Source organism: Pholcus phalangioides, unplaced genomic scaffold (assembly GCF_987345545.1).
Source record: "Pholcus phalangioides strain wild (caught in Gottingen) unplaced genomic scaffold, Ppha-v1.0 ptg000016l_1, whole genome shotgun sequence".
NCBI classification, from domain to species: domain Eukaryota; kingdom Metazoa; phylum Arthropoda; class Arachnida; order Araneae; family Pholcidae; genus Pholcus; species Pholcus phalangioides.
In genome coordinates, this window is record NW_028301609.1 from 224766 (window position 1) to 512792 (window position 288027).

Sequence of the window (288027 nt, forward strand, 5' to 3'; positions counted from 1 at the left end):
TTTCCTTGATTTCACATATCGTCCACCTCATGTCAGAAGCACAAATGTGCAATGTCCTCGGGGAAAAAAAGAATGTGGGAAATGATATCTGAATGCTTATATACGTGATACTCTATGGAAGTTATTTTTCTTAAATGTTTAGCAACATTTGTTTCAATAGAGATACACGTTCGAGTTTTAGGCACAACTTAGGCCGCGCACATAGCGAGGTGACCACAGGGTACTGGAGTGCATAATACAGACTAGCGAAAAAATATATATAACAATTGTATTGTTTTGTAGGAGCGAGACGAGGAAGAGGCCACTCAACGAAGTGCAGAAGTTGAACAAACATGTTTGTTTTCACCTCGATCTAATTTTCGTAGTTTGTTGATTGGTCCGTTCCACCTTTTTTCTTCTTTCCCCTCTTTCTGCAAAAAGATCATCACACCCTTACATTACAGAACCCTTACGGTCATTTTCCTGTATCATCCTCCTCTTGTATTGTGTGTGGACATCTCTCCGTGTACTCCTATGCATTTTCTTCCTCCTAGTCGCGATTTTTGGAACCTGTAACTCTTTGCTCTAATATGAGCGCAGTCTTAGATAGCAAAATAAGGTATCCAACCAGCTGATAAGAGAAAAAAAAAAGGGAAATTTGTACATTCTGGCACGCGGGGGACGATATTTGTCATGCTTAACTTTTAATCAACTGCGATTTGCAATAGCGCTTAATTTCTGGCCATTCTAGCAATAATTGGCAGGCTCAGAAGCCAATCAGTGTAGTTAAATTTTCTGAAAATGATTTTGTCCCTTCATGTTAAAACTTTGTTGCCAAAACATTCAAATTGCTATCTTTATATTGCAGTAGCAGATAATGCCACTTATACTGACACCACGGAATAAAAATACCTTTTTATCTCATTTTTAATCTTTATTGACTTATGCATCAATTGGCAACTTCGCTCACTCTTGGCATCATATTTGGCAATAACTGATGTGATTTCCGGTTTTTTAAATCTCAATTTTCCGTATTTTCGTCAAGGAAACATGGTCAGCCTAGCATTGCAAGGACAGAGGGGTTTTTCATTTTTGCAAAGTAACAATTTGATTATTTTCAGGGCCTTTTCTATAAGTTTACGAAAAATCTAGATGATTTCTAAACGTATGATGTTTATGGGTCAATCGAAAGCAAAAAAAAAAAAAGCTGCATTAAGAGCATTAACTTTCAAGCGGCTTTAATCAAAAGCATTAGCACCTATGTAGCACTTTTTGAACACTGACCCGTTTGAACTAATATAAATAAAATAAAACGAGTAAAGTCTAACGATTTTTATTTACAGAATTCATACAAATATGCACATAATATATACACGCACCAGCTAAAAACAAATGATCTTCTTTACATGATAACACCAAAAACGCATCATATATTACTCAGAGAAAGACATACACACACAAGGCTGCTTGAAACATTCACTAACGCTGATTTAGTTGGTCCCAAATCGATAACAAAAAGAAATCTTTAGAGGTGGAAACATTGTTTTCAATTCATGGAAATTCTTTTTCGAACATACAAAGGAAAAATGAATTTGAACGGATTGCACGCCCAACTCTACAACCTATAACAGAATTTAAGAGCAAAGCTAGCTAGCCGTGACTTAAAAGGGAAAAACAGCCTAAGCACTAAGAATGCATCCATGGTCAAGAAAGATTTGTAATTTAAACATTTTACTAGTGTCCTAATCATTTATGATTACGTGAGTAATATATTGCAAACAAAATTGGAATAAATGAGATTTTTTTTAGTTCTTGTTTTTACACAATTGGAATACGGTAGAGTCTCATTAATCCAAGGAGACAGACCAACTTGTATTACTGAAAACTTGGATTATCCAAAAAGCAATAAAAATTGTCTTTTAGAGGGATTACGCTTTTGTATTCATATTGACTCTTTCCACCTGTCTTTACTCTATTTATTTTGTTCTTAATTCAATGGCTTTAGTTCACAGTGGTTCTCAAACCTTTTCCCACCTACGGCTCCCCAGATTTAGTCTATTAAAGAATCCCTCAAAGCACTGAACAGGCAGAAATCAATATATCAAGGGCCTACAATGCATGACCCACAGGATACCTACAGGATCGAAATCTTTGATAACACGTGTTATATATGCTTAGTGGCCTGCGGGACTGGTTAAAATGTCAAATGTGGCACAAGGTATATCAGCAACTGAAGACTCCTGCACTAAACCAACCCCTAGAAGCCGGGATGCACACTTTGGAAACCACTGGCTTAGTTGATTAAGATCTGTCCAGACTGATAGCCTGTTTATAAGGGAGGCTGACAGGGATCTCTCATATACCTGGAGGTCTGATGTGATTGTTTTTTTACACTATAAGTTTACTATTGAAGGGCCTATGGAAAATTGAGGCATGGAGAGTCCAACAAAGACCTCAGCCTATGGTTCTAAACCTGCCCTAAAAGGTGAAAAATTCCAGCACCTTTCTGATTATCTGGAACCCCGAACTTTCAAGACTATAATGTGGTCAAATCTTTCATAACTAGTGAAGTAAACGGCTTTTGATGAGTATAGAAACTGAATTATATAATTTTTTGAGCTATAAATCAGTGACTTTACATTCCACATTGAAAAAAAAACAACTTGCAACTACATGAAAAGTTGTCAAAAAATAATACAAAGGAATTTTATATGCGAAATATCCATGGTCATCAAATATTTAAGACGTTCATAAAGTAAGTTTTGCATAGAAATAGCTGCAAAGAGAATGATTATAAGGGGCCAAAAAAGGCATTTTCAGACCATCCTAAATGCATGATGAGAGGTTAAAGAGCAGTGGTGAAAGGATACATTGTGCAGGGGAAGAGAGATAACCAGCAGACAAACATGCCTCTGTTCTATGGTAGCAAGACGTGCCAGAAACGTGATCACAAAATGCAGTACATGCATGTCAACAACATTATGTGCCATCAAGTGGTTCTGATGTCTATTGTAAGCACTGTCAGGAAGTCACTTTGAAACAATGCAGAGATCCAACAGGCTCTCACAATTTGGTGAAATCACTGGGCACTGAGTTTTACTAGGAAGGGTTCCTTAAGTTGATTGAATATTACAGCAAATTCATTGATTACAGTGACGCCTATGGCAAAAAATACCCAGAACATTGCAATGTGTTCTGTCATTGTATGTCTTTGTTTGTCATAAACCTTACCTCTGAAAAATGATGTATTTTACTTCTGGAACGTACCTCTTAGACTAACAGGGTGCATCCAGAAATATGTTTCATTTGTTCTTGAAATTCTCATTCTGAAAAACTTGCATCTTGAAACAAACTTTCCTAATCAATAATAGAGACCTCTTCAATTTGTCCCACCCCACACAATATCGGTTGTCGTATAAAAATCAATCAGCATTGCACAATCTTATATATAAATGTGAAAGTATGTATGTATGTATGTTCTTTATACAAATCTACAGTTTTAGACTGATCGTCGCCAGATTTTGCATATATACCAAACAGGTCCGGGATTGAACCGTAGGCTACTTTAAAAGTTCGTCAGAGCTGGGCAATTGCCCGAAATGGGCGAAAAACTGTCGGGCACCAATAGTTTTGGGGCCTCAACAATTACTTTCGGAACGTTTACTTTGGTTACCATGGTTTCCAACAATGCGTTTCAGACGTTAATATATGCCTTTACAATGGTTTGTCACACCTTTAATTTTGTTATTATAACAGTTTATTCCTTTATAACGGTTTGTCACTTTTCCAATCCTCCCATTAATTGCAGAAAATCCGGGAAGTGCCGGGTATTTCTGCTAGCCTATATACAGGGTGTCCTGTAAGTGATAATGCGGCCTTTATCTCATCAACCGCCCATCGTATAGGTATAGTTTCATTTTAAAAAATGCGTAAAAGGAGTTTGAATAATATTCGCTGCACAAGCTGGACATATGACATCGCTAACAACAGAGAACAACAACTACGCTGACAAAACTGGGAATAAAAATGTTCAACGCCAACTGATGAACTCAATGCTTGCCTCAAATCATCAACACTCTGGCACGAAGTTAAAAAATTATCATTATCCACCAACATACGAGTTCAATTGCAAAATGACTCAGCACTGCTATCATTTTCACATCAGTCGACCAACCAGTAGATCCAAGGACTGGACCGATTACGTTCCCAAATGGATTTTGCCAGTTGTTAAACTCAGTTCAAGAACTTGCAGACAAAGTCTTCCCAAACATTCAATAAAATGACCAAAACCATGAGTGGCTTTCTGCGAGAGATTCTGGCACCGAAAAATGACAGTGTGAACAAGATCAACGAAAAAATCCTAAAACTTATTCCAGGAGACTCCACATCTTACAAATCGGTTGACAATGTCACAGACATTTAGTTCTGTATCCTGCAGAATTTCTGAACTCCTTTGGATATTCCGGGTGTGCCACCACACAATTTGACCCTCAAAGTCGGAGCACCTATAATGCTTTTAAGAAATTTGGACACACAGAGACTCTCTGTATGGAGTAAGTAGTTGCAACTTCTTTATGGAAAAATTCGAGGAACAGGCAGTAACAACAGTGCCTCTCAAACCAACAATTTGGCTCCGCTACGTTGATGATACATTCATTGTTTGGGGGCATGGTGAAGAAAATCTTCACAGATTCTTTGACCATCTCAACGGAATTCATGAGAACATCAAGTTCACTATGGAAATAGAGAAAGAAGGACAACTCCCATTCTTGGATGTTCTGGCCAGCCATCAAGGTCACCGTTTAGGCCACAGCATCTATCGCAAGCCTACTCACACCAACAGATATGTTCATAAGCTCTCCAATCATCATCCTCACCAAAAACTAGGCGTACTGAAAACCTTGATCGAGAGGGCAAGAAGACTATGTGAAGGAAAAGATCTAGGTAAAGAGATTGAGCACTTAAAATCAGTTTTCCGCTCTAATGAGTACACAAAAGATGACATCAAAAAAGCCGTACGCTCCATCAAGGAATCACCAATGGAAAATGAGGAGTCACAATCAATTGAAAAAGCTGTGCTGCCTTTTATCCCTGGAGTGACGGCAAGAATCAGCAAGGTCATAAAAAACATCATATAAAGACCATTTTCAAACCAACCAGAAAAATATGTGAAATGCTGCGATCAGCAAAAGACCACCGTGACCCTCTATCAACACCGGGGATCTACAGAATACCGTGCACCTGTAGTCAGGTATATATTGGAACCACAAAAAGATCTGTGGCCACGAGAATAAAAGAGCACGAACGATGCTGCAGAATGGGCCAAACAGAAAAGTCAGTGGTGGCAGAGCATGCACTTTACGACAACCACAGTGTACAGTTCAGCAAAACACAGGTAATAGCTAATGTTGACCACTTTTTCCCACAAATCTACAGAGAGGCTATTGAAATATACAAGCACAAAAACAGCTATAATAGAAGAGAAGAAACTTTGAAATTGAGCAGATCCTGGACACCAGCTCTCAGAAGAACAAGAACCTTCCCCTTCAAGATCCAGCAACTGAATGACGACAACAGCCAATCAGATAACTCCACATCTCTCGACCAATCAGGTTCTACCAGCATAACAACTGTTTTCAATACGCTGCCAGCCATAGAATGAACTGACCAATCGCAAAACAATAGTGTAGTTCAAGCCACTTATGTGCATAAATACAACCTGAGACTCCGGAAAACTTGACTTTGATCCAGTTTATCTATTCTCCTGATGATGCCAACCACTAGTGTTGGGGAAACGTTGAGAACGAACTCAAACGGACGACGGTCTTCGAACCCGAAAAAACAATTTTTATCAAAGATAAGTCTGCTTATGAGACAAATACAATAGAGTGACATATGCCGTCAGCTTCAACTTGTGCTCAATTTAGCTTTTTCTCACATGTTTTCAAGCTCATAGGCCAAACATTTGCTTTCAATTCGAAGCATTTTTAACAAATATATTTTGCTCCTGACTTGAATTACTTGCAAGTCAAGACACACTCAACTCAATATACTACTCAATATACATCATTTTGAAAATTTTGGTTGGCAATATAAATGATCTCAAATTATACTTTGTTCATCGTTCTCTGACCTTTCCTTCGTCCCTTTTGTTCTATACATAAGAACCAATATGAAATCAAACATGGACCATATTTTCATTATAAGTTGGGGAAGTTCAACTAACCAACAGGCAAATATTAGTTTGACTAGATTTTTCGACTATGAAATCTTCAGCAATCATAATAAACTATGGGTGATTATTTAAATTTCAACATTAAAAAATATTATTAAGTTTTCACCCTTTATATATATAAAGGGTGAAAACTTAAGTCTGTTTCAGATCAAATAACTCGTGAACCACTGGTTATGGAGAAAAAGTATCTAAATATTGTACTCATCTTAGATGTGACATTAATTTCATGAAAGATTGTATATGTACCGAGATACAAAATTTAATTTTTTATATGCCCTCCACCCATCCCAGGACTACCCTTACCACATGAGGAGTCTGGTGCAAAAATCATTTTGGAGTTCCTTAGCCCAAATTTACTGCGTTTTGTGGGAGGATCAACACCCAAAGATTTATGCATTATAACAGAATATACAGGAACGATGTAAAATATCTACTCATTAATAAAATTTCAGAATTTAAGAAAACCCAAAATTGGTGACAATTCAGAATAAATAAGAGGAAATCCCAGAATCAATGGAAATCCAGAATCAATAAGAGAAAATCCCAGAATCAATGGAAATCCAGAATCAATGACAGGAAAAAATCCCAGAATTGATAGAAGTGCTGTATTGCCGAGATATTTGAACTCAAAAATCACTGAAAATCACTGAGCAGCATATGAAGTATAGAATGTTACTTTACACTATCTGTTACTTTACACAGTTTATCCACTCATTTTCTCTCAGTCATTTTCTAATTCAAATATCTCAGTAAATATTGCACTTAGAAACATGGAATTTTTTTTTTTTTGGGCTCAGAAGAGACAGAGCAAAAACTTCCTGCTTGGAGATAAGAAAAGAAGGGGGGACCACATACAAACTTAAATTTTGTACCTCAGTATCATGACCTATCATAAAATAAATGACATATTTAAAATGGGCACAGTGCTGTCTTAACACACGAGCCCACCCAGGCATGGTCTGGGGGCCTCAGAAAAATGAGAAGTAAAATTTTTCGAGAACTGGCCCCCTTAAGACAGCTCTGAATGGACCAGGGTTTAAGCCGGATAAAAAATTCCTTTTGCAAAAAAAGCAAGAATGGGGGTAAAAGCTTTAGCAAAATGCTACAATGCTAATGATTGATGGTTGGATGTCTACTCGTTTCGTACCTCCTGTACGCATTTTTGGGGAAGTGGCTACTATTTTTTTGCATTCTATGATTTTCTTTTGCATTTTGCAAAAAATGTGACCGTAGCTTAAACCCTAGGATGGGCACACTTGTTAAATACTTTTTGTAACAGAAAAAGAATGTTTCTTTAACCAAAGATTTAAGAGTTATTCAAGGTGAAACTGATTTAAGTTTACACCTTATATATATGCTCACATAGAAGTTATTGTAGCATTGAAAAATAAAAATGAATGTGAAGTTTATTTCAGGAAAACCAAACAATCAAATTTGACTTTTCAAATTTTGATGATCTGAATTCAAAACTTTAAGTGATCATGGAACCAAAGTTTCAAAACAGCAGATAAAACCAATATCTATGCTTTCAGCCTTGATCCTTAAATTGCGTAAATACTATTCAAAGATATACTTCTCCACATGCGCAAGAGAAAAATTTCAGCATTTATTTTTTCTGAAAAATTTCTCTACATTGCAAATGATGAACGACCAATTTAGCAGCCTACCAAGCTCATTGTCTATCAACAATGGGAGGGGGGGGGGGCAGTTTAAGGATTAATAAATGAAGCAGAGTAAACGAAACACTATGAAATGAAATCTCAAAGTAAAATATGAACATAAAATGTCTTCAGCCAATATAAATACCTTCTCTTTTTTTTTCATAAATTCTTTGTGTATAAGCAATAGGTATAAAATTTGAAAATAGTGTATGTATAATATATATATATTTAATTAATCTTCTTGAATGTGAAAGACGCGGTATAACAACAGATTACTTATCACTAAACCTTCTTCATATGGACATCACCTGGGACGCCACAAATCATTCATGTTGAAGTCACACTTCAAGTTCAAGTTTTTCAAATTCTGAGTGTAAAATGTAAGTTCTTGAGCTACCAACCTGCAGAGAAGAGAAAAGAGAAAGTTCCCTGTGTGAAAACTTAATTTTTATAACATTTTCTTCACGCTAAATGTCTTTAGATCTAAACAGATTTCCCAATATTTTTTCCTCTCCAAGGACATGTTTACTAAGTTTACTTAGTGTATACTATAGCATATATAATATATATTATATTTACATATTATATATACTATACTATAATATACATAGTATATTACTCATGTTTACTTACTCTCAACATATTCAACCGATTGCTGAAACAGCAAAGTTTGGTTTAATTTATCAATCTATTTTAAGTCATATTTTCAAATGTAAATGCCTAAATATTCACTGACAAAAATAAATGTGTGTCACGAAAAAGAGATAACTCGTCTCAGGTCTATCGAGGCTAAGGACTGCTGAACATTGATCAACTGGACACACTTTACTTTACATCTCAGAGAGATATCGAAGCGTCCCAAAGAATGGGTGTACATAGAAATGAATTTTTTTTAAATTACAAGTCACAACGGATCTGAAAATAACAAACAACAAGATTTCACATATACATATAGGCCTATGCAATGAGAAATCCAGAACAGAAACTTTTAACAAACATTGTCAATGGTTAATCAATCTGTAATCACGCCCCTGGGAAGATAATTACGCAATAATTTTGTTATGTATGTGGTAGAATCTGGAAATGAATTTATCCAGTCTAGAAGATAGCAATCTCATAGATTTTCAGTGTAAGTAATCATGCCAGAATAATATACAAATAACCCGCGATACATGCGCCCATCGCCTCCATGTCATTCGTGTCTGCCTGTTGCCAGTAGTCGGTGAAACAGCCGATGCTTGCCTTCTTAGCGGTAAATTATATTGTTTATTAGATGTCCATGCTACTTCTCTTGTTGGTTCATAAGGTAGGTTCTTTGAGCGTGAATGTAAAGAAAGACAGCTGAACAAGACAACTCGCTTCGCGCACAACACACAGCAAATGTGTTACCACAGTATAACGTGCATCTTGTCTGCAAAGAATAAGTTGCATGTTACGGCAACACATTTGCTGCAGTGAGAAGCAACTGAGTATACGCAACCTCAACAGAAAAAAAGAATATATGTACAGTGATGAACACATCACTTTACGAATTTTTCAGCTAACTTTTTCAAGATATTTCTACTTCAGCTAATAAGCATCTTAGTTGACATGGATGCACCCACTCACATAACACAGCCAGGTCACGAGTTGAACTTTTGCATAATCATGGTCAAAAGTTTACTGTCTTTTCAAGCCTGATTAACTTATATATGCCTTAGAATCACTTTTTCTTTTCCCATATAAAAAGCTTTTCAGAAATTATTTTGTAAAATAAATGATTAAGCAAAGTGCTAAATTAATTGAAAAAAAAACTATATTTAGTTGTTTTCAGTGCACACCTTCTATTAGTGTGAGGTTCTAAGTATGAAACTGAATGGTCTGGACATTCTAGGAGATCATCTTTTCCATTTGCATATGCGATACCCAAAAAAGAGCTGACCACATCACATACAAGGACATCTACGAACCGGACTGGGTTGTGTATATACTGTAAAATAAAAAGACCTTCAGTACCTTCATCTTCCTGTAAATTCTCCTTCATCTTAGCCTTCTCTTTCAGTCTTTTTTTTTTTTATAAATATTGCTTTTAAGTATCTTATAAAACTTGTCTTCCAATTTTTGGCCGTACCTGCAATGAATTAAACAGAAATTGTGTTTCGCCTAACAAATGTTATTCTGCATTGAATTATCTTTGTTATCCGAGGAATTACTTCACTGTGAAACATATTGCAGTAACTCCTCTTTATATCATTCTTGTCTGGAGACAAAAAAAGGGCATGATATACTCAGGGGTGGGAAGTGACTAAGTCTATTTCGGAACAGCTTTGGAGCAGCAAAATTCAGGATTCTGAGCAGTTTTGGAGCAGCAAATTCAAGATTTGGTTGGAGCAGTTTTGGAGCAGCAAATTCGAGATTTGGAGCAATTTTGGAGCAGCAACATATGGGATTCGGAGCAGATATTTATAAATGGGAGCAGTGAAATTAACAAGAATATTTTTGTTAACCCTCAACCCTTTTCAAAATAAAACTGCAGCATGTCTTTTGTTATCAAACATCTTTTCGTCAGCTTGATTTTTGTTTTTGGTGCTTTAGGCATTTGACACCTTGTTTGAAAGAGCGGCTGTCATAAAATTTTTTGTACCTGTCTATTTAAGATGATTTTTGCTTACTGACGACACTATTTGCTGCCTTGAACAGCAGCACTTCAAATGAGCTAAAAAAATTTTATACGTTTTTAATTTTTTTATACTTGGAAAGAAATTGTTGCAAAATGGGAGAGAATTTCGGAAGAATCAACTCGATGTTTGGCGATTCAGAACTCATTATCTGGCGAGATTGGCGATCTGACACTCACTATTTGGCGAGATTGGCGATTTAACGCTTGTTATTTGGCGATATTGACGATTTAACGCTCGTTATTCGGCAACATTGGCGATTTAACGCTCGTTATTCGGCAACATTAGCGATTTAACGCTCGTTATTCGGCAAAGTTTCTAAACTAACATTCGTAATTCGGCGGACATGCGCTTTTTACTCCCGGAATGAAAATTTTTTTCACGAAACATCGGGATTTAACACAATGACAATCGACTACAGTAATTTCTGCTGCTTCCAGTGACGACTTTTTTTTTTTTTTTAACGGAAACACTCGAATTTGCACTTTAAAGCTGAAAGGCATTGCAAACCATCTTCAGTTCCACGATCACGGACAATATCAGGGTTTCGCGATGGAAAGCCCGATCAGGGGCCGATAGTTTAGGTATAGTGGAATAAAACACGCTCTTCTCGTAAAGAAACGTTTCGTGGCTAGCAGGAACAAAAATTTTTTGGCGCCCTTTCCGAAATTCCGGGCATACTGAAGCAAAATTCACTATTTGGCGCAGAAAAATGCGAAAATACGCTATTGGAGCAGGATGGCGCAAGATATTAATTTTGGCGCAGTGCGGCGCAATTGGCGCAGAGTTCCCACCCCTGTATACTGAAACCGCTTTTCTTTCAAACTGCACGTGGTCCAGGCTCTTTTAGCGATTGCTGCCCGACCCCCCTCCCTCCATCCAATAAAGGAACAGGACCATTGTCTGAGAAAATTTTATTTTCTCTATAATACATATCCATACATACATACACAGTTGCGGCTGGACTTTCCAAACCTGCAATCCTATGAACTGTGTGGCATTTTTTTTCATGAACTAGAAATTCTGGTTCCAAACAATACCACATCTTTGAACATATCTCACATTTATAAATTAATTGTTCGGGTCCATTCAAGTTCATAAAAATGAGAATTGACTGCATACAAAAAGCTTCAATTAAAAAAAAACCACACAGACACAACATTCTATCAATAGAATATAAACCAACATACTACTGAAACCTCTGTATAACTGGTGATCTAGGTTCGTGTCAAATATATTTGTGTGCAGTCAAATCAAATTACAGTAAACTCTCAATAATTAAGCCATGTACCAGTCCGGCTCACTCAGTATAATCTGGTGTTTTTTAGGTGGGTTTTCTTTGAGTTATAGAAGAGAAAAACATGTCACTGCATGGCTATGAGCAAAAGTTAATATTATTTGAATGGGCTTTTCCAACTGACTTCCAGTAATGCAGAGATTTCTGCAATCTGGCACACTCTGGTCTGAAATTTTCCGGATTAGTAAGAGACTACTGTAATTGAGTTTTCTTCAACGATTTTTAAAGCATGAACTTGAATAAGCCAGAATAGAAACTTAGTGTGTAAATGAACTCTCCCTAGACATAGGAACAAAGGGTAACTCACCCATGTTGTGGACCACCATCAGTATTAACCTGGAGCCTAGTTAGATGATGTCGAAGTTTCTCTTTAAACACACTGTTAAGACGAAGAAAAATTTCTTCCATTTCATCAGCAGGGAGCAAACCATTCAACAACTCGTGAAATTTGTTTAGGTGTTTTGATATAGCTCTAAAGCATGAGGAAGGCACAGGTGCTCTCACAACCCACTAAAGGAATATAAATTTGAATAAAATGTACAGCCCTGGGAGCTTACAGTTTTTATACAATTTGGTCATTCAAAATATAGGAAGACACATAGAAAGTCTACAAGAGAAAAATATGAAATTACCTGACGGAGTTGTGCTTCAAACATATCACTGATGATGTTTTCCATTTTATTAGTTATCTCAGTCACATGATCATTATAGTCCTAAGTACATTCAATGTGTAAGAAATAACATCAGTATAGAAAAAATAGAAAACTATATTGAATATGAGAAATATTAAAATATATATATACACGCAATAAATAGAATCACCTGTATTTTCTAGATGACAATGACCCCTGATTATGCAAAGGGAACCAATCAGTATATATGTTATGGTAAATTTTATGATAAATCCAGTTGTTAAGAATAATCACTAACCATTTTGGTAAGTTTGATCAATTTTATCACATTCACCGGTGATTAAGTGTATTAATCACCTCAGCTCGTATTGATAAATATGATAAATGATCAATGAACTACCATATTTTAACATGTATTAGGAACCCAATCTCTCATATGTACGATGAATTTGGCATACAAGAAACCAGGGTTCGAGTCCCAGTGAGAGCAGAGATGAATTTTACTTTCATATATATATATAAAAAATCAATACCTTTTCATACAGCTAGTTTTCATATATATTGTATTAACAAGTGAAGAGTACATTTTTCTATACACATTAAGGCTTTGTTATCAAGGTGACCTGCCCAGAATCAATTAGATTAGGAATCAATTTACATCCACACTATTTGGGAGGGGGGGGGGGTGAAAAGGAACCTTGAGGACAAGATTAGCTTGCCATGTCTCCACCTGAACATTTTGTCTCCAGCTTGAATAAAGGAAGAAGGCATCGGTAATGTCAATAGGATGAATATACAGATATTCTGAACATCAAGATTCACCCCTTTTTTATTTTTTGCTGTAAAAGTCTTTCAGAAGGAAATTGACATGGCTGGGGGAAAAAAAACATTTTTATTGGAAATGCTGAAACATGCAAAAAAATGCTAGCCAACCAAACAATGAACCCTTAAATCCCTGATGAATAAAAACATTCTGGAAAAAATATATATGCCTCAAAATGACTAAAAATCATGAAATAAATGAAAATTACGAACTACACTAAAGGTCAGCTTTTTCTATTTTGTTATTTTGACTGGAAAATGAAATAATTTCTATCACTAACCTTGAGTACTTGATCAAAGTGTTTCATGACTATGAGTTGTTTAGTAGCAATTATACAATTAAAGTGCTGTTTGACTTTAGGGAGGAAAAACATCACAAGTTTGAGACATCTGGACGCCAGAGCTATAAAGAATAACACACAAGTGTACATGAAAGGATATAAAAATTATGTCTGGTACAATACACTTATAAGCCCTGCTTGAAACTCTAAAAAAATTTATAAATGCATTAAAGATAAAGAAATTTACCTAAATGTTTCGTGGTGATAGTCTTCAGTCCAACAAGCTGAAGAGCTCCAGCACCCAGAACAAGCTGACAAGTCCTCGAGTTAAAAATCTGAAACAAAATGGAATTTTGTAATCTGAAACAAATGGAATTAAAATTTTGATTTTTATACTCGGTAAAAAAAAAATTCTCAATGATTACAACACTTTGCTGTTTTATAACTCTTCATGTTCAACCCCGTGTTTGCTATAGTGGATCATTCAATGACCCACTTTATATAAATATAATTTTATAAACTTCAAATTATGTAAATTCAATAGACTAGAATGCTTAACAAGTTCCACCTTTGTGCACAAATTAATTTTGTTATGAAGTAGTTCACTCTGCAACCTCCAAAAACAGAAGATACTAGGTGGGCCAAGAGATTTCATCAGAGGAACAAATTCCCATTTGAAAAGTAGTTATGGAATCTTGGCTTCTAAATTAGGGAAAATGTCTCAAAAAAAAAAAACCTCACCTTAAGCAATTCAACAAGTCTTGTTGCTAGGTCTGATGCAAGCAATGGTACTTGCTCTGCACAGTGACAGTAATCCAAAACCATTTTTATGAGAATCAAAACAGTACTGAAATGAAGAATCATAAATAAAATTTTATGATTTCAGTTCACGATATTCAGTTTGATAAATCAGTGCATAACTACTAGGGAAATTATTCAATAATTGACAGAAAATCAGAGTAACACTAAAATAAAGAAAAACATTTATTGAGATAGGGTACCGTTAAACAAACATACAATCTGAATGTCTTGGAAGTGGACGTCCAAAAGAGGTTCACGAGTTTACTCTTGATTTAGACAAATTTAGTAACTACATATTTTTTTCCTTTCATGCTCATTTTGGTCAACATTAGCTTGATAAACCTATGTGTGGTAAATGTTTCTCCTCTCAAATAAATGGCATAAGTCTCTGGAAAACTCATATATTTTTCCCATCCAGATATAGACACAATTTTTAAATTGTTGATTTAATGAAGCCGAGAACCTCTATTCTGATTACCTTCACACAAACATGATATGGGACAACTTTATTTCATTGGAACATTCATTTTCATTTGGTGTAATACCAGTTTCAAGTGAGATCTTGTCAATCATACGTTTTTTTGCCACCTGAACTGATAACAAATCGTTTAATTTGAACTTACCCAACAACAACAAATTTCTCGTTTTCTATAACTATGTGAGGCTGAGGTTTCCTGTGGAAACTAGGCTGCTCATTAAGTTTCTTCAAAACACCTGAAGTAAATTGAGACCATTATAGTAAGAGTAACAATCAGTAAAGTGCAAAATATAACGTCAGGCAATGCAAAAATATAAATGTAATATTTGTATGCTTCCACTAATTACCAATTCACTTTTTATGATTTAAGCAAGTCAATGTATTGTTTCAAATAATGTATTCTAATAAAATTTATCTAGTTTCAAAGACAAATCAAAAATTTGAAAAAAAAAATATATATATATATATATATTGTAGAAATATTCTATTTATTTACATGAAATACAGACATGCTACTCCAAATTTTTACACAGCGAATTTCCAGAGGGATTGTATGAGTAGAAAAATTGTGAAAATTAACTTTTCCATATGGTACGTATTTGCTAAAACTTTAATCAGCAAAATGGGGAAATCCTGCTTTGAAAAGCCTTTACAAAAACCTTCATATTTTTAATATAAATATAAAATCAAAAGCCACCACAACAGGCAAATTGCTCAACAAGGTGGCTGGGTAAAAAATAATGAAAAAAGATTAACTTACGAAAAATAAGTAAAAAAAAATAATAATATTGGAAAAAAGCCTATAAAAAATAATGTTTTTATACTCTAAATATAGCAACCCAATAGCAATAAATCAGAAAATAAAACTAATATATATTGCCCATAAAAACATGGTTGTCATTCATATAAGTATGGATAGCTTCTCGATAACTCACACCCAGTTTACCATATTTCATCTTAAAAGAGTCTATCGTGAGAAAATTCATGACAACAGAAGTTAAGCAATTCCATGCATTTACAACCCTACCTCCCTGCAACACAACTTGAAATTGTCCCTAACTAATGAAAACTGGTTTTTCCAGAGTTGAAGCAGTTGAATGATGATGTAACAATATTTCATGATCCATCGTATCCCGATCCCATTGAAAATCTTAAAGTACTTTGATCATATCAACACTATATGTAATATTTATTATTGAGTTATTGAAGAAGTTATTTATTATGAAGTTATTAAAAAAAACGACTATGTTTTGGCACCTATTTCTGTGTAGGTGGGTTTGAATTGGCCCCCAAAAATGTTCACTTTTAGGAAGCATATACAAATGGAATTGAATTATAAATCATTAGTTTTTGTTTCATTTAGATTTCATGTATTTTTTAAATAAAAATGTGTTTCATCTGTCACCTTTAATCAGACACCTTTCATCTCAATTGGACAAAGTTATAAAAAGTAATTATTCAACCTTCAGAGAACCAAGTGGTGAAATAATATTTTAACAAAAATCTGTTGTAAATCTCTTTGGCTGATAAAAGCAAATACAGGAATGGTTAGCAGCTAGAAGTTGAAACCACTGGTCACATGAGAAAGGTAAATGTAAAGGTAGTTTCGTTTCAAAATAACATGACTGAAAAGGCTTTATTATTAAAATTATTGAAGCAAGAATGAAAGAAAACTATAGTATATTTATATAGTAAGAAACTATGGTATTTTTTGTCACAATGACAATTACATTTTTTGAGCTTTGAGTTTAATTTACATTTTGCAATTTGTGAACTGCACCCTCACTTGTTAGAGATAAATGCTGAAAACTAAAGTTGAATATCATTGCATTTAAAAATATGGAACTTTTTGTAAATGACTTCTCAGAACAGGATTCATATCTCACTGGTTGGAAATTTCAGCACACAGGGATAAAAGTTAATGCCTCTCTTTTTTTCATGTATAAAACCCTTCGGGAAATTCATGATGTTGTAAGTAACTGCACGTCATTTGAAAAAAAATTACACTGGTGTAAGAAATTAAGAGAATTTGCAGACTTGGTTGGTTATCTCTAGAACTACTGTACCAATTTTGATGAAATTTGATATGTACATACATTGATACAATACAAAACAAATAACCATTCAATAATTGTGTACACACGCATGATCGTGCGTAACACTCGTTGGAGTCGGAGAAGGTATGAAACAACGGTTGCAGAATAAACAAAAAAAAAAGGTTAATAGGGGTATGGTCCCCTCTTACAGATATATAGGTCTCGCAGCGTGATTCCATTCTTGAAATAAGGCAGTTTATCATTTCCTGTGGCAATTGGTCCCACTCGTTCAGCAACGCTGTTTTCATTCCCTGGATGGTTCCCGGAGGAGGGTTGCGAGTTGCAATTGCCCTCCCCAGAGCGTCCCAGACATGCTCTGTAGGGTTAAGGTCTGGAGATCTGGCTGGCCAATCCATCCGGCAAATATCCTCACTCTCTAGAAAATCATCGAGCAGAAGAGCTCTATGTGGCCTCGCGTTATCGTTCATTAAAATGAACTCAGGGCCAACTGCACCCCTGAAAAGGTGAACATAGGGCTCCAAGACCTCACACCAGTCACAGTGCCTCTTTCAAAGACATGGAGAGGTGTGCGACCATCCAACATGATGCCTGCCCAGACCATTAAACCTCCTCCGCCATAATGGTCGATTTCGAGGACATTGGAGGGTAGGTGGCGGGTCCCTGGTTCTCTCCATATGAACGTACGGCGAGAATCGGTGCTTAGGCTGAACCGGGACTCATCAGTGAAGAGAACGGTCGCCCATTGATCCATACTCCAATCTCTATGCTCTCTGCACCATGATAACGGATTCTCTTGTCCATAAAAGTGAGCGGGACGCAAACAGCAGGTCTTCTTGCAAACAACCCTCTCTCATGAAGTCTTTTGGAAACAGTCACCCTTGATACACGGGTTCCTGTGGCTGCATACATGTCACGAGAGAGCTGAGAAGCTGTAACACTCCTGTTACGCCTCGCTATGATCGACAAATGGTGATCTTGTCTGGCCGTCATGGCTCTTGGACGACCTTGCCCAGGCTTTCTCTCGATGGATCCGGTATCCTGGAACTGTTTCCATAAGTTACACACGACGCTGGGCATTAAATTGAACTCTCTACAAATCTGGACTTGAGATTGGCCTGCTTCTAGCCTCCCCACAATTCGCCACCTCATTCCATCATGTAAACGTTGGTGGTCACTCATTTTTACTGTTACAATTTTAAATTAACCGATTGCTGCAAAATAACACCAAGAAATTCGCTGAGGTGTGCTAGCGAACGAAATGCGTCTTAACTTACGCATGCTTATAAAGCCTGCTTCTCTACTGGCTCCGCCTACACACACGTGTTCGCTTACGTATTTGACGTACAAGATTTGCATTTTTGTCAAGAAGCAGTGGTTTTACATTCAGTTCAGTTCTTTTCATGAAATTCGATAAAATATGGAAATTCTCTTAATTTATTTCACCAGTGTATAATCAACAGCATGTTTCTAAAGTCGACAGTTGTAGAAATACCCACTGTTAAAGAAATTTGGGACAGCCTGTATATTAAAATGACATTTTATGGAATTACTGGAATTTTTTAACCATAAAATTACTTACTAGTTTTGTTACAGTTTAAATTTCATAATAAGGATGCTATTAAAATGTAACTTGACATTTTCTCAAAATCATTAGTGATTCAAATACATGAAAAATAAAAGAATGTTATACATGGAATAAGTTAACTTTCACATGAATGAATTTATGCCTCAGCTATGGCTTTTACAGCTAGCATCAAAATTACAAAGATTCTAGGATAAATGGCCAGTTACAATTTATTGTATACATGTGAAAGAATTCATATTATTTCAGTTCCTCCACTTTTTTTTTTCAGTTCCCACATATTTTAACTTTTTTTCACAAATGTTTAATAGACAGGGTGTTGATGTGTGTGTCATTTTAAAATTTAAAAAAGTATAATTAGAAGAAATAAAATCCAATTATCAATATAGTGATTGCATTCGGATTATACAACATTTTCAGACACAATATAAAAAAATGTGGTAAAATTCTTGATTTATGCAGCCACATTTAAAAAAAAAACAATTTTTTTCTTAATGTTCTAAAAAAGATACATATTGATAAATACCTTTAGAAACAATATGATCCACAAGCTCCTGAAATTCCATAGGCACATCTGCTTGCTTCCACTGCTCATTTTCTAATAGTAAACTATTCATAAAGCAAAACTTTCTCTCAGAAAAAATTATCACTACATAAATATATGCATATAAATAAGCACTGGAAATTTATTGACATTTATATATATAACTGATTTTCATGAGTAGAAAGAAAATTATATAGGCACTATGTTTCATGTTTGCTTAGAAAACAAAAAATCAATTTGAAATTACTCCAATTTTATATTTTACACCATCCCTCCACTGCCATTGTTATGCTGAGTGTGTGTGCCGATTTGAGTAAACAGACTAACCCCATAAACCTTCAGTATGAGTGAATAAAAACACGTCTTTCCCTTGAAATTTTTTCTTCCTCTATTCATGTTTACCTGAGGGAATTTATATTAGAATAATTTAGTAGACAGGACATTTAAAACTGACTAGAGCATTATCAAACTAGAAATAATATCAAATACAAGATTAAAAAACATAAAGTTACTAAAAATATTAAGAGAGCTCAAAATATTATGGGGGCTCAAACCCCAATATTTCTTTCTCTAGGTAATGGAGATAGTGGCAAATACTGAGTGGGCTTGTGCTCATGACTGGATATAAATTTTAGCCTACAATAATTCAGCATTATTGTTCATTAACATTTTTGGTATTATAGTCTGTGGTTCCACGTACACCAATATCGACAGAGTTGCAATGTCATGGACTATCTGTGCATGCATGGGGGGATCAAGACAGATGGTCACAAGTCACTGAATTATGTGAATGCCCATACAACTTGTGTGTCAATATTCAGTGTAAAATGTAAATAAAATTACAGTAGAACCTCGATTATCATCACGGGACCGAAGGATGTTCAGAAAATCAATTTTGAAACTAATTCGATAACGCAAAGGAATAAATTGAAATTCAGCAACAAATGATTACCGCCCGGCAATAAGAACCCTGATACGAACTTATTGTCAAGAAGACGCACTCCTCCTTTTCATTAAGGCACACATACAGGATCAAGATGGGTGTATTTATTTTTAATTAGCTTAAGTTAAAAAAAATCGGTTTATAATTTACATATACAGTCGACCCCCCGTATTCACGGTTTTTTTCCCTTTATTGGAAAATTTTTTGACAACACTCAGCAATCGTCATTCGCATGTTTTGTTTACAAAATTTGAGTGGTGCTTGTTTAGGATGACTCATTCTTCTAGTGCTACTGATAATGCTTTGAAAAGACAAATAAAAGTGACATAAAAACTGGACAAGAAAAATTGGATATATTGACTATGCTTGGTGAAAGTAAGTCAATACCTGCTGTGGTCCGCCATTACGGAATCAGAGAATCTATGGTAAGATATATTAAGAAAAAGGAATCTGAAATTCGTTCAGCCGTGGCTATAGCTGCTCCCGTGGCAGTCAAAACTTTGCCTACGGGATCCACGTGTTTCTCGTACAGAAAATGCTGCTTTTTGTGGATACAAGACATACAAAAAAAGGTATTCCAATTGATTTTAATATTATAACAGAAAAGGCGAAAATTTTTACTCTTCCATAAGCGAGAGGCTGGTGATACGTCTATTTCATCAAAATTTTATGCAAGTAAAGGTTATTTCATAGGTTTAAGAAACGATTTGGATCACGCCATGTAAAAATCACTGGCGATTAAGTTTCTGTCAACCAGGAGGCAGCTAGAAAATTTCTAAATACTTTGTAGAAAATTATTCAAGAGAAGGGTTATGCACATCAGCAGGTGTTTAACGCTAACAAAACAACACTATTTTGGAAGAAAACGCTGCAAAGAAGTTACGCAAGAGAAAATGCGAGCTCGTGGATTTTTAGGCAAGTAGAGATAGACTTACTATGTTGTTTTGCGCAAATGCGTATGGGTACATGATGAAGCCCACCATCATTTTCAAATTTGCGAATCCGTGAGAATTGAAGGGAAGGATAAGCCAAAGCTCCCAGTATTTTAGATGAACAATAAAAAGACTTGGACTATGAAAACACTTTTTCTGGATTGGTTTAAACAGTGTTTCGTTCCAGAAGTCAGGATGTGTACCTTGAGAGTGAATACATGCTATTCAAAGTTCTTTTGATACTAGATTGACAGAGGAGGAATTAATGCAGCTGACTGGTCCGTAAACTGAAGCGATACCAGATGAAGAAGTAGAAGACAAGTTCACCACAAGTAACACAGAGGGAGGGCTTCGCAAGCTCAAATCAGCAACAGATTATTTTTTCATAACATAGATCCCTGTATTTTACGTTCATCACACATAGAAGAATTAGTAGAGGAAGCCTTGTCAACATACTTGATGATATGAAGATGAAAAAACGGTACACGGAAATCACAATGTTCTTTCAGAAAATATCGCCAACAATCGCTGCACCCTCTTTTACATTCCCTTCTACCTCTGCGTCACCCTGCTTTTTCTCATGATGTTCAATAAACGAGATATACAAAAAAAAAACCTATGGTTTCGGTTATTCGCGGATTTACGTATTCGCGGTCACCCCTGGAACGTAACCCCCGCGAATACGGGGGAGGGGGGAAAGAGGAGGCTGTACATACTATAAGATAGTCTATTCATATAAAAAGAATTTAAAAGTAGTAATAATATTGGGTTTATTGAAAAGCAAGTATGAAATTTTTGAAAAATGGACCAAAGTAACCTATGTTGTGGTTTTTCTGATCCATACTCTTCATATTAAAACATTTTATTTTCTACATTTCACTCACCTAAGTTTAGTTTTTCTTTCTTCGTGGAATTTGGAACTAAAACGTGTGGCCTAAAACACAGAAAATAAATAAATGAAATCGTGACTGTCATCATGTGCATAACCAAACCCAAAAATAAGCCATTATACTCAGAGAGGATTTTCATTGTGTACTTGAAAGAAATAAAATCCCATAATAATTATTAATTTGCCACAGTTTTTGATTGCTAAATAAATAAAAAAAATCATGGAAACAGATATTTTTTGAATATTATGCTGAGGTGAACTCAGAAAGAAAAGTCATCTGGTCTTTGACGGGACTTTTCTTTTTGAGTTTATAAGCATGATATGGCATAATATCAAGAAATATCTATTTCCTTGATACATTGGGCTGAGAGAAAAAGCTATCTAAAAAAAATTCTTCTAATATTACTTGATTGTTGTGGCTAGACGAAAGACCTAAAAACTATCTCAAATATATCAAATTTATTCATTTATTCTCAAAAAGTAGAGAATGAAACAATTTCACTGAGAAAAAAAATTGTGCTCAATGAATTCCATTTGGATAATAAATCAAATCTGAACATGTGTTTTTATATGGCTAAACGATTGATTTTAGAAAAGTTTTTTTTTATTCTCACTCTTCATGCAATTTGCATATCTTGTGAGTAAAATAGAAATAAATCTATATCTCAGTAAAATAGCAAAAATAAACTATAATTCATAAATCAGGAAAAATGTATGTCGGAAACCCAAAAAGAATATTGCAAAAAGTATTTTCTCTCTCTTCCAACTTAGCACAACTCCAATTTATGGCCATAGGCTATTTACTGCCAAGTGAATTGTGCCATAAGTGGTGTATGTGTTGCACCCGAGTGACGTGGTGGTATGATGCTTGTCTACTACAGTGAAGGTTATTGTCGCGGTCCCAGATTCCAACCCAAGGGAAGGATACAGATATTTTCCCCTAATGAACTTGAAGCGACCACTTTCATTTCCAACCCATCTCATTAGTGACAGTAAACTGTATTACAGCGATATGGTCAGAGTTGGTGTTTGGTGAAATAATAGAAGTGGTGTGTGCATATAGCTAATATTCTGAGGATGTATCTAGTGGTCTGTTGAATTGTTTCAGACATCTTACTGGTCCTTAGGTTGAGAAACACTGTGATGGAGTTATAATCTCTCATAAGTGCCATCATGTTTCTCATATGCTGTAGTCTTTTTTTATTTTATCAAGTACAAGGGAACTGATACAGGCGTAATGAACAAATTTGTGGCTGAATGAAGATTCATTCTGAAGAAATAATAAGCATGCTTATTAAAGCTCTCACACATGCTCCTGGCAGATGAGTTACACCCCTGACTAATCCTGTAACTTTTAGATTGCTCTCAATTAAACTTGTATACTCTAAATTATTTTATTTCATATATATACTGCACATATAAATGAATCAACAAAAACATATGGAAAATTCACGTAAAAAAATAATAATTGGGTTTGGAATGCATGTGCTACTAAAAGTAGCACGAAAGCATGCTACTTTTGAGCTGCTTTGTAGCATGTGTATTCCAGGCCTTATATTTTATAAAAAGCATAATACTCTCACCTGACTTTTCAAAGCAAACCGTAATCTAACACTCTGTCTTCCACAAATTTTCTCGCACTGTTCTTGAAAGCTATTTACACTTTTTGCAAGCAAAACAAAATCTGACATGCTCAGTCTGTCCAAACAGCCATCCTGAGAATAAAAATTTAGCAAATAAATATGGTAATAAAACTCTCAAAATACAAATTTAAGTACTCTACTGCTACAAATAAGAATTATTCAGTTTTCAGACAATAGTTTCATTCTTGGAATCAGACCTGACAATGACATTCTCATACAATCTTTTTTTTTTTATCAAAATTTGATTTTTTTTTTTTTTGAATTGATACATCTTTATATGCCTGATTTTTCTTAAAGTCACCAATGAGAATTAGATGAAATGTACCGTATTCGCATGTATTAGCTGGCATGCAGAGAAATTAGTTGTAAATTCTGGATAATATTTCAGCACCTGGACTCAAACCAAGAGCCAATTGAATTGGCTGATTTGAATCTTGTGTACACTTTGCATTTTAGCATTCTTTTTGCTTTACGAATGAATACATTCTAGTAGCTCTAAATTTGTTTGCTTTTGCTACCACATCTCAATTTATTAAAAGTGTCTCACACTAAGCAAATTTCTCTCATGTAGGTTAGGAGAGTTAAATGGGGACATAAGAAAAATTCTTGATCATGTGTGCAATATAGGAATAAGCACAGCAAAAAATTAAGTAACTGCACTGCAGCAATACATAATGTTATCAACATAAAAACACACAAAATGCATTATCTATATTTTGTATTAAATTGATGAAAATTAAAATAGAGAAGTAAGCAAATACTTAATTTTCATTATTGTTTTCGAATTCCTGAGCAAAACATGCTCGCTAAAGGAAAAAACTATAATTTTATTCCTACTCGCTCATTTATTCAGATTTCATGCAAATTGATGTTGGCCTATCAGATATATTCTGTGATCCTTATTAGACTTCGCTTTCTTTGGCATGCTGGGAATGAACCAGACTCTAACATTTAAAAAGCTGGCATTCCTTGATTTCTCTAGCATACCTGCAAGTGCGGGAGAATAGGATAAATAAAAATGAACTTCACTGCAATTGTGTGCATCCTGGTCTTTTTTGGGAAATAGCCTTATATAGTCAGTAGGACATGACAAATCAAAAAAATAGTTAGGCAGCAGCCAGATTTCTTAGGAGTCAAGCTTAATTTTTGTTCAAGAAAATTTGTCCTAAATAATTTTTTTTGACTTCTCTGGGGAAAAAATGACTTCTCATGTTAAAAGATGTACTGTAATGAAATTAGAAAATTTTGTGTCATTTCCTTAGACTTTAATTTAGCAATCACATATACAGATATTTAATGCACTAGTACCGATTTTCTAGTCTGTCTGGCACCTAGGATTTGTCAAGTCCTTTAATATAGTAACGTTCAAGAAAAATGCATACTTAGTTGAACAAGTAACATAAAAGCAGGGTTGGTAAAAAAACCATTTTTTTTCGAGAAAAACCTAAAAACCGGGTTTTTTTGGTTTTAAACTGGTTTTTTTTTATTTCAAATAGTATTAACATTAAAAACAATAAAATTTCTGAAAAATCATTCAAACTTCTAATAATTATTGAAATAAAATGTGTTAATTACATTAATAAACTATTCCCATATTAATTAATCAATAAATATTTATTACATTTTAACAAAAACCAACTTTTGCAATTTAATTATTTTTTGCTTAACTCAATGGATTACTGTGTGTTTGAAAATTCTTTTAATGTTATTAGTAATCATATAATATATAAAGGTTTTTCTCCAGTTACTTTCAGTATACTTAATTAGGAAGCTATTTTGCAAAAAGTAATAAAAATTAGGTGAATATATTGTATTTAATGAAGTATAAATTATGCAGATTAATTAGCAATGTTTTACGATATACAGGGTGATTATAACTAAGGTTCTGATTTCAAAACACTGTAAAAAAAGAACGATTGTCAGAATGAATTGGAAATTGACATGGATATTTCTGAAAAAATTCAATTTTATTTCATAAAGGGGAAAAAATACTTAAAAATGTAAAATTAATGACATCATCCAACATGTGGGAAATTTGCTCGCAGAATGGAAACGATAGCCAGTCATGGCAGAATGATACCTTAATTATAGCATTTCACAATTTCATAATTCATGGAAACATCACAAAAAACGAAGTAATTGAACAAATAACTACAACTTCCTCAAGAAATGTTAAATATGTTGTCCACCGTGTTCTGGCTATGAGGTGAAAGCACAAAAACTCTTGTTCAACAACAGATCAGAGTATGACATGGTCATGATGTGGATGTGCTTGCAATTCACCTTTATTAAATCAAACGTGCCCCAACGTTAATATTCCTGAGGAACTTCTAACATATAAGAGATGTGCTGGAGATTGCAATTCACCAAAGTTTGCAATCTGACCAGTGTTCATAACATTTTGAGGTACCCCAGCCAGAAGTTGCAAGGGTTAAGTTGCATCCTGTTATTGTCAAAATGGGTCTTCAGCAGCTGCTTTGCTGGTATTGCAATGTGCATCTTGACAGAAGTTGTTCTATCCATACACTCATGCTGTGGAAGCGCCGAAATGATGTGGTTGCATAAAATAGATTGTACTGCTGACCAAGTACAGCATCATCTACTTGCACATTTTGCACAAGAAACTTCCATTGCTTCAGGAGTATCCATGCCAATTTTCAAGCCATTCTGACCAGTACTTACAGTATAGTTTTGGAATCAAAACCTTAATTATAATCGCCCTGTATACAGTTGATTATTTTTCATAAATCTGTTACTACTATACATTGAACATTGAAGGACCGGACACACCCCGCTTCCCATCTCAGAGAGTTATCGAAGCTTTCCCGGGGGATGGGTGTATCCGGAAATTTATTAATTTATGTGAAAATAACAATGATATACATATATACAATAAATAATCTGGAATAAATAATCGTACAAATTGTGATCATATAGCATCATCCACAGATAATCAGTCCGTAATTGTAATAGTCCTTATATAAATAATCAAAGAATAATTTTTGTCTTGTATGTGATAAAATCTGGAAGTGAGTTTATCCAATCTAGAATATAACAATCTCGGCAATCAAGCTGTAATAAGATATAAATTGACGTCTATATGTACGGCATCTCCATTTCATTCACACCCGCCGGAAAAGGATGAAACAGTTGACACTTGTCTTCTTGGGCGTAAATTGTATCGATTATTAGATGTCGGTGAAACAACCGATGCATGTCTTCTTGGCCGTAAATTATACTTTTTAATAGGTAACCGTGTTACCTCTCTTGTTGGCTCGTAAGACGGGTCCTCTGAGCGCGAATGCCGTCCCCTTGATCCCGCAGCTCGTGTCTTATTGTGGAGTAGATGTAGGTTGCGGTCCAGGAATCGAATCAACCTCTGCAAACGTTGAAAGTTCAGAGGGCTGTCTAGAATTCTCATTTTCCAAGTCTAGAATTCTCATTTTCCATTCTGGGTTCTGGCAGTTGGCCAAAGTGGAAGTCTCTCGTCTGGGGACACGTGGTTATATAGTGCCATAGGGAACCATTTGAACCGCAGATTACTACTATACAGTAGAACCTTGATTAACTGGGCTTAATGGTGAATATATAAAAAAAACTACTGAATATTAAGACTGGGAGATACACAGTAGATGTGCTCGTGGGAAAGAAAATGAAAATGTCTGTGAGGTAATGTAGTGTGTAAATGGCTATGTCTGTACATTGGTCTTTGTCCTTTAGGGACAGCTGGTGTCTTTATTGGATTATACGACCACCTGCCCCTACCATGATCGTGTCACTACTATTGCTGCTTCTTTGTGAAGGGAAAAATAAACCCTGTGAGATAATACACCACTACATTTAGATGTGTGATGCAATCTTTATTCATGAATTTGCTAAAGATAGAGCATCAGAATTTAGCCATAGGTTAGAAAATGTGGTAAGAATGAGAAATTTTGGCTTCTGTAATTTCAAAACCGTCTAAGTGTTCATGTGAACTTTTCTGTAAAAAGGTAAAATTTTTCTTTCCATTTCCGCATTAGACACGTTCCATTTAATACAGGTTTTTTAATGTGTATTTTGGCACTAAAATTATGGGACCACAATTTTTTTTCTGTTAAAAACAGGTTTCCCCTTAATACAGGCTCCATTGAAGACAGGTTTTACTGTATTATATATAATTTTGGATTTTTTGCAGCGACTCGCCTCATTCTTATTCCTATATATTCGCATTTTCTCCCTTCAATCAATTATTCATTATCATCATCATCATAACACATACCTCATGATGAGACTTTGCAGAGAAAACTTTGGAACAGCATTCGTCAGCACGATCACACACAGAATATATGAGATCTTTCATGTTCGACATCAAAGTGGTGTAGTCTTGTTCCGAAACCATAACCTCTGCTTCAGCATCACTGAAAGGATATGTTCAATCATTTAATATAAGACATTGGGATTTTTTTGTTAGTATTCTACAGAATAAAAAAAAGAAGTGTGGATGTTCATATGATAGAACTAGTTTCTAATGTCCAACCTCAAATGGCCTTATACGTTATAGTAATGAAGAAACCTAAGATAAAAATAGAAAATTTTTTCCCTTTTTTTTTCATTTATTTATTTATTTATGGAAGGGAGGTACAAAATTAAAAATACATTGCATAGCTGTCAACTTATAAAAATGAAAATTAGGGAGATTTTTGCGCGGACCAGTATTTTATAGTAAAACCACTCCCTAATAAATACAAAAGGGATTTTTCCAAGTAAGAATAATAATTGAAGTCAAATAAAATAGGGATTTTACACAAATGGAAGTTAAACCCTTGGGAATAAAATCCCTATGCAAAAAACAACTGAAATTGGAGGCCAAAATTTCAATGGTGATCTAAAAATAAATATATATATTGTCTTCAATCAGAAACAATGTGAATAAACATTCTGCGCGAATGACCCCAAAATCGCCGGAAGATGAAAGAAAAAAGCGTAAATTTTTGAAGAACAGTGACTTTTTGTGACACTTGCTTGATGTTTTTTTGATTTCACATGGGTGATGATGCCAGTCTTTCCACCATGACAGATGTTTATGTCCTTAACACAACTTGTAGCCTTTTCAGCCTTTTTCTGGAACGTTTGATGAAAAGAGATTCATTGGAATAAGTATCTTTAAAATTGATGAAATAGTTTTTTGCTTATCAGTATTTATGTTTTGTTATCGCACGTATGTAACTTCAACAAAAGAGGAAGTTTTGACCGATCAATTATTATCCAGGACTATTTGCTGCAAAGCTATTTCCCTGCCTGATAAGACAAACAACTTTTCTTATCATCATCAGAGGGTTTGTAAAACTCAGATATTTTCCGCTATCCCCCATTTACGACGTGTGACATCTCATTTCGAAAGGGGAAAAAAACCAAGGTAAAAAACTTTTTGCCCCACAAGAAATTCCTTAGGGATTGTTTTCAGAAGCGGCATTCTTTTTAAATGAAGTAGGGAATTTTTAGGGACAATTAGAGATTTTTTGTGATTTTCGTAAAAATTTGGGAGATTTAAGAACTTTTCGGGAGGTTGAGAGATCAAGCGAAAATTTGGGAGACTTGGCAGCTATGACATTACATTTACTACTCATAATTAATATTTAAGTTCATATTCAAAAAAAAAAAACAAACGAACATACAGCAATTGTAAGGCTCTTCCCTGATTGGAATTTTCTGAAGCTGACGACTTTATACCGATCCCAGCAGCTACTTGTGTTGTATATTCCATGACTATGAACATTGCCTGGGAAACAAAGATTGAGCCACAATTTTATGCATAAAAATAGATGGGGTGAAAAAAAAGATTGAGCATAGAGATAAACTTCACGTTTTATTAAGATGAAATAATTCAAGTTTCTACCTGAATTCTGCGCAAAAGAAAACACAGACTTTTTGAAACCAGCTGAAAAGTATCTAGCCATTTCATGTAATTCAAAGGACGAAGCTGCTCTGCCAAACTAAAAAGAACATTAGAGCAGATCATTAAGCATGCTTAAAATAAATTTTCTATAACATTGCATTTATCCCAGACTCTATTTACTAGAATAGATGAGTAAGATAAGATTTAATGTAGATAAGAGTTTGATAAAATATTGAAAATCCATAAAAAAATTTGTATACAACTCTATTTTTCTCATAAACAGCATACTTAATCGGAAGCATTTATGCCAACTTCACACTTGGTCAAACTAAGAAAGAACATAATTCCAATGTAACTGTTTCAAACAACTTGACAGAGGTCAAAAACCTAAAAATGATTTCAACCAATGGTAACTTGAAAGAAAATTAGCCGAGTGTCTAGTGCCCTTTAGATGTAGCTTAATCACAGATTTAAAAATGCAAATATACATGGAGATCAGCCTAAAACTTCAGTGCAATGTTTGCTTGATTACAAACAAATACAACATATTCAGATCACCTTTTATTTTTTAACAGTTAATCAGATTGGAACCAAAATTTAAAGCCAATTCCAAATGACATACTTTTGTATCCCCCACTGGGTTTTCAATTCAAGTCAAACCAGCTGCCTTTTTCACGACCCCTTTTTTCAGAGGATTTCGATTTAGAAATGAAACAAAATTTTTAGAGGAAAAAAATATCTTTATATCTAAAAATTAAAAATCAGAATTTTGATTATTACTTGCCAGTGTTGTTTTCAACTTCAACATCTTCTACTCCTGATATGACTTCAATGACTGACTAGAGGGCAAAACAATATTTTAAAATTTATATAATGGGCGATAGCTAAGAAATTTTAAATTTTAGGAGACATAATAATTGAAAACATGAAAAAACAAATAATAAAAATAATAAATTCATAAGAGCACACTCAAAAGTGAATCCTTAAGTTTTTTTATGATGATATAATTTTATAAATGATAAAATAAATTAACTGGAGAATCAAAATTAAGACAAGTTGCATGAATTTCAATAATAACACACTAGTTGATGCATTTTGTTACCAACCTGTTTAACAGCAGCATCAATGGCAGTATAGCACTCCTCTTTGAACACTTGAACAAAGCTATAATTATTTTGCCGAAGCATGCCAAAAAGAATAGATACTAATTTATCCTGGGGGGAAAAATAGACAAAAAATTTTGATTTTTAAAACATATCATGCAAGAAAAATGAAAAAAAAAAGAAAAAAAAAAAGAGAAATAACAATTTTAACTTCAATACTGTGCAAATATTACATTACTTAAAATTCAATACTACTTAGAAAAAAAGTTTGGCAGTTGTGACTGAAATAATACAGTAAAAATAGTGACTCACAAACAACTACTGGATACTGTATTTTAAGACTTAATGTATGCCTTACTTCTTCCATAACATTTTCTTCCATAGGTGGTCTGTTCAAGTCAGATGTCACATAGCGCATGAAATCAGTCTGCATCATCTTACTTATAACTTTCTCCATTTCTGACAGCTGTGAACTCAAATACCTGATGAAAAAGAGACATTTATATCAAACATTCATTATACAGAAATATTTAGTAAAAAATAATTGAATGTCAAGTTTTAATATAAATCACTTTGTTCAAGTTAACTGCTCCAAAATTTTGTTTTCCTAATTAAAACTAGCATAATGCTCTGCAAGAAAAATAGATACCTAAAACTGTGAACACCAGCAAGCTCTTGAACTAAAACCTCTTGTGTGGTATAGATAAGATCGAGAGCCCCCACAAACTCTGACGTTCTCAAGAGAAGCTGGATGGTTGGTTGTGTCTGGTGTACTGTTGACATGAATTTCAACTACAAAATAGTTAATAAAATATCTCTGTGACAAACATGGATATACAGCATATTTTCAACAATATTTTCTGTGTTAATACAACAAAGTGGAGCATTCTGCTCGATTTGAATACAGGTGTGTTAAACACCAACTTGCCTGCAAAAATATTAGATGTACTTTTAAGAAATAAAGACAATTTTTTTTACAAGTTAATGTGCTCTGAATGTGAACATGATAACAGGTATAACAAAAATTACAAAGTGGCAGGATTAATGTGATTTTCACATTAATGCACTTTTTATGTTATTTATGAATAATTTTCACACAAAAATTTTATGCCTCAAATAATAAATAAAAATATAAACTGTAAATGGGCAGCAATATTTTGTGAGCATGAAAAATTTTCACCTCATGATCACCTGTTTTACAAAACCTTGATGTTTCTGAAAAGTCAAGTTGTTTGCATGAAAATGCAATGCAAATTTTAAAAAAATTCCTAGGATGACTAGTGATCAACTTTAATGATCAACTAAAAAATGCAAGCGGATAAATCTGTGTTTGCAGAGAAAAAAATAATTTTTAACGATGCTGCAACCTGCAACAGCCATTTTAAATGACAGTGCGATGTCGAAAAGAACAATTGAATTTTCTGTCCAATTTATAGAGCTGGAATGTAGAATGCAAGGTACTTAAAAATGGGAGCAGTCATGATATGTGAATCTTGACTAAGTTTTTCTCACTACAGTGGAACTTGTATGAAACAAAACATTGAGTGACCGAAATAATATTCCCTTTTAGACAGGTTTCTGTTCCATAAAGGCAGTAATCATCGATGGGACTATGTTTGATTCCACTCAAACATATTTTCATCTCATACAGTGACTGTCTTATACCAGTTTCCACTGTATGCAGGGTTTGTACAAATGATAAGATTTTAAACATTTATATTTTCAAAACTATTATACATAATGTAATCTGTGATACATGGAAATAAGGAAAAACATGCAAAGCTGTTTTTTTTCCAACATCGCTGAATAGATGACACAGCAACACTTTCATACAACTCAGTGACTAAAAAATTGACTGAACCATTCTTTTTTCTTCTTTTTTTTCCAGTTAAAATTTCCCAAATGCATGCTGCCAAGAAGTGTATATTCAACAACGTTGCATATTCTAATAAACAAAAACGTTTTCTCTCGTTGTCACTATTTTTAATTTCAGACACTGTGTACTATGGAAGTGCTATTATCTAATTGAGCAATGTTGAAAAAAATGTTGACTGAAATTATATGATGAGATAGCAGAATGAACTCTAGTTTTCCTTGCAAGAAAATGCTCAATCATAAAAGAAATGTAAAATTATTCCATAAATGTGACTAAACTAAAATGAAAACTCACTTTATTATACAGTTGAATATAGTTTCCTTGTCGCACTTTCAACCTGAGAACTTCCATAGGAGTTTTTACAATCACATCTTCAATTTTGTTGATACGATCTCTGTAATCAGGATGGATTGCAGGAAAAAATATATAATTTATATAAAAACAAGATAAAGTTAATATTACATAAAATTATGTCTCAAATAATGTTTCGTAAGTCATATAAACATGATACCTCAGGTCATACCTCAAAGAACAAACACAATGAATTACATGAGTTAGTTGGTCCATGAGAGCATCATGTGATGTCATAGCATGGAAGAACGCCTCTGATCGCAAGGAAATTTGTTTTGCTATCTGCACTTCAACAACATCTAAGTAATGGCTCATCTGCAGAAAAGCAAAACTGAATTTTTAAAAAGCAATGTCAAAACAAAGTTTCAACCCCCGATCATCATTATATTTTTTACACTCATAAATACTCAGAGATAAAAATGATTTCTTTAATAATTTTTTTATAAATTACAAACAAAGTTCAAATTCCAAAAATAAGATCAAATGATTCGCAGTTGAATTTCATTTCAAGTTTCACACAATCCTTTTATATGAAATTTATTTCAAAAATGTTTTTGATTTTTTAAAGCCGTATTGATTTTATAAAATGGAAATTTTACTACATGACTGATTTGATTTTATAAAATGGCTTATTTTATTAACCAGTGAATTTATATGTGTGGGAACTATATTAGGAGCATCTACAAATGGCAAAATAAAAATTAACTATAAATTGTCTTTGATTCATTCACATGAATGCAATGACATAATACTTTTGATAGCATACCAAGTATGATTGCAGAAGTGTGTGTGTGCAATATGCATTATAATCCATATATTTATCTGTATCTAAGGCTTTATAAGTTCTTTTATAAAATTTGAAAAATGCAACCAACAAGTATAACGGTTACATTCAAGCAAATGTAACGAATATGTTTATTGGTTGTGTTGCTCAAGTTTTGTAAAAGATCTTTTGCCAAGGCAACCATAAATATCTTTTATGGGCATTATATAATATTTTTTCATGTATATATAATTTTGTTTTTATAATTGCATTTTTAATTGGGGGTGGCTGTATGTTAGAAATACGTGTCATCCATATTTGTTATGGGCATCTTTTTTTCTAAGCCACCTTGTTGGGCATTTTGCCTGTTGTGGCCTTGTACAGTCAAATACTGTTATAGCAAAAATCTTGTTTTAGTAGACTTTTCTAATCCCCCAGATAAGTTTACATAGGAACAATGCTAAAACCTGGAATTCCTTTATAACAAATTTATTAATCCCTTCTATTGGAGTTCATTATAATGGGATTCGACTGTATTTGCATTTTTGTAGAGTAGTACTGGTCTAAATTTAATTAATTTTGTATTTTTATTTTTTGCTGATGCTGCTTGTTTAAAAGTATTTTACCAAGGCTCTTATAAGATTTGCCAATAATTTTAATATATGTTTTATTGATTTAAATTGAATATCATCTAATCAAATCAAATATTGTGTGATATCTGCATTACTTTAAACCAAGTGGAACTTGTTTTAGAAATATTCAAAATCACTTTATTCGCCTACAAGTAGTTTACGCTGTTCATCACATCATAGCTTTCACAGACAAACTATTCAACTTGTGTTTAAGAATCAAGAACAGTAGGTGTTTAATAAGCAAAAAAGATGTTTGTAAGTCGAGGCTTAAAATGCAGCACAATAAAGTATGAGCAGTCATTCTTAAAGACTTATTGAGGAATCATATATATATATATATATATATATATATATATATATATATATATATATATATATATATATATATATATATATGGGAATAATTTTTCAATAAATTAGCCAAAACTTGTGTATTATATAGTATTAATTATTAGTTTTTCCTTTTGTGATACATGTTTTTATATTGGGTTGCTGTATTTTGGTTATATTTAACATCCATATTTTTGTGGCCATCTTTTTTGAGCCACCTTGTTGGGTATTTTGTATTTATGTATGAAGTTCACACTTCATACATAATTTGTGTGAAACATTCAATGTAACCAAATGCATTGTGAGGTGCATTTTGTGCAGAGTGTCATGACCATCGTTGAGGACAAAAATTATTCTCGGGAATGAATTTTTTTCTCTCCATAATGTTTACAGCATAAGTGTACAAGCTCCAGCCAGCTGGCCAATTATGTGCAATCAATAATTTTATGCAACTTGCAAAGCAAATTTACAAAAAAAATTTGATAAAAGGTAAAAAATTTTATACTTCATATTGAGTCAAATATGTACACAAAAAAAGGGAAACTATGAATATTGATTGATGTACATGAAGACCTCCCTCCATACCAATAAAAGAAATTACCTATGTCTAATTTTGATTTCATCATTATTTTTATTCCATATTTGGCTAATGAAGGAGTAATTCAGCACTTGGCCTATAAAGAAATTTCTGGGCAAAAAAAAATTGTCCACAAGCAGAAAAGTTTGTGCATCCACACACTAGTAATTAATATTTCTTGTGAATTAGTCATTATTTAAAAAAATTTTAATAAGCAAACAATTTGATGACTCATTAATCTTCACAATAGCAGAGTTGTGGTCACTACTTTACACAATGTAGAAGTCTTGATAATAACATTAATCCGCATAAATTATTATCATACATATTTCCTGTAATCTCTAGGATACAAAGTGATGTTTGCAGATTTTCAATACCTTTTCTTGCAAAAGTTTCACAGAATTTCTAGGTGAAGTGCTTCTACCAGTTGAAAGATGACCATAAAGTTGTGACCATGGGAGAACAGTGTTGAATACTTCTGGATTTTCCAAACTGAAGTCTGCTTGCATAAATATCTGATATGAAGAAAAAATATTTTTTAAATCATTATAAGCAGAATATTAAATATTTTATAATACATACTATTTTAATGTCAGAAAATTATCGTGGGCTAAAATTATTGTACAAAAAATCTTTTTCTTACAATTACAATTTTTTTTACAATCTTCACTCTTTTTTTCCAGAATGAACATTTTCTCTATAATGAATAATACATAATGTTTATAAACATACAGTTGGGCCAAAATTTACTAAATTTGGACTGATAGCTTTACTCGTAAAACTGGAGATTTGATCACATATTTATTTTTCAAAATTAAAAACTTGAAATAAATGTTGGGGAAAAAACACACCTTTGGCACATCCTGGATTTCCTGGAGAATTTCACCTGGAATTTGAAATTAACTTCAATTCAAGCACAATACAGTTTATTCATTGCACATATAACAACAAACATATGCACTCAAATGAAAGCCTTAATGGTTTCTAGAAAAGTAGGAAAAAAAGACAGATAAATAGTGAGATTTCAAAACCTTATAAAAGATCTGTATTTTTTTAACGTTCCACAATCCTATCGATCATTGCTGTTCCCCACTATAAAAGTGATTTACTATATAGTTTTACCTCCCCCACCGCTGTATCAAAATTGTAACCTACAAAGTTCCTGAATGTGCATGTGCTCTGCATGCTATTTTGTTCAGAAAAAAGTGAATATCAAAGAAAATTAATGAATATTGTCTCCTAGGCATTGATCACTAAAAAAATGTATAAGTTACTTAATTGGTATAACCTATGCAAATAGGCATTATAAGAATGTTTTATAAGAATTATAATAAACATATTTTTTCCCATATTTTAGTTTGCTCTTTTTTTTTCAAACAGTCTCCTGGAAAAATTAAGATAGCTTTATTTATATAAATTATCATGTACATAGTTTTTATTTTCTCCTCTCATTTCGAACAGAGAAACAGAAAGAAAAACTTTTTTTGCCAAACATCTATCTCATACTATGTTGTCAGAAAAAATTATGAAAGTTGAACAAACATTATCACATCACCTGTTCCTACTGTCAACATAGACTGTCCAATGTCCCCTCTCGAGTCGGAATGCCTTCTAAATGATGCTTTCCTTTCATTTTGTTTCATGCGCTTTAGAAAATGAATGACATGTTAGTTTCTCATCTCTCTATAAAAGCGATGGCAATAAATAGCACTAAATGACCTGAGAAAAGCAATCCAATGAAGAATACACCCTGAAAAAATTATTTTCTGCTGCAATAAAATAAGATGGTTGCATTTCAAGAAAAAAAACTGTTTACGAAAATACTAGCAACATGAGAAATTGTCAAAAATTGTCCCATGAAAGTTCCCTACAATATTTTTTTTTACCAGATCCCATAGCTGATAACAGAAGTTCTGGAACTATGTATTTGATATTTAACTTTTGCACTGCTAATCTCAAGTATTCTTTTCCGGATGGAATAGAGGTGATATAGACAATGTTTTCTAGTTTTATTAGCATAATAGCCCAGAACTGACATTGATTTTTTTTGTTTTCATCCTGGAAAAAATGGAGGAAGAAGAAAGTACCTATACAGAGTTTCATGATTGGTGAGAACTTTCATACAACTAGCGTAACATTTAAAACATAGATGGACAAATCTATTATAACTAAGGGATGGTCTGATTAATAGGGTGAATTAACCGATCAACTGTTTTAATCACAGTTGTAAATTTGAGTTTACTTAATCGACTCAATTAATCCAATAAAAAACTCTTCTTTTGACTAGATTAATCCAATAAAAATTTGTAAATTAACTTGATTTATTTGACGGAACCAATTTAGGCATCTTAAATTATGTTCCCATAATATTTTAGATAAGAGACCATTTAAATAATCTTGAGTCAAAAATTATGAAATTTTTCCTCATTGGGAAATATCTACAGGTGGATTCATTGAAAAATGGTGAGGATTTATTTCAGTTCCAAAGCATCAGTCCCAATAGGGACAACCCCCCCCCCCCCCCACTTAGATATTTCCTACAGTTTCTGGGGGAAACAAGAAATAGCTAGTATGAAGATCGAGAGTGGTTTTAGAAATCAGTGATTAAACTAAAATAAGTTATTTTTTAAAGAAAATTACAAGATCCGAATCAAGAAATTCCAAGGTTGACATGTTAAGCATATTAAATAGCTTCAAGTGAATGGCCAGAATTTCCTAATCTATTCCTGTATTTGCTTACATCTAGAAAATAGGAGTCTGAAATGAATAAAATATATTTTTCTATAGCAATCAATTGATATTATGTAGTTACCAATACTAAGTTTGTTATAAATGGTTAGAAATCAAAAATAATCTATTTAAATTTGATTAATTAGTTGATTAATCAATTAAAATTTTTGATGAACCAATAAAAATTTTAATCAATTATCAGCCATAACTGTAAAGTCAGGGATTAAACTATAGCACCGTTTACATGGGAAATGAAAAATGCAGTTTCCATCAGTCCACAATAGGGAAAAATCCGTAAGGATTATGGGAAAGGAGTATGTACCATGAAAATCCACATAAAATAGGGTGTAAATATTTCTGCCTCTTTCTTCACTCCTCTTTCCCTACAAAAAAGTCATCAAGCGGGTGCCAGAACTTCCAATGCCACAGCAATATTGCACATGTAAATGGGACTTTCAAAAGATTTATAAAAGCGATAGGAGGATAGCGTTGTTAATGAATCGTATGTAAAATCTCGATCAACATGTGGTGTTTGCAAGGGGGACTGAAATTTTCAACTTTAAATAAGACTTTGGTGCTTGTGAAAATGTTATCTGAATTTGTAAATTTCATTTTCTGAGTATATTTTGAACATATCTGTTAATTTTTTTCATCATGAAAATGGTGTTTTATAATTTAATATGTAATTTTAAAAAAATTACAAAAAAAAGTGACGAATCCCTCCATTTCTTTCGAATGTGTGTCTCAGTAAAAGATCGTTTTGAGGAAATGATTAAAGAAAATTGAAAAATTATTTAGTGAATAAATTAATAGATGAATGCAGTCATGTAAAAAAAACCCATTGTTTTTATGAAAACTTTTTTTGTTGATTTTTTTAAATGCATTAATACTTGCTGGGGTCAAAATGGCACTGCAATGCCAGTTACACACAGAATTTTTACAATGCCAGGTAAGGGTTAACTAGGTTTCCCAACCTCAGAGATTTCAGAGGGTCTAAGAGATTGGAACTGAAAAAAATTAACTTACCTTTTTTACATTGCTGTGCACTGGAAACAATTTTGTAAAAAGGTCTGTGACCGTGCAAAAAGTCCGTGAAACAGAAAAAATAATCCTTGATACATAGTAACAATATCTACATAACATCTCTTAAAATGATTCAAAGGTTTTGCAATATTTCAGTAGTTTGTTTGACAATATGACTTTTCACAGAGGTTGTGGAGGTGACAAACCACACTGGTTCGCGAGATGCTACCCTTGCTTAAATAAGCTCTGACTGCAACTTAGGTTTACCTCTATGACCAGGCTTAAAGACTCATAAGCCCTGTTCACATGTGCACTATTGCGGTAGTATTAGGAGTTCTGAAACCCGCTTGATGACTATTTCCCCTTTGTAGGAAAAGAGAAGGTAATATTCACACCCTCTTCTATGAGGATTTTTGCAGTGTATACCCCTTTCTCATAATCCTTTGCAATTTTTGCCTATTGTAGAGTGAAAGAAACCAGATTTTCCATTTCCCATGTAAACGGGGCTATAGTCTATGGATTTCAGCCTTCAATGTTTTTGTTACAGGATGAAATTTCAAGAACCATCTGGTGAGTGTGTCATAACCAACAATACCTCCACTCAAACTCTTCATCGGACCAAATTTTCCTGGATGCTTTGCCTGCATTGTAGCTAAATTCAAGCTCCCAATGCTGAAATTCTTGAATTTGACAATGGTGAATTGTGTTAATGTCGGGCACAGTTCAGTCCAATCATAATGCATTTCATAGGGACAAGAAAGATCTACTGAAACGAAGCTGGGCTGTGTGTATTGTATGTTAATAAACCATTAATATGTTTTGTTCTTTACAAAAAAACTCACTAGAGGTAAAAATAAATAAAATCGAACATACCTTTCTGGCTTGCCTAATATATCCTTCAAAGTGGCAATAACCTATTTGTGGAATATTAGGGCAGACAGGTATAGGAAAACTCTCAACAAATTTGTCACCCCATGTCTTTGTAAAAAGGTCTCCTTCTCGTTTTGTGCGTCCAGGATCGTTCAGAACAGGCGGCAAATTCTGGGTACTGTCATACACAGTCCACTTATACTGATCTTCTACAACATTGGGTTGAACACCCGGACTAGCTGCGAGAATATGTTGATATTTCTGGCATAAGTTCTCCACAAAATCATCTTTGTCTACTTTCTTTTCTTCATCTATGTAGGGGGGGGGGGGGGGAAATTGCTTTTTTTAGTTTAAAAAAAAAATCACCAGTTGATCAAATATACATCAATTCAAAGGTCTAGTACTGAACTGATAATAATCAAATACAAGTTATAGTAGGCACATAGATGATTCAATCATTTTTCACTTTGCAACTTCATTGTGAAGCTCAATGGAATCAGTTTGTTCATTGTCAATATGCACTAGCGACTTTGCCTCATCACTTTCATCATCTGCATCAGTGGTTCTTAAACTTTTTACCTTTCACAACCCCAGTGCAATAAGATTTACCTTCTCGCACCCTCTTGGATAACACATCTTTAAACACACAAGTTAAAAAAAAAATCTGTTTTTTTCTTTTTGTAATTGATTACACTAATTATTCAATAATTAATTTCTATAAATTCTTTTACTTATTGTTTACTGTCTTTTCGGCTATGGCTAATATTTAATTTTGTCCTTTTTATTTTTGAAAATTAATTCAAAAACAAAACTTAAAGAACTTTAAGTATTTTTTTACATGTTTTTGAGATTTGGAAAAAAAAAGATCCATTCAATAGCTCATCACTTATTCATTCCAGCCTCAACAACTATAAATTGATCTTTCTTCAAAAATTTCAATCAAGTGTCAAAGAAAGATCAATTTGTAGTTGTTGAGGATGGAATCAATACGTGACGAGCTATTGAATGAATCTTTTTTTTCGAAATATCAAAAAAAATGTAAAAAATAGTAAGTATTTTTTCTCCACCAAAATGTAAAACAAGTATGCTGCTAATCGAGTTTTTACAACATTAAGTTCATATGAGACATCTTTGAGAGCTGAAGTCAGAAGATGAGGCATCAAAATATTGGTACAATTCCTATTTTTTTATTTTTTTTTAAGAATTGAAAAATTCAATTTTTATCGTCATTTCAATTTTTTTTAAATAATCAATCAACATGTTGTAATTTTTTTTTTCTATCTTGAACCCCCAGTTACGAACCACTGGTCCACATCCAAGGTTGACAAATCCCAGGTGATATAGGTCACCGTGGCTGCTACGACTACTAAACCACACATGCATTTCATCCATATTCCTCTGCAGAACTTCTAATGGATTTGGTGCATGTTGGAATGGGCGTGTATGTGCTGTGAACCAACTGTGAAGTTTGTTTCTGTACCATGCTTGTTATGTGCAGTGCTGCCATCTACCATCAATTTCTCCAACTATGACTGAAGTACAATGATTGTACCTTTGTAGGCCTGTTGCTTTCTGTGGCGAGACTTTTCTTAAAGGGGCCATTCAAGTATTACGTCATCATCGATGGGGGGGGGGGAGGGGGTTTGGATAATGCTTATGTCATCAACCACCCTTTATGAAAATATGAAATATTTTTAATAGCATCTTACTCGGTGTGCCAAAAACGAGAAAACATTTTGATAGTTTGTGGGCACTTGAAGTGACATCCCCCTATTGATAAGTGCCCTACAGAGCCACTTTAGTGATCTCTAAATTTTTCGTGGATACAAATGATCTGGAAATGTGTCTGGGCCGCTTAAGTGCTCTAGAACTGTGCAACGCATCACTCAAGTGATCCGTAATTATATGCAGCGGATCACTTAAATAATCTGAGAATGTGCCGCAGGTAACATGAGTGATGTAGAACCGCACTGGGGCCAGTTAAGCGCTCTAAAACTACGTCACATGTCACTCAAGGGATCTCTAAATGTGTCTCGGATTGCTTAAGTGTTCTGAAAATGTGCCATGGGCCGCTTAAATGTTCTGGAATTGTACCACGTGACACTTAAGCGATCTGTAGATGTGTCGCCTGGTTCATTTCAGATAGCACCCCAGGGCCATATTTGGTCTGCAGGCCAAGGGCCTTTATGCGATTTATCATTATATGGCTTAGAGGGTGGGTCACAATGAATTTATTAAAGATAAATTTTGAGTTCATAGCCTTTAAATAACATTGAAATTAACAGAAATTGATTATAATATCATGCAAAGGTATTTTCTTTCGAAATTCAATTAAAAAAAATACATTTTTGATCGTGGGAGGGGGGCACGAGTCCCCCTATGCACGGTCCGTGTACCACAGTACCCCCACCGTGTACGTCTCTGATCCCACCAATATGCATTAGGATTCAGAGGGGCAGAGCTGATGATGAAATTTTGCTGATAATGGGGGGGGGGGGGGGTCGGAGTTTTACTGACTTTTGCTGACAAGGGGGGAGGGAAAGGGGTCAAAAATGGCTGAAAATTTGCTTACGTAATACTTGAACGGCCCTAAAGGCAAGATCGGCATGCATTTAGCGCCTGTAAGTTGGAACCACAGAAACTCAACTGCAGCCGACCACCATTGCAACGACAGTGGAGCTCAAACCTTGGTCCTCACAATGCGAGTCTGTCACTAAAACCACTCGGCCACCACAGTGGCGGCCATGGCAACCAAAAACTGGTATTGGTTCCCTAAAATTTTTCACGAGCAATGGATTATGAGGATAATGCAATATAGCCAATTCCCATTTTAACGAATACAATTATTAAACATAGTACAATACTTATTGAATATAGTACAATACTTTACTTATTGTATATAGTACATGTAATCAGGGCCGAACTAGAGGTGGGGCAAAGAGAGTGACTGCCCAGTGTGGAAAAATTTAGGGGCAGCAAGTTGTAGGGGGGGGGGGGAAACAAAGAACACCATTATATAAAATTATCGAAATTCAAATTGGGGGGGGGGGGGGCAGCAAAATCATGATTGCTCCGGGTTGCAAAAATCCTAGTTACGGTCCTCCATGTACTTGACTACATATTATCACTGATTGATGGGGGTATATTTCTGGAAATTTGTGTCCCCCCCCCCCCCCGAAATATCCGAACATAAGCTGCCACTGACTTTTCCAATTGCATAGATAAGTTTACATAGGAACAATGTAAAAACAACCTTGAATTCCTTTATAACAAAATTTCATTATTACAAAATTTTATTATTACAAAATTTCTTCGGTCTCTTGGAGTTCATTATAACAGGATTTGACCATATTATTAGAATTTATGTCAGCATGTCTATCAACATAAGAGGTTGATAAGTGCTGGAAAAATAGTTTTTCCAAAGAAAAAAAAATGCTTGGGTCCTGAAATTATTTTGCTGGCATCAAAATATTTCATTAATTTGTCATGCTTTGGTCCACATTTTTATAATCAGCAAAATTTTAAACAAAAATTATGCCCTCTTTTTTTTTTTAGTGGATTTATGGGGGTTCATACCTCCTTTTCCCATAATCCTTTGTATAACTGTAAGTGCTGGAAAGACTTAATGTAGTGTCTTCCCAGCACTTGCATAACGAATGTCAAAAATTTGATTAAAGTCTGTTGCTCTTTGTGGTGAGAGTTTTCAACAAATCGATCGGCTTGTATTCACACTTCGAAGTTGGGACTCGCAGAAAACCAACTTCAGTCAACCACCAATGTGCCGCCGGTGGGATTTAAACCTAAGTCTATGGCTCTACACGATTCTTAGTTTGTTGCTATGACCACGTGACAGTACAGTGGCAACTGTACAGTCTTGTGACTGACAGTATTCACAACACTAGTGACCCTGCACAGCGCAGTACTTATTGTTCTCCAGTCCCAGAATCCTTTGCATTATATCAGGTACAGGTTCTCTTAATAAGTTTTTTATCGCTTAAATACTTATGGTCAAGATGGTCTTATTTTGCTATCCTCAAAAACAAGTTTCAAGTTAAAAATGTATGGCCCCACATCCTATAGCAGGGCCCCTAAGGTGGGATTTTTTGGAGGGGGGGCCCAGACAATATTTTTCACAAGCCCCTGTATAGTGAATTATGTGAAAAAACAAAAAAATTCAAGAACTGTCCAAGGACTTCAAGTTGGACCCTTGTCAGTCCATAATTTTGTGGGGGATCAATATTGAATCAAAAAACTATAGTCAAGGAGTGTTGCCCTATATGAGCAAAATGTGATTTCGATGTTAATTTATCATGAGGACTTGCACTAATGCGGGACGGGATTGAGAGCGGGTATGTGTTAAGTGACACAGCTCTGCATAGAACTTCCATAAGAAAGAAGCTCACTAAAACCCAGGTGACAAGTTCGGGAAATAGGTAGTCAATAAAATTAAACTAGAATAGGAGAAAGAGGAAGGCGGCAAAACCATGAAAATATCTTTGCTGCTATATAAGGTTGGGGGTGGAGCCATGAGAAAAAAATATGGTTGAAATGGCCATAGGTGAAATAAAAGGTTAAAAAACAATGTATCAGGTCAACCACCACAAATCTCGGCCTATGAACTCAATATCCTTGTACCCAAAATTTAGAAAGGATAAGAAACCTGTTTGTTTAAAAGCTGTATGTGTTTTGATATTCAGGCATGTCAATTTAGAGCAATCCTGCTCAACCTTTCAAAGAGTGTTAGCCACTCGCTTGGTTCGAAAGAGTGTCGAGAGTCACATAAGTGATTTGCAAATGTGCTGTGGGTCAGTTAAGTGATCTGGAACAGTGTTGCAGGCCACTCAAGTGATGATCATGTGATATGTAAATATGCTGAAGGTCACTGAAGTGATGATCATGTGATATGTAAATATGCTGAAGGTCACTGAAGTGAGAATGTGCCATTGACCATTTAAGTGATCTGTAACTACTTTACAGCACATTAACTCCAGTCACATACCACCATGCGACAGTTTCCAACCAGTAGAGTTAGGTGGGAAATGCACCATCTATTGGTGGTCACCCCAAGATCAGTAGGTAAAGAACTTGTTTGTGATGTTCCTCTGTCCAGATTGAAACCCATGGACCTTGATGGTAGCATTCATAGGGAAAGACAAGTATCTTACCACTGTGCCGCAAGCTATTTAAGTTAGAGGTTCTCAAACTTTTCCTACCCGCGGTGCCCCTTTCCGCTGATCAATGTTTAACCATGGCTGCCCAGAGCAGTTTAACAAATGATCTCTTCGAAAAACCTTTGTCAAGGCAGCTTCTCCACAGGCCCCTTGACAAAGATTGGCGGCGCATAGTTTGAGAACCCCTGACTTAAAAGTGATCTGAAACAGCTACCGGGTCACTTAATTGATCTGTAAATTTGCTGTGGACCACTTAATTGGTCTGTAAACGTGCCATGAACCACTCAAATGATCTACAAATGTACCGTGGACCACTTAAGTGATGCGGAACAGTATTGTGGGTCACTTAAAGTGATCTGGTAATATGCTACTTATTTAATTCTTACGAAATTACGTTTGAGGTCATGGGCCACATCAGATGACTCTGAGGGCCACATTTGGCGCACGGGTCATGGGTTGAGAATATACCCACGATGCAGAGCCATCAAAATCATGTAAATATGAAAGCACCGAACAAGCCAAACATGCATTCACACACACCCGAAATAGCCAGAACATGATGTTTCGCAACATGAAATTCATAGTCCTTCTCGCTGACTCCTTCGAGAGGTAACGAACTGCACACATTGTTCATACCATAACAACACACGTAGGAGCCTCCTTCCTTCTTGCAGTGTGTACTTCGTATGTGGGTCCTGAATTCAAGAGGGCTTTTGAACACAACATCTAGACACAACACGCAGTGTCTCCACGGAGTCGTCGCGACACCCGGCGAAGTCGTCATCGGGAACGACACTTTTACACATTTAGTCCGCACTTCCGAGCACTCACATATATCCAACTAAAAACAAACTTGCCAACAATTCAGTAAACATTGTACTTCATTGAGTTGCCTGTGATGCCAACTTCACATGACTAATAATCATACTCTGACCATATATCATGGATGGAAAATTTTTGAACACGGGACATTACGATTCTCGCCGAAAAAAAATTGTCAAAATTACTGAAATTCTGACGATAGGAAAGAGACTTTCTGCTTATTATGATGAGTTGTACCCAGAAAAGAAAAGTTATTTGTCTCTAGACGGTATCGAATCCGGACAAGTGTGCTACCAATGCACCATAGAAACACAACTTTCTTTTCCTTTTGATCAAAGCGACGATACATCCCTTATCCACCTGGCGTCCCCCCCCCCCCATTTCCACGTAGTTTTGGCCATCTAGACTTTTTGTAAAAATATTCTCCTCCTTCTCCTTACCGACAGACCAGTCACGACCCAGGCTCTGTCCCTCCAGGGGATATAAGCCTTTTACCCTTGCGGGTTGGGTCGAGCTGGAAAGACACCCTCCTTACCGGATCGTGGCTCGCTGCAATGCAAAAATATCTCGTTCATTGACGTATTTTCGACATGCCAACTTGAAATTTGTTGTTAATTCAAGGATTAAAACTATCTTCCCAACTCATAAATTATACCGGGGTAATCAAGGCGCCGTAGTTAGCCATTTCTGTGCCCCCCCCCCCTGTGCAAGAATTTGAATTTAAGCGCCTTTTGGCCTATTTTTGGGCCTCCTTCCAAGTGGGCCCTGTGGGGGTGCACCTTCCTAGTTACGGCCCTGAGGGTAATTACTACCACAAATAGGAGTAATAATAAGTCTCACATAATTATTTGTCATGTTTTCAAACTTTTATTTCGTTGAATTCATTTTAATCCACTGCAATTCGAAGTAGTACTTTATTTACCGCCATTGGCGATTTTGTAGTTATTTTAGCAATAGTTGGTAACTTTGCTTACTTGTGGCATCATTTTTGGCGATAATTCACGATGTTATGTGTTTTCAAGAAGAATTATGGTCAGCCTAAGAAAATAGGACATGGGGATTTTAAAATTTTCAGGATGGTCAAACCATCGCAGACTGAAAATAACGAAAATGTCCTGCAAAATGGTCACGAAAGCATTGATTCAGTGTCATACACATAATTATTTTCAAACAATCACAAATCGTTTCTTGTTCTTTTCAGAAATCTCGGCAGTATTCTAATTTTGATTGGTCTATTCAATGCACACATCAAATGCGTGCATCACGGAATGTTTAAAATTTTACTGCCATCGAATTTCTTTTTTTTTTTTTTTTACATTAAAATAGAAAACGAAATTAATTTGATTGTCAAAATTAAACTAATTCCATATTGAAACTTCAGAAATTTTATTATTGGGTCCTGTTCCTTGTTCGGATATTTATATTTTCCGGTTTTGATTGAGCAGACGACAAATCATTATTTACGTTCGTGAACTTCTGTCAATTTAAATGAAACCTGTCATTTTGTTACTTTGTCGTAGTGAACACTCAGTGGATTCGCGTTAGTTTATTAATTAGATTAAATTATTGTCTCGTTATTAATAAGCTTCATTGTTCGTGATCACCGTATCTTGAGGGGGAAAAAAGGTATGTTTATAATAAAATATTATATAATGCTCTCAAGACCCCCCCCCCCACATCCTGGAACCGTGACCCAGGGCCTACTTCTCATAAGTTCGAGCCCTGGGCAAATATGAATTTTCGAGGCCTCTTGTAGTGTTCTTTCTATGTGGTGTTTTTTAGGTAGAGGCGTGGGGACCCCGTGCCTATGATATAAAAATCAGTGAATTTTTTGGGGCCCTGAAAATTTGTAGACTGTGTACGTGACCTGTTTGCCCATGCGAAAAACAGTCTCGGCCGGGGCATCGATATTTGACATATTCTCAGAACAGTGGTTTTTCCCCGTCCTAATAAATTATAATTTGTAATGGAAAAACCAAGATTCTCTCGTCGGGGGACCCTCCAAGATAAGACGTTGCCAGTCTCCCGAACAGGGAGGAGGGGTGTGGAATGAATACATGATTTGTGTTTGATTACTTTATTTCTCGTATCTTTTTAACCAATCAATTTAACCAAATAATATCTACAGAAGAACAGCTCAATAACGGACATCCTTGGGACCAAAACTCCGCCGCTAACGGGGAGTGTCCGCTATTAGGAAGGTAAGATATGCAATAGAACCTCGTTTATACGACTTTCACATATATAAGACGTTTGGCTTCGGTCGCGATTGGTTCCTATGTATATGTCATTGTGTGTAAAAGTGATATAACATGTATAATCATCAATCGTCCCGATAAAGAAAGTTTCAGTGAATTTATTTATCACTACATTTATCACTTTACCGGCGATTGTGCACAATGCCCAAATAAAGTTGGAAAGTCTAGAAAAATTTATAGCTTTTCTTCTATTCATTTTAAACCAATTAATTATTTCTTTCCCGTACATGATACGAGCACTACACATATTTTGCAATAAAAATTCAATTAAATTAATTACCATATCCTGGACCATAATTATGTTCAGTTAATCAAGTAATTAATTGACGGATTTTATCATACTTACCAATACGAGCTTGGGGTTATACATAATCACCGTTGAATATGATAAATTCCCGATTTATGAACAAAGATTCACAAAATGGAGTTTAAAAAAAAAATTTTACTAGTTTGTCTGATTTTACTGAACGCTAACGGGGAGTGAAATGCATTAAATCAGAACTCCCTATTCCACTCAACCGGGTGTCAAAAAAGTGTCCGTTAAGGGAGGTTCCACTGCGTAATGTTTTGCGATACGATGATGCACGTGTTATGTTTAGAAAATACGGTCATGGGGAGTGATGTGGGTTTTTGGGTGGTCGGGTGGCGGCTGTTGTGGGACTTGGCTGAGGATGTTTAGTTGGGGTTGGGGGCGCGAACGTCCTGGTGATGCTGGGGTACTGTTGGGTTGGGAATGTGAAGGAGGCAGGGTGACGAGAGAGTTGGCGAGGGGCGCCCTGGGGGGTTGGGGTGGCTTCGCTTGGCTGATACACCAGTAGGTTTTCCCGGCACGTCCACGGTCTTAAAACCACTGTGCTTAAATTGCAATAGCGATAGAGCCTGGACGTGCTCGGTTCATTCTGTATTCTGTTTAGAAAATAACAATCTCATATTTTCAAACCATGGCTTGGTGGTCAAGTAATTAATATTGGGGGTCAGTTCCGTTTTAACCTTTCACAAGGGCCTTTTTGGCTTTTGTAGGGTCTAAATTGACACCTCGTAAGTGCATGTTGCGGGTGGAGGGAAATGAGCATCATGTTAGTTAGACCAAAATAATGCAGATTCAAGAGTGGCTGTGGTAAATATCCCAGGCGGTGTGAGGAAGGGGGGGGGGGGTTACAGTTTTGTCTACTGTCGGCTTTCACCCAATTTTATTCTAATTTTCTTGACCACTGATTCCTCAAATTTGCCACCCCAGCTCGTAGCCAGGGTTGTCTGGTAAGAGCATCATCGGCCCATGGGTCTTGTTATGATCCTCTGTTGTGTGTGATTGTTATGGTCTTTTTTAGCTGGTCCGGAATAGATAAACTTCATTAATCATGAGAGGGCAAGCAAGTGCAGCCGTACCGTTAGTTGCCCAGGAGGATCCTGGGCATATTAGAATCACTGCCCCGACTGTTAACCTTTTGAAACCTGGAAACTAGTGACCATTTCAGCAGGGGGGTGGGGAGAGAATGAGCAAAATGACATTGGGAGGCATCTCTTTCAAACCGAACACAACTTGGGTCCATCGCCAAAGGCAACAATTTACTACCTAGTGAGTCGTGCTGGAAGTGTGTGTAACTAACAGTCTGAAGGGGTATTTAGTGTTGTGTCTGATTTTTCAGCGCTGTCATCTATATACGAAGGTTTTAACAACTGGATGTTGCGAAGATATATTTTGGAAAGAGAGAAAATTCAACTGCCCCTGCGGGGAATCGAACCCACACGAGCTCCAAGGAAAGATTGAGAGATTCGGTGCCTCTGTAGTCTAGTGGTCTAGGGCGTTCACCCGGAAAGTGAAAGAACATGGGTTCGATTCCCCGCAGGGGCAGTTGAATTTTCTCTCTTTCCAAAATATATCTTCGCAACATCCAGTTGTTAAAACCTTCGTATATGGTAGCGGAGAGTGACGTCATCCTTGTATACTGTCATCTATATATCAGAAGTGAAGTAAATGGTTGAATATTTAATTGTATCGTTTGCAGGCCTGCTGTTCTATGTGGCAAGACTTTTTAACGGGAAGATCTGCTCGCATTCGCTTCTCGGTACTGGTAACCACAGAAAACCAACTTCAGCCAACCACCACTGTGGTGCCAGTAGAGTTCGAATGCGATGCGGGTCCGTCACTATGACCACCCGACCATCATGAAAGCAGGAGGAGGCCTCACTTTTTGGATAAAAAATATTTCGTTAGTCAGCAAAGATATGTTGTTTAAATTTTGGGGGGGGGGGCTGTGGTCAAATGTCCCCCTTTCCTATGCAGAAATCAGGTCTAGCCTTCAGAATTCTCCCCCCCCCCCCAAACAAGATGGCAACTCAAAACGAAAATTTACTCGGTCGGCCGGGCCAGTACCCATTTTAGCACCCCGTCTCCGGAATTTTGAACGGAAAAAGAGTAAGAACCCAATGTCCTTGCTGAGGAAGGTCCAGCCGTCGGAGCATTAGTGTCGTGTCTATCTACAATTTGAAAAGCATCGGAAAAATTAAACCGATTATAGGACAGCTGCTGCCATCTCATATATGTTGAAAGAGAAAATAAAACTTACATCTAGTACTATCCTTAAAAACTAGATGACAGCAAACCGTTCATCAAGGAAATATTCTTCCCACTATGAAAAATGTCTTTTGGGAGAGAATACATTAAGTCAATACTGACCGTATTTACATCAGTGCTGTATTGCATATTTATAGATTATTTTGTCCTGTCGGTTATCTGGACAACCATTGGGGCGTTTTTTTCCCAACTGGTGCTTTTTTTTGGAAGAGTTCGTTATATCGATGGTAGCGTGTAAACATTCCATCATTCCCTGATTGCAAGTTCAACACGCATGTCCACCATGTTTGTTGACATATAGAAATTTTGGACGGCCTTGACCAGCCGTAAAAAATACCCTGTCACGAATTTGCTGCCATCTATGGTTTCGAAACTCTGTGGTTCTTAACTTCGAGGCGCAAATGCGACTCGAAGACATTAAAAAGTCTCGCCACAGAGAGCAACAGGCCTACAGACAGTACAAATATTCAATCATTACACTTCCCTCACTTCACTTCTGAAATACAGATGGCAGCACTGAAAAATCAGACACAATACGATACGCACTCAGACTATTATTTACACGTACTCACACTTCCGGCACATCTCATTAGGTAGTAAATTTGCCCATGGTGATAGACCTGAGTTGTGCTCGGTTAAAAAAAAATGTTTCGAAACAGTACTAGTTGATGTTTTTCGTTTCTTTTCTAAGTGTTGTTCGCAGACTCTAATTTAAAAATTTACATATAGAAAAATTTATAGTAATGCATAGAAAAATATATAGGTGCCTGCAAATCCAGGCATTCTATACAGTCATTCTATAGAATGCCTAAACACAATCCAGGCAAAGTATGAAATATCTTCATCCAACAAATCACTTTAGGGGCGGTATAAAATATTACATAAAATTAAAATTTCGCAGAATTTTCGTCATTTTTGCCCGGAAACGTTTCCCTTTCGCTCTCGTGAAAAAGGATCTGTTGAGGGGCGGTATAAAATATTACAATTTCGTCGCATTAAAATTTCACAGAATTTTCGTCATTTTTTCCCGGAAACGTTTCCCTTTCGCTCTCGTGAAAAAGGATCTGTTGAGGGGCGGTATAAAATATTACAATTTCGTCGCATTAAAATTTCACAGAATTTTCGTCATTTTTTCTCGGAAACGTTTCCCTTTCGCTCTCGTGAAAAAGGATCTGTTGAGGGGCGGTATAAAATATTACAATTTCGTCGCATTAAAATTTCACAGAATTTTCGTCATTTTTTCCCGGAAACGTTTCCCTTTCGCTCTCGTGAAAAAGGATCTGTTGAGGGGCGGTATAAAATATTACAATTTCGTGGAATTAAAATTTCACAGAATTTCCGTCATTTTTTCCGGAAACGTTCCCCCTTTCGCTCTCGTGAAAAAGGATCTGTTGAGGGGCGGTATAAAATATTACAATTTCGTGGAATTAAAATTTCACAGAATTTTCGTAATTTTTTCCCGGAAACGTTTCCCTTTCCCTCTCGTGAAAAAGGATCTGTTGAGGTTCGTAATTTTTTCCGAAAACATGCATTGGTCAGCGACGACTTCCATTCTTATTGGTGTATAATCGCACCATTTGATCCACGATGTCGACTCCTTATTTAATTTCGTTATTGTAGGCAACTGTTTCTGGGGTCTTTTTCACGTTTTCTTGATAGTTACATCAGTATGAAGTGAACTCAGAACTAGAACATTTTTAATCTTTTTTCTCTGATAAGATGTCAGCGTGATATCAGTTCCAGTTTTGAATACTATCGACGAGTATAGATCCTGTGTTCCTGTTTTTGCAGTTGGAGGTACCTCACGACGATCTTTTCGAAGGGTCCAAACCAAGCTTGTCCTTTTCAAAAATGCACATAATCTCAGTGATGTAAAATAATCATCTGTTGTTTTGTTTCGACGTTCTCCTAGATAAGGTTCGACTAATCGAATTACATGTTCATAGACAAGTTGATTTGCTGGTCTGGTTTATCTGCCCCAGTGTAATCGAAACTGATTTTCTGTCCATTCAGAATATATTTGGAATCAACGCAGACAAGAAGCCAGAATTTTATTCCAAATTTATCTGGCTTACTTGGGATATACTGTGTAAATGGACATCTTGCTTTTGAGGGTAGAAATTGTTCGTCCACAGTTAGATTGGGCCTTGGTTTGTAGCAAGTCGCACTGTATTCTATGAATGAAATCCATAGTGAACATGCAAGAGAAAATTGGTCAATTTTTAATATTTCAGACCTTTCAGATTTCAGATCGAATCGCATGAATTTCAAAATTTATTTGAAACGATGTCTTGTCATTGTTTGGGGAAAAAATAGGGCACCCGAAATCTCGACGACCACAATGAATTCAGTAGGAAGTTTTTTGCACCTCTTGCATACATAATGGATATCGTTGCATCCAGTTCAAGCAAAGAAACTGACCAAGAAGTTTCATTCAGACGACGATGGGCTTCAGCTTCTGTATATGTCGAATCATTTTGTCGCAGAAAATAAGGCGTCACGAACCCAGAACACTTTTATTTATGTTTTTTGAACGCATAAAATGTGGGGCCTTGATTTTCTCTCAATATATTTTGCGATCCTCGACATCCTAAAGTTGAGGAAGGTTCTATGATTTTCCATATGCTCCCATCTGCTGCAGTTTCTTAGATCATTTCTGTGGCTTCAACGAGTTATAATGAGTCACACCACGGTCATTTTCTGCACACGAGATCTAATTAGACCGGGACCTACAATTTATTGCCGATTCCGAAGGGCAAGCTTGTTTCTATGCTCATCGAGAGGTTGGTGCACTAACTCCTCAATGGGGGACTTCCTGCGGTAGCAATTTTTTTCTGCGGTCAAGTCACCGTGTCTGTTGTACCCCTGTGTCAGGAAAGTTTTCTGACAAAGACGAACCGAGTATCGAACTCGCGACACCTCTAAACATCCTTTGGTACTTTAGGCGAGTATCTTATCGACCTGGGCTACCGCGCCCGAGAAATAATTTTATATTGATTTAAATCTTCGTCATCAGAACCGCTACTTTCTTCACTACAGTTCGACATAGGGTAGATCTATACTCTTCTGCACTTTCATCATAACTGCTTCCAGAGTTTCTCTCATCTAATCTTTGCATCTCCTGGAGTATTTCTTCAGTAAATATACGTTTTCTCGTCATTTTAAAATAATGTTTCTCAAAGTGGGCAATATCGCCTCCTGGTGGGCGATAGAAATGGCCAAGGGGGCGATAGAAGCCACGGGTATAACAGAGGATCCTATGGGTTCACTTGAGTTGGGGGGGGGGGTCGATGAGGGAAAAATTTATCTGAAAAAGGGGGCGATGGAACAAAAAGTTTGGGAAACTATGTTCTAAACTAACTGTTTGAAAAGATCACATGCACTCAAATTTTCTACGTCCCAGAATAAACAATTTAACGGATAATATGGCAAGAATGCTTGACAAAAACCAAAAATGACACACCTGCTGACGACACTTGCAGATAAGAATGAGAGGAAAAGAAAGGTCACACACAAGGTCAAATGCAAAAAAGACTTTCAGAAGGATTATAACCTAGAACTCCTTAATACATGTATATGAAGGCGTCTTATTATAACCTACTTAGAAATCAATTGTGACGACGATAGTAGTATTTACCGCATAATGTGCTAGAATATAAGGAAGGGTCACTATGACCCCCTTCGGTCTTTCTAGGTATATCCGCTCGTAGCTTCGTTGTTAAAAAAGATAACGAAAGGAAGCTTTGGTATACAATAAGAACATGCTAATTCAGGAAAAGTCCAGAAATTCCAGGTGGTTCAGTTTATTCTTAGCAGAGATATGTAAGCTTAAACAGCGTGCAGGGTCAGGTCAAAAAGACCCCCGTTCCGTCTTTCTACTGTTAATATTTCATCATTGATAAATGGAACTTGCAAATGCGGATTATGCGATATCATTTTGTCTTGAAGTAACCGAAATTTTCATCTACGGATTTATGAACAAAAAATATAATGTATAAAGCGCCCGTTAACTCCTCTATTCGAGGGAAAGTGACCGTGGTATGTCGGCCACGGAAAACAAATTGGTATACGTAGGTTTACCATATTTTATCGGTGGAAATACGGGAGATAGAGATCCTAAGTAAAGAATTGCTTATTGTTAGGCCGACCATATTTGCTCGAGAAAAATACGTGAAATTGGGATTCGAAATACGGGAAAATGCGGGACAATGTCAATTATCGCTAAATGATGCCAAAAGTAAGCGAAGTCGTTAACTCGTGCTAAAATCACAGAAAATTCGCCAATCGCGAGAAATAAAGCGCCACTTCAAATTACAGTGAATTAAAAAAAATGACAAATGTGTGAGATGAATATTCTTGTTTTTAGTCTTTTAAATGAGGCTTTTTGAATCACGTGATATTTCCCTTTTTCTGGAGGGACATACATGGTAACCAATGTGGCGACTTCCTGCGCAACTCATGAAAGACATAAATCAAAATTAAAGAAACGTAGAAATGAATTGTTTTTTTTATTCTTTTTGATGGGTGCTAGATATTTCGAAAATTCTCTTGAAGCTCAAGTTATCGATTTGCCTGCTTTTGCTTCAAAAAATGCTTGATTAAAGCTGCGGAATTTCTTCAGTGTAATTTATGGGTCCATACATATTTATTCTCATTTTTGTGCTTGAGAAGATATAAATCAATGCTATTGCATGAATATCTAACTCAAAAGTAGGTCCGGCTAATTATTTTATATTTAATTTTCTGTGCTTCATATTTCTAAGAGAACTCAATTTTTCGAAAATCGAGAATTCAGTTCAATTTTTAAAATTGATGAGGCGGAAAACCCTACTAAATTTCCCACATTTCTACGGTAAATTCGGCAATTTTAACATTGATTTCCATGGGAAAAACATGCTGTGCTTGTCCCTCCAAGTGATACTGATGATCATAGGCGTACGCAGAATTTTCTCGAGGGGGATTTGAGATTTGTTTACCTTCTGAGGGGGTTTTACCTTTTTTCCTGTAAAATAACACAATAATCTTGCCCCCCCCCTTTTGAGTACGCCAATGCTGATGATGATTATGATGTCTATTCCAAAAGCCTCATTATCGTGATGTAATTTCTAAGCTGGAAAGATAATTTTAATCGTTGATTTGAAGAATAAAAAGTCAAGTTGACTTCGTTGAAAATATTTGAAAACTCGGGACATTTCTGCAAAAAAGTCGGGACAACAAAAAAACAGAAAAAAACCGGGACTGTCCCGAGAAATACGGGATGTATGGTCACCCTGCTTATTGCTATTCTATCCCTCAAAAAATTGTCAAATGTTGAAAAATTGCTAATTATGGTTAAAATTGATGGGAAAGAAATGCTGATGGGTATGTACGAAGAAGGACTACAATAAATTGCAGTAAATAAAAATGTATTTCACGAAATAAATGTTATGTTATTGATATTTTTTTTAAATGTCTTGTTTTTGTTATGTAAAAAAGAAACATGTCACAAATATACGACATGAACGTTTATGTTTACAATCATAATTAATCGTACCGTGATTTGTAAGAAATTAAAACTATCTTCCTCCACGTTTTCAGTCAAGATTGAGCGAGTTTCAGTGAGTCAAGTGGTTTAGTCGAAAATACGGGACATTTTGAAAAACAAATTCGGGACAGTGAAAATAAAAGATAAATAGCAAAATATAGGCCTTTTTAGCAAACGTTTTGTGGTGACCTTATGCATATGACACATATGTCACGCATTTCCCGGGACATTTTCACTTTATTTTGGCTGTCCCGACTTTTTTGCAAGAATGCCGTGGTTTGTCGCGAATGTTCTACATTGTAGAATCTAAAAAGCCTACTTTTAGATGCTTATTGTTTATACTTTATTAAAATCAACTATTGAAATTATTTTTCGACGCATAAATTATATCACTATAATTACAACTATGAATAAGAATATTCACCTCACATACGTCATGGCTTTTTTACTTTCTTGATAAAGTGATCCTCAAATATGTTCAAGAGGTCCTGTATGATCTGTCCAGGGAATTTGTTAATGTTAATAAACATCCATGCCCGAGAGAATCAGGGTTCGAACCAACACTTCCACAGTAAAACGCTAGCTCCCAAACTACTCCACTGCAAGACGGCAAATACAAAACGTTGATTTAATTGTTTGCCCCTTCAAACGTTTTATTTCGTTATTTTACAATGTACTTCGTGGAATCCAGTTTTGTTCATTGCAATTCTCTCAGGGTAATGCTTTGTTTCCTGCCATTGGTGTTTTTTTAGTGATTTCTGCAAAAGTTGGCAACTTTGCTTACATTCGGCGTCATTTATGGCGATGATTAGCGATGTTCCGTATTTTACCCGTATTTGAAATCCTGAGTTCCGGTATTTTTCTCGAAGAAATTTGATTAGCCTAAATGTGCAATAAAACTTAGTGACACGGTTTTTACAATCTACCAAAATTACGTGAATTCTTTGGATAGCAATGAAATCATTTACCTCAGCTTTGGGAGCTTACGTCAGTGGTGAAATAATTGACGTCATGTGTCTCATCAGGCCCCTAGCCAGAAATTTCATTCCAAGGGGGATCACTTTCATTTCGTGGGGAGGGACCAAAGTGATAGAAAACTGGTTCCAAAATTTTTTACGTCGCGGGGCACTTTTCAGAATTGTTATCATTGAGCACTAATTTTGACAGCATTTACAGGTTGGTGCCATGTATAAAATACAGTAATTATGATAAATCTGGTGATTATGCATAATCGCCGGTTATTATGCACAATAATTTCATTCGTTTTGATCGGTGATTATGCATAGTAATCGATATAAATCCGGTGATTATGCATAGTAATCGATATAAATCCGGCGATTATGCGTAATTACAGATTTATGCCGTTTTGTTTACAGTAACATATTCCACGAAAAACGTCCGAAAGCGATAAAATGTTGTTGTCTGTATCCGATTTGAAATTCCAAAAAGAAATTACCCGCTTAAATTCAGTTGTGATTTATTTTTACGAATGAATTTTAATTTGACGAAAATGTGACATTTTATATCGTCCATCCACAGATCCCTTGTCAAGAAAGCCAAAGGAAAAGTTTACAGAAAAAAATTAAGAAAAATTATATTAAATTGTAATCGTATAAATTGAATATTTTATACCGTCCCTATAAACAGATCCCTTTTCCAGAGAGCCAGACGTTAAGGTTTCCCGGAAAAATCGAAGAAAACTGTGTGAAAATTTAATTTGACGACACCGTCCCTCAAAGGATTCCTTCTCCAGAGAGCTAAAGGAAAACGATTGAAATTGAAAATTGTGTAAAATTTTAATTTGACGACACCGCCCTTCAAGGGATCCCTTCTCAAGAGAGCGAAAGGGAAACGTTTCCGGAAAAAAATGACGAAAATTCTGTGAAATTTTAATTCGATAAAATTGTAATATTTTATACCGTCCCTCAACAGATCCCTTCTCAAGAGAGCGAAAGGGAAACGTTTCCGGAAAAAAATGACGAAAATTCTGTGAAATTTTAATGCGACGAAATTGTAATATTTTATACCGCCCCTCAACAGATCCTTTTTCACGAGAGCGAAAGGGGAAACGTTTCTGGGAAAAAATGACGAAAATTCTGTGAAATTTTAATTCCACGAAATTGTAATATTTTATACCGCCCCTCAACAGATCCTTTTCACGAGAGCGAAAGAAGAAACGTTTCCGGGAAAAAATGACGAAAATTCTGTGAAATTTTAATTCCACGAAATTGTAATATTTTATACCGCCCCTCAACAGATCCTTTTCACGAGAGCGAAAGAAGAAACGTTTCCGGGAAAAAATGACGAAAATTCTGTGAAATTTTAATTCCACGAAATTGTAATATTTTATACCGCCCCTCAACAGAACCTTTTTCACGAGAGCGAAAGGGGAAACGTTTCCGGGAAAAAATGACGAAAATTCTGTGAAATTGTAATTTTATGTAATATTTTATACCCCCCCCCCTCCCCCTAAAGTGATTTGTTGGATGAAGATATTTCATAATTTGCCTGGATTGTGTTTAGGCATTCTATAGAATGACTTATTATGAATGACTAGTCATTATAGAATGACTTATTATGAATGACTAGTCATTATAGAATGACTTATTATGAATGACTAGTCATTATAGAATGACTTCTTATAGAATGACTAGTCATTCTATAGAATGCCTAGGCAAAGTATAGAATAAAACCGGTATTTCATACTTTGCCTGAAACGACCAGGCATTGTATATATAGAATGCCTGGATTTCATACTTTGCCGGTAACATATATATTGTTTATAATTTGTGTTAATTGCATTTTTGGTTGGGTTGCTGTATTTTTGAAATATATGACATCCATATTTTTATGGGCATCTTTTTATCGGCCACCTCGTTGGGCATTTTGCCTGTTGTGGCGTTGTATTTGTATTTGTAAATGTTTGTGGGTTTTTTTTCGACATATTGACTGAAAATTCTGTTCATAAAACAGTTGACTTCATTAATATATGAACATGTAGAATCGTCTATTTTCTGATCATAACCATACGAACGCGTATAATATGAATAAAAGATATATGTTTCAGACGTCTTTCTATGAATCAAGAGAGTCGTTATCCGAATCCCATAAATCAAGGGCAACAAAGGGTTTTATTTTTATACAAACGCTTTTTATACATGCCCTTCCCATTTCTTCTGTAATAAAAAATTGCACAGAGGTTGGGACCATTATTAGTAAATTTAAAATAACCATTATTGCCGTTTTCATGGTGTATAGAGATTTCATTTATTGCCAAATTAAATTCCGACTCCGATTCATCGATATACAGTTTTTGTGTAAATTGGCATCTCGCAATAATGCGCAATAAAATTTCCTATCCCGGATCAAATTTTCTCATACTAAATGGGTTACGGAGTTCACGTTATTTCATCTCCCCTCATATTTGATATCTGCATATATGTTGTAAAGTGCCGCATGGGAAAAGTAAGCATTACATTGACGTATATGCATCGCTCATTTCTGCAATGTACTTGTTACCGCAAAGCGTCGCAACTAACTGATACTGATGTGTACCTACAAACTGGTTAGAATGAATCAGAATTTATCTTTCTTACATACAGTGGAACCTCCCTCGATAACTCGACATCCCAGAAGTATCGATAAACCATATCAAAACGTAAACGGATGTCAAGCTTTCATTTAATCTCGCCCTCACAATTTTCAAATATCATTTATGCATGTACGTACACATGTAAAATGCACCCTATATATGTAGGGTGATTACTAAATTCCCCTCCCTCCCATTACTAGCAATTCCCCTTTTCTACTACTACCTCACCAAACACCAAATCTAGCCATATCGCAATTTACTGCCATTAGTGAGATGGGTTGGAAGTGAAGGCACTGTTTATCGGTGGTCGTCTCGAGTTCGTTAGGGAAAATATTTTATCTATATCCTCCCTTAGGTTCGAACCCCGGACGCTGACAACAACCTTCATGATGGTAGACGAGCATCTTACCACCATGCCACTCGGGCATGATTCCTCGTTTCTAATTGGCATACTTCCAATTAAAAAAAGTATAAAAATAATGACGTGTAGACCTCAGATACGTCATTCGTATTGCAAGGGGTTGCATAGTTGTCAAAATTAAAAAAAAAAAAAACTTTTTATACAGGCACACCCTATGCTCTAAAACCCAGTTAGAAAATTGTCTCTCCTGAGACCAACAAAAATAACTCCATGTTTCCAAGTGCAATTTTTGCTGAGATATTTAAATTCAAGAAGTGGAGAAAAGTTGGGGTGGGGGGGGGCAGCATAAACGGGGGAAAAAGCATTTTCCCTTCAACTTTCCTCCGATTTTGGAATTCAAATAAGGCACTTAGAAACATGGAAGTTTTTTTGTTGGCCTGAAGTGAGAGACAGGGCAAAAACTTTCTAATTTTGCTTGTGAGTACAGGGTGCTCGTATAAAATTTATTATTTATTATTATTTTTTTTGTTATTTCGACAACTATACAACTTTTTGCAAACATGAATGACGTATATCTGAGTTTACACGTTATTTGGATACTTTTTCTAATCGGAAGTACGTTTCACCAATAAAATGCGGCAAGGGGAATTGAATAATCACTCTGTATAAATATAGTTGAACAATTCTATTCCATTATCTATAAATTAACAAAAATAATTTATCTGCAGTTTTCTATGAAGTATTTCCAAATAATCTCGAACTAAAGTAAAAAAGACATAGTGTGTCGAAATATCTGTTACTTTTGAATGAGCAGTGCAATTTCGGAAAATGAGGATTTTTTCTTTTTGTTTTTAATCTTGAACATTTTGATCTAGCTCAGTGGTTCTCAACCTTTTTTTCCCATGTGGCCCCCTTTCAACCATTTCTCATTCCTGTGGCCCCCTTGCAACCATGATTGATTTCCTACCCCCCCCCCCCCATCGTTTTCCCGTTAAAAGACTCATTCAGATATTGTTTGAAGTTTGAATTTAGTTAATTTTTAATTTATGAAAATAACGAAAAATCAAAACCATAATACAACACAGTAAAAAAAATATAATAAATTATTTTCAATCAATGTAAATTTTGGAGTCATTAAAGTATTATATCAGCATCGGGGGAAGGGGGTTTCTGATTTGCTGACTTTTGATGACGGGGGGGGGGGGGGGTTGAAGGTTGCTTACGTCACCAACCACCTTTTTTTGAAGATATGATATATTCTAAGATGCTGACGAAATTTTGCTGACAAGGGGGTCAGCATTATGCTGACTTTTGCTGACAAAGGGGTCAAAAATGCCTAAAAATTTGCTGACGTAATACTTGAACGACCCCTTTGCGTTTAAAGACGTCATAATGTCATCAAGTTACTGTACAGGATGAAGTTTGAATTATTTGCAAATTAGTTTTTCTTGGGTAAATAGGAATTTGGATAAATCAGAATTTCAAACTAATCAGAAATTATAAATAATCAGATTTCGAATAAAAACACCATTGGTTTATCGATTATAATTTCGATACGGTGAGATTTACATACATCGTGAAAATCTGATGTCTCGTTAAATGACAAGCTATCTCCAAGTGGCTTTTTTGGTTCATAATGTGGCCTCTCTCTCGCAGGCGAACAAGCCACGTGTGAGTTGGATTAAACACAACACAATATTTCACATAACAGACACTACTATATGTAATGTACAGGATACATATGTAACAAGACGTATGGTATTTTACTGGCAAAACGTTCACCCTACAGAAATACTTTCAATTAGAAAAATTATCCAAATAACGTTTAGTACTCAGATATGTCGTTCATGTTGCAAAGGGTTGTATATACAAATACAAAAAATACAACGCCACAACAGACAAAATGCCCAACGAGGTGACTGATAAAAAGATGCCCATAAAAATATGGTTGTCATATATTTCAAAAATACAGAAACCCAATTAAAAATGCAATTAACACAAATTATAAACAATATATACACATGATAAAATATTATACAATGCCCATAAAGAATACTTATGGTTGTCTTATTCTAAGAATGGATAGCTTCTCGATTTCCCCCAACATGTTTATCGTACTTTTTTTTAAACGTGTCAATTGTGTTACAATTTACTACCTCCGGGGGTAAGCTATTCCATTTATTAACAACCCTATTCGAGAAAAATTCCCTGCGACACCATAACCTTGCATTGTCCCTCACCAATCGATACTGGTGTCCCCTTGTAAAAGCAGTCGATTGGCGGTGTAATAAAAGTTCATGGTCCATCCTATCCATCCCATTGAAAATTTTAAACACTTCGATCATATCTCCTCGACACCTGCGTTCATCCAATGTAAACATATTCAAAAAAAGAAGTCTCTCTTCATAACTCAAGCCCCGTGTGCCAATAAGGACACGCGTAGCTCTTCTCTGCACCCCTTCAACCAAGTCTATGTCCCTCTGTAGGTATGGTCTCCAAAACCTTACAGCATACTCCAGTCCAGGACGAACTAAGCCTCGAAAAAGCGGAAGAATGATTTTAGGAGAACGCGAAGAGGCCTTTTTGAAAATGAGACCAAGCATTCTATTCGATTTTTTGACCACCGCTGAACAACGTTCAGAAAACCTAAGTCGCTCGTCAATGAGAATTCCCAAATCGGTGACCCTAGTTGAATCCGGGATAGTGACACCATTCAACTCGTAAGAGAACCGTGGGTTGTTCAAACCAAAATGAGCGACCATGCACTTATCTATGCTAAACGTCATGCTCCATTCATTTGCCCATGCTGCAATCCTGTTTAAGTTGGGCTGGTGCAACTCCCTATCGCTTTCATTCTCGATTACCCCCATTAGCTTCACATCATCTGCAAATTTGCTAGTAATCCCATCGATACCCTGATTGAGTTTGTCGATAAAAAGTGAAAAAAGTATGGGGCCAAGGACACTTCCCTGAGGAACTCCACTTGTGACGTCTGTCCAACCAGAGAATTCCCCGTTCACCATAACTCGTTGCGACCTATCTCTTAACCACGATTCTATCCAATTCAGCAAGTTGCCCCCTATTCCAATCTCGTGTAAACGCTTCAATAGTTTGCCATGTTGGACCGAATCGAATGCCTTCTGGAAATCAAGGTAAACAACGTCGACATTTTTGCTCTTACCCAAAGCTTTAGTCACGTGATCATAGAAGCAAAGGAGGTTAGTTACACATGACTTCCCCTTCCTGAACCCATGCTGATTATCCGACAATACATTATTCTCGTCTATCCACTTCACAAACTGCCTTTCGATGATAATTTCCAAAATTTTCGAGAGGGAGCTCGTCAAACTCACTGGACGATAATTTGACACCGCTTCTCTACTATCCTTCTTAAATATCGGAACAACGTTAGCAAGTTTCCAATCTCTTGGGACGATACCCTCAGCAACAATACTCCTGTATATCTGTGCTACTGGCCCCAACAATTTATTAGCACATTCCCTGAGGACCCCGGGATAGATATCATCTGGTCCTGGTGCTTTGCTTGCACATACATTTCTTAGAAGATTTAGGACCTCCACGTCTTCTACTTGAATATCGTTGAGGGTTTTATTACCCGATGCAAGACCCGTATAGTTATTAAAATAAAAATGTTAACTTTTTATACGGACACCGTGTGCTCAAAAGTGTAGCCCTGTCTCTCCTGATGCCAACAAAACCGTTTTATCCGCATTTAACATAGTTTTTTGGTTGGTTGTCTTCAAATAAATGTTACTGTCAAAATCACTGACATTAAAGTGACACTGTATGTATAAATACATTCATCTCGAAACCTTATAATAATTGATAACACAACCACAAGAAGAAACGTAGAAGCTAATAACTTATCAGCAACGACGTTTCACCTTTAGGTCATAAAAGTCAGAGCTCTACTTATGAAAAATTGGATGAACACACACAAAAATGTCATTGTGCTTGTTTTCGTGAAACTCTGAAAATATTTGATACTTCAAGTACTAAATTTCATCTTTCAACTACTCAGATCCTTATGCTCGGTGTTGAAAAATCAATCAAATATTTATGATAATGTTACTTAAATAGAGGAAAAATTGTAAAAAAAAATATTCTATGCATTTTGTTTGAAATTAAATTTTTTTAGTCACTCTTAATAAATTTCTTCGTGACCCCATTATCAGCAGCCATGGCTCCCCTTTTGCGATATTTTTCTCCTTGGCCCCCTGGAATATCCTAGGGCCCCCGGTTGAGAACCACTGATCTAGCTTACTCAACCTCAAAAATTTCAGATACCGTTCACACGGATTCATTCCCACTTATCTATGACTTTTGTAGCCGCCCCCCTCCAGGTCGAGTTTTCCGGTTCCAAACATAAAGGAAGTGACTCTATCCAAAAGTTTGAGCGAGAATCTTCGACCAATGAAAAAATGTTCAAATTCACGTCGTCGTAAAACAATGCCGTGAAATTCATTAACTGCCCAACGCCTGAGCAATTGCAAAAAATTAGTTCTGCTAATACAGTACGAATCATAGTCGATTTGAGTGGGGCTTAGCCATCTTGTGTCGAGTTGGAGAGATTTCGCCGCATTGAATTTAGTATTGTACAACCGGGAAAAAAAATATATGTAGGTAGTTGTGAGTTATCGAGTTTTTACTGTATTAGTTGTCACCATAAGGGTTCTACGGGTTGATGAATGATCACATCACTAAAGCAAGAGAATCCTAATCGTCATAAGTTTGAAGACGAAGGCCACTAGACTCTAAGGACTATATAAGTCAGTGTTTCTCACCTTTTTTTAGCCCATGGGCCGCCTTTGAAAAATATTTTCTTCACTTGCCCCCCCCCCCTCCCCGTTTTAGGGTCCCCACCCTCATCCCAGATAAAGATCCTTTCTACTCATTTTACTTTTCACTTGATCTTTATACCCTTTATACTCGATTTGAATTTAGAAACTAAATTTTTAATTGACAAAAATTGTATAAATAAGAAATCCTGGGCCAGACACGGATCCAGAAAGTGGGTGAGTGATCATACCTCCCAAGAGCCAAATTAAATGTGGAAGTAGGCCTGCGTAAAATATGAGACGATCCAACGAACTTACAATCGACCCTCCTAACATATCACTCTGTGTCCGTGCCTACCCTGGACTGTGAGCTTCTTTCTTGTAGGATTTTATGCATGGTCGTCTCAACGTAATGGGTGCTATGATGTTCTGGGGTCCCATACTTAGTTTCCGGGGCATGGCCCCGGAAACAGTATGCTGTTGTAAGTAATGTATAAGTAATGTATGTTAAGAATATGTAAGTATTCTGAATAAGCTTTGCTGGATTCAGAATGTAGTTACATTTTCTCCCACCATATTCCACTTGAAAGCTCTAATTCTTTTTGCTTTAATTCTCAGGCTCTGTCCCATGGGAGATACAAGCAATTGAAGGGTTGGGCAACGCTGGAGAGGTTTGAGGACCACTGGGCTATATGCTAGTGTTCAACAACGCTGTCGGCAAAAAATAGTTCACTTTTTATCAATAATTTTGCACCTCCAATAAAATTGCTGCGCAGTTGCCATCTTTGCCTCCCACTAGTTCGAAGCAGCCTCAATAAATAAATAAAAAATTAATCAGCCGATCGACTCTCCATTTGAAAATATTGGTTATATAGTCTAAGAGATATCTCTATAATAAAGTGAACAGAATGCTATATTTTGTAAGATTGAACTAATCAGGTTTTCTTTTCTTTTTCATTTATTGTATAGATTTGAAGTTGTTTATGACCGAGATGTTTGAGGAAAAGCGAAATTTCTAATAACTGTTTCGATACTTCAATATGAGTTCTGAGGTGTCAGATACACCAGGAGTCTCGGACCATTTGGAGAGTTGTTTCTCAAAGCTTCAAGTCGATAGTGCGGGAAATACATCGAGTGATTCTTCAAATGAACCAACGAAAGAAAATGCATCAAAGAAATTCAGCTACTTTGAAATATTCCGAAGTATGTCTTCAGAAAGTAACCATGCTCTTACGAACGAGACTTGGGAAGAAATAAAAGAAAAACAGTCTTTGTCTCGTGCAGATAACAAACAAAATGAAGAATGTGATAAAGAAAATCTGCCACCACAACTGAATTCAGGAATTAACATTTCGAACCAAGTTATGGTGAGCACACTGACAGAAAATGTGAGAGATTCGGGTAATTTCAGTGAACAACCGAATTCGTCGTCTTGCTCCGTTCATAGCCCGGACAAACAAAATATCTCGGACCTTCGCACTCGACGCATCACTCGAGTTCAAAACGACAACAATGGGAAAACATCTAGCGCACTTTTCAGCACGGAACAACTATATACATTTCCAAGAAGAAGTACCGAGAAGAAAGCACTTTGTGATAGCATGAACATCCAAAACAGTTCTGATGTACTCCGTTGCACGTATACGTCAAATACGTTGCCAATTCGCATTCAGATAAAGACAGTCGGTGATGATGCAAAGAAGAGATATTATGTTATTTCAAACTCAAATCAAATCAACTCGCTACCTGCTATTCAGAGTGAAACTAGTCACAGTGATTTTCAAAAATGTTTCAATGACTTCTTGAGCTTGGATCAGCCGAACACGAATCCAGTTGATACTGAGATGAAGATAAGCGATGATAGTGGTGATGATGTCCAAATATGTTCCAGCCCGATTTCAAAACCAGAAAATTTGACCTCTCGTCAAAAAGAACTAATGAAAAATCGGAAAAAAACAGTACGTTTCATGAATGTTGAACGTGAACAAAACGTCCGTGGTGGGCTTTGGAGATCCTGCAAAGGAAAAACGACAGTCATAACTGCCAATCGTATCTCTCGTGGTAAGAAAAACGGCAGAGGAAGTTGGCATCGCTGCTGTATACATTCTGAAATGATATCAAATAAGCGTCTACAATCCAAAGAATATAAACAATTAGAAAAATTACTCATCGGGCCATTTGACATCTTACGCTCAATTCACCTCAAGTTGAAGAAAGTTCAAGACAACCTCAGGCGCGAACCTGTTGATATTGATAAAGTGGTTCGAGCTGAAGAGACATTGGGTTATTTTGCAGCGGATTTGACGAAACTCGAAGAAAACGACCATTTCGGAAACGACTGCTTGCATTTTCTGCAATTCGCCAAATGTAACTATTTCATCGCTGTTAAGGATCTACATTCAGATCTCGTCAAAGAAGCGAAACTTGTAAAATCTAGAGTTGTAGAGAGAATTAGGAGCCGAAAACGTAAATACATCGACGGGAATAATTTTTTTGAAAATGCTAAACATTACAAAATTGATGAAAGAGATGATTTGCCACTTGAAGAATTTGTTAGTGAACAAAGAAATTCCCCTACCGAATCCGATCAGGATACGCGATCTCTTTCTACCTGTGATTTAGATGCAGTCGACAGTAGAAATGACACCGAATACAATAGTTATGCGTTCATTTTTCCTTCCTCTCAGACTGTACTTCCTCAGACGACTCATCCCTCTTACGGGAGTCAAATGCAAATCGATACGGATAAAAATAAACAACGAGCGAAATTGGTAGCATCTTCGGAGGAACATATGGGCGTACATTGCTCTAGTCAGAGATCTGGAGCTTGTCCTTCAGATACAGAATCAGTCGATGAAAATGACAAAGGAAAGAGCGAGACAAGGCCTGAAGTTATAATCGTGACACATAATGCTCGTGAGAATGAATTCGATGCTGGACAAGAAACACAAAATCATAGCAGAGACTCATACATCGAACCTGCTCAAGAAATGCCGAATTCTGAAATCGTTGCTTCTTTAGGCCAAATTCGCTCGCCGAAAGTCAACGAACCTCAAGTTCCCCATTGTACATTCGAATACGCAAATAATAACGCCAAAGAACCTACAGATTACGGACCACCCAATTGTCGCGAAAACTTCATTTCGCCAAGTACTTGTGCCCAATATGAGGAAGAGCTTCTGGCAGGTCACGAAGGTTTCTTCGAACTGAATGCAACTGAAATTGAAGAGATTTTATCTACATTCACTGCAGGAATCGTTTCCACTAAGGACATTCTCTCGGGGATTGATACCGATAGGGAAATACGTCCTCAATATTCCGAGTTGAAAAATGTCGAAGAACCTTACAGAGAAGCATGTGAAAACTATGTTGCATCTCAATCGACAAAAGTATATTCTGATTGCGAATTTACCTGTCCATCTAGAGAATTTACCTGTGCATCTAGTGCAACTGCTCTCAATATAGATATAGAAAAAATGCATATCCAAGATATTTCTATGGTACAGCATTGTGATGCAATTTCAAACAACCATCCAGTTGTTACTGATAGCTTTGCCAAAATAATGCCTAATTCATCTATAGGCATTGAAAATTCTACGTCTGGTCTCAGGGATAATTCCCAAACCTCAAGCATGTCTCTGACTCCTTCCTTATCAACACAACTTTATCAGAGTGAAAAGCCTGAAATGCGATGTTTGGCCACCGAAAAATCTTTTTCGTTGTCATTGGAAACTCCTACTACTGAGCAACTTCATAACCATGAAAAACAAGATAAGGAACATTCGTCAGGGAACAACCATTTTATCACAGGTCATAAGTCACCTGTGATCAAGAAGAATAAAGTTCCCAACATCACAGGGAAGATGCGCAAAAAAGAAATATCACTTGAAAGAAATGTAACGAAGTCGAAGAAAAAACGAGGACGAGCAATGAAAAGCCTCTTGCCAAAAAGTTCAACCAGAAAAATCCACACTCCTGCGCTTAATGAAGACATATTTCGCCACGAAACGACTACTATTTCTAATGCACAGAATAAATGCAGCTCAAAGAAATCGAAGTTGCCAATAAAGGAATCAAATCCTCTTGCAACTAAAAACCTGCTCAATAACAGCGCACAAGCTTTGCCAACCCTCCAAGATTTGGTTCTTTACGGTATATTAGAACCAGGTACTAGAGTTTTAAGCATCTGGACATCATCCGGAATGTCCTTTGGTACCTTGTGTTCAAGTGGAAATATTTATGATGATTACGGTCGCGTTCATGTCACCGTGAAAAGTTGGTGTGAATCTTTTTTGTGTTCAAAGTCCCAGAATAATGATATCTCATTGAAATACTGTTACGAGAACGTTTTATATAGAGGACTACCCTTGATCTGTTTTTGCCACTCTGAAGTTGGCACAACTCAGCAGCCAATCGCTTCGAGGTTCAACAGCATCCCTTGGGAGTCCCGTCGTACGTCAAATACAAATGGATACGGCGATGACATTTGCGGTGATAAGCTGACCAATAACCCGATTCGTCCTCGTGACCCAGATCCACCAGAATCGATGACTCTTGATGTAGATGGCATGAAAATGTTGCCCATCGAAGAGGATGAGATTGGACCACCGATCGGTGATGACATGGGTCAGTGGGGCAATTGTCATTTGTGGTAGTTAATTTCTTCGTGTTTGCTTCCTTTATAGTTTCGGTTAAATTTACCAATTCATTTAATTGTAATTTTAAATGAGCACTTAACACTTAAACGATTTTTTTTCTCTTTGAAGAATCTAGAATGAATTTATAACATATAAAATTCTTACCTGTTCGTGTATAGTTCAGTTATAATTCATATGTTCATTACTCATTAACATAATTGTGTTTTATTTTCTCTCCCACTTTATTTAACGTTTTATCATTTAGCTAAGTTCACTTTTTGATTCAAAAAAAATTCTATACGGAACTGGATGTAACACTGCAATGTATTTGATATAGAAAGATTTATTTTCGCACAATCTTCTAGAAAAATTAAGATTAATATAAAGTATATAAAAATAGTGTTTGTTACATAACATCTTATATCTCTGATGTAGTATTGCTTTGATATAAATAGTTATGGTTGCTTGGAAAAAAATATTTATCTCTCACCAAGAAATTTTATTGTTTCTATGGCTTTGAAAAGAATTTACACGTTTGTAGTTCATATACGAATTGTTTTTTCTATTTCAAAAAATAAAATAAATTTGTTGCTAATGTGGATTTATTCACAGAATGTAGTGCCTATTTTGCATTAGGTGGATTTTCTTCGCTTCGAATAATTTATTTTTAGATAAAAATTTCCTTAAATAATGTGTTTTGTGTGAATTTCAAAAATAACTGGCGTGTCTCATTGCTTTGCATAAAAAATATGTTGTATGCATGACATGTGTTTGACATGTTTATTGCATATGTAATGCAAACGTGTTTATCTTCCTAATAATCTGTTTCGAGGGATATGAGGGAGGATTTTGGTGAAATCGAGTGATCTCTCTCTTCAAGTGTTCTAAACTAACTCTAAAAGTTTTTTTTTTTCTTTTTGTTCCTCACCATTCACAAAACCGGTCAACGACCACTGAGAACTTACTGCCGTTTTGTCTTGTGAAGTCAATCATGAGTACAGTCGCCGCCACTTATAAAAATCGCTTTTATCCAGACAATTTTTATTTCACTAAGTGGCTGATTTTTATAACCGACAAATCATTTGATCATTTTTGTCGCACCACGGTCATTTTCTGCACACGAGGGCTAATTAGACCGGGACCTACAATTTATTGCCGATTCCGAACGGCAGGCTTGTTTTTTATACTCATCGAGAGGTTGGTGCGCTAACCCCTCGATGGAGGACTCCCCGCGGTAGCAATTTTTTTGTTGTACCCCTGTCTCAGGAAAGTTTTCTGACAAGGACGAACCAGGTATCGAACTCGCGACACCTCTAAACATCCTTTGGTTCTTTAGGCGAGTATCTTATCGACAGGGCTACCGCGCCCACCGGCAAATCAAAACTAAAATTAAAAATATATATTTTTAAACAAAAACTCTAAATTAAAAATATTATGTGCTCTATTCAGATGAATTCCCAACTTTATTAATAAATAGGTTTTTACTAATTAATTAAAACTAACACATGCAATGTATAATTTTTATACAGGAGGTTCTCAAGAAAAGTATGCCTTACATTTTCTTGACGACTTGAATTAGTCTCTTTGGCTGAGTCTGTCATTATTTTCTCGATATCATTAAAAAATTTTTAAATAGCTCTATCTGGTCGGTTCTCCTTTGATTTCAAGATTTCTGATTTACGGATTTTTTTTCTTCGACGTTTTAGTCTCCTCTTTACTGTTATAAATTGTCCATAACAGTGGTAGACCAGGGGTGTACTTGAGTTACAAGTAGAAATCCCCCATTTTCTAGTTCCCGGTTTCTTTCGTCACTATATATTCTAATCGTTCATAACCTTTCTTTTTCTTTTTCTTAAAATTGTAAAAAAATATTCGAAAACAAATTCCAGATGTCAAAAATAAGACTAGTTTGAATTTTCTTTCGAGTTTCACTGTTTTTTTTAGCAGATGAAATTCATTTCAAAAATGCTTTTGATTTTGTAAAGTGGCGGCTTGATTTTATTGAACGGAAATTTTATAATATGATTGGTATTGATTTAATTTCGTTCTAGCGATTTATTTTATAAAGTGGCTTATTTTATTAGCGGTGGGTACTGTATAAGTATCAATCAATCATATATATTGCTGTCCCGCCCCTAGAGGCATACAGCGGGTCCTGAAGTTCAACATTTCAATCAATCCCTCTCAGCACAAAGAGTCAAATTTTCTCACAGATGTCTAAAAATAATTTTTTTTTGGTTATTTAGCTACCTATTCATTCCATTCCCTCCCCTTTTCCGTTTACTTCTCCAACTCTATATCGAAAAACAACAAATAAAAAAGTAAAATTATATCAAAATCAATCGCACAACAATAAACAAAATAAGTTAATAAATAAAAATAAATAACAAAGGATGGGGGAACATGCGAATCAGGGCTTCGACAAAATATTGATCAAAATTTTAAAGTCCGGGGGGTATCTTAATTGCTACTAATTTGAAACGAAATATCCCGGAGCTTACTATTAACAAATCACCGGAAACAATATTAAAGATACGAAAGATCACATAAGCTTCTAGACAGTTACAGAAACACCATCAAAGCGAACAGCCTGTTCGCGAGGAAAAATAATTAAATAAAAATAATAAAATAAATAAAAAATAATAATAATCCCCTCAGATTTTAGGGTTTCATAAAGAAAAGAAAGATTATACACTATGCAAAACAACAAATTCGCTCTGTAAAAATAAATACGAAATATATGCCCACAATCTTATGGGATAAACTTAAAAATATAAAACTTTAAATCAAAATGTCACAAAATTCAGTATTCACACATTGTACGCAGTATAGCTAGGAAAAGTTCTCTTCTCCTTTTTTTTTTCCTTCTCCACCTTCACTATTCCGTACCAATATTCGAGATATATCTCCATTGATTTTCTGACGACTCTTAGGTAAAATTCATAAATTTCCTTGTTTCTTAAAAGAGTTAATGTGCCGAGATTTCTTTTATCCGGAGGTATGATTCTCTCTCTTTCACTTTTCCAGTAACGGCAATCGTACATGTAATGTCTTCTTCTTGTACACCTTTAACACAAAATACACATGAGTCATCTTTCTGGTGTCTCCACCCTTGATAATAACCAAAAGCGCTGTGTTCGGTGAGTATCTGGTTAACATAAAAGTTGCCTTTAATCCTGCTACAGCTTACCTTCGGGTATAAGAAATATGTAGCACGACCTTTAGTAGAGTTGTCCCATAGGTTTTGCCACTGGATCATGTTGTCACGATTTAATAAACTGTATAAGTATGATAACCTACTTCGGCTGCTGATTATGACTACGGTATCGAGAATCAGAAATTTTCTGGTTATTGAACATTTTTTTGAGTCCACAACACGGATTTCATTACGTTACCCACACGGCCAAGACTAAAAGTACAGCTGAAAATTTGCTAGAGCAGTTGTAACGACATCTAGTTTTTTTTAGCTTCAATTCTTGTTAGACTTCTGAAAAAAGAAATTTAATCAAACTATTTTTAAACACTATGTATACAGAGAAACCGAAATACCACTTTCTGTTGAAGTGGCAATTGCATGAAAGAGGTATGAAAAAAATGATGAAAAGATAAAAGATTTTAAAAAAAAACATTGGGTGTTCTGAAATCTCTCTAAATAAAAGAGCAGCAAAAAAAGGGTCATGGTTATAAAAAAAAATAAATAAATAAAAGAAAATACGTTAAAAAGAAATGTTGGAAAAATACAGTATGAGACAAAATAAAGTGAAAAGCGATAAAAAAACAAATTTAATTAAGAAAAAAATTGAAAGTTCATTCAATTTTAATTGCAATTTTTTTTTCTTTGTTATTAAAGTACTTTTGCGTTATTCTTTTTTCTTTTTTTTTATTACTGTTACTGTGTTTTCTTATTTATTTTAAAATGTTGAAGAATTATATATTCTAACTTATTTTACTCTGATTTCTTTTCATTGCAAAAATAAATCATTCAATGTGCAGCCAATGAAATAAATGTGAAGTAATTCAAATGTAGCTGAAAGTAAAATAAACAAAAATGGAGAAATTATAAAAAACTAAAAAAAATTTTAATATAGGCTATAATAAATACAAAAAAAAGTGACGATTATTCAAAAAAACCTGAAATAATAGAATAATAATCATTTAAATTTAAATAAGTCATTGAAATATAATAATTAAAAAGAAAATGTTAAAACAATAGAATAGATTAATAGATTTAAAAAAATAATACCTATATTAAAATCATAAATATAAAAAAATAACTAACGGAAGAAATAAAAAATATGCATAAGTGATAGAAGAATTCATGTGCAAAGAAAAAAATTAATTTCATCGATTTATGAACGCAAAAAATATGTTTTCGAGGTTGAAAGGAAAATATATTTTTTTGATGAAACTGTTGGAGCAGAAGCATAATATTAAAATGTTTTTATTATGAAAATTTTTATCATATCTTAACTCCGTTGTTGTGTTTTTTTTTGTATATATCGAACCATTCCATTGAAAAAACACGATTCAATTAATTTGTATTCGCTTCAAAAAAAATATTATATACAATAATATTATACCCAAGCCATGTCTTTTTTTTTCACTTTCGCAAAACCCCAGTAAAAAAAAATTTTTTTTTCTTATACTGTACGTCCAAATGAAATTTTCTAAAACGTAAAGTCTCCAGTTGATTATGTTACGGCTCCGCCCGCGAATTACCTACCTTTAATAGAAAGAAATAATATATAGGTCAGTGTGGCGTATAAGCATGAGTTCGTCCTTCAAACTAGCCTCTTTGGAAAATGTTTCTGAAGCCCAAAGAGGATTTTTAAAAGCTTTTTTTTTTCCTCTTTGCTTTTCTTTTCCAGGAATTTCGATGTCTGGAGAGGCATTGCCACAGACCTACTCACTCATTCTCCAAGTTAATGTCGCTGCAGGAAGCAGTAAAAAAAAGAGACAAGTAAGTTGCCAGGGGTTACACAACCACATCAAACGCTTACCAATTTTTTCGTGAATTTGCGATATTTTTCGTAAGTTACCTCGATTTTTCCCAAGTATATTAATATTTATTTTTTTGTTTTGTTTTTTACAAAAGTTAACAAATATAACAGCAAAAGAACTTGTACATTTTACTTCATTCACGTATGGATTTTTTATATTGCTGTTTCGAAGTGACCGAAAAAAAGCGTGAGAAAGAAGAAATGAATGAAATTTCATCATAGTGTTTATTTTAAATGGAAAATTCTCTAATGAAGGGGGGGGGTATATCAATTGAAAATTTATTTTTGCATTTAATTGCGTGTATACGTAAAATGTTTTTGGGTGCACTACTTTTTTCAATCATTCGACATTATAAGCCGGTCGTCCACTGGAAGCTCCTGCGAAAAAAAAAAAAAAACAAGTAGCGTGTATGCGCAATAATGCTGTAGAGTAGTCCTACGTATAAACACGACTTTTTCTCGCTCGTGGTAGCTTTCAGTGGACGACTGACCTTAAACGTGGTTTTATTAACTCTCCAAGCGGTACAGCAGAAATCACTAAACACTATAAAATGGCATATGTTTTTGATAAGCAGTTTTAGCAGGCGCTGGAGTGAGACGTATAGGGAAAAGTGTTCCGTTATGAAATCCCCTTCATAAAATATCTGGGTTGTCAGTGCTAAAATAAAAAGCCGTTAAGGAGGTGAGATATCTTGTCAATGCCATTTAAAGGGATGGGAAAGAGGAGAAGAAACAAAAAACAGAGGAACATATAAAAAAAGTGGCATTATGTAATCCTAACCAACGAATTTATAACTTAAAGCCACATAATCAGGATTTGTTTTCATGGCTAAAGACGGTGATTCCCACAGAATGCGCCTTGGCCCCAGCGTAAAATTATATGGAACCTAGTTGGACTGCTGTGATTCTCGATCAGTGTGTATAACAACATTCGACATTGTTATTGAAATGCCTCGAGATTTGGCAAGATTGCCGTGAGATAATTAATATTTAAATCTCATTCCCAAGGTGGCCAAACTTGGGAAGATCAGTATTCATTGACCTAAATGGCCTAGTTGTTCGTGATCGCTGAACTCTGATACTAACTGTAAATGACAACGTTTCTATGGAATGATATTAATCGCGTTATTTCATTATCTTAAAATGCTACAGTGAATTCTTCGTTTTCCCATCTCCTAAATATAACTTTCCTGGTCATTTATCGGTGATCATTGGATTAGAACCATGAACTTGCTCCTCAATTGACGAAAACAAAAGAAAGTCATTCAATTCTCATTGAATGCAGTCATTCACGTATGTTATTCTGAGCCAGTGGAGTTCATTCATTTATATACCTAGTAGACCTCGGGAAAAAAAAACAAATCCAGCGCTAACGATTGAGCTCGTAGACGCTACGATTTAACTCGTCGCAAGATACGACGATATTATTAAACGGGAGGTGATTAAGCGGCGTGATGCTGCGCAAGTGCCCCCATGGTGGCGTGTTGGTCCTCGTTCCGTGACTATAACGGTCCAAAAACCGAAAGGGAATAACAAACCGACTTGTCGCGAGAACCTCGTGGACGGGAACTTGGAAATAAAAAAACAAAAAAAAAAAAAACAACTGTTTTGTAGCAATCAAGTTGAGATTGTTTTTCGACAGTCATGATTTCAACGCCATCTGAAAAACCGGATCAACTATAAAATACCCTAAAAACTCTTCGTTTCATCAGCCAGTGAGTAATGTATATTTTTTCTTGTGATTTTGTGATTTTCTTGATACAGAAAATCGGTAATTTATGTGTTTGTGTTTGACGTGAAATTTTATCTCTTCTCCCAAGATACATTTTCAAACTTTAGGAAAAATTATTCATTCATTGCTCGCGTAAACTTTGAATCTTTCATATATTTACTCGGAAGATTTTTTTATATAACATCATGTGAAAAGAAGAATCCAGATATCAACATTATTTTTTAAATTATATTTTATATTACATTAGATCCTAGATTTTTCGTCCTTTCATTTATATGAATACCATTTAAAAATAATGGTTATACACTATTTACTTTAAGAGAGAGGAAGAAAATAATTCAAGAAAACATTATTTTTTGAATCATTATTTCTTTATAATATTCAAGGAAATAAACCATATATTTTTCAGTCCTTCCGAATATTGAGTAGTTATTATTGATCAAATGATCAATTATTGAATATTTATGCTATAACGAATGATACGTATATCGATGCTATTGGAAATTGGAAGAGACTTCTTTGTGTATTTATAAAAGGAAATAGTTCGACTTAAACAAAATATATAAAATTTACAATAGAAATTAATATACGAGATATAGTATTATGTACAATGAAGGCGTGCATTTCCTTATAGGTTTTAGTTATGAATACACAATTTAGAAAATTAATTTCTATGTGGAATAGTATATTTTAAATAGTATATTCAGATTTATTTTTCGGCCAATGTATTTAAGGAATATGCGTGTGTGTGTGGAACATTGTTTTTGCCGTTTTTTAAATAGTTTCAAAATCATTACATAATTCATATTACAATCAAGATTTATCTTCATTACGAGATTTTAATGAATTACAAAAATAATATGGTGTTACTGAAAACTATGTTACTTTAAAACTATGAAAATTTTATTAATGAAATGCGTATGTCTTAAATTACACTAAAAAAATTAAATTATTATATTAAAAGTGAGTTTGTTCTGACAGTTATTTTTTGAAAGAACCAATTTTATTGACTTGACACAGTATTCCATAGCAGCAATATTTTGCACAAAAATATTTTTTCCATTTCAGAAATTTATTACCAGATAGAATGTGTGTATGTAATGTATTTTCACAAAAGACAAAAAGAAGAGAGAAAAGTAATAGCAGATACATCGAAAGTTTAAATGACAAAAATTTATTTTTTATCTAATTGATAACCATTAATTTTTTTTGCTTTTTTTTAAATTAAATATCAGAACAAATATTTTCATAAAATAAATACGGAAATAACTATTTTTGGATTTCTTTTTCTCATAAATCTAGTTAGCTATCTGAATCTTGACTAATAAACAAATAATAATATAACAATAAAATAATAATTTAAAAAAATCTTCAGTTAAATAAGTTTTCTTCTGTTATTTTATTTTTTTAAGTTCAAAAAAGTTATACTCTGATTCATTTTTACAAATATACTTCATATCTTTCCGAATTTCGTGGAATAATGCTGAAAAGAATAAAATATAAAAATTTTATATATATATATATAAAAAGGGTAAATCAAATTCCTATTCAAATTTTGATTGTGATGAAAATAAAAATTGATTTACAGCTTAATTCATAAAGGGAATTTTGTTATGAATTTCTCAAAATTTTCTTCTTTTATTTTTTTTTATTTCTTCTCGTTTTTGAAGAAATAAGTCATCAGGAAGTATACCGTGTGATACAAAAGGCATGAAATCATCAAAAATCGGTAAATCAAAATTATTCACAGAACGATGACGAGGTTTCCGGAGAAATGCGCAAAAAGGAAAGGGTGTTTCAAGTATTGGCGGAACAGTTATGATTTCTACTAAGTTTTGACACTATATACAGTCCAACCCCCGATACAACGAACTATGATTTAACAATTTTTTTTAGACTTTTCTGTAGACATATTTGATGTTAATCCCAATCCCGATGTAAAGATTTTCTCCTATTTAACAAAAGTAAATGTAAGGTTTTTTTTATTCGTAGAATTGGGTTTCGACGGGAAAACTAAAACCAGCTGCCCTGTATTATTCGTTTGAGTCCAGCTACACGACACCAAAACTAAAAATACAAAACTGAAACGTCACCTGTTGATCAAAAATTTAGCTATTTTGAAAATTGTTTTTCACAATGAAAAACATCTCATGTTCTGTACGCTTCTATGAAAAAAAAAAAACGCGTTCATTTCTTACAAAAAATGCTTCCCTATATCATAAAAATCGCTGAAATTTATTTTAAAAATTTTCAAGGTTTAATGTTTTCATTATAACTTTGTAAATCGGATGTTCTGAAATTTCTTACTGTCAACACTGTGGCTATTCTGCCATCAATGAAAACAGTCTATGCCAGTGTTTTTCAACCGCTGGTCCTCGGACTGGTGCCGGTCCGTGGGAATTTCCAGTCGCTCCACAAAGCACTTCACCCAATATTCATAATGCCGCTAAAAAACTTTAGATTTACTTTAAATATCGTAGTCTCTATCCTAGTTTTTATTCTGTCAGCCGTCAGCGGGTCTGCGAATAATTTATTCCATTAATTTTTTTGCCGGTCTGTAAATTATTTCCAATTATTTTTTTGCTGGTCTGCAAACCATTTCTTCCATCTTTTGTCGGTTCGTGAATTTTTTATGTGATGTATTAATTTTTTGCCGGCTTGCAAATCATTTCTCCCATTTATTAATTTTTTTGCCGGTCCACAAATTATTTCTCCTATTTACGGTATTCACTTTTTGCCAGTCCGGGAATCTTTTCTCTGCATTTATTCATTTTTCACCGCTTTGCAAATTATTTGGCCCATTTTTTTTTTTCGGGCCCCCCAAATTTATTTTCCAAGCTTTGTCTGCCCGACAAATTTTTCAAACTCTTTTACCGATCCTCAGTTGTAAAAAGGTTGAAGGATACTTGATCTATGCCATGACCTTTTTAAGTGAATAAGGCCTATGCACAGTTACCGTTTGTTTGTTCATTTGTTTGTTTGTTATTTTATAATTGGATAATTCCTTATTTATCATTGTAGAAGCTTAACTGCATTAATATATTAGAAATGGTAGCCAAATTCAGAGTTGTCACGCTTTCTTCAACAAATGGAAAATGAAATTTGAGTTCTTGAACAAAATAATCTCAAGGAATTTGAGTAATCAACAATCCATTTTTATGGATATTATGCCGAGGTGAATACGGAAATGAGAATCACTTGTGCCGGGACCCGAACCCAGGTCCTCTAATAAACCGAGCAAGCACGGTTATTATACGCCACTGGAGACACGACTCGGCCTTCCTTATTTCACGCACATTAATAGTCTTTCTTAACTTCAGGAAAGGGCCCTCGGGTAGGACGGTGGAGAGAGTCAGACAGCTTTTTTTTCTCTCAGCCCAATATGTCAAGGAATTAGACATTTTCCTGGATATTATGCTGGGGAGAATTTCGAAAGAAAAGTAAGTCATCTACTCTCCACCTAGACTCGAACTCAGAGGTCCTTGATTTATATTAGGCTTAGAAAAAATTTATTTAGAAAAAGCCATCTTACTCTCTCTACCGTCCCACCTGAAGGTTATTTCCTGAAGTTAAGTGAGGAATAGATGGAATAGAGAATAATCATAGCTGACAATCCCTGAATCATACTTCGGGCTTCTGGTTGCTCAAAGAAAGTGAAAGCTGGACTACGTTGTATATATCACCTTACACCATTGTTTCTCAAGTGCAAAGTCTGCTTCGTGGCTTCCAGTCACGTTGTCGTCGAATTTGAGTTGGGTCGAGTCGATTCAAGGATATTAGTATGTGCTTACTGAGTAATTGAAAAGAAGTCTTTCGATTTAAGACAATCATTATTTTCATGATGATTACGCAGGTGAACGCGTGGCAAGGAATCCGTGGGGGCTATAGGAAGGGGTCATATGCCCCCTGCGATTTTGGGATATCCCAGGGGGGCCACGGATGGAAATCATATGAAAGGGGATTCATGATAAGTGGTGGAAGGGGCCCACAGAGAGCTGTGAAGAAATGCTGCTTTCAAGCGAAATATCGTGAGAAAAAAATATGACTACTCTCAAAATCCAGGTTACAGAACCAGGGGCATCTTTGCCCATGGGAGTCCATGTAGGCATGACTCGAGTCTCATATTGGGGGCCTACTCGATGAGATCTCATAATATGATTCCGGATGTAAGTACTTGTGTAAATATGTAAGCGTTTACTTCCAGCTAAGAATAGAGGCCCCACGACTTTGCTCGGAGGCCCGTGATGTTGAGACGACCATCTATAACCCGTCCCTCACATGAAGTGCGCTCACCGAGCTCTAGCCCCCAGGGGTAGGAATGGGGATCCAGGGTGAAGCGTCGAGAGGGTCGATTTATTCATTGGATCGTCCCGTATTTTGCACAGATCTAATACCCTGTACCCCGAAGGTGTACAGGGTTCCAGAGATCAATCTTATTTATAAAATTTTTGTTCATTATTTAATTCAATTTTGGTTTTGATTTAATTCAATTCAACAAGTAGAAAGGGTCTCTCTCTCTCTCTCTTGAATGAGAATGGGGGGGGGGCTGGGTAAAATAGGGGGCCACGAGAAGAAAATATGGCTTCGAGAGAATTTTTTAAAACATTAAATATTTTTCAGCATTTGAAAAATTTTTGTGGGGAAACGTTTTCGTTCCACAATTATTTCTGGCTGCGCCCGCATCGTCTATACATAAAAATAAAACTCGAGTGTCTGACCTTTTGGGTCATCCGGACCGCATTGTAGGAAGAAACACCGTTTCGCTCTGCAATCGAAATCCCAACTATAACTGTCGTCAGCACTTTTAAGACAAATGAGTGGATTACTTTTCCTAAATGTGGAATTTTTTTTCTTTTGACCTCAGAGAGTTAAGCTCTGACTTTAAGGCATAATAATTGTGTAAGTTTTGAGTTAGAAATACGGTGAATATGAACTTTGGAGCTATCATATGAGGACACACTTAAAGTTGAACTTTCAGGTTCGGGGGGTTTTTTAAAATGGCTTCCAGGAGAAAGTGCCTCCGGGAAAAGAGTGATTTATTGCATAAAATTTATCAATAAAACTCTGAAAACAATTTTTCATATGAATATGAATGTACTGAAAAAAATTTGAACGAAGTGGATTATTTTTCACAAAAAAAAAAAAAAAAAATTAAAAAAAAAATAAAGATTTGTTGATATTTTTGTTTTTAATGAATTTTTTTGAGTATCAAAAATGCAAAACATCATAAAAAAATTCCAAAAAAATGAATGCTCGGGTTTGAAAGGGTTAGATCAGAGTCGGAAGATTTAAAAAAAGGAAGAAAAGCCTCTCGAATACTTCGTTAGGTACCGTAAACTAGGGTGACTTGGGTACAGATTTTGGACACTTTTTGCACATTTTGTGTGTCTTCCTCATAAAATAATATTTTTCAAGAGAGAGGAAAATTTAAGTTGTTTGTTTATGTGCAAGGATAATTGTATTGTAGTTTATTATAATAAAGAGAAATTAATGCGAAGTCGTACCCACTCAAGTCATCTGAAGGGTAACTACTCTATTGCCTCGATATTTCGCTTTTCGAATCTTATGGTGCCATCTCACTCAACTGGAAATAATTAGAGACTAATTAAAAAAAAAAAAGTATAAATACGTAAATTTTGTTTTTATCGCAAATATAAATGCAAGGAATTATTCTTTTACGTCTTGTAAATCTGCCTGGTCGAAGATTGTTTCCGTGCTAATCTCTCAAATAAGTTAATCTGGTCTTCTGTATAATTTCTATAGAGCCTGGGGCCCTCACATTTTCTTACATGTTCGTGGTATCTGTATTAATGTGTGTATCTGCAGAAATATAAAATATTGTCCTCAAGTCATCCCCCTTGAGTATTAAACATTTCACTAATAAAACAAACAGTACTAAACAAATTGATTTAATTAGATTACTTATCATCTGTGGTTGAAACAATAAGCATACTTATCAAAGAAAGCTTTTATCAAGACAGTAAGATGTAACCACTAAGCACTGTAAACAAAGTTTTTCAATGTTTTCGTGGAACTTTTTAAAACACGGGTTATAATAAAAGTAGGATAGAAAAAAAAAAATGCCGGGATAATTATGAGAGGTTTAGGCGCCATTTTCAGTCATTGAGGCTCACTCTAGTGGCTGGACTTGAAACCAACTCTCTATTCCATTTACAGTGGCTATGGCATAATCTGAAATAAAAAATTTGATTGTCTTTGCAAGCAACCCCGCCAGTCACCCCAGTTTACGGTACTTAACCGTACATGTGCACCTCGTACACATTCCTTTGCTGAATTTTTAATGAGTCGGTAAATTCCGGAATGTCTGTTCTGAGTGTGTATGTGGCGTCTAACATATTTATGATGTCAGAGTTGTGTTTGCTTCATGTTCTATCTGGTGCTGCCATCAGTCTTCTATATTTTGAAGTAAAGATTTTAAATGCTTCAGTTTTATATTATGTAAGTATCATGTTAAAGGTCAGCCTGCTCTCTGTGGATAAACTTTTTCAAATGATACACCCTTTGACCTCGAAATTGAGAAACCGCAGGAAACCAACATCAGCCGCCAACGAGGTTCGAACCTCGAACCTCGTTCCTCACTATGCGACTGCAACACGACGTCCGCACAGAGGCAAAATATTTTTGTACAGGGTGTCCCATAAATTCGTAAATAGGTTTAAAATTCATAAATATTAAAGAAACTGGGATTCTCACGAAAAGGGATATTTTTTTTCACGGTAAAAAAATCAGTTGAAATGTTTGTCGATAGAGGGCACTGCACGAAAAAAATCACTGAAAATATACAAATCAGAGTCCTATAGAATGCAGGGTGTACGATTAGATCGAGGAGATACGATCGAAGTGTTCAAAATTTTCAATGGGATGGATAGGATGGACCATGAACTTTTAGTACACCGCCAATCGACTGCTTTTACAAGGGGACACCAGTATCGATTGGTGAGAGACAATGCAAGGTTATGGTGTCGCAGGGAATTTTTATCTAATAGGGTTGTTAATAAATGGAATAGCTTACCCCCGGAGGTAGTAAATTCTAACACAATTGACACGTTCAAAAAGAAATACGATAAACATGTTGGGGTAAATCGAGAAGCTTTTCCATACTTAGAATAAGACAACCTTAATGTATTCTTTATGGGCATTGTATAATATTTTATCATGTATGTATTGCTTTTAATTGCATTTTTAATTGCGTTGCTGCATTTTTGAAATATATGACATCCATATTTTTATGGGCATCTTTTTCTCAGCCACCTCGTTGGGCATTTTGCCTGTTGTAGCGTTGTATTTGTATTTGTATTAACAGTGCATTTCTGAATTTTCCTGTTACTGGTGCTCATACATAAGGTTTCATTGTGATGTTGAAATTGGTGGATGAAGCACCTGGTCTGTTGCAATCCGAGCAAGCGCACTATCCCTATACACCACAGGAGACATGACTATTCCATACTTATTTACGCTGTGTAGCCTGATGCGCTGAAGAAGAGACATAGTACTACTCCCCCCCCCCCCCCTTAACTTCAGCAAATGACTCAAAGGTGGTGGCATAAGCGAGATTGAGATGTTTTTTGATTTTTTTTTTCTCAGCCTAATGCATGAAGGAAACACTTTTTCTAGATGTTATGCTGAGATTAATGTTATACTAACTCGGAAAGACATAAAGTCTACTGGTCTCCACCGAGTGGCGTGGTGGTAAGATGCTCGTCGACCACCGGCAATGTGACTGTAAGGTCCCAGGTTCGAACCGGGGAAGAATATAGGTAAAAAGATATTTTTCCCTAACGGGCTTGAGGCGACCACCGACATTCCAACCCAACTCGTTAACGGCACTAAATTGTAGTATAGAGATATGGCCGTAGTTGATGTGTGTGAAGTAATCCCCATTTGGGAATCGAACCCGAAAGTAAGGAAGGAATTTTCATGTCTCCTGCAGTGTAGTGCATATATGGATATCGTGCTTGTGACCAGATTGCAAGAAAGTGTTCGATTCCCGGAGGAGAAAATTAGACTTTTCATTCAGCATAATCCAGATTAAAATCTAAGCTCATAATCCAATTAACTTATTCTTTTTACATTAATTCATACTGAATATAATCCTGCAAAGAGGTCCGCGATGTTCATTTCATCAGCACAAGGAGTCAAGTGAACATAAAAAATTGAGATCCTGTGGGTTAAAGTAGGAGTTCTCAAACAGTGCCTCCAACCTTTGTCAGGGATGCCACGGAACGGTGACCCTGACAAAGGTTTTTCGGAAATATTTCTCATTAAAAAGCTCTAGGGAGCTTTTCTTAGGGATGCTTAGGATAGGCATTGAATAGGGGGAAAGCAGCGCCTCGAGTAGAAAAAGTTTGAGAACCCCTGGGTTAAAAAAAAGAGAGTGATGGACTCTTTGCCTTTCCTCGGCAAAGTCGTCTCTGCGATACATACATACGAGTTATTCCATAAATTCGTTAAATAGTTTAAAATTTCATAAAAATTGATGGCAGTGTTATATTTGAATGCAGTTTGCGAGGAAGACTACGAGCTCGCTTCGGCATAACATCCAGAAGAAAAAAAAAAGTCTTTCCCTTCACACATTGGGCTGAGAAAAAAATCAAAAATCCTCTCATAAGTTTCCATTGAAACTCACGGATCCCCTCAAACCTTGACCCCTCCCCTTTCCATCTCAATTTAGATCTGTCCCCTCGATCAATCTTAAAGATGAACAATTTTCTTTTCGCTTCCCTCGCATTCCTCAGCTTTCGTTATCTCTTCGCACGCGGAAGTTGATGTTTTGAAAGATGTATTTTCCCGCAAAGAAAATCGACACAAAACCCTAATAACATCAGAATTAGTATTTCGAATACGTCATTTTCCTTTTTAATTGACTTTTAAAAATGTGGAATCGATACTGACTTACAAGAAAATGAATAAAAGAGTAGAACAATTTCATCGTCGGAACGTGTGTAGTGCATATGTGATGAATTTAATGAATATGAATCAAATTTCCTAGACCCGTAAATATGATTATGATGTCATTATCTAATTTCACTAATTTTGCTGTATAATAACTATGTGGTATGATCCTTCCCCCCCCCCACCCCCCGAAGACACATCATGTCTCTCTCATTAGTCTTGAGCAAAACATTTTGGACCGAACAGCGAAAGGGATAAGTCACAGATTACGGTGCAATACTGCTACAAACAATACCGCGCATGCCAAACACAAAATGCAAAGTAGAACGAAGGTAATTCGAACGATATGACGATTCAAATTACGCGAGAAGTAGTAAAAGCTTGGCGACCAGCAGAAAGCTTCCACTTCACAACGATTATGAAGGAGCAGTTCATTCCAACGTAGGCAACGGAGTTTCTTGCAGGTTCGCACCAGTTTCCTCAAAACAGAAATGTTGACCTCATTTTGGGCGATACATATTTTTTCGAGTTTCGGATTCGGGTTTCCACGTAGATAAGCTTCCAGAACTGTTGTTACGTCGAGTACGAAGCCATCGAAGCAAATGTTAGTCAACGTGCGTTTCCATTTGCTCACGCTGTCTTCGAGAATCTCCAGAATCGGTTGATCCAGGTCCTCACAGAGGAGTGCAAACTTTTCCAGTTTATCTGACGGGATCAGTGAAATGGAATTCAGCGCAACGTTTCGGCAAAGCATAAGCTCCAGGTGTTTCAGATTTTTAGCATTCTTCAATATCGAAAACAAGTCCATTCCATTGAAATTGACGTAGTAAGCACCGAAATCCACCATGTCTTTGAATCCGTCGTGATCCTGTCTCAGTTCCGAAAGAGCTATGTCGACGCAGTGAATGCTCATTTTTCTCAGTTTTGGGCACCCGGTCATCAGTTCATCGATGGTAAGCTGAGCTCGGACTAGAAAATGATCTGGGAGTGGGGTGGGATCATCTTTCTCCGTGAGTGCGATAAGAGAAAAATTCAACGCTTCCAGCGAGTGGCAGTGATGAGCAATCGTCGAAAGAAGGAGGCCGTCATCACGAAAGAAAATATTGCTGAGGGTCAAGGTCTTCAAGTTCTGTCCGCGGACGCTCAGAAACGGGACAAGTAAATGTCCTGGCATCGGTTCCCCAGCAAGCTTCGTTATTATAAATGTCACTTCCAGTCTCTCAATATTGGGACAGTGTTCGGTCAAAGTCCGCATCAAATCCTCGGATACGCAGTTAGTAAAGAGCTGCAGGTTTCTCAGTTTAGGACAGTAATGAATCATCTGGGAAATGCGGTTTCCATTGATACAATCTTCTGGAAACTTTGGCTTCCCCTCGACGATTACCAACGCTGGCTCGCGCGAATCTGTTCCTCCATGGCCGGTTGAACTCGTAGTCTTCGAGTAGTCGATCATTCGAACGGACGATAAAAGTCCTCGCTCACCCAACCGCACTATTTCGTCGTAATGCCATTCAGTGTCCAAAACCTTTTCCCAAATCGAAGGAGTCCCGTGAAGGGCATTCCACGCCTTGCAGACCAACGGGATATTCTTCAAGAACTTTTTATGTCCCTCCGAATCGACGTAGAAGAAGAAGATGCGAACCAACAGCTCCGGAGGCAAATCTTCAAAATAGTTTTTCTTTTTCTCGTCTATACGAAAACCTTTGAATGGAGGAATCTTAATTTTGAATAAACTGAAGCACATGAGATCAAACGGTATGCTCGTCAGAAAGCAGCTTGCAGTGTATACGTATATATTTGAAGTTGAATGACTATGTAGCCGAACTTGAACCAGAAGCACGTGTGTAAATAATCTATTTGGGAATGGTGAATTTGAGGCATCAATTTTGAGAAGAAGGTTGGCCTGTAAGTATGTGGTCTTTACATCAGCTAATATGTTTGTTTCCATTATAACTATGAAAAATCACAAGTTGATTCGAAGAAGATATGATGACCATACCTTTCAGTTGATTTTATGTGAACCTATTATAGCAGGGTTCTTTGTTTAACCTTTTTAGAGTCACGTGCACCGTTTATATAGTACCAATCACAAGAACAATAAGAAGAGCACTAAGAAGACAATAAGAACAGCACTCATATGAAAACTCATGTATACCCAAACTCAATACATATGAGCATAATACTAATCTTCCCATGGGAACCTCCAAACGTACCCCCCCCCCCTCCCATTCAATTTGCGAACTGAATGGTGGTATTCTAACATGGAATCTCTCTCTCTCTCTCGATCGTACACAAGTGTACGAAATCAGTCATAAGCAGCGAACATCGTGATGAATATACTCGAAACCATATATAGTTCGATATTACTGGTGAAATGCCGTAAAGTTTAATGGAAGAGACTGGAAAAGATTTTAAGGGGTGGGGGGATTCCTCAGAAGAAAACAAAAAAAATGTCATACTGGTCACAGAAAAAAGGTCTTCCACAGTCTACTTAACCCGAAATTCGCATAAAATGCGATAAATGCTAAAATACGAAAACCTTTGAATGGAGGAATCTTAATTTTGAATAAACTGAAGCACATGATCAAACGGTATGCTTGTCAGAAAACACCTTGCAGTGTATATTTCCCTGTCAGTCATCATAATTAGTTAGTTATTATAATTCCCTGTTAGTCATCGACGCGCCAGAAATACTACTACTACTACTTAAACGTACATGCACCTCGTACACATTCCTCTTCGGAATTTCTAACAAATCGGCATGAAAATGCTGGAATGTGTGTTCCGAGTGAATTGTGGCCTTTGCGTATTTATGTTGGTGAGTTGCGCTTGTTTCGCGTTCATGCTGCCATCTGTATCTGTCTTCCATTTTCTGAAGTAAAGATGGAAATACTTGAATTTTTAGGTATTTTTAATTATTATTTCTCTATTCTGTGACAGGTTACTTGTACTGTATGGGCTGGGTGCACATAATGATATAGTGGTAGCGTGTCTGCATTCAATCACTAATGCATAGTTCTTCAACCATATCATGTCGTGAGCACTGCCAGTACCCAGGGCCACAACTAGGTACTTTGTCAGCTGAGCAAGCGCGCATTTTGGAGGCCCAGTGTAATGAAGAAGGAACAATTAAAGAGTCAATTAAGCTCTCTTTCTAGTTAAAGAATCGTAGAAACTACTTATTGTACAATCTAGTTTTGCTCTAATCCAGCTCCCGGGGCATCATATCAGCCAGATCCGCCTTCTCCTCCCTAGTTAGGGGCCATTCAAGTATTACGTAAGCAGATTTTCAGCCATTTTTGACCCCCCCCCCTTGTCAGCAAAAGTTAGCGAAACACTGGAGAAACCGCGAGACACCCAGGCTCTGTCGCAAGAAGCAACGTAAGTACTTCGCACCCCCCCGAGGGGGGGGGGGAAACAGGGCATCTCCGGTAAAACCAAAATTTATTGATATGTCAAAGAAATCATAGTGCAAGGAAATCAAAAATTATGTAAATCGAAGAATCAAATTAATCAAGTTAAAGTCAAAGTGTAACGGGCACGGATAATAAATAATCAAGGAAAGTTGTATAAAAAATCGTATCGTAAAAGGCGCAATCAGAAATTTGATTGATCAAGGCAAAACACTGATAAAATTTCGTCAGCAGCTTAGAATATTTCATATCTTCAAAAAGGGTGGTTGATGGCGTAAGTAACCTTCAAACCCCCCCCCCCTCCCCCCTTGTCATCAAAAGTCAGCAAATCCGGAAACCCCCCCCCCCCACCCCCTCGATGCTGACGTAATATTTGAATTAGATTCCTTACCCATCATAGAAAGAAGAGCATCAGTTTGAAGTTTGACATACGCATATATTATATCATGATGATTTAATACTTAATATTTAAATGAAATTTGTACAGTTTGTGCAGGATATTCAATTGGAACGTTGCTCAAGTGCTTTTTTTTTTTTTTTGAAAACCTTGGTTGTAACGACACCTCGGTTATAACGGCAAAATTTCGTGAAATCTTCGATGTCACACGATCGAGTGTGACTGTATTTGTCTAAATTGCAGAAATCAATATCTTTAATTCACATGCTCGATAAAATAAACCTCGTGTTTTTTACGGAAAATTCTGTATTGTGTGCACTCAGAAGATTAGAACGAAAATAATACGTCTTTGATTTTTTATAGATTTTGATAGTTGTACGAGAAAACACCGCTCTCACCTCCATAATGTACAATAAAGTTCTATTTCGAAACGATTGCAGAAAGAATAGAAGGCAGCAATAAAAAAAAAAGAAAAATGTAGGAGGAGGAGTATAAATGGCAATTTTTTTTTTCGTTCATTCGTTGTTGTATTTTCTACTGCTGCCTGCTGACATGCGTGGTCGTCCATCATTCAGAATTCAGTGACCCTAATCGTCACCAAGATTATCACAAGCTGACGATTACAAAAGTATGACAAATGTTGTCGTATTTTCTCGCCCATTGAAAGCACACACACACACACACAAACGAAATAAAATACTAAAATGAAGGGAAAAAAATGACTGCGGCCATCGCCATGAGCGACGAGGTAGAGTGAAATAATAATAATAATAATAACCAGAAAGAGAAGCTAAGGTGAATATATCGAGCATTGATCCGCTACATTTCTCAAATAACATCATGAAAGCCTAAAACGATGTAAAAATAATAATAATAAACCCCTTTATATCGACCAATGAAAAGATACATTTTAAACGAATGAAGAAATATGATTAAAAAAATATTTTTTTTCTTATTTGATGGTTTTCGTCACACCACCACCATCATTTTACATACACGAGGGCTAGTCAGAGACGGATTTACGTTTTCGCCGCCTGTTGTGGTCAATACAAAATTTTACCGCCCTTCCCCCATTCTATACTAATTTTCTTGACCTTCGTTATAACCACAGAGTTATAATATTATATCTTTAGTCTATGGTTATAACACACTCGGCCTGACATTCCTGTATATACGCCTCTAGGTCACTCTTTTTTGGTCATTCACATGCTTATACACTGTTTTAGTTGCTCACTGACTTGGTCCCTTGATTTCTAGGTCCCTCCAACACTCAGATACCCTCTAGGTCAGGGGTGGTCAACTTCTCACTGTTCAAGGGCATCCCTAATGGTCAGCTGCAGCACGGCCGACTAGACATTCAATTGTTTAGTGGGCTATGGCTGCAGCGTCGCGGGCCGCACCAGCAAAATGACTCAGAAAGTTCGCAGATTTGCGTCCGGCATAAGTAATACGGGGAAGGGAAATGCGTGGCAAATTAGTCATTAAAATTTTACCCTGGGCTCCACTTCTTCATAAAATTATATATTCCCATTGTTTAGCTGGTTCCCAGCTAGTAGATGCAATGCATAAAAAATTCGCTCTTTTGCAAATTAGTCCATTTAATTGCATTTACATTTTGAATTTTACAGATAAAACATTTTTTCTACCATTTTTCTGCAATTATTTTTATCCGTTGCTCCTGATTTGGCAATCTGTGGGCCGCAGGAGTCGAATAGACGCTCAAGAAATTGATTCACATACCGGTAAGGGGCCATTCAAGTATTACGTAAGCAGATTTTCAGCCATTTTTGACCCCCCCCCCTTGTCAGCAAAAGTCAACAAAGGACTGACCCCTTCCCCTCCCAGTCAGCAGCAAAAAGGGATGGTTGATGACGTAAGCAACCTTCAAACCCCCCTCTCCCCCCTCCCTTGTCATCAAAAGTCAGCAAATCCGAAACCCTCCCCCGATGCTGACGTACTACTTGAATGACCCCTAAAGACACCGCGGTCACGCACTTCTCTAAACTTAGACAGAAGGGTTTTCTTTTTTTTTTTTTTTGGGAATGAAAAGCGTGTCAAAAGCCAGTCGGATGGATAGTATTGACTATCCGGAATGGGTAAACCAGTGATAGTACCAAGATAAAATAGACAAGCTTCACATGGACCAGGCAGACTATCTGTAGATGTGAAAGGATGCGCACTCTCATCATTACCTGGTGCTCCTGCATATCCATGAGACTACGAAGAAACACATTTGCGATGAATGTATTCTTATTACTTGATTTACCATCTTGGAACCAAATATCGGTACTTTGGTTTGAGAAAGCGTTAGTCTGCATCTGCGTGGAATGCCACCAACCTGCTATGTCGAAATTTAGAGATAACTGCTTCTCTATTTTGGACACAAAACATTATCGTGCCTGGACGTGGAACTCGCTTGTTCTCTCAACGACACAATATGAACCCGACCATCCCAAATGACACATTTTTGCTCTTTGGAATTATCGGGATCTGCGTAGCATATACAGTCTGTTGTAATTTTGATGTGCCATTGTGAGTTGGCATACACTTCGGAGAAGTTTCGCCAGTGTGAGCAGAACACTCTAAATTTGCATTCAGCTGCAAATAGAGGCCACAAAAAAGCAACTTGTCTAACAGGTGGCGGAAAGGAATGAGGTAAAAATGTCCACAAAACAAACTTTACGAGAAATACGTGTGTATGGAAAGGCAGTGTGATGAGAACATAGCCGATTATTATTGTCACTAGAAATAATGACTGTAAATAGTTTGTTCATCAGATCTGCTGTTGAAAATGATGGCTTAAATAATAAGAAAATCAATTTAATACACAGTTATTTTACACGGTCGCGAGCCCTGGCCACTCATTTAAATTTTTTCGGGGGGGGGGGAAGCATATACTGAATATATGTATATATATCTCACCTTGTTTGTTCATTTCTATTGTATTTTCAAAGCCGGGGGAGGGGTAAATGATGAGCATGCCCGTCACAAAATCACGTCACGGGCCAGCTGTTGTCCACCTCTGCTCTAGGTCACTCTTTTGATCACTCACTGACCAAGTCCCCGATCTGCTAGCACTCGTGTGATACAGTTGGTAAGATGCTCGCCTTCCACTCTGAAGGTTACTGTCAAGGTCTACGGATTTGAATCCGGGTAAAAACATCAGAAACAAGTTCTTTACCTACTCTTAAGGCAACCACCGATAGATGGAACCTTCATTTCCCACCCAAATCCAATGATTGAAAATTGCCGTATGGAGATATATGACCGGAGTTGGTGTGCGGTAAAGTAAGTCCTCCACTCTTTTGGTCATTCACAAAATTGCAAATTTAACCATTACCTTTAATGAAAGTTTGAAAAAAAATTTGATTTAAAATAAATGTGTTGAAATACTGCCCTTTTTTGCCCTTTTTCATGGACACACAGGCGTATTCGTTTCACCAGATTGCTCGAGACTTTATGAAGTCTGTGAGAATTAATGTCTGATATTGCATTAATGACGTTAGCCTTGAGTTCATCAATCGTACGTGGATTACCGAAGTATGCGATATTTTTAAAATACCCCCCAAGAAAAAAGTCCAGTGAACGAGATGTCCAAAGTCTGCACGCAATGACACGATCGTTCGTAGGCCTACTTTGCAAAGCAGTCTCTATAGCTTCGAATCGTGTATTAACTATGGATGGTCACCTGTTCCCTTTAAACAGATCAGGTGCCTCGAAAACGTTCAACTAAACGTGTTATCGTTGAATTATTTGGCGCTGGTTGAGATCGGAATATTTCCTCGAAAATTAATTTCTAACATAAGAATACGAATTATTAGCGAAATAACTTTCCAAAATGAATTCAGTCGAACTTGGTTAATTCGAAGTCGAAAGAGTCACCGGAAAAAAAGTTCCAATTATCCAAAAAGTTCGAATTCATCTAATTAATGTATCCCGGATCTGTAAATTGACTGCATATTGCAACTTAAACATCAATATTCACATAGGATAATAAATATAAATTATTAAAAGTTGATCATCAGTAACGGGACTGTTTCTCAAATTTCTGTAATTGATAACTAATTTTTTTGTACTTTCCGATACTTTCATTGCTCTTAAAATGACGATAAAAGTTTCAGATTTCGAATGGCACACCTTGATGCATAGGGTTGAATAACGTAATTCGTATCAAGTGGTAAACATTAGCGATGCACTCCAGCTGAGCAATGTTAAAATGGGCATTAAATATTATCAAAGAAAAAAAAAACCTTAAAATTTTTTTTAGAAATTATCTTTTTGATATTTCTCTATACTAACAGTTCTTTATTTGAAATAGTTCACTCATCGTTCGAGCACTTTTGTTGAATTTATTTAGCAAGGATAGATTTTTATGAAATTAGATTCCGGAGTTTTGTCTGTTTCCGATCAACAATGGCAATTTTATTTTTTGTCGAACACTGAGTTGCTAAAAAAATAAATCCAACGCGAAAAATAAATTAAATTCTGATATATACGTTTTAGCATACAAAAGATGCCGTTTTCAAAGAAAGAAGTACTCATTTTTTATCAAAGGTGTATCATAAAACCTGGGTTTATATTTTCAGGGGACTACCTCCACATCCCTTTAACAGTTGCTTAGCAAACAGAATGTTAGTTAGCATGGCAGCTCAAACCAGAAGTCAAGATCGAAAAATCGGCATCCGTGGTGTGCCGAAGTTGTCAGAATTTTCAAATTATACACTGCTAAAAAAAGTGTTCTTTAAAATCTTTTATTGGTTCTAGGGTGCATTGGGGCTGCTGCTTCTGAATCTGACATTGGTTTTGTCAGATTCGCTTTAGTTTTTGAGATAAAGTGGAAATATAATTTCAACGGTAATTCATATGCAACATATGTACAAATCACATTCAAAGTGTGCGTTATAAACAAATACAGTAAATCATTGGCAAAGATATTTCAGTGATTTTAGTGTCATTTTAGGGCACTGATTCCGAATCTGACATTGGTTTTATGTCCGAATGACTCTAGTTTTTGAGTTAAAATGAAAATTAAATTTCTCAATGTTAATACATAAGCAGTATACAAATCGCATCGTTGAGATCATGCATTATCTGAAAAACGAGAGACAAATCGGAGAAACCAGTGATAGATTCGAAATCAGCGAAATCAATCTGTCAAAATCATCTTAAAATCACTGAAATATCTTTGGCAATGCTCTCTACTGTATTTATTTACAACTCATAGTTATACAATGTGATTTGTATGCTGCTTATGGTATTACCGTTGAAATTTAGTTTTCACTTTATCTCAAAACTAGAGCCAATCTGACAAAACCAATGCCAGATTTGGAATCAGCGCCCTCCAAAATGGGGGGGGGGAGCGCTTGTAAAAGTCCGAATTAACCAAAATTCGAATTAACCAAGTTCCAATGTATTTGTAATCTTTGAGTAAACATAATCCACTAACCTCAATGAATAAAGTCTTTTAGTGTCAGAAACTGAAAATCAAAACCTTTAGTGCGAAATAACGTTCCTACACTTGATTGTTGACGTGCGCAAATTTCGAAACACCCTGTATAATTTAAAATGAAATGAGTTTAATCTTTTTCGCTATTTGCTTAGGTGATCAGGAAGTTGACTGCTAATTTCATTTCCTTTGTCGTGATGATGTCATTATTGGAAAAAAAAGACGTATGAGGAGAAATTTTACATAAAATATATAAAAATGGCATAAAAAAGAAGAAAAAAATCGATATCGCGGGATAAGAGTATTTTCCTTCTCCATTTTTTTTCTCTCCCCCAATCCTATCGTAATACAAAACATTGGCTCCAAGCAACACTACAAAAAAAAAAAAAGCATGATGGTGGAGCTATGACAACAGGTGTTGCTTCAACTGGATTGTTTTTGTGACATGAAGCCACTCAAAAAACAACCTTTTTCTCCAATTCACAAATGATGTGTGTGCGTGCGTGTGTACTATTGCGGTTATCTCCTCGTATGTGTGTCTTTTTTCTTTTGTTTCCATTTTTATTAGACTCTAAACACATTGGAAAGTGCACTGGACGTTGATAAGATTTTTTTTACGAGGTACTTTGCATAAGAACTGAGAGTGAAATCATAAAAAAAACACAAGAAATATAGGTACAGCAAAAAATAATTAATTCTTTTCCGAAGTACCTTCCCTCAGATGATATGCAATGGTCCAATCGTTCAATCCACTTTCCAAAGCAGCAGTGAAGGCTTTTCCTGGAAGCTGCCTCAGCGAATCCTGCACAACTGAAATAACTAATAATCCTCTCCCGGGAGCTTCTCCTTCAACGTCGGAAACAGCCAGAAGTCTCATAGTGCAAGATTCGGACTGCACAAGTTGGTTGCTTCATGATTTTAATGTTACATTTACATATTATACGAAGGTTTTTAACAGCTGGCTAATGCGAAGATGTATTTAGGAAAGAGAAAAAAAAAATTCAACGGCCTAAAGGCGGGGAATCGTACCCACGTCCTCTCACTTGCCGGGTGATATTCATTGCCGGTGTAGTCTAGTCTCACCCTTCAAGTGGGAGGACGTGGGTTCGATTCCCCGCATAGGCAGTTGAATTGTCAGCCACACAACAATATATTTTTGAATAAACTAAAATCAACAACTTTTATTTTTTTTTTTTAAAAATGGCAACAGCAGCCAGCAGCTTGTTCAAAAAGCTATGCCAGTTCACAATCAGTTACAGTCGAATCCCATTATAACGAACTCCGGACCAAAGAGAACGAAGAGACCGGAGAAATCACTTCGTTATAACGAAATTTCGTTATAAAGGAATTTCAGGTTGTTTGCATTGTTCCTATGTAAACTCAACTAGGGGATTAGAAATGCCTTCGTTTGGAGTTGTTTATGATCTTTAATAAAAAACACAATTCCAGATACAATCACCCCGCTTTTATACGGATGTCAACGGTTTCACAGCTCATAATATCCGATGAAAGAGGGATATTCGATTATGCGGTGGCCAATTCAATCGCCGTTTAACACCGTCAGTTTACTTGTTTCTAATATTGATCATTTTTGTCGCACCACGGTCATTTTCTGCACACGAGGGATAATTAGACCGGGACCTACAATTTATTGCCGATTCCGAACGGCACAGACTTGGTTTTTTTATACTCATCGAGAGGTTGGTGCTCTAACCCCTCGATGGGGGACTCACTGCGGTAGCAATTTTTGCTGCGGTCATGTCGCCATTTTTGTTGTACCCCTGTGTCAGGAAAGTTTTCTGACAAGGACGAACCGGGTATCGAACTCGCTACACCTCTAAACATCCTTTGGTACTTTGGCGAATATCTTATCGACCTGGGCTACCGCACCCCGTTTGTATATTGAAAACTGACGAAGGATCAATATTAATAAAGCTTCTGAGATAAAGCAGATGTCAAAATTAAATGAAATTACACTGAGTTATAACGATCACACAATACCTAAGCTACAATTTCCATTTTTATTGCGAAAGTGCGAAAGTTAGCGCCCTCTATGGGTTCAACAGAGAACAAAACTAAAGTAAAATAAAATAATTAAATATACTAAAAAGAGAGACAGCTCTCTCTCTCTTCTCTCTCGGCATTCTTCTAGGCCAGTACCCACTCCCCCGTCATAACTAGCACAAAATATTTGCAAAAAAAAAAACTTGGGGTAGGCTGCGTCATAAACACGGCGGCAAGTTTTGACGTGAATTCGTTTTTTGTGACTTGAATCTGGTGCTAGATACTGACATAAATTTATGTCACTAGGGCGGCATATATTTCAGAAATGCGTATTCAAGAATATGAGAGTGAAATAGAAGTGTGGCGAAATTTGTTCAGGGGCTGTTCAAGTATTACGTAAGCAGATTTTTAGCCATTTTTGATCCCCTCTCCCCCTTGTCAGAAAAATTTCGTCATCAGCTCTGTTCCTCTGAATCCTAACGCATACTGGTGGGATCAGAGACGTAAACGGGGGGGGGGGAAGCATAGGGGGATCGTGTCCCCCCCCCCCACGTTCAAAAATGTATTTTTTTAATGCAAAAAAATATTTTATTTATTGAAATTTTGGAAGAAAATACCTTTATACGTTGTTATAATCAATTTCTGTTCATTTCAATGTCATTTGAAACCTATGAACTCAAAAAATTTATCTTTAATAAATTCATTGCGACCCACCCTCTAAGCCATATAAATCGCATAAAGGCCCTTGGCCCGAGGACTAAATATCGTTTTGGGGGTTATCTGATGTGGCCGACTCTCCTCAAACATAATTTTGTAAAAATGTACTAAGCGGCACATTTACAGATCGCTTAAGTGTCCCGTGGTACATTCCCAGAACACTTAGCGATCCGTGTAACAGTTAGAGGTATCTTTAGTGACATGTGACCTAGTTTTAGAGCACTTAAGTGGTCCCCAGTGCGGTTCTACATCATTGAAGTTACCCACGGCACATTCTCAGATTATTTAAGTGATCCGCGGCATATAATTACGGATCACATTTCCAGATCACTGGGATCCGTGAAACATTTAGAGATCACTAAAGTGGCTCTGTAGGGCATCAATAGTAGGGGAATGTCACTTCAAGTGCCCACAAACTATCAAAATGTTTTCTCATTTTTGGCGCATCGAGTAAGATGCCATTAAAAATATTTCATATTTTCATAAAGGGTGGTTGATGACGTAAGCATTATCCAAACCCCCCCCCCTCTTGTCATCAAAAGTCAGCAAATCGGAAACCCCCCCCCCCTCCCATCGATGCCGACGCAATCCATGAATGGCCCCTTATCATCGGTTTTGTCTTTGGAATAGCTAACGAAACCAAAGTCGTCTATTTTCGTTGTGAACTGCTCGAGATATAGCGGAAAACAATTTGTTACGAATCAGGGCCGCGAACCTGGTGCCCAGACCGGAAAAAATATTGAAACCTGTGTGATATCATTGAATGTACCTTTGCCATATGCATCTGACGATACCATTGCTTTTGACTTGCGTTGAGTATATGAGCGTTTAAAGAATTCCACAACGCGAATTTTTGCGAACGCTCCCAGTATCGTCAGGCGATTTAAAAGACGTATTCACGTCAAGAAAACAAATGTTTTATCCAATAAAAATATAATGTACCTAATGGCTAATATGTATGGACAATTGTCGCGTTGAATCCTATATTTTCTATTAAGCGGAGAACGTTAATAATGTCTCCACGGGAACAGTCTTTGGTTCAAGAGGATTTTATTCGTAAAAGCGGAGTATATATATATATATCCGCCGACTGTATTTACCAAATATGTTATCTCTTTGGTGCCGTTCATTGATGCATTTTCGCTGTTAATGCATGAAACCATTGCAATATGGCTCTTGGATACCGTCGAAATCAGGGTTTCCTCTTCCGTTTTCTGATAAGGCTCTACCGTTCTTTCACCTATAATCTCTTCAATTTCATCAGAATTTTTCTTCAGTTCCCGACACCTCTGAGCCCCTAAAATTCCATATTCTTTGAAATCTCAGTTTGACTTTTTTTTTGGCTTTAATTCCATCCAAAACTTTTAATTTGTTGCAAAAACTCAAATCCTTCATTTTTCCAATTTCAAGAAATTGCATGACGCCATGGCGTTTGTGAAGATTTTTTAAGATTTTTGCTTTTATTGACAAACTTAGCGTTATCTATGGACTTAAAAAGAATAAAAATATGGCTTGGATACCATCGAAATCAGGTTTTCCTGACTCTGACTTGAATAATTAGTTAACTTGAAATAACTAAATTTACTGAAGACAGCTTGAAGAGTTGAAGAGGTCAGTATCCACCCCAAACTCTACGTTTTTCATAAGTTTTGACTGGCAACATATTTGCCATAATTACCAAAATGTTTCATCTGATAAAAATATCATGTATATAGTGGTTAATATACAAGATGTCCTTGTTGGCCCCTTTGCCTCATCAACCGTTCGTCCGAGGAATGGTCCCAAGGCTTAAAAAATGCCCAAAATGTGTTCGAAAATCATCCCGTATCAGTTTTGAAAGTGAAAATACAGTGTGTCACAGAATAAAAAGTGTAATTCTTTATACGGAAGAATAACTTATTAGAAAGTTGCTGCCCTGTCTCTTCTGAGACGAACAAAAAAAAAGTTCCACGTTACTGAGTGCAACATTTACTGAGATATTTGAGTTTAAAAAAATCTGAGAAAAGTTGGGAAAGAACAGCATAAATGAGGGAAAGGACCGTTTTCCGTTGGTTCACGTTGTTCTTTCTTTCCTAACTTTTCTCCGAATTTTTAAAATATATCTATTTTTAAATATCTCTCTATATCCAAATATCTCGGCGAATATTGCACTCAGAAACGTGGATTTTTTTGTTGGGACTCCGCAGCGACAGGGCAACAAATTTCTTATTGGGTTTCTAGGGTGACCATATGAAAATTTAGTTTTTTTATGTTGTTATATATACACTGTATTTCCACTCTCAACGCCGGTACAGGGTAATTCACGAATACAGTTTGAGTATTTTTCTTTAACTTGAAACTGTAGAGCCTCTCAATATCCTTATATGTATTATCATTATTATTAAACTTTGTACGTTGACTCTCTTATCAAGCACGCTCTGGTCACGCGAAAGAATCTCAGTACATTCTGTACTGAAACACGAGATGGTCACGTGACCGGATGCCCCCGAGCACGAGTTGCATCAACGTCGTCTTTCTCTCTCAGCGTAATCATCTAGTATAAATATGTACCTGTAAATATCTCGTTTATAACCTCATAATTAAATATCATGTATCTCAAAACTACGTCTCATCAATACGGAGTCAGATGCGATACCCGTCATCCCTAGCAAAACCGTGCCTCTACGATGAACGGCTGGTGAAGGCCGAATCAGAACTCACAGGACACCTTGTATATTTACAGTTGGCTTGTGAATCACAATATTCGATTAAGCGGGGTAAAGTTTTTGAAACTCTCTCACTCAAAGGAAGACTTAAAATCTTAAAAAGGAGAAATTTCGGTTCCGGATTGGAATTTATTCGTATTAGAGTTGCATCCGTTTTCCGATTAAGCGGGACCGACTGTATTTGCTTTTGAAGCTGGAAACAAAAAAAAAAAAAGCTCATGAAACTTACACGTGGGCCACGCCCACAGATGTAAAAGCAACTACCAGCATTTCGATCTAAAGAAAAACATTCACTGTATGTGACCTCCATTTTGAATATACTCTCGCACCGGTATATTCTTCCCCCCCCCCCCTTATTTTCCTTTCTAGGCGTAATCACTTAGTATCATCTCCCGTAGGAAGGAAAAAAAGGGTTTTTGTTCAATATTATCATATACGTAGTACATTTACATCGGAAGCCTTTTATGACTCCAGAGCAAACTTTTCAAACTGCGATAACCACTTACGAGAGAATATAAAACGAAAACCCTCTCATCAGCTGATTGCCGAAACGTGAAGAGTTTATGAGACTGGAATAATATAAAAAATATGTATTTATAAATGACACGTCTCTCTCACGGTCTAAAAGCTCTCTCCACACCCCGAGTATTAAAAAAAACGCCGCCATGAACTTTGGTATTTAAATTATTTTTTATTCGGGACATATCTATATACGCACTAACGTTAGTCGCTATCATAATTTTATACGTGAACTTCTATTAGATCTGAAGGGCACGTGATCGTTTCCGAAAGCTCTTTGATATATATATATATATTTTTTTTTGGACGTCTGCCAGATTTCTGGTGTGAGTTTTAAAGTCATTATATATATATATATCAGAATCTCTCCATATATAAAGATCCTTCTATACAGGCTGAGCTCAAAAGATACAGGCACTTTCAATATCCGAGGATATGATGTCACTCTCCGCTCTCCATACAAAGGTTTTTAACAGCTGGCTGGCGAAGATATATTTTAGAAAGAGAGAAAATTCAACTGCCCCCTGCGGGGAATCGAACCAACGCCCTAGACCACTGGACTACAGAGGCAACCGAATATCGCAATCTTTCCTTGGAGCTCGTGTGCACTGAACGGACCTAACCAGCACTTTTCCTAGAGATAGAAGGCCTCTGCACTGTTTGTCATAAACGTCATTAAGACTACCTAAACGTTATTCAGACTACCTAGGGGGTTTGCCACATTTTGAAACACACAATCCTATTTCGTTTCTTCTTATTTTGGCGTAGATTCTTCCTGGTTGGCTCACAAATACCGCATAGTGATTGGATGTGGGGCATAGAAATCGCCAGTTCGGAGCCCAATCATTTCTTTTCCTCACGACGATGATACTACGTCACCAAACACCGACTCTGACCATATCGCTATAGTGCAATTTACTGCCATTAGTGAGATGGGTTGGAAGTGAAGGCGCTGTCTATCGGTGGTCGCCTCGAGTTCGTTAGGGAAAATATCTTATCAATATCCTCCTCCCTGTGGTTCGAACCCGGGACCCTGACAACAACCTTCACGATGGTAGACGAGCATCTTACCACCATGCCACTCGACGATGATACTGGCACAGGCAGGGAATTTTTTTTTCCCCTGAATACTTTGAGGGAAAATGGACTACTTACTGACATCACAAGCCGACTGCAGAGGCCTATCTCTAGGAGGTGCTGACTTTACTCAGGCAAAGCTCGCAATTGCTGACAATGCCTCCAGATGGCGACTTATCCGACGACGATGTCACTCTCCGCTATCCATACGAAGGTTTTTAACAAGGTTTGTCCAAGCAAAGATTGAGATATTCGTTGCATCTGTAATCTAGTGGTCTAGGGTGTTCACCCGGAAAGTGGAAGGACGTGGGTTCGATTCCCCGCAGTGGCAGTTGATTTTTTCTTTCCTAAATATATCTTCGCATCAGCCATATGTTAAAAACCTTTGTGCTTTCAATTGGTAATGAACCCTTTGGGCGGGTTTTAAAATTTTTCCTAATGCGTATCATAACTGCCACATTTGAAATTGAGAAACATTCACAAATTGCCACCTATTTTCAAGAAGAGTCATTTTCTCCCCCTGATATTATGTATATTACGAACAGATAACTGTCCCCCCCCCCGCGCCTCCAACAAGAAAATTTACTCCACCCATCGGTTTCATTTCCCTCACTATGATACAAAAAAACACCTGCCATCACGTATGTGGTTTCGTGGGAAGAGAAATATTTTTTTTGGAAAAAGAATCTTTTTGTATTATTTATACTTGAGCGTATATTTCTTTACAGTGCTGAAAGAAGAGGGGTGAGGGAAACACACAGTCTTTTTTCTCCTGCCTTGTATTATCTATAACCTTGAACAAGAGCTGACTCCGACCACTTTCAGTTGATTGATTGGGGGGGGGGGGAATGGAAAGAATGTGTTTGCTAAAAAAAAACTTCAACGCGCTTTTAGAAGCCGAGATATTTCGGGGTGACTGAAATAAAGCAGATGTGCGGTGGAGCCTCATTTATTCGACTTTACATTTATACGGCGTTTGTTATTAGTCGCTATTGGTTCCTACCTGTAAAAGTGATAGACCGGTGGTTATGCATAAGGAGCCATTCAAGTATTACGTCAGCAAATTTTTTAGCCATTTTTGACCCCCCCCCCCCTCCCTCTTGTCAGCAAAATTTCGTCAGCAGCTTAGAATATTTCATATCTTCAAAAAGGGGTGGTTGATGACGTAAGGAACTGTCAAACCCCCCCCCCCTCCCCGTCATCAAATCAGAAACCCCCCTCGACGCTGACGTAATACTTGAATGACCTCACCGATCGTCTAGATCACTGTTTCCCCAAAGTGGGCAATATCACCCCCTGGTGGGTGATGGAATAGTGCAGGGTGGGGGGCGATGTAAGCTATACTGTTACACCTGTTACACCATTGGATTCTATGGGCTTGTTTGAGTTGGGGGGCGATGGAATAAAAAAGTTTGGAAAACTATGGTCTAGATCAGGGAGTGATTCCCAACGTGGGCATTAACGCCCCCTTGGGGACGGTGGAAAATTCCAGGGGGGGGGCGGCAGAAGCTACGGATATAACATAGGATCCTATGGGTTAGATTGCGTTGGGGGGCGATGGGAGAGAAAAAAATTTCTGAAGAAGGGAGCGATGGGACAAAAAAGGTTGGGAAACTATGGTCTAGATCATGGTCTCCCAAACTTTTTGTTCCATCGCCCCCTTCATCAGAAATTTTTTCCTCTTATCGCCCCCCAACTCAAGTAAACCCATAGGATCCTATGTTAAAATGTTAAATTAGTAGGTTCTATCGCCCCTTGGGACCATTCCATCGCCCACGAGGGGGTGATATTGCCCACTTTGGGAAACACTGGTCTAGATATAGTTCCCCAATCTATTTTGTCCCATCGCCTCCACTTCTTGAGAAATTTTTTTCTCCCCCCCCCATCGCCCCACCCCAACGCAATCTAACCCACAGGATCCTATGTTAAACCCGTAGCTTCTACCCTCCCCCCCCCCGAACATTCCATCATCCCCAGGGGGCATTAACGCCCACGTTGGGAATCACTGACATTTATAAAACTTCTACTGGCTATTCCGTACATCTCCCAAATACCGTTGGAAATTTTGATGAATATGGGAAAATGTATAGCTTCTTTTCTCTTCATTAAACCAATTAATTATTTCCCCCGTACATGATATGTGCACTACACGTATGTGTAACGAGAATTAAAATAAGTGTGAAGAAGATAAAAACAATGATATTATCAATATTATAATGTTGGCTTTCTCCACATGTTATCAACAAAACCAGCATTACCATTCGAAGAATTCACCATTCTAGACCATAGTTATGCAGTGCCGTCTTAACGCATGAACTCGGGGGGTGGGGGAGGCCTTAAGGGAAGAGGGGGCTCAGAAAAATGAGACGTAGTTGAATATTTCGAGAATTTGCCAAAGATGGCGCACAAAAATCACTTGGTCCATGATGCTCTTAAGACAGCCCCCGTAGTTATGTTCAGTTAATGAAGTGATTAATTGACGAGTTATCATGTTTACCAACACGAGCTTGGGATCATACGTAATCTTCGCCGGAGTATGATAAAATTCCCGATTTATGACCAAAAATTATCAGAGTTTGGGAAAAAGATTGGCGTTTGCCTGATTTTGCTATCCGCTATCGATAGTGTCCACTAACGGGGAGTGAAATACATTAAAGTCATATTCCACTGTGCTGGGAATCAGAAAAGTGTCCGTTAGGGGAGGTTCCACTATATCTCTGCGAATATTGCACTTAGATACGTGGTATTTTATTGTTGGCCTCAGGAGAGACAGTGCAACTTACTGATTGGATTTTTTGAGGACAGGGTTTCCATTTAAAAAGTTAATTCTTTATTTTAGTAACTAAACAATCTCTTGCAACATGAATGACTTTTCTGAGCTCTACACGCTGTTTGTGGATACTTTTCTAATTAAAAGTTTGCCTCTGAGATCAATGGCTCGCCAGCCAGTAAAATGCGGAACAAGAGGAATCAATTAATCACCCTGTATGTATAGTAGAAAGATACATTATATGTGGGGAGGGGGGAAACACTAAACAGTCGTATAAAAAGAACAGGGGGAATAACAGTTCATAGGATTGCAGTGAAGCTTTGAGATGATAAATAAAAAGAGGTTTAAAAAACAGGGAGATATCTCTCTCTCTCTGGAATGAATTTCTCCCACATGCGTTTGGACGAGATATCTCGTCAAATACACTCGGACGAGTGATCGTCAATTGGGTTAAATACAGATTGTACGGGGTGATTAGAATTCCGTGAGTTCTGATTTTGAAATGGTCTGAATCTGTCGATGATTCTTATTTCAGACCATTTGGAAATCAGACTTTTAATGACCCTAAATATTCGTCATAAAATACTTTCAAATTTTTTATTCATGACTTTTTGTAGTTCTTTATCTGGATTTAATATTATTGTTTGTGCTTATACTTTGCGAAAAGCATTAGATCATGTCGAGATTAAAGAAAAAACTGTCATCATCATCATTGCCAACAGCAGATGCCAGGGACCGGATCTACAACAGTCATTAATGCCTGATGGCATCGCCGAGGAAACAACCGGCTTCAAGCTTTGGTGTCGGAATCACTTCACTCATGTTAGCATGCCAACAGGAACTCGAGGCTGACGTACACGGTCTCTTGGAGAGAAAGGTCTTTTTTACACACGGTTTCTTTTTAATTCCTGTAATATGGCGGCACATACAGCCTATCCGAAATTGATTTTATCTCTGCAGCCGTTGACTCTGGAAACATGCTTTCAACTAAACAAAATTTTCAAATCACGTGCGTTTACTTAAAATCTCTAAATTTGTTTGAAGGGTCATATAATAGAAAAATTAGGAAATTACCTTTTTATTCTCATTCTGAAAAGTCATTTGCAAAAAGTTTCGTATTTTTGAATGCAATATTTATCGAGATATTAAATATTCAAAATCATCATGTTTTGGCAACTTATCGCAACTTATCTCTGTGTTGGCAAGTTTTCATTTACTCAAAAGTTGCCGTTTTTAAGTCTATGTGTAGAAATGGCAAATGTGAACTTACCCATTTTATTTTTTTTTTATTCACAGTAAATATTAATTTTTTGGAAATTATTTTGACAATTGCAGAATTTTTATAACTTTTAAACGCAATTTAATTTGCGTTTCGCAAATTGTGGAACACCCTCTCATTCGTTGGCAATAAATGCTGAAAACTTCAACAGCATTCACATTTCACTAATTGGAAGCTTTAGCACACAAGGTTTTATATAAAAAGTTAATTTTTCTATTTCTTTATGTATACGAATTTTTGGAAAATTTAAGACATTTTAAGCAACTGCACGTCATTTGAAAACTTTTTGTAACAACGTATGTTGCTAAAGCCAACGGTTGCAGAGATATCCGCTGCGCAAACAATCTGGGACAGCCTGTGTATAAAGAATTCATTTCTAACATATATATGTTCGATTGAAATCTTTAATTACGAATTATCAACTCGTTTCATTCAGAAGGAAGCCATCGTACACAAAGACCGGAGTGGAAAGACGGCCCTGCATTACTGCGCCGAAAATACACGCACAACCTGCGCCGAACAAATAATATCGGCAAGGCCTGAAATATTAAATGCGCAAGATGACGAGGGATATTCGGCTCTCCACCTAGCGGTCATCAGCGGCAATACGACGATGGTGCAGTTCTTGGTCGACCAAAAAGCCGACACCGATTGCGAAGACAATGAAAAGCATACCTGCGTCCATTGGGCAACAGGTTATTATCGTTTATTATTTACCAAAGCCCAGAAGTTCATAAAATCCCATAAATCTTTTTTTTTTTCATTTGCATTCAAACTTTTTCCTGTGAAAACACTTTTTTTTCCTTCCTTGCCAAAAATGGCTATTTTAACATTGGTTTAAGTTAATTCGTAAATTTCAGAAGCCATATTCGATAGAACTTGAATATTTTGAGCATTGAGAATTTCAAAAGAGTTGCTCTTTTTAAAATCCTCAAGCACTTAGTACAGTCGAATTCTGTTATAACGAACCCTAAGGGACCAGAGAAATCACTTCGTAACAACGAAATTTCTTAAGGAATGCCAGACTTTTACATAGTTCCTATACAAACTAATTTGGGGGGATTAGAAAAAATTTTGACCATTTTTAGTGCCTAAACTTTCGGGATCTAATTATTACTTCACAATAAAGTCGATGATTGCTCGAAAAAACAGTAAAATTTCAAATTATATTCGATTATTTGGGTACATATCATCGTTGAATCAATTTTTCAGTCTGTGGAGAACTGGAATGCCTCGACATAGTGACCAGAGCAGGAGCGAACCCATCGACGCCCGATATCCACGGCGCCTTCCCCATACATTATGCAGCGCAGATGTGTGGTCCAAACAGCGAGATGGGTAATAACGTCAGGAGAGGTCTACAGGTGCTACACAAGCTGATATCCAAGGGAGTCGACGTCAACTGCAGGGATCAGGATGGTAGGACGCCGCTTCTGTGGGCCGCTAGCTCAGGTACGCATCGAAAAATGCGCATCAACTAAACCAGGGGTGCACAACTTTTTTTTCGGGCCACGGGCTAGATATGCGATATGGGGCCATTCGCCGACCACAAACTGGAATGCTCATCGAATTCTTTTTTTTAGGGGTCCATTTCTCATTGACCAGATCTGGCCCGCGGGACGGAGGTTTTGCACGCCTGACCTGAACTAAATTTTTATTATATCTATCTATCAAGATTAATCAACAGCTTGAGTTATTTCCGTTTTATTTTACTTGACCTGAATACATTGATGTCGAAAGGGATCAAAAAGAAAATGAAATATAAAAAAAAATGTATTCTGCCAATTATACAGGGTGCAAGGGAAAATCCAGGGCCGTAACTAGGCTGGGGCGGCCGGGGCACTGCCCTAGAGCCAAATGGGGGGGGGGCCTCGCAATGAATGCACACTTATTTTTGTATATTTTTTTCCTTTTTAACCCCCCCCCCCTCCCCAAGAAATTGTCTGCCCCGGGGCACCAAAAAGGTACGCTACGGTTCTGGGAAAGTCCCTTCATCCTGCGATAACTCACGAACAGTTGATCATCGAGGCATACTTCCAACTAGAAAAGGTATTCAAATGGCGTGTAGAACTCAGATACGCCATTCATTTTGCAAAGGATTGTATAGTTATGAAAATAAAAATTAAAAATTAACCGTTTTATATTTGATCACCCTGTTCTAAAAAACTCAATTAAAAAGTTGTTGCCCTGTCTCTTCTGCCACCAGCAAAAATCCTTCATATTTTTAAGTGTGATATTGTCTGAGTTATTTGAATTCAAGAATCGCTGAGAGAGAGAAAATGAGGGAATGATCAGCATATATGAAGCCTGAAATATGCTTATCAGTTAGTTTATGCTGTTCTTTTCTCGTTTTGAACAATTTTTGAATTCAAATATCAGCTACTTAGACACTTTTTTTAGGGGTAGGGGCTGAGGAATGACAGGGCAAAAACTTCCTAATTCAAATTTTTAGGAGTGTTATCAATTGAAAAGTTATTTTTTTATTTTAATTACCAAACAACCCCTTGCAATATGAATGACGTATCTGAGGTCTACACGTTTATATTTTTTTCAAATTGGAACTATGCCTCTAGGATTCTAGGATCGATGGTTCGAGAATTATTCGCAAATCCCAGGATAAATGGATTTCTCTATGCACCCTGTATGTAGAGTGATTTAACAATTAATATTGTGGGGGCATAACTTGATTTTTTTTTTCTAAATTCCTCTCTTTTTCTTAGTCTGAAAGTAATGTTAGTTATTATATATTGAATGTGTCTCTTCCCGCCCTTATTTAAGAAACCAGAGCTAGTAAAACGTACTGTCCTTCAGGAAGCAGTGACGCTATCGTGTCCCTCGTCAAAGCTGGAGGCGATGTCCATTCCAGGGACAAAGACGGACTCACAGGTTCGTTTAAGTTTTCAAGCTCTCCTAACATGTGTAGGGTTTTTTTTCCTTTTTCATATTCGTGTTTTATTTAAGATCGGTTAAAGATTCACCTGATTTGTGTGACTTCAATCCTTCCAGTGTCTCCCCTTAACGACAGAACCACAACACCTGTTTTCCCCCTCAAGTTAAACAAATTAACTCATGATTTGAAATGAAGATGGCAGCACTTACTGTATAGCTCACCTACTTCTCTGTTGCTATTAATAAAACGCAAGGAGAAAACAATAGTAGAGCTGTAATCAATGTAATCGAAAAGGTGGATAAAAATCTTAAAATTCTGACCATCATTTCCGCACACAATTGGTTCCTTTGTTGAAATGGAAGTAATTTATGATTCAAATTGACCATACAATTTCGCTGGCCTGGGGTTTTCGCCAGAAGTAATCTGACACTCCTCTTTATTTTCTCTCTTATCCAACGTACACATCACTCAAACGACAGAATAATAACGCGTCTGATGAACGAAATTCCGAGGTAAGAAATGGTGTGTAAAAACGGTAAAAGTGTGTGCTAATTAGCTTATAGCGATGGACCAGAGTTTTGAGTAATTCACAACATACACATACACACACATGCATCCTCCCTCACATATTAGCTCTAATTAGTAAGAAACGGCAAATGCCATAATTTTTTTTCCGATTTAAGTCCGAGTTGTGAACGCACGATGGTTGGTTAGCTCAAATGCGCGTGTCAGTCAAACACAAGCGTAGTAATTTTCTACATCGATGAAAATAGAATATCTTCTTTTTAAAGGGGAAAAAAAACCTCTCCGAAATGAATCTCCATAACCAGCAACAAAACCTGAAGAATTCCTATTGAAAATCCCCCGACGTTGCCTGACATCTTTTTTCGAAATGTCAGTCAATGGAAGTTATTAATGTCACGAAAATGATAGTCACAGCTGACTTTGACGAGAAAATTCGCAATAAGTCAAAATGATATATTATGGACAGAGTTGTGTGCGATATCTGTATATATTTTTCCTTCAAAAAGAGTAGGGAATTTTATTTTTTTCTTTAACCTTGGGCTAAAATCAAGGGAGTTTGGTTCTACCACTATAAAAATATCAAGAGGAATATCGTATTTGATTCGTACAAATAATCATTATATGTTCGAAGGATACTTTGACCGTTTGGCAATATCGTTTGAGCGCGTATTCGTAATTTTGCATATTTTAAATTTCCTTCGTCATCCATTGTGTAGAAACTCTGTATCATTTAACCGTGTACGAGCTGTAGGCGGGAAATGTTCAAGAAAATCGAGCTGCCCAAGGCCTGTGTAATAAATCCGTTATTCTCTTCCTGACCGCAGGAAATGTGACAACAGCAGTGATTTATGGTCCGAATGTCATGAAGGATTGCAAAGTTAGTGAATGAACGAAACTTCTTTGAATGGAGGCAGGAAGAATACGTGAATCATGTTGTCTGACACACGCACAAGATAATCGGTGCTGATTATTGGATTGAGTGATTCATCATGCATACAGTATGCTTCAAAATCTCAATTGACGCGCGTTCAAAGAGAAAATACGATATTCATGTTGGGATAGATTGAAAAGCTATCCATACTTAGATACAGAGTACCATAATTTCTTACGGACGATGTATTATGCTTTTCTCATAGGTTTTGGACTGCTTAATTTCTAAATATACATCGACATTTTCATGGTTATTTTTTGTTGTTTTTTTTTGTCACCTCGTTATTGTTTTGACCTTTATATGTGTATGAACAGGCCGTACACTCCAGCTGGAGTTTCTTGAACATTTCTATTCCCACTATACAAAACGCACGCACTTAAGGGGATACGGGACGTTCAAATCGTGAAAATTAATTTTTTTTTTAATTACACAAAAAAATAGCGAAATTTGCATAAAGTATTTTTCAACAATTCGTATTAAAATCTTTTTGTTAGTTATTTTTCTACTGTGAGTTTTATGATTAAAAAATCATGGTTCCCTACGGGAAATGGAGCACCCCATAGGTTTCTTCATTTCTAGTTTTCTCAGTGTTTATTTTTCGTCACAAACTGATATTCAAAATGTCCATATTGCGAAACCAAATTTCACACACTTGTTTCTTATGGCTTATTTGAGATAGCAAATCATCTCTCCGTTTTTAAATACATCAATATTTACTGCTAAAAAATATGAATTGTTAAAAAGACCAAAGAAATGTCGTTTGGTACGATTATTTTTTTTAGTCTTTATTTTTTTTTTCTCACACACCGTTAGACGCATTCTAAAATGCATACTTATAAATTTTTGTGTGTGTGTCTTTGGAAACACGATAAAAAATATGAACGAATTTCCTCAAAATAGGAAACGCAGAGAACGAATATAGCTCATTGCAGTTTCGCAGTTGTTTTTCAATAAATTACTAATTAAACATAAAAAATTCCAAGTAATTCGATCAGATTCACCAAAATGCATTTATTTTGTGTGTGTGTGGGGGGGAGGGGGGTGTTTGTGTGTGTGTGTGTGTGTGTGTGTGTGTGTGTGTGTGTGTGTGTGTGTGTGTGTGTGTGTGTGTGTGTGTGTTTACGCTATTTAAAAACACATTATTGTAAAAGTTTATAGGACTTTTTATTTTCGTGTATTTGCCTTATTCGTTGGTGTCTTCTTAATATTCTTGGGCAAAGTTGATCAGCCCTCCTATAAAAACACATTAGCTGAAAACATTAAAGAAATATAATCTTCATTTTGACCGTCCCTTATCCCCTTAAAAATACCTTTTTGTGTGCAAAAAATCTTAGGTGGCAGGCGCTATAAGAATGAGAAAAAAATACAATCTCATGTTTTTTAAGAAAAATTTCCTAAACAGTCTACTTTAAAATATCCCTCGTATTATTAGTGTTGTAAATTTTCTTATTTCTTCCTTGTATAATCCCACCCCCTTCCCTTTATTTAAAAAAAAACGGAAATCTTCGAAAATTTTACATAATTCATGCTAAAATTTTCGAAGAAAAAAAATCATGATTGTTATCACTGACATCAACGTGACCGTTAAAGTTGTTAAAAAAAAATGTAGTCTATATCTGTGCTTCTGATTGTCTGCATTTCTATATTTTGCGGGCTCAGCACTGCATTGCGCTGCCAGCAGGGGACACCTAGACTGTCTCGAGACGCTGATAACTCTCTGCGGTGCCGAAGTCGACGCCGAAGACAGCAACGGTTGCAGTGCTCTTTTCTACGCTGTGACTTTGGGACACGCCGACTGTACGAATCTGCTTCTTGGTTTCGGAGCGAACTCCAACTTACAAGACTCCAAGGGCAGAACGTAAGTCACGTTTCGTAATTCTTTTCAAGGTTGTCAAAGTGAACCTTGGCCTCGTGGACTTCCTGTCAAGTTTGATTCCGTGATCCGTACGTTAAATGAAAAAAAGACACACCCATTGCCTGAAATTTTAATGTAGTCTCAGTACAGCAGTGGCCTTTTTTTTTTCCTTTCCAGCCGCAATCACGGAACATGTCATCGTTTTTATTATTTTTTCCTGAAACATCTGTCTACCCTTCTTTGCAACATGCCCACGCTGACACTGGATTTGTAGACTCTTTATGGGCTTTCATGGATGTCTTGATCATCCATATTGTTTAGAAGTTTCATATTTGTGGCGTGTTTAGCTCACATTAACAATTCCATAGTTCTTCTCGTAATTTTTTCGTTTTTTTCGGAAATGTCATGTTTTCCTGTCCACGTTTCAGTTAAACAGAGTCTTATGAAGAGATTTATGTGTTATTAACTCGATTCTTTATTTCATATTATTTATCTTCTTTTTTTGTAATATAACCTTGAGGTGAACAACTCTTTATATATTCATGTGCCCTCTTTTTTTTTTGCGTTTTTCTCCAGATAATTGTTTTTTTCTTTTCCTTTTAAAACTACACAAAAAAAATCTTGTTGGGATTATATATACTGAATTATATAAATACCACACTGATAAAATGTGAAGTACTCCCCTAATAGCATTAAATCTAATATAAAAGAACTAATAGAAAGCCTCATAAAGAAAAGCAATGATGTTTTTTTAGAAAATTGCGCATTATTTGAAGGAACAATGTTGAATGAGAAAGAAATCCATTGTTTTGTCAAGCAAAGATTTATTTTGCCGATTTGATGTCTTTTCATCATTTTCCATAAACCGTGACTTTCACACCGTTTTAGAGAATTTATTAAGAAAAACTCATGCCAGGCATAGCAAATACGTAAAATGAAGATGATGTTGAAAAATTCTGAGATGTTGTAAGAACAAATGCCATCACAATTTTTTTTTTAGTTTTTATGAATTTTTTTTAAATTGGTGCCGAGCAACCCGCTCGTATGGGTTACTTTGCACCGTACTACATATAAATTGATCATTTCTAAGGAAGAAAATGTTTTTGGAGCATTGTTGACCCAGTTAAAATTTATTGTTTTACCACATGGTAATACGGAGAAACTGACAAGAAACGGATTTTTTTTCGTCTTGAATGGAAAAAATTATCAAAATTCTCCCAAATGTAACTCATCTTATTTATGTAGAGAAAGCCGTTCTCTCCCTTGGTAATATGATATTTACGGGAAACAGTTGGCTGTATGAAGAGATGTTGACGTTTATAAAAAGAAAAAAATCTTGCCTAAACATCAAAATCTCTTCGTACAGCCAGTTTTCCGTAAATACCATCTGAATTAAACATGTAAAAAAAAGCTACTAACAGGGATGAAATTTGGTATTAAAATTTCAGTAAAACCCCTCTTAACGGATACCCCTCAGGGTATAACGGACGAATTTTTTTTGTCCCGCCGGTGTCCTCAAAAGAGAGGTTTTACTGTATTACGCAATAGGATTGATACTGAGCTGAATTAAGCCGCAAACGAAATAGAAAATTACATTAGGTTACTTTACACGGCTTTTATGGTGGTGCAAAATAGCCTCAGTTTTTCCCAGAACGTAATAATCAAATTACTATAGAGCACATAAAGATAAATGATCAGTGAATTACAACTTCATAGGTATGATTTAAAATGCACTTATTTTCCATATAAAAATAAACAGCATTTACTTTCTAAGTAAACCGTTTTCTTTGGCAGCAAAATGCAACTTTTTCTTCGCAAACATTCCAGGTGAAATCAATTAGCACGGATATATTTAGCAAACGATATCCAAAATAACGGATGCATCGGTAGCTCAAATAATGAGTTGACCGACTCTTTGTCGGGAAAAATTAAAACCGTTTGCAAATTAGAATATCCGCTAGGCAACGATGCATCTTTTTCCATTGTGGGAAGTAGCCCCGGAGATTATTATACTGTATTTATCCACTTTACTTCATACTGAAAAAAAGGAAGAAGTAATTCCTTTTTTTCTTTTCTGTAAATTTTTGGTATCGAGTGGAGAAACGCTTTTTTCATAAACTCATCGACTGGAAATACGTATAAACCGCATAGACGTTCATAGGCGTTCAATATGATCCGAAAGACGTCATTTTCCACTTGGATTTCAATCAAAACCCATGTTATGGATCTCATGTGCAAAGTGCATTCCATCAAAACTGAATAGTAATTTTTTCTCGAGTTGGCAACACCTCGAAACTAAATAATAAAAGCGCAGACCACTTTATTGATTTAAAGAGAATGTGAACGTGAATGTGCAGCTATATTTATATTATATTATACTATATTACATTTACATTTTATCATAATTACATTTACATTTTATCATAATTACATTTACATTTTATTATAATTACATTTACATTACTCATAATTACATTTACATTTTATCATAATTACATTTACATTTTATTATAATTACATTTACATTACTCATAATTACATTTACATTACTCATAATTACATTTACATTTTATTGTAATTACATTTACATTTTATCATAATTACATTTACATATTATCATAATTGTTGGTTTTTTATTGTTCTTATTGGGTTGCTGTTATTTTTTTATGTAGTTCAGATGTATGTTTAGCATCAATATTTTTTATGGGCATCTTTGTTCAGCCACCTCGTCGGGCATTTCGTCTGTTGTGGCCTTTGTATATGTATTTGCGAATCAAAATATTTTTTTAAAAGAGCGGATGATTCTATTTTCCAAGTTCAGCACTTTTTTAAAGAACTGTTGTTCTTCGCATTCAGCAATAGAGATGAATAATTCAGAGTTAACCCTTTGAGCGGCAATTACAAATCAATAACCACCCCCCCTCCCACGTCAAAATGTCATGTCTTCTGTAATGAAGTAGGCATTCTACTGATTTTCAGCAGGTGCAAACTAAGGGGTATAAGGAAAAGTTTTCCATCGAGAAATAAACTTTACAAAACGTATGGGCTTGTCAATGCTACAATAAGAGGCTTTTATGGAGGCAAGATATCTCGTCATTACCGTTTAAAAGGTTAAAAAATGAAATGAGTTGTGTAATGGAACTTTGTTATTATACTTGGGCAAAACAGCTTCAGTAACAGTTAATTTAATGAAAGAAGCTTACGAGGCGACAATATTTTTGGTGAGTCTACGTTTAGTAAGATGACATAGTGATTTAAAAAAAAGACGTTCGTCAGTAGATTTGTCTCCCAGGGCTGGTCGACCTGAAAGTATAGTGAGTGATGTGATTCAAATGTTAATACTGTCTGGGCAATCTTAAAAGAAAATCGGCGAGTGTCTTATGGAGAGATAGCGGCATGACTAATGTTTCGAAAACGTCGATATTTCATATAATACGCAACAATTGACTGCCCCACCATGTTTGTTCCAGATGGGGGTACCCTCATCACCTTACTAACGAGCAAATGTAAATAAGAGTTCATCACTGTCACGAGTGGAAACAGGTGGTTGAAAATATGATCCGAATTCCTTAAATACAGTAATATTGGTACTATGATTTTCATATGCAAGATGAATTGCATATGATGAATTGCAGCATTTCATATGATATGTGAAAATCATAGTACGAAATCTAGTACCAGCTAAGTATGGAGGGCCACCAGAGCAACAGTTGATGTGTTGGGAGGGTTGATTGATCGTGCATGTTCGTTGGATCGTCTCTTATTTTACACAGACCCTTTTTTACCATGTAATTTGACTCCTGGGAGAGATGATAATCCATCATTTGAATCCGTACCTAGCCAGGATTCTAGAGATTGACCCGATTTATTAAAATTTCATTCATAATAAAAAAAAGAAAGTATCTCACTCTTGGATGAGGGTAGAGGGGGCCATGGATAGGACGGGGGGGGGGCACAAGAAAAAATGTGATCCATAGGGTGGCCATGAGCTGAAAAAGGTTAAGAAGCACTGAACTGGGGTATAGCTTCCCGAAAAAACCTTTTCTACTTACTCTGAAAAGTGGATTGAAAGACGGGGGAACCATTGCATATCATCTGAGGGAAGATACTTTGAAAAAAGAATAAATTATTTTTTGATGTATCAATATTTTTCTTCGTTTTTTTTTTATTATTTTACTATCAGTTCTTATGAAACGCATAGGTCGCTCAACATGATAAGGTCGCTCGGTATCTTTTAAATTTCGTAAATAATAATTATAATAAACGCCTTTATTTCTGTATAAATCGCATTTCATTCTCAAACATAAAAATTTACAACTGAAATGCAAATGTGTTACACCATCGAGTAAATATCCGACGAGGGTTTCGCGTGTCACCAATGCTGATGAAAAAAAAAAAAATGATTCGTGATATCGTTGAGTGGACGCGCAAACTCGTTGTTTTCCATCAGAGGTATTATCTTACAGTTGACCATCACGTAACGATAATTACGATGATGATACTCAGTACTATAACCCGAGAGAATATTAAATTAACATTTCCAGACGGTGACTAATGATGCATGTTGCTAATGAACATTACTTTAACTGAAGCAGAGCACTCATTATTATAAATGGGACGTGAAAAGATATTATTTTTACCTCTATTTCTTTTTTTATTCCGGTCTCAGCTAATGTTTATCACGACTGCGTATTTATAGGTGTTTTCTTTTTCTGCTCTCAAATACTTTATAACTTACTTTTTTTCTGTTTAAAGTCATATGTTATCACATATTACATCAATGAATTGTGCGCCAGTTTTCTCGTAACAACTTTTTCGTGCGATATTTTTTTCAGGGCAGCTCACTGTGGAGCATCTAAAGGTCAACTGGAGACTCTTAGGATTCTTGGCCAGCATCGCACAAATTTATGGATGAGAAATATCCGCGGAGATACGCCTCTTCATGAAGCTGTCCTTTCTGGTAGAAAAGGTGTGTGTGTGTGTTTTGATTAACATTTCTCTTTGTAAGTACTGTAATTAATAATTTTAATGGAGTTTCCGAATAATACTAATGAATATCGAACAATAGAAGTTCAATACAATAACAAACGAATATGCAGTGAAACTTCGCTACAACGATACTCGATATAACGATATTTATTTTCATATCGGGTTTGGAATTACCTATAGTCTAATGTTAAACTCCTCCCGATACAACGATACTCTTTACTACGCTAAATCCAAATACAAATACAAAGGCCACAACAGACAAAATTCCCAAGGAGGTGGCTGAAAAAAGCTGCCCATAAAAATATGGCTGTCAAATATACATCTAAACTAGGTACATCAAAAACACAGCAACCCAATGAGAACAATAAAAACCAATAATTATGATAAAATATAAGTATACTGCCCATAAAAAATTATGGTTGTCTCATCTGAGTACGTGGATAACTTTTCGATTTATCCCAATATATTTATCGTATTTCTTTACAAACGTTTCAATCGTGTTAGAACTAACTCATGACCCCACGGGGCAAGCTATTCATTCCATTTATTCACAATCCTATTAGGGGAAAAACTCCCTGTGACACCACAACCTAGAATTGCCCCTTACCAATCGATACCGGTTGTCGAAGCAGTTGATTGGTGGTGTATTAATAACTCATGGAACATTCGTTGAAACTTTTAAACACTCCAATCATATCCCCCCCCCCCCGACATCTGCGCTCCTCCAATGTAAACATTTTGAAAAAATCAAGTCTCTCTTCCTTCCGTGGACATCTAATAATATCGGTATTTGGTACCACCTGATCACTGAAAGTGTTGATGAAGTTATCGGAATTTCTACTCTTTGGTGTGATGCACCAAAGTGCATTGCGATACACCTCTTTACGGAGGCAATAAATCTAACTGAAGTTTTGTCTATCAACTAATCGATCGAAATTTTTGAGGTGAATTAATATTAAAAAGTTAATTTTTTTTTTTGGTACTAACAACGCCGATTTGAAAGAGATGCAACAGAAAAAATTTGATGACACGTGATGTTAATGTTACCTCTCGATATAACGACAATCCCCTCTACAACGGCATTCTTTCTTGTGGTTCACACAATATCGTTATATCGAAGTTTTACTGTAATACTTTCTACGAATTATAATTTTTAAATGAGTTCTCCGCATACATTAATAGTAATAAACTGTAATTTTTTTTTCCTCGCCACGTTAAAAATGCTAGATTTAGGATATAAGTGTAGAATTATTCAATATTTATTTATACAGTCGATCCCGCTTATAACGAAATTGGATAATACGAACTATCTGCTATAACGAATTTTTTTTCCATCCCAATGAACCTGGAATACTAAGATAATGTTAAAAATATCGCTTATAACCATATTTATCGATATCGGATATAACGAAGTTTTTGTCCAGAATAGGATTTTTTAGAGCTTCTGGAAACCCTAAGCTAGCTCATCAACTATATTTGTTTGAAGGGTGACGTCAATATTATCGCTAACAAACAATAGCAGTTCCCTGTGCCGTTTTTATCCTCACCCAGGGCCACTAAAATGTCTATAAAAGTTCAACGGACCGCTTAACAGCCGATTCTTAGAAACTTTCGACACTTGCAGCTCCCTTGCCTCAGTCAACGTTCAGCCGTGCGACTCCTCAGAATAATCTAATAAGAACCACTCAGAATCACTGAACAGGCGCGCAATAATATCGACAGATCGCCTGTGACAAAGGTTGACAAACTATATTACAATTATAGTTTATTTCTCTTGGGGAGCGGCGACGCACACCTTGAGACCCATTGACTTGCGGTATATGGGTCTGAAATTTCATTCAAAACTATATGAATATCGTTATTATTTGTGATTGATTAATTTTGATTAACTTGATAATAATAATAATTAACATAATTAATTAAGTTAGTAATAATTAACTTGATTAATTTTCATTTCAATTAAATTTCCAAGTGCATCCGCAGTTCACCTGTCCCATCTTTGCAAACTACACGTTGAGAAACGCTAATTAAAGAGGATTCCTGTCATGAAACTGGAGAATTCATCGTGCACCGGTTATAACGAATATCGCATATAGCGAATAATTTTCACGTTTCGTGTGACTTCGTTATATCCGAGTGTAGTTCATTTTCTTTCTTTTTCTTTCACAAGGGTGATTATGTGTCCAAATGCAAAATTACATTCATTGCAGTCACAAAGTCTCTCGTCAGAGAGCAGACAGACATTCAACACGATACCCCCACAATATGGAAATGCAGGCACTAGTCATTTTCACTTCAAAATATGCAAGACAGATGGCAACACCAGCGTAATACGAAAAAATTATAACTCTGACAACATAATTACGTTGGAGTCACGTATATGCAATCAGAACAGGCGTTCCTGCATGCATAAATTCTCTAGAAATTCCCTAGAGGTATGTTTAAGAGGTGCATGCACTGTCACGTAGTAGTTGCATTATCATCCATCTCCGTGAAAATCACTATGGAAAATGTTCAACGAATCTACGTTGTCCCGAAATTGGCAGGCCCATTTGAAAAATTGGTAGCAAAAGAAAAAAATAGAAATGCACTGTTTGCTGCATCGTACTTGGAAAAACGGTAAATTTTCAGTCAGACAAAATTTCCTAAATGTTTACAAATTTTCGCAACAGATGGCGTTGTATTCTGAAAAACTGAAATACGTTATGTTTAAAACCGGCTGAGACGTTATAACGGGATTCTGCGAATTTTTGTTGACTACACCATGTTGTTGCTACAAATGGTGGATATTTTCAAAATATCGTATTCTCTAGTTCTTCCAGATCACTACTACTACGTACTTAATCGTACATGCACCTCGTGCACATTCCTCTTCGGAATTTTTATCGAATTTTTACATGCCGGAATGTGCGGTCCTAACGTATTTAAGTTTTCAGAATTGCGCTTGTTTCGTGTTCTTGCTACTACTACTACTTTATCGCACACCAACCCCGGTCATATCACTTTACGGAAATTTCCTACCGATGGATTAGGAAATGAAGACGATACTTAAAGGTGATCTCTTCAAGCCCTATATATAAAGAACTTGTTTTATATGTTCTTCCTCCGGATCAAGCCTGGGGATCCTGACGGTAACCTTCATGGGAGAGGTGGAGGTGAGAAGTCGAGCATCTTACCACTACACCACTCGACAATTCGTGGTCTTGCTGGTGATGTCCTCTGGCTTACATATGTTGAAGTAAAGATGATAAATTCTTGAATTTTCTATGTTATGTAAGTATTGTGTTGTAGGTCTGCCCGCTCTTTGCGAAGAGACTTTTTTACATAGGAGATCGGCTCGCATTTCTTCTAGACTGCGGCCCCATCTGTTGCAAAAAATTTGCAACTAACTTTGAAAATCTATCTGAGTCAAAATTTACTACGTATTTTCAAAATGCAGCGAACAGCACATTTCTGTATTCTTCCCTTTTTATTCTTACTCATTTTCCGAATGAGCCCGTCAATTTTGGGACACCCACCCTATACAAACATCACGAAGCCTTCCACTTCATATCATGCCAAGTCCGTTCTTCCACGTGTATCATCACTATTCCCTTGCGATGGGTCGATAATTTAAGGCTCCATTTTCGGAAGCCCAAATGCAATTGTCTCAAGGCCATTCGGGATCCCCAAGCTTTAGCCCATGTGATCCGGGTTGTTTTTTTTTTCTTCTCTTTTTTTTCTTTTCGGAAAGGTATGATTAAATATTGGGCAACGGCCAGCTATTGGAACGAGTGGTTGGCTTTCACCGAAACTTATCCATCAATCATTTTCCAGTGGATGTTGTTGTTACAGGCGCGAAATGATTACGTTCTTTCTTCTTCTTCTGCTGTCCTGTCGGGGAAAAAGTCTTTGACCCCCCACGATAATGGAAAACGACGATGTGGAAAAGCTCAGATTCTTATTGGAGAGATATTCGACTTGTATTTCTTATACAAAATGACATGTGGAAAGGAGAGTTGGTTGCAAGATGTTATTGACTCTTTCTAGGTTTTATGACATTTTTTTATGGTTTTCTAGCATTTGCTTTGGCACCTCGAATTGCTTGTTCTTCATTAACTGAAATTGTCCTCTCAAATTTTGCATTTGCTAGATTACTTTATTTCAATTTGATTTCTGCAGTCGTTGGACCCAAAATATTTCTTCTTGTGTTTCCACATAGATTCAGCCAAATTACATTAGGCCTATATAACATGTTTTTGTTTGTTAAATACTATCTCTTTTGTTTAAACGTTGTAAAAACTATCATGAAAATATTAAGCGATAAATGACACTTCTAATACGAATACAAAGGCCACAACAGGCAAAATGCCCAATGACGACGGGGCTGAAAGAAGATGCCCGTACACTGACCATGAAAATATAATGGTTGTCTTATTGTAAGTATGAATAGCTTCTCGATTGATAGCAATATGTTTACATATTTCTTTTCAAACGTGTCAATTCAGTTAGAATTCGAGATTCCCGGGGGTAAGCTGTTCCATTTATTCCCAACCCCATCAGAGAAAAACTCCTTGTGACGCCATAATCTGGAATTGTCCCTTACCAATCGATACTGGGGTCTCCTTGTCAAAGCAGTCGATTGTCGATTTAGTCATTGATCATTTTTGTCATACCACGGTCATTTTCTGCACACGAGGGCTAGTTAGAACGGGACCTACAATTTATTGCCGATTCCGAACGGCAGGCTTGTTTTTTATACTCATCGAGAGGTTGGTGCGCTAACTCCTCGATGGGGGACTCCCTGCGGTAGCAGTTTTTAGCTGCGGTCAAGTCGCCGTTTTTTGTTGTACCCCGTGTCAGGAAAGTCGATGTAGTCTTCCTCAGAGTTGCCAGTTATTGATCTCACAAAAATCCTCAAAAATATCCGAGAATACCTCTCACAAATACCCAAGAGTAACCACATTGCATTGAAACCGAAGTAGGATATACAGTCGATCATCACCAATCAATCACCAAAAAGCTCAAACTGCCTCCCATCTCCAAAACTTAAGCTACGCCAAACAAAAAAAAGCTGATTTATCGACCAAAAACTTCAGATATTAAGAGATGGTATTTTTTTCGGCCCGAAATATACTGAGAAATTGAATTTCCTGGATGTTATGCCGAAACTGATACTTGGAAAGAAAAGTGATTTCTCCCCTTGCACATACCGGGCAAGTGCGCTAACACAAGAGACACACTTTTTAATTACTTATAACACGCATTAGTAATGTGAAGCGCTGAGTGGAGACATGGCATCCATGCTAGGGGGACCCGGGCTCGATTCCCGGAGGAGACAAAAAACGTTTCTTTCCAAATATTAGTTTCGGCATAACATCCAGAAAATTCAGTTTCTCAGCACCGCAGATATTATATCCAACAGTATGTATTATGTATTTTATTATAGTGAGCGCTCAAACAATTAAAATTGATTGATTGATTGATTGATATTATATTTGACAGAAAAATCACAGTCACGACCTCTTCTTAATCGGTATTGGGCTGTGAGATGTCATAGTTTTGAAGTGAAACTCCTTTGCGACACAAGGGTGAAATTTTGTGAGGGAAAGAAAATCCGAACACAGAAAAAAAGAACGCTTTGTTTTTCCTCAAAACCGGTTTCGTAGAATGATTGATTGTGCGATGAAGTTCCGAGAAACAGATAGATTTGTGGTGATGGCGGTAGGTAAATGGAGATCCGGCCGTGTAAGGCTGAACACATAGTGGGACGGAGAGCAAAGCAACGATGAGAGAAGAGATCAGAGCAGCGAAATCAAACACACTGATTCCAATGCGCCTGCGTACAGCGGCGCGCACCGCAGCAGAGCGGGAATTCCGCCACAGGCGATAATAGCAGCGCATTCAAGATATTTTGTTTTCACCGCTCTGCTCGCTTGTGTGTAGCTTCAAGATGTTCGTCGAAGGGCTTGTTTTCGCTGTTTAAAAGTGGTAGTGAAGTCAAAAATGTCTCCAGAATCGTTGATGTTAAGTTCTCGACGTACTTCAAAAAAGTGTGGACGATCAAACGAAAACAGCAAGTACCGAATATAATTTTCATATATTTCCCGTCAAACGTTTTTCGTGTGCACCTGCTTAACCAAACCGAAAATGATTTACATTTTGAGTTTTAAGCTAATTTATCATGTACCGTGTGTGGATACATGTATTTGAGTCGTCTGAATTATAAAAATCATGCATGTTTCTGTGGAAAAATTGGCAAGTTTTTTTTGTTTGTTTATTTTCTGTGTACCGTCAAAATATTTCCATACTGGAAGCGTACCGAATGTTTTTTTATGCTGGATTTTTGGGTGTCAATAATTACGTTTCTTGTGTAAAAAAAATGAAACCAACAAATATTTATACAAATAAAGCTGTTCGGAAGGGATTTTCCACTTCTACCCTCCCGCCTATGCTAATAATACAAATTTAAACGGTGGGGAGCTTTCATAAAATTGATATTTTTCGCAATTTTTTACTCCTAAATTTAGTACAAAATATTACTGATCTTTCGAGAAGTGATTGCATTCAAGTGCCGCGGGAAAAGGTGTAGGGTGGAAAGCGACCAAAATATGAGGAATATTTCCGTAGTTTATATTTAAAAATAGTGATATTCACACAACACTATTATTTCTAAACTGTTGTCTGAGCAAAGATTTTTTATAATTATGAAATTTTTAAGCATTATGAAATTTAAAGATATAATCTTTAATTTTTAAAAAGCTGATTGTGAGTTTATATTTGATACTCTCTGCTACATCAAACACCCCCACTATGTGTACTATGTTCCTTGCTCGCAGCTATATTCTCGTGTCGCTTATCTTCATTCTCATTCGTCGCTTTGCTCACCGCTTACACTTCTCTCTCGCGAGATTCTCACGCGAGAATTTTGCTTATTCACATTTCTGATCTTTGAAAAGCATTAATGTCCCTATTATACATAAAAACTGGTCACATTAAATAATTTTCACAGTTCTAGAGGAGGAATCAACAGCATTAAAACAACTTCAATATGTACGTTTTCTGTGTCAAAGATTGAAGAAGGGTTTTTTTTTTGTCGGAATACACAGTGAACAATGTGGAGCACAAAGGACTTCCCAAAAATATTCAAAGACTAAAATAAATGATTGAGATATCTTTGTTTGCATGACTAACAGCTTCTCCTAGTTAGTCGCAGAAACAAAAAGCTTCTTAAGTTTATGGGAAAATATAAAAATCTATGCAAAAAAGTGGCACGTCGCATTCTCTACGCTCACCACGACCAATTCAAAGAGAGTATGGGTGCTTATCATGAGGTATTTTTTTTTAACACACACACACACATGAAAATGAAGTGTATATGGGAATAAAGATGGAAAAAAAGCCCCCGTAATGTTTAAATTTAAAATTTTATTTCACCTCTAATTTTATTTTCTGCGGAAAATGTAGATACGTTACGTACATTGTGAAAGTTATTTGCCGTTTTTGGAATAATTATCAATGTAAAACGCTATTTTTTTATAGTCAATTTCAATATTCCAGTCAGCCAATGTTAAATGACCAATTCACAAATATCGTTCGCTAATAATCATTTAATAAATAATCATAATAATCATTTAATAAATAATCATAATAATCATTTAATAAATAATCATAATAATCATTTAATAAATAATCATAATAATCATTTAATAAATAATCATAATAATCATTAAAAAATAATCATAATAATCATTTATTAAATAATCATAATAATCATTTAATAAATAATCATAATAATCATTAAAAAAATAATCATAATAATCATTTATTAAATAATCATAATAATCATTTAATAAATAATCATAATAATCATTTAAAAAATAATCATAATAATCATTTAATAAATAATCATAATAATAATTTAATAAATAATCATAATAATCATTTTTAAAATTATTCAAGTACAGAAATAACAACTTCTACCCAGGAACAACAAAAACTGTTTTTTGTTACATAGAGTTATTAAACAAAACCCTTTTTTATGATTTGATGAAAACGTACTCTATATTTCTTTTACGCTGTTTCGTTTCCCTTCGTCACTTATTTTGTGACTTCTACAGAGCTTGTCGAGTGGCTGTTGGAACAACTAGAAGGTTCGGTGAACGTCACTAACGTCAATGGAAGGACACCGCTACACATAGCTGCCATTACCAACAACGTAGAACTCTGCAAAGTCCTCATGGACCACGGAGCTTTCGTCAATCCTGTAATGAAGAATTCTAAAGTGAGTTTGATCACATAATTTTCAATATTTGTACAATATTGTGGCTAATTTAATCAAAATCTTGGTCATTTGCACAATTTATATTGCCCGAGAGATTATCTCAGATTAGTTATCAGTTATCCCCCCTCTTCCCTTTAAAATACCACGCAGTATCTGAGCAATGAATCTTTCCGAATGGAAAGTATTTATTCAAATTTTTCAACTCATCAGAACAAAAAGAAAGTATAACTTTCAATAAATGTCAATATCAAGTAATAATAACCCAATAAAATAAATTGTAATAAATTAGTGATAGCATTTTATTATTACTTCTCATATGAAGGGTGTGGCACCCAGCAGTAGTTAAACGCAAAATAAAAAAGTAACTTTTTATAAAATACGGGTATTTGGCTTTCAACAAAATATACAGTGGGGGAAGAAATTATAGGGCCAAGTGAAAGACTACAATTAAAGAAACAGAGTAACAGTCAAAATTTCTCCTTTTTTTTTAGAGAAGATGGCAACTATGGCAATATCTTGAAAATTTATTCAAAAATTGTCAGTACCTTTCAAAAAAAATTGATTTACGGTGTAATGCAATTCGAAAAAATATATAAGGTCACTCTCTCTCCTTTACTCTCGCCACTCATCTTATTTACGTATTCGTATGGCTAGGCATCATTTCTCAATAATTTGAAAGTATATACAATCTCGACACGAGATTGTATATACTTTCCGTGAAGATCAATTCATGATGATGGGACGAGGCAAAAGACTATCTGTTATAGAAAAGGGTAAGATCCCCGTTTCAAAAAAACGTACATCAGTTTCTCCAGAAATTAGATAGAATATTGGTATGTCAGAGAAACACCGGTTAACAATTTCTTGAAGAACAAGCGAATTTTTTATTCTGAGTGTAAAAGTGCAGTCAGGCAGTCTTCTTAAACTGATTTGATTGGAGAACAGCAATAAACCGAGATTTGAACGAGAAAAAGACATGTCTTCAGAGAAAATTGCGAACGATTTGTAACACTCTTGCACCAGTCTAAATGTCCCGCATAGGATAATGGGAGATCCGCATGCAGAGTGGTCCAAAAAAGAAACTTCCCTGACAACCTCCTACGAGCACACACAGTGATGAAATTGGAGTTCGCTTAAAAGCACTTAATTTTAAAAGATATAAACATTTAAAATTTTATATGCTCTTTATAGTAGTTATAATCCGAAAAAATTAATTTTACCCCCTTTTTTAGAGAACTCCGATCTCATCGCTGTGTGTGCTTGTAAAGGGGGGGGGGGGTCAGGGAAGTTTTTTGTCTGGAACACCCTGCATGGGGATCTCCTATTGTGGACATTTATACAGTAGAAGAGTGTTTCAAAATGTTCACTATTTTCTCTGAAGACTTTTTTTGTTTCTTGTTCACATCTCGGTTTATGTATTGCTATTTTCCTCTACGATCAGTTAAAGAAGACTACCTGACCCATCTTTTATACTCAGAATAAAATTCGCTGTTCTTCAAGAAATTGTGTTAACCCCCACCGTTATTTCGGTTATAATCACATAATAAAATTTGTTGATATCATACTGTGCTGTGTTTTTTTTTTAAATGTTCATATTATTTTTTACCAATTCTGTTTTGAAGGATCATAAACAGTTGTGTTTTTTATTTGATAGGTGGCAGAAGCGGTTTTAGTTAAATGATGTTTCTTAATATAACACATACTGTACCGTATAGTTATTTTCTGAAAGGTATATTTTGGCTGATAAAATGTTCTTTTCACTCATTTGTTGGTTATGGACAAAACTAACTAAGAAAGACATAATTTTTTCATGGTTAATAAGTTAACAAATTATAGATGTTACTGCCAAAGCCCGAAGTTTGCCACTTCGTGAACTGGCGAGTCCAGTTGACCCGGCCAATGTCCAGAATTCGGCCTTACTTCGAGCTTTGGCCGGCACCTATATGTCGGTCCCTGTACATGGATCACTAAGATATCGATGGACTCCTTTGACTTCTCTGAGATGGGAAGCGGGGTGTGTCCGGTCTTCAAAGGTCAAAAACTCCTTTGACTGTTAGGTTTGCCACAGCACAATAATTATGGTTAGCCATTGCTAATTATAAATGGTCATAATTGTCACAAAAAAACGCCAACGGAGTGATGACCACGAATCATAGGAATCGATATATAGGGCCCCGGTGAAAACCCGAATTTTGGATATTAGCCTGCACAACTGTGTTGGCCAGCTTCGGGCTTTGGCAGCAATATAGGCATTTAAAGTCTGAGAATGACTAAGAATTAGAGTAAGTTCATGTACACAGAGTTTCTGCTGCTCAGAAAACAATTCCCTATATTGTATAAGGTAGCATATTTTTTTGATTACTTGTATGCACAGATATCGAAATTCTGGGACCAGGGAAACAACAGGTCTGTGCAGGTAAAATTAAAAATAGAATGTGCCCACTATCTGGAAAACAAAAAAGGGTTCTTGGTACCACCGAAATAAAAAACGGAGAAATAGAAACGGAGAAACACATGATTCTTGCATATTAATATTCTATCTAATTTTACGAGAAACTAAACATATGTACGTTTTTTTTAAAACGAGGAGCTTACCTTTTTCGTTAACAGATAGTGTTTTGCCTCGTCCCATCTTTATGAATCGAACTTCGCGGAAAACTACCACGTTGAATTATTCGAGAAGCCCTTAGAAATTATGCCTAGCCATAGGGATACATAAGTAAGATAATTGACGTGAATAAGGGCCGTATTCACAGACATGGTTTAAACTGTAGTCACAATTTTTGGATAAGAGCTCAACATAGATTGGTTAAAATCCTGAATTTAATCAATATATCCGTGTCGATCTCTTATCAAAAAATTGTAGTTTAAACCATATCGGGGAATACCGCCCTAAAGGGGTCTGAACTTATAGTTTTTTCCAATTGCACTGAAAAAAAAAAATTCTGAAAAAGTATTGAGATTTTTTTCGAATAAAATTTCAAGATATTATTTCCCATCGTAGTCATCATCTCTGAAAAAAATTGGAAAAATTTTGAGTCACTTTTTTTGAATCACCATTTTTCCCCTGGCCTTATAATTTCTTCTATCACTGTAGATAATATGACATATATTTTATGAGCTTATAAATTATAATTATAAGCTCATTTATAAAAGGTATGATTCTTTATAGACAATTTTCTCCTCATAAAATATTCTTAGGGACGTCTCCTGACACCGTTGGACGCTGCTTTGTACCGTGGATACCGCGGTTGTGCCAAATATTTGCAACTCCATGGAGCACTGCCAAGTAGTAAAGTGGTTGAAAGAAAAGACGTTTTTAGGTAAGTTATTAAGTAAGTATGATTCTTCTTTAACTGATTTCTCAAAATGATAAATCGTTTTGTCGATTGAACATTTTTTCATGGTTTTTTTTCAAGAACTGAAGTCATGCCAGAACCTCCACCATCTGTTCCAGAAAAGTGGCAGAGAGTATATAGAGAGTGCGCTGTGCAAACAGACACCATTCAAAAAGATGTCGATGTTCAGGTTCATCTCAGCCAAACGGAAAAAGAGAACAGCAAAGACGAGAGTGAAGTTCCGCATTACCTGGCGGAAAGACGACGAGAAGGAATTCTCAAAGACCCTCGGAAGCCAATCGTGGCGAAGGTTTACTTGCACACGAAACGCCGTGAGAGGAGGCCAACGAGGAGAGCCTGCGACGAAACGAGACGGAAATACGACACGCCACTTCCGCAAGAAATCAAACACAAACGAACTAGAATATTCCATCATACGACGACGAGTACGTCGAGTAAAAGCAATGTGCCATCTCCACAGAAGAGACCCGTCCGTAGTAGGCAAGTGAGTAGGACAGTCAGCTCACATGGGGAGGAAGCGATACTCGAAAAAGTGAAAACCGTAACGCATAGAACGGCTCCCTTCACTGAACATCGAGCAAAGGGTAAACATAAACATATCGACGAATCGCCAAACGTACCGAACCTCTGCCATTGCTGCCCCGATCCATATCAGGCCGTAGCGTCACTTCCTAGTTCATGCCGATGTGACTGTCATACTAGAATTCCACCGACCCCAAAACCAGATACGGAACAACAGCAACATGAAGAAGAATTTATCGTTGAAATGAAAGACAACATGCGTTCGCCATCGAAACAGAGTGACGCAGAGGTCGATCCTGATTCGCAGGGAGCAGTTGAAGACGATGAAGTTCCTGCTCCGATAAGTCCCAAAGAAATTGAACGTAATAGTCCTGAAACAGTCGAATCTCTTCCTGACGTGCCGGAAGCAGCTGATACTGCGCAGATAGCGTCAGAATCTGAGGACAGAGAAGCGATTCAAAGTGAAGTTAATGCTAGTTCTCGAAAATCAGAGGTTGACGAAGAGCAAGAAACGAAACCAGAAGAGGAAGACGCCGTAGATACAGAAGTGGAAAATACCAAGGATCCAGAAATAGAAGATATTGCCAACCCGGAAGAAGAGGAAGATGCTGCTGACCCAGATGAAGAGGCAGCCAACATAGAAGAGGAAACCACCAAGTCTGAAGAAGAGGAAGCCGCCAATTTCAAAGAAGAAGAGAAAACAGGCAATTTAAAAGAAGATGAAGCCACTAAATCCGACGATGAGGAAGCTGTTAAATCTGGAGATGAGCACATGACTGAATATCAAGAGGAGGCCACCAATCTAGAAGCAGGTGAAGTCATTGAATCTGAAACAGAAGTAATTAAACCTGAAGAAGAAGCTGAAAAATCTGGAGAAGAGGAAGCCGCTGCATCAGCAGAGGAAGTCGCTAAATCAGAAGAAATAGAAGATGAAGATGCCAACCTAGAAAGAGAAGAGGCAGTGAAATACGAAGAAGAATCCGCAGACAAAGAAGCACATCTTGCTCAGTCACCAGTAATTGCGGGTGATGGCCTCGTTGATGGTGAAGATGTTGATTATTGGCAGCGCCTGAAGATGATAATAAAGGAAAGACCAGAATTACTGGAAGCGCTTGCTTCCCAAGAGCAGAACGAGGGATCGACTGTTCGGCTCGATTCCGAAGACGAAAATGATTCTCCGATCAGAAAATCCGCTGAAGACGAAGAAGCGCTTCTTGCTCAGTCACCACTGGTTGCGGATGATAGTCTCGTTGATGGTGAAGAAGATGTTGATTACTGGAAACGCCTGAAAATGATAATAAAGGAAAGGCCAGAATTACTGGAAGCGCTTGCTTCCCAAGAGCAGAACGAGGAATCGACTGCTCGGCTCGATTCCGAAGACGAAAACGATTCTCCGATCAGAAAATCCGCTGAAGACGAAGAAGCGCTTCTTGCTCAGTCACCAGTGATTGCGGATGATGGTCTCGTTGATGGTGAAGAAGATGCTGATCTCTGGAAGCGCCTGAAGTTGATGATAAAAGAGAGACCAGAATTACTGGAAGCGCTTGTTTCTCTAGATCAGAATGAGGAATCGACTGCTCGGCTCGATTCCGAAGACGAAAATGATTCTCCGATCAGAAAATCCCCTGATGACGAAGGAGCGCTTCTTGCTCAGTCACCAGTTTTAGTGGGGGGTGGCCTCATTGACGATGAAGATGCTAATCTCTGGAAGCGTCTGAAGGTGATGATAAAGGAAAGGCCAGAATTACTGGAAGCGCTTGTCTCTCAAGATCAGAACGAGGAATCAACTGCTCGGCTCGGTTCCGAAGATGAAATTGACTCCCCCATCAGAACAATCTATACCCGCGACTCCGAGGAAGCAGAAAATGACGAAAGGTATTTCCACCTACTACCTTTCCCACCGACGGATAGCGATGAACATTCGGACGGTAGACGCGTCGTGGGATTCTCCGACGAGGCGTTACCTCCCAAGAAATACCTCCACTTAGACCAGGACGAATACTCGCCGCTGTCCAGCTTGAGAAGCATCGAATCCAATGTCAAAGACTCCGGTTACAGTGATGATGTGGATCGTGAAGAAGCCTCTTCCGAAAGCGATAACTATGGATCTAGTTCCTCCCCAAAATACATGACTAAAGGCAAGCCGTTCGCCCGATTCATCGTGACGAGTGGAGCGGCGGACACGTTCCCACTGGAAGAGTCCGAAGAAATCGAAGAAGGGAGGCGTTTGACGCCCCGATCGGCTAGTATGCCCACCATTGAACTGCCAACTACTAGAAGAGAAAGCTGTTGCCCTAGAGTTTTGGGACGATTGATGTTCAACAAAGATATGCAGAAAACGTTACGGAGGTGAGTCATAGAAAAACCAAACTCACTCAAATAGTTCACGAACATTGTTCGGTTTTTGTCAAATCGGTAAAATTGATCGCTTGCAGCTGCACATTGTTTCTGAAGTTTAGTGCAGTACAGACGGCCCCGCTTAGTCCGATAAAATCCTCTCTGAAACCTAAAGTTCCCCCATTTAGTGTAATAATTTCAAAAAAAAAATCCTTCCTCCTCGTTTAATCGAATATGATGATCCACCCGACAACTGTAAATACATATTAACCATAATACAGTTAAACCTGTCTTTAACGAAGCCTGTATTAAGCAGAAACCTGTCTTCAACGGAAAAAAATCGTGGTCCCGTGATTTCAGTGCCAACATACACATTGAAATACCTGGATTAAACGGAACCCGTCTAACGCGGAAACGGAAAGGAAAATTGCACCCTTTAAAACGGAAAATTGAACACAAACTCTGTGATTTTTTGGCGACCAAAAGACCAAAGGATCATAAAATATGTTAAAGTACTCCACCGAAATACTTAAATACTTGAACATTAAATTTTGTATCTCGATACATATATACAGTCCGTAGTGAAATACATTACATATCTGAGATGTACATGTTCTTTGGATAAATTTTCTAGCTGAAAACATGCTTCTATAACCAACGGTTCGAAATATAAAGGGTGGTCTAAGGACTTGATTTCACGAACTGTATAATATCGAATTGCAGAAAAACTAGAGCTTGCAGAGAAAAATGGATTTCAGATTTGAAATCAGTGATCAGAAAATAACTTGGATCGGTTAGAAAACCTCGTGCTACAGACAACAACAAAAAATTGTTCCCCCAGTGTAGTTAATGAGTTGTAATGCTTCAAAAATTGATGTGACGTCACTTCTAGGTCACTCTGTAACCTAGTCTCCCTCCCCCATTTCTTGACTGGAGCGGAATTATTGTTTTGTCCCACTTCTCCTATTCTACTTTAATTTTCTCGATCTTTCCATTCCTCAAGTTTGCCAGACCTCCAAACTTCCCGCCCTGTACTATAGCCTGCGTAGCCTCCCTCGTGAATACGACTCTGTTTTAACCACAACTCTTTTATTTCTATCATCAGGTACCAGTTGGAAAGAAGGCTCTTCTACGAACTACAAGAGCTGAAGAGGCAGCAGATTTGTGGCGGGATCCAAGAAGGAGAATTCGAGACTGTGCAGAGAATGGCCGAACGTTTCAAGAGACACGTATTCTCCGCCGGGATGACCGATTTCCGAGGGCCTTACACTTTTATGGCTTTCGAAAAATATCTCTACGGTAATTTGATTCCAATTAATTGTTCTCAGTCACCCTTACTAACGAACAAGTACAAATTTTTTCCAGGTATAATTTGGATAAAAAAATTGTTTTATTTGAACTTCAACAGGGAGAAGGCACAGCACCCCCACCCCATCCCTCTCAGATCATTAAAAGTTTATATTCTTGTAGAATCCCCCCCCCCCCCAACTTCAGTATGTCATTCTATTATTCAGAGTGTTTAATATCTAAAAATAATTTTTCATTGAAATTGAAAAGGGCTCCAAACAATTGTAGAACTTGACTCCTCGAACTCACTAAGATGGCCCTCATTAAATAGAGTTATTAGGTCTGTGTCTGTGTTGTCATTCAATGTTTGATAAAAGAAATCATTCACAGAAATACGCTTACGTCCCTTTCAGACCATTTACAAAAATAGGCTGAAGCAACGCAAACGGCATAAGCTGAAGTTTCATTACAAAAAGTGAAGTTATACATGAGTCATCTTAAAGAAAACTTGGTAGTTATACCATAGAACCTCATCATAACGGACTAAGAAGGGTCCTTTTTAATGAAAATCCGGTTCATAACAAAGAATTCTCCCAGAGGTGTAATCCAACAGGGAAGTAAAGTAGTTAGCAATAAAAAGTGTTTATTGCGTATGCATCAAATGAAAAACGGCCTTCAACATATGTCGAATGAAAAAAATTCGAACGTACTTATATACACTGTGTGTGCATTAACCTTTACACCAGAAAGGTCTTGGTTCATGTTGATTGCTTACATTTCGTAACGTTTTAACGACGAGAGATATTCAACGTCTTCTTACGTGGTTTGAAAAAAATAATTTATTTTCTGTTGACTTGTTAGTAGTTTATTTATTCAGTTTATAACTGACGGAGGTGCTACAAGTGTTCATAATATGCAAACATTTTCATTTGTCGAATGTTCAAAATATTTAATAACAAAGAAGGAGAAGACTCTTCAAACTTAAAAGGGTCTTCCACTGTGGTCACCATAATTGTAGGCACCTTAATTAAATCACTGCTTGGAAATGTAAAACTCACCAGATAAAAATATACATCCTTTATTACAGTAAAATACCTGTTTTACGGCCAAATAATGATTTCCCATTGTATAATAAAAGTAAGCATTTCAAACCTCTGATTGACAGTTACCTCTCTTTCAGGATTCATTTCTTTTGTTGTCCCGTTGTATCCGTAAAAGAGAGGTTCTGTATTATTACAATTAGCTATAACTGTCCGTTATAATGAGGTTCTACTGTATTGATATATTTGGGAATGATAGATTATACACGTAGAATTATTTTTTTTTAATGTCATTCATGTTATTAATGGGAATTTCATACATAAATACTTAATTTTCATGTATATAGAACACATTTTGAAAACTTGTTGCATAATTTCGAACTTTTCCTCTTATTAAAAATAAACTTCCCCCCCCCCCTTCTTTTAAAATTTTTGGTAACAGAAAATTGTTTCTATTCAAAACAGAGCAACTGAAAAATTTGGCTCAGACATACAAGACTTCTACGCCAAAAGTAAGTTTTTTTTTTATATACATTTCATTTTTTTTTTTTAAATTTCATATAATTTTTCGGAAAAAGTAGTAGGAGATGCACTAAGATTGCATCTCCTAAGCACGCAGTAAGATTGATATGAAATTTCGTAAAGCCGGGTTTTCCTAGGAGCAGGTTACCTGCACCGTGCGCAGCGTAAAAACGCTGATCGCTTAAAAAACGTAAATTTCAGGTTTTTAACCAATCAGCGATTTCACGCTGCACGCACCGTGGAAAAACTTTTCCTAGGAAAACCCGGCTTGAATGTCCTTTGATAAAGTAGGTGAACGTCTTATCGACTCGTGTTACCACACACACTTATTAAAAATATCACTTAAAATCATCACACTCTTATTGAAAACTCATCAATGCATATTTTTTTTTTTACATTTATCACTTCTTAGTCCAACTCCGACAGAACAAATAGCTGCCTCCGGAGCTATGCCACAGCTACTGACTATATTCTCACACTAATTTGTGATTATTTTCGAAACACGTCCCATGGACTTTTCTCGAATCTCTCGTGGAAACCCAGCATTAAAGAAAAAACTGCAATAAATACTAACCAGTTAATATAACGTAGTCTGTACGCCTGTAAAACCTTCACAATTGGTTCACTGCATCACTACTATTAACGCAAAGAAGTTATCATAAAGGAATGCTTGGATTAGTGCAAACTCGTATTTTGTGTTAAAGTAGAATTTTGCGAGTTTTTATACATGAAGGACCACAGGCAAAAAACGATGATGGTTCATTTTTGACGAAAATTATTTAATGGTTTATGAGTTTTATCACGGATATCTAGAATGAGTAAGGTGGAATAACACACACACATAATGATAGCCCCCCTTAAAAACACATTCTAAAATAAAAACCAATAGGGAAGAACTATAATATTCCCATTTCAGTTTTACAAAAAATAAATAAGCAATTTGTGACTATCGTCATTTTTCCCCGACCCTTCTAATGACAATTAGTAGGAAAAACATAATCTCCAATCAAATAACACTAGCAAAATTTATTTTCCATTAATATCTGCCGATAAAATTATAAAAATTCAAGAATGAAAGATTGAGTCCCTAATTTTTTTAATCCTTACACCGGCATTAACGGTCTGACGACTTGATGCCTTATGTTTCGACAATTACGAAATATCTCACCTTTTTAAAATCCTCTTATTTCGGCAATGACGAGCCCAGCTATCTCTGTAAGGCAGGTTTTGTTAACAAACATGTTTTCCCTCCCCCCCCCCCAACCTATCAGATCAACTGCCAGTGGGCGGAGTCAGCTTCTGTTCAAAGTTTTATAGCAGAAGGAGAGAGACTGGTGATATTGTTGGGGAGTTGCGAGCGAAAGCATTACCGACAGCATGAAATAGGAAAATAGTATTCTTCCTTAAGAAAGATGTCAGATTTTGCACAGGATCTGATGATTTCCACTGTGGCAGTTATAATGAGTATCAGTGAAATTTTAAAAACCGCTTGAAGGGTTAAAGATGGATCCACATTAATTATGTCCGGGAGTCGTTTGGTTCATGTTCATGTTAGTTGCCCACTAGACTTGGCTCGAGAGGTTCCAGTTAACATCCTGTAAGCAATCAACTGGTTACATTCTGTTCAGCGCACAAATTTGTGAGCCACGGATTCCTCTAGCACGTGACTTGTCTTTCCCATTCACATCACTCACGAGCACAACCAGTCAAGCAAGTTTGACCACGGGCAGTATGAAATCACCTTTGACTAATCATTCTTAAACATACATTTATATCCTCACATCCTTTTATTCATATACAGGCCTTAAGTTCCTTAGCCGCAAATTACTGGCGAACCGTTGATCCTAGAGGCATACTTTCAATTGGAAAAAGTATCCAAATAACGTGTATAACTCAGACACGTCATTCATGTTGCAACGGGTTGCAAAGTTATTGAAATAAAATAAATTAACGGACACCCTGTACTCAAAAACTCAATTGGGAAAGTTGTTGCCGTGTCTTCCCTGAGGCTAACAAAAAAAAATTCCACGTTTCTGCGTGCAATATCCACTGAGATATTTGAATTCAAAAATCGATGAAAGTCTAGGAAGAACAGCATAAACTAACGAACTTCTTTCCCAACTTTTTTCCGATTTTTGAATTCAAATATTTCAGCGAATATTGCACGCAGAAACGTGGATTTTTTTTCTCTTTCCTCAGAAGAGAAAAGGTGTCGATAGGTGCTGACTTAACACTTAACTTTCTAATTGGGTTTTTGAGGGCAAGGTATCATTGCAAAAAAAAGTTAATTTTTTTAATTCAATAACGTCCCCTTGAAACATGAATGACGTATTTGAGTTCTACACGTTAGGGGCCATTCAAGTATTACGTAAGCAGATTTTAAGCCATTTTTGACCCCCCCCCTTGTCAGCAAAAGTCAGCAAAACACTGACCCCCCCCCCCCCACCCCCCGTCAGCAAAATTTCGTGAGCAGCTTAGAATATTTCATATCTTCAGAAAGGGGTGGTTGATGACGTAAGAAACCTTCAAACCCCCTCCCCCCACCCCTTGCCATCAAAAGTCAGCAAATCCGAAACCCCCCCCCCCCCTCAATGATGACGTAATACTTTAATGACCCCTTATTAAGATATTTTTTATTCTGTTTTTTTTTATGCTTCTGGAATAAACGGTTCGCCAGTAATTTGCTGCGAAAGGAACTTCGAACATCTCTCATCCTGTGTCTATTGCAAATAATTTTTTTCCTTCAAGTAGAGTTTATCTATGTCAGATAAAATGCTCATCAAAATAGTGTATCGTCTTCCCTCTTACAGGATTGTCCACGTCACAATCATTCGTCCCGATCTTATTTATCGGGGAGTGACTTCTCCTCCAAGCAAGGTATTTGCGTTTGCCAAACTCATATGTGTCACCACATTCGTCGACCTCGTGGGCCTTGTAAGTGGATAAGCAAAAAGATATACGTGCGTTCGATCGCATTCGTTGTTCAGTTTTCGTTCATTGAAAATTAGGGTGGATCAAATGAAATACGTTCGAGTGGATTCAATTGGTTTGTGTGGCGGTGCAATCCCGTGGGTATGGTAGAATTAAACAAAGCTATCTATAAAGTAGCAAGAATGCACTTGTGTCCTAATATGAAGTCCCTGGATGACATCCAGATGCACATCTAATTTCTAGAAGAGTAACGGACAACGTCCATTGAGGACGACTTTGATTTGTCCGCTCAATGACACATTAGACAACTGCATGGGCCAAGAGAATATGTGGCTTAGAATGTTTTCGGGTGGTGGGATTTGGTTGCACGGACGATTTTCGTACTCATTCGTGTTTCTTTGGGGCTTTTCTTCGAAGGTCTGAATGAATAAAAGTCATACAGTACGGGATTTACCACCCTATTCATGCTAAATCATCCTACGCAATATGTGCAGCTTGAAAATATGCTCACAACTAGCACTGTACGGCAAGAAAATCACCACGCAGAAGTACTTTAAATCACCGCATGTATACCCTCTTCGCTCCAGAGGTGCACATATCACGAACCTTCATTTTTAACGGTTTTTAATGGTTTTAATGATTTTTTTTCAAGTTAAGACTTTATCTATCTCAAATGGTTCTAATAACGATATTAACTCTAATTAGTAAATTACTTTTTTCTTCTTTTGTAAAGGAACTTTGACATACAATAAATAGTTTGTTGGATCAACAAAAAGTAAATACATAGAAGAAAGTACTTATGGGTCGAAAAACTATGCTTAAATGGGAGAAAAATTTGGGAGCCAGCAAAAAATAAATAAATATGAGAAACACTTTGCGGACCAAAGAAAGAATATATAAATGAGAGAAATTATCAGCGGACCGAAAAAAAGATGAACACATAAATAGGAGGAATATTTCAGACCCAATGACGGCTAAGACGGAAATAAAAACCAATAGATAGATTGTATTTTATTAAATACAAAATTTTGTAGCGATTATATGACGTAATAGGCAAAAAGTGTTGCAGACTGGCACCGGTTGAAGAACACTGGTCTAAATCATTCTCGGTCTCATATTCCAGGACCGTCTTAAGAGCATCATGGGCTCTCGGGCAAAATGATTTTTCTCAAGCCCCTGCGTGGTTAGAAATGCCTCTGCCCACCAATTTGCATGCTTACTCCCAAACCTTCTAATCTGATCTCATTTTCATGAATGAGTCGATCTCTGATCCAGGCACGGCCCATTCGTTAAGACAGCACTTCCATACTCTTGATTGTCTTATGCTTCTTACCAATGAATCATTACAGCTGACCAACCAAAACTCCCTTCATAGACAGTATCCGATTTTTCTCAAGCAGTTTGATGCATACGGTAACTTTTTATTATGAGCAGATGTTTTTTTCATGTCTTAATAGATACAAATCCACTCAAATCGGTTTCATTTGATCTACCCTCATATAAAGGATTAATTAATTCGTTCTTTTAATTTTATATGTGTTACAATCCGCAGTGTACAGGAGCAACGATAAGGAATCCGTGAGGCAAGTGATTCTTCCCGAAATTTCCATCAAGAGGAGGACTACCACCTTCAAAATGCATCCGAATCGCTCATCGAGCTGGGACCGTACCGACAGCAACGTGACGAGGACCGACGTCACGGCATCTCAGCAACACTCTTCAACAGGACACACGAGGTTCGACGGATCGAAAAGCCTACCGTCGCTGACCGTCCCGCTTCCCAAAAAGATACCGACGTCGCTGCTGTCGGCCATATGTCAGAGGCTCGGGCCCGACGTCCACCTGGACGACACCGTCGTCGTCGAGCTGTCCTCGGACGAGATAAAGGGTAAGGTGCGGCACTCGTTCACCGTCCGCGAAATGAGGGAGGCCGTCAGGCAGTGGGAACAGGCTACCGGTCGGTTGCTGAAGCCTTTGCATCTGGAGAGGGTCCTCGACCCGGACCATCAGGGCCCGGTCACCTTCGAGATACGACACGGGCACGAGAGGAACGTGTTCCGGCTGCCCACGGAGAAGCTCAGCGGTGACAAAAAATGGCAAGTTATATTTACCATTGGGAAAAATCAGAGGAATGTCCCACTTATTGCCAGATAATCATTTGTGATTCAAAATTCACTTCACGCCTGCATATAGAAAATAACATTAAAAACCTCATTGTGTTTTTATTTAAAAATCGCATGTTGTCTAGTTCCATGTGACTCTTTCTTTCGATTCCAATTTTTTTTTTTTTCCATCGCAAACACCTTAAACACGATTCGCATTACTATTAATTACACGCATTCATGTTTTTTGCACACACACTCTTATATCACTTATGTGTTGCATACCGTATAAGAGCCAGGGATACACAACCTTTTCAGTCCGCGGGCCAGAGATGCGGTATTTCGGTCACCCGCAGGCCAGAAACTTGTATTTATATGACCATATGACCTATATTTTACGGGACATTTCCATAGTTTTCGCGCAGCACCAACTTTTTTTTTATAAAATGTTCCGCTTTTTTCCCTAAAGAAGTTTTAGCAAGAATTAAAATAAATTATTTTCATGACTTATAATTTATATTAAGATAATTATGACTCTATAATAACTATTCATACTCATTTTAATGTATTTATTTCACATACTTGTCAAACATGCACCTTTTTTCTGAATTTCATCTATCTACTGCCTTCTATTTCCCACATTCAATTTTTCAGCAACTTTACTTGCCTTTGATCATTTTTTTTTTGTCTATAATTTACAATTTTAGGTTCCTTTGTGCATTTTTTTTTCGTTTTAATTGACAAATTAGCTTGCTTTTGACAATTTTTTGGCTTAAAGTGGCAACATTACATGTCTCTGACAAATTTTTTGATGGTAATCGGCAGTTTCACTCGCCGTTGACATTTTTTTTTTTTTTTGCGATAGTTGGTGATATCCCCGTATGGATTTTAATTTACTGTACTTTATATGAAAGAAATATGGTCAGCCTAGGCATTTATCGTGTTGTGTGTATTGGTACTTTTCTACTGGAAACACATTTCATGGGTCGGATGGAACCCATTTGCGGGTCGCATTCATCCCTCGACCGAAAAGGGTTGTGTACCCCTGCCGTAAATAATATTCTCAATTTTTAGTGTTGAATTCCCATTCAATATATTTCGCGGTACGAAATAATATATGTAGCACCATTTTTTTGTTCGGTACCTTGTGTATCACTATCTCAATACTTCCTGTATTCGGACCAGACCAGAATTGAACGTTTCCGTCGCCGCCTAGCCTTGCAGGCTGTTCAGCAACTTACAGATCACCGGGGGAATGGTATGTAAAGGGGGAAACACAAAGGAGACATAGTTCGAGCATTTGCGTGAGTTGCGTAGTATATGTATGTGTAGAGAATGGAAAGAGCGCCAGAAGAGAATATTGTTTACAAATCTTTGTAAAATAAGTGCTCATCGAGATGAAAATCAAAACAACAAAGTCGAAGGAATTAGAAGTCATAAAAGTAGATGAGATGTTATGCTCCTGTATCCATATTCATTCGAAATGTGACATACAGTGTCCCGTAAATTCGTAAATAGTTCACCAATTTCTTTGGGTTTTTATGAATTTTCGCACATATTTGAAGGTTTTTTGCGAAAAAAGTTGCTCTCACGAAGTATTATTGTTATTATTAAAAATTAATTCAAATTTTTATGGATAGAGGGCGCTGCACGAAAGTAAACCGAAAATATGCAAATCAGAATGCTATAAAAAATGTAGGGGTGTACGATTAACAGCTCATTTCTAAATTTTCCTGAAACTTGCGCCTTATGTAAGGTTTCCATTGCATTGTGATGTTGACATTGGTGGATAAAGCAATATTTGTGTAGTTGTTTTACCTTGGCCATGAATCGCCAGCTGGAGCTTTACGCACGGTTCGAACACAGAAGAAAGGTTCTGGGATTTATTTTCGTGCAGCGCCCTTTATCGACAAAACTACTTTTTTCCTGTACTAATCAAAATCCCCCTCCGTGAGAATAGCCTTTTCGCAAATCGCATTATAAAAAACCGATTCCATCAATTCTTACGAACTTTTAAACTATTTACGAGTTTATGGGACACCCTGTACATAATTAGGGTGACTGTATGTGATCGAAAGAATCACGGGAAACTGATGTGCTAAATAAGGGACATCGTCAATCTGGATGAATCGAATGCATTGCCAATCGGCTGCAAAATTGCTGGAATACCCCTAACAAAGTTGCCAATAGCTGAGAGAGAAAATGATACCGTAAATCGCACTGAGTTAAAATGTATTTCATGACAAAAAAAAAGTTTAACATGACAAATATGTGTGAGGAATATTAATATTTTTCATGCATGAATATTGTTTTCATACACGATTTCAACGATCATTACAAATTCAAGTGAAAGCTTTAAAAAGAAATGGGAATAAATGCGTCATTTTTATATAAACGGGGTGACCGAAAAAACCCGGTAAAATACGGGGCAGATCCGATTATACTGCTATTAAATTATACAAAGTGCATCAATAAATTGGTACATGTTTTTGCTAGCACGTGTTTCAAAATATTAGAACAACAATCCCCAGGAACTCTGGGGCGCAGTCCATGAAATCCTTCAGATGGGAATCCCAAATTCACAGTATGGCTGTAATTTGCATTCCCATCTTCTAAGATTTTCTTCTTGACCATATCGGTGGGAAAAAAAATTGCATAACGTAGATTTGAATGCCTTCTAAAATATCGAATTACTGTCTCTTCTTTGTTTCAAAAAATTAGAACATCTGACTTGAAAGGGATTATCGCATTTATTTACTACACCAACCCCAGAAGGCATGTAATGCACTGGAAAATGAATTAACTGGTAATTACACTGGAAAAGTAATAATAAATATGAAAATGGTAATAATATAAAAAATAAAGATAGTCAGAAGAGAAAGCACTTCGCATACGAATCCAGGTTGAAATCTGCAATAGCGGAAGCAAATCTTGCGTAGGTGGCGCATATACAAGTCCTGATGGCAGATTGTTCCGTATTCTCGCAACACGACATCTGTACCCATGAAGAGTACTCCTCTGGTCGTTGTATTCTTATTTGGAAGATATTACATGAATATTTTCGTGTAAAAATTTACATCAACTTATAGAATAAGTGTTAATATCTTTTCCCGGCTCCGTAAACTTAGAATAGTTCAATATTTGCATTACGGGTAGAAAAACGGGACGTTTCTGCAAACACAAAATTACGGGTGTATTTGCGGGGAGCAGTATTATAAAAACACGTTCTGAATTCATTGTACTGTGGCCATCTTTGGCCATGCCTTTACGCATCAAGGCATTGAATCGATAAGTCATTGGCACAGAACTTGGTTGAACCTCAATCATGGCCGGCTTTCAATTGGATAGCTTCTTTTATTAGCATGACGGATTAGATGGTATTGTCATGACGTACTATCATCAGGTATCACGAAACCACCGCAGCATCGACTAATTCTCATGGGCATGACCGAATTCTTGATCCCACACATCTGCGTTTTCAATTTTCAAACAAAGGCTTCAGCTGCTGAAACCAAAATAATAGAAACCATTGCGTTAGAAGACTTCTCTGGTTACCAGCGCACATTTGGATTTCTACCTTTTAACCCCAGAAGTTGAAGACTAGTATGGAGATGGAAACTTCATTTGCCTTTGTGAATAGCAGCAGCAGCACTGATACAGATTCTTGGACATTGAAAAAATCTTGATAATAGGATTAACTTCTGTTAATCGCAGTGGTGACATTTGTCTAGCTACAGAAGGTTAAACGACACCAGCGACCGAATATGTCACAAACTACCCAGTTTCAGACATACTTGGTGTTGCTTGGCAGAAAAGCCACCCCAATCGCCACTAACGACTGATACATTTTCAAAAAAATGCTTACATATCACCAAACTAGTTCGGGACTATATACATTGTCTTATTCCATTAGCTTAACATAATACTGATGTTAAACGTAGGAGATGGTACAAAGTGCGAAAGACTGAGAAACAAGTAGAGATAAGTTCAGAAAGAAAATTCATATGCTTCTGCGAGGAATCGAACCCCACCAATATTCCGTAATCCGAGTGAGTGCTCTACCATTAAGCCACAGACGACTAGAATTTTCTACCCTTATAGCATTTTGTGAACGATGAAACGCACATGGCACATGGGCAGCCTCCTATCTCAGCTAGTAGCTCTTAACACAAAATAGCCACCAGATGGTGGCAAATGGAGACGGCATATTCTTCATCTCCGCTTATTATTCAGTCTCTCGCACCAACATGAAAATACGAGTTTACCATCTTCACTTGAAAATATTGAAGACAGATGGTAGCACCAGAAAAAACACGGAACTAGCACAACTCCGACAACATAAATACGTTAGGATCACGCATGTCACACACATCAAGTTCCTGCGTGTACCAATTCGTTTGAAAAATTTCGCCGAGGAATGTGTACGACGTGCATGTACGGTTAAATAGTAGTAGTAGTATTTCATAACTTTTATGAATAAGTGGAGAGTGGCATCACACAGACACACACACATTTATCTCTAAAGGAGTTGGTCAACACAACGTGACTCGACTGCATCTGCAATGTGATTCGATGTGCTCATTTCCTCTGTCTGCTCTATTTCTCGCACCTTCTCAACATCTTTGCTTTGTCTCATTTCGAAACTTGTATGAATCTGGGTGAAAGGAATCTGAAAGAGAGAAAAAAATGGCTGTCTTTATACACGTGGTTGCTCTTACTATTTGTGCTTTGTCTTTTTTTGCTGTCTGTCTGCTTTTCTTTTAAGCAATTTGCTTTCAGGTTCCTTCATTACTGCCTATGGCCAGTCGGACGTTATATTTTCCCTCCGGACGAGGACGAAGATGGTACGCAGATCATTCCTGAGAATTTCCCCTCCGAATGCGAAGTTCTCAGTCTTAGTCCGAGAACTGCGCTCCTGTTGCCAAATTACTGAGAAGAAACAAAATAACATATATATATGTGTTGTGTAATTTTATTGTAAACGAGAACTTTTTTTTTCCTTTTGCAATGTTTTTATACCTAATTGGAAATTAAATAAGTTTTTATCAACAGCGGTTTCTACTCGAAATTTTTTTCCTATACAATGTACGACAAAAATTTAGAACGATTTCAACCTTGGAATATTAAAGTTCCGATTTCCAATGCGCTGATTTCTTTTCGAATGGAGATATAGTACTGTTCGTCCTTTTCAATTGTACATTCTTCCAGATATATTGAAGGAAACACACGGTCAGTTCCCCTCAATTAACTGCTTAATACCCCCCCCCCCCCTCCTTTACGGGGGAAGGAAATGGAGATAAATGTGCGAATTTTTCCTTGAAAAATGCGTCTTATTGAAATAAAAATCATTTGTAAGACGAGACGACGTAAAGGTGAAGTAAGTTTAGGTATTAAGGTGTGGATTTTTTCACATCCACAGACACTCACCGTGTCGTGTCAGACACGGCAACCATTCTTTAACATAAAAATTTCTGATAAGGTTTCCGCGGCCATCATTGGATGAAAATTGATTGCTCGGGTTCGAAGACCGTCGTCCGTTTGAGTTAGTTCTCAACGTTTCCCCAACACTAGTGGTTGACATCATCAGGATAATTAATAAAACTGGATCAAAAGTCAAGTTTGTTGGAGTTTCAGGTTGTATTTACGTACGTGAGTGACTGACCAATCGCAAAACAATAGTGTAAGTCAAGTACATGTAAGTCCACTCATGTACGTAAATACAACCTGAGACTCCGGAAAACTTGACTTTTCATTCAGTTTTATCAATTCTCCTGATGATGCCAACCACTAGTGTTGGGGAAACGTTGAGAACTAACTCAAACGGACGACGGTCTTCGAACCCGAACAAACAATTCTGTGGTGTTTGGTCAGAACATGATATCTCCAAAAAATGACTTTTTGATCTAGTAGTAAGTCTTGCTAATTATAATTAATTAGAAGTGAGATAAATCCACAAATATGTGCGTACGGCTAAACAACATGCTGATGTATGATATTTTCATTCGTATTTGTTTCGTGTATGCTTTATTTTTGATTTTTAAATGAGAATGAAAATGCTTATATCTCAAAAATGTGATTTTGGAGTTATCGTGTTCTGACCAAACACCACATCATAAAGATTTCTGTGCCGACTTGCAGAATCGGAAACCAACGTACACTATGTGTTCGTCGTAGCCTAAGGTCAGATGCGGATTTACGGTCTCGCCACCTGTGGACTACTGCATGAATTTTGCCACCCTTCTCCTATTCGAGTCTGATTTTCTTCACCACCCATTACTCGAATTCTCCCCTCTGTACTAAAACCCACTTGGCCCTACTCTTGTATATACGCCTGTGTCTCTAAGTTATTCTTTTGGTCACTTCCATGCTCACACCTTGCACATGCTCTAGGTCACTCAAATGCTTGCAAACTCTGTAGCTCATTCACTAACCTCGTCCCTTGCTTCCATATCACTCTTTTGGTCCCTCACTGATCTGGTGCTCACTCTTTAGGCAACTCTTTCGGCCATTCCCATGACTGCACAGTGTTTTGGTCACTCCCATGCTCACACCTTCTCTAGGAGGGTCAGTTGTCTTGCACAACAGCTCTGGACGTGAGCGGTCATCAATCAATCTAGGTCACTCTTTTGGTCACTCGCATATTCACACACTCTCTAGGTCACTCTTTTGGTAATCCACATGCTTGCACACGATCTAGGTCATTCACATGTTTGCACATGATATAGTGCACTGTTTTGGACATTCACTGATCTAGTCCTTTCTTTCCAAATCACTTTTTTTTTTATCATCCGCCTGTTTGCTCACGCCTCTAGGTCACTCTTTTGGTCATCCCCCATACTTGCACACGCTCTAGGTCACTCTTCCTCTCGCGGACATGCTTGCACATTGATGAGCCCAAGAGACCGAGAGCGTCTTTGTTCATTCCCGTGCTTGCAAATTCTGAGGGTCACTCGTTCAGTCACTCACTGACCTAGTCCTCCGCTCTCAGGGTAGAGGTGGACTTATGTTGCGCTATGTGAATCTTCCCTACCTTCTCCCATTCAACTAAATTTCCTGACCCTTATTCCTGAAATTTGCCGCTCCTCCGGAGAGATTGACCCCCCTATAGTCCGCTAAGCCCTCCTGTAAACAAGTCACGGTATAAAGGTGCGAGCTTAGTGGAAGACTGTTTCCGATTCCGAGTGTGGGCGTTGTTTACTAGCGCCGGGTGTACGCAGTGCAAACAGATTGCCCGCTGCACTACTCGTTATATATATTTTTTTGATCGTCAAACAGGAAAAAGGGGAAAAAAACCGGGGGAGGGGGCAGAGAAATGCGGAGGTAAAAGAAAAAAGCAGTTTCGATTCACAGGTTTGTCAATAGTGTCTGAAAAAAGGGGTTAAAGCAGGGGTGGCCAACTTCTCTCTGTTCAAGGGCCAACATAACGGTCAGCTAAAGCTTGGCGGGCTGCATTATACACTGTCACGCCGTGCCAGTAAAATGAAAGAGACCCGGAAAACACACATTTGTACACGCCATGAGCAATATGGCAAAACACGGACAATTTAGTCAACCAAACTTTTACACTTGCGTGTGTGAGCATTGTATTTATTCCCTCACATGTTCAGGAACATGTTTATTGTTACATGTTCATTGTTTATCTGATTGCGTTCCCAGCCACACGTAATGCATCAAAAATTAGTGTCTTCAAGCAAGTTATTTCATCAAATGTATTCATAGTTTGAATTTCACAAATGAAGCATCTGTTCCAATATTTCTTCAGTTATTATTTTGGCAAAATAGGCAATTTGCCAAACGCGGTGAAGGAAAAAATAAGAAAAAAAATTGCCCGTGTGTGTGTTTATGAGCAATTTGTGTTTGAAAAAAAAATAGTATGGTGATAACGTAGTAGATTATTTTCGTCACTAATAATGATGAGTGTAAGTAGTTTTCCGTTTTTGGAACGAGAAAATAGTTCAAATAATTATCACAAATTTTGTTTAGCACCTTGTATATTATTAATTTCAATTTGATAATTTATTTTTACTTTGTCGGGGGCCAGCGGTTGGCCACCCCTGCCCTAAAGTTGGGGGGGGGGGCGATAGAGAAAGCTCGAAAATTTATTATTTCCCCCATCTACTCTGGACCCAGTAAACTCGCCTCGGGAAGAGATTCAGTTAAATAAATAATATTAATTAAGTTAAAGTAACCAATTTCTTTATTTGTTACTTAATATTATTTATAGTTAATAATCAATACGTGTTGGATGGATCTGGAAGATAAAAATCAGGCCCATAACTAGACTGAGGCAACCGTGACCCCGAACCGAATCGGGGGCCCCCACAAAGAAAAAGGCACACTTATTTTGCTTATTTCTTGGAAATTTTGAGTTTCTTGTTTGAAATAATCTGCGAGAGAGACTCTCTTCCAAAAAGGAATCATTGAAAAAATGAGAGGGGAGCGAGGCCTTCTTTTTCTGAGCATACCATTTCCGGGGGAAGCCTCGGTCATGCTTAACATGCTAAGCCACCGTAGTCGGTCAATTTGTCGCACTCAACTTGTCGCGCTCAACTCGTCGCGCATCAATTTGTCGCAGTGCCAATTCGTCGCGGTACAAATTCGTGGCAGAGCCAATTCGTCGCGGTACAAATTCGTGGCAGAGCCAATTCGTCGCGGTACAAATTCGTCGCAGAGCCAATTCGTCGCGGTACAAATTCGTCGCAGTGACAATTTGTCGTGTAACCAATTCGTCGGGACGTCAATTTATCGCAGAGTCAACTCGTCACGCGATCTGTATGTAGGTTTTTTGTCTCATACGTGAAAAAATAAACATGAAGAAAAGTTTTTTTTCCATCAAGAAATGCACACAGTTTACTAAAATTTTTTTTTTGTCATTTCGAAAAAAATCATCGAAATTAAAATTGCAATTGATATTAATGTTTTATTATTCAATTATTGTAAATGTTAAAAAAATCATTTTTTCTATGATAAAATTTTAAAATTCTGTAAAAAAATGTCGGTGTTTATGATATTCCCCAAATTACAGTACAGCGGAGGCTCTCTTTAAGTGTAAACTTGTATCTGTCCCATGTGGAATCGAGACTCCCACCAACATTAACCACTACAGTATCTCCACAAGAACCTGAAATAATTAATAATTTAATTTAATTAATATTTCATTTTCACCGGATAAGCCACACTTGTCGCTTTCTCTCGAGATTTCCATTACTCGTAGCGAGGGGAGTTGGGGCGCACACCGAGATGATAAATTGCGATCTCATACATTTTCAAAATTTAATTTGCACCGGATAAGTTGCTCAAGTTAAAAACTCAAAAAATCCAACCAATAAAGTTCATAGGTTACATTCGAGCAAATGCAACCGATAATCTTATTGGTTGAATTTTTCAAGTTTTATAAAAGGACTTTTAGAACACTTTCATAGTGTAATGCTAGCCTTAGATATATTGTCGGTAAAAAATTCCTCAAAGATGTATTCTCTACATGGCAGATACATACTCAATAGTGAATTAGGGCCATTCAAGTATTACGTAAGCAGATTTTCAGCCATTTTTGACCCCCTCCCCCCTTGTCAGCAAAAATCAGCAAAACACTGACCCCCATCCCCTCCCCTGTCAGCAAAATTTCACCAGCAGCTTAGAATATTTCATATCTTCAAAAAGGGGTGGTTGATGACGTAAGCGACCTTCAACCCCCCCCCCCCCGCCATCAAAAGTTAACAAATCCGAAACTCCCTCCCCGATCCTGACGTAATACTTGAATGACCCCTTAGGCAAATTGTGCTTTGGGATGGGCATTGATCCTAATTTATCATCTTGGTGTGTTCGCCCAACGCCCCTCGCTGCGAGAAATAGAGATCCCGCCAGAAAGCGGGAGTGCGGCTTATACGGTGAAAATTTAATTTTAAAAATTTATTTTATCATAACTTATCATCTTCATGTGTTCGCCCAACGCCCCTCGCTGCGAGAAATGGAGATCCCGCCAGAAAGCGGGAGTGCGGCTTATACGGTGAAAATTTAATTTTGAAAATTTATTTTATCGTAATTTATCATTTTCGTGTGTTCCCCCAACGCCCCTCGCTGCGAGAAATGGAGATCCCGCCAGAAAGCGGGAAGTGTGGCATGAATACCATGAAAACTGAATTTTGAAAATTTATTTGATCGGCGTACTGACTCTGCGACAAATTTGTACCGCGACGAACTGACTCTGCGACAAATTTGTACCGCGACGAGTTTGTAGCACGACGAATTGACGCTGCGACAAATTGATTGCGACGAATTGTCGCGTGACAAGTTGATCGCGACGAATTGACCTAGACCCCTAAGCCACAAGCGTCAAGCTTTCAACTCGCAACAAAATAATACTTTACAAGATGGTCACCCGGCCGATGTTGTTGTATGCCGCTCCGGTGTAGCTGTTCTCACGACAAATGAACATAATATCACAGCCTACACCAAAAAATTGGCAAAAAGACTGTTCGATCAGACTGGTGACTCGATGAAATCTGACTCTGAATTTCAGCATCTTGCCGAAACTTCTCCATACGATAGCAGACAGAGGCTACGATTAAAGAGACCTAAGAATTTTCTACATATGCCTAGACCAGTGTTTCCCAACCGGTGTGCTCCGGCACCCTAGGGTGCCACGATATCGGCTGAGGAGTGCCGCGAGATATCATGTAGATAGGTAAAAAATATATGACAGTCCACTTAAGGTCTCAAAAAAAATTTTAAGTCGAATTAATTACTCTCATGCATGACAGACTCATCGGATAAGCCGCCATCTGGTGGCAGTGTCAGCAATGTGAGCTTTGGCGTGAGTTAGGTCTAGCTGTCCATGGACGGCTCCGTTCAGCCAAGACCAGCCGAAGCTCGTGACGACACTAAAGAAGTCCATTCCATCCATAGTCATTGAATATACTGCAAAAAAAAGGTAAAGAGATATCGCATGTATCGGCCTGCTATATCCAATGGCTGCAGGTGAAATGGACTTCTTCAGTGACGTCAAAGCTTCGGGCGGAGGCTTTCTGCTAAGGAACGAGCTCAAGGAAAGAGGATTCATTGGCTTTGTAGTTTAATGGTCTTTGGTGCTCACCCGGCCAGATGAATTTTCCTTCTTGGATTTATCTTCGCATCAGTCACCTGTCGAAACCTTCACAGCGGAGAGTGACATCACCTTCGGATAAGCTGAAAGACTTCATTTTTCAACACTTATCAAGATTTCAAGATGCAATAGATATTTACTCTCCATCTCATCTCTTTTCACTCAGAATCTCGACTTGTTTGTCTCATCATTTGATTTCGCGGAGGAAATAAATTTCACTGCTTGCGAACGAGATTAATTAATTTATCTTTGCGTTGATTGCACACTCAAAGGAAAGTTCACCGAGAGTGAGGCGTCGGTGGCTGCTTTTTGGCTTGGACTGAGAGAGGAGTATCTAAATCTACCGAAAAGCAACTAACGTACTTTTGTCCTTTTCAGCATCATATCTATGCGAGCAAGCCTTCTCTGCTACGACGACAATAAAATACGTACAAAGCAAGAAATAGACTACTACAACTACCCGACCGTACATGCAGCTTGTATACATTCCTCTATGGAATCTCTATCGAATTGGTACATGCCGGAATGTGCGCGTATATGTTGTGAATCTAACGTGAAGTTTGTTTTTGTGTAATGCTTGTTATTACCAATTACAAATTTCAAACTTATCAAAATATGAAATTTGAGTTTTCAAAATAAAATTTAAAAATTTCAATTTGTGGTAATCAATAAATCGGTATCATTTATCGCTCACAATTCTGGTTCAAATTATTTCGCCACGAGCGGAATCTGTAATTTTCCATGAATATCACAGATGGCTCGTGCAGAACGACGACACGCTACATGCAAATGAACGGAGCGTTTCCCCTTTCTGATTGGTCAGATCACCACCGATTGCCACGCGGAATCGGAAACCCCAAGAAATTTTTTTCCGTTAGTCGTCCGAAACCTTAAAACAAAATAAAACTTCGGGTTTTTTTTAACCAATCAGTAACGACGCCGATTTCCAGAATCGAAAACAGGCGCTCGTTATGTTCACATAACCAAAAGTTGCATTATGCGAATTACAGTGGGCTCTCACTAATCCGGCATATATTAGAGACCAGGTCGTGCCGGATTATCGAAATCACCGCATTACTGGAAGGTAGTGGGGAAAAAAACAAAGCGCATTTAAATAGCACAAGCTTATTCGCACAGACGTGCAGTGACGTGTTTTTTCCATTCTACACTCGCAGTAAGCCAGTGGTGGTGGTGTCAGAGCCGGGAGTGCAGTGCGTGCTCGAGCACACCCAATTTGCAAGGCCGGATTGAACACTCCCAGCATTAATCCCAATTCTCCCAAACTCTGAGAGAGAAATACTTTAGTTTTTTCTATTACCGTACGCATGTATTATCCGGAAGGGAGAAGTGTGGTATATTTCAAACACGTCTCTGTATTTCCTGTTATCAAAATGAAAACAAAAGCTTTCTCCGCCCACTGACGGTTGATCTGATGGGGTGGGGGGGGGGATGTAAATCATGCTTGGAAGGCGAAAATCACAACACAACTCAGTATCTGGGCTCATCATTGCCGAAATAAGTGGGTTTTGAGCCGCAGTGGTGGTCGAGTGGTTATAGTGACGGACTCGCGTCGCGAAAACCCCTGGGTTCGAACTCCACCGTCACACACAATGGTGGTCGGCTGAAGTAGGTTTTCTGTGGTTTCCAACTTCAAGGCGCGAATGCGAGACGATCTCCCCTTTAAAAAGTCTCGCCACAGAGAGAAACAGTACAAATGTAATTCAATCATAACACATCGCGCAATTCCCTTCTGAAATATAGATGGCAGCACTGAAAAATCACACACAACACTACATATGCACTCAAGACTGTTAGGTATACACACACAGTTACACTTCCGATACAGCTCACTAGGTAGTAAATCACTAACAGTGATAGGCCTGAGTTGGGCTCGGTTTGAAAAAAAAAGGGTTTTGAGAAAGCGGAATATACCGCAGTTGCCGAAACACCAAAATGCATCAATTTAAACGAGGTATCTCGTCAATGCCGTTGAAGCTGACGAAATTGTGTGGTTTGAAATTGGCGCACTTTGAAAATTTCTTCATTCATTACTGGTTGCTGCCATCTACTGGCGTTTTTGAAAACCTCTGTAATTTTGATCGATCGTTAGATGGCAGGCATATGGGTTTTTATTGGAATGCTGTTTTCTGTTGAGTGACCATATTTTCCCGCCAAAAAAAATACGGGAGAAAAATATAAATGTCACCACTTGCTGTGAAAGGTGAGCAAAAATTCTAATTATTGCTTCAATCACGATTAAAAAATGGAAACTTTGCTCACTTTTGGTCTTTTTCGGTGACATTGTACGGAATTTGTCTTACTCAATATGGTCAGATGGTGTTTTATCCAAAGTTGAGTGGAAGAGCCGTTTTGATGTCAATATAACATAGGCTGACCATATTTCCTCGAGAGAAATACGGGACATCGGGATTCCAAATACGGGAAAATACGGGACATTGCCAATTATCGCCAAAAGCGATGCCAAAACCAAACAAAGTTGCCACATATTGTTGACATTACGGAAAAATCCCAATGGCGGGAAATGATGCATTACTGTAAATTGCAGTGGATTAAAATGTATTCCACGAAAAAAAAAAAAAAAAAAAAAAGTTTACCAAGGCAAATGTGGGAGATTAATATCCCATATATAGTTGTAACTATCATAAAATAATTTATGAGTTGAAAAATACGTCGTGTGAAATATGGGAAAAACCGGGACACTTTTGCCAAAAAGTCGGGACGGCCAAAAAAAGAGAAAATACCGGGACTGTCCCGGGAAATACGGGACGTATGGTCACCCTAATATAACATAGTCAGGGATTATGAAATTCTCCCCTGTGAAAAGTCAAAGTCGTCCGAATTGTTATTTTGTAATGTTTTGTTGTGTTTGAGTGACATTTGACGGGTGCAAAGAAAGATGTCGCTTTCAGTTGATGTCAGCATCGAATCCACTCAAGAATATCAAGTGCAAGAAATCGGTTACGATGGCCAAGAGATATATACTCAGTGAGAATTCATTATTTTAAATGCAACCATTTCCCATTGGCTTTGTCCTCAAATGAAATGTTTCATGATACTTTCGAAATTAAATTGTGATTTCCCTAACCTAATTTTGTAAAAATGAACTACACGACAGAGTTCCGGATCAGTGTTAAGAGTTTCCAGATCACTAAAGTGACCCGCGACACATTTCCTGTGACCCACGACACATTTCCGAATCAGTTAAGTGACCCGCGACACGGTTCCAGATCACTAAATTGACTTGGGACACATTTCCGAATCAGTTAAGTGACTCACGGCACAGTTCAGGATCACTAAAATGACCCGCCATAGTAGTAATTAGTTCCCATTATTTCCTAAATCGACCCACGACACATTTCCGTATCAATTAGGTGACTCTAGGGGTTAGGGGTCATTCAAGTATTACGTCAGCATCGATGGGGGAAGGGGTTTCCAATTTGCTGACTTTTGATGATGGGGGGGGGGGGGTTCATCAAGCACCCTTAATGAGGCATCTTATTCGGTGACACATTATCGACCCACAACACATTTCTGTATCAATTAAGTGAATCTGGGGGGGGGGGGGTTAGGGGTCATTCAAGTATTACGTCAGCATCGATGGGGGGTTTCCGATTTGCTGACTTAATGACAAGTGGGAGGGGGTTCATCAAGCACCCTTAATAAAGATATGAAATATTCTTAATAGCATCTTATTCGGTGTGCCAAAAACGGGGAAAAATTTTTTATAGTTATTGGGCACCTGAACTAACATTCCACTTATTGCTAAGTCCCCTACAGAGCCACTTTAATGATCTCTAAATGTTTCACAGAACCTTCAAGTGCTCTAGAAATGTTTCCGGGCCGCTTAAGTGCTCTGGAACCGTGCCACGCATCACTCAATTGATCCGTAATTATGCCACGGATCACTTAAATAATCTGGGAATGTTCCGCAGGTAACTTGAATGATAAACACACTGAGGGCTGCTGACGTGCTGTAAAACTGTGCCGCACATCACTCAAGGGATATCTAAATGTGCCACAAATCGTTTAAGTGTTCTGCAACTGCGTGGTGGTTTACTTAAGTGATCTTTGAATGTGAAAGTGATCGTTGAGGCCTACTTCAGTGATCTGGAAATGTGCCACGGGCCACTTAAATGCTGTGGAATTGTGCCACAGGTCATTTAACCAATTTGTGAAAATGTGCCGCTTAGTTCATTTTTACAAAATTAGGTTTGAGGGGGCAAGCCACATCAGATGACCTTAGGGCCACATATGGTCTGTGGGTCAAGGATTTAGCATATATGGCTTAAAGGGTAGGTCACAATCAACTTTTAAAGGTAAATTTTGAGTTTTTACCCTTCAAATTACATTGATTTTAACAGAAATTGAGTATAATAACATGTAAAGGTATTTTCTTTCGAAACTTAATTTTTTTTTTAAATATTTTATGCATTAAAAAATTATATTTTTTTTCATCTGGGGGGGGGGGGATGCGCACGAGCACCCTATGCCCTCCTTCCACATACGTTTCTGATCCTGCCAATATGTGTTAGGAGGTAGGTGACAGTGATGATGAAATTTCGCTGACGAGGGGGGATGGGGGGAATTTTGCTGACAAGGGTCAAAAATAGTTTAAAATCTGCTTACGTAATACTGGAATGGCCCCTTAGGGTGTGAACCTTTCGGTGAGTATAAAAAAAGCTGCAGTTTGGAATCTGCAATAAGTTGTAGGTGCTGGTCTAATTCGTCCTGTGTGGAGAAAATTACTGTGGTGAGACAAAAAATGAACAAATGATACCTTCACATTAGAGATGGGATGAATATTCGGCTGCTATTCTGTGTTGCGCCCTTTTGCTGAGTATTCAGTTCGGCTGAATAATCCTTAGGTATTCGGCCAAGTATCTGTGTGTAAATCTGAACACAGCAAACTAATTCGAAAAAGAAATTATATCAATTGGAATTTTTCACATAAATTAACAATTTACTGGTTACACTTTATTGCGTGGTGTTTATCTATTCCTTTACTGTGAACGAGGTTATGTCAGGGTGAATTTCTAAGGGTTCAAAATTAAGGGCCAATCACACACGTATAAAAAACAAATGGCAATACCGATTGGTTCGCGCATGAATAACAGCATTACTTGGTTTGTTGGGAATGTAACCGCCATATTGCCACCATTCGATTGTTGTCAGCCTTCGCAAGACAGTGTGATAATGACAAATCCCGCCAGTTGTGAAATTTGATCAGTGATTAGATTTCTAAACACAAGAGGACATAATGCTGTTGAAATTCACCATCAATTTCGTGAATTTGAGCAGCATTATGTTGTCATATCGTCACTGGTGATGAAACATGGATTTCATACGTCAATGTTGAGACGAAACACTAATCCATGCAGTGGTGTCATTTCAGCTCACCTAAACCAAAAAAATTCAAAGTCTCAAAGGAAAATCATGGCAACTATATTCAGGGACCAAAAGGGTGGGCTTTTGATTGATTTTATGGAACCTGGAACAATCATTACATGCGCTGCGCCATTTAAAACAGACGACGGGGAATGCTAAGCTCAGAAATTGTTCTCCCGTCACGATAATGCATGTCCGCACATGGCTGTACGCACTACAAAAGCAATTCAAAAATTCGGATGGGAGATTTTTTTTTTCATCCCCCTCCTCTATAGTCCTGATCTCGTCCCCAGTGACCAGGGCCGCAACTTGATGCTTGGTCACCTGGGGCAAGCACATATTTTGACGTGCCCCTCCCCCTTCCTGTAATGTTGAAGGAGAGGTTTCAGATTGAAATTTGCGCCCCATCGGGTCCAGCGCCCGGGGCACAAGAATAAATTTGAATTAAAATTTTATTATAATTTAAAATTACCAATAATTTAATTTTCAACTAGCTACAATTCCCGGTGCTGCCCAGGTTTTCTCCAATTACTGGAAGGATTGAAAAAGCGACAAATCATTATAAAGGCATAAACATACATAATACTTTGCAGCATTAAAGAAGTGACAAACTATTGTAAAGGCATGTGTATGTCTGAAACACATTGCTAGGGAACCACGGTAGCTAAAGTAAGCATTCCGAAAGTGATTGTTGAGACCCTGAAGCCATTGTTGCCTGACAGTTTTTTGCCCATTTCGGGCATTTGCACTGCTCTGACGAACTTTTAAAGTAGCCTATCATTCAATCTGGGTCGTATTTGGTATATATGCAAAATTTGGATCTAGAATTGTAGATTTGTATAGAGAACACACACAGACAGAAAATCAATTATATATATATATATATATATATAGATTAAAAATACTAATTTTATTCATAATCGTGATGAATTTTTAAAAAAATTGGTATTCTCTGCCACCGGATATTCTGCCAAAACATTTATTGAATATTTGATATTTGGCTAAATCACCATTCGTCACATTAGTGAAGTCCATGCCACATTGCAGCAGTTCTGAGTGCCTGGGGGAAACCTATATAATATTAGGTGGGTGCACTAGTTTTTCTGGGAGTTCAATTTATTAACACTATGGAAATCGTGCGCTGGTTCCTTAGAATGGCATCGTTATACAAGATTTTCACTCTGAAGTTAAAAAGAAATCTTTTGTTACTAAACTATCGTTGCACATGTTATACTCCTTTTGGACATTTGTAATCATTTTTGATATTCCACTTTTTTATAAAATGTACATTCATTTGTTTCAGGCCCTTGTCTATGTCAGAAAATCTCACCAAGCTTGCACAAAAGATCGATTTTGGAAAAGCAGACGGGACGACCAACGAGCCTGAAAGTACAGAGGAAGAAGGGAAAGAATTGGTCCCATTTCAAGCTTCTCTTTGGCCATGGGACTCTGTGAGAACTAAGTTGAGGTAAAGCCATCTACATACGAGGTTTTTCAAGAACTATCCGACCATAATTTTCCGTGCGCAAAACCAATGAAGCTAGGGATAATATATCTAGCAATTAAAATGCATACTAAATTGTGGGGCCGAAATGCCCTTTAATTTGGCAGTGCTAATTGTATATGATGCATAGAGATACGTAAATTAAAAAAGTTTCAAAATCAGAAATTTTGCATTTATTCCCAGTAACGAATTCCAAATGAAAAATTTCACATTTGTCCATAACAAAAAAACTTGAATAAATAAAACATAGTTCAAATCAAAAATTTCGCATGGAAAAAAATGATCGTATCACTGGGAAATGTTAAAGTACTCAGTTGAAATCTAACATTGCAGTAATCTCTACTTTCTCCTTATTTAACCTTATTTTTTAAATGCTTTTCATGGCATCTTTTTCCGAAATTCCCTAAAGTTGCATGTAAAGTCAAATACACTTATAACATAACCAAGATATAACATACGGCTGTGAAATCCTTAAAACCTAGCCCATTTACATAGCCTCTGTGCGGTCGTGTGGGCATCATGCTTGACTCTTGTCCTCAGGATCCAGGTTCGAACCCTATCAACTGCACAGTGGCGGTGAGCTGAAGTTGGTTTTCTAGCTTCAAGGCACGAATGTGAGCTGGTCTCCCATTTGAAAAAGTCTCTCTGCAGAGAACAGGCAAGCCTACAAGACAGTACTTACAAAACATCAAAATTCAAATATTTCCATCTTTACTTCAGAAAATGGAAGCCAGATGGCAGCATTAACAAGAAACAAGCGTAACTCAACAACATAAATACGTTAGGGCCAAGCAACTCAGAAGGCATATTCCGGCATGCGCCAATTCGTTAGAAATTCTGTAGAGGAATGTGTACGAGGTACATGTTTGGTTAAGTAGTAGTAGCTCATTTACATCTGTCCTGGAAAATGTGGGACGTATGATCACCCTATCCACATCAATTTGAAAAAACAGCCTTCCCAACAGTGAGCTCTAGATACGCCCCTGATTCATGCTATATTATTTATTAATAATACTATGTATTTTAATTATTTGCTGCATACAATTATTTTGTCCACGACAATCTCAATAATGTGCATATGCTATTGCTGTGTAAGCTAATTTTCAATGCCTCACTTATAACATACACGTCAGTTATTACAAACACTTCTTGAATCACCTAGGGGCTAAGTTATAACCAAACTCGATAGTATTTACATCTAACACAATGTCAGAGAGGAAAGAAGTAATGCTTGTGCTTGCCTTTCAAGCACTGAGGAAAATTATGACTTTCCCCACTTAAAAAAGTGTAAATTATCTAGATTTTGCTAAAAAGTTGTAAAAAATAAAATTTTAGCATTTATTTGTTAAAATTGGCAAATTCTGCATTTATCAGATTTATTTTGGTATATTTTTCATTTTTCGCAGTTATTTAATAAATACAAAATTTATGTATCCCTAATGATGCACCCCCTCCAAATGACGGGCCTGTTTGAATGTCAAATATTTGAAATTGCAAATTATAATCAATATTTTGTTTTAATTATTGTAATAAATTAGTATTTAAAAATAAAACATTGTAGTATGCAAGAAAAGGTGTTAAACCAGTTTTTGATGCTTGTCATATCAAAAACCCAACCCTAGTTCCAACCTGTGCAGGAGTTCCACCCAGCCTACAAACAGGCCAGAACCATCTTTGCAAAATTATCAGGCTGCAGGACTGAATCCCCCATATAAGTTTCACGCAATGGATGGTAATTGCGATGCTGGGTCATTTAAGGCTCCTCGCTTATACAAGAATGGGTATACACATCAGTATGTATGGTAAATAATTTTACAATCCTAAAAAATAAAATTCAAGAACTGCCTAGCATATGAGATTCTTGAACTTTTTGCTTTCACAGAAACTTTAAAAGTTAGATCAGAATTTAAGATATCTTACGACACCTTGATCAATCTTACGATACTGCTGTGTGCCTAATGGTGTTGAAGGTCAGGTCGAAGCCCTCTTACTAAAAAATATTCAATACTAATTTGTCTCCCTCAAATCAATTATTATGTTTTGAATGGTGAAAACATTATTTGGAAACTGTGTTTGAACTTTGAAATGTTTTTCATCAATCGCTGCATTGACATTATTCAGGAAGATATGCATGTTGGAAGAATATATGTACACTGTTGTTTGAAAAAAAGTCTTGCTATTGAACCCGCATGACACCTCCTAGATAGAGCTAGAATATTCTGGACTTAAGAGACTTGGTGAATAATTATTATACATTCCGTTCATTTCTGAGACATACAGTATCAGTAATGAGCCGCTGTGGTGGTCGAGTGGTCATAAATGACGGACTCGCATCGCGAGGATCCGGGTTCAAACCCCACCGTCACTGCAGTGGTGGTCGGATGAAGTTGGTTTCCTGTAGTTCCCTACTTCGAGGCGCATTTGCGCCTCAAAATCTCCCCATTAAAAAGTCTCGCCACAGTGAGCAATAGGCCTACAATGATAAATTATTCAATCATTGCACTTCACTCATAGTTAGAAAAACTGGTGGCAGATGGCAGCACTACGCATACCAAGCATTACACAGAAACAAACTTCTCGTCAGGTTTCACTACACGTACCTACACGCACATTCCTGCAGGTACCAATTCGTCAGAGGAATATGGATGGGGTGCATGTATGGTTTATTAGTAGTAGTAGTAGTATCAGTAATGATGAGAGCAGCATTAATGAGATCTTTTCAGCCATCTGGATGTAAGTAAGGGAGATAGATGAGTTCTTCTTGGCCAGATTAATTTATAATTCATTTAAAAGTGTGTGCAGACTTTTGATGAATAATAATGACAGTTTATACTGAATAAGAATGTTTTTGATTTCCTGTATTGCTTCATTACTTTAGAACGATGCTGACAGAGATAAGTGTGCTGACAGATGTTCTGAACATTGCCAAAAAGAAGCAGTACTTGGCAGCAGATCCCGTTGCTCAGGAAGCAACTGAGTCGAAACCTGCTATGGTGCTGTTGCAGAAGAAAAAAGTGAGATAAGTTTTGCGTGATGAATTTCTGAGATTTGTGTACATATACAGTCAAACCTCTCTTTCTCAAAAACTGTATTTTCGAAAAACTCTATATCTCGAAAAATTAAAAAATCTTTGCATTTACTGTACTAAATCAATGCATTTTTACCTCTCTTTCTCGAAGTAATTTTTGGAAAATTCTCTATCTCTCTCAAAGACAGGCTTTGACAATAGGGGCCCTTCTGTGCCACATGAAAAAAATTAGCAAAAAATTCAAAAAAATTATCCAAAATAAAAGATTCCCCAGGAAACAGGGAAAGTTGATCAAACTAAATGTAACTAAATGTTTGTCTTTAATAAATTTAAATATGTTTTTTTTAATTAGAAATTGATATTTTGGATGTGCAGCATGTTGCAGTTCCTCTCAGTGAAATTCAGTTTTATTACAAAGCTGCCAGGACTACACAAATATATTGCCTTTTGTGGCTGGGGCATATAAAAAATTTGATATAGCATGTGTTTTTTTTTTGTTTTTTTTTTTTACTACATGCCCGACTTTGGTATATAAATTAATCAAAGGCAAATCCAATAATCATATTTACTAAATTAATCAAAGGCAAATCCAATAATCATATTTACTAAATTAATCAAAGGCAAATCCAATAATCATATTTACTAAATTAATCAAAGGTAAATTAAATAATCATATTTACTAAAGATACAGTGAGACTGCTTTTTCTCAGCCAGCACATCAAGCAAATAGACCTTTTTCTGGATATTATCCTTGGTGTGTGTAATTTATTATGTCTTGATGTGGTGGGGCTCAAAAAGTACTGTCTTACTCTCTCTACCATCCCACCTGGGGGGGGGGCATTTTCTGAAGTTAAGGGAGGCTACTGTCTCTACTTAGTGCCCCACACCACAGTGTATGAATCAGTGAAGGATGACGGGTGCATATTTCAAGAGGTGTATATGGTAGCTCAACTTACCCGGTTCGCAAGAGAACCTGGGTTCAATGCCTGATGGAGACCAGGTGACTTTTCTTTCTGAGTTCACCTCTGCATAATATCCTGAAAAAAGTATTTCCTTAATACAGTATTCCCCCACATTAGCCGGGAAGCATCAAGACCAGCATGCCGGGAAATTTGAATTACAGATTGTGGGAAATTCTTAAATTTATTTTTATTATAAAAATCCATTGAACTAACTGAATGCATTCTGTGATCCTTATTAAACCTCACTTTTCCCCGGCGTGCCGGGAACGAACCAGACCCCAACATTCAAAAGTCTGGCATCTCTTGAGTTTGGCAGCATGCTGGCTAATGTGAGGAGGGGTAGGTGTAGTATTTACTAAAATTCTTTGGCCATGTAAAATTTTAATTCTGGCATCCATTATCCCAAGTTGCATGCCTGAATCGGCATGTGAGTTCTTTGAGATTTGCCCAGGCCTGAGAGCAGCCAAAACTTTTCTTTGTCTGTATTTTACAGGTTTTCTTCCTTTCAGGCTTTAGCCGGAGCAGCAGCTATTCTCTTGAATGGGGCAGAAAGGTTGAAACAGTCTTTAGGTGAACAAGCACAGAACCGATCCACCTCTGATTTCCACCTCGAGTTGTTGCAGATGAGACAGACTTGGCGACTGAAAAAGGCAGGGAACTCTATATTGGGAGATCTAAGCTACCGCACTGGTAATGCATTGTGCCAATTTTTTCTTTTAACAGAAACTGTGTCATTGAAGTGCCAAACTTAAGTATTTTACTCTACACTTGAACATATTCTTGTCATTTTAGCTGGATCCCGTTATCCAATGCCGGGTACATTCGATGTTAGCAAAAGTGAGCAACCAGGCCCTTCAACAAGTGCTGCTGCTGCAGGATCTTCATCATCATTACCTGTCTTTGGAGCGACAAAGGGAACAGTTGCCAAAGTAACCTTGCCGAACGAGCTTGAAGGAACCAGCTATATACATGTATCAATCCAGAATGGTAAGACAAATTAGAGCTTCTTTTGTTTATTTCAATCCCTTTCGATTGGATTCTGACAAATTTGTTAACACTTTTTGATGATCAGTCAGAGCATCTTCTCAATGTTATTAGATGCCTCACAGGGAAAACAAAAAACAGGTGACAGTGATAGCGTGTAAAAATACATATACTGAAGACGATTTTAAGTGAAATATAATGTGTATAGTTATAGTTTCACAAATTCTTCAAAAATATCGTTATAGAGGAATTTATTGTAGTGAAGAATGTCATTCTATTGATAGAGTTTTACATTATACTGTTGGCAATTCTAAACTATATTTAAAAAATATATAATATAGAGAAATTTATCATTGTCGCAAAGTTTTACTTTATATAGGTGAGTAGAGAATCATTAAAATTTTTTTTCATTTACATTTCTCTCATTTATCCAAAAAGACACATAGTTGGCTTACCAACTTTTAGCTTAGCTCTGGTTTTGAGGTCCAGCTGTTAGTAATCAGCTCTAAACTATATGTTACATTCCAATTAGTGCTAAAGTGTGTGGTGGAGATTCTGTTGTATAACATCAATTTCTCTTCTGATCGAAATTGATAGTTTAAAAACGATATATTTTTTACTATTTCATTGTATTTGAATAAGATCATGTGAAATCACCTGAGAAGATTGAATAACCATAAGATATGTTCCCATTTTCGTTTTTAGACACAGAAACTATTGCAAGTGGTGATTTGCCTCTTCTTTCTCCTGCGGCATTGACACCACCTGATTCTCATTGGCAGCAAAAACTAGAAGCAGCACAGAATGTTCTGTTTTGTAAAGAGCTTTTTTCTCAGGTAAGTTAATACATACACACACACATATATATATATATATATATATTCAGTTTTACAATTTATATATATATATGTTACTGCCATAGTCTAATTTGCAGAAATGATTTGGTTTTGGCCAGCCAATTCACAAAGTGTTCAGAAATCCCTGGCCAAAGTTTGATGTGCTGATGTAAGACGGTCCAGTAGGTGTGTGATAAAGTAATAGTCTTTACAATAGAACGATCGTAATAACATGTGGTTCTTATAAAGAGCGCCATCAGCATCACATCTTCTTACTAGTTATGAATTTATTTCATGCATACATTTAAGGACTACAAACCACAAAAAAAAATGTATTTGCAAAAAATAATGCTTCTTTTTACTTTTTTGGTGACCCTCTCTCATGTTGGCAGATATGCTGCTATAAATTCCAAACATTTTGTGCTGCTCTCAGCCTGCAATTAATTACACAAAGAAAATTATAGGTGCCAATACCAATTTTTTAGTAACCGTGGCAACCTGATGCCTGCGATTTGTCCAGCCTGTGTGAATTTTTTTCCTTGCTATTTATTAACCTGAAATAGTATTTAACACTAATCTACATTCCATACTATTTCCAATTTAAAAATGAACCAATGAAACTTCTCCAAAAAATAATGGTTTTTTTTTCTTCTTTTTACATTGAATTTTTATTTTAACAGTTTGTTCACATTTTAATAGTTTAACTGATTATTAGCAGTTTATGAATCATAAATTGATTAGTAAATATTTTTTGTTCCGTTTTTTAATTTTCTGTAACAGCTTGCAAGAGAAGCTGTCCAATTGCAGTCCAGCATTCCAAATCTTGTTGTTGGCAACCAGATAACTACATCTGTAAGATTTTACTTTCAAAAAATGATTAGCTAAATTTATACAATTATTATTTTTTGTTTCATTCATTAAATTGTGTTTGATCTGCACTCATCAGACCTGTTGTCTCTTTGCAGCTGTTTCCGGAAGTTCAGCTGATCATCAGCTTAGGTCATTTAAGTAATTCTGATAAAGTCAAGGTGATTTGTGTTCCATTTCATTGCAATTGAATGCTGTAGGCAGAATTTCTTTATTGATTATTATTAACACCTTAACACCAATAGTCCAGTGCAACTGGGTATGCTTTATCATTTTACACTGCTACTGAAGTACAGTCCAACTTGGTTATAGTGACCTCGGTTTCAATTTTTTTATTTTCCCATAATCTTGCCCCTTCCTGACTTTTTTTCATTGAAATATCCTGTTTTTTCACAAGGCTTACTTCACGGCAGTTACCCTGGTTCTTAATCAGGGGTGCGAAATGGAAAAAAAATTACATGTTGATTACACATTATTCAAAAAAATTGAAATGATAAAAATTGAATTTTTCGATTCATAGAAAAAAAAATGAAATTATACAGAGATTTTGACACCTTATCTTTTAACTTTCATTTGTAGAAATGCATGATGTAAAATTCGTGTTGCATAAAATTTTTTTTCGATTAATATTCATACTTATTTTCTATTTTTATTGAGGAAAAACATCATTAATACCCAAAGTATTTCACCGTTTGTATACATTTGTACCTCATGTTATTAGCATGTTTAATTTGATACTGTCATGAGCATGGGTCAGGAAAAATGTCAGCAAATTTAATCAAGTGCCAAACATATATTCAGGGTGTTTTGTAAGTTCTAACTTGGTCTTTATCTCATCAACTGTTCATCATAGCGGAATGGTTCCAATTTGAAAAATTCTCAAACCGTGTTCACAAAACCACTCTGTGAAAGTTTTCAGAATAGAAATACAGTATGTCACAAAATTAAAAAATCTCAACTTTTATATAGATGCCTGTCGTAAAAAACTCAATTAGAAAGTTGTTGTAAACTTTCTAATAAACTTTCAAAGTAAACTAAAAAAAAATTTTTTTTTAGTTTACTTTGTGAATTTTTTAAGAAAAAGTCAAAATTTAATCTGCCATGCACTAATCTGACCCGTCCAGTAATCCTGTGTTTTTTAGATTGGTTTTCTTTGAGCATGGAAGAGGAAAACATGAGGAAGTCATTCAATTGACTTCCAGTAATACGGCACACGCTGGACTGTGATATGTGCCGAATTAGTGAGAGTTTACTGTGTTAACAGCAGCTGAAAAACGAAATGAAATAATCAGTAAAAGAGTTTATAAAAATTAATCAATATCAATAATTAATGTAATTGATTGCAAAAAGAATGAATAGAAAACTAATTACAATTGAAAACTAACAATTTTCCGAAGAGTTGCGGGAAGGTAAGTCGTATTGCATTGCGGGTGCAGGATAGAAAAAATGTTAAGAACCACTGCTTTATGGCGTAATCTTAACCAGAATCTGGAATTTAGGTAATTGTGCATAATTTATAAATTGTGTTAAAACAAGTACAAGTATAAATATGAATATTCATCTCACATATCTGTCATATTTAGAATTTTTTCCATTGCAATTTTACAATGTATACAACATTTTTGGTGAGAATCAGCGATGTCCTGTTTTTATGATTCCAATTTCCTGCATTTTTCTCAATCAAATATGGTCAACCAAATCATGATGAAATCACAACTTCATGCACGGTATTTGATTGCATCTTCATCAAAAGTGTTAGAAATGTCAACCTCAGTTATAACAACAAAATTTTGTGGAATATTTTATATCATTATAACCAAGTTTGACTGTATATGCTAAACTTATTCGAAACCTGTTTGGCTTGTGAACAGAGGTTTTTATGGTTCAAAAGCATTTCATCAAGTTTAAAAAAAAATTGTGCAAATATGCTGAAAAAAAGAAAAGATTATGTTTTTTTTTCTCAAGGGAAAAAAATTAGCATCAAGAAGTTAAAAGGCAAAGAAGTTTTATCATCTAATGCAGGGGTTCTCAAACTTTTTCCACCTGCAGTGCCCCTTTCCCTAATTAATGCTTATCAACAGCTTCCCAGAGTAGTTTAACAAAGAAATTCCTTGCAAAAACCTTTGTCAGGGCCACTTCTCTGAGGCGCCTCTGATAAAGGTTTGCACCGCAGTTTCAGAACCCCTGATCTTAATGAGAAATAATCAAATAAATCAAATTGTTTTTAGCCAAATTCAGATAGTTTCGGTTGATTTGATTATTTTGATTGGATATTTTTGATATAAAGTTTCTACAATTTAGTTGCATCATATTTTGATTTTAATGTATAAAATATATTAAAAGTGTAATTTATTATTTTGAAAGCTTTTAAAATGAGTTGTTATAAATGAGAAAAAAATATCTTGATCGAACAGTTAAGCATTTATATTATTATTAGCTTCCATTAGCACCAACAGCAAATGAGCATAAGCCTGTTCTCGAGCATTCCTTGCATCAGTTGCTTCGAGAACTTCATTACAACTCGATACACCATCCAATGCCACACCCAACGACTTCTGCACTAGGGGTGAGCAAAAAAAGGCGTCTAGCTGGTCCTGAGGCATTTGATAAGTACACTGTTGCAGAAACTACCAAGAGGTAAATATTCTCCATAATACAATGGTGCTAATCATGCCCTTTTTAAACTGTAATTTTCATGAATTAAATCTTTGCTAATTGCAAATGCAGTCTGGCCTAATGGAGTTGCATTGAACCTTAAAGAAAACATTCATAGTGCATATATCAACAAAAATTTAATAAAAATTGAAGTTTGATGAAGCAAACCGCTCATCGATATGTTTTAACTCTTTCAGTGGCAATCCCGAGATATCTCGTCAAACTTGATCTGCTTTATTTCAGCCATCGAAATACCTTGGCTTCTAAAAACACGTTCTCAAGTTGTTTTTATAGTAAAAAGGTTTTCCATTTCCCCCTCCCCTCCAATCAATCAACTGCCAGTTGGCAGAGTCAGCTCTTGTTCAAGGTTAGATAAGAGATGGAGCGAGAAAACTAGACTGTGTTTCTCTTCCCCCCGCCCTTTTAGCACTTTAGATAAATATATGCTCAGTATAAGTAATACGAAAAAGAGTTTTTTTTTCCAAAAGAAAAAGTATTTCTCTTTCTAGAAAGCCACACCCATCATGGCAGGTATTTTGGTATCATAGTAAGGGAAATAAAAGCAATGGGCAGAGTAAATTTTCCTGTTGGGAGAAAGCAGTTATCAGCTCACTGCTGATATAAAATAATTATTCTTGAAAATAGGTGGCAATTTGTGAAGGTTTTGAAATTTCAAATGTGGTGGTTATAATGCGGATCAGGAAAATTTTAAAAACTGCTTAAACGGTTAAAGCAAATGATCATCTACTGGATACTAGAACGTTATTATAGCCATCTTGAGATAAATCTGTAATAATAAAATATTTTTTCTGTTGGGCGGTCGAATGTAAGGTGTGTTGTTTTTTTTTATCATCCCAAAAGTCAAGGTTAAAGAGAAAAAATGTACTCTCTATATTACACTCATGCCCATAAATTAAGGATAATGCCAGCTCCGGCAAATAAAGGTTCAGAAACAAAACAATTTACGTTACTTATTCGTGAAGCCCATTTATTAAACAAAAGATAAAGAACAAAAACGATGGTGTATGTATGATACCATTCATAAAAACTACAATTTTTGCTCCCTGGAGCAATTGTAAAAAATATCTCCTTTACAAAAACTTACTATTACATTATTACATGGTTGGTATCATGGTCAAGGGCGTAGCCAGGGGGGGGACTTGGGGGTCTGCCCCCCCCCCCGAAATGTGAGAAAATGACCGAAAAAAGGGAAAAAGATGGCCAAACCCATTGTTCTGTCACTTTGGTTCCCCCCCCCCCCCCGAACGAAATTTCTGGCTACGCCCCTGATCATGGTTAATACATTGTATGTCTCCCAGGCGATGAAATACAGTCCGTACAACGCCTAGGCATGCTGAGTATCAAATTATCGATCTGATCTTGGGGAAGATCACTCCACTCAGCAAGCAATGCTCTCCGAAGTTCCGGTACACATGTAGGAGGTGGTTGACGGGCTGCAACTCGTTGGCCAAGCATGTCCCACACATGCTCTATCGGATTCAAGTCAGGTGAGAATGCTGGCCATTCCATATGGGTTATATACTCAGATTCAAGGCATTCGTTTACGATGTTTGCTCGGTGAGGACGGGCGTTGTCATCCATAAACACAAATTCTGCGCCCATGCCACCCCTAAACAAACGTACATGTTGTTCCAGAATGATGTCCCGATAAATTTGGGCTTTCATGGTTCCAGTTTGAACATGCAGATCTGTTCTGGAACCCAGTATAATTCCACCCCAAATGAGCAATGCTGCACCACCATAACGGTGTCGTTCAATGATGTCTTCGTGGTAACGGGTACCTGGCGTTCTCCATATGAAAGTCCGACGTGAGTCAGACTGCAAGCTAAACCTGAACTCGTCGGAAAACATCACACAAGCCCACTGTGACGATGTCCACATTGCATGTTCTCTACTCCAGGCTAATCGCTGCCGACAATGAGTTGCCGTGAGCGGAACACATCTGACAGGCCTGCGAGCATATAGACCAATATCTCCCAAACGTCTGTACACGGTTTGCCTTGAAACTGTGGTACTCGTGGCTGCAGATAGCTGACGAGACAGGTCGGATGCTTTGCTCCGTCTGCTTCTTTTGGCAGTTACTGCCAAATACCGGTCTTCATTCGGCATTGTAACTCGGGGGCGACCTGTACTATAACGTCTACTGACATTTCCGTTATCTTGGAATCGTTGCCAAAGCCTAAAGATGACACTTTGGGCAATTCCAAGTTCCTTGGATACTTCCATCTGAGTACGCCCACATTCCAGGCGGCAGATAATTCTACCGCGTAAAAAATCATCCACATGCGTCCTCTGTGTCATAACTATTTGCTTATGGCACTGAGCGCCTTACAGAACTCTTGTGAACAATTTCACTTCTTTGCCACCATTCTTTATATACCCCCCTCTTACACTCTCGTCATTGTGACGTATTATCAGCATCATCTGGTGGCCTCATAGTGTGCCTCATATATCACGGTATTCATTATAGAGGGGCCCCACCAAAGCTCCCAGTGTAGGAGCTCTGCTGGACGATGTATGGGAGCCATTATTTTACCATATATCATGCTTTTGACTGAAAAAAAATAATTCTACATTATGTAAGCAGAGAAAATCCAGATCTTGAGTACCATGTACACACAAAATTGAATTTCAGACAAAGGAAATTTCTGGAAGAAATTATAAAATTTTATCATTACTAGTGTCATTGATGTTTTCTACAAAATGAATTCATTCAGTGCACATTGAGATCGGCATCGAAAAGGTGTACATGCGAGCCTGCGTGTAAAACTAATGCTGCATCCTGATTGGAGTGCATCCAATCAGCACACTGCATTAGTCTTACACGCAGGCTCAAAGCTTCATTCTGGCCATGGCACTTGAAGTGAACAGACATACTTTTTTTCCGCTAAGCAATCAAGAGTCAAGATTTGGTATTCAGTCCAAGTGGGATCCTCTGTCAGCTTGATAAATGGTTAAGTATTTTTTCCTGTAAAGACTACACCCATTGTGTGTCGAAATGCAATAGGAATTTTGGGTTCCTGTATAGGAATTTGGGCATGAATTTTTTTTTTTTAGTGTATTTGCCTTATTCGTTGGTGACTTCTTAATATTCTTGGGCAAAGTTTATCTACTCATCCAATGTTTTGTAATTGTTTTGAGTTTCAAAGGGACATTAGAGGTATTTTCAACTTTGAGGCATGAATGCGAGTTCAATCTCCCCTCTGAAAAGTCTCACCACAGTGAGCAACAGACTTGCAACAGTACAAATATTCAGCCATTACACTTTACTCGTAGTTTGAAAAATATATGCAGCACTAAAATTTTACACTCAACACTGGATAAGCACTCAGACTGTTAGGTACACATGCATACTTCTGGCACAACTCATTCTTTATAAGTTGCCCATGGCGATAGACCAGAGTTGTTCTCGATTTTTAAAGAAAGTAGAAGCATTGATAGAACTGATTCCTTGCTGTTGCTTTGATATTGCAAGTACACAATAAAAAATTCATATTAACTGTCACTACATGTATCCATCAATTTTTTATAAGCATACTCAGCAGTATGTTTTTTTTTTCCATTAACATTTTTTTTGGCTAATTATTTTTCTTTTGTATTTTATGTAGTGAGCTGTTGCTTGAACAAATCATCAAGCAAACCAGACATGTTGTGCTTAGGCTGAGGTGAGTAGACAGTCATTTTAGTTGTCACTATCCATGATATAGTAGGGCAGTGATTCTTAAATTTTTGTCAGTTGGGGACCCCTTGGCCTAGTCAACTTCTATTCATGGCTCTGCAGAATAGTCTATCAAAGAGCTGCTTCATAGCACAGAACAGGCACAAATCAGCTCATTGTGATTTAACCGTGAGGTGCATCCCTAGGAGCTCTGACTCACACTTTGACAACATTTAACAACAGCATTTTATGCAAAGGTTTAATGACATTATAAAATTAGATAGTCCTATGTGTGCTCCAGTAACATTGTTCAATTATTTTTTTCCACCTTGATGAGGAAATTTCACAAACGTCCTTTCATTTACTGCAAGTCGAACCTTGATTGAAAGAATTTGAAGAACCGACAATTTTTTATTCATTAAATCCAGGAAATCGTTAAGTAAGGGTTGAATTGATCAGGGACATAAACATGCTCAAAATGGCAAATTTTAAAAGCTACTTTCTCTTATTTTTTCCTCTAATTGAAAAATGCTTTCTCTTTTGATGGGCAGCTTATCACAACTGAGCATAAACTTGAAGTAATTCTATCCTTTTACTTAAATCTAAACATGCAGACAGCAAAATGTTTTATGATATTGGAATACACAAATCTGCCACCGAAATCTTCCCACTCACACTGAATGGCTTTATCGGCTTCTTTACTCAAAAAAAAATATGTATCTGCTTCCTCTATTTTTCTTTCTTTTTCTTCTAAGAAGAGCTGAAGGTGAAATCTTTGGATTGTTTGGGGTAATAAGAAGTAAGAAAAATGATTGAAGAGAGATATGCTTAAAAAAAAAATTGTCACATTGATGGGTTTTTTTTCCATTAAATATGGGTTCGACCTTTATTTTCATCAGAATTTCAGAGAAAATTTTGTTGAATCAGAGTTTGTTATATCAGGGTCTAAGTGCACCACATTGACCTGACTATAAAACAAATTTGCTTATGAGACTGTTGTTTTATAATATTTGGGGGGGGGGGGGGGACTCATCCCATTGTTAAATAAATGCAGTATTATCACCCTGATTATAAGTTATATACAGGGTGTCCTGTAAGTGCTAATGCAACCTTTATCAACCATCCATCATAGAGGTATAGTTTCTGTTTAAAAAATGCTCAAAAGACGTTGAAAAATTACCCTGTGCAAGTTTTAGGATTGAAAATGCATCGTGTAACAAAATAAAAAATCTGAATTTTTATACGGTTCCCCGCCCTCTAACTTCCAGTTAGAAAGTTGTTGCCTTGTATATCTCCTGAAGCCAACACGAAAAATTCCATGTTTCTAACTGTAATATTCATAGAGAGATTCTAATTTTTAAAAATAGTTTGGAAAGGACAGCACATAAATGAGGGGAAGCAGCGTTGCCCTATAATTTTTGCTGTCCTTTCTCAACTTTTCTTTGATTTAAAATTTGAATATCTCAACGAATATTTATTGCAGTTAGAAACATTATTTTTTTTGGATAGGGAGGCTCAAAAGAGAACGGCAACAACTGTCCAATTCGAAGTTAGAGGACAGGGGACCATATAAAAATTTAGATTTTTTATTTTGTTGCACACTGAATTTTCACCTCCAAAACTAGTACAGGGTAATTTTTGAAAATTTTTTAAATTGAAACTATACCTCTACAATGAACGTTTGGTGAGATAAAGGCTGCATTAGCACTTACAGGATACCCTGTATATTTTACATTCAGCTTTCATAAAGTTTAAAAAAATTTCACATTTCATCATTCTTTTTCAGGACCATGTACATGATTGATACTTTCGCTTGTGAGATAAAAGATCCTCTAATCGTCGCTCACTGGGCCTGCCTCAATAGTCCAGCACTCAGCAGTGTCAAAATCAATATTGTAACTCATGGATATGAAACAATATGCAGGTATTGTCTTCTTGATTCAGATGTTCATCTGTGTTTTTAAGTTGATTGATCACATATTTTCCTGGGGATTTCCCCTCCCTCCTACAGAGTATGATATTCTAATTTCTTTTTGAGGCATTCCGAGACTTCTCTCAGATACTCAGACTTTTTGGGATGTTCTGGTTTTTTTTCTCCCTTATACCAGTAGTGGGCAAATTTGTTTAGGAGCGAGTCAAAAATTAAAATTTTGTAGCTAAAATTCTGACATTGATTCATAATTGTAATTTTGATGCTTAGAAGTGAAATGGTAAGATATTTTATATTCTTTGAAGACTACCACAGTTTCATTGCAAATGAGATACAATGGTTTATCCTTTACAACTACAAAGATAAATAAGAGTAATGGCATGTGTGTACTGTGACTACTCCGTTGAAAAATCTTGGGTGTCGTACTCTGGAAGTTTGACGACAAATTTTCTGAAAGCATCATTGTGCCTATTCTGCCATTGCTAGAAGTAAGCCAGCATCATATTTTTTTTTTTCAGATGAGGCAACATTACAATAGAGTCAAATTTGGGACTCAGAAAATCTCCATGTAATTTTGGAAGTGCAAAGAAATAATTTCAAAATCAATGTGTGGTTCACACTTCCACGTGATGTGGTCATCAGGCCATTTTTAATTTGGGCAAAAAAAGAGAGCACATGTGGAAATATACTGTTTTTTTTCTGTTGTGTTCCTTTCAATTCATATACTTTACCTCTTCCAATTTCTTTTAAAGTGCAGGAACTGATTGAAAATAGGGACATTTGATCCATATACCCTGTATAGTTATGCACATTGGGATGAAATCATTGCTTTATTACAGATGGTTCAAAACTGCAATGCAAGCTCCACATCTATTCATGGATTCTTTTTGTGTTGCTTACATTGCTGCCACATTTCCTTATGTGAAAATAATTTCTCATGATCTGGTGGGCCAACACATAAAGATTTTTATACAATCTTCTGTGACACTGTGTAAATGAGCTTTTTAGCAGTATTTTCAATATTTTTTCCATTGCTGATTGATTACAGGACAGCCTTGGTTATTCATGTCGGAGAGAAAAATCTGAAAGCTGTCTGCAGAGATGGCCGAACTATGATGTTATCTTATGAGGCCCAAGAACTACGCTATTTACTGATGAGTCAGGTCAGTTAATTTTTCTCATTCTGTTTTGATTATTCACTGCACTGTGGATCATGTTTGTTGAACTTTTTTTGTTTCTGTCGCACACATAGTTAGCATTTGCAGACTGTAATTAGCTGCACAGTTTAAAAAAATTGTAACTTCCAACCTTTTTTTATATTATTGGTATTGCTAAGAACTCGTCATTCTTAGCAATACCTTAATAATAGTTTCTGTGAGATTTCGCTTTTGAACCCAAGATTATGAAAGATAGCAAAATTCTAGCTCAATATATTTCTCAAAGTGTGTGGTGATGAAACAGATCATCAAGGCAAAGGAATAGATGCCACAGATACCATTAGGGTTTCCCCTTGATTTTTTATCAATTTGGCTAATCAGATGGAAAAAGCTGTCAAATGAGAGAGAGCCTTAAAACAAATTGACGTGTCATATAAAATGCTGATTCCAAAACAACTTCTATCAAGTTTAAGATGGAAAAATAAATCAAAATGCAAATCATGTACAAATAAAAATTGTTTAATATAAAATGTAAATTACATTACAAAAATATTTTAGTTCTCAAGAATTCGCCAAAATTTTTTTGCTGTGCACAATTTAAAAGCATTTTCAAAATTGAATTGTTGTCTGCTGGGGCTATTAACAGATACACAAATATACTGTTATTTGTATGTTTTACCTTTAATCTGCTTCGCAATGGTGTTTTAATGAGATTCTTTATACTGAGGGAAGGTCTATCGTCTAGTAAAGGGTTCAAACAATAGGTTGTTTTTCTCATGTAGGCTCTTGGGGATGTGGTGATCGCTTCTGTCACCCCCCCCCCCCTGGAACTGTACTGAAAGTAGCTGAACATTGTTCACGATTAGCCAATAAAAATTTCACTTCCGGATTTTTGCACATATGTCAAATAGTCAATTTAACCATCAAAAATCTGAATGGACACTCTCGATTTTGCAAATTTGATCTTTTATTTATTTGCCAAATGAAATGTTTTGTCGCAATGGCGATCAACAGCGCGAACCCTGGATACCACAGTTTTCCAGATCAGTGTTTGCAATTATAGTTTCAGATACAATATAGGATTCTATAGAATTGCTCAGAAAAGGACGGAGGCCATGAGAAAAAATAATTCTGAGCAAGGGGTGGTGAACAAAAAGGTACGAGGAAACTATGTTCTAGACCTCTTTTTCAACCTATGGTCAGCAAGAATATTGTAGCGGGTCCCAGGCTCATTTCTATTTACTTCCATTGCAAGGCCTGTGACACACATGATACTAAATAGCATAAAAGCATGCCACTTTTAAGCTACTTGGTAGCATGTGTATCACAAGCCTAAATGGCACATTAACCCTTTCAGTGGCAATCCAGAGATATCTCGTCAAACTTGATCTTCTGTATTTCAGCCACCCCAAAATATCTCCGATTCTAAAACACCTTGAAGTGGTTTTTACAGTAAAACATGTTTTCTATTTCCCCTCCAATCAGTAAACTGCCAGTGGACAAAGTCAGCTCTTGTTCAAGGTTAGATAATAAAACGCACAGAAAAAATACTGTGTGCCCCTTTCTTTTAGCACTGTAAAGAAATATACAGTATATGCTCATTATAAATACAAAAAGGTTTTCTAAAGAAAGTGTATTTCTCTTCCTAGAAACCCATGCACGTCATGGCAGGTATTTTCGTATCATAGTGAGAGAAATAAAAGATGAGCAGAGTAAATTTTCTTGTTGCGCGGGGAAAGTAGTCATCAGCTAAAAAAAAATTCTTGAAAATAGGTGTCAATTTTTGTAAAGGTTTCACAATTTCAAATGTGGCAGTTATAATGGTGATCGGAAAAATTGTAAAAATTTGTAATGGGGACATGATTCATTGACGTTTGCTTTAACGTATCCATGACACCAAAAGTTCAGAAACACTGTTTAGACCCCATACTTGCACAACCTATGACTCCGGGTCATAGGTTGTGCAGCCAAACGCTGGAACATTTGATGTGACTCGCAACCTTGTAACCCTCACGTAGAAAAAAAAAAACATGATCCTCACATATTTCCAAGGGATCAGCATGATCTGTCCAGAGAATTTGTTAGTATTAGTAAACATCCATGCCCAAACCGGGATTCGAACCTAGACTTGCAGTCAGAGGTTAGCTCCCTAACCACTTGACTGCCAGATGCATAACCTAACAAACCTAATTTTGTAAGAATGAACTAAGCGGCACATTCCCAGGTCACTCAAGTGACCTGTGGCACATTTACAGACCATTCAAGTAACATGCAGCTCTGTTCCAGATCACTTGAGTAGCTAGTGGCATATTTTCAAATCAATGAAGTGTGGTCCGCAGTTGCTAGAAGGTTGAACACGCTTGTTTCAGACCACAATTAGTGGGCTTTAAGCTCTTCTATTTCAATGTGTTAATAATTGAAACTGTAATGATATTGTTCTTGCTTTATACAGGTTTCACAACACCAAATCAATGCAGCTAATGCTCTGGCAAAACTCATGGGATGGAAAGTATTATCAACAAGTAATAATACTGGTGTAGGACCTGTTGAGCCAATTGGTAATGCATCATCTCTTCTGATGGCCTCTCCATTAGGTGACAGGTAATAATTTTCGTCAAGTTCGTGCGACCAATTTGAAAAAAAAAAAAAAAAAAACGTGTTAAACACAATACTCACAAGCTATTTTTAGTTTTATCTAATACATTGGTTCCTGGGAACCACTGATCCAACAGACTCAAATATTTTATCCCTAGATGTTGAATCATATTCATATAATTAATTCATCTTTTCAGAGTCATAGGTATTAGATGTGGCCCCAAGAGCGGCATTCATGTCAGTATTTCGTACTCGCCGCAGCAGCAGGACTGCTATCCCAGTTCTTTGGTACGCGACAGGAAATGGCAAAATTTAGGGGGTAACTTCAAGGATGTTTGCTGGGAGAGAATGGAGGGAAAAAATTTCCTCAACAAGTTGGAGCTTCTGATGGCCAGTTTGACTCCCTGCTGACTTTCTCTTGATCGAAGAAGTATAATATTGATCTTGTCAGATGTTTCCTTATACCTGTATGTTGCATTGTGATTGACATGTGATACCATGTTGCGTTTTACTGTTGCTTAACCGAATTGTTAGAGTAAGTATATTGGATTTTTTAATGATTATTATAGAGTGATATCGTTATGTATTCTTTTCCTATGCTATTCAGTGTTGTGTTCATCATAAAGGTTTGAGATTTTTTTTATTCAAGTAGTGTTTTCCTCTATATTGAGTCAAACATGTGATTCCTACAAGAAATGGTATTATTCAGAAATCTGAGTGCTCCGAGCTTGCATCTGTTACTCTATAAATATATGTATGTGAAATCCCATGACGTTGATCAGTGGTAATGGTGCCCGATCGTAACTATTTAATCTAGCTTGTCATTCCTACATGCTTTACAATATTGTTGATGGTGTTAAATAAAAGGATCTATGTATAAAATCTAAAGGCTCCTTCCTCCATAGATTTAAAATTGGCTTTGTTAAATCTGCTTTGATCACTTCCTTCATGAATTTAACATCAGTGTGTAACTGGGCTTATTTTCACAGTATAGTGTCTGACCCGTATATAATGAAGTTGGAAAAACCAGTGAGACTGTTCATTATATCCGTACCAGCTTAAAAATTAGACGTTTAGGCAAAATTAAACATAAATGCACGATACACATTTTTCAATAATCAGCATTCCCAAAATCGATAGTAGTAAAAAGTTTAGCCAAAATTTTAATGTAATTAAATACAAACAAAAATATTTGTTTACTTCATAATATGATTGCGAACATTAAATGTTTTGTGTTACTATTTTACCTAGTAAAGATGCAAAATATTTGTCGATATATAAAAATTTGGACAGCTTTGACCAGCCATAAAAGTATACAGTTGGATCCAACTCTGATTCACATAATTCCTTGATTTAATGATGTTTTTTCAATATTTTGGCAAAAACTCCTATTTAACTAATAAAAACCCTGGATATCATTTTTTTATTCTTATTACTCAAAACTACAATCCAAAGATTGCAGTTTTGAGACTGCAGTTTGAGGTTGTATATTTGACTTCCAGGATTGACCTTTAGCTCTTCTTTAGACACCAAAGCCTTGTTTACATAGGAAATAGAAAAAGCGGATTTAAAACCTGCTTCAAGAATTTTCACCAATGACTGCTCCCTATTTCTTTCCTTATGAAGGAAAAAAGTCATCAAGTGAGTGCTAGAGCTCCCAATGCTACCGCAATATTATCACATGTAAATGGGGCTAAACAGACAAAAGTGGGGAGTAGGACAGGCCCGTCATTTAAGCCCTGTTCACATGTGCAAGATTGGGGGGTCGCTTTGGTGATAATTACCAGCATGACAACTTTTTTCCCCTCGTAGGGAAGAAAAAGGTGGGAAGAGGAGCTCATCAAAAAAGCCCATCTTTCTTGAGGTGGATTGGTGGTCGACACCAACCTTTTCTCCCATAATCCTTTGCTCTGTGAAAACTACTTTAGGCTCCTTCGTCAGCCATCTTGAATCAATCACTTTCATTCAACCCAGTGACTACTTCCGGAAAGAAGAGGGGGATTACTGGCTTAAACTAAATGTCATGTGAATGGTTTGTAGAGAGTCTCCGTTACCGGGAACTACCCAGGATGTTTTATTGCACATGTGAACGGGGGGCCCTGGGGTTGACGGTATTATAAATTTGCTGCCATCTACAGTTTAGAAATAAAACAAGTTGAAGTTTTTCTATTTCTTTCTAAATAATAGGTAGCATGGGGCTTTTTTCATTTGTGATCCATGAATTAAGTTCTCTTAAATTTCTGGATAGATGGCAGGAAGAGTTGCAGTATTTGGACACAGCCTTCATTCAATCAGACTTCATTAGTGCTAAGCTGCCCATATTTCCTCGGAAAATGTGTGGGAATTTGGGATCTCGAATATGGGAAAACAAGGCCAATTACAGTTAAAAATGCTGCCAATTACGACAAAAATCTCTAAAACATTACCAAATTACGGAAATAAAGCACTCATAGGCAGAGATGGACTTGAAGGTCTGGGGAGAAGCACAATGATGTGCACACAGGTTACTCATAGACATCTCTCCCCATGGATCGTAGACAGGAAATTACTGTACTAAATTGGAGCCTGAAGACAACATAAAATTTCCCGATTGTCTACCAGAATGGGGTTGTAAGTTCTGGAAAAGTAAAAAATATGTGCTGCCTGGCAGTCGAGTGGTTAGGGAACTAGCTTCTCACTGTGCAGGTCTGGGTTCGAATCCCGGTTCGGGCATGGATGTTTACTAACACTAACAAATTCCCTGGACGGATCATGCTGATCCCTTGGGAATGCGTGAGGATCACGGTATTATTATGATTATATATATTAATTTCTCTTGGAAAAGAAATGATTGATTCTTAGAAAATTTGGCAGGCATCTTATTTTTTCAAGTCTTGATATAGAATAATACTAAGACCAAATAACGCTTAATTACATTATTTTATTACAGAAAATATACATCATATAGATTCGGCCAAACGATTTGAAATATTCTTCATTGTCCCAAACACTTTAGATGGTGCACTTCCTGAAAAGCCAAAAATAATTGATGTGATTGAAAGTAACAAGACAATAATTATTTTATAATTGTGTGAAATGATGAACGCATGTTAAAAGTCATTTACAGGGAGGGAGGCTATAGCGCAAGGTGGTAAGTTTTGAGGGGCAGCTATTCGAGGTCAAGAATATAAAATAGAATGCTAGAAGGGTGGTAAAACCTTTATCAGACAGTAACCTAGAGAAATAAGGGAACTCTGTCAGTAAGTTATCTGGAGAACAAAGGACCAGATCAGTGTGTGATTAAGAGTGAGTTAGTGATTATGGAACAACCAAAATTGCACGCAAGCATATGATTGACCAAATGAATGACCCAGAGAGCAAGAAACTAGGTCAATGAACAACCAAAAGTGACGTATAGAGCAAGAGACCAGGTCAGTGAGAGATTAAAAGAGTGATTTAGACAGCAAGTCAATAAGCGACTAAAAATTTTACAAGCATGTGAGTGGGCAGAAGAGTGGCAAATGCCAGAATTACAATATAAAAGATTTTATAAAATTTGTCAAACGTAACCAATAAGCTTAACCTGCTACGCAACAAATGTTTATTTATTTATTCACATCTCAACAGGCAAGGATTGCCCAATTATAAAGATGGACAAGAGAAGAGAAATATAGAAGGTGAATACGACAAAGCACAAAAAAAAAACCAAATGGAACAACGATTAAAAATACGATACTCAGAATTACACACGGAAAAGCATATGAACACACATATAACTTTTAAGAAATTCCCTTATAGTTGAATTGAACATATCGGGTTTCACACCGCAGTGATTATATATATTACACATCTCAAAAATAAGGGACCGTCATAAAATATTTGGGGTTAAGTCTGCCGAACAGGCTATTTCCTATCAGCATAGTGATTAAGATAAGTTCAACAAGATGAAGATCGCAATCAATTATACTATTGACAATTTTATACAAAAAGCAAAGGTAACTTCTTTGGCATTCCAATGATTGAAAATGAAAAAAAACATTGCAGTTTAGTTGTACTTACATCATTAATGTAGACGTGGAATTGCCTGTAAAACATGTAACGTAGAAATCTGTTCTGGACTCTTTCTAGAATCAGTGAATCTACATTGTTGTGAGGACTCCATATAATAGTGCAGTACTCCAGTTTCTGGAGTAACAAATCTGTTACAACCATAAAGTTTGTTGGTTGCATTTATAAAGTTTTATAAAATAACTTTTATAAAACTTTTAAAATTTAATACAAGCTTTAGAGACAGGCATATTTAATGGGAAGGGAGCTAAGCATGTGCAGTAGCCCAGGGCAGCAAATTTGAGGAATGAATGGTCAAGAAAGTTAGACTAGTATGAGAGAAGAGCAGCAAAATTTGTTTAGGACTGCGTGTACTATGAGAAGTGGAACAGCAATAACACATTCTGTTAGTACAGCAAAACTCCTAAACTCTTCAAGGGATAGAGAATTGCATCATATCATTATAAAGGATTTATCATTGTAGAGTATATGAACACTATGAAAAGTGAACTGGGACCAGGGAATAGCATTATCATATAGGTCAGGTGTTCTCGAACTGTGCACTAGTGCGCCTCCAACCTTTGCACCCCTGATAAAGGTTTTTCAAAAATGTTCTATGTTAAACTACTCTGGGAAGCTGGTAGAGCTCGCAGATAAGCATTGAATAGGAAACTGGGGTGCTGCAGGTGGAAAAAGTTCAAGAACCCCTGATATAGGTGATTATGGTTATAGAGGGTATCATTATACAGGAGTTTCACAGTGTACATTGTAACAGCTATTCTAATCAGATTCAAACAATGTGCAATATTCCATTTTCCATTTTAAAAACTTACCTAATATTAGGTTACAAATTGTTGTTCGTGCCGCCCTTGTATTCTGATAAGATCCTAAGATATGAATTCGGCTAAAAAAAAGTAATATTCATCATTTTCCTGAAGGAATTATGAATACAAATCTCACATTCAATATTGAAATCTAATTCGGAAACACATCGTGAATATAAGCATTTTCAAAATGCATACAGAGTTTAAAAGAAAATGTGAGAATTACCTATCTGCCACCACTATCCTTGTCCTTGTGGCATTTTCTATGGTGAACTTTGTGCGCCCACTTTTACCAGCTATCCTGCCAATCGCTCGAGATAAGTGATCACCGTGCAGAGTTTTGACTGAAAAAAAAAACCCATTGAAATGTAATTTTATCAAAAAAATTTCAAAAATAACTCATCGTAAATAATTTAAAACTGCATGGCAAATGAATGCAATTACCATCTTTCACGTCAAAGGACTCCAGAAACAATTCATCCAACCTAATCAGTGCAATAGCATCCTGAAAAAATTTTACAATACCATTAGTTTTATGCAGTCGAAATAACTAAACAGATTTGATTCAAAAAAATAATTATGATCATCATTTTGTGAATGATTCTAAAGCACTATGGGGCCGTTCAAGTATTACATAAGCAAATTTTTAGCCATTTTTGACCCCCCCCCCCCCGTTAGCAATATTTCGTCATCAGCTCTGCCCCTCTGAATCCTAATGCATATTATATTGGTGGGATCAGAGACGTGCATAGAGGGGGGGGGGGCTTATGCTCCTCTCCCACGATCAAAAATTTATTTTTTTGAATTGAAATTTCGAAAGAAAATACCTTTATACGTTGTTATAATTAATGTCTGTTAATTTCAATGTTATTTGAAAGCTATGAACTCAAAATTTATCTTTAATAAATTCATTGCGACCTACCCTCTAAGCCATACAATGATAAATCGCATAAAGGCCCTTGGACCAAATATGTCCCCTGGGGGTTATCTGATGCAGCCTGCCCCCCCCCCCCAAACCTAATTTTGTAAAAATGAACTAAAAGCAAGATTCATTTACAGATCTCTTAAGTGTCCTGTGGCACAGTTCCAGAACACTTTAGCGATCCGTGACATATTTAGAGATCCCTTGAGTGACATGTGACATAGTTTTAGAGCACTTAAGTGGCCCCCAGTGTGGTTCTACATCACTCAAGTTAGCTGCGGCACATTCTCAAATTATTTAAGTGATCTGCAGCATATAATTACGGATCACTTGAGTGATGCGTGGCACAGCTCCAGATCACTTAAGTGGCCCAGCTCCAGATCACTTAAGTGGCCCAGACACACTTCTAGATCACTTGAATCCGCGAAACATTTACAGATCACTAAAGTGGCTCTGTAAAGGCACTTAACAATAAGGGGGGATGTTACTTCAAGTGCCCAAAACTATCTCATAGCTGCCAAGTCTCCCGAATTTTTCGGGAATCTCCCGAATTTTAGCTTCATCGCTCGACCTCCCGAAAAGTTCTTAAATCTCCCGAATTTTTACGAAAATCACAAAAATCCCTAATTGTCCCTTAAAATTCCCTACTTCATTAAAAAAAATCCCCGCTTATAAAAACAATCCCTAAGGAATTTCTTGTGGGGCATGAAGCCTCTTTTTTTTCCCGTTTCGAAATGACGTCACACGTCGTAAATGGGGAAATTCCCTTTTTAAGGAAGTTTTACAAACCCTCTGATGGTAACAAGAAAGTTGTTTGTCTTATCGTGCAGGGAAATGGCTTAGCAGCCAATAGTCCTGGATAATAATTGAAGATTATAGTCACGCGCATGTGGTCAAAATTTCTTTTGTTATAACGTGCGATATAACAAAACACGAATACTGATAAGCAAAAACATACTTAATCAATTTTAAAGATACTTATTTCGATGAATTTCCTTTCATCAAACGTTCCAGAAGAGGGCCGACTTTTCCTTTTTGTACAAGTTGTGTTACGGACATAAACATCGGGCATGGAAAGACTGCCATCATCACTCGTGAAATGAAAAAAAAAACCATCAAGCAAGTGTCACAAAAAGTCAGTGTTATTCAAAAATTGACGGTGTTTTCCATCATCTTCGGATGATTTTGGGGTCATTCGCGCAGAATGTTTGTTCACAGCGTTTCTGATTGAACACAATATTTATTTTTACATCACTGAAGTTTTGGCCTCCAATTTCACTTGTTTTTTGCGTAGGAATTTTATTTCCAAGGGTTTAACTTCCATGTGTGTAAAATCCCTATTTTAATTTGACTTCAGTAGGGATTTTATTCCCTACGCTTTAACTTTTATGTTTGGAAAATCCCTATTTTATTTGGAAAAATCCCTATTGTATTTATTAGGGAATGGTTTTAGCATAAAATACGGGTTTGCGCGAAAATCTCCCGAATTTTCATTTTCAAAAGTTGGCAGCTATGCTATCTACAGGTTTCTCTTTTTGACGCATCGAGTAAGATGCCAGTAAAAAAATTTCATATTTTCATAAATGGTGGTTGATGACAAGCATTAACCAACCCCCTTCCTGTCATCAAAAGTCAGCAAATCGGAAACCCCTTTCCCCATCAATGCTGACATAATACTTGAATGGCCCCTATCAGCCAGAAATTACACTTGCTTCAATGAGTGGGGCAAATGAAACCCTTCATCAACTAAAATTAAAATAATCTTGAAAAAGGAACGCTGTAGAAAATAAGTTTAAAACATTAGCCCTAAAAAACAGGAGATTCAGAAAATTTGCTGCCATATTTTCAAGAAGTTTCGTTGACTTCTTCGATGTAGGTCTAGGTTAAACATGCAGTAATAAATCTTGAATCAGATTTTGAGTCAAACGTTATTGCCAGTCTTGAAAAGTTTGTCTAAATTACCTCAATTAATATTCATTGACAATGCACCTGGTCACTCATCGACCACGCTAATTAATTTTGGCATTATTCAGAAGTTTGTTTGCTTGACTTTATGCAGAGAAACAAAAATTAATAGAATAACGCTGCTTCAACACAAACAGCTCACTTCTTCCGATGAATTAAAGTGTTATCAAAAATGTGCTACCCATGACATTTGTTTGTAAATATTTTGTAGTAATTTTAATAGTTTTTTGAATTGTATATAGGACAACCTGCTGCATCTTTTTCATTACAATTTTTTTCCCCAAAAGACTGGTATTTCCCGGAAATATCACACATATTTGAATACAGAATTGCACTCAAATGTAGGCCTGCATTACACTGTAAACGTTTGATAAAAGGTATTTTACAAAACTTGAAGAATGCAACCAATAAGTCTATTATGGAATTCAATACGTTAATTGGCGACATTTTTGAAGTTTCATAAATGAACTTTTATAGTGTAATACTGGCCTTAAACAAATTTGACTTACACACTTATTATCACAAAAATTAGAATTTAATTCATACAAAAAATTTACACGCTTTTAAGACAAAATTTTTAATTGGTCGAGATGTTTCAGCTCTACAATGGAAAGCTACTACACCGCACACCAACTCCGGTCATATATCGCCATACTGCAATTTCCAACCAGTGGAGTTGGGTGGGAAATTAAGGCTCCATCCATCGGTGGTCACCCTAGGCTCGGTAGGTAAAGAACTTGCTTCAAATGTTCTATGCCCGGATTCGAACCCATGGACCTTGATGGTAACCTTCATAGTGGAACACGAGCATCTTTACCACTGTGCCACTCTGGCACACAATGGAGAGCTGTCATCAGGACATTGTGATCAGAAATCACAAGTGAGTCATTGAAGGGGTGATGTTTATGTTCGTCACCTATGAACACGCCACCAGTTTTGTCAGTTTGGACGGGCTCTATTAACCTCAGTCAAGTCAGAATTTTCAATACTTTGCAATAGATGGCAACCCAATTCGCATCCGCACAAACATATCATAAAAACCAAATATTTGATACATACCTCAACATCAAATCCTAGAGTAAATGCTTTCACAAAATCGCAGCCTTTTTGAAGAGCACCGATATCCTTTGTTTCTTTACATGTCTGTAAAAATAAAAGGCCAATGTTGAACTTGATAATATGCCCAAAATGAAGTCATGGTTCACTATATCTACCAAACATGCTCTCAACACTGAAAAACACTGTTTCTCAACCGTCAGGCCCCGGCATCAATCAAACCAGACCATGAGTGGTTCACCGTTTCACTTTTTAACCCATTTATTTTTATTGGTTGTTTCTATGACCGGGCCCTCCATTCACAAAAAAGTAGTATGCATTCATATAGAAAAGTTCTAAAAATTGGTGGAGGCTGGGCTGCAATTTTCAACATCAATACGACTTTTAAACCTGTTTAGGCTGCAATACAATTTATTTCATCTGTTAAGTAAAACCGAAGAAGGCTGGAGAGTATTGTATAATTTGTCTCAACAAGATTCATCTCCATCTTGTATATACTTTTTGAGGTATGCCGTAAAACAATTTTATCTTTTCGTCACATACGCAAACTAAGGTAGTTAAATTTGTATCAGGAGAATCAATCTGTAGACACAAGAAATGCTCACGTGTTGTATATACAGTGGAATTTTGATAATTAGAATGTGGTTAATTTAAATTTCCAGGTAATTCGAATTTTAGGAATTCCCCTTGAGTTTTCTATTGAATTTGATGTTAAAATTACCTGTTTGAGTATTTTTCTCTAAGGTTTAGGATAATTTGAAGTTTAATTTAAATTATGAAAAGTGTCTCTTTCCTTGGAATTTCCCTCCAAATTATCTTAACGCTTTCAGACATTTTCTTTATTCCGTTGTTCAATGATCTTTTTTAGAATATAACAGTAGGCAATAAAAAAAATGTTTATAATCAACAAAATTTGGACTTTTTTTTATTGTGGCTCCAAGCAAGAAGCAATGATTTTGTTACCAGTTGTACACACACAGGCTTTTGTCTTTTCGTTGGCTGCTGGAGTTTTACCAGAATTTTAATGACTTCATTAGTACTCACATATTCATAGAGTTGCTAAAAGCTGTACTGCTGTAATCCCAGTTCAGACATGCCAACCATAGGAGTCCAGGAATCGGACAAGTGCTGTTTTTTACGGAAGAATCTGTTTCATAGTAGAAAGAAAACCCATCTGTCAAAAGCTGCACGATTTTCGCCGTCTGTGATGATGTAGCAAACTTTAATTCCATCTTCATCCCACAAAGCAAACACCGAAAATGAAGTGTGCAGTTGATGTTTGTAATTTTTCCGTGAAATTTTAATTTTTGGTTAAAATCTGAGAGAAAATTCTGGAGAGCACGAGGAAGGGTAAAAAATCCAGATTTTTTTCTCCGGCCTAAATCCAAACAGTTGGCAAAGCTGCCAGTTAGTTACTTGTCTGGTGAAAATGTTTTGAAAAATTTCTCTCTTTATGTTTGTTCATTTATTTCGAAATATCAATGCAGCTTAGCAAAATTTTTCACCAGGTCCATAGAAGATTCATAAGCTTATTCAACTCTAGAAAAAATTCAGCAGTTACAGCTCGAAAATCACATCGTTCATTCTCTAAATAAACCTGAAGATTTTGAACAATATTCAGGAGCATCGAGAAGAAAACAAATTTAAATTACAAATTTACAAGTGAAATAGTTTACATGATAGTTTATATTATATACAAATACTAATTGCAACGAGGAAATTGCCATAGTAAGTGTCTCAGCTAAGGGCCTTCCTTCCCCCTTCCCTCGCTTTCTATTCCCATCACGCCTCTTCCCGATTGGAGAACCTTACATTACTGTAGCATTTAAAATTTTAATAATTATTAAGAGCTTTTGAGAACTTCCAGTCATTTTATATGGCCGCTATGGTGGTCGAGTAGTCGCGAGGACCCAGGTTTGAACCCCACCGTTTGCCATAGTGATGGTCGGCTGAAGTTAAAATTTTTCTGTGGTTCCCAACTTCAAGCCGAGAGACCCCATTAAGGCCTACAACAATACAATTATTCAATCATTACACAGAAACAAACTTTACGTCAGGTTCACTACACATATACACACACATTCCAACATGTCCCAATTCGTTAGAAGTTCCGAAGAAGAATATGAATGAGATGCATGTCTGGTTCAGTAGTAGTAGTTATTTTATATGGATGAATTGGATAATTCGGGCTATTTTTGCTGTTCCCTTGAGCTTTGAAATAACCAAGTTCGACTGTACTTCCTGAGATATGAGCATTTAAATAATTTTGTTGTGCCAAATTTTCGGAGATGCGCTCAGTTTGTCTAAAAGATTATTTAAAAGACGTATTCATGTCAGAGATAAATTCACAAGGTTTTCATATGTGATTTGTATGTACTTTCTTCACTGAGGACACTGCATTACATTATTAATGCATGCGATTTTAAAGAAAATTATATGTTCATTCAGCATGCGACAAAAGAAAAAAGCTACTCCCGCTATTTTGTCATAATTGGCATTGCGAGGTTGTAAACATACCCTTATTTCAACCGTCCTAGTTTTGGTGTTGTATCTTATCTGTAGATTCAGGTGATTAACAACTGGCGTAAATATTTTCATCCAATTCTCTTTCAAGGGGGTGAGTCTGTTTGGAGGGACTGGAACTTTCCGCATTTCAACAGCGCCTGCCTAAGAGAATAAATTAATACACACAATCAGACATTGTAACAAATTCATAAGAAAGCATATACAGTAAAAAAAACACAACTATAAAACGTAATGGACAAGCCTTATGTTTGTGAATCAAAATTTCTATACAATGAAATGTGAATCAATTCGAAGGTTCCAGAAAATCAAAAATACCTTGTCTGAAATAATGATGAAATGACATTAAAAGTGGGTGAAAGGTATATGACAGAGAGAGAGAGAGATGCAATTTTTGGGATTGTCAATGTTGGTCTATTTGTCTGTAACACTGTGGATATTTATACAGAGCCGGACATTTGTTCGGTGGAACAAGAAGTGACGCCACTTTTTAGTGTGTTTGTTCTGAGAGCGTATGCATATTAGTGACAAGTAGATGTTCATGAACAGATAAATTAAGACTCTGGATAGCATCCGCTGTTAGTCCAGTTGGTGGCTTTACTCCACAAAATGACTCGAATTTCGCTCGTAACTCTAGTATATCCCCCTCTTCCTTCTTATACTTACATCTTTGATTTTTTGGATGATTGAATACAAGGGAAAAACAAAAATTGGGAAAGCTGATATTAAATGTCCAGTCATCATCCCTAGCGGGTCATCTTGGGACGAGTGTTCACAATTGATTCATTTTTAATTACTTATACTTGAGGGGTGACATATGAGTATGCAAAGCATGGCCACCTGCCCCATGTGAACCGTCATGAGAAAATAAAAGTGAAATTGCATTGCACTAATTACAATATAAGTGTGATAATTATTAGTTTTATTTTTAAAAGGTAGGGTAAGCTGGTGACATGACTCAATCAAATCTGCCATACATTGAACAAACGTCACATGTCACTGAGAGATCTGGGAAGAATGTGATTACAAGTCTTATGCCAAATAAACATCCAGCTCCATATAAGTATCCTCTGCCTGTCAGTAATTGGTTTTCCAGTTCCTGAATCCTATTCCTGACGATAGTTTTACGTAACACCACTTGTTAGAATCACAGATAATGTTATGATTCAGGTATTACCATCACTTTTGCAAAGTACGGAAAGGACCAATATCATAATGAAGAGAAAATTTGTTATAGTTATCAATATTTTGGTTTATGCTATCTTTTTTTTCCGTCGAGTTTTTTGAATATTTTGAAGTTAAGGTTAAACCAGACTCATTTTTCCTCCCTATAAGTTATCTAGCAATCAATCTGCAAGATTACGTAGGTGGTCAGAAGATTCCCATATTGACAAAAAATTTCCATACATCGTTCACCAATGTCCGAATCAAAGAAATGTCAGAAACTCAAAGCAAATCGTAATGATACACACAAAAAAAAGATAATTCTCAGCATACCAAGAAACTTTTCTTAATAGGAGGGTACTTCGGTCGTTCTTTATCGGCCTCTGAAGTTTCCATCTTATCACGTTTCCGTTTCCTACTTTTCTGCTCCGACCATCCTTCATCAGGTATATCTTGCATAATCTCTTGTGTAGCCATTGCTGTTATAATCTGAATGGTTCAAAATATTGTTATCTTCACATATTTAATACAGAAATCAGATAAAACTGACTGATCAAACAATAGCGGCCATATTTCTATATAGTATGATATTTCTACCATGATAATCGCCATTATTTCGAGAGGCTGTGATCCCTCTGAAAGTAGAATATTCCAAAATCTGCATTATAAATTTCAAGCTGAGAGCAACACAAAATGTTTTGAATTCATAGCAACATACCTGCCGACATGAAAGAGGGGTCACTACCCCGTGAAAAAGTTTAAAGAAGCATTATTTTTTTGCGTTTTCTTCACGTAAAAGTTATTTTGGCACCTAAAACTTTTTCCTGCTACCTAGATTTTTTTGCAATTTGTCCAGATTTTTTTTTTTGTTTCACAGGGGTTTTTTTTTTTTTTTTCTGTAATTATTACTTCTTTTCATTTTTGGGTTGCCATTTCCGTTTTTTAATACTACTAAACCACACATGCAAAACTGCTAACGAATTAGTACATGTTGGAATGTACATGTAGTGTAGTTTGCTTTTGTTTTGCATAATGCTTGTAATGTTTCCTTTACTTACGATTAGTTATCTTGGTCATTGTCTGAAGGTGATGCCACCACCACATTTTAATAGAGTATTAGCATTTCAGAGCTTTTTTTTGTGTTTGTGTCGTTTTCCCAGCATGTTACATTGTTTTTCCTATTGAAATATGTCATTTCCAATTTGGTTGTACATTTCATATAATTTATATTTTTCATACTAATTTGCATTTTTAATATACCACTACATTTTTGATAATTTCTTGCATACTAGCCATTTTAAACCCATAATCATGCCGACAGTGTTGCATTATTTAAAAAAAAAAAGGCCTCACAGGTTTTTAATGGTATTCCAGAGAATATTTACATATCAGGATGAAGGAAAGTTTCTGTTAGTCAAAAGAGTCCTTGTTTTCATTATTTCCAATCCCGTATCTGTGTGGTTTAGGATGTTATATTTTAAATCTTGATTCCCCCATTTAGTCGTGAGAATTTGAGAATGCTAGTTTTTGTCGTTCGTTTTTTTTCTTTTTTTTAACAGCTATAGTATTATCCCTTTTTGGCGATGTTTTTCTTTGACAAGAAAGACGTCCAAAAGCATGACTCCATTTCACTCTTGGCGACTTCTTGCCATGCTCTTTTCAACATTTTTCTCCCCAAAGAAAAACAAAATCACCAACACAACACTAAAAGGAGGGATTATACTATAGCTGTTCCTCTTTCTTAAACCAAATTTACTACTTTTGTTTTCCACGAGTTACCGCTGAGCCCCCCACGGATCCCGGGTTGAGAACTGCTGCCTTGGACAATTATTTGGCTGTAATTGGCAACATTACTTGCACTTGAAAATACTCGCCGTATAAAAAAAAATTAACGTTAAAGTTTACATTTCAAAAACAGCAAATAACCCTTGGATCGCTGTTCATCAGCATGATTAATATCTACAACATGAGGTCATTTTGTTTATTGATATCTCAGACACGTGTTCGTAAATGATTAAATGGCACCCGAGGCACTAAAACACATGAAAATAATGAACATAAACAAACCGGAAAAGCTCGTAACAGTGAGAAAAAACCTCGCTAACGGAATAAATCACAAAATTACCTTACAACATGCTTAAATATCGATCAATTTGGATGAAACAAAATTTTCTTACCTGAGAGAAGCCAACTGAGACGGCCGTAGCTCCCGTCACCGAATTAGGTTTAGGCTTTGAAACGACTTCGATGTGGGAGAAAGAACTTTTGGCACAAAAGTTCGCAGCCGGAAATAAAAAGATACGCACAAAAAAATATATTATTGCAACATGAATTATTTATAATATATAGTTTACATAATAATGTCAGGGCCGTCTTAAGAGCATCATGGGCCCCGGGCCAAGTGGTTTTTCTGAGGCCCTACCAGGTGAATTCTAGAAAATTTCAACCGAATCTCATTTTTGTGAGGGCCCCTCTTTTATTGTGGTGGACCCATGCGTTAAGACGGCACTGTCGTTGGTGTCAAAAGAAGAAAGTATTTCATTCAGATCAATTCCTTGCGGACAAAGCTTACAAACTGAGCTGTATACTATGTTCAGTTCTCTTTTGTCACATAAGGAGTCAACCAAACAGTCTCCGCAGAAGCAGACAAGAAGAAATTTGATCCAAAATTGGATTGTTATTAATCGTGCTGTCATCTACTTTTAATGTTAAAAATCATTCATGCGGTGACTGTAAAATTCTTGTTAAAAAAAAAGCTGAATTATTGATTCCGTTTTTTCAGTTCTCTACGAGTAGGGTGACCATGCGTCCCGTATTTCCCTAAGCGAAACCAGGCGGTTCTGGTGCCAGACTAGAGGGGGCGCAAATTTCACTTTATAACCTCTCCTTCGACATTATTGGGGGCGCCAAAATGCGTACTTGCCTCGGCTGCCGAAGCGTCTAGTTGCGGCCCTGATCCCGCCTCCTTAAAACCCTCTTATTTCGGCAATGACTAGCGTAGTTCAGATACCCTTGTAATAAAAGTATCTTTCCCCTCTTAACTGAGGCGAGCTGGAATTCCCGCCCACCCATTGGGAATTTTTGCGATTTCCCGTACCTGAAATCTCGAGAAAAACTCCCGGGAAATTACTGTTGACATGGTAATACTTAAAATGGAATATAAGAGAAGCTAGTCTTTTATCATATTCCATTTCCCATCCCCCGGCTTCGCTCATCACGTGGATGTGGTAACTTAAAATACCCCGTGCGGGCGCACCTGTCCAATTACGGCACAGGCTTTAGTGATTTTGGCTCAGTGGTGATTGTTACATATAACCTTTGAACCCCCCCCCCCTCCAGGAAATTGAATTTTGAAAAATCCGTTCTCTGTGAATCTCTACAATACAAAAATACTGATCAAATTTCATATTTACGGCTTCAAATGTTTCAACTTGGCGTGATTTCTCCATATGACCTCTCATCCTTATGGCCACCTTAGGGGTCGAATTACGAAAAACCCCTTCTTTAGTCCTTACGCATAGGTTGAGATAGACTTGGAAGGCGGCGGGGGGGGGGGATGATGATGTCAATTCATATATACATTAGATCAGTCGACTCCACCTTTGACGATGGGGGGGGGGAGGCAACACCCCCCACGTATCTCCGCCCATATCCTTACGTCAGGAAACAAAAATTTTTACCAAATTTTATATTTATAGCTTTAGTGATTTTGGCTTGGCGATGATGAATCAGTTTGTATCAGGGCATGTTATTTTATATATACAGGGTGATTCAAAACTCAACGTACAAACTTTTAGGGGAGGTAGAAAAAACAAAACACAATCACATAGGAATGTACGATCGGAAACCTCAACCTGATCAGCTGGAGGATAAACGAAGATACAGAAATGATATGCCAATAATGGGTGCAAAGACACTTATTTAGCCATACTTTACACGAGAACAGTACGTGTACACGTTAAGTTTCACAACAAGTGCTCAAAGTTCTTACCATTCACAGTTATGCACAAAGAAAATGTGATTTTTTTTTGTATTCTCTACGTCCCCAAAAAGTTTGTACGTCGATCTTTGAATCATCTTGTATAGATTTTCAAAAAAAAAAATCAATGGAAATTTTTTGTGGGAAATTTAATTAGTATTTTATGCTTGTTATAGCATAGCATTGCTCGGGAAAGAAGAGGGGGGGGGGGGGAGAATAAACTGAGGGGAAAAACGTGGAAGAGGGACTTCCACACACAGTTTGTGTAAACGAAGAGAGTTCAACTTTTAAGAGTGCGAGCCACCTCATTGGTTTGAAAACGTGTCGTGGGCCACTTAAGTCATCTGGAAGAGCGCCGCAGGTCACTTAAGTTATCTGTAAATGTGCCGCGGGTCACTCAAGTTATGCGTTAATATCCCGCTGGTTACTTAAGTGATGTGGAAATGCACCGCGGGCAGTTTGAATAATCTAGAACAGCACCGCGGGCTGCTTGAGTGATATGCAAATTTATCAGTAATATATAAAATTATTGTCGCTTATATATAAGCCAGGGCTGTAACTAGGATTTTAGCCGCCCGGGGCAAACATTATTTTGCCGCCCCCACAACTTTAAAATTCGATAATTTTATAACGGCGTTCATTTTGCCGCGACCTAAATTTTGGCACCTTGTGCAGTTGCCCTCCTCCAGTTCCGACCCTGCTTAAGCGACACAGGTCACTCGAGTGAGCTGATGCTGTGGGCAACTCAAGTCATGTGAGAAGTAAATCATAGGCCACTTGAGTGATCTGGAACTGCGTCGTGGGTCACTTAAGCGATCTGGAACTATGTCGTGACTAAAGTGATCTGGGAATGTGACGCGGGCCACCCGAGCGATCTAGAAAAAACTGCCACTAGCCACTCAAGCGATCTGGTAATGTGCCGCTTGGCTCCCATTTTTGATTAATTTCGTTGTTAGTTGGTCAATATTAATCAATTATTATAAAATTTTTGGGATTCGTGTCGTGAAAACGTCGTGTAATTGAAGTTGTGTGAGACATGAATGAATATTTTAACTTTAAAAAGTATAAAGAGTAATCTAGGCTGAAAATGTGTCGCCGTGAGAGTCGTGTAAACGAGGTTCAACGGTGAATGTGACTTCAGGAATTACGGAGAGAATTCTCGGGAAATGCGATTTCCCGTCTCCGAGGGCTTCAAAAAAATGTCGGGAATTCGGAAACCCTACTGATAACTTGTTTCCCACACTGTCAGATCAACTGGAGTATTTCTCGTCCTTGGGTTTTTTTTTCTTCTGTTATTATTCTCGGAATTGGGGGGGGGGGCATTATCATCTGCACAAAATCGGAAAAAAATTCTTGAAAAAATAAAAGATTTGGCATTTTACAGAGGATTTGGCCAGTTATAATGCGGATCAGTAAAATTTCTAAAACTACTACAGAAAGGATTAAACTTTGAAATTACTTCCAGATCCATAGGCTGGTTAACAGGAGTCATCCGTGGGGGCGTAAAAGTTACTCTGATATCAGAAATATGAAATCTAATTTCTCAATCAACTCTTGTCAAATGAAAAGAAAAAAAGGACGCAAACCTATTATGTCACGACGACTTCTGCGTTGGGGAAGGTATACCATACTGTACCAGGGCCAAGAACTAGAAAGGGTAGGCAAAGGGGTAATTGCCCCGAAAGACAAATTTTAGTGGGGAAAAACAGTAGCATATAAAATCAAATTTTGAAGTGGAAGGGAACCTCGGGAGGGACATGGTGGCAGATTGGGATATGCCAGAAGCGTCTGGAAGATGAACCCATGATGTTATAAAGAAGGTAGATACCAGGAGCAGGGACTGGTCGCGGGTGCTCATTTTATTTGTCTCACCGATCATCAGAGCCGCACCTAGATGCTTGGTCACCCGGGGTAAGCGTACGTTTGGACGCCCTCTTGTAATGTTGAAGGAGTGGTTTCAGAATGAAATTTGCGCTCTCTCAGGTCCAGCACCCGAGGCACGAAACCCGCCTGCTCCCCCCCACCCCCCCCTAGTTGCGGCCCTGCCGGTCATGGCGAGCGTTCCCGGCAACCTTACACGCTTTAAGTTTAAAGTTAAACTTTAAAGTGATTGCTAGAGATAATTTGTTGTTGTCTTGAACCTATCACGCCCTTGCCACGGGTGGGAAGTGACTAAGTCCACTTTGGAGCAGCAAAATTCAGGGTTCGGAGCAGTTTTGGAGCAGCAAATTCAGGATTCGGAGCAGTTTTGGAGCAGCAAAATATGGGATTCGGAGCAGTTTTGGAGCAGCAAATTCAGGATTTGCAGCAGCAAAATTTGGGATTCGGAGCAGCAAATTCAGGATTCGGAGCAGTTTTGGAGCAGCAAAACATGGGATTCGGAGCAGTTTTGGAGCAGCAAAATATGGGATTCGGAGCAGTTTTGGAGAAGCAAATTCAGGATTCGGAGCAGTTTTGGAGCAGCAAAATATGGGATTCGGAGCAGTTTTGGAGCAGCAAATTCAGGATTCGGAGCAGTTTTGGAGCAGCAAAATATGGGATTCGGAGCAGTTTTGGAGAAGCAAATTCAGGATTCGGAGCAGTTTTTGAGCAGCAAAATATGGGATTCGGAGCAGTTTTGGAGCAGCAAAATATGGGATTCGGAGCAGATATTTATAAATTAGAACAGTGAAATTAACAAGAATATTTTCGTTAACCCTCAACCCTTTTCAAAATAAAACTGCACTGTCTTTTGATACCAAACATTTTTTCGTCAGCTTGATTTTTGTTTTTGGTGTTTTAGGCTTTTGACACCTTGTTTGAAAGAGCGGCTGTCATAAAATTTTTTGCACCCGTCTATTTAGGATGATTTTTGCTTACTGAGGGCACTATTTGCTGCCTTGAACAGCAGCACTTCAAATGAGCTAAAACATTTTTATAAGTTTTCAATTTTTTCATACTTGGAAAGATTTTGTTGCAAAATGGAATTGAATTTCGGAAGAATCAACACGATGTCTGGCGATTCAGCACTCATTATCTGGCGAGATTGGCTATCCGACACTCGTTATTTAGCGAAATTGGCGATCTGACACTCGTTATTTGGCGATATTGACGATTTAACGCTCGTTATTCGCCAAAGTTTTTAAACTACATTCGTAATTCGGCGGACATGCACTTTTTACTCCCGGAATGAAATTTTTTTTCACGAAACATCGGGATTTAACACAATGACGATCGACTACAGTAATTTCTGCTGCTTCCAGTGGCGACTTTTTTTTTTTAAACGGAAACACTCGCATTTGCACTTTGACGCTGAAAGACATTGCAAACCATCTTCAGTTCGACGATCACGGACAATATCGGGGTTTCACGATGGAAAGCCCGATGAGGGGCCGATAATTTAAGGCAATAGTTTAGGCATAGTGGAATAAAACACGCTCTTCTCGGAAAGAATCGTTTCGTAGCAAGCAGGAGCAAAAATTTTTTTTCGTCCTTTCCGAAATTCCGGGCATACTAAGCAAAATTCGCTATTTGGCGCAGAAAAATACGAAAATACGCTATTGGAGCAGGATGGCGCAAGATATTAGTTTTGGCGCAGTGCGACGCAATTGGCGCAGAGTTCCCACCCCTGCCTTGCACTACGCCACACGCTGTCCAGAAACGACGTCCTTTCACTTCCGTTCGTCGGCTGCCGATCTCCACATACCATGGCATATTACGTACAGAGGAATCAAAAGGAAAGATAAGAAAATAGACGAAATTCCTTGAGCAACATCCAGAGAAAGGATCAGACTCCTCCATTTAATGTAACTCCTTAAGGGCCTCGCACCTATGGTGGTAATTTCTTTCATAAATTCTGATTTTTCCTCCATTCTGTAATTCTGAATTTCTTCCACATTCTGGAGATCATTTTTATCTAAAAAAGAAATAATTCTGGAATTATCTCTTTCATTTACTCGGAACTTACATGGATGCTGGAAATCTGTGAACTATTTTGCTTTTTTTTAGATTCCAAATTACCATTAATATTTTTTTCGTTAATTTACATACTTTTGTATAGATGTCTCTTTGCATTCCTGTAAATTTTGAAATAATGCATCAATCTTTGCATACGCAGAATTTTCTCAAGGTGGGGGGTTTAAATTTTTTTCTTCTTCTCGGAGGGGGGGGGGGGACACTTTTTTTCCCTGCAAAATAACAATATAATCTCGGCTTGAGGGGGGGGGGGGTTCGGCACCCATCGGAGATTAGGATCTCCGAAAATTATTAGGAGTTCTCGGGGCCCTGCGTCTGGTAAGGGTGGCACTGTTTGCGATAGAAGACCATAATGAATAATCTAGTGAAATCCTGAAGAAATGTTCAAGGTCTTCAACAATGAATTGGATGGATATGATTTTAATTACGGTACACTATATGCAATCTTTGACACATAAATAGATTCTGGTTTTGCGGGGGATGCCCAGGTCCCCCACCCTCCCTGAAGTGCTTAAATAAATTGTTTATTGCGGCAGAGCCTGGGCAGCACCTCCTAGAGATAGGCCTCTGCCAACATTGCCTCTGCACGCTACTCGTGACGTAAACAATTAGTCCATTTCCCCTCAATATATCCAGGGAAAAAAATTCCCTGCTCGTGCCAGTATCATCAGTGTGTGCCCAAGTGGCATGGTGGTACGATGCTCGTCTACCATCGTGAAGGTTGTTGTCAGGGTCCCGGGTTCGAACACCCAAGGGAGGATATCGATAAGATATTTTCCCTAACGAACTCGAGGCGACCACCGATAGACAGCGCCTTCACTTCCAACCCATCTCATTAATGGCAGTAAATTGCAGTATAGCGATATGGCCAGAGTTGGTGTTTGGTGAAGTAGTATCATCAGTGTGCAGAAAAGAAATGATCGGGCTCAGAATTGGCGATTTCTATGCCCCACATCCAATCACCATACGGTATTTGTGAGCCAACCAGGAAGATTCTGCACCAAAATAAGAAACAAAATAGGATGATGTTATCCACAATGTGTGGCAAACTTGCTAGGTAATCCTAATGACGGCAAATGGGGCCTGAAAAAATTGGCAACCCGCGCGGAGGCCTATCTCTAGGAGGTGCAGCCCTGGGTGTCTCGCACTTTCTCCAATGGAGGGCAGAGACGTAACTAGCATTTTGGCCACCCGGGGCAAACATGATTTTACCGCTCCCACAACTTTAAAATTTGATTACTTTATAATGTTCTTTGTTCCCCACCTAAAACTGCCGCCCCCTAAAAATTTGCCACCCGGGGCAGTTGCCCACATCTAGTGAAAAAATAACGTCCCCCACACACAAATCCTAGTCTCAACACTGACATATACGAATACTGTACTATTACAGGCATTTTCACTTTACGTGATTGATTAGTTCCGCAAAATGATCACGTAAGACGAAATTGTGTGAAATGAATTTAGAATTTGACATTGGTAAGATGGAATTAGTAGAGCGGGGAAGGGTATTTCTTGAGAAGGATAAAAAGGAAATAAACTATATACTCCCTGCAGCAAAATATTTTTTGTTAAATAAAAAGTAATTTTATATAAGTATTTTGTAATAATTTAGTTACTTAAAGTTATATGAATTAGCCTGGCAAAATTACTCTTGATGAATGAAAAAAATTTAACTTCTGACTGTCCTCAATCAGATGATGAATGGATCTTTGCTCCCCTGATGAGTCTGGGATTATAGGAATTAAATAAACTCTAACTTAAACAGTCTAGATTCAGCTGAAACATTCTTCATTTTCTCCATCAAAATTGTTGTAGAAAGCCAAAAAATTCTATGCAAATATCCTTCCCAAATGTAAAAATTCTAGTCTCATCAAGGCAAATTTCTTTGATCACAATTTTTGTCATTATCAATGTTCATGGGGTGAAGGGATTTCCGATTTGCTGACTTTTGATGACAAGGGAGAGGGGGTTTGGATAATGCTTATATCATCAACCACCCTTTATGAAAATATGAAATATTTTTAATAGCATCTTACTTGGTGTGAAAAAAACGAGAAAAACCTTTTGGTAGTTTGTGGGCACTTGAAGTAACATCCACCCCCTATTGATAAGTGTCCTACAGAGCTACTTAAGTGATCTCTAAATATTTCTCAGATCCAAGTGCTCTGGAACTGTGCCACGCATCACTCAAGTGATCCATAATTATATGCTGTGGATCACTTAAATAATCTGAAAATGTGCCGCGGGTAACTTGAGTGATGTAGAACTGCACCGGGGGCCACTTAAGTGCTCTAAAACTATGTCACATGTCACTCGAGGGATCTCTAAATATGTCACGGATCGCTAGTGTTCTGGAACTGTGTCTCGGGTCATTTAAGTGATCTGAAAATGTGCCACTGGGCCTCTTAAATGTTCTGGAATTGTACCACGGGACACTTAAGAGATCTGCAAATGTGTTGCTTAGTTCATTTTTACAAAATTAGGTTTGAGGAGGGCAGGCCACATCAGATAACCCACAGACCATATTTGGTCGACGGGCCAAGGACCTTTATGCGATTTATCATTGTATGGCTTAGAGGGTAGGTCACAATGAATTTATTAAAGATAAATTTTACGTTCATGCATAGCCTTGAAATTAACAGAAAATGATTATAATAACATATAAAGGTATTTTCTTCTGAAATTTCAATTAAAAAATATTTTTTTGCATTAAAAAAAAAAAAAAAATTTGATTGTGGGAGTGGGGGCACGAGCCCCCCTATGTACGTCTCTGATCCCATCAATATGCGTTAGGATTCAGAGGGGTAGAGATGATGACAAAATTTTGCTGAAAGAGGGGGGGGGCGGTGTCTGACTTTTGCTGACAAGGGGGGGGGGTCAAAAATGGCTAAAAATTTGCTTATGTAATACTCGAACGGCCCCCAACTAGATAACTTGATTTTAGATGTTTTGAGAAAAACATGTTTAAACACTGTGAATGAAGTGTATATTTAACATTATATTACATAAAAACAAACAAGAATAACTTTGCTTAGACTTCTGTTACAGATTTCCTAGTTGCAGCATATCAAAGTGCATGCTAAGAAGCATCATTTTTTGTAGTTGTATAAAAATAATAAATTTTAGAGTTATCAATCAACATAATACATTTTAGATTTGGTTGTAGTACTAAGGCAACCATATGCAAATTCAGTGAGTACATCTTTATCCAATTAGCATTTAAGTTGGGGTGTTTCTTAACAAAAGAGAAAAATAATAGCATAGTGAAATTAAAATAAAAAAATAATTGTTTATTTCACAGAATCACTGACATTTGAAGAGTCAATTTCAACCTGATGGTTCGCACAATCACTCTCCACCTATTTGAATGAAGACAAAATATGAAAGAATAAGTGATTGAACATAAACAATCATATTTTTGATATAGTTTCTGTAATCGAAAGTGAATGGAGAGGGAGCAAAGCTCCACCATACTAACTATACTATCAATTACAATTTTTAGTGTAGCAAATAGGTGACATTTCCCAGACTTGAAAAATCTGTAGTTTATCACATGATAAAACATTTTGCACCGAAGAAAACATGGCATAAAAATAAAAAGAGGGAAAACAGGATTTTTGGGATCGCTTTCGATGACCATACAACTCCTTTTTTCGCAATACTTCCGTATTTTTCCCCGTTCTGATTTTTTAGCAATGATTGGCAACTTTGCTTGATTTTGACATCATATTTTACAACAATTACAGATTTTCCATACTTGAAATCAAATTGATCATATGTTTTGTAACAAAGCATGGAATTGCAAGAACAGAAAGAATATTTTTTAGTGGTTTTTTTCAAGTAAAACACAATTTGAAGATTTTTAGGAATTTTTCTATAAAAATTCTAAAAATCAGAAGAACCTAATTTTTGACTGGAAGATTTTAATGACGTTGAAAAATCTGAAGCACTGGCACCTATGGAAACAGAATGTGGTTGCCTTCCCCAAAAACCACTACGAGTTACTCTAAGAACTGATGTGTTTAAGACATTAATTAATCATGAATTATCCATGTCAGGAAGAATGTGATCGGACAAAGTGATGTTATGTGATAGAAGTCGTAGATTAGGTCAAACATAGAAGTCAGCAATAGCTTAACATGCTTTCAACAACCACCATAAAATCAAATTATCTAAGAGACGAATGTGTATATGTGGCCCTAACATATTTATGTTGTCAGAGTTACGAGTGCTTCATGTTCTGCCATCTATTATTAATATTTTGAAGTGCAGATAGCAAATGATTGAATTTTCTTGTTATGTAAGTATCATGTTGAGGGTATGCTTGCTCTCTGCTGAGAGACTTTTATGTGGAGAAACACTCTGGGGGGTACTGACCAAAATAACGTCTTTCCTCAATTATTCAGAGAGAGAGATCTAAAATATTTAAACATCAAAGTTCCTTCAATTGGAGAGAGGAGGTAACAAAGCTAAGCAGGATGTGGTCTCTTGCTTTGAAGAAAATCAGATTCTCTTCATTTCGCGGCCACAAAAAAATGAGTAAGACAATAATATAGCTCTCTTGTCCAATCACTCTCTTTTAGAGTTTAGACATACAGATGTTGCTCACGAGACATCGGTTCAAGTTCACAATAAGCAAGTAGCACTATACAAGTCAGAAAGTAAATGCTTTAATCATCAGTCAAACAGCTGTGACAGTCTTATAGTTACAGCTTGCTTAGCTATAACAGGGTTCCCAGCAAAATCTGCTTGATCATTTCCATGACCTAAACTAAAAAATTTCTCTGACTTTCCCTCACCAAAACTCCAGAAGAAAAATAATTCAAAATCTTAGTCTTCCAAATTTCAAACTTTTGTTTTTTGAGTTCCAGTTCCACACCCCCCAAACAAAATTTTTCCATGACTTTTATCGAATACTAGCTTTAATACCCGGCACTGTTTGGGGTTCTTTCTATATACTGGCAACATCAAAGAAGTGACAAACTATTATAAAGACATACAGATGCCTAGGGAATTATATATATATAACTACTATCTAAGTTTACTAAGAGAGACAATAAAAAAAATATTATTTGCCTCTATTTTTTAAACATTCTGAAATAATATTCTCTTGTATTCACTCCTTAATGTTGAAACAGCATGATAAGCCTCACTTTGACAGCACTTTTATAGGCTACAAAATTGACCAAAACATTGTAAATAAATAATGAAAATATGGTGCGACTCTCTTATGTTAGTGCATTTTTGGAAATTTAATCTAATCAATCGACATGACATTCACGTTCCTTTCGTAACTGGGCCTTAATTTTATTGACGTGAATATCACGTCATACGAGTTGATTGGGTAAAATTTGAGTGCAGTGTTCACGCATAGGATATTTAAACCAGAGTTGATCGGATTAAAGCAGAATTTTCAAAATTATGAAGAAGTACTTTCAAATTGTTTGACGTAAAGTCTGTGTTTACAAATGTCCCTGTAGAAGGTGCTCTTCGAGGCCTGTAGACTAGACTAACCAAATTCTATTTTTCCCCAATTTTAAATCTCCGAGGTGTTAAACCTTACTCTGGTCTGTCTCGACCAAAATACGTTCTCTTTCAACAAACAATTCTATCAGATGACTGAAGGCCTTGCCATGGGAAACCCTCTCAGCCTGTACTTAATGACATCTACATGCACTATTTTGAAACAAAACTCTTCTGTGAAATATTTTAATTCGATATTTTCGAATGCATATTTTGACATTTTTAAATTGCCTATTTCAGCATTTTTGAATACAGTCGTGATCTCGCTCATCACGTTTTTCAAAAAACCATCATGAAAAAACGTTGTAAGCGGGAAAAAGCTTTAAATGGGAAATGTAATTATAGCAAGCTGTCCTGTCCCTTTAAACAGTAAATCTTAAACAAGAACCAGTTAGCGTTGAAACCACGAAAATAAGTCGTACTACGCGGGAAAATGGTATAAGTGGGATGGGATGTACATATTTTCAAAATTTTTATGAATTTTTTTACATTTTTCGGCAAGTTCAAATGCATATTTTCTTTCATTTTTTCACATAGTTTTATTTTTAGTGCCATACTTTGCCATAATTAGATGGATGTTTTCATTTTTCGCTCATATTTTTGTTTTATTTGGCATATTTTGGCATTTTCATAAGTGCAGATTTCTCTTTATTTTTAGTGTATATTTAAGAGTTTTTATTGCATATTTTGCCACTTTATTATCGCATATAATCAGCAACTCCTAGAGATAAAATTTGGCCTCTACACAGGTTGCCAAGTTCATCTGCGATGTCATTAAGACTACCTAGCAAGTTTGCCACATTTTGAACTACAGTATCCCATTTCATTTCTTCTTATTTTGACATAGAATCTTCCTGGTTGGCTCACAAATACCACGTGGTGATTGGATGTGGGGCATAGAAATCGCCAATTCTGAGTTCGATAAATTTTTTTCCACACAACAATGATACTGGCACGAGCAGGGAATTTTTTTCTTTGAATATCCTGAGGGAAAATGGACTATTTGCTGACGTCACGAGCAGCGTGAGGAGGCCTTCTATCTCTAGGAGGCGCTGATATAATACGGGCCTTAATCATCACACAACTGCGACCACAGATTAGTGTTTTTTTGCCTTGGCTGCTGGTAGAAATCCCGAGAATCCATTTGGTAGCAAATTGGTCCTGCATAATGCGGAGAGAATAATGATTTTGTCCACATTAATTAAATCACAGGATAAAGAACTATATCTAGGGTGACCATACATTATGTATTTGCCCCGACATTCCAGTATTTTCACATAATTTTGGCAGTCAGAAGTTATTTCAGTAAAAATGTCCCGTTTATTTATTTTTCACGTATTTCCAACAAAGACAACTTGAATTTTTATTCTTTATTGAAATCTGAGTTGAAATTATTTGTTGACTCACAAATTACATTATGATAATTGCAACTGTAAGTACGAATATTCACTCCACATTATTTTCAAGTTTTAATTTCGTAGAATTTCACTGTAATCTGCTGCAACGTGCAATAGTGCTTCATTTTTTCGTCACTGGCGATTTTCAGTGATTTTAGCAATAGCTGGCAACTTTGCTTATATTTAGCATCGTTTCTGGCAATAACTTGCACTACTATACCACACATGCACATCGCCCATATTCCTCTGTGGAACTTCTAACGAATTGGTACTACATATTGTAATGTGCAGGTCAGTATTGTGAACCTACCTACCACAAGGGTGGGAAGTGACAAAGTCCATTTCGAAGCAGTTTTGGAGTAGCAAATTTCAGGATTCGGAGCAGATATTTATAAATTGGAGCAGCGAATTTAACTTACAAGAATATTTTCGCTAACCCCCACCCCTTTCCAAAATAAAACAACTACATTGTCTTTTGTTATCAAACATCTTTTTATCAGCTTGTTTTTGGTGTTTCAGGATTTTGACACCTTGTCTGAAAGAGCGGCTGCCATACAATTTTTCACACCAGTCTATTTAAGATGATTTTTTCTTACTGAGGGCACTATTTTCTGTCTGAAACAGCAGCAGTTCAAATGGGCTAAAACTTTCCTATAAGTTTTCAATTTTTTATACTCGGAAAGAAATTGCTGCAAAATGGGAGAGAATTTCGGAAGAATCAATACAATGTTTGGCAATTCAGCATTCGTTGTTTGACAATATTGGTGATTTAACACTGGTTATTTTCTTTATTAGTTTTTAAATTAGCATTCCTAATTTAGTGGACATGCTCTTTTACTAGCAGACTGATTTTTTTTTTTACGAAACACCGGGATTTGATGCAATGATGATAGACTATAGTAATTTCCGCTGCTTGCAGTGGTGATTTTTTTTTTTGAAAACAGAAACTGACTCACATTTGCGTTTTAAAGCTGAAAAACCATTGCAAACCATCTTCTGTTTCACGATCAAAAATATTATCTGGGTTTCGTGATGGAAAGCCCAATGTGTATGTGAGGGGCCACTAGTTTAAATAAGATGATAGTTTAAGAGTACAGAGGAATAAAACATGCTCTTCTTGGAAAGAATCATTTCATAGGAAGCAGGAACAAAATTTTTTTGCCGTCCTTTCCGCAATTCCGGGCATACTGAAGCAAAATTCTCTATTTTGGCTATCTGGCACAGAAAAATTCAAAAATACACCATTGGAGCAGGATGGAGCAAGATGTTAATTTTGGCACAGTGTGGCGCAATTGGCACGGAGTTCCCACCATTGTTTTCTGTAAAATAAATCTGCAATGTCCCGCAAATTGGTTCCTCTGCTTATTTCAAGGACTTGAGAAATTATCTGGAACAATACTTACAGTACAAAATTGAGAACTTATATTATCACCAATTTCACTTACTTTTGATTTTTTAAAAGATTCTGTCAATTTGCCATCTATCTGGACAGATTTCTTTGCCTGCCCCTTTTTCCTCTTGTTTTGGAATCGTTGCTGTTTTTCTTTTTGGTGATCAACATAGAGACTGATAAAGAAAAAAAAACACATAAGTATGCACATGAACGTACGTAAAAATCAAAGAGGAACATTTCTCACAACACTTGCAGCATGAAAAACCAAGTACAGAATTTTTTACAGTTGAGTCTTGATAATTCAAGGTGAACGGGACTGAGACTACCTCTGATTACTGAAATCTATTGGAGATAGGGGGGGGGGGCGCTCTTCCTATATTGATTTAATGGGTACATTGTAAATAAGTACATATGCAGTAAAAGTCCATTATAATGGCAGTTCACAAACACAAGAAAAATTGTCCTTACAACTGACTTCTCGTTGTAAGCGAGAATTTCCAGTTTTTGTTCAGTCAGGTGTTATAAAATTGTAGTGTAACATGTCACCCCTTTGGATCTCCCATTACGGGTTGGGTTAATGATGTCCCGATAATCTTCCCCCTAGCTAACTAAGTTAACACTAGGTCTTTCCCCAGTCGGGGATCTGGTTGTGTCAATGACCTTTGATGATTATGTTCAATATAAGTTGTTATTCTTTGTAAAGAAATATTGTTATCAATTACCTTGTTTAGTTAGCAGAAGGCCGCAGACTTCCGCTGATTTTGTACAATCCATTGTCTTGGTCTCACCCTCAATAGCCTTACTGATATCGTGGATAAAGTCCGGCAAGCTGAATTCACAGTGATCGAACTATTGCCAACCAGAAATACAGAATATCTGAAATAATCCCTATTGTGTTACAATATGCAGATCAACAGGAATGATGTCACAGTTTTCCCGATGCGCCGGAAGAAACTCTTTCACTCAGTGTACCGAGAACAAACCTGTTTTCAGCTATTATAAATAGACTGGATAAACCTGAAAAACTTGGCATTCAACCTCCGAGCAGTATGATCTTCTCACTCCTCCCAGTGGGAATGGTGGCTGAATACTCTTTACTAACAACTAGATGTTGTTGTGTTAATACTAATGTCGTAAAAACGTTATTTACTAAGCTAGGCTACTCCGTCTGGTTCGGGTAGTTGGTTCAAACGTAACCTTCTAGTCATTAATAGTCAGCTAATGTGTGTTCTAGTCAGGTGGAATGTGATTCCTAGAAAGAGCCGGGTGAATCCTACAATGATTCAGCAGCCTGCACTTATGTACAAATAAGTCTTCACGTGGCGCCGACAGTTGATAGCATGTTTCGCCGACTGCTGTGATTCAGCAAGGTCTACAAGTGCTGCACTACTTAATGATGCTCCGATCTCTATAGGTTCCTGAGGTGAACTATCTCGAGAGGTCAACATTGTCCGCCTCATCTGAAAAAAAGTATACTTCGCTCTCAATGTTGGACATACGAGTTGATGAACGATGTCACACTGTTAATAGGAGCTGATCCACGGCTGTATTTGGGTGAGACCTAATCTTGTTGTTTTGCGTATCGTTGTCGATTTCAAAATGATTACACGTCTTTTACTATCATTTACAATGCAATGGTTTTCCAATTGAAGCTGTATTTAAACGTGTTTTGGGTATCAAGTCCTGTGAGCTCTGCTTTGGTTGAAAATAGTCTTTAAAACTCTGTGAATTTATACACCGAGCCAAGAAATTTTTAGGTGCAAATAAATTACTTTAATTATTGTATTAACAGATGCTGCGTGAGAATTTTTATATGGAACAAAATTTTGGGCCGATCAGAAAATTTAAAATATCAAAATAGATTTTTTTTTTTACAGTAATTATAATTTTGAATATAAAAACTTTTGATCTACATAAAAGTGTTTTGTTATTTAACATATTTATCAGGTTAAAAAACTATTTGACAACATGACAATACGTTTTTGACTGAATTAATACTGATTTAGTTTATGAAATCAAAAACCTAACCCTGATGCCCTATCATGCACATTTTGAATAAGCAGCTATATTCCGTTTAGGAAATTGAACACAGGTAATGAGTAGCTTAGATAAATAAACCATAAAATTATATTTTATATGTTCTAGACTCTTATGTTGAAAAATTCAAAATTGCAAATTATAATTAATATTTTGTTTTAATTACTGTAATAAATTAATGCTTAAAAATAAAACGTAATATGCAAAAAAGTAAGTATTTCATCATGTTATATACCTATTGTGTTCAAAACATTATCCAAAAGCATTCATTTAGGTTTTTGACACTAGTCATCAATAACCCAACCCTGAATTGAACAATTAAAAGTCTCAATTATAATATTGCGGCTCACTTCTATGGCTTCTTGAACTCTTAAACATTTTTCCACTAATTTTTTCAGCACAAATTTTTTAGTCATTCTGAAACTACTTTAAACAGCAAGTTCTGGTCCCACGGTCACTTAGTCAATGGAAGAGACAAAAGTTAAATAAAGTCATCACATATCTCATGTGTATAATAGAACCACAAATAAGAAGAGACCAAAAATAGGAGAAGGTTAAAAATAAAAAGTCTGGCTTTTATGTGTTTTTGTTAAAAGTACTTCAGAGGAATTTTTAAGAGGAGCATGTGCTGTGATAAGAGACATCATGTTAAATTCTTGAACACAGAGAAAGAAAAACTAGCATTGTTCAGAATTATTTTGACAATATAGGGATTATTAATGTCACTTAATTTTAGAAACTTCTCATTATTATTGCTTTTTAATATTTCTCACTATAACTGAATATCTTTTGTATCTTTATCATTAGCTATTTGACAATCACTTGCAAATCACTCGTTACAGCATTTGATTCTTGTGTTCAAGCTAGACTCGTTATAACAGGCTTTTTACTGCATAGTAAAATTTTTAAAAAGTAGAAGGTCCATTACTGGGCTGGTGCCCCATGAGCTTCATTTGATAGAATATATCGACTCAAACTTGTTTCTGTGGACCCATGTCCCCGTTAAAAGAGTGCTTCAAACTAAACTCTTACTTTCTTTCAAACCGAACACTACTGCAGACTTATTGTCACTAGTGCAAAAGATAAAATCAGAGATGAACTGAATAGGAATTTTCAATGATATAACTATATTTAGATTTACCTAGTTTTTGCTCTGGCTTTAGGACCCCAGTAAGGTTCTGGATTCAAAGGAAAGCGAAGACGTCCACTTGCACGCGATTCTGGGTTAGCATCTGGTCTTGGTTCAAACGATACCGTAACACTGAAAAAATAATGCAAATATATGAGAATTCTTTCAGACTGTTGTTCACCAATGAAATATCCATGTTGTAAAGCTGATAATAATATTTTTACAAAAAACCTAACCTGGATTCTTTAGACATGATGACTTTAGACAACTCCTCATTGAATGTCTTTTTACCTGGATGAGTCCTGGCCTTAGACACACATCACATAGGGAATAAAAATGCAAGAGATATTTTATTCAATCACGACAAATATTCACTCAAATAAACCAACATTATTTACAAAATTAACAAAATGTATTTCAAAAATTCAATAGAGGTTTTCCATTTCCATATACAATCAAACCTTTCTGTCTCAAAACTAATGGGATGGAAGAAAATTTCGAGATAGAGAGTTTTCGAGAATTAGTTTCTTTTAGTATGAAAGGAAAAACATGCCGAAAATGGCAAAAAATTCTATTGATAAAAACTAAACAATATCATACTATATTTTACTACATGATATTGAAATTATTTGTTCACAATCCGTTACGTTAAAAAATGTTTTTGTTCAGTTTTATTTACATAACTTATTTAAAATAATAATTGGATTGATGCATATTTTTTGCTCTTTGAGAGCCATCAAAATTTCATCTATACTAGCAAGAGCTGAAAATATTTTTTGCCCCATATTCTCAGTTTGCTCCAGAAAATGGTGCAGCGTTTAGCCTTTTTCACTGCTATACTTTTTCTAATTCCTCTGAAGCATCTTCTGCTGCATTTTCGTTACCTGAGTCAGCCATACATTCAGCAATAATTTCGGTGTCTGTCAAGGTGTTGCAAATTTGTAGTGAACTGGCCATTTCTACAAAATTGGGAAATGAAATTTCTAGCTTCAATTGTTTTTCATAGTAATGCCCTTATGTTCTGAAATTTCATCTTTAGCATTGTTATGTAAATCGTTGAAATTCAAGTGAACTACCAGATCAGATCCTTCATCGCTGAGATGATCGATTCCAAACCCGCAGCATTATTGAAGCAATTTTGAATTGCCTGCTGGCTGACGTTTTGCCATGCTGACCAAGTTATACACATGGCTTCCACCCTCCTGTCAATCATAGTATCCGCTTATGATTGAAAAAGATCAATCAACACAATGGGTTGTAATACAAATAATCCTTTTTTATCAGTTTCTTTCACCTGCGGAGAAGAGCCATATTTGGATAAAAAAGAAAAGGAATTTCCATCTTTTCCTTTTGCTATCATTGTGCTTGGCCTACGAGAGAGAGAAAATTTTTTTCGAAAATGAAGTCTGAGACAGAGAGGTGAAAATGCATTGGTTTAGTACAGTTAAATGCAAGGATTTTTTTTCCTTTTTCCATATAGAATTTTTCGAGAATGAGAGGTTAGACTGTAAATTTATACTAAGATCTTTTTATTACTAATGCATCTTAATTTTATGCACACAGCGTTTGCAATTTATGTACAGCAGATAACCTTGATTAACTTAGTGTTCATCAACAGAGCACAGGGCCAGATCAAGGTCAAAGGGTTGCAATGGCACAGCATATTATGACTAATCAGAAAACCATTTTAAACAGGTGATTTGAAATTATTTCTAGACATGTATCAAAGTTAGATTTTCATTTGTTAGTAAACAAATTTACCGGTGATCAGCAGACTTTTATTTTCCATATTTTTGGGGCTGTCCCTATTTCCAAAGGATTTCATTACCTGAGGTGACCTAGAACTCATTAACTCTGGCTAATCACGGCTCTATCTGCAATACTAGACTAAGAAGATCTTTACTTCCATCTATCTCACTGAGAGGTTAAGTATAGACCACTTTGTGCAAAAGTGAAGGGAGAGGGGTGCGGTTCCTCCTGGAAAAATTATGAAAGGGTTGATTTTTATGGGATAATATGGTTAAGTTTACTATTCTGCTACTTTGATCCCCCAAACATCAGTTGCCCCTCTGAAAGAAATTTCTGGCTAAATGAATAAATGTCAGAATTCTGCTGCCGAGATCTCTTCCAGCCCAGCTTCGTGGCATAGACTGGAAGACTGTATTGTTAAGTAAAAACATACGAACATACAAAAATATAGCAATATATTCCCCAGAAAATTGGGTACTGTAACGATTAACAGATTTTGTGGTGATAACAGATGAAATGGGATTGTGACTTGTTGGAGGGTTTCGCTAAAAGAATGAATATATTATTTTATTAAAAGCAATTAGAGGGCTCATGCCATGTAACCTGTTATCTCACATGAATCATTTTATATACATAGGAATTCTCACTGTAAAAATATAAAATGTCCACCGGTGCAAGTTGTCTCGCTTAACACCTTGTAGGTGAGCAAATGAGATTGGTTGGTGTTGTTAATTTCTTGGCTAGAAGCCAGCAACTGTTTTAATGGGTTGAGTTCACTTGTTCTGGCGGATTCAATGAAAATATAGAAAATATAATACTGTGTGGGGGAAAATGTATAATTAGGGATCACCCATGCCATCTCGCTTAGCACCTTCATTTTGGTAATTTTGTAACGTGCCGATGGTCCCCAGGCGTAAAAGTCTGTAGTCGCCGTCACATAAAAACATGTATGCTCACTATTGTTGCTATTCATCGGCAGCGGTGATCGTATGGCGACGATCAAGGCCGATCGTGATGATGTCCGCCTACGATCGCATACAAATGAGGTGACCTTGAAGCTGATTGGCTTCAATAGACAAGTGCGGTTGGAAGTTTTTCCTTTAAATACCGGCCGTACGTTGTAACAGCTCTGACTCAGCACTCATCCTTTGTTTTGTTCATCCAACTGAAGCCCTCTAGTTGGACGGTTCTCCATCTTGCTACAGTATCATTTGGCCTTAGGCTGGGAAAATAAGCTAATAGTTATTTAAAATGAAATAGTTTATAGTATCTGAATTTGTTTCCCGGCAGGTCTGGAATCGAAAGCATTAATTTATCTTCATAGTCGAAATACTTCATTGCTGAACATAGACGGAAAGTAACGTAGCAGCTGGCCTTGTCAAGGCTACGTGCAGTAAGTAACATCTTGGAGATCTGGCTCTCAACCGAGAGGCCCCTGCTGGAATAGATCCGGCCCTCAACCGAGAGGCCCCCCTGGAACTGATCAAAGTGGTCCAGCCCTCAACCAAAACGCTCCCTGTAGCTGATCGAGGCGGTCGGGCCCTCAACCGAGAGGCCCCCTGGAGCTGATCGAAGCGATCCGGCTCTCAACCGAGAGACCTCCGCTGATACGCTACGCCGAAGTGACTATCAACATCGGATGTCCGATCGACATAGAAGATTGACTATTGATGACCATAAACCGGTGAGACCGTATCTTTCTGTCAATGTCGAATAGAGGGTTCTATGTTGAATTAATCTACTGTTAAAATTGTCTAACTTATACATTCGAACCTAATAAATAATATTTTCATGCGAAAGTTTATTTGTAATAATTTTCCACTTGTCGTTTGCCACTACAATTACTGGATATTTCGAACCGGGCAAGCAACTCCCATAAGGGACATTGCAATTTGAAATTTCTGGCTACGGTCCTGGCTCTGTGTGAGGAGTAATTATGAAAGCCATTCATTTTATCAGGGCTGGACAAATCCCAGATGACAGGTCGCTATGGGAACTTAAAAATTGACATTGACGCCTAAAATTTTCTACATATGATTGCTAAGTCTAAGAATGATAAAATTTTCCGATTTCATAATCAACGTGTCTTCTAACATGAAAAAAGTGTCATTAAGTCTCAGATAAGTTGAAAATACAATATTTAGGACTTTTTTTTTGGGAGTGGGGGGACTATGCTTGGTTCCTAGAAATTTGTCTGGAACCTAAATTTTTTTCTGATTTGTCCAGCCCTGCACTTTAGTTATCCCGGTATCCACTATTTCTCCAATGCATGGAAGTAGTATGAAAGTCAGGAAAAACTTCTGCCAATCAATGAATAAATAGGTTTTGAAATTGCAAAAGCGGAGTAAAAGGTGTTCACCTTTTAGGCGAATGAGCTATAGTGTCTCTTTTTTTTCCTTTTTTTTTCAAATAGCTCAAAAATCGGAATAAAAAAAAAGTCCCACCCCACAACCAAATCCAAAATCAAATTTTGAAGACTTTACCATAAAATTTTTATTGCACAGAATGAAGAAAACTATTTTTTTACATATACAGAATATCTTATCATATTAAAATAAAATTATATAATATCACACTAATATAAAATACATTAGTTGTCAAAAAGTTTAAAATGATCACATAATACAAAAACTGTAACGCAATCATTCAAAAATGGGGAAATTTTGCAATAAATTTTGTTTGTTAATGTTCAGAATAAGTTTTCATATGTTCCCAAATAAATATTGGCATACAATAAGTGATAAACCATAATCATTCCAGATCATTTGCTTAAACTATCAAATCAAACATTTTTTTTTGTAAAAAATTAAGATCCTGAAGCTATATTGTGTATACTCTCTTGCACTCACCCATTCTCTTATTATGTCCCATAGTACATGCTGTGGTGCATCTGTTTTAATTGATGTTGGAAGTGCATGAGATATGGACACTTTGTATCCTATATGAAGCAATGCTGACCTATTAAGAAAAAGTTTAAAAATCAATCTTCAACTACATAAGCTCAGTTACACTGCTTTAAATGAAAGATTGAAGAATTTTAGACCAAACTAATAAGAACATTGAAGGAATGAAAATCATGTGAAATACAGTCAAACCTTGTTAGTGCGTCACCCGATTAACACGTCACTCCGCTTACCGGGTCACTTTTTGGGAGTCCCAATTATCCTCAGGCAGGATGTTGGCACAGCTATGTCTTACTCCGCTTAACGAGTCACTCCACTTGCTAAGTCATCTTTTTGCACTCCCAAGAGTGACTCATTAACAAGGTTTGACTGTATTCATTTGCTATATGCATATTATTATAGAATGATGATAGAATTTGTTGGCTTCTGAATGTCATGACATTTACAAGTTTGTAATTTTAATTGATGACAGTGATTAACAGACTCTAGCAAAAGATGCAATCAGGTTAGCTTTCTTTCAACTGACTAACAGTCCACAGGAATGAATAAAGTTCTATTTGAAGCAGGTTCTGGGTGCTGTAACAAAAATGTTGTTTTATCTTTTGAATAAAGAACATTTACAAATAGTTCTGGTCATTTTTTTCATACTTATTGCCCATACAAACAGCTAGCTATCATACTTTACTTTGTGTAATCAAGCATTTTGTACAGCACCTATTTGAATCATAAATCTGCCCTTGTATATATACGTGCACAATCATTTGGAAAATCAAAAATGAAGTCATGTATACTGAGCAGCACTGTCAGTTGGTCGACAACAAAATCCATAGGTGGAATGATTACGCCTAATACATACATGGTCAAAAAGGATTTTTTTTAGTGGATGTTCCAGGACCTCAAATGTCAAAGACCACCTTCTTTTACATTTGAAGTACACTGATAAATCAAAGAAAAATTGTTTTTTTTTGGTTGTGAGCAGTTTTTCACAGACAAATAAGTCTTAATGATCAAGCCTTGCAGACATTGATACACAGAGGATGTTCATGCTGACGATCGAGACAGTTTTATTCTCATTTCTGTCACCAAGTATTCTGATATGACCCATGTTCAATGATATACTGGGGCTTTATAATGAAATACAGTGTTCATTAGTTTTGTTTTGTTAATTTCTACTGTAGAACAACCAAGGAAATCCGGACAGAATGCGTTAGTTGAAAAATGTTACAAATCTAATGTTGATTCAAATTTTTTGATATGGATGTTTGATTTAATTTTATTCTAATATGAATCGTTAAACGGCCTGAGACCCTTTTCAATTCATAGGTTGAGTTTTTAGGTTCAAAACAGAGGATTATAATAGGAAATAACTCTACCCAATGGAGCATATTCAACACATATCAATCAATAAAAAAACAGCAGAAACAATAAAACAAAAATTTTTAAACACATGAAAGTAATTTAAAAATTTTCGAACTGATCAACACATGAACAATTTCTGGAAATGGATTGTGATATTGCAGTATAAATCTTAGTTCACTTAAGCGGAATATTGTCATCATGTGCTGAGTTAGAAAGGTTTTTCCCCCCCATTGAATTTAGTACTGTACTAACCATGGGAATAATAAATGTCTAGTTACCCACATTTATTTTTGTATGTGTCAAGTTATCAAGGTTGTACTGTATAAGGGGAAGGAAGAAACCAATTATGAGTAATGATGGAAGAAAGAGTAGACGATGCAACATACATGTCACTTTCATATATATTTTGTACAAAAGTGTATGGAATAACACTTCCGCAAATATGTTTGTATTTAGCCCACATGAAAACATGCATGAAAAACAGACTAAACAGTTTTGTGAAGTTGAAACAAAAACTCTTATTCACAATGATGCACAGTAGGTTCATTGCACACACATTTCTAAGCATTGCTGATAGATATACAGTCGAATCCCGTTTTAACGAATACTGTTATAGCGAAAATTTCGTTTTAACGAACACTTTTCTAATTTCCCCGATAAGTTTACATAGGAACAATGCAAAAATACATGGAATTCCTTTATAACGAAATTTCGCTATAACGAAGTGATTTCTCTTGTCTCCTGGAGTTCGTTGTAACGTGATTCGACTGTATCTCAAAATTACTTTTTTCATTAATGATTGGGAAAAATAATTTTAAATTTGACAATGGGGATACTTTAATCACAAAAAAATACATATTTATGCATAAGACTTGGTGCCAACAAAAATTTTCTATTGGTATACACAATTTCATTGCTAGAGAAAATTAATCTGTTATTACAAGGTCAAACAGCTTAGTTTTACCCTATACCATTTTTTAATAGTCTCTCAACTAACCTCACATTAAATTTCTGATAACAAATACAGGGTTCTCAGAAAAATCTGATCGATCATTGCCCTGACCAAAAACACATACACAAGGTTCCCACTAAAAAAATTAGAAAAAGTAGGATGGGGCGACCCCCTAGACAATCATATCATAATATTTAAAAAGTCCCTCAGTGAAATTCATTTTTTTAAATTTGTAAAAAAATTCAGAAATAATTTATTTTTTCATGCCACTATTTCAATATCCTATAAGACTGACTCAAACTAAAGCAAAATGACAGAAATGACTTGGTGACAAAAACAATTTTTGGACAAAACAGTACTTGCAACTATAGATAATTCTATCCTGCCATTCCTCACAATATGTTATCTTTTTTTTTTTTTTGAGTTTTCCAGAGTCCAGTGTGTAAACTCTCTTCCTCAATGCACATCAAATTACGAAGGCATGTAAGTTTTTTTAAGAATTATGCTCCTTCGAGACCACTCTCAAAACCCCAGTGCAAAATGTATAAGTTGCAAGTCAAATGTAAATAGTAAATAAGTCCAGGTGAACTGGATGGTTTTGCTGCGCTGTCCATCTTTTTTAAAGGGATTTGTTTACATTTTACTGTTCAATGTCAGTGTTACAATTTTTGATAAATGAAGCACACTTTTATTTCTAGCTCTTTGCAGAGCTCTTTTTAAACATTTTTTATACCTCTACATGTCTTAAAAATACAGAAGACAATCTAATGCTATTGGGTAACATCAGAGTTACAAAACCTAGAATCAGTGGTTCTTAACCAGGGGTGCAAAAGAGCATTTTAAGGGCGTGATATAAAAAACAAAAAACATGTTGACTGATTATTCAGGAAAATTAAAATAAGGGGCGGCTTCTCAATCCAGATCAATTTCAAGAAGTTTTTTTGTGGAAGCTGCAGCCTTTAATTTATGAGATACCAATCTTGTAATAAGTTTTCACACGAGATCTTGAAAAGGGGTTCAAACAAAAAAAGAGCAATATGTTTGGAGCTTTGAAATCATTTTAGAAATGACTTGCACTCTGACTTTCCAGGTTGCTGAGAACCCTGAAATAAAAGTGTAGTCCATATGATTAATACCTTGAAGATTGAATGATAACCCATCAAGAGTGAAAATGAAACTCCCAATACAACAACAACTAAAGTGGGGATGCTCAAGTTTTTGTTATGTGTGTTATGTAAGTATTGTGTTGTCCTACTTGTTCTCTGAAGAGAGAGAGAGAATCTTTTTCTAAAACAGGAGACTGGCTGGCATCCAAAATTCAAAGTTAGAACAAAATTTTGATACAAAATACTATTCTTACTTAACCGTACACATTCCACTATGGAATTTCTAATGAATCAGAACATGCCAGAATGTGCGTTCTGAGTGTATGTGTGGTCATTACGTATTTATGTTGTTGAGTTGCCCTTGTTTCTTGTTCATGCTGCCATCTACAATTTTCTGGAGTAAAGATGGAAATGCTTGAATTTTCATGTTATGTCAGTATCGCATGTTGCAGGTCTACCTGCTCTCTGCGGAGAGACTTTTTCAACTGGGAGAATGGCTTGGATTCGAACCTTAAAGCTAGAAAACCGCAGAAAACCAACTTCAGCCGGCCACCATGGTGCTGTCAACGGGGTTTGAACCTGAATCCTTGGAACAAGAGTCCAGCACTATGCCCACACGACTGCACAGCGGCGATACAAAATACTGCATAGCATAAAAATAAAATACAATTTTATTCAAAAACATAGCATATCAACATATACATGTTTGTTATTAAAAACCTACTTGCGATTAATTAATTAACAAGACTAACCTGAGTTGCAAAACACTTGGAGAAGATGCATGAACAATGCTGCACAACTTATCCAGTTTGTGATACAATGGACAATCATTCAACTCCTGCAGTGAAAAAAAAAATATTATTTTTTTAAATTTGAAATCTAGCACAAAAGAAGTGTATTAAAATTTCCAGTTTTCCAAAATCACAATACCATTTGTAATCATTTTTTACAATACACTGCAAAACATTTTTTCCTAATCTATAGCACTAACAACTTCAAAAACTTTATGTACCCAGTATTTAATCTGCAATAAATATAATTCAGTTTATTCAATTATAAATAATTGAATAAACTGGCCATAATTCATATTATGGCCAGCCAACCTTCAGAAGGTAAAAGTCCTGCAACTATCTTTCAAAAATCCTGCAAACATACCTTACGTCTAAATATTTTATGGGCATAATAAGAACCAATATAAGAAGTGTCACAGAGATCACGTTCATAACATATTTTGCCACCTGACTGTTTCCATGTCGAATATTTTTAACAATGTTCTCTAGAATTTGTAATATTTACTGGACATATTCATCATATCACAGATATGACTTGCAGAAGCGCCTTTATTGCCCACCCATAAGCAATTTTCCCCACAGTTGGAACCTTTTTTTTGAACAAAATTGGCAATGTCCTTCACTTTCCTGTTTTTTACTATGAAATAGTCAGCTTAGTAATAATAAATGGCAATAGATAGCAAACTGGAAAAAATTAGTTAAAAATCCAAAGGCACTGTAAATGATCTGAAATCTGACATTGCTTAAATCCGGCAAGTTGGCAGCTTGGCTATAATATTGTAACTTATATTTTTTACAGCTGAATTTAGTTTAAAAATCATTCTTTTTTTATTGTACTCAGAGATACAAAGCATCAGATGTCTCTTGCTTGGCGGTTTTGTGGTTTTCCTAGTAGAGTTTTATATGAAAGCCAATTTAATTCCATAAAAGGAATCACTCATTTATCACATAATTGTGCAAAGACCTCTAAAAGTTTGAAAGCCTATTTTCAGTGGGAAAATTTTTTTGATTTTTATGATGTTTGTGTTTCTGTGGCTGAAAGAAGATGAATGGTGGATAATGAGGGCTGTCATGCTATCTGACTCTTTGAAGCAGGACAGTCAATCAAAGACGTCCCTCATTTCTTTAGTGTTGATCATTCTGTAATTTCTTGTATATGGAAACAAGTCAAACATTTGCATTGTCTGGACACCTGTGCCAAGTCGACCAAGGATTACCTAACTCCTCTGATGATCGGTATATCGCTATAGCAGCCAAACAGAATCAACAAGTGCATTTCACAACTGTTACATCCATAGTTGCAGCATCACTTGGCAAGGCCATACCTGCTAATACTGTGCACCAAAGGCTCCACATGGAGGGGCAGTACACAGATTACCATTCATGTTCCACTTACTGTCTAATACAGAGGCTTTTAACATAGGATTGAGGAAAAAGTTCAATACCATCAAAATAAACAATTCATTTGAAAAAGCAGCAAAATACAAGTAAAACAAAAGATGCTTTTATTGATTAAAAAATTAGTTTTACCTCAGCAATAACACTAAGAACTCCCAGCATCCTTTTTGATGTACCGTATGGCTGTTTTTCTTCTTCTATAAGCTTGATGGTATCTTTCACAAAGTCTTGATTATGAAGTTTTGATGACCATATAGGACCACAAACCTAAAGTAGAAAACTGATAAATTCAAAAGGTTTTAGCTGAAATACTGGAGACAGAAACTCTAATATACTTGATAGAAATGGACAACAAAAAATTTGAAACAATTATTATTTTTTCAAGATTTAATAAGATATATATAAAATATTCTTGGTACAAACAAAACTGAACAAACTCTGTTTTCATTTTTTCTTAATACTTTGCAATACATTATTGGCACTTGGTACATTACAAAAGAATATTTCATAATGTTTTTTGACTTCTCCCTTCAACCACAAATTTACTACACAACACATAAAAAATATACATACGAAGAAAATTCTTGTTGAATGAAGTATTGAGTTTCTTTCAAGTGCAGTTTTTAGTCATTTTGCAAAACTTCTTTAAAAAAAATATGTGCTTTGCCAGGCATCTAAAATAGCTATTAATATATTTATCATTGCTGATAAATTGTAAAAAAATATACTGAACTTTAAATTTATGCAAGCAAATATCACACTGACGTCCCACAGGTGGCCCTATTACAGGACTGTATACTTCACTGAAAAAAAGGTTTCAAAATTACTTTTCCATAAAAATGTTTAACAACAGTAATAAAGAACAATGTCTTTTCCTCAAGAATGTATTAATTTTTCTCAAGAATATAATACCCTTTCCCAGTAGATGAGGCAGATCCCAGAGGTTGTAAATGATATGATGAGCAGCCATTACATACATACACCATAGATAATTTACTGCAAAAAAGAAAAAAATATGAAGATGAAAATACAATCTAAAACATATACAGTGAAGTATCAAAATAAAATATTAAAACTTATCACCATTCTTCAAAAAACAAGTTCATGTGTAGAATAAGGCAGTGGTTCTCAAACTTTTGTCACTAGTGGCTCCCCCCCCCCCTTTACCCTATTCACGATTCATCGGTGGCTCCCAGAATAGTTTAGTAGATATTGTGCATTCCTAAAAGAACCTCTCTAAAGCATAAACAGGCACTCATGCCAAAATTTTATGACACCCCTCAGGTTGGCGACAGCCCAAGGAGATGTGGCGTGCACACTTTGAGAAACACTAGTATAAGAGTGTTATATCCAAACACACAACTATTTTTATTCAAACACATCTACTCTAATAAACATTTTTATAAACACCAGGGTTTAAGCTACGGTCACGTTTTTTTGCAAAATGGGAAAGAAAATCTTAGATTGCAAAGGAAGCAGTAGCCACTTTCGGAAAAAACGTGTACAGGAGGTACGAAACGGGTAGACATCCATCTATCAACCATTAGCATTTTCAGAGTTGCCAACTGCTATGGATTGTCCATAGTTTCTATGGACGGCCGCAATAAATTATGAAGCTAAGGGAGACACTCTCAATACTACGGAAATAGGATGTAAAAAAAAATTGGGTCTGAGGTTCTTGTGGTGTTTTACTTATTTTTATTATTTTTTAAATTGCATCGATCTTTACAATAACGATGAATTTGTATAAACACGTGAGAGAGTTCAAGAGAAGACAAACTCTGAACCGATCTGTTTTGTCTGTGCATGGAAGGCAATCTGTAAAACCACGTCTAAACTCACTGCTCTACTCCATGCCCAAACGAGTAAAAACTTGTTTTCCATCAAAACAGTCTCTCGCTGTGGGTTAAAACAGGTTTTTGAGTGGTTCAAAATGGTGAAGTGGACAGGTTTTTCATGGCAGGTCTGGACCAGGCTTCATTTGCATAGTACATGGTCGAGAACTTGTGTCAGAAAGAATGTTTCATCGTAGGTGCCGTAAAAGCTCTGATACGAAGAAAGCAGGGATAGGAGTCTATTGGTTAGCAGAACCAAGTAGAATCATGCTTAGAACAAAACAAGCAGCGTAGGGTTGCTAGACGTCTGTATATATGGCCCACAAGGGCTAAGCAGGTTGGGCTTGCATGGAATATCCATGAATTATTAAAAAATTCAGCGACCTTGGAAAGTCGCTATGGCAAAGCTGAACATTCATCACTACTGACAAGCTTCAAGCCAATGTTGGCATGTTTTAGCATTTTGCTAAAGTTTTTTTTCCCCATTTTTACTTTTTTTTGGTAAAGGAATTTTTCATCTAGCTTAAACCCTGATAAACACATAAATGAAAAATTCAGGCAGTGTTGTCAGTTCAGAACAAATGAAAGAAAGGAAAGATTCAGAATACCGAAAGGAAGGAAAGATTCAGAATACCAATACCAAAAGAAAAAATTTTTATGACCAAGTTTGAAAAATTTTAAAGACACAAAATTTATACTTTACGTCAGGGATTCTCAAACCTTTTCGACCTGCGGTGCTCCTTTCGCTAATCAACGGTCATCCATGGCTCCTCAGAGCATTATAGCGAAGAATCTCTCTCCAAAAAGCCTTTGTCCTGACAAAGGTTGAAGGTGCACCAGGGTGCACAGTTTGAGAAAACCACTGCTTCATATAAATTATGTATAAATTATGTATTTTAGATTAAAACATACAGTGAGAAAAGACGACTTCAATATATAACTAACTACTTTTTCAGATTGTTACTGCTTCTATACGCTATTGATTTGCTATGCTATTGAACATACGCTGATTGCTTTTACAAGGGGACACCAGTATCGATTGGTGAGGGACAATACAAGGTTATGGTGTCGCAGGGAATTTTTCTCTAATAGGGTTGTTAATAAATGGAATAGCTTACCCCCGGAGGTAATAAATTGTAACACAATTGATACATTTAAAAAGAAATACGATAAACATGTTGGGGCAAATCGAGAAGCTATCCATTCTTAGAATAAAAGACAACCATAAGTATTCTTTATGGGCATTGTATAATATTTTATCATGTGTATATATTGTTTATAATTTTTGTTATTTGCATTTTTAATTGGGTTACTGTATTTTTGAAATATATGACATCCATATTTTTATGGGCATCTTTTTATCAGCCACCTCAAATAAAAGACAACCATAAGTATTCTTTATGGGCATTGTATAATATTTTATCATGTGTATATATTGTTTATAATTTTTGTTATTTGCATTTTTAATTGGGTTACTGTATTTTTGAAATATATGACATCCATATTTTTATGGGCATCTTTTTATCAGCCACCTCGTTGGGTATTTTGCCTGTTATGACGTTGTTTTTGTATTTGTATTTGATTTATTGCTATTGGGTTGCTGTATTTAGGCTTTGACAACCATATTTTTATGAGCTTTTTCCTTATTTTCTTATCAAAATCTAACAACTAGCACATCTGATAAGGGGCCATTCAAGTATTACGCCAGCATCGATAGGGGAGGGTGTCCTGATTTGCTGACAAGGGAGAAGGGGGGTATGGATAATGCTTACGTCATCAACCACCCTTTATGAAACTGAAATATTTTTAATGGCATCATACTAAGTGTGCCAAAAACAAGAGAAACCTTTTGATAGTTTGTGGGCACCTAAAGTGATCTCTAAATGTTTCGTGGATCCTTCAAGTGATCTGGAAATGTGTTGCAGGCCGCTTAAGTGGTTGCTCTGAAGCTGTGATGAACGTTTCTCAACTTATCCGTAATTATGCTTCAGATCACTTAGGTAATCTGGGAATTGGCCACGGGTAACTTGAGTGATGTAGAACTGCACTTGATGCTGCTAAAGTGCTCTAAAACTGTGCCAAATATCACTCAAGGGATCTCTAAATGTGCCACGAATTGTTCAAGTGTTCTGAAACTGTGTCACCGGTCACGTAAGTGGTTCGAGAATGTGCCATGGGGCACTTAAATGGCTCTAGAATTGTATCACAAGTCACTTATGTGATCTGTAAATGTGCTGCTTAGTCCATTTTTACAAAATTATGTTTGAGGGGTACAGGGCACATCAGATAAGTCCCAGGGCCACATTTGGTTCGTGGACCAAGGGCTTATCATATAAGGCTTAGAGGGTAGGTCGCAATGAATTTCTTAAAAAGAAATTTTGGGCTCTTCAAATAGCATTGAAATGAACAGAAATTGATTATTATAACACATGAAAGTATTTTCTTCCGAAATTTTAATTAAGAAAAGATTTTTGTTTTATCGATATGTTTAAAGATGTGTTTGTTGTTGGGAAGGGGGGGGGGGTTACAAGCCCCACTATGCCCCGTCGCATATGTCTCTGGTCTTTGATCCCACCAATATGCATTGGGGGTGGGGGCAGAGCTGATGACGAACTTTTGCTGACAAGAGGGGGGGGGGTCAAAAATGGCAAACAATTTGCTGGCGTAATACTTGAATGGCTCCTAAGGACTGCAGCATTAGCTAAAATTGAAATAATTGTAAAAAAAAATTGAAAATTTTTTCCTTCATTCGCTTTTAATCGTTTTTCCTTAGTGTTAATTGGAGATTTAAACACTGTAATAAGCTCAAGAAATATATCATTTCATTTAACTTAGTGATTCATGGCTCTATATCAACTCACGTAATACTTTTCTTGATAATGGCTGGTCCAGTAAACACCTGAACAAAGAGTCTCACATAGAAATCAGCACTTAAAGATAAAATCGGTTCAATATAGCGTCCATATCTGTTGGCATGTGATTCAATGCACTGCAACACAATTCTCAGGGCCTGTTTAGAATCATCAATAATTAGTTCCCACATGAATCAAATTCATATTCATAGAAAAAGCTTCAACAAGTACAGACATTTGGAATACTTATGGAGTAACTTTAATAGATAGCTGGGAAAAAATGTTGATCACACAAGAAATAATTCACAATCACCTACAAATTTGGCCACTTGAACACAAAATGTATACATTAGGATTGATAAGGACAAAAAATTTAAGATAATTTATACTCAATTATGCTATAAGCATTTCATAGTTTGACTGCAAAGTGAAAAGTTGTTAAAGAATGTATGCAAAGGTTAATGACTAATACAGTAAATGAACGAATCATATTTTTAAAATATGGTTAAGAAAGTGTGCTTGTTTTTATGGGACTACAAGTTTTTTTATGCATTAAACAACTTATTTGAATTACATTTACCATTTAAAATTAATTTTGAATGATGGAACACAAATGCATGCACAAGTAGGGATTCAAACCCTGATAAGTTAAATTATAAATTATTTTGACTGCCAAGCAGCAAGCAGAATGGATCCATAATCCCAGACAATTTTACCAAAAAATTTTTTTCTTCTCTCACCTGGGGATTGACATTTTTCTTTATCCACAATTCCATTTCTACTTTTTCTATTACACATAGACAATTTTCTATCTTTTTTGTACCACTTTTTTCCGATGTATTATTGATATCCACTGAGGTTTTTAGGCTTTTGGGAAAGTGGAGACAATGACTGCACCCGTGCCTCTCAATGAATGTGATTGGTCAGAAAGTCAGCTTTGATCGGAAGAACTTCTCTTTCTTCATTTCATTTTTTGGCTCTGTACAATAAACTTTAATGTTTTGGAACACGTCAAGTGCTCCTTTATTTTCTGTGTTTACTTAAAGCGAATTTCCAAACATGCTGAAAACATCAAGTGATGTGGCAGGTATAAGCTGCGAATGACAACATAATGATTCAAGTATATGTGAGAACAAGTTGAACTTTTGAAAAAACTATAATGCAGAAAGGCAGTACAAATGTTGTGTGAAGAATATGGAATCAAAAAAATCTATCTTCCAAAAAAAAAAATCGTTAAAAAATACATACTTCAATAGACTACTACAGAAATAGAGACTTCAATTTCTGGGTTTGCACTCACTGGAATGGCGTAGAATCGCTGCAGATCTGAAGATGTGCTACAAACTAGTCCACCAAATTGTTTATCTACCATCGAGAGAGCCTTTCTTTGAGATCATAGACAGGCGAGTTAACCTACGTAGGCATCGCTTCCAAATAAGAATACCAATGGCTAGAAGGGATTGCTTTTTCCACGGATATAGATGCCGTGTGGCAAGAATATGGAACAGTCTTCCATCAGAACTTGTATGTGCCTCCTACGCAAGATTTGCTTCCACTATTAGGGATTTCGACCTGGCTCCGTATGCGAAGTGCTTCCCGTACTGACTATTATTATTTTTTTTTTTCTTCCAGTATAAGTGCATTTCATGCCTTCTGGGATTATTGTAAATAAATAACATACATTCTCAGTTTTTTTTTTCGGACAATGCCTATACAAAATGTTTGAAAAATATAAGTAAAGGAATCTTTTACTAATAATAAAGACATCTAAAAAATTGTTCCAGATATTGCAAACATTTGTTAGTAACTTATTCATACTCACCTGTCGTCGGAAACTAATTTTAGGCAGTACCACAGATAAAAAATTAATGTATAAGAAATGTAAAATTCAAAGTCATCTTCAAAACTGAGGAGGATATGGCATAAGTTGATATAACGAGGTCGTGATACATGTAATTTAGAAATTATGGTTTAAAATTATATTGCCATATTATAAATATTATATTATAAATTATATATTTATAAGGGGTGATCAAATGAAAAGGTACGAAACGACGGAAAAACGTAACAGTTAAATATTGCATATTCCGCCATGGGAGAACGTAGCGAGACATCTCGGGATGCGATTGGAGTCTCTGACTGGGATCGGAGCATGCGCAGGAGAGAGCAGAGGCTCTTATCAAAAGCGGCGTCCAAATGATGCGGCAGTCCGTATGAGGACAAGATGGCGTTCGTGTTGCAAAATTCGACGATTGAGGAGCAGCGAGGTGTTATCCGATTTCTGACAGCGGAAGGTGAGAAACCGGCAGCTATTCATCGCCGGATGGTGACAGTTTACGGGGAGAAATGTGTCTCTGACAAGTCAGAAAATGGAGTGCCTGTTTTCGTGCAGGCCGTGAGAGTGTGGGTGATGACCCGAGACCAGGCCAGGCAAACACTGTCATCACGAGCGATCTCATCGACAAGGTGGAGGACCTAGTGAGAAGTGATCGCGTGTCACATTGCGAATGTTGGCGGTGAAGGTGGATGTCAGCTATGGAACCGTGTGGACAATTGTTCACGGCAGGTTGCGATATCGGAAGGTGTGTGCCGCTTGGGTTCCAAAGCAGCTCACCGACCAGCAAAAGGAACTGCGTATGGGGCTAGCACTGCAACATCTGTTTCGGTATCAGGAAGACCCCGCTTTCATGGAGCGAATCGTCACAGGTGATGAGACCTGGTGCCATCACTACGAACCAGAGACAAAGCGGGACAGCATGCAGTGGAAGCATGCGTCGTCACCTCCCCATAAAAAGTTCAAAGCCGTGCCGTCAGCAGGCAAGGTGTTGCTCACCGTCTTTTTCGACGTTCAAGGTCCGCTACTTGTGGAATTCCTCAAGCACAGAAAAACCATTAACTCCGATGTGTACTGTGAGACACTCCGATGCTTACGCAGGTCCATCAAGAACAAAAGACCAGGGCTGCTCACGGGTGTGGTTCTGCTCCATGATAACGCGCGTCCACACGTCTCCAAAGTCACACACATGGAACCGGCCAAGTTCAAGTGGGAGCCGTTGGACCATCCGCCCTACAGTCCGGACATGTCACCCTGCGATTTCCATGTGTTTGGTCCACTGAAGAAACACCTGAAAGGGAAGCGCTTCAACTCGGACGACGTACTCAATGACGCTGTGAAGGACTGGGTCTCGTCACGGCCACAGGAATTCTGGGAACAAGGAATCCTGCGGCTTGTTCATCAGTGGGATCGTTGTGCTCAAGCCTATGGTGTATATTTTGAATAAAGTCTACATTTGTACCCACCGTGTCGTTTCGTACCTTTTCATTTGATCACCCCCTTATATTATATGCATAAATATATAAAAGGAAAATAGGAATATTTCTTTTAAAGAAATGAAATGAAAAGAAATGAAATGTTCATTAAAGAAATGAATCAAAATGGTTAACTATTACTGATGCACATTACTGATGTAAATATGAAAACTTCGGAAATAAACAAAACTCTATCTATAATCCAGAATCACCAAGGTTCAAGGAGTCTGGATTAGAGAGGTTCTAATAAAAAGAGTAGGACACTGACCTATATGGCACTGAGACAGATTGAAAAACATCACAAATTGATATCAGTGAATCAAAATAATACCAAAAGCTTCCAATATTCTAAATTGTCATAAAAATCATTCCAAAATGATAACGATGTATACAGAATTAGACTCACCATCTCATGGCAGAAACTACCTTTGACAGAAACAGCTCCATACTTTGCGTGACATGCTTCAATACCATTTCCACAGAGTATTGCCATATCTGTACATGTTACCATCAATAAGCCTACCAATTAATGAAATCCGAATACTTTTTTTACAAAAACTGAACACATTTTTTTTTTGTGTTTAATTGTCTGAATAAATTAGATTTAGCACAGCAAATTAATAGTGTTATTCCAATATTGAAAAAAAAAAATGGGCATAGCGCCTTTTACCTCTATCACACAGAATTATATTGATAATTATGACCATAAATATTAATATTTACCTCACATATTTGTCATGATAAACACTTTTTACAATTCATTTTAATACACTGTGATTTGCAGTAGCGAAGTATTTCCCGCCACAGTCGATTTTAGCAATAATTGGCAACTTAGCTTGGCACCATATTTGGCACCAATCAACAATTTCCAGTACATTGAAATCTCATTTTCCCATATCTTTGTCGTGGGAACATAGTCAGCCTAGGATTGTAAGGAATAAGTATTTTTCTTTTTGGGATTTTCATTTTTTAGGGACTTTTCTACTTTTCTATAAAGATATGAAAAATCATAAGAACTTTATTTCTGACCAGAAGATTTTACTAAGACTAAAAAATCGGAAACTTCTGGGTAAATCAGAAGCATTTACACCTATGGATTTGTTAAAGTTATGTAGGCAAGTGTGTTTTTCTGCAGAATAAAATTGTGTCATACCAATCATGAAGATGTTGTTACAGCAACTTCTAAACCTTCAGCATTAGAAGCTAGTACTATACATATCATAAAGAAAAAATCACTGGGTGCAGACATTTTATTCTTAAAACATGCACTACTTAAATATTCTTCTGGGGAATTTCCAAATTGGTAAATGCATGCTGCATGTGTTTATAGCAACATATTTTATGTTGTCACAGTTATGCTTAGTTAGGCAGGGCCATATCTCCACAGGTGCATATGGTAGCACACTTTCCTTTCAGATGACTTTTTCAAATTCACCACCATAATACCCAGCAATAATACCCAAAACAGGTCTATTTCCTTGATGTACTGGGGGCATTCACTGAAGATAAGGGGAGGCTACTGATGCCTGTACTTTAGTGCCTCATGACACAGTGCATGAAAAAAGGTAGGCAGGACTATGTCTTCAGTGGTGTATGTAGCAACGAATCAGCCCAGTTTGCAAGAGGAGCTGTGTTTGATTCCAGGCGTAGAACAAATGACGTTTTTTACCAATTTCACCTCTGCAGGTCTATTTGCTTGACAGTTATGCTTGTTTGGTGCTATACTGGTGCCGCCATTTATCTTGCATACATGATTATGATTGAAAGATAACCAAACCAAAATTGCAGAATAAGCTTTCAATGTCTTCAATTTTTATGGTGTGCAATAAGTAATTTTTTATTTTGCCATTTTTTGCCATTTTCTGAAGGGTTAAGAAACTTAGAACCAGTAAGAACCAAAAAAATTAGAACCACTAATCATGATCAATCAAAATTAAGAACCACTAATCAATCATGATCCTGTGCCATCAGGCTATGATGGCACAGGACGTTGTGCTAATTTTCATTCTAATTATTTCAATTTTTTTTAACTAATTAGTAATTATTTCAATCATTATAATTTTTGGTGATTTAAAAATACAGTTAAGAACATGATGTGTGTGTGAAGTTGGTTTCAACATATTGATAGAAACTTTTAATCAGGAAAATCTATTTAAAGCTTCAAACACAAAGGGAAAAAGGAGAAATTAATTGGCCAGATGACTGGTTAAAAAAATCTTGCTGACTGCCCATCATTTAAACATGCATGTAACAATGTCTGGATGCTAAAAAGCAGTCTTTACATGAGCTACATATTATTAGAGAAAGCGCACAATGAGGGAGGAAGGAAGGAATATATTTGATATATTTGCACTCACCGCCATCAACAACACATTGCACAGCAGAGTCCAAGAATGGTGCAGCTGTTCCATATGGATCCAAATCAACTATGTCAAACTTTTTCCTGTTTTTATGCATAAGGATACTAAAAGAAACCAGACACATCAATCATCCACTAGGTATTTTTCATTAGTATCAATAATATTTCATGAGTATGTTTCACAAGCTCAAAGATGGGACGAGGCCGACATAAAAATTTAATTCTTATGGGGGGAAAAAGTTCACAGACCCACATATAGCATGGCTGCCAACTTTGGAGGATGAGGGAGGTTTTCACACAGATCCATATTCTGTACAAAAATAAATATAAAAAGAATTTTTTCACTAAGAAAACTAAAATTGTGGGGATTTTTCCCCTTTGCAAAAACATGGCATTGTGTTAGCCATTGCTGATTGACACCAAGTCGCTGATAATTGTTAATCAGTAAGCTACATTATCTGCTATTACTCCCAAATCAGATCACAGTAACAAAAAATCGTCAGCTGGGCTGAAACGTAGCATACAGCTTATACTGGATAAAACTGATCTAGCCATTTTGAATGTTGAAAGGCCGAATTGATGTTAATGGTTTAGTAAATTTTGTCTTTTCTCTCTAAAAATTAAATTTTTTTTGTTGTTGTTTGATGCAATGGGAACAATGTAAATGATGCTTGTGACATCATTTCAGGGATTAAAACGAAAGCAACCGTTTTTGTTTTTTGTGGTAAATTCTTTGGGAATCGTTTTTCCCCCAAAAGTACAGATTTTTTTTAGAATCATGGTCGAAAAATTTTGGAATACATAAAAATTTTCAGAAGTCTGGGAGATGGAGTGGAAATCTGGGAGACGTGGCAGCTATGATATAGCATTAAAACAACCACAATTGCTTTTGGAAAGCCCCTCCAGAAAAAGAATCTATTTTAGTGTGAGGGAGAATGGAAAAATTCTGGTTGTTAATATGCTGCTTTGGAGAATTAGTTTTTGCCCACAAGTTACTATTAGTAATACAGTAAAACCTCCTCTAACTGCCACCTCCGAACATTACAAGAAACCTCCAAACAACAATTTCTGAATAACTGCCACTTTGGACATGGAGTCGGGAAAAAAATATGCATATCACTATGCGGAAAATAATTTTCAAGCTAATTTTTAAGGGATTTTCCCACTTCCTAACTTTATGGGGGGGGGGGAAGATTATGTAAGCTTTCTTTTCTGGGGTACAAATGCTAGATGGTATATTGAAGGCAGTGGAGAGGGAAAAAACCTTGAAGAGATAATATAGGGACAACAAAAGAGACCTGTTGTCAGCACTCTAATGACTAGAAGGATATGCAAGTTCATGGAAATCCCTATAGTCCAAGGGATGGTTCCATCCAAAAGAAATGGTGCTCGCAAATAGGAATAGAAATGTCCAGGGTATTAATTTTTTGAGAGGGATGTGTCAATATCTTTTTTTAACAAGAATGTATGTCAGCGCCTATGCCTGCAGCTATCAGATTGGACTCGGAAACGCCCTGGAAAAGTCTAGTTCATTTAGTTTCCCAAACTTTTTTGTTCCATCTCCCCCTTCAACATTTTTTTGTTCTCATCGCCCCCAACTAAAGCCAACCCCATAGGATCCTATACTAAGCCCATTAGCTTATACCACCCCCTTGGATCATTCCATCACCCCCAGGGAGCGATATTGGCCACTTTGGAGAAAACTGGTCTAGTTGAAGGTCCAGTGTGAACAAAGAACTATTTGGGATTGCTGGTACACCATTTTGGTCTATATCAGTTTTTCCCGCTTGTTATGTCCTACCCGAGCACTGCAAGCCTGAATTTTAGAATGTCATAATAGTGCTGTAGATAGATTAATCAGTTATTATAATACATCAAAATATAATAACATGTTTTAATTTAATGAATTATATAACTATCATAATCAGTTACAGAATGGATTGTTATTTCACATGCTAGGTACGCGATCACAAATTTTAGTTGCTGCCCAGAAATAAAACCACCTTTCCCAATAACGGCCACATTTTCACTATCCTATTAGTGGCCACTTTGTTGGGAGATTTTACTGCACTACTTTACTGTACATACACCTCGGTACATATTGTGAACCCAACGTGAAGTTTGCTTCTGTTTAACGCTTATGTGCAGTGCTGCCATCTGCTGTCAATTTTTTTAACCATAAGTGAAGTGTAATGATTGAATAATTGTAACGTTGTAGGCCTGTTGCTCTCTGTGGTGAGACTTTTCAAAGGGGAGATAGGCTTGAATTTGTGGCTTGAAGTTGGGAACCACAGAAAACTAATTTCAGCTGCCCACACCTATGATGATAGTAGGGTTCAAACCCGGGTCTTTGCAATGCATCCCAAGTTCCTACTGTCTCACCATTTTGTCAGAGGTGTAATCATGAAAAGGCTGTTATCAACTCTCAAAGTTAATTATCTGGGGCATCCAATTTTTTTTTTCTTTTTTTTAATCTGTCAAGCCCTTAGCAAAACTACATTTTTAGCAATTATTTAGAAATCACGGTTATAATACAGATTCAATGTAATACAAAGGTGGCAATGTAATTTATCAAACAAAACAAGTTATGTTACCTGGCTTCCTCTTGCGAAGCTTCAACAATATTTTCGACTTGATTATGTTTGATGTTTCTTAGAATGCTTTCGTAGGCTTGTGATGACATATCATTGGCAACAATTTTAGTGAGTCCTTTGATCTCTTTAGAGTAACGGATTGACCTCAGTCCTGATGCTGCTAATGCTTCAAGCAAATGGATTTCAATCTATCAAAAAAACAAGATTATATTAATGTTAAAATCAAGCACAACTCCCGATAAAAATAATTTCTAACATGGCTGACAGCTCTCACGTAGGTATGTAAATGATTATTGGTGTCAAAAAAAAATTCAAATATTCCCATTAAAAAATTCACCAGAAGACATGAAAGTACTTTTCCTGTTGCTCTCAGAGACCCCTTTTGTGTATTGTACCACTGTTTTCACCTCTTAGTGGTTGATTGTTGAAGCTGGCTCTAATACTCATTTGTCCAGCTTTTACACAACTGATAGGCTTTGAACGAGGTCACATCATTGGCTTGAGACAAGAAGAGTTAAAATATCAATGTATTGCTTGCAAACTTGACTGTTTTGACGAAGCTTTTAGAAGATGGTGATATAAGTGGATGTGTGAAGGCACACAAGTGTGTCAAATAGGCTGTGCATGTCCTAGGTCACCCAACAGTACAGACAATCGTTTCATCTGTAAACAAGCTCAAACAGTGCTAATGATGACTGCACCAACCACCACATTGCAAATACCTTCTTTGTCCGAGAACCTGGTTTCGCACCAAACTATTTTAAGACAATGAGGTAAAGAATAAAGAAGGTTTGCTCACTTGGCACCTGTTAAATTTGTGGGTGACAATACCTTTGAAGTCCAACATCGCTACCCTCGTTTACTGTGATGTCAGAAGCGTCGAACCTAGGCAGTTGTGGATTGGTATCCTATAGGCATGAACAATAAATTGTGATTCTGTTTGGCATCTAATGGCAGTAACATTCGATAATAGTGCCCCAGTGGTCAGAGAAAAAACTTCTTTGGAAAAGTACATGGCCCGAACTGCAGGTGTGGTGGTCTGGGAAGCTCTCACTTATGAAAAAGCCGGTCATCTGTAGTCATGATATGGGGAACGAGGGAAAAATAGCAGTCAAACTACATGCCTAGGAAATCTTGCAGCCACATGTTTCACCACTCATAACAAGGCTAACAGAAGACATTTTTCAGCATGATAATGCTCACCTACACAAGGCAGGAGAAGAATGTCTGCGTCAAGTTAAAACCTTTCTTTGGTTGGCTTACTCCTCTGAATTAACTAAGCACATATGAGTGCAGCTGGGTGACAAGATCTGAGGCAATTGCCTCAGATCAACAGAGCCTTTATATATAATAATCTCTAGTATTATATATTAATACTAGTTTTACTATATACATGTACATAACAGGGGAAAGAGAACAGGTAGGTGAGGGGTGAAAATAGAAATATACTTCATACCTACTCTCTCTGTAATACTTACAGATAAGTGAGTGTATAGTAATATACTGTTTTCCTTTCACACTTGTTTTTTCTTCTTCGTTTTCTACTTTTTTTTCCCCCTTCCTTTTTCTAAAATGCCATTACATTAGAATAAGGTTATCATATTTATTGCCGATTTCATCAAACAAAGATTATTCAAATTTCTTGCCAGTCCCTTGTAAGTGAAGAGCGGGGTGGAAAATGGAAATTTGATTTTTGTAGCAGCATTTATCAGTTTTGTAGCACTTTAAAATTTTGGCTTTTTTTTTTCTATTGTGATGCGACTTCAAAATTTCTTAAGGGAAAATTTTGTTTTTGGTGCAAGATGATGCAGAATTGAAGAATTTCAGCATTTTTATAGCAAAATGTAGCAGACATCGGAAATTGTAGCAGCTTGTAGCAGATTTTCCACCCCTGGAAGCAGTTAAAACAAATCTTGCTAATAACTAAGAATGCATATTTTTTCACATAATTTCTTGAATTAAATTCAGCATTAATGATACTAACAAGCAACTAACTAGCAAACTAACAAGCAAACAATAAGAAATGAGCAATAAACAAATGAACAACAAGCAAGAAACATGAACACCATAAGTCTGAGTTTATGAAACAGCCCGAATTACCTTCATGTGGATTAACATTTTTCTCTTTTAGAGTGCTTTTATCCATGAGGGATCCCCCTTTAAAGTAAATGCCTTGTGACAACTCAGTATTCTCAGCTGGTTTCTCGATTCACTCAATGTACAATCAAAGGGTCATTCAGCATCAACTAAATAAGAAATGCATTCTTTTTGGTAAAGTGACAAGATTATTTCTTGCACAACTGATGGATGCATTTATTATAATGTGTTTCTGACTTGCATGATATTGCTTAATAATTTATACTTTTTTATTCTTTCACTGATTAAATGAGTTTTTGCAAAAAAAACGAGTGCAATCTCTAGACTTGACACATTCAAGTCCAATGGTAATTATGTTGGTACATCCTAAAAAATAATTTCAAATGAGCAATTAGAGTAGAGCATAGAATTGAAGGTTTTATACAAAAACTAATTTGTCTTTTTTATTAAATTAGGTTCGAGCCTATATTTACCAGATACAGTTGACGGTGGATATAACGACCCCCCCTCCCCTCCTTCATCCCATTGAAAACGGACTTCATATTGGGCGGATCGTTATACAGAAAGAAAAACATATTATGATGGTTATATAACAATGTTAGGGACTTTTCCTACCGGTCATTGTAAAGGAATGATCACTATAATGTGAGGTCATTACAACGAGCCCCAACCATATTTTTATTATTTTAATCAAGAAATCCCCCCCTTGTCATCAAAAGTCAGCAAATCCGAAACCCCCCCCCCCTCAATGCTGACGCAATACTTAAATGATCCCTTGGCCTCAGACTTCAATTTAGTAGTCACACATTAGAAATTTTTAGGCAGTGAATTTAATTTTTTTTCATCACCATGGTGACCTGGGATTTGCCTCAACCTCCTTTTTTTTACGCTTTCAGCAACTCACTTCATTACTCTGTGTCCTTCTCTTCCACTTCTGCAGATTTCTATAAATTCCTTTTTGCATAGTTGGAATATTTCTGATGAACTGCTTTATTACGACAGTGCTGCAATGAATGAATAAGATATGAATTTTTTTAATTATTAATAACAATTACTGTGCACGAGCAAACATCACCAACATATTTCACAAGTGCATCCAAGTAAATAAAACACAAATATTGCAATGAAAACCTGTCCCAAACAAGTCCACTTTGAAAGTCAATCGGTGAAAAAAGAAGAAAAATTAGGAGAATGCAGATAAATATTAAAAACCTGCAAAATTTTCATACAGTTGATAATTTCTTGATTCAATACAGATCATTAGACCATTTTTGTTGCACTAAAATTATTTTTTGCACTCAAAGGACTAATTAGACAGGACCTACATAGCCAATTGTAAAGACAGGTATGCCTCAGTATTGGCAGGGGTTACGTTCCAGGGGTGAAGAAATACAGAAAACCCACCAATAACACAAACCATGAACTTTTGTTTTCCCTAGAAATCTATTTTTTCTGCTTTGAGTGGCAAAAGTAGGAGGGGATGTTCTCTGATTCTCAGCGATTTTTTGTTTCCGGAAAAAAAATACAGCAAAACACCTCTCAGATGCTGTCACCTCTTTTACGGCCATATAATAATTTCCCACTGTATAATAAAAGTATGTTTTACAAACCCTTGAGATTACTAGTCACCTCCTCTTTTATGGAGAAATTATTTTGGTATGTGAAAGAGAGGTTTTACTGTATTATAACGTCTGTTAGCCGTTTCTTTTTTATTTCAGTTAATTTGTTAATAGTATGTTAACAAGGTTTTCTCTACCAATTTTTCTACACATCAAAAATATACCAAACATGGGTCTATGTCATTGAAACAATCCAATGCTGATTCATTTGTAGAACTTCCAGAATAAAACATTGTTTAAACCAATCCAGGAAAAGGGTTTTCTTCGTCCAAGTTTTTCTGTTGCTCATACAAAATATTGAGAGATGTGACTTATTCTTTCTCTTCAGTGTTTGGAGATTTGCAGATGGTTTAGTAATGATGGTTATAGTATGCCAGTTAAGCAGTACATAACTTGTGTAAGTTTTTTATTCTATCCATAGAAAAACAACACTTTCTAAAAGTGGATCAAGGGCTATATAGCAGCAGATGTAGTTACAGCAACGGCAGTTCGAATTCCAAGTGTGTCTCATCTCTACCAAAGTGATCGTGCCACACCTGAATGATCAAGAGGAAAATATACTGGCTTGAACTTGAGTGGTAAGGAGATGTCAACAAAAGGCATGAACTATCCGACAAATTGGTAACATCATTGACTTTTACTGTGATTTCTGCGAGATTATTTGAATGAGATTCACTGTCACCAAAAACAGGGCCATAACTAGGAACTTTGCAGCCCAGGCAAATGTTATTTTGCGATCTCCCCCAACTCTAAAATTTGATAATTTCATAATGGTGTTCTAACATTAAAATATATCTAATGATCGAAATACTAAATTGTAGGACCAAAATGTCATTTAATTTGGCAATGCTAGCTTGTACACTATCTACCAATAAGTATTTGGACACCTATGCAAATGACGATATCTGCGGTCCTGAGATACGTCACGCCCTCCGCCGGTATATATCGTGTACGAAACAACATCGGCATTAGTCGCATGCAAGATGCCGCGCAGTTCGGAGCTCTCTGATTTCGAGAAAGGTATAATTATCGGGTATCACAAAAATGACCGATCCTTAAGGGACATATCTAGCGAGCTGAAGTACCCAAAATCGACAGTGGCCTATGTGATTAAGAAGTGGAAGGTGAGCTGTGATTGTCGGAATTTGCCCCGAGTCGGCAGACCAACGAAACTGGGAGATAGAGACCGACGGGTGCTGTCCAGAGAAATTCGGAAGAACCGCACGCAACCGATGGCCCTCATCCGCGAGGAGTTTCAACAGGCATCCGGGAGTATTGTTTCAATGAATACCATCCGTAAGGAAGCACATCTGATTGGTTTTCATGGTCGTGCTGCTGCCCATATGCCTTTGATCACCAAGTCCAACCGCGTTGCTCGGTTAATGTGGTGCAAAGCACATCGAAATTGGACCGTAGATCAGTGGAAACGGGTTCTTTGGAGCGACGAATCAAGGTTCACCCTCTACCGTTCGGATGACAGGGTCTGGGTCTGGCGTCTGCCTGGAGAACGTCTCCTGCCAGAATGCATTGTGCCAACAGTCAAGTTCGGTGGAGGTGGAATTATGGTCTGGGGGTGTTTCTCCTGGTATGAACTGGAACCCTTGGTCCCCATTCGTGGTAAGCTCAATGACGATGCCTACTGCACTATTTTGGATGACAATATGCTTCCTACGTTGTGTCAGTTTTACGGGGTAGACCCCTGTTACTTCCAGGACGACAATGCCAGCTGTCATACTGCGAGGTTAACCAAGGCTTAGTATGGTGCCAATGGGGTTCATCGAATGGACTGGCCTGCCCAGAGCCCAGACCTGAACCCTATCGAGGACCTCTGGGACGAGTTGGATCGCCGAATTAAGGGGTGCCCTACCCGTCCAAAATCGGTGAAGGAACTGACATGTCTTCTCCAAGCCGAGTGGAAGAAAATACCACTAGCCGTCACACAAGGACTTGTGGAAAATATGCCCCGGAGGGTTCACGCTGTAATTGCCTCTCGTGGAGGCTCTACCAACTATTGATTTTGAATAAAGTTAGTTTTTCTTTTCTATCACAGGTGTCCAAATACTTATTGTTAGATAGTGTATATGATGCTTAAGAAACTCCTCTAACTTATCCTTAGCCAAACTTAGTTATTCTTACTTTTGCACTCTATGGTATAATATATTTACTAGCATTTATAATGCAATGGTTTTCCAATTGTGTATTTAAACGTGTAAAACAAATGCTTCGGGTATTAAAACCCATCAGCCCTCTGCTTTGGTTGAAAATACTCTAAAACTCTGTGAATTTATACACCCTGAACTAAGAAACTTTCAAGTGAGAATAAATGAGTTTAATTAGTGTATTAACAGATGCTGTGTGAGAATTTTCATATAGAATAAAATTTTGGGCAGATCAGAAAATTTAAAATATCAAAATCTGTATTTTTTCTCAGTAATTATAACTCCAAATAACTGATCTACATAAAAGTGTTTTGTTATTCAACATATCTATCAGGTTAAAAAAACTATTTGACAATGATGACAATAAGTTTTTGACTGTTTCAATACTCATTTAGTTTCTGAAGTCAAAAACGTAACCCTGATGCCCTATCACAAATATTTCAAATAGGCCTAAGCAGTTCTATTTCTTTTAGCAAATTGAACACAGGTAATGTGTAGCTTAGATAAATAAATCATAAAATTAAATTTTATTTGTTCTAGACTCTTATGTTGAAAAATTCAAAATTGCAAATTAATATTTTGTTTTAATTATTGTAATAAAATAAAACATTGTAGTATGCAAAAAGGTAAGTTCTTCATCATGTTATATACCTATTATATTCAAAACATTATCAAAAAGCATTCACTTAGGTTTTTGATGGTTTAAACCAGTTTTTGACGCTTGTCATGTCAAAAACTTGTTTTTTACATCAAAAACCCAACCCTGCCTGGGGGCGATATTGCCCACTTTAAGAACCGCTGTCATAGACCCTCAGCATAAAGGTCTGTAACAGTCATAAATGTATTCAGTTAAATGCATGAGGGTGATTCTCCCGAAATTGGCCAAAATTGTGTCCCCAGCAGTTTACATTACATATATTTGACACACAGAACTTTTTTTCGCCACTTTCTATTTATATTCCAGTTTTTAGCAACCTCACTTTAAGAAACTTATTCCCAAAGTCTTTCACTCCAGAAGGGTGGGGCCCAGAACGGCACAGCTTCGATATACCATAGCTGCCAACTTTTGAAAATGAAAATTCGGGAGATTTTCGCGCAAACCCGTATTTTATGCTAAAACCACTCCCTAATAAATACAATAGGGATTTTTCCAAATAAAATAGGGATTTTCCAAATATAAAAGTTAGAGCATAGGGAATAAAATACCTACTCAAAAACTGAAGTCAAATTAAAATAGGGATTTTACACATATGGAAGTTAAACCCTTGGGAATAAAATTCCTACGCAAAAAACAAGTGAAATTGGAGGCCAAAACTTCAATGATGTAAAAATAAATATTGTGTTCAATCAGAAACGCTGTGAACAAACATTCTGTTCTGAGCGAATGACCCCAAAATCATCGGAAGATGAAGGAAAACACCGTCAATTTTTGAAGAACACTGACTTTTTGTGACACTTGCTTGATGTTTTTTTTTTTTTCATTTCACGAGTGATGATGGCAGTCTTTCCATGACCGATGTTTATGTCCGTAACACAACTTGTACAAAAAGAAAAAGTCGGCCCTCTTCTGGAACGTTTGATGAAAGGAAATTCATCAGAATAAGTATCTTTAAAATTGATTAAATATGTTTTTGCTTATCAGTATTTGTGTTTTGTTATATCGCACGTTATAACAAAAGAAATTTTGACCACATGCGCGTGACTATAATCTTCAATTATTATCCAGGACTATTGGCTGCTAAGCCATTTCCCTGCACGATAAGACAAACAACTTTCTTGTTACCATCAGAGGGTTTGTAAAACTTCCTTAAAAAGGGAATTTCCCCCATTTACGACGTGTGACGTCATTTCGAAAGGGGAAAAAAGATGCCCCACAAGAAATTCCTTAGGGATTGTTTTCATAAGTGGGGATTTTTTTTAATGAAGTAGGGAATTTTTAGGAACAATTAGGGATTTTTGTGATTTTCGTAAAAATTCGGGAGATTTAAGAACTTTTTGGGAGATCGAGCGATGAAGATAAAATTCGGGAGACTTGGCAGCTATGATATACGGTCCACACCAAGCAGATGTGCCAAAATCTGCGACGCACGTCGCAGAACAAATTGGAAGAAAAAGTGCAAAAAAAAAAAACACTATTACATGTATGGGGATTTTTACAGCAGAACATTTCCAGTCAGGAGGGCTCGTCACAGAACAGCGCTAAACATTCTGCTTTGGGGCACACCAAGTTGGCAATTTTTTTTTACAATAATTCACCAAGGCTGTCATAATTACGCTAGATTGCCGTATTTGTTCTAGAACTTTCTTTTTCAAGATTCCAGGTGGCACACTCTATAATTGTTTTTTTCCTCTACATCTTTCTCTTTTCTTCTAAATGACGTCACCTTATAGCCACGGCGTTTTGAATGATTTGGAAAACTGTTGGGAGATTAGATCTTTTTCTCTTCTTTCTGTATAGTATATATAGCTTCATTTTTATAATGTAGTGTGTGGGTCGGATTAATTAATTATTGGATATCTCTCTCAGGTTGTATCTATAATATTTTCCAATATTTATTCCCCTTTTCTGCATACAGGACATCCCTGTACCCTTTTTATTTATTTTATTTAAAAGAATGTGGATACCCGGAAAAAGAGTGCGGTTTTAATTTATAATACATAGAATATATTTATTTACACAACATGCAGGGCCGTTGTTTAGTTAAGAGCAGATACCTTATGTTGTTTTAATGTTTAGTCTTAGATAGTGATATTTTTATTATGATTATGCTTGTTGGTTTTAGCATTTTTATGTTTGCTTGAGTGTCAATAGCATACCACAGCCTCATAACATATTTATTAACCCAGAAATCATTTATAATCCAGATATTATTCATGTTTATACTTTTCTTTAAAATCGTTCACAACTCAGGTCTATCACCATTTATAGGCGATTTACTACCTAGTAAGTTATGCCAGAAGTGTAACTGTGTATACCTAACAGTCTGAATGCGTATATAGTGTTTTATTTGTTATATTCCAGAAATGAAATGAGTGATGTGTTACAATTGAATTACATTTGTACTGTTTGTTGGTCTGTTGCTCTCTGTGGCGAGAATCCTTAAGGGGAAGATCGGCTCGCATTCGCACCTTTAAGTTAGGAACCACAGAAAACCATCTTCCACCGACCACCACAATGGCAACGGTGGGGTTCAAACACGGGTCCTCACAATGGGAGTCCGTCACTATCACCACTCAACCACCATAGCGGCTTATGTTTATACTACTATATTTCTCTTGTTTCGTGATATTTTTCATATTTGAATGGGCTTTTATTGTTTTCTATGCTCGCGATTATTTTTCGGCGGCCGTAGTATCTAACGGCCTTGGCGACTTTTTGTCGGGTCGTCAGACATGTTTGGCACCAAAAAATGGCCAAGGTGGACCGTATATCGAAGCTGTTCCCCCAGGACCATTCCCATCTTTTTTTTTGTTTTCTTTACACTATAGCGGGAGCCCCGCCAAAAAATCCCAGCTTGGGGAGACCCTGCTGCAGAATATATAGGTGGGAGGTCATGTTATATCTGTATAAAAAAAAAAGAGATTCATAATTACAGCTGTATAAAGTAGCTTTGCATAACTGGTTGCTGTGTTTTAGACCCGAGTCAGAAACCACAATACTCTGGTAATATCCTCACCTGAGGTCTCTGTTGAATTCCTGCACGGGGTTATAAAACACATCATGTGATGACGGGAACAAAACCTCAGCTTTCCCTTCTGTGACTGAAGTGAATGGTCTACTATCGATGACGATTTCTTGAATGGAGTCCATTCGTCGCTGTGTCAGTTTATTTGCGACAGACTTCTTCGATTCCGGAGAACCAGATTCTTTAGAATCCATTACTGCGACCACACCTCTAGCACAGCGATAAGTCGGATAAAAAGATCTACAAAATAATAATGCACTATCACAGTAGGTTAAGAAACGAAGCATGCGAATTTAAAAACAGCGTCAACAATACACGTGAAGCGAATCGGACGTCTGTGACTGCTGATTTAACGTGGCTTATCTTGGCTTATATGATGACTTATATGGTGATGATGAAGTTCAGGTTAAAAAACTATATTCTTCATTCCACTCAGTTCCTTATACACGAAGCTTATGAACTGAACTGAAAGTTTGAACTAACAGCTCAGTTATTTTTCCAGGAAACAAGGAGACGTCTAAAACAAAGGTCTTTCCAACAAGCAGACGACAGGTAAGAAGTGAATTTAATCACGTCAATTGATAGTGTAAGTGCTGTCATCTAACCTCGAAATTAAAAGTGACACATGTGGTGATGATGAAGTATAATAAAAAAACTATATTCTTCACTCCGCTCAGTTCCTTACAAACAATGCTCATAAACTGAGCTGGAAATTTGAACTAGGAGTTCGGCTATTTTATGTGGGCATACGGAGACGGCAAAAACGAAGAACCTCTTAATGAGCAGACGATAGGCAAAAAGTAGATTTGTTCGGTTCCTTACAAACTGAGTTTGCAAACTGAACTGAAAATTCAAACTAAAAGTTCAGTTATTCTTTTATAACATAAGGAGACGTCTAAAACAGAGAACCTTGGAAGAAGCAGATGACAGAGATTCGAAGGCTTGATTTATTTATCATTGGTGCTGCTATCTAATCTCGAAATATCCTTCAACTCAAACGATGATGAAAAAAAGAGAAGGCGGTCGTTTTTGTTTAGAATAGCAACATTAGCGACTTCGTAATCAATATGAACCTAAAAATTATTGATCAAAATCAAAAAAAAACTTTTATGATAATTTAGTAAGTAAATTATCATAAAAGCTTGTAAATTAGGATAAATTTTCTTTATGAAATGAAAATTTCGGTAACAAAATTCGTGCATTTGTAATAATCAATTATTTTTTGTAGGAAAAATATAATTATTTCTTTCCACCAAAAAGTCCTGACAATATGGATGATTGAACAAATAAGTGAAAATACGGATTATGTGATCTTCGATAGGATTACTAGATTCAAAACTGAGAAAGGAGGACGCCTGGTGATAACCATAGATAACGCAACTTTTCCAAAGTTTTGCAACAGATGGCGCCACTATACTGACAGAAAAACCATACAAGAACCTACCACCATAATAATCTTTCACAACTGAAACAGAACCGCTGCAAGAAAGCAAAACGGGAAAGGAAAAATGGGAACAAATAACGATCCGTCTCCCTGCGATTTTCAACTTCACGGTCTGATGAGCTTTACTGCTCTGCGGTCTTTGCCTAGAGCAGCGGTTCTCAACCGGTGCTCCGCGGAGCCCTTAGGGCTCCTTGTGTACTCTCCAGGGGCTCCGCAGCCACTCGAGAAAAATAAAAAATACAGTAAAATTTATACAAAAATAAATATTTTTAAATAGTAAAAATAAATCAGTAACTTTGATGAATAATTAAAAAATTCGGTTATATGGGGCTCCGCCATAGAATTTTTACTAAAAAGGGTTCCGCGAGTCAAAAAAGGTTGAGAACCGCTGGCCTAGAGCATAGTTTCCCAACCTTTTTTGTCCTCCCCCCATCGGCCCTCTTTTAAGAAATTTTTTTCTCCCATCACCCCGAACGCAGGTAACCCATAGGATCCTATGTTACGACCGTAGCTTCTACCACCCACGTTGGGAATCACTGGCATGGAGCATGGTGAGGTGTTTTTATGGCCAAGAATTTTTTTTTTGCATTGATTGGCATTTCTGAAAGACATCATAGCTCTACCCAGTGCCGTCTTAACGCATGGGCCCACCCGGGAGCCTCAAGATAAAAGGAGGGGCTCAGAAAAACGAGAAGTAGTTGAATTTTTCGAGAATTTTCCAGGAAGGGCCTCAGAAAAATCACTTCGCCCTGGGCCCCCATGATGCTCTTAAGACGGCCGTGGCTATAAATTAGTTACAGAAGAACTTATGAAAATCTGCCCGGGGGCCACGCAAAAGATCCCAACCAAGACGCCCTGCTACAGTGGGGGATGTGATGCTCTACCGTCGCACATGGGAGAGGGTGGTATTTGCTGAAGCTAAGAGAGACTATATTGATGCGTCTATTTCAGTCAACACCACCTATAGAAGATCGTCTTCCCTTCTATAAGTATGGTGTTGCCTCTCATCGCCTCACTCCATAGTCCATGAAATAAGGATAGGAAGAGCAGGGCCATCTTAAGAATACAATGGCTCCCGTGCCAAGTGATTTTTCTGAGGTACCTACCTAGAAAAGTTTTGAAAATTTCAATCAGTTCTATTTTTGTGAGGTCCCTTTTCTTTTGAGGCCCCCGGGCCGAGCCCGGGTGGGCCCATGCGTTAAGACGACACTGACCGCAGAAAGTCTTCCACTGAGGGGTTAGAGCACCAGTCTCTCGGTGAGTATGAAAAAGGCTTCCGTGTTCGGAATCGGCAATAAATTGTATCAAAAAAACAAATTTGTTCGCCAAATACAGGGAACATTGAAACATAAAACAGGGAAATCTCGCTTTTACTACGTTCAAGAGGCCAAGTCAGAACATCGTATGAAAGTGTCGAATAACTGAGACCTTTATTTTTTAAAGAACACCCCACACCAAACATTTTATGCTGCGAGAAATGCAAATCCTGACAGAGAGGGCAAAGTGCTGCTTATCTAAACGATGAAAATTAAAATTTCAAAATTTACTTGTTCGGCGCCCCACAACGCCCTTCACCGCGAGAAATGCAAATCTTCACAGAAATTGCGAAGTGCGGCGTATACAGTAAAGCTAAAATTTTCAATTCGACTCTTTCGGGATTTCAACCCGGACATCAACCCTTTCGGGAATATGGCCCAGACCCATGTCCCGCTACTGGTGCTGGAAAAAAAAATTAATGGAATAAAGGGAATATAAAGATAATAGTGATGTGAGCGCCACCCTGCCATTCACAATAAATAAATAAAAAAGAAGTGTCATTTTTTGATTTCGTTTTTTCAAGCTCTAGTTTCAGGAGCCAGTTTTCGAAAATGTTTTTTGTCGCCCAAGAGGTTTCATGTGCGAGAATTAGATGTTTAAAACGAGATAACTTCCCACAGCTTTTGAACTCAAGCATAACTTTAAACATACTTATATAAGAAGCTGGGGCTATGTTTTTGCATGGACAGAATTAAAGAGGGGAAAAACAAACAAATGAACATACAAAGGAATAAATTAAGCAAGCAAGTAAAATAATAGGAAAAATATACGGTAAAACAAATACAATACACACAACTATTAAAAGAGGTGTATGTAATATTACAGAAAAGAAATACAACGCGAAAAGTTTCAAAACCACAACGACATAATAGAAACTTGGCTCAGAAATGCTAAAAACTTGACTCTTCGGAAAAAAAAAATATTGTGAGAATGTATAGAGCAGAAATGTAAAGAGCAGATAAAATTTTCGACAAACTTTTCATTACATGTTTAATTGGTGATATCCATTCAGAACTTACAGTATTTAATTAATAATTTTCGACATAATTTCCATTCCTTACATATTTATAATTAAAGCGTTCTCGCTCACTCATTCCCTTATTATTTCGTTCGCTCGCACGGTCACGAACTCTGTAGCTCACTCACCCACTTATTCGCCCCCTCACCCGCTTACCCACTCAATCGCTCACGGACTCAGTACCTCGTTCGGTGAATCCTGCATTCATCCTCTCGCCCATTCACTCGCTCCCTCACCCACCCGCTCAAGGATTCAGTAGCTCGCTCTGCTACTCACTCGCTCGCTCGCCTGTTCACCCACTCACTATTTCACTCGCCCACGGACTCAGTAGCTTTGAGATCAGACATAACCCAGGCTCTGTCCCTTATGGGATGTAAGCCAGTTACCCCGAAAGGTTGGGTCATGCTGGACGAACTCAGTAGCTCGCTCGGTCACTCCCTCACTCTCTCACTCACCCACTCATCCACTCACTCGCTTGCTCACGGACTCTTTAGATCGCTCGCCCACTCATTCGTTCACCCACTCACCCGTTAACTGACTCACTCGCCCACTCCTCTCTCGCTCATTTACCCACTCACCCATTCACTCGCACCCTCACCACTCACGGACTCACCCATTCACTCGCACCCTCAATCATCCACTCACGGACTCACCCGTTCACTCGTCACTCATTCAGTCACTCGCCCACTCGTTCGCTCCGGTCGCGGACTTAGTAGCTCGCTCACTCGCTCCCTCACTCAATATTTCACTCGCTCACGGACTCGGTAGCTTCGTGGCGAACTGTTGTCAGTGAATTGTTATCGGTGAATTTTCCGTCGATGAATCGCTAGCTGGTGAATTTTCGTAGCAAAGAACTGTTGTCGGTGAATTTTCCATAAACCATTCGACTCGGGGCAGTGCTCCGGTTTCCCTAGACTAGTTACGGCCCAGGGTCTCATAAATGTCTAATATTAAATCAAGCTTCTTCACAACCATTGAACCCGGGTTTCAATTTTCGTCATCAGATAGCAGCAGCAGCGGCATTTTGATTTTATTTAATTACAACCCCTCATTTTCTCTTCACAACATATCTTGGTCATTTTGTCTCACCTTATCAGAGTACTATGAAAAGCGACACATCGAAGCACCAGCTTACTGACGAATTTTAAAATAATAAACGGAAAAAAAAACCAAATATGATTCATTAAGTACCCCCAGAAAACTTCTCCATCAGGGTTCCCAGACTGCAGCCCTGTTGGACCCCGAAAAATTTTCACTTGTATTCATTTCACCAACATATAAATTCTTTGGTTTCGAATTGATGACCCACGACCCGATTCGGAAAATTTTGGCGGGGCCCAGACTGGATTTATCTCGGTCTTCCTTTGTTGCAAATTTTACAGTGTAAAAAACAAAACAAAACAAAAAACAATGCGATTCATGTCTTTCTTTATTTTAATTTTTTAGAATTTGAAACGGGCTTCATTTCCCGATATTTTTGACTTTTCTATGATTTTAACACGAGTTGGCATATACGTTTACTTCTAGCACCAATTTTGGCAATAATTGGCGATATTCGATGTCTCGGCAATACAGAACAATCAGAAATACACCTCACCATAGGCAATACAGAACAATAAGCAATGAACCCCTAATACACCATAAGCACTGCATTAGAATAAGCAATATGGATCGTGCATATGCAGCAATATAAGTAGTGCACCGTGATAAGTAATGCACAATATGCAATACAGCACAATACGTGATGCATCGCAACAGGCAAAGCTACATAATATGCAATGCACCACAATACATAATAATAACATGCATTACGATAAGCAAAGCACTAATACGCTACACACACTAATCACAAAATAAGCAATGCAGCACCGAAATACATCACAGTACGCGACGTATCGTAATAAGCAAAGCACCGTAATACGCAATGAGCCACAATATACCATAAGCGCTGCATTACAATAAGCAATACAGCACTCAGTGCACTACAGCACGTAGAGCATCACAATCAGTGGATGTATGTAATCAGTAATATAGTGCATAACAATAAAGCATACTACCCGATGCACCACAATTCGCAACACGGCACATTATGCGGTGCAACGCAATAGGCAAAGCACTATAGTACGCAATGCACCCAATAACGCTACATTACAGCAAGCAATACAGCACACGATGCACCGCACAATCAGCAATGCGCACAGTGATTGATGTATACCTCTCCACATATCTCTGGGAACATGCACAAAACTTGATCCCTACAAATCAAGGAGTTCCCAATATGTTCAGGACTTAAATGAAAACTTGACCCAAAATCGTAACCCACTTCCGTAACAGATTTCCGTCTCAGAAAACGTCAACGACTACGTAATAAAAAGTCACCACTAATTTCCATTGCATAGAAACGGGCTCTTTTCGGGTATGTGATTTTATATTACAGAGTGTATATATATATATATATATATATCTGTCATGGTTTCTTTTTTTCTAATTCATTGCAATTTGAAACGAGTCTTCATTTTCCTCGATATATTATCTCACTATAGAATAATATTGGTGTTTTACTATTTTTTAGGCATTGGACTAATGCCTAAAAAGTAGTACTGGTACCAATTTGAATTCATTTACTTATATTTGTAACAGACAACCTACTGTTTGCAGTGGCATCTAGTGAGTCTTTATATGTCATGAGATCATCATTAACTGGTAAAAGTATATTGGGCTTTCACTATGTTTTAGGCATTGGTAGAATGTCGATTTGTTTACTTATATTTGTTACAGACAAACCAACTGTTTGCAGTGACATCTAAGGAGTCTTTATATTCTAAAATGATCATAAGCTGAGAGATTAGTATTGGGCTTTTTCTACGTTTTAGGCATTGGTAAAATGTCGATTTGTTTACTTATATTTGTTACAGACGAACTAACTGTTTGCAGTGATATCTATTGAGTTTTAATGTGCAGAAGTGTCATGATTAGTAAACTGACCATATTTACTCGAGAAAAATATTGTAAATTAAGCTTAGAGCAGCGGTTCTCAACCTTTTCTGACTTTCTGAGCCCTTTTCAGTGTATAATTTCTGTGGCAGAGCCCTTTTTTCTATAATATTTATATCGCGGTACCCTTTAGGCCTCTTTTTTTTTTGTTTGTTTATCAAATTTATTGATTGATTTTATTACCCTCGAGTGGTCATGGAGCCCCTGGGAAGTTCTGAGCACCGGTTGAGAGCAACTGGTCAGAGACATACTTCCAACTAGAAAAAATATCCGAATCACGTGTCCAACTCAGACATTTTATTTATGTTGTAAGGAGTTGCATAGTTATGAAATTAAAAAAAAAACTTTTTATATCGTCTCCGTGTGCCAAAAATGTATAATTAAATGCGAGTAAAATGGTTTCCCTGCATCTAATGCTGTTTTTTTCCTCCAACTTTCTTCGAATATCTCAGGGAATATTGCACTTAGAAATGTTGAATTTTTTTGTTGGAGACAGGGAAACAAAACTTTCCAACTGGGTTTTGGGACACAGGGTAAAAAAGTTAACACACATATAAAAAGTTAACATTTTTATTTTGATAATTATGCAACCCCTGGCAATATGAATCAAATATCTGTGTACTGCATATTATTCGGGTACTTTTTCCAACTGGAAGTATGCCTCTAGGACCAATGGTTCGCCAGTAAAATGCCATATGCCCCGTTACCTTTGCGCCCTGTATATTAAATATAGTGCGGACTGTTATGTGAAATATTGTGTTGTGTTTAAGCCAACTCACACGTTGCTTCGTCCGCCTGCGAGAGAGCGGCCACATTATGAACCAAAAAGCCACTTGAAGGTAGCTTGTCATCCAACGAAAAAATCAGATTTTCACCGTTTCGAAATTGAAGTCAACAAACTGATAATTTTCTTATTTGAGAATCTGATTATTTATATTTTCCCATGGGCTTAAAATCCTGATAATGAATAATTATTATGTTCACCCGAACAGTTTTGTCACTGCGTACATGATTTCCCTGGAATAAATGGTTCAAACAAATATTTAAAAAATGTTCACACGTATTTTAGTTCATTTTTTTTAATTCATAGCTGGACCTATATGAACCTATATCCTTAGTACATGTATTATTCTTGAAAACGATGTGAAAGGTTGAACTTTTCAATTGTGATTCATTTGTGTGGCTACTCCCTCATTACTACTTTTACCCGCATGAAGAGAATAAAATTAACAAAACTGCTTGCTACCAGTTTTTGCCGTTTTATCATTCCAAGAATGAGTATTTTAGAGGCTACAATTGACATTTCTCAATGAAACCATAATCTTTTACACACAAAAAAAAACTAATTTGGAAATAATACAAAGTTCATCCAGTACAATAACTTGATGACATTGTATCGTCTTCCAGTCCAGAGTTTACATTAATTAAAAATAATGTATTCCAATTTTTTTTTTTTTTTTTTGTGTGTGTATTCTGTTCATTTTGCTATTTCGTTATTTTCATGAATTAAAAATTAATGAAATTAAATTCAAAAACATTTACACTTCAGACAATTTTTGAATAACTATCTTCTAATGAGAAAACGGGGGGGGGGGGGTAGAAAGTTAGTCATGTTCGCAAGGGGGGCCACAGAAATGAGAAATGGTTGAAAGGGGGGCCATGGACAAAAAAAGGTTGAGAACCACTGATCTATATTATAGATAACATTTCCTTAACGAGATTAAAGTGATGGCCGATAGATGACGCCTTCATTTAAACCTATCTCGTTAACGGCATTACATCGCACTATACCGTTATGACTAGAGTTGATGTGTGCTGCCTGAAAGAAAGTACCTCCAGAAAACCAGATGACAGGTTTTTCAAATGCTTGATTTACAGCAGTGTTTCCTAAAGTGGGAAACGGAATGGTCCAGCTGGGCGATAGAAGCTACGGATTTAACATAGGATCCTATTGATTTACTTGAGTCGGGGGGGGGGCCGATGAAAGAAAAAAATTCCGTAGAAGGGGGCGATGGAATGAAAAGTTTGGGAAACTATGATTTTGCAGTATTGGTACTGCCATCTAACCTCAAAATTGAAAGTGAATATAACCATGATGATCTAGTCTTTGTTGATGGAGCAGAAGTTTTTGTCCAGTTCAGTTCCCAACAAAATGAGGCATCTAACTAAATTGGACTGAATAACAAGTTCTGATCTTTTCACGCCACACATAAACAGACACCCAAAAAGAAAGTACTCCACAAAAATAAGCTGACCCCTATTTTAAAATGTCCCGTAAAGTAAGTCCTTAGCCATATGGTCATAGGGTAAAGTTATGGAGAATGTAGCAGTAGTTTTTATTGTCTTTTTTTATTATTTATTTATTCATAGTTTTTTTTTCATACAATCAATGTGGCCTCACGCTTGATGTTTGGCAACAACTTGCTGACGTCAAGTTACCCTTCTTGAAGGTGAATTTTTAGCTATAGTTATTTTTATATCTTACTTGAATTGGTAGATAATAATAGTGAAGATCATCTTTGTTCGCAAATAGTTACTGACAATTCTTTTCTCTTCCAGTTGAAAACACATCAAAGAGTGATCAAGCAGTTAGTGTGTGAAGTAGGAGGTCTCTCTCATTAATTAGGTGGGGAAAACAAGTATATACAAAGATGCAAAGAATAAGAACGTTCTCGTGTCATCTTTGGCCCGCAACAACAAATTGCACGTCCAATCAAAGACGCAATGTTATAATGTCGTGGCTCGAAAAAGGACAATTCGCCTTGCTATGTCTTCCAAAACGATATTACCTGACCAAAGCATCCAAGGAACCCTTCCTGAATGGAAGCTCTTCAATGTATGTCGAAGAAATGTACAAAGCTTGGTTGAAAGATCCCCGAAGTGTACATAAGGTATAACACGAACCTCTATATTCGATGGAAAATGTGGATCTAAATCTTAAATAATCTTGGTTTATGTCCCATGATACTTTCACTGATGTGCAGAGGTATCAGGAGGGAGAAACCGCCGTTAGTGTTAATGATTGGGGGGTTTGCCAATTGCAACAGCTATAGTATAATCCAGGGTTTAAGCTAGATAAAAAATTCCTTTTGCAAAAAAGCAAAAAGGGGTGGGGGGAACGCTTTAACAAAATGCTACAATGCTAATGTAATGATTGATGGTTGGATGTCTACTCGTTTCGTACCTCCTGTATGTATTTTTGCTAAAGATGCTACTACTTCTTTCACATTCTATGATTTTCTTTTGCATTTTTCGAAAAATACGACTGTAGCTTAAACCCTGGTATAATTCCTCAAATTCCAGCTGACCACGACTGGCAACCACAGAAAACCACCTTCGGTCATTTCCACAGTGGTGGTCGACTGAAGTTTATCTTCTGTAGTTCCCAAATTCAAGGCGAGGATGTGAACCGATCTCTCCGTTAAAAAGGTCTCGCCACAAAAAGCAATAGGCCTACAACAGTAAGATCATCAATCATTAAACTTCCCTCACAGTTTCAAAAGTAGATAGCATATGGCAGCACTATAACGATCATTTGAGTGGAACAAACTTCTTGTTAGGTTCAAAACACATACACACACACATTCCAACATGCACCAATTCATAGAAGTTCCTCAGAAGAATATGGACGAGGTGCATGTGTGTGATTTAATAATAGTACAATCCCTTATGGAGATAGGTAGGCAATTTTTTTTCTTTTGCGAGGAAAAATGGCAGAAATCATGACAAAAAGTTGCAAAGAGTGAAAGGGAGTTATGATTTCAGACGCCTTTCTTGCTAAATAAGAAAATCGCCAGAAAGGTTGTTAAAACAAAACTGCCTTCGTTTTAAATGCTATTGGCTGTTAAAAGAAAAAAATGGACAATAAAAAAATAACATTCTTAGGCTAAATAGTGGATTGAGAAAAAGAAAGAGAAATAACATAAAAAGTTGCCAAAGAAATAAGGGAATAAGGGATAAGCTTTTCCCCTAAATTTCAAGTCAAGTACTCTAAAATCTGTCCGTAAATAACTAATTAGTGAATGTTTGTTGTATAATATGATGCCACACCCTCTGGCTCATGCGTATAGTGCCTACCTAATCAGAAAAATTATATTGGACTCTTTTACTTATCTATTTTATCGCTTACCAACTACATATACCCATTCAACCACAATCATCCACCTCATTGGGTTCTTTGACTGTTGTGGCCTTTGTATTTGTAAATGACGTTCAATGTTGGCACACATTCTAAAGTATTGATAATGTAAAATTTAGTTAACTACTTAATCACTTAACCTGCGTAAACAGGTTTTTGAATGTATCTCTATGCGTTATAGGCGACCGCTAGTTCCTAATCATAAAAATGGTTTTAAAATCCTATATAGCAATACTCAAGGGACAGAAAAAAAGTATTGTTACAGTGAAACCTCTCTTTTGTGGACACTGGAGAGACAACAACAAAAATTGCCTGTAAAAGAGGGGGGGGGAGCGATTGTTAATCAGAACAAGAGTGAAAGAGTGTCAAATTCACTCTTTTTTTCCCCCCTTCAAATTTGTGTTCAACATTAGAAAGGAAACAGCCTAAATACATGCTTACTCCAGCTGACTTAATTTGATTCTGCATAACACGTGGCTCTGCATGCTGTTAAAAAAATAAAAATTTAGGCACCATCCAAATTTCTCATTTCTTCTTATTTTTTAAATCAATTAGAGTTGTAAGTTAATTCCCAAGTTAGATTTTATTCAGATAAAAAGAGGCGAATGTTTTTATTAATGTCTTTCTCCTGGGTACTTTTTTGTAAGAAAAATAATTGAAAAGTATTTTCACTTTTACCTCATGTTTTGGTTTAAAGACTTCTATTAATTTTGAAAAGCCCATGTTTTCAACATGCTCAGAGTTTTTTATCAATGTTGTGCAAAACATGTAAAAATGTCTTTCTCCTATCATTAGGTAACCAGAAAGAAAGATTATAAATTAGGGGGAATAAAACTAAAAAAGAACCCAGGTTTCTTGGTTGTAACATCAAGCTGCAGTAACTTTTCTTCTGAAGATTTTGGTTTGAGAGTTCCACTCGTGTTCTAGCAACACAGACAAATTAAAAATCTGTTGTCCCCATGAAATTGTCAAAAAATAGACGAGAAACAAAAAAGAAATAAAAATTTAATTGACGAAAAAACTGTTCAGAGTATCTATGCCTGTCCAAGTTGAAAATGAGCAACCAAAATAGATGCAATATGTCGTGAGTGTCAAGCATAAATACCAAATGAATGCTGAAATAGGGAAAATCTCAACATTGTTAAACTTAAATCAATTTTTTTTCACCATGGATTTTGAACAGACTTTGCTGCTGACTATATTTCATTTATCAGCAGGTAAAGAAGTGCCCCTAAAAATTATTTTTGGACCATTTGGTTGACATTTATTTTCGATATATATATATATTTCATTTTTTGTCAAATTTCGTAAGAATGATCCATGTATATTTTGAAAGATACTTATTGCATATTCATTGTGACACTTTTTGCAGACAATTTTTATTTTGCTTTAAATTAATTTTTTTCTTTACCGTAACTGAAAAATAAAGGAATCGTGACTAATTCAATTTTGTTGTTGTACTATGTTTAGTTAAAAAAAACACTATATTTTTTAACATATTTGACAACATGCAATTTCCTATAGCAAGCACAATAAACACAATTTTGATTTTGCATTCTATACCATTGAGCATTGTTATAGTTTTTCTTTCAAAGCAAAACAAATCAGTGAAAAGTAAAGGTATCAAATGATTTCTGACATTCTTGTTGCAGTCATGGGATTCATTTTTCAAGAATGCAGCGTCTGGAGCTGAGCCGGGTCAAGCTTACCAGAGTCCGCCACCAATGGTGACAGTGCCTGTTTCATATTATCCAGCAATGACTGCTGTCCCACCTATTTTGGGAGGACCATCATCTCAAACCTTAACTTCTCCCGAGACTAAACATCATGTGGTTCCACGTGACATTGAAGACCATCTTTCAGTGCAAGCCATTATTAGGTCATACCAAGTAAGAAGCTTATTGAGTTTTCTATTTTTTTAAAGAAAAAAATGTGTCAAGATCTCTGTGAAACTTTTTTTTCTTTCTTTGGTCATAATCATGTTTTTAAAGGGCTAGTCTTCTGAGGAATGCAGTGTGACCCCCTCAATATCTAGACTATTTACTTAATCAAACTGGTCTTCTTAATTTTTTTTATTGTTGCTAAATCAATTTTTAAAATAACTTTGTACGTGAAATTATGAAATTTTGCTGAAGCTCTTTGCTTGGTTTTGAAAATTTAAAAGTTTTCACTAGTGTTTTTAAATTAATAGATTATGTTCTTGTATAAAGATGACATAATTTCACGATCAAAGCTGCTAAACACACTCATTCTGTTTTATGGATCATTCATAATTTTATACATTATTTGAAATATTATATATTGATTTTTTTTTCACTATCTGAATTTTATGTCTAAGATTTCTAACACTCACAATGTATGTTACGTACAGCAAGCATAATTGATACCGCTGAATAAGAATAAAATGGTCAAAGAATTGCTAGTTTTTCTTTTTTACTCGCTATTCTAATGCATTGCTATAAAATTATGAAGAAATGATATTATTGGATCTGGAAAGGCAGAATTCAGAAAAATAATACAAGAATATCTGATGCTGTCTAATGTTGAACAACTATTTATGGACCTCATTTTTCATTTTTTTGCAATTTCATTCATTAATATATGAATTGAATATCTCTCCCAATTGTGTATCATGACCTTGTAGGCTTTTATGCCATGAATAGCCTAATAACTAAGTAATCAATAGGATGTGTCTGGCACTATGCCATCTGGGGTTTCACTTTTAATAAGCTAATTGATAGAAGGGTTCTAAGACAAGTTCAAATGAAAGATAATATTCTTTTAAAATTAATCCAGATTTTATGGGAATTTCCATCAGTACAACTGTAGTTATTGTTTTTCAGTTGAGAGAGAAAAAAGTGAAGGGTGGCGATATATATTTTTTCCTTCAAGTGATAAAATCTGCATGTATAGATATCCCTCCTAAAAAAATATATATGTGAGCCACATTTCTTTTCTTTTCTTTTTTTTTTTGTTGTGTTGAATTTTTTATTTTTACCATATCACTTATGCTTTTTATTTTTTGAACAAAATGATATAATATTAAGGTTCGTGGCCATTTGGTATCAAAATTGGACCCACTTGGAATTACCACCACTAATGTCCAGCAAGATTCAGGAGAAGCTTTGACATCTTACGCTGTGGTCCTTCGTAATTACAAGTTAGGTAATGCATAAATGGTGAAGAATTGTGGTATGGCATATATCCCTTGTTGAAATCATGTTTTGCTCATCAATTTTAGAAATTCATTCTAATTTGACTGAGGAATATCAGGGATGAAAATATTTCCTATAATTTTATATATATAGAATGGGGAGCACCTGTGTGTTGATGAGAAACACAAAAGAAAATCTGTCCAAATTGGCTATAAGTCGTAGGCCACATTGTGATCGGCTAAAAAAATGCCAAAAGTCCATATCCCCCTTCATATTCATAATGTGCTTAAAATTCATTAATTATTAGTAATTAAATACATATATAAATTCAAGTTTTGGGTGATATATATTAATAAAAAAATTTAAAAGCATTACATGGGAAACGTGCTAATTTAACCCTCTATCTACCATATTATGCAAGGCCTAATATGAAGAAAATTGCAATAAATAAAAATATAAATGTAAGATTATGAAGTGTAGTGATAATAAATAATAATGAAATGGAATGTATATGTACATTATTTAATAGGTTATTTTATTTGTAATTAAAGACCTAAAATTAAAAAAATATATTGTTTTTCAAACAATTTGTTAGTACATAACAGCGTATCTAACCTGGTAACCTACTTTAAAATATGTTCAGACGATAAAGAGTAATGTTAATTGGAAAATATAATGAGTATCTAAAAACTTCTGTGGAATAGTCCATCATCTCAATGGCAACATAGTCAGATGCTCACTCATATACATGGCTATGAATTATTAAATTATGGTAATAAATAAGAGTATAAAATTAATTATTTGCATATTCAGAAAAGTTTTTTTTTTGTAATTTAGATAAACACAGCAGACAATTTCCTGCCTGTATACCATTTTTTTTTTGTCTATGGAAATTTTCATCCCTGAAAATGCCAGGTGAAATAAATAATAAAAATTAGTGGAAAAATTTGTTTTTGCATGGACAGTTGTGTTGAGCGAAACATGGTTTTACTTTCGTGGTTGCTAACATCTTCAAGAGTAGCTATCTAACTGTGTTGCATAATATTTCTGTGCTGCTTGATGTGAAGTAGAGAAAAGGTAAAAGTCTTCTCTTACCTACCCCGTTGTTGATGCTTGTGCCTGTGATGTTTCGATCTTGCGAATTTCTTTCTATGTAGATTCGAGGGCATTTTTCTGCCAGTCTAGACCCTCTTGGCATTAATGTTGCTAATATTGATACTGCTCAAGTAGAAGAATCGTTATTAAAGCGCCATAACTTGGGTAAGAATGTAATCTTTTCTATTCGATTAACCAATCTCCTGCTTCACCTTTCCTCGCTTATTGAATTTCCTTCCTTGCTGCTCATGTCCTGTGGAGTGCTGTGTATTTCTCTGTATATAACCATTTTTCTTATACACATATCTAAGCTCCACTTCATTTTAACAGCATATCTAACATTGAGCACACACATTTAAGACACAGAATTAGTAAATTGCACCACGATTAATGATTAACATTTTTGTAATAAGCATTATGTTTATCAAGAAATGCTTGAAAAACCATGAAAAGTTTCTGAAAAAAGTTATATTAAGTTGAAAGTATACTGTGCAGTTAATCATTATATTCCATTATTTGATTCTTGAAATTAATATTATTCTAGCAATATTTGTGAATGAATACATATTAGAGAAGAGATTTTTCTTGTTATTATGTGGATACAAACTTTAGGAAGAAAAGTTAGCTGTCTTCCCTGGGAATTAAGCTCAGCTCCTTTTGGGAATCAAACTCAGCTCCTCTTGCATATCGGGCAAGTGTGCTTGCCCTGCATTGCCATAAGGCATAATAACCAGAAAAATCTTTCTTAATATATTACAGGCCGGGAAAACATAGTCTCGCGATAGATGATTAGTTTCATTTTTTAAGTTATAATCATTCGATTTTGTTATAAAATTATTGTTTCCCATTGCTTAGGTAATTCAGAAAGTGTAGTTGTATAAGTTACCACAGTGTTTTCAAAGTTTTTGGTTGTGGCAACTTCCTGGTGGCTTGAAGTTACTTTATTATGGGTTTTCTAACTGAAGCAGGAATGTAAGCAGACCCACAAACACTATAATTCATTCACCTCTCACTTTTAATTTCAGAGATAAATGGTAGCATTTTCAACATTCACCACATAGACTTCAGACATAGCGAGAAAGTAAGAGAATACATATACTGCATGTACTCATGTATCGGACGAGGTTTTTATTCAATTTTTGCTGCTTCAAAAATTAAGATAATCTTATATGCACAAGCAAATGTCTAAACAAAAAATTTCACTAAAAGACTGGGAAAAAATCAGTGAAAAATAGAAGTTAATATAAGAAATACAGAACTAATGATAATTTGGGATTCATTGAATTTTCAATATTAATGCGAAAATTAAAATTGAAATCAGGAAGTAAAATAATAAATTGATGAAAGTAAACTTTCCCCCAACTTCTTATCAGTCGTAGGTCCTCAGCTGTACCTCCACTGCGATTCCAGGACGAAATAACTGGATTCTAGACTCCCAAAAGAAGAAAACAACACTTCTGGTTTTCTTGGTCTTCGACTGCCGGTTCGTAGCTCTGGTGATTCCTTTTGCAAATGGACACAAAAACAATCACCAGTTCGATTGCTTGGACATTTCCTGCCTAGCCGGGAACCAGTTCGGTGCCGATCTCCTCCTGTTGACAGCATGACCATCGTCGAATCGTTTCGAGTTCATCTCCTTGAGCTGCGAGGCCTTGCCCTCGGATGCGGACGCGTCCTGATTGGTCTTGCACTTGACGAGGATGAATGTCTTCTTCACCATGTTCCCATTGATGTAGAGACAGCGCCTCGTGCAGACATCCGGTATCTTGGATCCTCGATTAACGACTGCCGCGTCGACGACTTCTCCGTGTTTTGATATAAACTGCGACACTGACTCGGGTGTCATTTCCTTGGACGCCATGTTGCAGACCAGGATCATTTCAGCACATCTGGTCTCGAAAGCCGGTACAGGCACAATCCGGCGCACTTTAGTGCTTCCTCCGTTGACTTGGAATTTGTTCGAGTTCCTGAGACAGTACCGGACGACCCTCCAGTCCTTGGTCAGGGTCTTGACCTTCCTGAAAGATGAGACCAACCTCAGGCTGATGTAGCCCTCATTGATTCTTTGGATTTGTTTCAGCAGGAAGTTGTTCCTCATGATGTTGAAGTCGGTGAAGTAGCTCTCGACTTGGGATATGATCCTCTCTTCAAGTTCTTCGTTAGGTATGCAAAAAATCTTTGTTATTGCCATTGCTGGCCTTCTGTTTGCCATCGGCAGATGAAGAACACATGCCGTCCTTACGGCTTGGTTCATTGATCGGACTTAGAACTAGTACATTTCCCAAGAGTGAGTCGTACACTGTCGGGCATATTAGCATTTCATTTATCAATCGACTCGACACTGCTCAAGTAATTGGCACGTACCCGTGTTTGCCGCCGCTGATCTTCATCATGCATATTTTCAAAGGGGCTATCTCACTTTCACCAAATGCGGACTTGATCCTTATTCTACCCTCGCCTTCACTGTCGTCGATCTCAACCAAATCAGATCTAATGACTGAGATCTTGGTCCCAGAATCGACTATGCCTCTTATTGTCTTCTGACCACATTTCAAACTCACGGTCTGCAGTGTGTCAATGTCCGCACCAGCACCAGCTGCCGGCACTGTGATATCTGCTGTTAGGACTGTGGTTTCTTCAATCGTGTCCCCCTCTTCTGTCTGGACAGAGTTCGCCTGGGCCCGACTCAATGGCTCCTGCTGGACTCTTGCAGAACAAAACCTTGCTATATGGCCTTCTGCTCCACATGCATAACAAGTGACTGCGGCTCTCTCTGGTATTCAAACCCATCCAAGCTTTAGGTGGGAAGAACTCACCCTGAAGCCTCTGGTTTTCGCTGGCTTTCACATCTCGGATTTTGATGAACCGGTCTTGGGGTTCTCGTCCTGTCACTAGGGAAGGGTGTTTTCAGAGTCCTCTTCACATCATCGAATCTATCTAGTTTCTCTGATAGCTCACTTGGTGACACCATATCACTCCATTCGTCCAGATAGTGTTCTTTAAAATCTGCTGAGACGGCTGGGGGTTCTGCCGCGCCCAGCTTGATTATTCTCCTCTCTTCTGGCTCGTGTCTCGATCCTCAGTCTTTTGAGTTATGTTCCATCTCTTTTTCTCTACGCCGCTCTTCCATCTCCATCTCTTTATCTCTACATCGCTCTTCCATCTCCATCTCTTCTCTCTCTTTCCTATTGCCTATGATCATTTTCAGCATCTCTCTGCATATCGCTTCATTGTACAGTTCACTTTCCTGTATGGTACTCACTAGTTGCATTAAGTTGAACTCTGGTCGGACTGCTACCCCCAAGTTGGCGGCTATGGTCTCCAGATCCTCCTTGTTCCCTTTTGCCAAATACGCCATCTTTATTTATCGTCTCGATACCATCGCACAACACTTGCTTCTTTTCCCTAGGCGGGATTGCCCCTCTCAGCACCGGTTGTCGGGTTGACTTCACGAAAAAAAACAGCGTTGAAGCTCGCTGCTGCCACTATCCTTCTATACGAACCGGGGTGGTTACGAACCATCGCTAGTACACTCTTCTTCGAATTCAGCTCACAATCTTGAGTCGTTGAAGCCACGACCCTATCCTACCGACATCGCCAGTAAACTTTCCCCCGACTTCTTATCGGTCGTAGGTCCTCGGCTGCACCTCCACTAAGATTACAGGACGAAATAACTGGATTCTAGACTCCCAAAAGAAGAAAACAACACTTTATTTATTATCCAACACCTCCAATGGAACCGTCCTCTCTCTTTGGTACAAACTTTCATCCTCCCCCTCTTTTTCGAATGTCTCAAATCATTCTCGTTTCTCTCTCTCGCGACTCCTGTTTCTCCTCAGCCTTTTTCCAACCTCTTTTCTCCTGAACCTTACAATGAATAAAACAATCAAAAACTAATGAGAGAAATAGTTTCAGAATTAATGGAAACTCAAGATTTATGATAGATATAATTTTATAATTCCTTTAGGGTCTTCTGTTTCATTCAAGGCTCTGAGCCAGATGCAGGAGTTCTGTGGCATCAGATCTGAAGGTGTTGTAGGTGCTCCACAGTATGCACCCACAGTATTTTGTACCACCCTATATTTTGAGTACCTTCCAGAATTTATTGAGGAATCCACTATACATCACACCTTGCATTTACATTGTTTCGCTCTAAAAATCTTATGCTATTATCTGTGAATAACAAAATAAACAGTAGATTTAATAAATGTAGTTTACTTTATTTTGACGTGAAAAATCATGCCTTGTCTCATATGCGAGCTCGTCTTGTATGCGAGTAAATACGGTATGTACAGAATTTTGGCATTCACAAATTTTTTAGAAATTCCTCAAAACATTAATTTTCAAACTTTGCAACTCTTGGCTTCCTTGTCCTACAGATTTTTTACCTGTGACTCCCAAGAATAGTTTAGAAAAGGACTATTTTTTTTATAAACAATGAGCACAAATCAATGCTGCCATCTTGCAGCGATAACCCTGACCGAGTTTGCCGATACTCCTTTGAGCTGTGACTAATGAGAACTTCCACTTTGAGAACCACTGCCTGAGAAGGATGTTTCACAAGGTGCATATGAAATTGTAATAATAATAATCGCAGCTTCCTTGAGCTTCCATAATCTGTATGTGCCCTATCCCTGCATATTCCAATCAAGATACTGTTCAAATAAAATATACTTATTGAAGTTCAGAAAAAATGCAGATGTCCATTTTCGTGAGTGATAACTTTTTCTTCAGCAACAAGGAAATGATCACTAAAGTTCAAAGCAGCATCAACATTGTCACTTATCAAAAATAATGTTACGATAATGTAGTAAAATACCTCGTGACACATCAGCAAAACAGGGAATGACCAAATTGTCTATATGTCTGTTGAAATGTACAGGGTTATCAAAACTTAAATAAGGTTATAGGTTATTCTTAGTAGAACTGTAAGTAGAAAGCATTGTTGAAAACCAAGTGAGAAAATTTGATTTTTTTTAAAAAGTTTTAAAATGATTTGTGAAATAATTTTTGAATGGTCTGTTGTTTGAATACATTTTTGATACCAAATTTTTCATGTCACTTTTTTTTCTCCATTACAATGCCTTCCAGAGCCTTCTAAGGATTAAAGATCGACTCAATAGTGTGGTCCTTTATTAATAAATAATAATGTGCATCACATTAAGATTAATCATGTGCACCCTCTATAATATAGTAAAACCTGTCCAAAACGGAATATTATTTCAGTCTCTTGATGTTCTGTTTCATACAGGTTTCACTTTGTATCAAAAACACATTGAATGTTTTGCCTGTGAGATTATAACCATTAGAGTACATTAGATACGTGTAGTAAAGCTATAAATATTTTTGCAATTTATGTCTTCAAAAATATGGTCCTTCAATTGACAAAAATAGGCATCACAGTCAACTGGTTGCTGACCACTGGTGTAAATGATACTGTATTTTTAAATTAATTCATATTCAATGCCTATTCAAAAATTTGTATGTAGTAATGCAAGGTCATTTTAATTATGTTGTATATAATCAATGTTTTTTTCTATAGTGTTATTGTACTAAAATTGGTTTATTTTGAGGAATTTTTTAATTGATTTTTAGGTTCTTATGGATATTTGAATATGAAAAATTGCAATATATTTTTTTTTAGATGAAAAAGATATGGATCGTGAATTCAAACTGCCTGCTACCACTTTCATTGGTGGCAGTCAAAATATACTTTCTTTGAGAGAAATTCTAAAACGACTTGAGGTAAGGAATTTGCATTGTAGCTCTCACTTGGGGTTCAAAGTATATGTTCTTTTTTTCCAAATTCATATTTTCAAATAAATAGGATTTTGCCTATCACATTTGTTTGAGGGATATTTTTCTTCCATTTATTTATCTATTAAAAAAGCGGAAATGACCCAGTTTTTGTATTGGCTGTTATTTGTAATATGTGATTATATTTCTACATTGAGTAGTTATTGACAAATTTGTATTTATCCTATTTATAGTATTTGTTTTTAATTGGAAATGAAAGTTATTATTTATTTTTCTAATTTCATGTCTTTTATGCTGTCAAGTTCTGTAAATTTGTACTTTTTATTTATAATACAAACATGCATATTAAGAAGTCCCCATTGAAAGTCCTCATGATTTTGGTTGTAAATCATAGGTGCCCCCAAATTTCGACCCATGATGCCAATATGGCTTATTCAAGATCTGGCTTGCAAAGCAATTTTTTAAAACAATCATTTGAATATACACTTCATGAAGTGTAGTTGAATTCAAAATGTATGCAAAATAGAATTATATAATGAAATCCAGCATCACTAATGAAATGTCAGCATCAATTAAAAATGTTTAAATTCATTTTATCAGTGTTTATCATCGATATTTAGCCTGTGGAAAAAGTAATTCAGCTCTTACATGACCCACAAAAATAATCTTGTGTGCTAAGCGTGGCCAATGATCTGAAAAGTTTGTGTGCCCATAATATATATAGTTGACTAAATACGTGAAATAGACCATATTCTCCAGGCAGGTATGCCAAAAAAGAAAAACACACACACACAATAAGTCTTTTCCGTTTTACTAACCAGTTAAGTAAATGTTAAATTTTTATCAAATTGCTGGAGCAAAGCTTGTTTAGAAAGATAAAAAAAAAAAGCAACCATTATTTTTCATTTTTACTCACTTATTTTGTATTATTGATTATATCTATTATTATATTATATATATCTATTATTATATTATATATATCTATTATTATATTATATATATCTATTATTATATTATATATATATCTATTATTATATTATATTATATCTATTATTGTATTATATTATGTCTATTATAATAATACTGATTGATGTCAGTCTTTCAAATACATTCAGTAAACCCTGTTTTTCTGGTGTGACGGAAAAAAGCCACTCTTCAACATTTAAAAATCTGGTTTCCTTTGAATTTTACATAATGTGTATAGTATGTAATATGGTAATGCAATCAACATTGTAATTTTTTAATGACTTCCATTAAAGGTAACAATTTTATTTTAGAATTTTTATTTTGTGATTTTATATTATTCTATTTTAGTTTCTTTTAATTTTAAATAAAGATTTAAGACTTCCTAAAAGCTTCTTTTCAAAGTGTTTATGTTGATTTTATTATTAAGGATTTTAAAAAGTATTTATAGGTTGCCTGAAAATTCTCAGATTAATCTAAATTCTGTATTGTGATCAAGATATTTTTTCAATTTTTCAGACTGTATACTGTCGCCATATAGGTGTTGAATACATGTTCATTAACAGTCTTGAGCAATGCAATTTTCTGAGGCAAAAGTTCGAGACTCCTGGGATTATGGATTTAACTAAGGAGCAAAAGAGGCTGTTGCTAGCTCGTGTTGTTCGATCCACCAAGTAAGCATATAAATCTGATGGAGTTCATGAAAAATATTAGTGCAGTATGTGCCAAATAAAGAAATAAATTTTTAAAACACTAAACCTTATTTCACTTGAAGAAAATCTAACAAAAAATTGAGAATTTCTTAGGAAGTGAGTAAACTCTTTGCTTAAGAAAAATTGCCTTATAAATAATGTTTTCTTAACTTTTACAGGGCCCCATATTAAAAGATGCCCTTTCATAAAATCAGAAAATTTTGTATAATTCAATTTAGCAATTGCATATTGGACGAACAGTTTTTTGACTGAATACCAAATATTTGGCTAATGTTTTGGCTTATACCTAATATTCTGCAGCTGAATATGAATTTTATTAAAATTCATCACAATTATAAATAAGATTGGAATTTTTAATTGAAAATAAAATTATTGGTAATTTCAAACAATTGATATTGAATTTGAATTATACAATTTATTATTTAAATAAATATTAAAAAACTGGTAGCTGAAAGATTTTTATTGCCATGATACTGACCATCAAATTTAATTATATATTGTATTTCAATATTACAATGATACCTTGGCTAATGAAGATGATTTGTTCCGCAGTCATGTTCGTTAGCTGAAACATGATTGCTCATAGGTTTCTATGGAAAATCATTTGATTTGTTCCAGCTTCTACCCAAAATTTCAAGATAATTTTTTTAAAATACCAAGGACTGCTATAAAAAAGACAAAAACTTATTAAAAGCTTGAATGAACAGTTTCAAAATTGGATAAATGAGAATCTACTACAGGAGAATGGGAGTTTTTTTTTATTTCACATCATGTATACAACCAACACCAACTTTTAGTCTACTAAAGTTTGTTTTGACACAACACAATTGAGTTTTTAACCCCATCTATTTGGGATTTGATCAGTTCATTTCTGTGTCTGATTCATAGATTCGTACAGGTAGAAAAGGTAATCTCCTAGAATGACCAGCTTAATGCCAAGAGTCTTGCATTGAAAGAAAGAATGTTCTGAAAACATAGACTACTTTTCTTAATGCATAGGTAGCAGAAAGGTATAGGTATACACCCCACAATAAAATATAATCAGTTAATTTTAATTTATGTGAAAAATTCCAATATAATTTTTTAAAAATTATTCTGTTCTTAGATTTACACAGATATTCAGCCGAATATTTGTCCTATCTCTATTGCATATAAACTTTTTTTTTGCCTGTACCAGTTTTCAAGTTGCCATGGTGTCCTAGTGCGTGGGATTTTAAACCCTAGTATTTGATTAGAATAACAGTGCTTTTGTAAAGAAATAGAATTTTTCTTTTTCCGTCTCTATGTCGAGGGAAAAGTGTGCTAAACATATTTTTTGTAGGTAATTTTTCTGATCTACTTTTTCTTTTTTTTACCTTTTTTTTGAAAAATTATAGTTGTTATATATTATATATATAAAAAAGTAATTATTTATATATATATATATATATATATATATATATATATATATATATATCAGACTAATTAAGCTGTTCTTTTCTTTAGATTAGAAGAATTTCTGATGAGGAAGTGGTCTTCGGAAAAACGTTTTGGATTAGAAGGCTGTGAGGTTTTGATTCCTGCCATGAAGACAATTATTGACCGATCAAGTGAGCTTGGCATCGAAAGCATTGTAATGGGAATGCCACACAGGTACTTGGAAGCTTCTTTTCTGACTGGTTGAGAATGTTTCTGTAGTATGCTTCCAACATATTGATGTAATAAATATATTATCACATTGTATTTTCACCAAAATAGATTAAGGTATTCATGAAAAACCGCTAATTTTATGCACATGCTGAGGCTGGTGTTTTGATGTTCTTATTGTTTATTTATTATTTTTTTGTGATTGTCCTTGTAATAGCCTCAAGTTTTTGGAGGTAGGTCTCACAGATCTTTCCTGCAACTGGGCTCGGAAAATACAGTTTCTTACTAGATGTTATACAGTCACCCCCCCCCCATTCGCGGTTTGTTTTCCTCCATTATAGAAATTTTTTGACAACGCTCAGTAATCGTCATTCACGTGTTTTGTTTACAAAATTTGAGTTATGCTTGTTTAGGATGGCTCATTCTTCAAGAGCTACTGATAATGCTTTGAAAAGGCAAATAAATGTAAAAACTTGACAAGAAACATTAGATGTATTGACTATGCTTGGTGAAGTCAATAATTGCTTTGATCTGCCATTACTGAATCAATGAATCTATGGTGAGATATATCAAGTAGAAAGAATCTGAAATTTGTTCAGCTGTAGCTGCACCCTTGGCAGTCAAAACTTTGCAGTGCCTATGGGATCCATGTGTTTCACGTACAGAAAATACTGTTTTTTGTGGGTACAAGACCTACACAAAAAGGTATTCCACTTGGTTGCCATATTGTAACAGAAAAATCGAAAAATTTTACTCTTCTATAAAGGAAAGAGCTGGTGAAACGTCTATTTCATCATAATTTTATGCAAGTAAAGGTTGTTTCATAGGTTTAAGAAACGATTCGGGTCAAGCAATTTAAAAAAGCACTGGCGATCAGGCCTCTGCCGACCAGGAGGCAGCTAGAAAACTTCCAAAGACTTTGTAGAAAATTATTGAAGAGAAAGATTATACACTATTACTAATTATACTGTATTACTTTCTCTGTTGAAGTATGTAACAAATTCAAATTCAGTCAGGAGGTACCTTGAGAGTACTTACATGTAGTTAATTTTTCAGTGGTTTCAATTCCTTTCTCATTTAACCATATTTTATCTAAACCTATGGTTGACCCTTGGATTTAATTAGGCTGGATAAGGTTCTACCATACTGATGTGAAATATCCTCTTGGTTGTGTATATAGTTACTGTATTGTCACCAATCATCTGCATGCTGAATTTAATTTTTCAATTCACCACATGACTTAATGTTTTTGTTAGGTCTTTGAAACTGTCTGAATTGCAGGTCCCAGTTCATCAGACTGCCTAAAATGGTCTTGGTGCAACTGAAGAACATGACACATTGAGATTTCAATTGTTTAGTTATCATATTACTTAATACCCGCTCAATTCTTTTTTGTTCAGGGGTCGACTGAATGTTTTAGCGAATGTTTGCAGGAAGCCATTGGAACAGATTCTAGCACAGTTCAGTGGCCTAGAACCAGCTGATGAGGTTCAGTTACTGTCTAATATTTTATTTAATCTTAATTGATCTCATGAAAATCCGAACCAATAAAAAAATCATATTTATTTCTTTAATGATTTGTATAGGGATCTGGTGATGTGAAATATCATCTTGGTATGTCTCATGAGCGTTTAAACCGGATGACAAACAAAAATATCAAATTGGCAGTTGTAGCAAACCCATCACATTTAGAAGCAGTAGATCCAATTGTACAAGGCAAGACTAGAGCAGAGCAATTTTATCGAGGAGATACACAAGGAAAGAAGGTGATTGCACGTCACAATTAATGAACAGTTTTTAGTTTTAATCCGTTAGAACAAGAGTATTCTTTATCAATGTATTTTTATTGCAAAATGCACAACTTAATTAACTCTTTTTTCGAATGATGTTCTGCAGGTCATGAGTATCTTGCTGCATGGAGATGCAGCTTTTGCTGGTCAAGGCATTGTTTACGAGACCTTTCACTTGAGTGATTTACCAGATTATTCAACCCATGGTACTATTCATATTGTGGTTAACAATCAAGTGAGTTGGAACATTATGTAGAAATTCAGACGATTCTCAACATTATTTGTGTGTTTATGCAGGGTGAGCAAAAGGTCCAATAGAAACTTTAAAAATGAATAAAAACCGAAAAAATAACAAATAAAAAAAAAAACGGTTTGCAGGGTTAGCATTGCTAGGTCATGGGAATTTCTTTAAGACAGGAAAAAACTAAAAAAACAGCTGATAGGTGGCACTGGTACAAGCGACTTTGGTGGAAATATGCAAATGAGACGATTATAAGAACTTGCGCTCCTAATCCACAATCAGTTCATTGTTGTAAACCATGTATGTGGACCTGCTGCACTCTGCTGTTGCTGGATTTGTGACTCGCTTGCAATCTGTTATCTCCTGTGATGGTGGTCATATGGAACACATACTGCTGTAATAAATGATTTGGAGGCATTCTGTTCGTTATTCATGTGCCTTTTCTTTGACTTGTGTACATCGGCGCCACCTATTAGCTGTTTTTTGTTTTTCGTCTTAAAAAATTCTTGTGACCTAGCGATGCTAACCCTGCAAACCGTTTTTATTTTGTTTATTTTTCCAGTTTTTATAAATTTTTAAAGTTTCTACAGACTTTTTGCCCACTCTGTAAAGTTTATTTTAATGTGATCCCAAAATGAGCAAACTAATAAAAATACATTGTATTTGACCCTTTATTTGGCCGTATTGCTTCCAAGCACACGAGTAACACAGAGCAAGAACTCAAGATGCAACATGCATAGGTTTCTTATATTTTTCAAATAAAGGCATTGTATATTATGAGCTCATTTTGGCATTTATGCTTCAAAGCAACTCCTAACAAATTGATTTTTACTGGTGAGGTGTTCAAGAAATTTCTATAATTACTAGCAGAATGGCTCAAAGGTACAATGCCCCCCCCCCTCCCCATTTTTTGACAAGCCAAATAAGACTGGTTCGTAACCCTTGTATTTTGGAAATACCATGTGTTGAGACATATTGCTGTGGATTCTTCAACATTGATAGAAAAGTAAGGGGCAAACAATAAAGGACATTTTTATGCTGTTCAAATATATGTAAATTGTATGAATACAGTGTGATTCCTGAAGTGCAACATCTTATATTTTTCTAAATATTGAGACAATATATATATATATATATAGTATATAGAATATATATATATATATATATATATATATTGTCTCAATATTTAGAAAAATATAAGATGTTGCACTTCAGGAATCACACTGTATTCATACAATTTACATATATTTGAATACACAATATACATATATTTACATATATATATATATATATATATATATATATATATAGTCATGTAATAGCATTCAGGGTACCTCATTTGCTTAATATAACCCTCAAAATTTTTCTCCTCTAGATATTTCAATACTTGCTAATTAAAGGTTTAAATTAATTCTAAACAGTGCATCATGGCACCCTGATCAGCTTTGTGGGCACTATTATGGCATGTTCCATTACTGATCAGCAACTGTTAGGTAGGCTGGTATTCTAACTTCATGCACTGCAGAAAAAAAAAATGGTGTATAAAAGTGCACTGAATGGGAAAAGTTTGAAATTGAAGTATCTTCCAAACCATTCAGTTACGCATATGATTTATCAGGATAATAATCTCCAATATGAAGTGTATTTAAAGGGAACTTTTTTTATCGAAGATGCATAAGAAAGTGTAAAATTAAGGAACGTTTAGAGCTGGTCATGAAGATTTTTTGATCTGATAAGAGAGAGAAACAAGTGACATAACAATGTAAAGTGATAATAACAGTGGACTTTAGTGTGGTTCAGAATGAGTTAAAATTATATATATATTTACACCATTCAAAATTATGAAAGTTGTAGGTTTTTGTAGCGTGGATTTATGCATAAGTAATCTGTGATACCAAAAATTGATATAGGTTTGAATGTTCATATTGTTCTTCTTTAAGATTGGTTTCACAACGGATCCCAGAGTGGCAAGGTCATCACCTTATTGTACCGATGTTGCTAGAGTAGTCAATGCTCCGATTTTCCATGTGAATTCTGATGATCCAGAAGCTGTTGTGCATGTGTGCAATGTGGCAGCAGAGTGGCGTGCTAAATTTGGCAAAGACTGTGTCATAGATCTGGTAATATTTTGAAGTATAACATTTTCTGATGTTAAAAATGTTGATCTCAATTGGTTATATATTTGTTTGTGCAAACTAAAGCAGAATGCCATGTGAAACATGTATTAGAAAATACAGCTATGTTGGTTTTTCATTGTTTATTTTCATATGTCTAGTGGTATAGTGGAACTTTGTCAAGATAAGGGCAAGAAACACTGAAAATATTTTGTACTAACTGAATTTCGTATTAACAAAAAAAAAAAAAAAAAACTGATTTCATTATTAAAAGAGATTTGAAACAGAGCATATACTTCGCAAGTGATGTCCATAGTATATAAATACTGTGTCTGTATTCACACAGTTTTATGGTATTAATCTACTCAAATTAATAAACATTCTCAATAATGAAAAGGAAAACATAATAAAACAAATATACAGTAAAACCTCCCATAATGGTCACCTCTGAACAACGGCCACATTTTCTTAGAACAGAATGCATCCCATTGGATTAACATTAAGGTTGTCTACCGATCAACGATTTCAGAATAACTGCCACTGTTTTGTAAATTGAAATGAAAAAAAAAAAGATGTGTTTTATCACATAAGAAAAACCACCCTAAAGATTTGGTTCGAAAGAGTTTTTCCTTACTTGAGCCCTTTGAACATAGAAATAACTCTAAGTTCCTTCCTACATCAGTGGTTTCTAAAATATGGTCCGCTGACCACGAGAGTTCCCTACGTAAATATTAATGGGTGCGCTAGATGCGCTTCAGAAAGAATGAAGCAGAAATTAGGGTTGTCATCTGCAAGTGGCTATTTCATTGTCCAAAAAGTTAGGTAAGTTCTAATTGAAAATACTGCCCTAGATAACAACAAAACAATAGCTAATTGTATCAGAATGAATCTGATTTGTAGAATGCATGTCCCAAAATATACAAGGATTACAGCACAACAATGTACGTATTTTTCTTCGCGAAATATTTAAACAATAGAAAATCACAAAGTTCTTCACACACATGAAAAATTCAAACAGCTTCAATAAAAAATAAATGTCTTGTGCTACACACACAAAAACAGCTTCTTCTAATTAATGGCATGGGCCATTGTAATTTTACCAGAAGCCAAAAAATTAAATCTATTTCAGAAATACTGAACCTCTCAACAACAAAACCTCCCAATAACGACCAAATTTGCTTGGTCCTGTTAGTAGCCATTGTTTGGAGGTTTCACTGTATATTGCATTATTTATATAGGAACAAACTCTACCTCCAGAAACATAAAAGGAGTATAAACAAACAAGAATGTATGTAAGCATTTGAATTCATAGAAAACTCACATACACATTGAAGGAAAAAAGGAGTGTGTATCCTCCTTTTTTCAGCTGAAGGAGGGATTCTCAACTTTAAATGTTCTGTCTTATACAGTAAAGCAAACTTACTCCTTGGATCAAAAACAATTTCAGCACCCTGCACTGAAACGTGAGTATTACCCAGGCAAAGTACAACATAAAGGTCAGTTACAAAGCTGTAGAGCGTTGTGGAATCATTGGAAATCACTAACAAAAAGACGGTGTCACCAGTTTTTGAGAAGCTCGCTTATCTTCTGGATATGCTTCTTGGGAGAAATTTTTAATAAAAGAATTTGGTTTCATTTGTACAAAGTGCAATCGCCATTTCTTCTGAAATGGGTGTTGGCTTTTACATGTTTTGTATTAAACAAAGGTATTATTTCCCAGTATTAATCCAACGCACACACGCGTGAAAGATATTAATTCATATCAAGCAAGTTTATCTAAATGATATTTGATTATATGTACATAAGTTTGATCTTAATGTCATAGAACTATATTGTTTTAGTTACATATCTTACTAATTAAATATATATAAATTTAACTATGTACTAATTTAAATATGTACAATAATCATAAGGTATGATACTACACATCACAATCAGGGCTGTTATAAAAATACATATCCAAATTATAACACTATTTAAACTAATAAGACAATTTTTTTTTTTTTTTTTGCTTTTAGGCATTTGTAATATGATTGTAATTGCTGTGATTCGATTTGTTTAATCCTGTACCTAATCAGTTTGTTGAAACTATTAGTAAATCTTCTTTAAAATGAGCTTATCGTGTTGAGTATACAGTAATACCTCGGCTAACGAATGTCTCGTCTTACTAATTTTTCAGCAAAGGAAAATTTTTTCATGATTTTTCTGCCTTATCTAATGAATATGGATTTGATTAATGAATATTTTCATTGATGTGGATGCATAGGCTAAGATAAAAGATTTGAGCTTAATTTTAGTGCCAATTATCATCAGAATTACTACGTACCACTCTAGCCCTATTAACTCGTGTCCCTTTCTGAGTGTTTTTGATCTGTTTCAAGTTAAATGAAAGATTCAACTAATAGAAAAGGCATTGAAAAGAAGGAGCCTGTGTTTTCATAGCATACATTCTTTCAGTGCAAGACAGTCTGGCTGAACAGTCATCAAGCTGAACAGTCTGGACATATTCTAGGAGCTTAGCTTTTCTATCTGCATGTTTCAAGTACAGAAATGAGCTGACCAAATCACAAATGGATGAGGACACCTATGATCTTGACTACATTGTAGCATATGACTAACGCCTATGACCAACACCAGCTTTAGTAGACTAAGCTGGTGTTGGTCATAGGCGTTAGTGTGAAATAAGATCTTCAGTGTCTTTCATTTTCCTGTTGATTCTCATTTATCAAATTCTGAAGCTGTTTATTTTAGCTTTCAGTGAGTTTTTGTCTTTTTTATAGTGCCACTTGATGTTTAAAAACTTATCTTCAAATTTTGGGCTGTTTCTGGAACAAATTCAACGATTTCAAATAGAAACCTTTGGGAAATTATGTTTCAGTTAATGAACATGATTCTGGAACAAATCATCTTTGTTAGCTGAGATATCACTGTATGTATATCTGCAAGCAGCATATTCCCCAAAATTCTAATCGTCTTGAAATGACGGCACCCGTGGCAAAGTAAATGATTTGACTGAACTTAAAATAATTTCTAATAGGCGGGGGAAAAATTCAGAGCTCTGTGCATTAGTCAGTTGCTTTTGAAAGGAACTAAGTTTTTCTCATCTACATTCTTGGCATCGGTGTTGTGCTATCTGCTATTTATTTGTATCTGTTTTTGCATTTCCAGTTTTGTTTATTATAATATTATATTGCTGAATCAGCAAAGTAAATATTTGTTGTCATTGCTAATTTTTTCCCCATAAAATATCTCATTAGGTTTGTTACAGACGAAATGGTCACAACGAAATTGATGAACCAATGTTTACTCAGCCATTAATGTACACTAAAATACGAAAGCAAATTCCTGTTTTGGATCAGTATGCTAAGAAACTTTTAGATGAAGGTGTCGTTACTGAAAAGGAAATTGAGGTTGCTATTTATATGCTTAGTACCATAGTAAAATACAATAATGTACCACTATATTTTGCATGCCTATTGGTGATTTTTTTTAAAATTTCAGTACTATTCATACTTGAGTGTTTGAATAGCCAAAATATCTGTTTAAATTACAATTTGATAAATTATAATTTTGATAATTTAATGTTTTTATATCTGTAAATATGATTTTAACCTATTGAAAATGATTAATGAAGGTGAAAATTCTCAATTTTAATGTTTCATTGTCAATTTCCATTGGAAAGTTTTTTACATTCCCAAGTGAAACATGAATGGTGATATCAATGTGTAGTGATCTGTTCTTCTATTTCACAAGATCAGTTCTGCATTGATAATCATGCCTTTTATCGAGAAGGAAATTGTTTCAAATCCTCTATTTTGCTTGTCACAAAAGAAGAGCTAGCTGAATGTCACATATCCTTAAACTTCACTTTTGGAGTATGACTTTAATGATGAGAAATAAGGGGGGAAAATGAGCTCAAAAAAGTTGATGAAATTAATTTTTTATATTGAGATTATGTTTATTAAATAACATTGTAAGGACTTACAGAGTTCTTCGGAGCAGTCTGACTGTACCTCACTATTTTATCAGTTGTAATAGAAGTAATGGCTATTGCCTACATTTGAGCAAATTGAAAGTGTTTTGTAACAATCACTTTTGTGTTATGCCTTTAAAGGAAGAAAAAGAAAAATATGAAAGCATACTTCAAGAGGCTTATCACGATGCAGAAAAACAATCCAAAATGTTTAATAAAGATTGGCTTGATTCACCATGGACAGGCAAGAATTTTTATTATTATTATAAAAAAACTAGATTGAGGGGTTACTTTCTTCATTCTGTGTTACATTATTTATGCTCTCAAAATAAAAATTTTATTTTACATATATAGCTAGAATTTATTAATTGTATTTTTAATTGGGTTGCTATATTTTTGAAATATATGACATCCATATTTTTATGGGCATCTTTTTCTCAGCCACCTCGTTGGGCATTTTGCCTGTTGTGGCGCTGTATTTGTATAATAGAATATTTTCTTAGTACAGTCTATACTCATTATAATGATCATATCAATTTTCCCCTCCTGTCAAAAGCATGAAATGCAAATTTTTACTTTTGGGTTTATCAGCTGGTTTGGATCCCTATTTGCTGCCAGAAACTTGAATGTTTAACCCCTATTGTTTTTGTGATTAAAATTGTGACAAATCATTATATGAAAATGACACTCGTAGAGTAACATGGGTAGAATAAACATTCAAATGTGATTTGTCAGGTTTTGGAAATTTGCACATTCATGCTTCTGGCACGAGGGGAGCAATATGTTATAGCAACCATTTTGTTACAACAATCGATGCAAAAAATCCCAAGTGTTTTCATATATTGACTGTCCTAAGTGTTTTCTTTTTGATATTATGAACTATCCAGTATAATGTCTTTGCTTTACTGAATTATTAATTGTCATTAAAATGAGCCTTAACTGTATATATACTCTTATTATATTTTAGGTTTTTTTGGAACGAAGAACCCTTACAAGTGTGAGCCATCTGGTGTTCCTGAAGAAACACTAAAACACATTGGTGTAGCTTTCAGTTCTCCACCCAGTGGGAATTTCAAAATACATCCAGGCATTTCACGTATTTTGAAGGCCCGCATGGAAATGGTTAAATCTCGTATGGTTGACTGGGCATTAGCTGAGGCTATTGCGTTTGGTTCACTCTTAAAGGATGGAATTCATGTTCGTCTCAGTGGGCAAGATGTTGAACGTGGAACTTTCAGGTTATTTATTGTTTAGAAAATTTGATATAAATTGGGATGCATTTTACCATAGCATTTTTTTTAATGCATTTACATATATAGGCAAACTTGGATAATTCAAATAATAGGAATTCCCCTTGAGTTTCTTATTAAATTTAATGTTGAAACTACCTGTTTATAATTCTGTTTTTCCCTCCCTAATGTTTTGGATAATTTGAAGTTTGATTCAAATATGTCACTTACAAAATGTCTCTTTTTTTTTCAGAATTCCTAGCTAACTTTTAGTCATCTTTTCTTTCATTGTGTGATTTACTGATCTTTTCCAGAATATATATACCACATGTATATACCACATTTAAACATTAAAAAAAATTACAAAAAACAACTTTTTGTTTACATACTGAGGGTGCAAAAATAGTGCAGGGTGGTTTTCGATTTCGCAAGTTGGCACTGACCCGCAGAATTGGTATGTGTATTTGTGGTAATTTTCTGCACAGACGGAATGTTTAAAAGCTAGAGAGTGCCAAAATTCTAATGACTTTTCTAAAAGTAAAGTATGTTGAAGATTCATATCACTCTAGCATTATTGTTAGTTTATTTTGGAATATCAATGAAACATTTTTTTTCATGTCCAAATAAAGTTCATAAGCTTGTTCAACTCCAAAATTTTATTTTATTTATTTATTTTTATTTTTTGTTTTTTTTTACGAAATGGTGGAAAATTAGAGACTAAAGTCACATTGAATCTTCTTACATAGAGGATGAAAACTGATCTAAGAAAGAAACAGGGTTCCTCATTTCTATGAGGAACAATTTTCTAACAACATTTGCAGCTTCTGCAAATGTTGTTAGAAAATTTAGAAAAAATAAGGCTGTTGGAGCTAGAAAATTATGTCTTCAAATCTCTAAGTCAACTTGCAAATTTTTGTTCAATGCTTAAGATCATTGGAAAGAAAATTACAAATTTTTACATGAAATAGTTTTTATGATTGTTTATGTTTGAAACAAACACTAATTGCAGCAAAAAGAAAATTATCCTATTAAGTTTTTTTTTTCATAAGTGTATGGCATTCAATACATTTTTTTATGAAAGTATAGTCACCCTATATTGATGAATTGGATAATTCGAGCTTTTTTGCGATCCCCTTTAGATTTGAATTAACCAAGTTCGACTGTATATATATTTTTTATTTATTTATACAGTCGAATCCTGTTTTAATGAATACCATTATAGCAAAAAACTTGTTTTAATGAACACTTTTCTAATCCCCCAGATAAGATTACATAGGAATAATGCTAAAACCTGGGATTCCGTTATAATGAAGTGATTCCTCCAGTCTCTTGGAGTTCATTATAACGGGATCCGACTGTATATGTTTAATTATATCAAAGTTCATTAATTTTTTTTTTAATTTCTTTTTCTTATCTGTAGCCATCGACATCATGTACTCCATCATCAGCTGATTGATAAGACAACGTATCGACCACTGTGCCAACTTTATCCTGATCAGGCACCGTATACAGTGTGCAATAGTTCGCTTTCTGAATATGGGGTTGTTGGTAAATTTTTTTCATTTCTTTTCAATCATCTGAAGTTATGTGTCGTAATTATTTTAATAAAAGCAGGATCTTAGTTATTTCCTTTGAAGGGCGTGTGTTTTTTATCTTTGTTACAACAGTGACTAGTAGCAAAATCTTCTTGGTACTTCAAATATGAACTGTTTGCTATTTGTCAAAAATGCATCAACATCTCTGAAAGCATGTGAAAGATTTCGTTAAAATTTAGTTTTTGAATTTATAATGAAATTTAAAATATATATTGTTCAATTTTGTAATACAGAATCCTGCCACTCCGCCGTATCAGTAACACTTAATTTCCTAGAAAAAAGACTTCATTCAAAATCTATATATATAAAATTGATTTTCTGTGTGTGTGTGTGTGTTCTCTATACAAATCTACAATTTTAGATTTTAGATCGATCATTGCCAAATTTTGCATATATACCAACTGGGACCCGACTTGAACGATAGGCTACTTTAAAATTTCGTCAGCCCAGGGCAAATGCCCCAAATGGGCAAAAAACTGTCCGGCAACAATGGTTTTTGGGCCTCAACAATCACTTTCCGAACGTTTACTTTGGTTACCGTGGTTCCCTAGCAATGTGTTTCAGACGTGTATATGCCTTTACAACGGTTTGTCACTTCTTTAATCCTGTTAGTATATGTATAATAGTTTATGCCTTTATAATGGTTTGCCACATTTTCAATATACTCTCAGTAATGAAGCTTTTTGAATAGACGTCATAATCATCATCAGCATCGCTTTGAGAGTCAGGAAAAGGGTGATCCTCATAGAAATCAGTGCTAAAATTGTCGATTTTACTGTAGAAATGCGGAAGTTAGTGGGATTTTCCGCCCCCATCAATAATTTTAAAAATTGTATTGAATTCTCGATTTTTGAAATATTGAGTTCGCTTAGAGTATATTGAGTTCACTTCTCAAGTATGAAAATTAATGTCTCCATATTGCCATATTGTCTCTTTTGATATTTATTTGCATAAATTCATGTGGGTTAGGATATTTTAAAATTAGTTATGAGCCCGTGAAAAGTGCATCGAAAAAATTCCACAGCTTTAACTAAGGACTTTTGGAAGCTGGAACAGACAGATGGATAACTTGAAGTTCAGGGGGGGGGGGATCGAAATACCTAGCGTCCCTTAAAAAAAGAAAAATGTACATTCATTTCTACATTTCTGTGTAAATCTAGATTTGTTTATTTCATGAATCGCGCAGGTCGCCATATTGGTTAACTTGGACACGGTTTGTATGTCCCTCAAGAAAAAGAGAGGGAGATATCACGTGATCCAAAAAAGCCTCATTGAAGAAAACCCGGGCAGCGCCGGGTATTATAGCTAGTCTATTATATAACCTCCATAACGAACACATCTTGTTTAATGGACAAAAATCTTGGTCCAATGGTGTACATCACCCATAGGTTCCCCTGTATTAGTAAATTTCTCCTCAAGATTTAGTGTTGCTGAAGTTACTCTTTTTATTGATGATTTTTTTTATATGCAGTTTTCTATTTTCCAAAAATTTATAGTTATGAAAATATGACTTGAAAGAACTGTGAAAATCATTATTTCAGCATTTTTCTGTGTATTGACATTTCTAAAACTACCATGTATTTTAACAAGACTGATAATAATTGTGGGTTTTCAGGGTTTGAGTTAGGATTCTCTATGACAAATCCCAATGCACTTGTTGTTTGGGAGGCTCAGTTCGGTGACTTTATGAACACATCTCAGTGTATCATTGATCAGTTCATCAGTAGCGGACAGGCAAAATGGGTTCGTCAAAGTGGAATGGTGATGTTGCTTCCTCATGGCATGGAAGGCATGGTAAGTGAATTAATTGAAAAAATCTGAATAATAACTCAAAGTTAAAGAAAGCAGAAAAAAAATTTAGCTCGTATATTTTGTTTAAAAAAAAGTATTGGCTATGTTCATGAAGCTGTTTCATAGCCTGTTAAGTATGGTATTTTATTTTATATATTAGGGGTTCTAAAGCACAAGGGATATAAAACATATACTTCACATTACACACTTATATAGTGTGAGTTAATGTGAATAAAATTTCTGAAGAAAAAACAATAGAAATTGAAAACAGGTATACATGATCTAAATAATTGTGCATCAAATAACAAGTGAGATATGTATTGTGACAGTTATAATTTGTAGACCTTTATAATAATAGTTATATAAATATCAGAACAGTAAAAAGTATTTTTATTGATATTATGTTTATATGATGACCTCTGTCTCAGTTGACATGTCTTTATGATTTCATTCAGGGTCCTGAACATTCTAGTGCACGTCCTGAACGTTTCCTGCAATTATGTTGTGAAGAGCCTGATGTTTTCCCTGTAAGTTCCCTTTTTCATTTCCATGTGTTCAGTTGAGTACTCACAAAAAATATGAGAATAGTTGCACAGTTCTTATGCAGTGTTTTAAGTTTCTGCAGCACCTAAAAATTTAATTACTGTTAACATAACAGTTAAAATTATTATATTACGATTACACATGAATTTTGTCACTACCACTGTTTTGAAAAATTTGAGCATTTTGTCACTGTAGTGAATTGCTGTTGAAGCAGTCTGAAGTTCTGAATGAAGATACTGTAGTTTAGGAAAATGCATTCATATTTTAGTATAAAATAATGTTGAATAATTACGATATAATTATTTAAATTTGTAATATAAAATTTCATGCACTGACAAGAGCTATTCACAAAAAAAGGAAAAAAGAGGGGGAGCATCAAGAATTTAATAAAGATTTCATTGTTTTTTTAGTTTATTTTTATTATTAGTATAAGTTTATTTCATTATTTAAAGAGAAAAAAAATATTTTTTATTTTTCAAAATTCCTAGAAAATTGAGAATGTTTTGCCTTGTATTTTTCATGTAAAATAGTTCGCAAAAAGGAAATCAAAAGTGCTCAAGGTTCTCATTATGTAGTTGATCTTTTAGGTGGTTAAAATCTCCTGAATTTTTAATTTTTCAGACGATAGATGAAGATTTTGCTATTCGACAGCTTCACGAATGCAACATGCAAGTAATCAATTGCAGCACACCTGCCAACTATTTTCATGTTCTTAGACGTCAGATTCTATTGCCGTTCCGCAAGCCTGTGAGAATTTTTTCTTTCCGGACGTTCAATTTATTTTTGTTTGCATTCAAGTGTAATATGTATAATCACTTTGAGGAGAATATTGTTTGTTTTCTTTGTTTTTGAGGGAATGGCTAAAGTTTTTTATTTTGCCTTTTCAAGTTTACTGTTCAAAATTTTTTTCTGGTGAATTTCTATGTATTTGATGCCCTTTTATAAGCATTCCTCAGAAACAAACCTCATGTTTGCTACACAACTCATACATAATACATTTTCCAGCATGCACCAATTCATTAGAAATTCCTCACAGAAATGTTTATGAAGTGTATGTGTGGTTTAGTAGTAAACATGATATCCCTAACTTCTGATGTCAAGTGCATATATCAGCAATTCTCAAACGGTGCTCTGCGGTCGCTCAAGGAAAATAAAAACAGTAAATTTGACAAAAAAAATATATATATACAGTCAAATCCCGTTACAACGAACTCCAAGAGACTGAGAAATCACTTCGTTATAAAGGAATTCCAGTTATTTTGCATTGTTCCTATGTAAGCGTATCTGGGGGGATTAGAAACGTGTTAATTAAAACGAGATTTCCTCTATATTTTCGTTAAAACGGGATTTCGACTGTGTGTGTGTATATATATATATATATTTTAGATAATGTATATATAAATCAGTATCTTTGATTTAAAAATAAAAAATAGGCTCACTGTGGGCTCTGCCGATGAAATTTTTTACCAAAAAGAGCTCCGTGATTCAAAAAAGGTTGAGAACCACTTTCCTATATGATGTGATCCTCAGTTTTGGAAGACAACTACAGTTGACGTTCATTTTTACTAGCCCGTACGAATAAGAAAAATGGTTTATAAATGGGAAAGACATTTATGTATGACATTGTTTGGGACCAAAAGATTAGTTCATAAAAACATGCAGTTCGTAAATTGGAGGTTTGTAAAGTTGAGTCGTCTGCGCTCTTTAACCGTGTATGTACTGTGAACACATTCTTCTGTGGAATTTCTAACAAATCGTACATGCCGGAATATGTGATCTATACCCACACGGGTAAAAGGCTTATATCCTGGGAGGGACAGAGCCTGGGTCGTATCTGGTCTGAATATGTGATCTGAGTGCATGTGCGGGCCCCTAACGTATTTTTGTTATCAGAGTTGTGCTTGTTGTTTCACGTTCTTGCTGGTGCTGCCATCTGTTTTCCATATTTTGAAGTGGAAGTGATAAATGCCTGAATTTTCATATTATGTAATTATAATGTTGAAGGACTTATTCAGGGATAAAATTCGAAAGAAAACATCTACTTGTAGACAACATAGAATGAACATTGTAGTAAATAGTAATGGACATGGGTTGACATGATTGTTAAATGTTTAAAATGATGTGGTAAACATGTGTATGTGTTCTATATATATATATATATATATGCTGTATATAATCGTGTATAAGCTGACCCCCCCCCCCCCACTTCAGGACCACCAAAACCGCAATAAATTGAAAACCCATGTATAAGCTGACCCCAAAAAATCTGTATTTTAGAGAAAAAAAATTCTTATAATTTCATGCAAAATGAATAGCTTGCGGAAATTTACAATAGAAAATCATTAAAACTTTTTTATCCATTTCTTCTGAGTCTCCAAGCTCATCGTAATCCATCAGATCATCATAGGGGGTGTGGCATCTTTGTTTTTATCGTCATCTTGGCTGTCATTGCCATTTTCAAAGAGGATATCCTCTTCAGTTCCGTCCATCGTATTGCTGATGTAGCACTTTTTGAAGGATTGGATGATAATTTCGGTGGAAACAGAATTCCCCGCCTCATGTACCCATTGGCACACTAAGCCAATGTCAGGTTTCTTCAAGGGTAGCACTTTTTGTAGTTTCTTTATCATCGGAACTCATCCATTCGATCCTCAAATTTCTCAAATAGTCTTTGATAGGCTTGTTGATGCTCACATCTAAAGGCTGTACAATCGACGCGTTAGCCCACCTGGTATTAAAGCCAATGATGTTTTCGATTTCTTTGCCTCGGGCTTGACATTATCGGTTCTGTGGTGTTTGAACATGACACCAATAATGCCGGTTTCTCGAACACTGCTACAAAAATTACTACTGATTGCGGAAGGCAATATTTTCTCATCAAAAACTGACCCAAGTATAAGCTGACCCCTCCACTTGAGGAACAAATTTTTCCACAAAAAAAAACTTGGCTTATACACAAGTTTGCCAGAATGCCAATGTGTATCCTCCATTGAAACGCATGTTACAAAACAGTTTAGGAAAATGATATGTATAGAGTATCATGGGTAGAGTGAACATTCAAATGTCATTTCCCAAGTTTCTGAAATTTGCACATTCATGTTTCTGGCATTGTGGGGGGGGGGGGGGGATTTTCACTTTAACAAGATTCAGACTGATGTAGGTGTGATAACACCAGTCTGGCTTTTTCGAATGTACCAAATTTAGTTTGATTTATAATTTTTTAATATTCCTCTATGTAATTCTTATTGTTCAAGTGAAATTCATTTCAAATATATTTTTTGGTACCTTAATTATGCTAGATTTGTGTTTCAGATGATCATTTTCACTCCAAAATCTTTGCTTCGTCATCCTGATGCTCGCTCAAGCTTTGATTTAATGAATGAAGGTATAAATTTAAATTTTATTATTGTTTTGCATAATCATATTTTTTGCAAAGTATTATATTTCTTGTGGATCAAAACTTTTTGGTGTGCTCTCAATATTTTAGGCACTGTCTTCCAACGTGTGATCACTGATGATGGTCCTGCAAACCAAGTACCAGATGCAGTGAAAAAGGTAGTTTTTTGTACAGGAAGAGCTTACTATGATTTATTTAAAGAGCGAAAAGTTCGACAGTTGGAAGATAAAGTAGCAATCGTACGAGTGGAGCAGGTGAAGCTCTATTTTAATCATTACATAGTTCTTTATATTTGAAAATATAAAATCATCTTTTTCTTAATCACAAAATAGTCCTTATTTTGAAAAAATCCTCATGTTTTTCCCCCATCGCTATTAAAAACTGTTTTATTTTAAAATTATCTATTTTTTTACAGCTCTGTCCATTTCCTTTTGATTTGCTGAAAGAAGAAATTGATAAATATCCAAATGCACAGTTGGTCTGGGCACAAGAGGAACATAAAAATCAGGGCTGGTGGGGATATATCCAACCACGAATTGCAGCTATAACAAATCATATGCGACTTATTGAGTGAGAGACATTTTCAATTGCTTATTTATTGAAGTTTTGTTCATTCTTAGTATGATTTGATCACTTATACATAGATATTCATGATTGATAATTTACATAATACACTACCAGATATCTTTTCTTTTAAAAAATATAAAATTCTTTTGGATCTAATCCCTCTCTTAATTTGTCAAGCTTAATATATATAAAGGCTGTCTATAGAAGTCAGTTTTTATAAGTTTAAATAAAAATATAGTAAGTTTAAAAAAAAATTTATTTTCGTCACCCCCACCCATAGTATCCTATGTTATACAGGGTGATCCAAAAGTTATGCACCCTGTTCTAAAATATTTTATTTTTAAAATGCTGTCAAGAAATAAATAATATATATATATAGAAAACTGTACATTATGAAAATTAAATTTTTTGTCGAAACTCACACACATCAGCACCATAGGCAGCTGTAATATGCAGTCTAGTGAAAAAACATGGTAAACATTTTACAATATATATTAGTTCAAATGAAACAACATTTATGGATACAAAAACAAAGTTTGTTTCAAAATGTCATAATGTGTTCAAAATATGAGCATTTTGCATGAATACAAGCATATATTTTTTTGCCAGGTTTCAGACCACTTTTTTTCAGGGTGAGCGCGCCACACATCAGATTTTAGTCAAATGCAGAGGCTTTTCATGATAGATATGCAGATTTTCAATGCATCAAATTCTGTTATTTTGGCTGTTAACATAACCTGTTAGATGGAACCAGACTTCATCTGTAAAGAACACAGAATCAAGATTATCATTACTATTTTCATCAATGAAGAATCTGAGCCATCTACAGTAATGCAGATATTTGATCTGTTCAGGAGCATAGGCATTAAACTCTGATTTCTTCAGGACTCTGCAAACAGCCCCAAAAATTAACCACAATAACCCAAAATCAGTTATAAAAGAGGTTTCATAATTTTCCCATCAATAATTCTATCGATTTTATTAAACAATTATAGAAAAAATATAGAATCCATTTAATGACTTTTTAGGATAATCCTTCTGGTCAAATTGACTAGCCATGGTGCTTATAGGTAGAATTAAAAATATCTTGGTCAGTTTTGATTTTCAGCAAACAACATTTGGACAGTATAATGCTCAACTACTTTCAGGAAAAGTCATAAAATTTTAAGATTCTTAAAAAAAAGGGTTCTTCATAAAACAGGAGCAAGAACTTCAGAAACGATCAAAATGATCAGCTTGATGCTTCTAGTGTTAACACGGCATAACAGTCTGAAAAGTATGGTTTTTATTATAAACTCTGGCCATGAAAGCCTGCCTTCTCTTTACATTATATTTTAATTAAAAATTGTCAAAATCATGTTATCAAAATTTAAAAAAAAATAAGTCACAGCGTTGTATGCATTTAGTTTTCTGAAAGGAGACAAGAAATTTGCCTGATAAAGCTCCTGACATTGAGCTTCTTTCTATGTCTTATGTTTTCTAGGCCATGCTGAAACAAAAAAATTGTCTTGGGCTAAATTTAAAATGCAAACACTGAGCCCATAAAAATTTTTTAAAATAAGTAAAATTGCTTAGCTTACATCCATAGCTGTGCTGTGCAATAGCACACAGGCACTCTGCTCCGATTTCATTCAGAGCATGAAATTGGAGCAGTGAACTTATATTTTTCACAACCAATCACAGACCTTTTCCAGATTATCTTCATCCCTTATGAACTGATCACTGCCTTTGTGGTGAAATCTGTACTCTTAATCCATTATTTAGCAACATGTAAGTGAACCACACATTTAAAGCACATGGTATGGCAGCTGCTAGAAATGTCACACTCTGGATCGAAGCGATTTTTGAAAAGAAAAATAAAAGGAATAAAGTCAAGAAAATAATTAGATGGATAGAAGACAAAGAAGAAAAAGTGATCCCACAAATACCAAAACAATCAGTAGTAAACGTACAGACTGTGCCACCTCGCTGTTCACAAAGAAAAAAGAAATTCAACTATAAAGGAGACTGATGGGGTAGAGAAACAGAGTATAAATGCTGCAGAAATCGTATAATTTAAATCAAAGAAAAAACCAGTTATAATTTTATATTAGATTCATGATTTTTATATTTGATTTATGATTTAAAAATGTGATTTAGGATTTTATATTTGAATTAGGATTTTAATATGGGATATAGGATTATAAATTTGATTTATGATTATATATGTAGATTACGATCATGTAAGTTCCTTATACCTAATTTCATTCTTTTATGTTTACATTATATTTTGTAATATATGTTTTTGATATGTAAATAAATTGCCAGAGAGGTACCCAGTCCATATCAAAGCCGCTTGTAAGTTCTCTCTTAATGCAGCTTTGGTCCATATGGATAATGAGCTGATATTGCTATATGTCGATACGACCAGGATATCCCATTGTTGATGATGTCTTCGATAAATATTTTTAGTTCCTTAAGTGGTAAACAGTATTCTTGATGGATCAGTGAATTGTCTTTCATTACTTCAAAAACTAAAAATGTCTTCCAAAGGATTCAAACAGAAAACTCTTCTATTGCCTCAAGAATTAAAGACATCTAAAGATGAAAACTGCCAGTTTCTGAAAAGCATTGAAAAAGAACTGAAATTCACAACATCCTTTCTACTAAAAAATATTTCTTTCATTTGTAATTAGAGATGGGATGAAAAAATTAATATAGTTTTTTAATTAGTTTGTTGTGCTAAGATTTACACAGATGTTCGGCCAAATAGAAGCAGAATATTCGTCCCATCTCTATTTGTAATTCTTATTTACAGTTAATTGTTTATATTCTTGTTTACAGGTTTTTTTTAAAATAGCTGTGTACTTTTGAGTTTGATTTGCCAAGTGACGTTAACAAAAATGATCAATTAGTATAAGCAGGTTTTTTATTGAACAATGTATGAAACCTATTCTGTTAATTATTGAATTTTTTTTCTTTTTTTATAGTTACGCTGGACGCGCTGTATCTCCTTCAACTGCAACTGGAAGCAAACATGTGCACAAAAAAGAACATGAAAGGTTTTTATCGGATACTTTTGCCTTGTAGATTATTTACACCAGTGCGCTGCGTTTGGATGTTTTCAAAGCGGTTACAGTATGTGCTTTTCTAAAGAAAAACTGGTAAAATTTTCATAGGATGCACAATTGTTATATAGATTATGATGATGCAAAAAAAAAAATTGGAACTTAGATTAGATCCTGATGCCATGGAAGTAAGCCTTTTAGATCTGGTTGTGCATTTTAGTTGATTAGGTTATTTTGTGTGGGTTTTTTAAGGGTATGGCTTAAAATTCGCGGGTATTGTGATATAGGAGAATAAAAGTGGAGAATATTGAGATTCTCTGTAGTCATGTTTATTTATTTTTATGATTTCCCAACGATATCTGTATTGATGTAACTATATGAGTTTTCCTTTAGAGATTGTTTTTAAACCCTGATTCTCAGGATTTTGAAGTTATCAACAGTTGTAAAAATTTCTAAACCTTGAGAGTTATGGATGTAATATATATAATATTATAAATGAAAAATATATATATATGAATGTGTATGTATGAAGGGTTATCCCCACCTGGTTCTTAAATGTTATGTTTTTAAGAGTTTAAAGTTTTGAATGTTTGAGCATTCGACATTACTTACTTAAGTAATTTGTTTCTCTATTTTTGTGGTTTTAATGATTAATATTGAACCCTATCAAAACATTGAACTCATAATTTTATTGTGTTGAAGTTACCGAGTTTAATTTTACAGTTGAATTTGAGTGATCAAATTATTTGAACTAACAAATAAGATGTTGAATTTATTTTTTTATATTTAACAATGTATGTTAGTCATTATGTGAATCTTGTTAACTTTAAATTGATACTTTGGATATATTCTTCAAACCCTTCAGCAAAATTTTGTAAAATTTCAAAATTTTCAATACTAAAAATGCACATAAGCTTTACATGAAAACCAACGGACACATGGGTACTCAAATATTTTGGTTAATGAGTCATATTTGCCCAGGATAACAGGATTACTGTATGAGAATTTGAGATCCAAAATATTAATGAAGTCAATTTTAAATCTGCTTTTATTGGGCATGAAGGGCTTTATGAATGTTATGCTATGTTTCTAAAATTTGCGTATATATTGCATTTAAATCTTGCTTCTTAATGATATATATATACTGCTTGTGGTCTCTAGATGGTGCACCCTCATGAATTAACATATCTTATTATGGCTCAATATGGCTTTTGTCAAAAAAGATATTTTTCAATAATCACCAATAAATAGATAACAATTATATTTCTGCATAGTACCTGTGTAGGGAGCAAAGATAGTTTGCCTGATGACCCCCAATGCTAATATTTTTTATTCAGAAAGGATAAGTAGAAAAATATATGACAATAATCTGTTTCTGGCAGATGTAGTCTTTTGTTATGAATACCATTGACTACAAATGTTATTAACCATGATTCTTTGAATAAGCATCTCAGCATTTTTATTTTAGAAAATGATTTTAGAGCTTGTAGTTCTTATGCTAGTTTATATTTAAAAAAATGATTTTAATAAAAGTTTGAACAGTATCTTTATTGCCTTAAAACATAGCTGAATTTACATCTTTTATCCTCGACTCCTGAATTTCGACGGTGATTGTAAGAAATTCCTACATTTTGGGGAAAAAATTCTCAAAAAACTTATGTATAAAGCAGAATGTTGCTTTTATTTTTTTCCTTCCGGATGATGCCACAATCGTAATGTAAATTGTCACCATTGCATCAAATTACAAAAAAAAAAAAAAAAAATTCATCGTGAGGGAAAAAGCTCAAAATTCACCAGCCAGCTAGTGTCAATGCCGCCTTTTGACATCCAAATTGGCCGAGATGACTCGTTTCTACTTTGACCGTATGTCCGGTTGAGTCTGTATGTCTTGTTTCGAGCTAGATGGTGATTATTTTTTTTTTGGCGAGATTTGATTTTAAAATAATGGCAGGTACAGTGACCGCAGCTTATAAGAATCACATAGCTGCCAAGTCTCCCGAATTTTCCGGGAATCTCCCGAATTTTAGCTTCATCCCTCGATCTCCCGAAAAGTTCTTAAACCTCCCGAATTTTTACGAAAATCACAAAAAAATCTCTAATTGTCCCTAAAAATTCTCTACTTCATTTAAAAAAATCCCCACTTATGAAAACAATCCCTAAGGAATTTCTTGTGGGGCATGAAGCCTCTTTTTTTTTTCTCCTTTCGAAATGACGTCAAACGTCGTAAATGGGGAAATTCCCTTTTTAAGGAAGTTTTACAACCCCTCTGATGGTAACAAGAAAGTTGTTTGTCTTATCGTGAAGGGAAATAGCTTAGCAGCCAATAGTCCTGGGTAATAATTGAAAATTATAGTGACGCGCATATGGTCAAAATTTATTTTGTTGAACTTACGTACGTGCGATATAACAAAACATGAATACTGATAAGCAAAACATATTTAATCAATTTTAAAGATACTTATTCCGATGAATTTCCTTTTATCAAACGTTCCAGAAAAGGGCCGACTTTTCCTTTTTGTACAAGTTGTGTTACGGACATAAACATCGGTCATGGGAAAGACTGCCATCATCACTCGTGAAATTTTAAAAAAAAACCCATCAAGAAGTGTCACAAAAAGTCAGTGTTGTTCAAAAATTGACGCTTTTTTTCCCTTCATCTTCCGATGATTTTCGGGTCGTTCGCGCAGAATGTTTGTTCAGAGCGTTTCTGATTGAACACAATATTTATTTTTTTAGATCACCATTTTGAAGTTTTGGCCTCCAATTTCACTTGTTTTTTGCATAGGGATTTTATTCCCAAGGGTTTAACTTCCATGTGTGTAAAATTCCTATTTTAATTTGACTAGTTTTTCAGTAGGGATTTTATTCCCTACTCTTTAACTTTTATGTGTGGAAAATCCCTATTCTATTTGGAAAAATCCCTTTCGTATTTATTAGGGAGTGGTTTTAGCATGAAATACGGGTTCGCGCGAAAATCTCCAGAATTTTCATTTTCAAAAGTTGGCAGCTATGGAATCACGTTTGGTTCAGCCATTCTGATTCTTATAAGCGGTTAATTTCTATACCCAGAGATTTTTTTTCTGTTGCTCCTATAAAGTTATCAATAGAGTATGCAGGGAGTGGGGGTGACTTAAGGCAAAATTGTGTTTTTGAAGTAATAAACAAAAAAAAAACCCTTATTAATTTCATATTAAATATAAAATTTTAGTTTAGTTTAAATATTCATCGCATAATTGTTATCCTTAGACATCGTTCGTTATCAATGTAGACTGACAAAAAAGTTACACACTGTATTACTACTACTGTACTAAGCACATAACTCATCA

The 288027-nt window shown here is 36.2% G+C and overlaps 6 protein-coding genes and 1 non-coding gene across 14 annotated transcripts; 4 read left to right on the forward strand and 3 right to left on the reverse strand.

Moving 5' to 3' along the window:
- Positions 1 to 8013: 8013 nt before the first annotated feature.
- scat (VPS54 subunit of GARP complex scat) lies at positions 8014 to 45634 on the reverse strand. Of its 2 annotated transcripts, none has more exons than XM_089245756.1 (24): positions 45278 to 45634; positions 39570 to 39877; positions 36499 to 36589; positions 35795 to 35829; positions 35321 to 35458; positions 32814 to 32956; positions 32585 to 32684; positions 31064 to 31206; positions 30773 to 30896; positions 30418 to 30525; positions 30092 to 30150; positions 29312 to 29408; positions 29091 to 29194; positions 27695 to 27833; positions 23374 to 23505; positions 21786 to 21835; positions 19009 to 19091; positions 14989 to 15079; positions 14306 to 14411; positions 13812 to 13899; positions 13565 to 13686; positions 12462 to 12542; positions 12137 to 12339; positions 8014 to 8276 (listed from the first exon to the last, which is right to left on the reverse strand). In XM_089245756.1, the coding sequence occupies exons 1-24, from the start codon at positions 45519 to 45521 to the stop codon at positions 8180 to 8182; spliced, it is 2886 nt and encodes a 961-aa protein (XP_089101882.1). In that variant the 5' UTR covers positions 45522 to 45634; the 3' UTR covers positions 8014 to 8179. The 2 variants fall into 2 exon arrangements, with proteins under 2 accessions (XP_089101882.1, XP_089101883.1); XM_089245757.1 differs by having other exon boundaries at positions 8036 to 8276; positions 45374 to 45611.
- Positions 45635 to 49595: 3961 nt separating this feature from the next.
- On the forward strand, positions 49596 to 49669 carry TRNAS-GGA (transfer RNA serine (anticodon GGA)). The gene has a single exon. It is a non-coding gene; the product is annotated as a tRNA-Ser (tRNA).
- A 26148-nt stretch (positions 49670 to 75817) lies between these two features.
- Positions 75818 to 139028, forward strand: LOC149074692 (uncharacterized). Of its 3 annotated transcripts, none has more exons than XM_089245758.1 (14): positions 75818 to 76020; positions 104666 to 104875; positions 105714 to 105972; positions 106490 to 106729; positions 108056 to 108163; positions 111283 to 111481; positions 116314 to 116447; positions 124567 to 124730; positions 127932 to 128053; positions 128150 to 130960; positions 132054 to 132247; positions 133741 to 133787; positions 136608 to 136731; positions 138281 to 139028. In XM_089245758.1, exons 2-14 carry the CDS (start codon positions 104762 to 104764, stop codon positions 138880 to 138882), a joined length of 5118 nt encoding a protein of 1705 aa, XP_089101884.1. In that variant the 5' UTR covers positions 75818 to 76020; positions 104666 to 104761; the 3' UTR covers positions 138883 to 139028. The 3 variants fall into 3 exon arrangements, with proteins under 3 accessions (XP_089101884.1, XP_089101886.1, XP_089101887.1); XM_089245760.1 differs by having other exon boundaries at positions 108089 to 108163; XM_089245761.1 differs by lacking the exon at positions 136608 to 136731 and having other exon boundaries at positions 138281 to 138447.
- A 13714-nt stretch (positions 139029 to 152742) lies between these two features.
- On the forward strand, positions 152743 to 176182 carry MED17 (mediator complex subunit 17). Its single transcript, XM_089245762.1, has 14 exons — positions 152743 to 152937; positions 156641 to 156805; positions 159720 to 159855; positions 161341 to 161521; positions 161624 to 161818; positions 162521 to 162651; positions 163432 to 163503; positions 163617 to 163679; positions 165956 to 166155; positions 169803 to 169859; positions 171639 to 171776; positions 172831 to 172945; positions 175392 to 175540; positions 175732 to 176182. Exons 1-14 carry the CDS (start codon positions 152849 to 152851, stop codon positions 175943 to 175945), a joined length of 1905 nt encoding a protein of 634 aa, XP_089101888.1. The 5' UTR covers positions 152743 to 152848; the 3' UTR covers positions 175946 to 176182.
- A 2252-nt stretch (positions 176183 to 178434) lies between these two features.
- On the reverse strand, positions 178435 to 190499 carry l(1)G0004 (RNA-binding protein pno1). 3 transcript variants are annotated; one of them, XM_089245763.1, is made up of 8 exons: positions 190192 to 190499; positions 188348 to 188503; positions 186845 to 186994; positions 184331 to 184414; positions 180829 to 180889; positions 180611 to 180728; positions 180394 to 180464; positions 178435 to 178541 (listed from the first exon to the last, which is right to left on the reverse strand). In XM_089245763.1, the coding sequence occupies exons 2-8, from the start codon at positions 188489 to 188491 to the stop codon at positions 178474 to 178476; spliced, it is 696 nt and encodes a 231-aa protein (XP_089101889.1). In that variant the 5' UTR covers positions 188492 to 188503; positions 190192 to 190499; the 3' UTR covers positions 178435 to 178473. The 3 variants fall into 3 exon arrangements, with proteins under 3 accessions (XP_089101889.1, XP_089101890.1, XP_089101891.1); XM_089245764.1 differs by having other exon boundaries at positions 190082 to 190202; XM_089245765.1 differs by having other exon boundaries at positions 190140 to 190193.
- Positions 190500 to 199216: 8717 nt separating this feature from the next.
- Positions 199217 to 240569, reverse strand: Trm1 (tRNA methyltransferase 1). Of its 2 annotated transcripts, XM_089245766.1 has the most exons (15): positions 240186 to 240569; positions 233635 to 233734; positions 230634 to 230821; positions 228038 to 228144; positions 226087 to 226199; positions 222381 to 222529; positions 218597 to 218680; positions 218418 to 218487; positions 217817 to 217951; positions 216248 to 216333; positions 212025 to 212133; positions 207663 to 207733; positions 207439 to 207558; positions 204313 to 204433; positions 199217 to 199306 (listed from the first exon to the last, which is right to left on the reverse strand). In XM_089245766.1, the coding sequence occupies exons 1-15, from the start codon at positions 240479 to 240481 to the stop codon at positions 199238 to 199240; spliced, it is 1818 nt and encodes a 605-aa protein (XP_089101892.1). In that variant the 5' UTR covers positions 240482 to 240569; the 3' UTR covers positions 199217 to 199237. The 2 variants fall into 2 exon arrangements, with proteins under 2 accessions (XP_089101892.1, XP_089101893.1); XM_089245767.1 differs by lacking the exon at positions 233635 to 233734 and having other exon boundaries at positions 240186 to 240530.
- Positions 240570 to 249343: 8774 nt separating this feature from the next.
- On the forward strand, positions 249344 to 285013 carry LOC149074696 (2-oxoglutarate dehydrogenase-like, mitochondrial). 2 transcript variants are annotated; one of them, XM_089245768.1, is made up of 22 exons: positions 249344 to 249417; positions 249527 to 249858; positions 252758 to 252994; positions 254153 to 254270; positions 261000 to 261100; positions 262595 to 262749; positions 264274 to 264420; positions 265815 to 265902; positions 266001 to 266180; positions 266311 to 266439; positions 268386 to 268565; positions 271817 to 271969; positions 272674 to 272776; positions 273500 to 273770; positions 275182 to 275309; positions 276972 to 277150; positions 277603 to 277674; positions 278312 to 278437; positions 281003 to 281075; positions 281178 to 281341; positions 281503 to 281657; positions 284624 to 285013. In XM_089245768.1, the coding sequence occupies exons 2-22, from the start codon at positions 249619 to 249621 to the stop codon at positions 284721 to 284723; spliced, it is 3099 nt and encodes a 1032-aa protein (XP_089101894.1). In that variant the 5' UTR covers positions 249344 to 249417; positions 249527 to 249618; the 3' UTR covers positions 284724 to 285013. The 2 variants fall into 2 exon arrangements, with proteins under 2 accessions (XP_089101894.1, XP_089101895.1); XM_089245769.1 differs by lacking the exon at positions 254153 to 254270 and adding an exon at positions 255418 to 255520 and having other exon boundaries at positions 284624 to 284859.
- The last annotated feature ends 3014 nt before the right edge of the window (positions 285014 to 288027 follow it).

Excerpts from the sequence above, each read along its gene's own strand:
- scat (XM_089245756.1), bottom strand. The coding sequence starts at position 45,521 with ATGACGACTTCGCCGGGTGTCGCGACGACTCCGTGGAGACACTGCGTG. Across the intron at positions 15,080-19,008 it reads GGATCATATTGTTTCTAAAG|GTGTTTTGAAGAAACTTAAT; the intron begins GTATTTATCAAT and ends AATTTACTTCAG. Across the intron at positions 13,900-14,305 it reads GACTTGTTGAATTGCTTAAG|ATTTTTAACTCGAGGACTTG; the intron begins GTGAGGTTTTTT and ends ATTTTGTTTCAG.
- LOC149074692 (XM_089245758.1), top strand. The coding sequence starts at position 104,762 with ATGGCATCGCCGAGGAAACAACCGGCTTCAAGCTTTGGTGTCGGAATC. Across the intron at positions 111,482-116,313 it reads CAAGACTCCAAGGGCAGAAC|GGCAGCTCACTGTGGAGCAT; the intron begins GTAAGTCACGTT and ends TATTTTTTTCAG. Across the intron at positions 124,731-127,931 it reads CTGTAATGAAGAATTCTAAA|GGACGTCTCCTGACACCGTT; the intron begins GTGAGTTTGATC and ends AAATATTCTTAG.
- MED17 (XM_089245762.1), top strand. The coding sequence starts at position 152,849 with ATGTCGCTTTCAGTTGATGTCAGCATCGAATCCACTCAAGAATATCAA. Across the intron at positions 152,938-156,640 it reads GGCCAAGAGATATATACTCA|GCCCTTGTCTATGTCAGAAA; the intron begins GTGAGAATTCAT and ends CATTTGTTTCAG. Across the intron at positions 159,856-161,340 it reads TGCTGTTGCAGAAGAAAAAA|GCTTTAGCCGGAGCAGCAGC; the intron begins GTGAGATAAGTT and ends TCTTCCTTTCAG.
- Trm1 (XM_089245766.1), bottom strand. The coding sequence starts at position 240,481 with ATGCTTCGTTTCTTAACCTACTGTGATAGTGCATTATTATTTTGTAGA. Across the intron at positions 216,334-217,816 it reads TTCTTAGTGTTATTGCTGAG|GAGTTGAATGATTGTCCATT; the intron begins GTAAAACTAATT and ends TTTTCACTGCAG. Across the intron at positions 212,134-216,247 it reads CCAAGTGTTTTGCAACTCAG|GTCAGCATTGCTTCATATAG; the intron begins GTTAGTCTTGTT and ends TTTTCTTAATAG.
- LOC149074696 (XM_089245768.1), top strand. The coding sequence starts at position 249,619 with ATGCAAAGAATAAGAACGTTCTCGTGTCATCTTTGGCCCGCAACAACA. Across the intron at positions 278,438-281,002 it reads TATTGCCGTTCCGCAAGCCT|ATGATCATTTTCACTCCAAA; the intron begins GTGAGAATTTTT and ends TTTGTGTTTCAG. Across the intron at positions 281,658-284,623 it reads AATCATATGCGACTTATTGA|TTACGCTGGACGCGCTGTAT; the intron begins GTGAGAGACATT and ends CTTTTTTTATAG.